The 243,637-nt window shown below is 36.5% G+C and overlaps 34 protein-coding genes and 3 long non-coding RNA genes across 69 annotated transcripts; 24 read left to right on the forward strand and 13 right to left on the reverse strand.

Moving 5' to 3' along the window:
- The first annotated feature begins 1,700 nt into the window (after positions 1–1,700).
- Positions 1,701–18,619, forward strand: LOC145905031 (uncharacterized). Of its 4 annotated transcripts, none has more exons than XM_082992414.1 (23): positions 1,701–1,828; positions 1,907–2,076; positions 2,658–3,499; positions 3,602–3,682; positions 4,143–4,253; positions 4,704–4,763; positions 4,926–5,000; positions 5,364–5,474; positions 5,627–5,707; positions 6,277–6,357; positions 6,697–6,768; positions 6,942–7,052; positions 7,226–7,312; positions 14,252–14,356; positions 14,530–14,610; positions 14,674–14,781; positions 15,167–15,262; positions 16,129–16,220; positions 16,463–16,643; positions 17,090–17,233; positions 17,674–17,832; positions 18,036–18,183; positions 18,458–18,619. In XM_082992414.1, exons 1-23 carry the CDS (start codon positions 1,784–1,786, stop codon positions 18,573–18,575), a joined length of 3,159 nt encoding a protein of 1,052 aa, XP_082848540.1. In that variant the 5' UTR covers positions 1,701–1,783; the 3' UTR covers positions 18,576–18,619. The 4 variants fall into 4 exon arrangements, with proteins under 4 accessions (XP_082848540.1, XP_082848543.1, XP_082848542.1 ...); XM_082992417.1 differs by having other exon boundaries at positions 14,674–14,772; XM_082992416.1 differs by having other exon boundaries at positions 14,252–14,350.
- Positions 7,959–11,446, forward strand: LOC145905551 (uncharacterized). The gene is made up of 4 exons (XM_082992788.1): positions 7,959–8,397; positions 8,745–8,836; positions 9,238–9,418; positions 9,756–11,446. The coding sequence occupies exons 1-4, from the start codon at positions 8,259–8,261 to the stop codon at positions 9,800–9,802; spliced, it is 459 nt and encodes a 152-aa protein (XP_082848914.1). The 5' UTR covers positions 7,959–8,258; the 3' UTR covers positions 9,803–11,446.
- Positions 18,620–19,417: 798 nt separating the features above from the next.
- Positions 19,418–29,294, forward strand: LOC145905077 (uncharacterized). 8 transcript variants are annotated; one of them, XM_082992421.1, is made up of 24 exons: positions 19,418–19,525; positions 19,593–19,897; positions 20,683–20,777; positions 20,858–21,618; positions 21,704–21,881; positions 22,274–22,443; positions 22,597–23,426; positions 23,799–23,849; positions 24,267–24,317; positions 24,447–24,506; positions 24,717–24,767; positions 24,851–24,901; positions 24,968–25,078; positions 25,454–25,504; positions 25,673–25,771; positions 25,951–26,010; positions 26,162–26,278; positions 26,356–26,436; positions 26,746–26,837; positions 27,000–27,180; positions 27,679–27,819; positions 28,038–28,196; positions 28,432–28,582; positions 28,697–29,294. In XM_082992421.1, the coding sequence occupies exons 5-24, from the start codon at positions 21,834–21,836 to the stop codon at positions 28,809–28,811; spliced, it is 2,670 nt and encodes an 889-aa protein (XP_082848547.1). In that variant the 5' UTR covers positions 19,418–19,525; positions 19,593–19,897; positions 20,683–20,777; positions 20,858–21,618; positions 21,704–21,833; the 3' UTR covers positions 28,812–29,294. The 8 variants fall into 8 exon arrangements, with proteins under 8 accessions (XP_082848547.1, XP_082848550.1, XP_082848548.1 ...); XM_082992424.1 differs by having other exon boundaries at positions 20,683–21,618; positions 26,356–26,427; XM_082992422.1 differs by having other exon boundaries at positions 19,593–19,812; positions 20,683–21,618.
- Positions 29,295–29,806: 512 nt separating this feature from the next.
- Positions 29,807–39,368, reverse strand: LOC145905413 (kelch repeat and BTB domain-containing protein 3-like). Of its 3 annotated transcripts, none has more exons than XM_082992605.1 (14): positions 39,270–39,368; positions 39,081–39,208; positions 38,498–38,621; positions 38,192–38,345; positions 37,734–37,951; positions 37,502–37,651; positions 36,630–36,717; positions 36,427–36,515; positions 36,003–36,174; positions 35,583–35,726; positions 35,401–35,529; positions 35,030–35,074; positions 30,244–30,331; positions 29,807–29,983 (listed from the first exon to the last, which is right to left on the reverse strand). In XM_082992605.1, exons 1-14 carry the CDS (start codon positions 39,315–39,317, stop codon positions 29,872–29,874), a joined length of 1,689 nt encoding a protein of 562 aa, XP_082848731.1. In that variant the 5' UTR covers positions 39,318–39,368; the 3' UTR covers positions 29,807–29,871. The 3 variants fall into 3 exon arrangements, with proteins under 3 accessions (XP_082848731.1, XP_082848748.1, XP_082848739.1); XM_082992613.1 differs by having other exon boundaries at positions 29,840–30,047; XM_082992622.1 differs by lacking the exons at positions 39,081–39,208; positions 39,270–39,368 and adding an exon at positions 38,870–38,992.
- Positions 33,775–34,764, forward strand: LOC145912141 (uncharacterized). The gene has a single exon (XM_082999558.1). It carries the CDS (start codon positions 33,775–33,777, stop codon positions 34,762–34,764), a length of 990 nt encoding a protein of 329 aa, XP_082855684.1.
- Positions 39,369–41,863: 2,495 nt separating the features above from the next.
- Positions 41,864–45,209, reverse strand: LOC145905453 (kelch-like protein 12). Its single transcript, XM_082992661.1, has 13 exons — positions 45,143–45,209; positions 45,000–45,079; positions 44,703–44,826; positions 44,394–44,547; positions 43,991–44,214; positions 43,788–43,937; positions 43,647–43,734; positions 43,460–43,566; positions 43,164–43,362; positions 42,962–43,075; positions 42,756–42,893; positions 42,527–42,680; positions 41,864–42,467 (listed from the first exon to the last, which is right to left on the reverse strand). The coding sequence occupies exons 1-13, from the start codon at positions 45,173–45,175 to the stop codon at positions 42,362–42,364; spliced, it is 1,671 nt and encodes a 556-aa protein (XP_082848787.1). The 5' UTR covers positions 45,176–45,209; the 3' UTR covers positions 41,864–42,361.
- Positions 45,210–51,186: 5,977 nt separating this feature from the next.
- Positions 51,187–56,292, reverse strand: LOC145905388 (uncharacterized). 3 transcript variants are annotated; one of them, XM_082992594.1, is made up of 12 exons: positions 55,320–56,292; positions 55,114–55,240; positions 54,885–55,038; positions 54,359–54,576; positions 54,128–54,283; positions 53,889–53,976; positions 53,653–53,741; positions 53,241–53,466; positions 52,912–53,034; positions 52,737–52,856; positions 52,545–52,680; positions 51,187–52,312 (listed from the first exon to the last, which is right to left on the reverse strand). In XM_082992594.1, exons 1-12 carry the CDS (start codon positions 55,445–55,447, stop codon positions 52,201–52,203), a joined length of 1,677 nt encoding a protein of 558 aa, XP_082848720.1. In that variant the 5' UTR covers positions 55,448–56,292; the 3' UTR covers positions 51,187–52,200. The 3 variants fall into 3 exon arrangements, with proteins under 3 accessions (XP_082848720.1, XP_082848714.1, XP_082848706.1); XM_082992588.1 differs by having other exon boundaries at positions 51,188–52,312; positions 53,202–53,466; positions 54,128–54,277; XM_082992580.1 differs by having other exon boundaries at positions 51,188–52,312; positions 53,202–53,466.
- A 2,086-nt stretch (positions 56,293–58,378) lies between these two features.
- LOC145905337 (kelch-like protein 12) lies at positions 58,379–63,475 on the reverse strand. 3 transcript variants are annotated; one of them, XM_082992528.1, is made up of 15 exons: positions 63,387–63,475; positions 62,644–62,723; positions 61,982–62,014; positions 61,843–61,922; positions 61,434–61,557; positions 61,082–61,235; positions 60,668–60,891; positions 60,465–60,614; positions 60,323–60,410; positions 60,136–60,242; positions 59,850–60,048; positions 59,643–59,756; positions 59,317–59,454; positions 59,100–59,204; positions 58,379–59,040 (listed from the first exon to the last, which is right to left on the reverse strand). In XM_082992528.1, the coding sequence occupies exons 1-14, from the start codon at positions 63,463–63,465 to the stop codon at positions 59,143–59,145; spliced, it is 1,632 nt and encodes a 543-aa protein (XP_082848654.1). In that variant the 5' UTR covers positions 63,466–63,475; the 3' UTR covers positions 58,379–59,040; positions 59,100–59,142. The 3 variants fall into 3 exon arrangements, with proteins under 3 accessions (XP_082848654.1, XP_082848640.1, XP_082848646.1); XM_082992514.1 differs by having other exon boundaries at positions 59,100–59,253; XM_082992520.1 differs by having other exon boundaries at positions 59,100–59,253; positions 63,150–63,464.
- Positions 63,476–65,105: 1,630 nt separating this feature from the next.
- On the reverse strand, positions 65,106–76,080 carry LOC145905431 (uncharacterized). 4 transcript variants are annotated; one of them, XR_014402739.1, is made up of 13 exons: positions 75,844–76,080; positions 75,624–75,750; positions 75,395–75,548; positions 74,735–74,952; positions 74,362–74,511; positions 74,124–74,211; positions 73,888–73,976; positions 73,480–73,705; positions 73,185–73,307; positions 73,004–73,129; positions 72,795–72,930; positions 72,460–72,637; positions 65,106–65,453 (listed from the first exon to the last, which is right to left on the reverse strand). XR_014402739.1 is itself a non-coding variant. In XM_082992646.1 (12 exons), exons 1-12 carry the CDS (start codon positions 75,975–75,977, stop codon positions 72,577–72,579), a joined length of 1,632 nt encoding a protein of 543 aa, XP_082848772.1. In that variant the 5' UTR covers positions 75,978–76,080; the 3' UTR covers positions 72,005–72,576. The 4 variants fall into 4 exon arrangements, 2 of the variants coding, with proteins under 2 accessions (XP_082848772.1, XP_082848760.1); XR_014402738.1 differs by having other exon boundaries at positions 72,460–72,648; positions 75,844–76,079; XM_082992646.1 differs by lacking the exon at positions 65,106–65,453 and having other exon boundaries at positions 72,005–72,637.
- LOC145905532 (uncharacterized) lies at positions 65,449–67,093 on the reverse strand. Its single transcript, XM_082992765.1, has 7 exons — positions 66,953–67,093; positions 66,745–66,833; positions 66,459–66,663; positions 66,095–66,223; positions 65,915–66,034; positions 65,725–65,860; positions 65,449–65,643 (listed from the first exon to the last, which is right to left on the reverse strand). Exons 2-7 carry the CDS (start codon positions 66,808–66,810, stop codon positions 65,532–65,534), a joined length of 768 nt encoding a protein of 255 aa, XP_082848891.1. The 5' UTR covers positions 66,811–66,833; positions 66,953–67,093; the 3' UTR covers positions 65,449–65,531.
- Positions 67,128–68,194, reverse strand: LOC145905541 (kelch-like protein 12). The gene is made up of 5 exons (XM_082992776.1): positions 68,079–68,194; positions 67,879–68,005; positions 67,654–67,807; positions 67,329–67,546; positions 67,128–67,274 (listed from the first exon to the last, which is right to left on the reverse strand). The coding sequence occupies exons 1-5, from the start codon at positions 68,180–68,182 to the stop codon at positions 67,128–67,130; spliced, it is 750 nt and encodes a 249-aa protein (XP_082848902.1). The 5' UTR covers positions 68,183–68,194.
- A 707-nt stretch (positions 76,081–76,787) lies between the features above and the next one.
- Positions 76,788–81,133, forward strand: LOC145917779 (kelch-like protein 2). The gene is made up of 12 exons (XM_083003059.1): positions 76,788–76,984; positions 77,045–77,168; positions 77,237–77,390; positions 77,781–77,995; positions 78,402–78,545; positions 79,159–79,237; positions 79,294–79,388; positions 79,474–79,669; positions 79,739–79,936; positions 80,151–80,309; positions 80,479–80,626; positions 80,766–81,133. The coding sequence occupies exons 1-12, from the start codon at positions 76,920–76,922 to the stop codon at positions 80,884–80,886; spliced, it is 1,698 nt and encodes a 565-aa protein (XP_082859185.1). The 5' UTR covers positions 76,788–76,919; the 3' UTR covers positions 80,887–81,133.
- Positions 81,134–81,304: 171 nt separating this feature from the next.
- Positions 81,305–84,996, reverse strand: LOC145905373 (kelch-like protein 26). 2 transcript variants are annotated; one of them, XM_082992569.1, is made up of 14 exons: positions 84,768–84,996; positions 84,629–84,705; positions 84,300–84,423; positions 83,861–84,014; positions 83,572–83,789; positions 83,359–83,508; positions 83,153–83,240; positions 82,983–83,089; positions 82,509–82,701; positions 82,267–82,380; positions 82,066–82,203; positions 81,770–82,004; positions 81,605–81,709; positions 81,305–81,546 (listed from the first exon to the last, which is right to left on the reverse strand). In XM_082992569.1, the coding sequence occupies exons 1-13, from the start codon at positions 84,804–84,806 to the stop codon at positions 81,610–81,612; spliced, it is 1,737 nt and encodes a 578-aa protein (XP_082848695.1). In that variant the 5' UTR covers positions 84,807–84,996; the 3' UTR covers positions 81,305–81,546; positions 81,605–81,609. The 2 variants fall into 2 exon arrangements, with proteins under 2 accessions (XP_082848695.1, XP_082848686.1); XM_082992560.1 differs by having other exon boundaries at positions 81,605–81,718.
- Positions 84,997–85,339: 343 nt separating this feature from the next.
- Positions 85,340–86,946, forward strand: LOC145905627 (uncharacterized). Of its 2 annotated transcripts, none has more exons than XR_014402764.1 (3): positions 85,340–85,439; positions 85,889–86,209; positions 86,666–86,946. It is a non-coding gene; the product is annotated as an uncharacterized LOC145905627 (long non-coding RNA). The 2 variants fall into 2 exon arrangements; XR_014402765.1 differs by lacking the exon at positions 85,340–85,439 and adding an exon at positions 85,503–85,630.
- Positions 86,947–87,361: 415 nt separating this feature from the next.
- On the reverse strand, positions 87,362–91,733 carry LOC145905360 (kelch-like protein 12). 2 transcript variants are annotated; one of them, XM_082992539.1, is made up of 14 exons: positions 91,579–91,733; positions 91,443–91,519; positions 91,104–91,227; positions 90,411–90,564; positions 90,116–90,333; positions 89,904–90,053; positions 89,724–89,811; positions 89,550–89,656; positions 89,068–89,260; positions 88,399–88,515; positions 88,202–88,339; positions 87,908–88,139; positions 87,724–87,837; positions 87,362–87,664 (listed from the first exon to the last, which is right to left on the reverse strand). In XM_082992539.1, the coding sequence occupies exons 1-13, from the start codon at positions 91,624–91,626 to the stop codon at positions 87,729–87,731; spliced, it is 1,755 nt and encodes a 584-aa protein (XP_082848665.1). In that variant the 5' UTR covers positions 91,627–91,733; the 3' UTR covers positions 87,362–87,664; positions 87,724–87,728. The 2 variants fall into 2 exon arrangements, with proteins under 2 accessions (XP_082848665.1, XP_082848673.1); XM_082992547.1 differs by lacking the exon at positions 91,104–91,227.
- A 1,762-nt stretch (positions 91,734–93,495) lies between these two features.
- LOC145905462 (kelch-like protein 2) lies at positions 93,496–99,133 on the forward strand. 3 transcript variants are annotated; one of them, XM_082992673.1, is made up of 12 exons: positions 93,496–93,623; positions 93,685–93,808; positions 93,872–94,025; positions 94,819–95,033; positions 95,695–95,838; positions 96,287–96,371; positions 96,422–96,504; positions 96,555–96,732; positions 97,022–97,153; positions 97,704–97,853; positions 98,246–98,378; positions 98,467–99,133. In XM_082992673.1, the coding sequence occupies exons 1-12, from the start codon at positions 93,559–93,561 to the stop codon at positions 98,588–98,590; spliced, it is 1,587 nt and encodes a 528-aa protein (XP_082848799.1). In that variant the 5' UTR covers positions 93,496–93,558; the 3' UTR covers positions 98,591–99,133. The 3 variants fall into 3 exon arrangements, with proteins under 3 accessions (XP_082848799.1, XP_082848804.1, XP_082848812.1); XM_082992678.1 differs by having other exon boundaries at positions 98,470–99,133; XM_082992686.1 differs by lacking the exon at positions 98,467–99,133 and having other exon boundaries at positions 98,222–98,388.
- Positions 99,134–101,997: 2,864 nt separating this feature from the next.
- LOC145901624 (uncharacterized) lies at positions 101,998–104,272 on the forward strand. The gene is made up of 2 exons (XM_082989376.1): positions 101,998–102,338; positions 102,547–104,272. The coding sequence occupies exons 1-2, from the start codon at positions 102,315–102,317 to the stop codon at positions 103,021–103,023; spliced, it is 501 nt and encodes a 166-aa protein (XP_082845502.1). The 5' UTR covers positions 101,998–102,314; the 3' UTR covers positions 103,024–104,272.
- A 1,809-nt stretch (positions 104,273–106,081) lies between these two features.
- Positions 106,082–113,620, reverse strand: LOC145901375 (signal recognition particle subunit SRP72-like). Its single transcript, XM_082989037.1, has 16 exons — positions 113,463–113,620; positions 113,141–113,264; positions 112,787–112,907; positions 112,005–112,145; positions 111,533–111,720; positions 111,030–111,168; positions 110,516–110,647; positions 110,040–110,168; positions 109,715–109,813; positions 109,142–109,300; positions 108,811–108,914; positions 108,526–108,603; positions 108,078–108,251; positions 107,643–107,759; positions 106,980–107,069; positions 106,082–106,589 (listed from the first exon to the last, which is right to left on the reverse strand). The coding sequence occupies exons 1-16, from the start codon at positions 113,557–113,559 to the stop codon at positions 106,400–106,402; spliced, it is 2,082 nt and encodes a 693-aa protein (XP_082845163.1). The 5' UTR covers positions 113,560–113,620; the 3' UTR covers positions 106,082–106,399.
- A 601-nt stretch (positions 113,621–114,221) lies between these two features.
- On the forward strand, positions 114,222–122,333 carry LOC145900554 (uncharacterized). Its single transcript, XM_082988866.1, has 17 exons — positions 114,222–114,364; positions 114,455–114,535; positions 114,634–114,714; positions 115,169–115,311; positions 115,845–115,957; positions 116,322–116,478; positions 116,908–117,045; positions 117,117–117,524; positions 117,623–117,785; positions 118,002–118,134; positions 118,457–118,535; positions 118,599–118,676; positions 119,000–119,154; positions 119,266–119,351; positions 119,674–119,819; positions 120,767–120,906; positions 121,148–122,333. The coding sequence occupies exons 2-17, from the start codon at positions 114,460–114,462 to the stop codon at positions 121,305–121,307; spliced, it is 2,256 nt and encodes a 751-aa protein (XP_082844992.1). The 5' UTR covers positions 114,222–114,364; positions 114,455–114,459; the 3' UTR covers positions 121,308–122,333.
- An 8,457-nt stretch (positions 122,334–130,790) lies between these two features.
- On the forward strand, positions 130,791–137,389 carry LOC145903879 (uncharacterized). The gene is made up of 15 exons (XM_082992066.1): positions 130,791–130,800; positions 131,525–131,637; positions 131,740–131,896; positions 132,519–132,656; positions 132,727–132,908; positions 132,979–133,234; positions 133,570–133,732; positions 133,949–134,081; positions 134,221–134,299; positions 134,363–134,440; positions 134,881–135,035; positions 135,147–135,232; positions 135,380–135,516; positions 136,308–136,447; positions 136,689–137,389. The coding sequence occupies exons 3-15, from the start codon at positions 131,756–131,758 to the stop codon at positions 136,846–136,848; spliced, it is 1,848 nt and encodes a 615-aa protein (XP_082848192.1). The 5' UTR covers positions 130,791–130,800; positions 131,525–131,637; positions 131,740–131,755; the 3' UTR covers positions 136,849–137,389.
- A 7,961-nt stretch (positions 137,390–145,350) lies between these two features.
- LOC145917783 (uncharacterized) lies at positions 145,351–148,695 on the forward strand. Its single transcript, XM_083003064.1, has 10 exons — positions 145,351–145,402; positions 145,935–146,097; positions 146,369–146,501; positions 146,561–146,633; positions 146,712–146,783; positions 146,969–147,123; positions 147,260–147,345; positions 147,411–147,535; positions 147,856–147,977; positions 148,536–148,695. Exons 1-10 carry the CDS (start codon positions 145,361–145,363, stop codon positions 148,693–148,695), a joined length of 1,131 nt encoding a protein of 376 aa, XP_082859190.1. The 5' UTR covers positions 145,351–145,360.
- Positions 148,696–151,376: 2,681 nt separating this feature from the next.
- On the forward strand, positions 151,377–156,935 carry LOC145898038 (uncharacterized). Its single transcript, XM_082986487.1, has 16 exons — positions 151,377–151,501; positions 151,701–151,825; positions 152,262–152,356; positions 152,633–152,786; positions 153,067–153,204; positions 153,439–153,555; positions 153,855–154,017; positions 154,306–154,438; positions 154,534–154,578; positions 154,669–154,744; positions 154,989–155,060; positions 155,133–155,287; positions 155,420–155,505; positions 155,571–155,695; positions 155,876–156,009; positions 156,215–156,935. The coding sequence occupies exons 1-16, from the start codon at positions 151,429–151,431 to the stop codon at positions 156,372–156,374; spliced, it is 1,851 nt and encodes a 616-aa protein (XP_082842613.1). The 5' UTR covers positions 151,377–151,428; the 3' UTR covers positions 156,375–156,935.
- A 327-nt stretch (positions 156,936–157,262) lies between these two features.
- LOC145912195 (uncharacterized) lies at positions 157,263–158,789 on the forward strand (the record flags this gene model as incomplete). Its single annotated transcript, XM_082999606.1, has 4 exons — positions 157,263–157,304; positions 158,345–158,367; positions 158,542–158,627; positions 158,692–158,789. Coding segments are annotated over exons 1-4 (249 nt in total), but the record flags the coding sequence as incomplete, so codon positions are not given.
- On the forward strand, positions 158,785–159,903 carry LOC145913986 (uncharacterized). The gene is made up of 3 exons (XR_014403352.1): positions 158,785–158,816; positions 158,970–159,072; positions 159,631–159,903. It is a non-coding gene; the product is annotated as an uncharacterized LOC145913986 (long non-coding RNA).
- A 1,659-nt stretch (positions 159,904–161,562) lies between these two features.
- Positions 161,563–167,043, forward strand: LOC145898027 (uncharacterized). Its single transcript, XM_082986478.1, has 16 exons — positions 161,563–161,678; positions 161,874–162,010; positions 162,440–162,534; positions 162,787–162,940; positions 163,226–163,360; positions 163,545–163,661; positions 163,901–164,063; positions 164,361–164,493; positions 164,589–164,633; positions 164,725–164,800; positions 165,044–165,115; positions 165,188–165,342; positions 165,475–165,560; positions 165,626–165,750; positions 165,932–166,065; positions 166,252–167,043. Exons 1-16 carry the CDS (start codon positions 161,606–161,608, stop codon positions 166,409–166,411), a joined length of 1,860 nt encoding a protein of 619 aa, XP_082842604.1. The 5' UTR covers positions 161,563–161,605; the 3' UTR covers positions 166,412–167,043.
- Positions 167,044–167,492: 449 nt separating this feature from the next.
- Positions 167,493–172,863, forward strand: LOC145898014 (uncharacterized). Its single transcript, XM_082986470.1, has 15 exons — positions 167,493–167,659; positions 168,010–168,155; positions 168,796–168,905; positions 169,115–169,271; positions 169,503–169,640; positions 169,706–169,822; positions 170,005–170,170; positions 170,282–170,414; positions 170,479–170,551; positions 170,636–170,728; positions 170,992–171,146; positions 171,351–171,436; positions 171,487–171,611; positions 172,330–172,466; positions 172,693–172,863. The coding sequence occupies exons 1-15, from the start codon at positions 167,587–167,589 to the stop codon at positions 172,850–172,852; spliced, it is 1,869 nt and encodes a 622-aa protein (XP_082842596.1). The 5' UTR covers positions 167,493–167,586; the 3' UTR covers positions 172,853–172,863.
- A 597-nt stretch (positions 172,864–173,460) lies between these two features.
- Positions 173,461–174,749, forward strand: LOC145908703 (uncharacterized). The gene is made up of 4 exons (XR_014403033.1): positions 173,461–173,643; positions 174,044–174,299; positions 174,524–174,640; positions 174,739–174,749. It is a non-coding gene; the product is annotated as an uncharacterized LOC145908703 (long non-coding RNA).
- A 1,203-nt stretch (positions 174,750–175,952) lies between these two features.
- LOC145908690 (uncharacterized) lies at positions 175,953–180,927 on the forward strand. 2 transcript variants are annotated; one of them, XR_014403032.1, is made up of 15 exons: positions 175,953–176,021; positions 176,216–176,403; positions 177,013–177,192; positions 177,326–177,467; positions 177,694–177,864; positions 178,388–178,495; positions 178,546–178,705; positions 178,950–179,073; positions 179,176–179,233; positions 179,488–179,556; positions 179,635–179,789; positions 179,952–180,037; positions 180,092–180,151; positions 180,513–180,619; positions 180,704–180,744. XR_014403032.1 is itself a non-coding variant. In XM_082996015.1 (15 exons), the coding sequence occupies exons 2-15, from the start codon at positions 176,282–176,284 to the stop codon at positions 180,876–180,878; spliced, it is 1,758 nt and encodes a 585-aa protein (XP_082852141.1). In that variant the 5' UTR covers positions 175,953–176,021; positions 176,216–176,281; the 3' UTR covers positions 180,879–180,927. The 2 variants fall into 2 exon arrangements, 1 of the variants encoding a protein (XP_082852141.1); XM_082996015.1 differs by having other exon boundaries at positions 180,092–180,178; positions 180,499–180,619; positions 180,704–180,927.
- A 1,103-nt stretch (positions 180,928–182,030) lies between these two features.
- On the forward strand, positions 182,031–190,158 carry LOC145901177 (uncharacterized). Of its 3 annotated transcripts, XM_082988915.1 has the most exons (22): positions 182,031–182,085; positions 182,308–182,388; positions 183,040–183,180; positions 183,244–183,312; positions 183,566–183,682; positions 183,799–183,900; positions 184,308–184,400; positions 184,477–184,566; positions 184,821–184,906; positions 185,343–185,521; positions 185,924–186,065; positions 186,535–186,705; positions 187,067–187,174; positions 187,229–187,388; positions 187,633–187,756; positions 187,856–187,916; positions 188,202–188,270; positions 188,334–188,488; positions 188,698–188,783; positions 188,838–188,938; positions 189,283–189,386; positions 189,500–190,158. In XM_082988915.1, exons 2-22 carry the CDS (start codon positions 182,352–182,354, stop codon positions 189,696–189,698), a joined length of 2,394 nt encoding a protein of 797 aa, XP_082845041.1. In that variant the 5' UTR covers positions 182,031–182,085; positions 182,308–182,351; the 3' UTR covers positions 189,699–190,158. The 3 variants fall into 3 exon arrangements, with proteins under 3 accessions (XP_082845041.1, XP_082845042.1, XP_082845040.1); XM_082988916.1 differs by lacking the exon at positions 182,031–182,085 and having other exon boundaries at positions 182,218–182,388; positions 183,247–183,312; XM_082988914.1 differs by lacking the exon at positions 182,031–182,085 and having other exon boundaries at positions 182,220–182,388.
- A 2,865-nt stretch (positions 190,159–193,023) lies between these two features.
- Positions 193,024–197,461, reverse strand: LOC145894040 (isocitrate dehydrogenase [NAD] subunit gamma, mitochondrial-like). The gene is made up of 11 exons (XM_082982482.1): positions 197,209–197,461; positions 196,686–196,854; positions 196,356–196,463; positions 196,214–196,277; positions 195,879–196,011; positions 195,233–195,366; positions 194,977–195,143; positions 194,366–194,448; positions 194,043–194,137; positions 193,884–193,944; positions 193,024–193,504 (listed from the first exon to the last, which is right to left on the reverse strand). Exons 1-11 carry the CDS (start codon positions 197,362–197,364, stop codon positions 193,376–193,378), a joined length of 1,299 nt encoding a protein of 432 aa, XP_082838608.1. The 5' UTR covers positions 197,365–197,461; the 3' UTR covers positions 193,024–193,375.
- A 70-nt stretch (positions 197,462–197,531) lies between these two features.
- LOC145894092 (peroxisome biogenesis factor 2-like) lies at positions 197,532–198,711 on the forward strand. The gene has a single exon (XM_082982549.1). The coding sequence runs from the start codon at positions 197,623–197,625 to the stop codon at positions 198,454–198,456; it is 834 nt and encodes a 277-aa protein (XP_082838675.1). The 5' UTR covers positions 197,532–197,622; the 3' UTR covers positions 198,457–198,711.
- On the forward strand, positions 198,693–201,925 carry LOC145894049 (uncharacterized). The gene is made up of 11 exons (XM_082982492.1): positions 198,693–198,841; positions 198,958–199,050; positions 199,396–199,455; positions 199,534–199,602; positions 199,815–199,895; positions 200,427–200,519; positions 200,793–200,861; positions 200,953–201,015; positions 201,091–201,200; positions 201,368–201,474; positions 201,784–201,925. Exons 1-11 carry the CDS (start codon positions 198,734–198,736, stop codon positions 201,873–201,875), a joined length of 945 nt encoding a protein of 314 aa, XP_082838618.1. The 5' UTR covers positions 198,693–198,733; the 3' UTR covers positions 201,876–201,925.
- Positions 201,921–204,432, forward strand: LOC145894061 (MTRF1L release factor glutamine methyltransferase-like). 6 transcript variants are annotated; one of them, XR_014401536.1, is made up of 7 exons: positions 201,921–202,085; positions 202,335–202,520; positions 202,722–202,940; positions 203,154–203,275; positions 203,432–203,527; positions 203,659–203,858; positions 203,950–204,378. XR_014401536.1 is itself a non-coding variant. In XM_082982515.1 (6 exons), the coding sequence occupies exons 1-6, from the start codon at positions 201,921–201,923 to the stop codon at positions 204,367–204,369; spliced, it is 921 nt and encodes a 306-aa protein (XP_082838641.1). In that variant the 3' UTR covers positions 204,370–204,432. The 6 variants fall into 6 exon arrangements, 4 of the variants coding, with proteins under 4 accessions (XP_082838641.1, XP_082838664.1, XP_082838630.1 ...); XR_014401537.1 differs by having other exon boundaries at positions 204,237–204,299; XM_082982515.1 differs by lacking the exon at positions 203,659–203,858 and having other exon boundaries at positions 204,237–204,432.
- A 359-nt stretch (positions 204,433–204,791) lies between these two features.
- On the forward strand, positions 204,792–210,252 carry LOC145887721 (2-hydroxyacyl-CoA lyase 2-like). The gene is made up of 15 exons (XM_082978915.1): positions 204,792–205,026; positions 205,225–205,426; positions 205,804–205,932; positions 206,031–206,168; positions 206,401–206,484; positions 206,593–206,723; positions 206,877–207,012; positions 207,073–207,146; positions 207,439–207,543; positions 207,631–207,775; positions 207,857–207,930; positions 208,131–208,240; positions 208,469–208,625; positions 208,795–208,900; positions 209,279–210,252. Exons 1-15 carry the CDS (start codon positions 204,892–204,894, stop codon positions 209,452–209,454), a joined length of 1,902 nt encoding a protein of 633 aa, XP_082835041.1. The 5' UTR covers positions 204,792–204,891; the 3' UTR covers positions 209,455–210,252.
- LOC145887722 (uncharacterized) lies at positions 210,235–217,986 on the reverse strand. The gene is made up of 4 exons (XM_082978916.1): positions 217,825–217,986; positions 217,469–217,701; positions 216,999–217,135; positions 210,235–210,875 (listed from the first exon to the last, which is right to left on the reverse strand). Exons 1-4 carry the CDS (start codon positions 217,921–217,923, stop codon positions 210,802–210,804), a joined length of 543 nt encoding a protein of 180 aa, XP_082835042.1. The 5' UTR covers positions 217,924–217,986; the 3' UTR covers positions 210,235–210,801.
- Positions 217,987–219,993: 2,007 nt separating this feature from the next.
- Positions 219,994–223,097, forward strand: LOC145900309 (beta-keto L-gulonate decarboxylase-like). Its single transcript, XM_082988849.1, has 5 exons — positions 219,994–220,296; positions 220,511–220,622; positions 220,948–221,133; positions 221,859–222,051; positions 222,272–223,097. Exons 1-5 carry the CDS (start codon positions 220,018–220,020, stop codon positions 222,489–222,491), a joined length of 990 nt encoding a protein of 329 aa, XP_082844975.1. The 5' UTR covers positions 219,994–220,017; the 3' UTR covers positions 222,492–223,097.
- A 79-nt stretch (positions 223,098–223,176) lies between these two features.
- On the reverse strand, positions 223,177–225,834 carry LOC145910199 (uncharacterized). The gene is made up of 3 exons (XM_082997241.1): positions 225,402–225,834; positions 224,531–224,901; positions 223,177–224,093 (listed from the first exon to the last, which is right to left on the reverse strand). The coding sequence occupies exons 1-3, from the start codon at positions 225,742–225,744 to the stop codon at positions 223,743–223,745; spliced, it is 1,065 nt and encodes a 354-aa protein (XP_082853367.1). The 5' UTR covers positions 225,745–225,834; the 3' UTR covers positions 223,177–223,742.
- Between the last annotated feature and the right edge of the window lie 17,803 nt (positions 225,835–243,637).

A 243,637-nucleotide genomic window follows, 5' to 3' on the forward strand; every position in this document is an offset into this window, starting at 1 on the left:
GATTTGCTCTGCAATAGTTAAATAATCAGCTAAAAGCAATCTTTAACGTGGCGTATCAGTATCGTCAAATTAACTGAAAAATGAAAATATAACTTACGCTTGATTGTTGGAAACGAAATTCCACGGCTTTTACGAAACATCCACATTCGCAGCGGCTCTATGGTAGTCGTTTTGCTTGTACTAAAACCAACAACGAACTTGTTTGTTGGCAATCTTGACTTGGCATATGAAATAGTCGCCTGGCAATTTGTTCGCTTGTTCACTAGTTTTTCTTGACCATCAAATGAAACAGCGTCCCGTTGTATCGCGGTGTTGTGAGTTCAAACCTCACCGAGAGCGAGTGTTTTCGTGTCCCATACACAGACTTTTGTCCTGGGGAAAAATGCCTTTGATCCCACTTGGCAGCAATGATATTATATTTCACAATACTAAGGTTGAGTGAGATCGCCAATTAAAAGCCTTCGCCCTGCGTATTCTTCCCTTATTAGAAGAAACGCCCTGATTTGCAGCCACACTGCTTACGACTTTTGTTATTCCGCTAGATGTCAGGCGTGTATTTATAAACGGTTCGTGCTGGGTCTGAACCCATGCGAGTATGGACAACTCGTGCGCGTAATAACGTGGACTTTATTTTCGTTCATCTTGCTATGAGTTGGGAGTGGTTACGGAAGCAAACCCCAAAGTCACAAATAATACAAAGTCAATGACTGTCAAAGTGAGGTTACATCAATATAATATTTCAATTGTGAACAAGGTGTACGCCACTACCAGACTGCTTTCACCATAGATTTAATGGGCTGCATGATTCTATAATTTGTAATTTCTAGTTCTGTAACCTAAAGTTAAACCCAGTCATCGCACGCAGTGACAAAATTAGAAAATATCGAAAGATGGCCGTCGTGTTTTAAAATTTAAACTTTTATTTCTCAAACACTGAGCAAAGCAAGAGTAACTTATGAGAGCGGGAGTCCGCAACATAGTTTTGCTCCACCAGCAAAATTCGATTCAACGTCCCGCGACGAGCATACGAACCATATGATGGGTTTATTTGAGGCATTTCCCTTGGTCGATGAAAAACATTGTGGAAACTTCCGGATACATCAAGTTTTAGACAAATACTACGGTATATTTCTCTTGTATGCAAATACAATGCGATTCAAACGGTAGATCACGTGACATAGCTATAACACAACGTGGAAGAGGAAAAAGGAAATGTTACGCAATTACAACTCAAAATTGCCTTAATCCGTCACATTATCGAGGATTTCGGAGGAATGCGCACGAAAAAAACAAAAATACAACAAACCAAACATTTTTTCGAGTTTTGTTTTTCTCTTGTCCACTTGAATCAACCGAGGACAAAACATTCGAATTGCCGTTCTGGTACTCGAGTTGTACATTCTAAGATCGTTGGTTTTTTAAGAATTTAGTCGCAGTGATAATTTGTACGATAATTTTTGTGAAGTCATTTTTAGGTTTAATAGTTTTGTAGATATGATTATAATCAACGGCTTTGTAATCATTCACGCATGAACAGATTCTGTTACCTTGGGTACCGATGCAGCGGACTGTGACGACGTTAAACAAACTATACGAGTTCTGTGCAAATAGGTTATAATTTAATTTGTTTTTGTCGACTTCAAAAAGTTTGAAGTTAGGTTGGATGATTTTAATAAATAAATATAACCTAATTTGTGTCCAGGACTAACAATTACAATGTAGGAAATTCATTTGCTTGAAGAACAATTATTATAAGAACAATTATATTATTTAAAACTAAACAATGGCTTTTGCCTCGTTTGGTAATGAACAAGAAGCACTTGATATTGTAAGTATATCACAATTTTGTGCGTTGAATGCATTTTAACAAAATCATGTGGTAATTTAAAGTAATATTTATTTTCAGCTGAGGGAATTCAAAGCAGAAAACATCAAGTGTGACGTCAAACTGTGTAAAGTCGGTCAAGGTAGTTTTGGTGAAGTCTTGCTTGGAAAACATGAAAAAGTTGGATTTCTTGCTGTGAAGTGTTTAAAATTCATTGGTGGAGAACATGAACAACATCAGTTTGAAAAAATGTAAGATTGGGGTTTCATACCTTTGCCAATATTTTTAATGGCAGCATGTCATTATTCAACTTTATTTGAAAAATTTAAAGATGTTTCAAACACAAGTAAGTTCATCATTAGTGCAATTGTTAAATGACTGAGGTGATTGCACCAGCTGCGCCAACATGAAGACAGAAGCATAGTTAACTGGTAAACACCACATATTCTACACAGATCTAAAGTAAAAACCAAACTATTAATTCGAAAAAGGCCTTATCCAACATTACAGACCATTACTTAATATCGGTGATCACTCCATGCTGTTTTACCTGTACATTTACCACATAGTTGTGCACTTCAGTTTGACAAAATATCACTGCCTTGCAAATTCTCATGCTGTCATCATTATTATGATTTTGTTTTCTTTCTCATCTTTTCATCCATCTTCCTATTGGTGAGCACAGCCAGTGCAGACAGTCTCAGTCATTTAATAGTTGCACCGATGATGAACGCAGTTGTGTTTGTTAAAACGTTTGCTTATTGTGACATTTAACAGCATCTTATTCAAAGTGGAAAGCTATATGCACATAATCATGTATAATTTCTTGCAGATTCAGACGTGAATATAAGAATTTACTGCGATCTCATCACGACAACATATCAACTGTTCATGGATACACCAAGTGGCCAGGAGCAATCGGGATTGTAATGCAATTCTATGGAGGTGGAAGTTTGAGAATTCTACTCCTGGATGAAGATATTGAACTGGGCCCTGGTTTGATTCTTCGCATGGCAACTGAAATAGCATCAGGAGTTGCCTACATTCACAACTGTGGAATCAACAAGCGATTGCTTCACTTAGATTTGAAGCCAGAAAATATTTTCATGACACCTGACTTGCATTGCATAATTGGTGATTTTGGATGTTCCCGATTGGTCCAACTGACATCAGGATCAACAACTCAACTTCCCGGTCAATCAAAATCACAGGGGTTGACACTTTACTATGCAGCACCAGAAAGGATTCTTCAAGATGCAAGACCTAAAAAAGAACAGGATGCCTACAGCTGCAGTATCATCTATTTTGAGATGTTAAGTCGTGAACAACCATACCAGTCAGAACAAGGATTCTGGAACAAAATTAGGCAGGGTCAACGACCGGACTGTGAAGCAATACAAAGCCTAAGAGAGCAAAGCAATGCAAACAACAGAGAAATAGTTGATGTGATGGAAAGTACGATGATCAGATGTTGGGATCAAGATCCCAATCAACGACCAGACATGGTTGACATTCGGGATGAATTCCAACAACTTCTTTCCAAACAAGATCCCACAGTAATTTTGCTGCAAGTAGCAAATGCTGCAAGGAACATGCATATTGTGGATCCAACAGCAACCCACAATCCAACTGTTTCACTCAGCCAGTTTTCAACACAGACATGGAAGTTTCATGGTAAGTTTTACATGATTTATTTTTTTCAGACTATTTTGTGGAATGGTGCAACTTTTTTGCTTTATAATTTTGCAATTTTACTGTAAAATAATTTTTTTGTAGATATTGGTCCAGTAATTGATCCTCTATTTGGGGCAAACATTCAACCAAGAGATCGAACACAACAACCTTCACAAAGACAAGGCAAGTATTATTATTTGTTATGTCAGTGGTATCTGACCCAAGAGTTTCCGCAATAGTTAACTTCATTGCCTTGTTCATATGATTGTTGGAATTAGCAACTGATTTTCATTGTGTTTAAAGAACATAACTAAATTAATCGGTATATGGCAAAATATTAAGTTTGACACACAAGCCCCTTAACTAAAAATTTTCCGCACCCAAATGTCTGACCTTTTTTGTCATTGTCCCAAAGTGTTGAATTAAATATAATGCAACCATGCCTGCAAACGAACACCTTGGATTGCAAGTTTTGTTAAATTTCTGACAGAAATACTGCCCCAAAAAAACCTTGATGTAAATTAGGCAACACACAAGCCCCTTAACTAAAATGTTCCGCACCCCATTGTTTGGCCTTACTGATGTAAATTAGACATAATTCATTTTTCCATACATTTTATTCATTGGTTTATTGCGTCATAAGATACAAGTGGACAACCTGCAAGTCACGCTACTCCCCAAACCCCACCCAGTGAAAAAAATCTTCCAGTGGATGCTGACTTGTCCAACCCATTATCAGAAAGAAGTGGAAGAGGTAGTAACAGTGGTTGTAACAATTTTTTTTGTCAAATATAATCATCATGACAAAAAATGATTGCAAAACAGTCGCTAAATAATTTCTGTGAGCTACAGATGGCTACTGTTTCAACCTATAAGTTCTCATCAGTGCAGCTTGGGGGCCTCTTCTAGACAACTTTGCAGCCTGGCCATTTGGTCGGCAAAGACATCTAGAAGATTCACACCAAGCTAATGAAACCTTATAGGTCAAAACAATGGCCATCTGTCTACAGCTCACAGAAATCATATTGCTGGCTCCACTTTGCTTGTATACAGTAGCCAAATAATTAAATTTGTAGGTGTTGGATTTGACGTTAATCTACCACTTAAGGGCAATAATCACCAAATTGAAAGAGAACACCAATTACCACAAGCACAAGGCAAGTGTTAAATAAAACAAAATGCATGATTATATTTTGTTATGCAGGAGAAAGTATGTGGACTGCAACAGATTCAAGTGATGTCACAAAGCCAAAACTACCAGTTGGTGAGAATCTTCAAAATGTTTTGTTAGTTTATATTGATATGTTTTTAGTATTTTTTAGGGTTTACAAACAATCAAGTGCTGTTGTTTGTGTGCACAGCTAATTTGTATATGAGTTATTTTCACTATACTGTAATTGTTTAGTATTTTTGTATGTACACATAGAAACTGAAATGATTCAACCATTTGAGAGCAACATTCAGCCAGTTGAACGAGCACAACAATTACCACAAGTACAAGGTAAGAACTTTGCTTTGTGATATTGTGATGGATTGCTTCTTTTGTTGAAAATAATTGCCAGATTTGCCATGTTTTGAAATGCTAAATTAAATATAAATCATTAACGCCAGTAAATGAAACACATTCTTTTGATGTTAGAAATGCAAGTTTCACTGAACTGCCCATTCCCAAAACATTTACAAAGCAGTTATTGTCACCAAGTTTGACCTAACTTTACAGGAAACTGGTGCATAAAAAAAATACAATGTAAAAGCATAGCACCAGCTACCCAGACTAAATAACTATGTTTCTGATCATGCAAATAATAATTTTGTTTTTTGTGTCTGTATTTTGTTGTATTTCAATAGACTTACATATCTTAAGATACAAGTGGTCAATCTGCAAGTCATGCTACACCCCAAAACCCACCCAGTGAAAGAAACTTTCCAGTGAATGATGACTTGCCCAATCCACCGCCAGGAAGAAGTGAAATAGGTAATTTTATTTTAAAAAAACTTATTGTTTTCATTGTACACAAGTTTTGTGATTGAATAAACACATTATGAAATAGTAGGTCATTTTTGGGTGTTGGACTTAAATCTTCAACCTGATTGAAAATACCTTTATAAAACAGTACATTTTTTTAGGTGTTGGACTTGAAGGTAATCCACCACTTGAGGGTAACATTCAGGCAAGTGAAAGAGAACAGCAATCACTACAAGTACAAGGCAAGTGTTTGGGCACAGACTTGTGTTTCTCAACCAAACAGCATATTTCAACATGTTTTATTTATTTAATGCCTCACAATAAGATTGTGATTGGTGGATCGAAACCATGGTTGTCAATGCCTACCAGATACCATTTCGTGGTTGGAGTTGACTGCATAGTAGTTTTAATTATGATTAACATGACATGATTATACATGGCAAAGAGAATATTTTGGATCACCTTCACAGCTACAGTGCTTTAATTAGTCACTTTCAGTCACAAAATTTTACAAACAATGGCAAGCAATATAGTGTTTCTCTGCACCAAAATGGGTTAAGAGTAATAAATAATGATCTGTCAAAACTTTTCATGGGCTTATTGCCTCCGCGTAACAGGGGTTGGAAACATTTTTGTCCAGTTAAAGTTTAGACATTTAGACCTATACTAACATGTGAAATAATTTGTAAGATTTCGTTTATTTTGTATCATACTTCCACAATAGTGTTAATGTACAACTAAACTTGTATATTGATATACATGCTTTATATTTCTTGTTTGTGTAATTCTTGTTGAGGATTTTTGTTTGTAGATGTTGGGCCTGAAATTAACCGACCACTTGATGGCGACATTCATCCAGTTGAGCAAGCACAACAATCCCCACAAGTACAAGGTGAGCAATTTATGTTGCAAAATATTTATCCAAGTATGTGTGTGTGAGAGGCTGTAATCCTTTTTCAATGCAAGCTACCTGGCCGAAAGCATAAAGTTAGCTGCAGGAATTGAAAAGAAAGCATTTTAATTTTCGAAAAGTATTCAAAATTATTTTTGATAAGATTATTAGAAATATTTCCAAGCCAACGTTTGTTTCACCCTGACAAAGGTCATTGTTTTTGAAAGCAAAATAAAGCCTATATCACCCATACATACATACAACATTACACTTGGGATTGCAAATGTTGCTGAATTGCTACTTCCCAAACAACTTTGATGTAAACTATATTGTTTTCAGACGAATTAGCAATTGCTGAAGTTGCCCAGATGCAAATACACCAGATACAACCAAGTACATCGCAAAATAGAGGTTTTGTAACCAAACATGAAAATATTCTGTCAACTAATGCTAATAACTGCTCTTTATGTTATTATGAATTGGAATATAACAAGTTACTATGAACTAAAACATAATAATAATTTTATGATTGAATAAATAATGCCTAAATGCAATGCATTTAACTGCATTTTCGCTTATCTTAGATGCAAACAGAAGATCTGCAAGACATGCTACACCCCAAAATCCACCCATTGAAAGAAACCTTCCAGTTGATCATGACTTGCCCAACCAATCACCAGGAAGAAGTGGAAGAGGTAATTTTGTCTTGGAAGTAATCCTACTGTTTCCATTGTACATAATCTATCTGCTAAAAAAGTTTTGAGACTGTATAACCTCACTATAAAAGAGTAAGTTATTTTTAGGTGTTGAACTTGAAGCTTTAAAATGATCGAAAACACCTTCATAAAACAGTAGTGTATACATTTAGGTGTTAACCTTGAAATTGATCCACCACTTGAGGGCAACATTCAGCCTAGTGAAAGAGAACAGCAATCACTACAAGTACAAGGCAAGTGTTTGGGTACAGACTTGTGTTTCTTTATTTCTTTTAATTTACAAAATCTAAACACAGCAAGTAGAAGATCTACAAGTTATTCTACACCTGAACCTCCACCCATTGGAGGATGGCTATCTACAAGGAGAGGTAAAAAGGGTATATATATAATCTGACATGGTTTGCATTGAGCATAGCAGCGTGACAGAATCAATACCAACATGTGAAGTATAATTTGCAACAAAAATGTTAGTTTGATGTTTGTGTATTACGGCTGTAAGAAGACCCTATATTGCAGCTACTTCACAAGTCTTATGAAATGATTGTCTTAAGTAGATTTAAAATATCAATTAAATGGATCTTGTGCTTCATTTATTTTTGTTGCATGAAATCAGATAATCATACTTGGATAACTATTTTTCTAAAAACGCACTTAATTAAAGTTATAAATTGCTTTTATCAATTGAACTTTGTATAAATTATATATGTATGAATGTCTAGTCATTAATGAAGTTTTTTGCGAATGCAAATTATGATATTATACAATTTAACACCAGAAAAACTGAGACCTGTTACCAACCCTGTATCACCACCTAGTGGCAGGAACCTGGGAGTAGATCATTCCACACCCCACTCATCACATCAACAACCAGGTAAAATATAACATGTGACAACGTAACAAACAAAACATGTGATATGTAAGATAAAAATGTAATGAAAAAATAGAATGTCAAATTTAAATATCTGCTTTTTGAACATTGACATATCAAAAATCTCCTGTTAAGTATTTCTGCAATGGTGAAAGTAGGATATTTCAATGTTCAGATCAATATTCATGTGTGGTGCACTAGCTACTCACTATTCACAAACCTATCAGGACATTTTGTTCCAATGAATTTTCTGTTGCAGGGGACTAACTTGTTATTTGAACCATTTTCCTAACTTGATTTTCCTATTTAAAATTGTTATGAAACAGCCATGGCATTGCAATGCACAGATTGAGAACAGTCAGTTCTTCTATACAGAAGGTTCACATGCTTCGCAGCCAAGCTGGATCAGCCATTTTTCCGACAAGTCGGAGCGAGATCTGAAAAATCAAGCTCCCGGTGAGGTTTGAACTCACGACCCTGGGCTAACTAGGCCCAACGCTCTACCAACTGAGCTAGCTCAGTGGTTTCAGGGGGTATATTGTGGCCAAGGTACAATGGTGCACAAGCGCACAACTTGTCAGGCGACCTTCACATACGTAGAGGATCTCCACCACCGTAATCAGATAACGCAGAAGTAATACCATGCTTTCGCATAGCAAGGCATGGTATTACTTCTGCATTCTTCTATACAGTTTTTGTTTTTTGTATTTTTATTTAAAGACCCCATGGGTAGGCAGTGCACTTAACTGTAGTGGTGTCTTTTTTATGAACATTCAAATTTTAAATGTTAAAATTCATTGCAGGCTTGTCAGGATTTCTTCTCATTGGTGGAGAGAATTCAAAACAAGATTGTGTGAAATGGAATGTTGCCACAAAACAACATAAACATTTACCAGTTGGTTGCATTTTAATGTTTAAAATAGCTTCACAGTGCCTTAAAACTGTAAACCCCATGCATTTCAACTTGTTTATTGCACAAGCAAATCCATTTATTTGTGCTAAAATAACAGATTAATTAAAATACAATATGCTTAGCAGCAATAGCAACATAATACAAGTAAATCGATGTAAAATCACAAAAATGTTAGAGAAAAATTTTTGCATCACAATCAGGGGTGAGCTCAATTGTGATATTTCCTTTTGACAGTTTCACATATAAAGGAATAATCTTTGCAAATATATTGGCTGCCTGTTGAAAACTACTGTTAAATTATATTTGAACCACAATAAAAATATTAAAGTTTATTAACATTTGAGATATGAAATGTTTACGGAGTTTCACAATTTCATTTGTAGAAACTGAAAACAGCAAGAACATTCTCAACTTCAGCCAAAGTTGGAAACACAGTTTATGTAATGGGTGGAGACAGTCCAACAAAAAGTTGTGAGTTGATGAATTTGGAGAGAAGTGAACGCTGGATGAAATTTGCTGATTTGTGTGAAGGTCGACAGAATGCTGCATCTGCTGTTGTCGGAGGTCAGTTGCTATGATTGAACAAAACAATAAAAAAAAATCAAATATCTTTGGAACCAATATGTTAATGTTTCATGACACCTAAATTACATTTTGCGACCCCATATATTCATTAAACAGAATAAAATCTGTGCACTTAGGTATGTTTAGGGGGAAATTTTATGCTTGGATTCGTTTATAACAAGGTCACCATATTCAAATTATAAAAGACGGTTTAAGAAATCATAGTGTGTAAAAACAGAGTTATATGAACAAAATCAAGGGTTAAATTATGTACTAAGCAGTTTGAGTAAAATACACAGATTAATTACTATCACATATGTTTAACATCTGTTTTAAGTATTTTACAGGTTGGTCGCTGGGTTGTTTGTGGCCTATTTGGCTTGAACACTAAGTCATCTGTGTGCCTCCTCGTGCTGGTGCGACTGGAAGCAGTTTCAGCTGACCAAACACGGCGCCTAAAGTCTACAGCCTTAGAGGATATCGAGTTAGAAAGCAATAGAATCGCAGCCCAAGCCAACCTAAAATATGAACGCTCGCTTTGCCCGAGAGGTCATCACAAGGATTTACGCGAGGATTGAATGTATGTGGCTGTACCTGAAGGCAAATACTTTACAGTCCTAATCAATACCTGAAACTTTATGTTGTGGAAATAAATGGCCCGACTTTGTTTGGTCGTGAGTGGCTGCGTGCCTTTTGTAAATCTGGAAGTCATGAAGTTTTTAGTTGTTTGAAGTTTAATGTAACAAACTGTCCGCTGGTCACCGAGTTTCCAGAGGTGTTTGATGACAAATTAGGAACATTAAAAGGAAAGGAAAATTGTATCTCAAATCTAACGCAAAACCTGTTTTCTGTAAGGCCAGATCACTTCCATACTCCATAAAGCAAAAAGTTGAAACTGATTTAGAGAGGCTGACATCTGAAGGGATATTGGAGTCCGTTCCCTACAGTGAGTGGGCAACCCCTGTCGTACCCGTGTTGAAAAAGGATGGTTCAGTAAGATTGTGCGGAGATTTTAAAGTAACCTTAAAATTCAGTCTTAAACATAGAGCAATATCCCTTGCCCAAAGTAACTGATATTTTTGCCACGTTGGCTGGACCACGTTGGCTCGTTCAAACCGTCAAGAGAGGTTTACAGTCAATGCCAAACGATACCGGAGACATCAAAAGCAAACTATCAAGATTTTTGCTGTCCTACCGCAATGCTCCCCATGCATTGTTAGGAGAGTCCCCTGCCAAGCTGTTCATCAAGCGCAATCTGAGAACCCGCCTGGATCTTATTCAACCCGCGGGAGAGGGAAGGGTCGAGAAATGTATAGAAAAGCATATCGACAAACACCACGGGCAACCGCCACGAACATTTGCAGTTGGTCAAAAAGTGGCAACTCTTGATTATCGCGCTCGGAGCAAGTGGTGGGCAATTGGAGTTATTGAAAAAATTCTCGGCCCACTGACCTATCTTGTACGTGTAAACAGTAAATTTCTTTGGAAACGTCACATTAATCAGATAATCGACATGTCAGGAAATACCGTTCGTGATATTGCACAATGTAATTCGCCGTGTTTCGACGATTTTGTTTTTGATAACCGTTCCAACCTTTCGAACGACACTCATGCTCGTTATCCTACGAGAACTCGACATCCGCCATCCAGATATAGATGTGAGAATTAGGATTTGTTTGTAGGGAGGAGTGTTATATATTGTGTTTGTGATGTAAATTACCACGTGTGCTCGCTGAAGCGTAACGACCGCTTTATAAGTACTCCTATATGCCCGAGAGGTCATTACAAGGATGTACGCGAGGATTGCGTGTATGTGGCTACTACTCAAGGCGAATACCAATGGACCAGATGAATCTTGCTGAACCACGAAACACTTGTTAGAATGGGGGGTTTATGTATCCGACGTCATATTTCTTGTATATTATGTTGTGTTTTTGTGGCACCAACTGTATTTTTTTATTGACGCCGGTTAATAATCACGCTTTAAACCCGTGTCAACTCATTTACGGAACATAGGTATTGCAAACGCCTTTACTGACAAAATACATTGAAAAACAACGGTGGTTGGTATTAATTTCTCGAATCAAAGCACAATAATACACCGTTTAGCAATCAAAACAACTTCCACCACAAAAATAAACCATAGTACTTTCGTACATAAAGTGAGATTTCTTAAAAGAATGAACAAATTTACTTGAATTAATTTTCTCATAATTATTTAGGACACAAAGGCGTTTAATTCTTATTGGAACAGCATTCCGGCTTACTTTCAGCACTATAACTATCGGTTTGTTGAGGGTAATTTGATAAATTCAAACGAGTAAAAAGAAACAGACGCATATCTTTAGCGAGAACTGCAAATTAACACTGGGGCCCTTGGATTGGGTTGGACGAAGCTATATGCTAAACCTGCCTACCTTTTTAACATTCATCCGTTTTCCTTTTCCTTTTTAAAACAACAGTTAATATAAAGATTGTCTTTCTGAAAATTCCTGACCCGGTGGGCGTATTGGAATCTTTTAACATCGACTGGTCGATGAATAGTTATTTATTTGCGTTACGCTTTGATAATTTGTAGTCATGGAAACGTAAACGCCTTTTGGACATTTTACATTGTCCAAATAAACAATGGTCGGGTGCTTCGGCCTAGTTAAAATTAACCGTAGATATTTATTTGTAACATTTTATCAAATAATCGTTATGTCCATAATTGCTTTCAGCTAGTCGTATGTTAAATACGATAAGGGATCGGTTTTTAGATAAGGAGATAATGGGTGATCTTTATGCAGTTTTGGTGAAATGGGTTAAATTAAAAAAATATGATTAAAAAATGGCCTCTACACCACCTACTGCTGATTCAGAAGCATTTCATATCGTGAGTATCATGCAGTTTAATGTCTCCATGCAACATTAACAAGTTAAATTTTTAGTTAAGAGAATTCAAAGCTGAAAACATATTTTGTGATGTCGAAAAATGTGAAGTTGGCCAAGGTAGTTTTGGCAAAATTTTCATTGGAAAACATAAAAAACATGGATTTTTTGCTGTCAAATTCTTTAAAATGACTGGTGGAGAACATGAGCAATTGATGCTGGAGAATGAGTAAGTTATGTGGCCCAGTTTAACTGTCCATAAAAAATATCAACATGTATTTTCAGGTTTAACCAAGAATACGAAGTGTTACTACGTATTCGCCATGACAACATATCAATTGTTCATGGGTATACCAAATGGCCGGGAGCAATTGGGATTGTAATGCAATTCTATGAAGGGGGTAATTTAGAAGTCTTACTCCTGGATAAACGTATTGAACTTGGATCGTGTTTGATTCTTCGTATGACAACTGAAATAACATCAGCAGTTGCATATATTCATAATTGCGGGCTTGATAAGCGTGTAGTCCATGGCGATCTTAAGCCTGGAAACATATTCATCACAATAGACATGCGTTGCGTAGTTGGTGACTTTGGATGTGCTCGGCTTGTAAACTTTACTCAGGCAGCAACTCAGATTCAAGGTCAACAAAAACGACAACCATTGACATTGTACTATGCGGCACCAGAAAAATTATCTGATGACGTTAAACCGAAAAAGGAGCAAGACGCATACAGTTGTGGTGTAATTTATTATGTGATGCTGGCACGCAAGCAGCCATATCCCTCAGCTGATATTTTTTGGCTAAAAATTCAAAATGGTGGTCGTCCAAACCTTCAAGGTATTAGAGAAATACAGGATGAAACCAATGATGCAAACAACAGAGAAATAGTTGATGTGATGGAAAGAGCGATGATCAGATGCTGGAATCAAGATCCAAATCAACGACCAGACATGGTTGACATTCATGATGAATTCCAACAACTTCTTTCCAAACAAGATCCCACAGTAATTTTGCAGCAAGTATTAAAAGCTGCAAGGAACATGCATATCGTGGATACAACAGCAACCCACAATCCAACTGTTCCACTCAGCCAGTTTTCAACACAGACATGGAAGTTTCATGGTAGTATTTTGTTTGTCAGTTTCATGATTTCAAGTTTGTTTTGTGTCATACTTCCACAATAGTGTTTATGTACAATGGAACTTATATATTGATATGCATGCTTTATATCTCTTGTTTGTGTATTTGTTGAGGGTTTTTGTTTGTAGATGTTGGGCCTGAAATTAACCGACCACTTGATGGCAACATTCATCAAGTTGAACAAGCACAACAATCCCCACAAGTACAAGGTGAGCAATTTTTGTTGCAAAATAATTATCCAAGTATGTGGGCGTCAGAGGCTGTGATCCTTTTTCAATGCAAGCTACCTGGCCAAAAGCAAAAACATTGCGCTTATAGAGTTAGCTGCAGGAATTGAAAAGAAAGCATTTTAATTTTGAGAAGTATTCAAAATTATTTTTGATAAGATTATGAGAAATTCTTCCAAGCCAACGTTTGTTCCACCCTGACTAAGGTCATTGATTTTGAAAGTAGATTAACACCTATATCACCCATACATACATACATACAACAATACACTTGGGATTGCAAATGTTGCTGAATTGCTACTTCCCAAGCAACTTTGATGTAAACTATACTGTTTTCAGACGAAATAGCAATTGCTGAAGTTGCCCAGATGCAAATACACCAGATACAACCCAGTACATCGCAAAATAGAGGTTTTGTAACCAAACATGAAAAAATTCTGTCAACTAATGCTAATAACTGCTCTTTATGTTATTATGAATTGAAATGTAACAAATTACTATGAACTAAAACATAATAATAATTTTATGATTGAATAAATAATGCCGAAATGCAATGCATTTAACTGCATTTTCGCTTATCTTAGATGCAGACAGAAGACCTGCAAGACATGTTACACCCCAAAACCCACCCAGTGAAAGAAACCTTCCAGTGGATGATGACTTGCCCAACCCATCACCAGGAAGAAGTGGTAAAGGTAATTTTGTCTTGGAAGTAATCCTACTGTTTCCATTGTACATGATTTATCTGCTAAAAAAGTTTTGAGACTGTAAAACCTCACTATAAAAGAGTAAGTTGTTTTTAGATGTTGAACTTGAAGCTTTAAAATAATAGAAAACACCTACATAAAACAGTAGTGTTTAAATTTAGGTGTTAACCTTGAAATTGAGCCACCACTTGAGGGCAACATTCAGCCTAGTGAAAGAGAACAGCAATCACTACCAGTACAAGGCAAGTGTTTGGGTACAGACTTGGGTTTCTGTATTTCATTTTATTCTCAAAATCTAAACACAGCAAATAGAAGATCTACAAGTCATTCAACACCTGAAGTCCCACCCAGTGGTAGAAATCATCCAGTACATCATGACTTGCCCAACCCATCCACAAGGAGAAGTAAAAAGGGTAATTTGTACTTTTTGATAATCTGACATGGTTAGCATTGAGCATAGCAGCATGACAGAATCAATACCAACATGTGAAGTTATTTGCAACAAAAATGTTGGTTTGATGTTTGTGTATGACAGCTGTAAGAATACCCCATATTGCAGCTACTTCACAAGTCTTATGAAATGAAGTAAATTTAATGTATCAATTAAATAGATCTTGTTCATCATATATTTTTGTTGCATGAAAACAGATAATCATACTTGGATAACTATTTTTCTAAAAACGAACTTAATTTAAGTTATAAATTGCTTTTTGAACTTTGTACAAATTATATATGTATAAATGTCTAGTCATTGATGAAGTTCATTGCAAGTTATAATATTGTACAATTTACCACCAGAAAAAGTGAAACCTGTTACCAACCCTCTGACACCACCCAGTGACCGTAACCTTAGAGTAGATCATTCCACACCCCACTCATCACATCAACAACCAGGTAAAATAAAACAGGTGATAACGTAACAAACAAAACATGTGATATGTAAGATAAAAATGTAATGAAAAATTAGAATGTCAAATTTAAGTATCAGCTTTTTGAACATTGACATATCAAAAATCTTCTGTTAAGTATTTTTGCAATGGTGAAAGTAGGATATTTCAGTGTTCAGATCAATATTCATGTGTGTTGCACTAGCTACTCACTATTCACAAACCTATCAGGACAATTTGTTCCAATGAATTTTCTGTTGCAGGGGACTAACTTGTTATTTGAACTATTTTCCTAACTTGATTTTCCTAATAAAAAATTGTTATAAAACAGCCATGGCATTGCAATGCACAGATTGAGAACAGTCAGTTCTTCTATACAGAAGGTTAACAGGCTTCGCAGCCAAGGCATTGCAGCTAAGGCATTGCAGCCAAGCTGGATCAGCCATTTTCCCGACAAGTCGGAGCGAGCTCCCGGTGAGGTTTGAACTCACGATCCTTGGCTAACTAGGCCCAACGCTCTACCAACTGAGCTAGCTGGTTTCACGGGGTATATTGTGGCCAAGGTACAATGCTGCGCAAGCACACAACTTGTCAGGCATCCTTCACATGCGTAGAGGATCTCCACCACCGTAATCAGACAACGCAGAAGTAATACCATGCTTTCAAGGCAGGATCACCTCACTATAAAGGGCCTGCGCAGTGGGGCGATCCTGCCTTGCTATGCGAAAGCATGGCATTACTTCTGCATTCTTCTATACAGTTTTTGCTTTTTTGTATTTTTATTTAAAGACCCCATGGGGTAGGCAGTGCACTGAACTGTAGTGGTGTCTTTTTTATAAACATTCAAATTTTTAATATTAAAATTCATTGCAGGCTTGTCAGGATTTCTTCTCATTGGTGGAGAGGATTCAAAACGAGATTGTGTGAAATGGAATGTTGCCACAAAACAACATGAACATTTACCAGTTGGTTGCACTTTAATGTTTAAAATAGCTTCATGGTGCTTTAAAACTGTTCACACCATGCATTTCAACTTGTTTATTGCACAAGCAAATCCATTTATTTGTGCTAAAATAACAGATTAATTAAAATACAATAAGCTGTTGAAAACTACTGTTAAATTATATTTAAACCACAATAAAAATATTAAAGTTTATTAACATTTGAGAAATAAAATGTTTACGGAGTTTCACAATTTCATTTGTAGAAACTGAAAAAAGCAAGAAAATGCTCAACTTCAGCCAAAGTTGGAAACACAGTTTATGTAATGGGTGGAGACGGTCCAAAAAAAAGTTGTGAGATGATGAATTTGGAGAGAAGTGATCGCTGGATGAAATTTGCCGATTTGTGTGAAGGTCGACAGTCTGCTGCATCGGCTGTTATTAGAAGTCAGTTTCATGATTGAACATAACAATTAAAAAAAATCAAATATCTTTGGAACCAATATGTTAATGTTTCATGACACCTAAATTACATTTTGCGACCCCATATATTCATTGAACAGAATAAAATCTGTGCACTTAGGTATGTTTAGGGAGAAATTTTATGCTTGGATTCGTTTATAACAAGGTCACCATATTCAAATTGTAAAAGACTGTTTAAGAAGTCTTAGTGTATTTAAACAGAGTTATATGAAGAAAAACAATGGATAAATTATGTACTAAGCAGTTTGAGTAAAACACACAGATTACTTACTTGAATTCTACTGTATTTTATCTTGTGGGTGGTACTTTGCTATGCTACAGAAATATTTATTACTGACAATCACAAAAGTTGCATGGGAACCAAGTTTTATTGTTACCCAATCTATTTTATTGACAATTCCATGTTACAGAGCAACTTTACCTTTCCGGAGGTCATGGTGGAGATCTCAATCCATTTTCATCCTACTTGATTTACACCATAGATGTAGACAGATGGACGAATAATATCAACATGTTACAACCAAGATTTGGTCATGGAATGTGTTCAATTGACAGTAAGAATATGCTTGAAAACTCTCAAAACTTATAGAGAAGGCTTTCCTTTTTCTTGACAATGCAAGGCAAAAATGTGAAATTCGGTTTAAACTTTAGACTTCCCACAACACTCACTCACTTATTACTCACAAATATTCCGTGGAGTCGCAAAACTGTTTACTTAGTGATGACGTCATATGCACGAGTTTTAATTTCGTTTCGTGTAAAAAAAATTTTTCTGATTAAACCCATGTTAAAAATAATTATTGGCGTGCTTACTGAGTTCGTGAATATCAACCTTCATATTATTTAGTTTTTATTTACATCTTGATATAAAACTGCCCCTTGTTTCTACGTTAAACGCATAGCTTAACTCAATGATTGTTACGTAACATTACAACATAATCGTAATATGACGTCACAATAAATATTAACACAAGCGATTTCGAAATTTCTTCAGATGTTTTGTTTTCTGTGGGCGGATGTGATGGCAGACAACGCTTACAATCATGTGAATTCCACGATATTCGTGTTGGAACCCCCACAAGAATCGCTTCTCTCAATGAAGCAAGATGTTATTTAACATGTGAAGAAATTAAAGGGAAGATCTATGCAATTGGTTAGTTATCAGAAGTTAAATATTAACTAAAACTAGTAGTTTTTTAACCTGTTTTTTATTTTCTGGATTCCATCCATTAATGTAAGGTAACTTTACTTAATTTACACATGATGTAATTAAAGTTACATGAACAATTATTTCACTTAAATACAAAACAGAAGCCAAGAAAATTCCTGGACAAAGTTTTACTTTAAATCTGACAGGAGGTTGTGGTCGTGGCTACCTGGAAACAGTTGAAGAATACGAACCTAGAGTCAACAAATGGAAATATGTTTCTCCTCTCCTAAATCATCGTTACCGTCACTCTGCTTGTGTTATTGATGGGAGGATTTATGTTGTGGGTGGATTGAGGTGAGGTTTACGTTTGAATGTTTTGTACTAGTGATTGTGACGTCACTATAGGGTTTGTTACTCATAATTGAAAGTGTTTATTGACTGCGATAATATATGTAAGTGTGTGATTTGCGCAAAACCGACTGACCTTGCTAATGATATTAAGTAAAAGTAAATTTTGTGTCCCAATATCAGTAATAAAAATATACAGAACATGTGTGTTGTTGTCAGTTGCGTGTGTAATAATTTCCTGATTTTTAACCAAACTCACAGTAATTTTGGTTGTATTTAGGAGTTACAGCAATCCCTCCCCGACATCAGTTGAAGTTTACGATCCAACCTCAGATGTCTGGACACATGCTTTTGATCTTGACAAACCAGTTTGGGATGCGACTGTTGTTGCTGTTTAATATGTGTTTATTTTGTGCTCAACAAAAATTACATGTTTTGCTAACATTTCAATCCCAGCCTGGTCAACACCCCAGTAATGTAGGTCAGTGGTGTGCAACCTGAGGTTATAAGGATGACGAAAATGATCTGTGCAAGAAATATCTGTAGTTCAAAACTTTATACGGCGTCTCGTAGCTAATGGAGGTGGAAGATATTTTTGGGCTCTGCATTTATAAGTGATTATGGGCATAGTTTATATGCCAACATCTAGCATAGTTTCTGTTGCGACAACCCAACTGAAACGTTGGTAAGTGTGTGAAAGATGAAGGTGTAAGCATAGGGTTGACTCTTCGCTTGCAAGACCACATATGTTGTTACGTTTACACGGTTAATGGTTTAATAAGGGATAATTTTGGTGAGATTTAAAAGACGGTCATTCAACAAAGATATTCGGTGCAAGAATAATGCGGTCCAAGGAAAATAAACCAACTTTTTTGCTCCCTGACAAAGGAAAATCTTAAAAAAATGTGCATCACGCCTGCGTTCTGCTGTCTAGTGTTCTTTAAAGTAACATGTGCGTCATAAATAGGTTAGTGAATATTGCAGTTGCCTTAAAAGAAAGTTTGTAAACTTTGTAATCGCTTTAAGCCTGTTTAAGGAGCATGTACACGCCAAGACACATCAAGTGGTAGCAATTTAAGATGGTTTTACATACAGGCTAACAACACTAAAAGCTTTTCTTTACATGTATTCGTTGGGGCATATTTAAGAGTTTGAAATTAAACACACTCGTCTTGCACTCACCATCGCCGGTCGACAATGTTAATTGCTCTCATCCGTCATAACGCAGCTTATTTGCATTCAAATTTTTCCAGCACGAAGTTTGAAATTTCAAGTTTTGTTAATTGTTGTAAGACATTCAAGAGCCGTCAAATTGATTGTGTTGTGGTTTGAACCAAATCAATAAAAAGTATGTAGCATGTGTTCAACTGCAGACCCAATTAAAGTTGTTACGTTTTAACTAATCTGTGTTTCAGGTTTGTAAACAGTAAAGTTAATACAAAAGCTCAGCACGATGCCTGCATTGAAAGCCCCCATTTTTTCTAAAAATAAGGGACATCAAAGACATACTACAAAATTGCTATTTTAATCTATATGTGTTTCAGGTTGTGAAGAAACTGGTAGCTAATGACCAAGCGGTCGATTACCACAACATAATGGTGAAGTTACATAAAGTGAACAACAAGCATTGATGAGGTCATAGAGACTGCATTATGATTTTATAAAAATTGGGTCTATAACGCTCCTAACAAGAGAATGTTTAAAAAGATTAAACTATCTTGTAAGTTGATTGGTTTATTTTGCAGTTTAACAAAGGTGATTTAATAAATGATCACCGCCAAGATTTTGTAGGACTGCCAACATAGGCCACAAGCTATACATAAAAATATTGTTGGCTATAACTTAATTATGTTAGGGAGCCATTGGTACAGACTAGGAATGTGCCAAACTGACAGAGATTCAAGTTCTTTTGAGTAGTTACAAAATACAATTCCAAACGACAAAATGGTTACAGACTTTTGATTTGTGCAAAAGTATACGACAAGTATTTGTGATATAATAAAAGCTGCCTTGTACATGCTGCATTGATAAACGAAAGGTGGCATGTTTGTCTTGGTGGCCCCTTTCTTTGCTATTAAAGCAGTCTAACACCGGAGTATTGAAACATCCTCTTTGATTGTTGTATTAAGGCACAGCAATTAATAGACAATGTTGCAGTTAAACTTAGAAGTTTAAAATCTCATTGTAATTAGGTAGTTTTTTAACTTTTCTAGATTGAGAACATAATTAGGGGTAAAGTAATGTAAATTACACAAAATTTAGTGGTAATTTTTTTATACTAGGTGAAATAAAACAGCTTTCTAAATGAATCAAAAGTTATACTGATGTTGACTCACAAAATGATTGCCAGTTTTTACTTCAGGTCCATGTAACTTTTGTAAATATCCAATTATAAATAAAGCAAGTTTACCGTTTCCTCATCATATCTGCTCATCTTTGCAATTAAGACAACAATTTTTTTATCAGTTTAACCATTGACTCTGTTAACATTACATTATATTGCAGAATTTGGCATTACAGCAAACTTCATGTCAAGTTGCAAACGACTTCGTGCAAATCGCCTTCTTGGAAAATGTGAATAAATAATGCTGCTTCACGAGGTAATGCTGTTGAGCCATTGTTATTTGTGTTACATGTTTATTTGTTGATGATACAGCAGTTATCTCATGTGATGTTACAGCCCTGCGTAACCAGGTGAACAAATAACTGTGCAATGTTTGTGGTGAGCTGAATGCAAACACACTGCAATGAATATGGTTTAAGTAAATATGCGAGTATTGATAATTAGAGCAACTCCTTCTTCACTGGCTACCCTGTGTCAAGTAATTTCGCAAATCTAGTGCAATGGCACAAGGTATTCTTCCAATCACCTTAACCACAATTACTATGGGAAGTGCACCATGTTGCTTTTTCAATGTTGTGAACATAAGGTGTGGCTTTCTTTTAACCACGACACATGGGTTTGTTCATATCTCAAGAGTTTGCTGTATATTGCCTCTGATAAAAATTGCTACTCTGCCCAAACGTAAAATTAGGATATCAGTATACAATTGTGTTACAATTGTTTTCGCAGTTATTTTCAAGTTTATGTAACCTTTACTTGTAATATGTTGAGGACATGCAATCTAGTACAACCGTTGACTAATGTTTAGTGTGTACAAAAATAATGACGTTCCCAAAACTGACATCATTACAACATTAAGCCAACATTACATTTCGATAAATAGTATTTTGTTTATTTACAATTACATGTGGTTAAAATCACAACTCGACAAATGTTTAAGTTGTTATGATGTTGTTTTTTTTGTTGGTGATGAGAAATGCTTACGTTGATGACGCTGATTTCATGTTTTCTGTGCCACCGACTCCGTGTTTGTTTGAATAAAATACAGATTTTGATTGAAGTTTTGAGTGAGACAAAAGGTCTGATCCAAAGTGCAGGTCAATATTTACCCAACAACAGGGCGTAGTCGTGCAACAAGTTTGCTATTGCATCTACTAGGAAAAACCTTTGCATTCTTTTCAGTTTGTAAAGGTGGGGATACATTTTTGTTGCTGACCAGGAAATCTTTTTCCAGAAAAGCTCCGGGATTCAATTTCAGGCTGGATTTTTACTATTCAGAAATAAATGTTTAGATTTGCGATGAATTAAGGCAATGCCTAAAGGTAATATTATCAAACCCACCACTGGCGATGTGATAGTTGTAAGTATTTGATTGATTGTTTTTGTTAGCTTTGTACAACTGAACTAGTGTGTGTGTATAATTGTTTTTGAAAACATAAAAACTGACTGTATCATTTAAAAATTTGGCAAACCTTTTTTGTTGATATGTGTAGAAGATAAGTGAGGGTAAAATTCATTTACCCAACTAAGTGGGAGAATCGTTGAAGTTTTTAGGAACAATAAGCACACATTATTTTGATTGTTGCTGAGAATATAAAGACTGGGACACCATAGAGATAACAAAGTACTGCTAATCACTGCTGTAAGGTCTCCAATAAACACAGTTATGTTATATGCATTATTGGGTCAGCTCTTTGTTTTAGAAACAAACTTTTCTATGTGTTTAACTTAACAATTATATACTGTGTGCAGCTGCAGATATACAATGCAAAACAAATTCTCTGCAATGCTCAGCTTTTTGAGATTGGGCGTGGATCATTTGGTGAAGTTTTACATGTATGGCATAAAATTATTGGTGATCATGCAGTTAAATGTTTTACTGTAACTGGTGGTGAAAGACAGCAATCTGCCCTTGAGAAAAAGTATGTGACATAAAATTAGTGATGATAAATCTTCAATTTACAAATTATTGCTTACTGTTTATCAAGATTTTTTGCTCTGCTGAATTAGTGGTTGGGGTATACATGTTGGCTGAATTGAATGTGCATGTTAATGACACATTTTATTTCTTTCAGAATTCTTAAAGAGTACAATAAGTTGCAAGAATGTCAACACAAAAATGTTGTCATTGTCTTTGGCATCACCAAGTGGTCAGGGTCGATGGGAATCCTGATGGAGTTTTGCGAAGGAGGAAACCTTAAAGTTTTACTGCTTGATGATTCTATTGTTTTAGGGCCTGGCTTAATTCTCCGAATGAACTTGGACATAGCATCTGGGGTTGCATTTATTCACAATTGTGGGTTAGACAAGCGAGTGATTCATGGTGATTTAAAGCCAGAAAATATTCTTCTAACAGCTTGGTTAGTTTGCAAGATTACTGATTTTGGAAGTGCCCAGCTTGCTAGCTATACAGGGTATACAACTATTGATGGAAGAAGAGAAAGGCAGGCATTTACCCTGTTCTATGCAGCTCCAGAGAAGCTTCGCCATGGTGCTAGACCGAAGAAAGAACAGGACACATACAGTTGTGGCATGATTCAACACATGACACTCACGCATGAAGACCCCTACTTGTCAGATCATGAGTTTGAAAGAAAGTTAGAACTTGGCCTTCACCCAAACTGTGAAGCAATCCAGGAGCTGAAAGAGGAAAGCAATGAGAGCAACAGAGAAATAGTTGAGTGCATTGAAGGAGCAATGGTGAGATGTTGGGATCATGATCCATCCAATCGACCAGATATGATCTCTATTCGAGATGAGTTCCAGGACCTCATGGCTAAGCAAGATCATGCAGTCATTGCACAACAGGTTGCAGATGCTGTTGGAGGGATGAATATTCAACATCCACCACAGAATCCAACTGTTCCGTTGGATCAGTTTTCAACAGAGCTCAGGAAATTTGTCGGTAAATCCTTTTGTATACTTTACTCTTAATTAGTTAATTATTTACAAAAAATCTTAGTAATCCTGTTCTACATTATTGCAAACCATTCTTATGGACAGATCCTTTTTGCACTGATAATGTTAAAAGAATCTTTAGTGTGCTAAAGTATCTGCCTCTGCAACCACCTAAGACAACAAATATCACATTACTTGATGGCTATAAAGACCATGCCCTATATTTATATGTGGCTTATTTTTTTTGCAATATTGTTGCATAATTCATCATCTTCCATAGCGTAATTTTAAAGTCATTGCTTCAGTAACAAGATCTTCTGCAGTATAGAGTTAGTCGAATATGTAACGCTTACCAACACGATGGATTCTTTTATTCCAGGTGGTGGCGCAACTTATTTAAGTGATTCTACAAGCCCTAAACTGCCAGTTGGTAAGACTACAAGCTGCTTGTAATTTTATTAATATTATTTTGTCATAATCTTGAAATATCCTGCTGTCCAGCATATTTGACAATTAATTTGTATAATCAAGGTTTTAAATTAGATTGGCAGCTTGTATTTAAATATATATTTGTTGCTTTGATTTAAAATGCTTTCAAGGGTCATATTTTACCTAGTGTTGTGCACTTAGCAACCTATCAATTAAAAAAAGACAGAGGCAGCCATTATTGCTAAAGAAATTTTAGCCAACTATGATGTTTTTTTGATGTTTAAATGGCTCTGTATGAACGTAGTTTATCATAATGTATTTCCAACCTATGACAGACTAGGAAATTTAATTTGAAAGGTTGGTTTTTATGAGGTAGCAACACTTTTTGTATAATAAACGTGGTTGATTATTATCATAGGAGGGGGCAGATTACTTTCATGTGATGTCACACAACCTAAACTTGCAGTTGGTAAGATGTTCATGTTTGTAAGACCATAATTTACATTCATACATTCAGTGAAACAATATTCTCTATAACACAGGATTGGTTAATTACTCTGCACTTTATAACATAAAAACTGTGTTTGTTTTGTTACAGGTGATGATGACTCAGCACATTTGAGTGACATCACAAGCCCAAAACTTGCTGTTGGTGGAAGTAAGCTAGTTTTTATTGAAAAAACATTGTTTATGTAATATGTGTCTATGCTTGATACCATAGGAACTATAGTTTAATGATTTTAATCTTGCATGAATGTCCAGCTTTTCGGGTAAAATTTTATTGTTACTGATTATTGTCGGTGGAAAGCACATATAAATATATGTAAAGATGTTTAAGCTCATGTAAACTTGATTATTTTAATTAAAGGTGGAGCCAGGTTACTTTCAAGTGATGTCACAAACCCTAAAGTTCCAGTTGGTAAGATATTAAATTAACATACTTGAATTGGTTGCATTATAACTGATCTACTTCATCCATAAACTGGGTTCTTTATTTTACAGATGGAGCCAGATTACTTTCTATTGATGTCACAAACCCCAAACTTCCAGTAGGTAAGAAACCATGGTAACGTTTTCCTGGTTTTCTGCTTTTATTTCACCCAAAATTCTGATTTGTAGATGTCAGACCATGTATTGATTCACCACTTGATGGCAACAAACTAGATTGTTCTGTAACAGGGAGTGATTCAGCACATTTAAGTGATGTCACAATCCCTAAACTGGAAGTTGGTGAGATAACAAGCTAGTTTTTAATAACAATTGCATTCCTTATTGTTTTTAATAGTTTCTTATGACCAGTATTATCATGAGTTACTTTACTTGTTGCATTGCTATTTAATACCTGATTAGTTCAGCTCAAAGGAATGCAAAAGTGTTTTTGTCCCATTTTAATAAAAACATACCTCTCATTTTGAGCTTTCCAACTTTTGTCACTGGTTTTAAAGACGTTGTTTGCATTGTTTTGCTTACCAACAAAATACAAATTTAAGGCCTGCTTTACTTTATTTGGTTGTATTTGTGGTGTTTGATTAGGTATTTGGAAATGTACATAGACTTCATTGAAGCAGTCATATTGGCCCATAAACTGCGTTGTTTTTGTTACAGGTGGAGACATCTTACATGCATGCGATGTTACAAACCCAAAGCTTGTTGTTGGTAAGACCTCTAAAGTTAATTGAGATATCCTTTTTTGTCACAGTATTCTAAATTGTCAACTTTTGTGTAGCAGAAAAAATTTTTTCGAACCATAATTAATGTTTAAAAATTCTGGCAAAAGGCTGTCGAATAAGAGATTCTTTATGTTGTTTCTTGTGATCCAAACAGATGTGATGGCCAGACCTACCACTGCTGAAGCACCTCAGTCACCACCTAGTGACAGAAATTTGCAAACTCCTTTTTTTGCTACCAACTTATCAAATCAAGGTTTAACGAATTTACAACTGTTTTTAAGCTGAGTTAAATAAATTTATGCATGAATTAATAGCTGTTACAGGTAATGTTTATATTTTAATTATGGTTTAGATGCAGCACAATTTTTTGCTCACAATCTGTTATGTTTTTGTTGCTCAGTAAAGTTTTATTTTCATTTACTTTGGTTGTAGATGTTGTGCATCTTCAGCCATGCCTCAATCACGATGCAAGCGAACAAGACCATGGTGCAAGTAAGCTTCGATATTAACTTTATTGTTAACTGTAATTTGAACTCTTTATTTTATGTTTGTCCTTTAATGATTACATAACCACATTAACAACTTATTATTGTCTTTGAACACATTGTTATTGTGTGTAACATTTTTGTTGAATCATATTTAGACATTCGACCTCAAACCTATTCACCACTTGGTGGCAACGTTGAGAAAACAGAGCAACCACAGTCGCCTCCCGATCTTGATGGTGGAGAAAGAAAACAAGGCAATGATGCAAAGCAAAGTAACACTTTCTAATACATTTTGGTATTGGTTATGATTTCCATTCACTACTGTACATAATTTATGTGTCTACTGCAGGAGAAAGGAGATCAATAAATCCTACTGCAACTTCATCCAGTGCAAGAAGCCGTCCAGATTCCTCAACACCAAGTAAAAGAGGTAATTTAATTTCATAAATGATATAACTGTTCCATCCCTGGATGAAGCTGCAATGCACAATTAACATTTTATTTTAGGTGACTGGTTATTAATTATGAAGTAGCTTCTACCAGTTGCTTGAAGTGGCCACAAAAAAGAGCAAATAAGTACAAAGTACTTTGACTTTCTGGAGTAGAATTAGTCAATGCAAAATTAGTTTATTTCTTTCTTACCTTTTATAGTGTCATGGTACTTGCCAACAATTGGTTAACACCAAGTATGCAATGAGAAGGTTCACAATAAAATGCATATTATTCACATTTGTTATAGATTCATCAGGATTTCTTGTTATTGGTGGCGTTGGTTCAGAAAGAGATTGTGTGAAATGGAATGTTGCCACTAAACAACATCAACATTTACCGGTTAGTTGTATTTTACTTTTTGTTGAACTGATAGTAGTTCACAAAGGGACAAGAATTTCTCTGAATAACAAGTGGTCCATAAATGATGAATCCCAGTTATAGTAAAGCACAGAAAATACCAAGAGACAAACAAACACATTGCCAGGTTTTCACAATCTGCAGAAATTGAACTCGACAAGAACGTTCTCAACTTCAGCCAAAGTTGGAAACACAGTTTATGTAATGGGTGGAAAAAATCGAACAAAATTTTGTGAGATGATGAATTTGGAGGAAACAGAACACTGGGCGAAATTTGCTGATTTGTTGGATGGTCGAAGTTCTGCTGCATCTGCTGTGGTCCAAGGTCAGTTGCTATGATTGTACAAAAGATATTTGAAACATTACTTCAAAATTGTGTGGGGAAAACTGTAACTGTAGGATTCTCAATGCAAAGCCATGATACAAACTTAATTTAACAGTTTTGGGCTCACTTTTTGCTTAAGTAAGAAGCATGTGAGAGCTCATCAGTACAGCTGTTGGATGTGGCACTGGAATAGCTTTTAGACTAGCAGGCACACAGATTTCCACTTTGTAGTACCTTTTGATCAACGTCGATCCGTTGGGTACACAACTGGGTACCAAACAACAGAGAGAACCACCGTAGAGCGCACTATGGCCAAATGACTGCTTGGGATCCGATAGTGCTATCGGCTCGTGTTAACCCAATTTATATGTGTGCACAATGAGTGCAATTAAGCAATAGTGGTAAAACACATAAAGCATAGAGTGTATATAAATCTGGTATTATGTAGTGAAAGATGGTGTATAACCAACCAAGTCAATAATAACTGCAATGTCCTAGATGACATTTTCCTCACCGGCGGCCGTGGAAGATACTCAAAAGTGTTTTCTTGTTTAATTTATGATGTACAAGAAGACAGATGGAGAAAAGGTTTTAACATGTTACAACCAAGATATGCACATGGAATGTGTTCAATTAACAGTAAGGATATGCTTAAAAGTTATTTTTTTTGTTGACATATCGTTTGTAGATCCAGACCTGATCGAAGGGAATGCAGCCAAATTTGAGCTTTATTCCAAATAATGACGACCCAAGACAAAACAAATCAAACTTGAATCTATAATTGCTCATCGTTCAGTTTTAATTGATGGGATTAGCTGCATTCTTTATTGCATGAATAACATCATTCTTATCTTTAGATGTTTCGTTTTGTATCGGAGGAATGGACGGCAGAAAACCCCTACAATCATGTGAGTTCTACGATCTGCGCTGTAAAACTTCTTCTCAAATCTCTTCTCTCAATGAAGCAAGAAGCAGTTTAGCTTGTTTAGATGTTGGAGGGATGATCTATGCCATTGGTTAGTTATCAGAAAACTACCTAATAGCTTTACGATCTTGCCAGCCAAATAGCATGCTTTCACTTTGTGATGGTTTTTGCGACGCGCCGCCATCGGTTTTAGCATTGTTTGTATACAAGTGTTTCCACATTGGTTTGTCCCAGGCGGGTTTCGCCTACCAGTGACTGCGGCATGTTCATATGTTTTACTGACAGCAATTACAAACCTGGACCAAGTTTTACTTTAAATCTGACAGGAGGTGATGGCGGTCTTGGCCCCCTGCAAACAGTTGAAGGATACGAACCTAGAGTCAACAAATGGAAATATGTTTCTCCTCTCCTAACACCTCGTTGCCGTCACTCTGCTTGTGTTATTGATGGGAGGATTTATGTTGTGGGTGGATTGAGGTGAGGTTTACATTTCTATTTTTTCTATTTTTAATAAGTTGGATTTGCAAACGTTGTTTTTATTCTTACAAACTAAAGCAATGCATTTTACTGAGCAATTTTTGGGGTATTTAGGAGTTTATCTGAAGAACTGACATCAGTTGAAGTTTACGACCCAACCTCAGATGCCTGGACACATGCATTTGATCTTGACAAACCGGTTTATGGCGCGACAGTTGTTGCTGTTTAAGATGTGTTTGTTTTGCAGTAAAAAGATGACGATGTAAAGGTTCGATATTTTAATTTTGAACTGTGAAATACTGGAAAATTTGAATCGTAATTTTTTCACAAAATGTTGTTTCAACTTCCTGGATGTATTTTCAGTAAATTACAATGTTTTTACCGAAACATTACCGTTGGCACTGACAAGGCCTGCGTGTGAAGTTTTTGGTGATTTTCCCTTATGAAAATGCGAGAATGGCACACAATCATAAGCTGAGCAATTTTTGCAATAACAATCCTTCTGCAACTAATTTTGTTGCTATTGAGAGGCGAAGGTTCGGGCCAACCATGAATATGTAAATGGGTTTAATTTTTATCGTTCGTTTTTTCACAAAACTGTTTTACAGTTTTTGTTGTTGCTTCTGTCAAAATATTTTCCGACCGAGGTTTAAGCTGCCCTGAAGAAAGAAATTACCCCGTAAATAATTTTGACCCGAGTGTGCAGATAAGACGCAACTCCACATAAAAATAAAAAAAATTAAGACAATTCTTGTGATTAATTTTTCTCTTTAAAAATCAACGACACTAAAACTGACTGCAACTTACCCCTATCGAAAAGTTAACACCCAACGTGTTCTGAAGCATTGTGGCAATTTTCGCTTTTCACTTTTATTAATGGAAATATTGATATGGATCCTCCAGAAAGGAGTATATTGCAAATATCCACTCGTCAGCGACCAGCTAAATTAGCTACAAGGCTATCTTACTGAACGTCACAAAACAATCATAAAATGAATATTTTTTTTTGCAAAAATTTAAACGAACCTAATCATCGTCAAAAACATTTTTCTACTGGTGTATGTAGCGTAACTGAATACAACGAAAAAAGGGTTATAAGCATAGGCATATTAATGAAATCAAAAATTTCCTAGCATCGTGCACATGTCAGTTTTGACCTAACAATGGGCTACAAACAGAGGTAAATAAATGCATCATTTTAAGCTATGATGTAGTGTCTGTTGAAAATTATACATTAAAACCCTACTCATAATATTATTAAACAATTCTTGAGCCACAAGAGACAGTTTTTAATCTAAAGGGAAAATTCTGGCAAAATCCTTTTCATTCTCAATTCCAGTAATGACCCTCCATGTTTTGTGCGACACATTGAACTCCTTCAACAACCAGCCTTCATGGTAGCTGTAATTGTATTTTGAATACCTCAAATATTTTATAAATCTGGCAGGTTACAAGAGAAATGGACCTAAATTTCAGAACAAACATTTTTACCTAGGTTAGGAGTTAAGTTTCAATTCTCCCACTTACATATACCAGACAATTTTGTGACCAGTTTTACAGAAGCTGTTGCATTACTTACACAAAGTCACATAGATTTATCATAAATAGCACAATAAATCACAAATTATCATGTTTTAAAAGATTGTTACAAATGTTAATACCTTTGCACAACTGCAATGATGTTTCCATTCACAAAACACACATCTCTTATTGACTGAGTGTTCATCATTTCATTTATCTTTATTGCTTCTAACTAGCGGAAGCCGATCATGCCCGTAGCAAAATTTCTAAGATTTTGAAAGAAGCCAAATTGCCACCTTCAAACTTTTCTAAAGAAGAATGGGAAGCAACTAAGAGTTTGAGGAACGACACCAACATCATCATATCCAAGGCTGACAAAGGAAATTGCACTGTGGTCATGGACAGACAAGATTATGACAATAAAGTTGTTACCATGCTCTCGGACAACGAAACTTACAAGAAACTTGCCAAATCACCTTGTACTAGACTGGAGACGAAACTGAACAAATTTGTGTGGAAACTACGGACAGAAGACTGCATATCCCAACCGGAGTATCGAAGACTACACAGCAGCGACGGTGTGCTCCCAAAGTTCTACGGGTTACCCAAAATCCATAAGGAAGGTATTCCATTAAGACCGATTGTTTCTTTTGTCAACTCGCCAACCTACCAGCTATCTAAGTTCATCAGTCAAATTTTATTTCCTTTAGTTAATAGTACTGACTTTACTGTAAAAAATTCCAGTGAGTTTGTAAAGATTATTTCTGATTATAAATTACTTCCGCATGAGTGTCAAGTATCGTTTGATGTCGTTAGCCTGTTTACGTCAATTCCGACAGATGTTGCGCTCAGAATATCCTTGGACCAACTACAACAAGACACAACACTACATAAACGTACCAATCTTAAGTTAACACACATCCAAGAGGCATTACAGTTGTGCTTAGACTCGACTGTTTTCACATATAAACACGACATTTACCAACAAATTTTTGGCACCCCCATGGGCTCTCCCATTTCACCGGTTCTGGCCAACATTATAATGGAACAACTTGAGCAAACCGCTCTTGCTTCCTTCAAAACACCCCCGCGACTTTGGCTCCGCTATGTCGATGACACGTACGTCATCATAGCAAAAGACGAGGTCGCAGGGTTTCATAACCACATAAACAGCATCGAACCTTCCATTAAGTTTACCCGGGAAACACAACATGACCATAGTCTGTCATTTTTGGACGTAAACGTCACTGCAAACCCGGACGGGAAACTTACCACCTCCATTTTTTACAAGCCTACACACACTAACCGCTACTTACAATACACCTCACACCATCCGAAACATCAAAAACTCACTGTGGCCAGAACCTTATATAACAGAACGATTACACATATTGCCGATCCACACACTCGGAGGGTTGAACGCAAACACATTCGAAACGTTCTAAAACTAAACAAATTTCCCACTAACCTAAATCTCACACCCCACACACACAACAAACCCACACAAACATACACAGCATTCACTTCCATACCATATGTACAGGGAGTTTCTGAGCGGATATCAAGAATACTCAACGCCACTGGCGTAAAAGTTGCCATGAAACCGGTATGCACTTTAGAAAACATGTTTCCCAAACCTAAAGACCGTATTCCCATGCTTCAAATGACCGGTGTAGTTTACTTAATCCCTTGTCTTGATTGTAACACTGTGTATATTGGCCAGACTAAGCGCAATTTAACGTCTCGTATTTAAAGAACACAAGGCAGCCATACGCAATATGGAACCCAATAAATCTGCCCTATGTGCCCACATGCTTGACACCGACCACCGTATCAATTGGAAGGAAGCAAAAGTATTAAAACAAGAAACAATTTTGGCAAAACGGTTGGTTGTGGAAAATTATTATATTAATTCGCTACCGAATGTTTTAAATCGGAACGATGGAAAAGTACTTTCGCCCGTGTTCCGCAATTTCGCCCGTAACAATTCGTGACTTTTGTTTCCCATGTTTGGCCGTTTGACCCATGATCGATGTTGTCCATTGAATTATGTCCCGCTGTGTTTTAGCTGTTACGCCCTTTTGTTTTTTCGTCGCTCAATTTCTTTGCCCTGTTGGTTCGCTTCGCTACTGTGTTTGTTTTATTCTCTGAAGAAGCCTAGTCGTACGTACAGGCGAAACGTCAGAAAATACAATCTTTTTTAAACAAAAGGTGTATATTTGTTGTTCTCCACCAGAAGAGCGTCAGATTCATAATTCATTATGATACCTGGTGGTCAAAGCCTATTTTCAGTTTTCAGTATTATCAGAAGAGAAAACAGTAAATCGACGCTCTTAGCGGCTCGAAGGTTCATCAAAGAAATTTGCACGATTGAAAAGGAGTACAGTCACCTACGGTTCAATCATAGATGCAAAGACCTCAGGACTCTTCCAAAAAGTTTAAGGTTAACTCCTCCGGACAAGACTAGACAGGCTTTTAAACTTGTGAGAAACTGCGGTTGGCAATTGCTAAAATGTCGCATTGCCAATTCTCACCAAAAAATCTCGCAACTTAAGAAGACCTCGGAGAATCTGAAGAAACACCTCCAGGAACATCTTTCCCCGAGTCTTTTTGAATCCTTGGTTTCGTATGGAAATTTTCGTCGACAAGCAGTAGCCAGTTTATGTGAAGCAAGACATGAAGCCAAGATGAAATCTTTGGATAATTCAAACAAAGACAGACAACAGGGTTCCGATCAAAAAGGAATTTGGATTAAAAACATTTCTTCCCGTGTCTTAACTAAAGCAGAAACAACAGTGTTAGAAAAGGGACAAAATTTCGCCATCACTCCACACAAATTACCCACCATTGATCTGATCAGTGCCTCTGAAGCAGCTCTTCTACGCCTGGGCACAGATAAACTAGCGGAAGCCGATCATGCCCGTAGCAAAATTTCTAAGATTTTGAAAGAAGCCAAATTGCCACCTTCAAACTTTTCTAAAGAAGAATGGGAAGCAACTAAGAGTTTGAGGAACGACACCAACATCATCATATCCAAGGCTGACAAAGGAAATTGCACTGTGGTCATGGACAGACAAGATTATGACAATAAAGTTGTTACCATGCTCTCGGACAACGAAACTTACAAGAAACTTGCCAAATCACCTTGTACTAGACTGGAGACGAAACTGAACAAATTTGTGTGGAAACTACGGACAGAAGACTGCATATCCCAACCGGAGTATCGAAGACTACACAGCAGCGACGGTGTGCTCCCAAAGTTCTACGGGTTACCCAAAATCCATAAGGAAGGTATTCCATTAAGACCGATTGTTTCTTTTGTCAACTCGCCAACCTACCAGCTATCTAAGTTCATCAGTCAAATTTTATTTCCTTTAGTTAATAGTACTGACTTTACTGTAAAAAATTCCAGTGAGTTTGTAAAGATTATTTCTGATTATAAATTACTTCCGCATGAGTGTCAAGTATCGTTTGATGTCGTTAGCCTGTTTACGTCAATTCCGACAGATGTTGCGCTCAGAATATCCTTGGACCAACTACAACAAGACACAACACTACATAAACGTACCAATCTTAAGTTAACACACATCCAAGAGGCATTACAGTTGTGCTTAGACTCGACTGTTTTCACATATAAACACGACATTTACCAACAAATTTTTGGCACCCCCATGGGCTCTCCCATTTCACCGGTTCTGGCCAACATTATAATGGAACAACTTGAGCAAACCGCTCTTGCTTCCTTCAAAACACCCCCGCGACTTTGGCTCCGCTATGTCGATGACACGTACGTCATCATAGCAAAAGACGAGGTCGCAGGGTTTCATAACCACATAAACAGCATCGAACCTTCCATTAAGTTTACCCGGGAAACACAACATGACCATAGTCTGTCATTTTTGGACGTAAACGTCACTGCAAACCCGGACGGGAAACTTACCACCTCCATTTTTTACAAGCCTACACACACTAACCGCTACTTACAATACACCTCACACCATCCGAAACATCAAAAACTCACTGTGGCCAGAACCTTATATAACAGAACGATTACACATATTGCCGATCCACACACTCGGAGGGTTGAACGCAAACACATTCGAAACGTTCTAAAACTAAACAAATTTCCCACTAACCTAAATCTCACACCCCACACACACAACAAACCCACACAAACATACACAGCATTCACTTCCATACCATATGTACAGGGAGTTTCTGAGCGGATATCAAGAATACTCAACGCCACTGGCGTAAAAGTTGCCATGAAACCGGTATGCACTTTAGAAAACATGTTTCCCAAACCTAAAGACCGTATTCCCATGCTTCAAATGACCGGTGTAGTTTACTTAATCCCTTGTCTTGATTGTAACACTGTGTATATTGGCCAGACTAAGCGCAATTTAACGTCTCGTATTAAAGAACACAAGGCAGCCATACGCAATATGGAACCCAATAAATCTGCCCTATGTGCCCACATGCTTGACACCGACCACCGTATCAATTGGAAGGAAGCAAAAGTATTAAAACAAGAAACAATTTTGGCAAAACGGTTGGTTGTGGAAAATTATTATATTAATTCGCTACCGAATGTTTTAAATCGGAACGATGGAAAAGTACTTTCGCCCGTGTTCCGCAATTTCGCCCGTAACAATTCGTGACTTTTGTTTCCCATGTTTGGCCGTTTGACCCATGATCGATGTTGTCCATTGAATTATGTCCCGCTGTGTTTTAGCTGTTACGCCCTTTTGTTTTTTCGTCGCTCAATTTCTTTGCCCTGTTGGTTCGCTTCGCTACTGTGTTTGTTTTATTCTCTGAAGAAGCCTAGTCGTACGTACAGGCGAAACGTCAGAAAATACAATCTTTTTTAAACAAAAGGTGTATATTTGTTGTTCTCCACCAGAAGAGCGTCAGATTCATAATTCACTTTACTTTTTATGTTGTACAACCACACAGTGAAAGCCTGTTGACCTGCAACAAATCTATTTCATAAACGACAGTTAGGAAACTTATTTCCAATAAAATAGCTCAAATATTGAAAGTAACATTAAGTGCCAGAAGAACAGATTATTAAGTTACAATATGCCTGGCAGCAACAAAAACATTATGTTTGTAACATTAAGTAATTATGTAAAGATTTTTAAATTCCTTATGCAACTTTTCAGTTGTTTGCAATAATTATTGTTGACTGTTTTGCTATATAGTGCTTAGATAAACAGGCAGCAAAAAATTAAATAAAAATGTTGACTTTAAATGCAGTTTACATTAGATACAAGGTTAGACAATAGAACACAAACCTTCTTCAAACAAATATAACTCATTTTGGTGAAACAAAGCTTTTGTAACATTGTTCACTTTTGTTGAGTTGTTTAGAAACTGTTTGCTGTTAAAGTCATAAAAATAACCCGATGGAAAGCAAAACAATCCTAGGAAGCAAAGGAAGTAAGTGTACAGCGTGGTTGTTGGTTTTCAAGTTTACCTGATTCAGTGGCAGCAAAACTTTTATCTGTTACATTGCCTGAACGGGATTCCCAATTCTCATGTACTGTGTGAAATACCAAACATTTGGTCACATCTGGTCTTCCCCAATAATCAGTAGTTTCCACACACACAAAAATATAATCTGCAAGATAAATATGACAATGACAGCAGCAAAAATTTTTAGATCTTTCAAAATCAAGTAAAAAGCTTAAAAAAGCGTTTGCCATTTTCAGAGTTGACATTAAATCCAGGTATATAGCATGCACTTGGTTCATACAACCACACTTCCTTATGAATGTTGTGTAACTTAAAAATAATTTATTCACTTTCAGAAAAAAAAATGCGACATGAATAGAGAAATACCATCTACTTAACTACTAACTGAGCCGTACTCTTTCAGTTTTTAAAAACAACTTGCCATTAAACCCAGTTGCAGCAGTAATACGTCCGTTATTTGGATTTCGAACCGTTTTCCACCCACTTAAAGGTGCATCCAAGTTTAACTTCTCAATTTTATTTGTGTTTGAAACACCAAGTGCATAAATCCAGTTGCCCAGCTTTACTGCTGCGTTAAAATTATCCAGTTGATTCTAAAAAGAACACTTCATCATCATTATGTTTATTTTGTGGAGAAGATTACAATGTAAATTAACTATACAAGCAAACATTAAAGCAATATGAATAATGATATATCTGTGTAGGTTATCGAGTTAGGTGCCCATTTCCTCACAGAGAATCATGCTCTGCCATAGAATCCCAACCGATTGCGAGGGATGGGTAGCAACCAGTCGGTGATCACTTCCCACCAACTTGGTATTATTACAAAAGTTGTATATACTTACATAAGAAACCTCCTCTGTAAAGTTGTTGGCAAAATTTATTTTTCTCAGCTGACCAGTTGAAGTCAGTGCCAGAATGCTGGTTGAGGGGTCTAAGATTAGTGAAAATTGTGAAACCAATGGATTGGGAAGTGTTTTTGTACGGTAATTCATGTGAGTGTAATCACAATAAAAAGATTATAATTTTATTTATAATATTTACCTACCTATTTTGTTCAAGCTATCAGGTAACACATCTTTGGAAATTTTTGTGATTACTCTTTTTACAACTTCACTGTATTCCAGTAAAATATTCTGAAAATAATAAAAACATACATTTATGGTTATTGTATTAACGTCATACTCACATAATTTACAAAATGTAATTTAGAAATGGCATTTTAATTTTCAACTTTTTATATATTTTTTTATTTAGTGGAAGCCAATTATATCCGTGTTCTTATTTATAAAATCAGAAGCGTGGACACAAAGTTGTTCTAGTAACATTTAAAATTAAATTGAAGGTTAACTTGTGTCACATGAAAGAAGTGTTGCTGGTTAGGTAGATTTCATGAAGTAAAAACATTTTATTGCATGTTCTTAAGAATCGCTGTTGTTAATTGTTGTATTAGTTTTGTGTCAAAGGAGGTTCTGGAATTATACTTAGTATTGCCAAAAGTGGGCAAATTATAAACTCACGAAAATGTTTTAAACACAGACCATTTATCATGACAACATTCACTGTCTTTGCAACCAAGGCATTGCAGCCTTGCTGGTACAGACACTTTTTTCCTGAAAAGTGTCGAAGCTAGATATGAAAAATCAAGCTCAAGCCTTAACTCGCGACCCTCAGATAACCAGACCCAATGCTCTACCGACTGAAACACAGGAGCTCAACATTTGATTGTGGTAAATTATGGCCATGATACTTTTGCACAAGCTGACAACTTGCTGCTCCAACTTCATATTTACATTACCTGTGATCACTATAGACCTGCTTCAGTTTGGTGGAAATGCATTTATCATTGTGTTCACATATTAATATAACTATGCTTTTGCCCAAAACTTGATGTGGACATCACCTAAAATAAATATTTACCTGCTTCTGGACAACACTTGACAAAAAATAACTGCTCATTTTTGTCAAATCCAACATAAAAAATAATTCTGGAAATGTTTGTTGTCTGTCTTCTTTCTTATATTCCACCCAAGAAATAATCAACATGTACGCATCTTCTTCCTTGTTGTCCTGTCAGGATGTGTAGTCATACAATGTGATTGTAATCCCTAACATGAATATATTGGGAAACTGTCATACATGATAAACACACATTTTTGTTTTTGAGTAAAAGAACTTGTTTAAATTCTTCCAAATCCAATTGCATGAAATCGTCCTCCTCTCGTATCAACAAAAAGTTGTCAGAAATATATTTTCCACTTCTTTTTTCCAGCTCACTTGCATTGTACTTTTTGGCAGAAGACCAAATTTTCAATGAGTTTTCTGGGTTTTGTTCATCCAACAGAAATTTGCCACAGAAATCTTTTAGGTCTGAAAAAATGTACTGTACATTTACATTACAAATTTACTGCATTCGGCCCCCAGAACAATGTAATAATAGCCAAGCGTTCATTCATAACACAGTAATATTGGGCGTTCATTTATAGATACAAAATTGATAGCAATAATGTACCTAAATATGCAGGACAATAAAGTTTTACAAGCCTGAAAATTGTTTGCAAACTGAATTATCAAAAGGTAACAAATAAATCAAACTATATTACTGCTTACATGGCAACATAAAGTAGTCAGATGCAGCCAAAACTTGGTAAACATTGTCTTCATCCAGTATAACTTTGCTTGTGTAAATGAAATCCAACACCAGCTTCACTGTTTCTGCTGAAATTTCTGTTATCTTTATGACATGTTGGTATTTTTCCTTCATCTGTGTAAGTTTAGTTCTAATTAAAAATGTTTTTGTACTTTTTGTTTCTCATTTACAAATCATTTACAAGTAATTTGAAACTATTGACATAATTACATTTTTAAGATATTTGGGACAAAAAAGTTCATAATATAAAAACTAAGAACACTCACATCAGCATTAAGAAGTTTGTCAAAATAATCAGACATTGAAACCAAAACACATTTGTGAGCTTCAAACTTTTCTCCATCAGCTTCCAACACAACATCACAGCAGTTTTTAGTGGAGTCTCGATATCTTTAATGATAAACAATTAATATATATAAAAGAATGTACTGTGACTACAGCATATCATTGTGTAAAAACTGTAGTAAGGCTCACTGTAGTTAACAGTGTATGTAATTGTTTGGACAAATACCCTATAATATTCGCAAAGTTTTTACCAAAGGATTGTAAATGTTTATCTTGTTCTGGCACTGCCAAAATGTGGGAAATGTTCGCAATTGGCCTTGAAATAGCGGGAAAATTGACCACAATTTTACAACCCTCAAAATAAAAACCAAAATCCTGTGGTCGTGTTCTGAACTTTCTAAATCCATTACTGCCTGGCGTATGATAATGTGATTTATATAAAATGCCTATTTATCAATATTCCAACATCAACTACCATGCCATTGAGGTCTGTTAGCGTTGCAGTTCTAGAGAATGATAAAAAAATCTAAATAGTAAATATTACTTTACGTAATAATTACACACCCGTGTAATGTTGATGTTATATTTGCAGAATGATGACTGTCATAACACTCAGTTCGTTTCTCTGATGTCTTTGACTGAAAGCAAAACTTTGGCTGATTGCTAACCTTTGGCTGAGAGCAAAACTTTGACTGAAAGCAAAACAACACCATATAAGTTTTAATTGGAAAATCTCTTGTGCACAACACTTACTTCTACTTCATGTACTTCTGTTTCTGCATCACTTGATGAAGTAGACATTGCGTTGGTAAAATTTAAGTACTTTGTTTATACACAACCTAGTAATACCTTTATTGGTAAACACAAATGAGTTTTAATATTGTTTGCAAAACAAATTAACTGAACATCCAGCGAACAAGTTTTCAAAAAAAGGTTATTATGTTGCCCCTAACAACTGCTGCTAAGAAACATTATTATTTCATCCCCGTTGACGATTTAAGATTAACATCGTAACTTAATTCTTCCGTCAGGGTAATTCCCTGTTTTGTTGATATTTGGATAGAGAGCGCAATATATCCCAAAAATTTAGACTGGCGATCTATTGAAGAACAATCTAATTCAAGACGCTGCTGCCTCTCTAATTTTATTTTTCGGTATTGCCAAAATTGATACAGTGCATATTACTCAAAAACAATTATAAATACTCAAAAAAAATAATTTTGAATATTTCATGGGTTTGAAGTTTTGTCGAACAGAGAAAAACATTGTTTGATAAAATGTTGGAACAGACTTTAAAAGTTTTGCACCGTTTCCGATTGATTTCTATACGATAAATAAATAGACATAGTAGCCTACTTCATCACAATAAAGCAACGAAAAAAGCATCTTCTGCTTCAATATGCGAAGGTTGTCCAGAGGCCTGTTTAATGCTGTATAATGTTCTGTAAACTCTACGCCACCAGAACAAAGTGCGTTCGTTGACAAATAGCGTGTGAGAAAAATGCACAAACACAAAACACTGTTTATTTATTAAACACCAAATTTAATCTGTTAGCTGCCTACATTTTCTTGTGATCAAACCAGACTTGGTGAACCGCTAAAGTTTCAAAAAATATCAATAATTCACAAATAAGTTTCATTATATGCTATTTGAAATCGCAAAGCTAATTATAATAACAAACAACGGAACTGCAAGTTGTCTATCAGCATCTGGTTGTGCGTTTATAGGAAACTTCAGGCCTATATAATAAATGCCGCCGTTGCCTCAGTTTATATCAGTTTTACAAACGAATTAATGGAATCAAAGTGCACAGTGACCTTTGTGGTCAATATCACCCAAAACATTTCAATACAACCTTCGCGATATACTGCGTCAAATGCCAAAGGTCATGTGACTGAAAAGATTATATCTACAGACGTAATTTCACATTGACGGTCGCTTGCGCGGTGCAGGTGTGTGTTTAACAAGCTACCTTCTCAATTTGTGCAAGGCTGAGTGTCAAATGCACCTATTGTTATAGTTCGATGTTTTCGCAAACAAGAAAATATTGTGCTTGAAATTTATCTTTGTGTAAATATCTGTTAGTCTGTTGAAAATATATGTCAAATCTTAATATGCATGGATTAAACTTTGGTAGAAGGAATTTTTTGGGAAAAAATGGATTTCTTGAATTTAATTGCAATATAGATCCTTAATATTTTTTGTTTAACAAGTTTGTAATAGTTTTGTTGCAGTTATTTACTAACAGGTGAAATTCGAGAAAAACAACTACATTTACACTTTGTATTTTGCGTTGTTCTGAACGGCAAATATGCAACAATTAAAGCACAATAGTGGAAGTAAAAAATAGCGTGTATCGTCCAAATGTTATGAAACAAATGTACAAGAAATCTGCCTTGCTATACATCGTTGTCTTTGTGATTTCACAGGTGAAAACCATATATATATATATATATATATTGTAAATAACTCTAAAGGCCCGTTTACACTACAGACGATTCCGTGTTTGTTTTATTGTGCGCGCGTGCTGAGTTGTGCTGGGATGGGATGTGCCGGTCTGTGCTTGGATGTGCTCGCTTTTGCTCGACGAGCATAAATTCGGACACAGTTGGGCACATTTCGGCACACATTGATGCGAGAGTGCAAGGCGACTGCTTAAAAGGAGAGGACATATATTATTTTAGTGGTGGTTGTGTGATGCGGCCGCGTTTGACATGTGAGCGATTGTTTTTAAGCGTATGAAATGGTGCCGTAACTGAATTACAAAGTGGTGTGTGGAACGGCGTCTCAGCGGGATGCTGCTGTGGAAAACCTTTGTCCTGGTTCAATTATACCATCTTTGTTTTCATAATCTGTGGTGTTTGGTTCAGCATATTGTAGTGTTACCTTGCGTCGTAAAAAAATTATGCAAAACATTACATGCCTTAACTGTGTAAAACAGTACATGCTTTTTGTTGAAGAATATGTACAACAACTTTAATTTGTATCTATAATATCGCTGGCGGGGCCGAGAAATGCAAGGCATGACTGACAACCTTAAAAAATAATCAACGTAACTTGTCACTTGCACTTGTCGGTTTCGTGTTCATTACAGGGAAATCCCTGTAGTCGTGCTCGATTATTCCAGTAGTGTAAACGCCGTGTGTGCCAGACTGTGCTGTGCCGTGCCAAACTGTGTTCGTGTGTAAACGGGCCTTAAGGGTCTCAGAGATATTTAACAGGGTCTCGATGGCCTGAGCGGTTATTGAGTCTCTTTGATGGTTAAACCTGCTTCTGCCCCGTTCCATAAAGCACCCAGAACCAAGATCTCTTCCCGAATAATTGTATTCATTTCTGTTATCTTCATCATTACGACGGTACATTACAACTTTCAATACAACGTTGTTAGGATGCCAGCAAATAGAATGGCAGCAAATAGAATGGAATCAAATAGAATCAAGTAGAATCAAGTAGAATCAAGTAGAATCAAATAGAATGAATTAGAATGAATTTACCGGTCGAACCTGGGCTTTTTAACGCTCTCCATTATGAGAGCTGATTGGTCAATAATGTCACGTGATATCATGAGGCGCTTGAAGTAATATAATACAAGAACATAGGTGTGATGTGACATAAGCATAGGAGAACATTTTATGTGGTAAACAGGATGTTGAATGAATCACTTTACTCGAGAATATTCGATGGCTCAATCATTTGGGTCACATTGTGGGATTATGCAGTACATGTGCAAAGCTGCGCGCAAAACATTACGCAATACAAGCACTGGTTTCTGTGACGTATGTTACACACGCAAAACATTACGCAATACAAGCACTGCTTTCTGTAACGTATGTTACAATATAAATTAGTCATTCAATGGAAGGATTTTGGCAAAATCTTTCACAAAAGCAATCACCCGCTGTTGGCGATTTGTGACATTAAATTCCTTCAGTAATTGATACCTCCCGTCACTAAAACACGAACATATTATACTCACAGTATCTCTTACGTTGTAAACAAGCTTATTCACCTCACAATAGCAAAGATGTTATCATTCACACAGCAAAAGTCTATTACAGAGTCATCATTAGACAAACTTGCAATCTGACAAGTTTGTTTAATTGTGTCATTGTAGCTGTATAAATTCGTAGGTGTGAATTGCCTGTTTAAACTCCCCAAAACATCTGAGAAAGTATTGTGTTTTATTAAAAATAAAATAAAAAAAGACAGATGCAATTTGCATCATTCCAACTACTTACTCTTTTCCTTTCCAAATAAATACATGAGATCATTTCTTGCTATTCCCATTGAAGCAACAATAGTTAAACCGGCTATTTTTTTCCATTTCTGTTTTTGTATATTGTAACAATTTAATGTGGAAAGACCAATCACTTTTCCTGTGAAAAAGATAAATTTTGCGTACATTGTGTACAAGAACATGGCCTTAGCATTTTTAAAGCAATACCTGCTTGGGCAACAAGCCTTTCATTATCAAATTTACTATCTTCAATTTTTTCCCAATCACTTGTTTTGTGTTCATAAACATACAGTTCCTGTCCACTTGCAACAACAATGTATGCTACAAAAATACAAAATATGCGGGTTTAAAATTAAGTTTAACTGTTTTGCATATGACATTTACAATTATTATTTCTTATTTAACTTACAATCATCCACAACAGTTGCAACTATATTCCCAGACATATTTGGAGAAGGATTGCATTCCTCCCAACCATCATCAGGTGAGTCCAAGTTTAACCTTACAACTCTTTTTGGATCTGAGCCAAAACTATAACGGTTTCCATCCCCAAGCAAGTAAATCCATCTCTGAAGTTTGACGGCTGCACTAAAACTTCCAATTCCTGTCTGCATGAAAAAAAAACAGTAGTGTCATGGTTTTACATTAATATAGCAAATTTAAGAGAAATATCAAGTTTTAATTTTTAGTTTTTTATCAACTTACTGATGAAATAAATTCCTGGTAGTTGTTCCTCACATCAAACTTTCTTAACACTCCATTGGAACTGACAACAAGAATACTTGTGGAAGGCTGGATGTACATTTGCATTTCTAAACGACACATAATTTTGTTCATTTCTGTAATTTCAGGAGCAATTTGGAGAACGGACATGTGCATGTACGGAAATTACCATTTCTAGTCATGTGTTCCATCTGATTTTGGCATCGCAAAACATCAACAACTTTAAGAAGGGTTTTTCTGTCTTTTCTTACCAAATTCTAGCATAAAAAAATTAAATACATCAACCATTTTTTTACCTGATCGACATTACCTGATCTAAAATAATTTCTGAAATGAACATTTTATCAATAGTCTCCATATGCAACATTGAAAACAGCACAGAAGAATATTGTTTTCTATTTTCTTGGTCATGCTCTATCCATGCCACAACTAACTTGTATACTTCTTCTTCTTTGACAATCTGCGTAAAATATAGAACATTAACTACACATTCATGGAGTTTAAAGTACAAACCTTTGCATTTGTTTCCTTCAACATTACAAGCAATGTAAATTCATCAAGTTCAAGTTGAAGAACATCACAGTGATTCATCATTTGCATCAAGTTGCCACAAATATATTTTTCACTTTTTTCCTCCAAATTATAGGCATGGTATCTCTTTGCCATCGTCCAAATTTCGATTGAGTTTTTATGTGTTTGTCCATTTAAAAGAAACACACTTAACAATTCCTTCAAATCTAGAAGAAGTAGTGAGTTAATTTTAATGCCCAAATAAAGCATTGCTTGAGTTGCGTGTTCCTTCAAAACCTCTTTTCAAACAATAAAGTGATTGTTTTTTTGCATTTATATATTTCCTTTGGATGAATTGTTAACAAAAAAAATACTATCATGTATCACATTTTGTTTTAATACCAACCTGGTAACATAAAATAGTCAGAAGCAGCCAACAATTTGTAAACATTGTCTTCGTCAATTGTGACTTTGCCTGTGTAAATAAAATCCAGCACCAACTTCAATGTTTCAGCTGTTACTTGTGATATTTTAATTGTTTCCTCATACTTTTCTTTCATCTATGGATACGAATAAACAGGGACATGTCACATCAGTGTGGAACACCTCTTGCATGGTTTAAACACAGAAATAGTTTTAATGGAAAGCAAAACACTTTAAAAGTTTTAAGATTTAATTTCAAAATAAACTAAATCAATATTACGCATTGGTATACCTCAGAATTCAGAAGTTTGTCAAAATAATCTGATGTAGCAACCAATACACATTTATGAGCTTCAAACTTTTGTCCATCAGCTTCCAATACAACATGACAACAGTTTTTCGCTGAACTTCGAAATCTTGGGAAAATGAAACTGTTGTTCATACAATAAGTTCTATTAGGCTTATCATTTTAACAAAGATCTGAAGTAATGTTTTTTTATAGCTTTTATATTTTCTTAAACCAGTTATTAGCAGGAAAACAATATTAAGCAGCTTATAACATCCGTCATGTGCATCAAACATTACATACCCATGTAGGGTAGCTATTAATTTTGCTGGATGTTGGCTTTCAAAACATTCCACTCGTTTTTGAGACAATTCTGCTTCAGGCTAAAAAAGACAAAAGCATTTAAATGAACAAATGTTGGTGTTTTTTTGCCTGCACACATTAACCTCTGCTTCTTCTAAGTCACTCACTTCAGCCATCTTAACACAACAAGGTTATTAATACTAAACTAATTTCATGAAAAACAATATAAGGTTTCTTGAGTATAAGCATGTTTTTTTTATGTTTTTTTCAATAGAGTATATTTCTTTCCACTCTTTTCATTGCACATTACAAATAACTTAGCGTAGTAACATTTTTTTTACTTCACGCCTAATGGTAAAGCTTACTGAATGAAACATTTAAATTAGGGTGTGACAGGAAGAACTACAATTAAATATCAATCTTCCCCCTCTGCTCATTACATTTTTAATAATAAAAAGTCAGTGTAAATTGTTCAGTCAGCAAGTTTCTACTATGCAGTTCATTTCAAACCTGTTAACAAACACTGACAGCATTTTAATGTTTACTTTATAACAGAACAATGCGTGGGAAGCTTGATGATTCAATGTATGGGGTTTCCTGACTCTCTGCCAACACTGTTGGCAGGATTGTTACAATTAATAATATTTACAAATGACAAAACTTCAAATTCATCAATCAGAGTCTTAGACTATTTACAAAATCTACAACTAAACGACCATTGAGTTTAACTGTTTTGTAAAAGCTATGCTTTTGTTTTTCAATCGGGTTATTCCCCTATTTTGTTGTCGCTTGTGCAATCATGTGGAACGCAAATCGACATCAAAGAAAAAATGTAACAGAATAAATATTTCAAAAAGATTTGATTGAAATTTTGCAGTAAATATTCATTCACGTAATATGTTCGCATGTAAACGTATAGTTACATAGTTCCACTAATTGTAATTCGCCCATTAGCAAATTTCTATTAAAATGCCTGCATTACAGATAGTTAAAAAATGCTCCTAAATTAGCGAAACTGGGCTGATTAGTTAACATTGTCTTCCTTCTCATCTGATGATTTACTTCCAGTCGTGGATCGTGGGTGGGCACTGTGGAATTGCAGCATCCCCCCTACTTGATTGTCGAAATCAATTAATATGATCCGTTTGCGCATTGTTAATCTGCGTAGTTTTGATTTGGTTGGTTTTCAATCGTTTGTAGAAATTTAGTATAATATTGTGAATAGCAAATTATTCCTGTTATACTTCACGCACGGTTAAACTTGCAGCTACCAGTGTGAGTAGCAGAAACTTTATTTTCTTTCACGTCAAACGACGCGCGCTTTCTGTAAAACAGGTAGCACAGAAACAACTGCCGAAAATGTTCATAAATACTAAACGGCAAAACGCATACCGAATTGTGATTAGGGTAAGCCTAAACATCAACCAAAAATTTGGAAGTTACGTTGACACAAACACTGCAAACGTGAAACATCACATGAATCTAGAAACCAAGCTTAGGCTAAGTTTGTGCTCGTAAAGGTGCTAACATACGAAGATTCTATTCAAAATAGACTGATCTTTTGGCATATTTAACGTATTGTATTCTTCCAACGTTCCGTCTGCCACACAGCAAGACTTCATCAAGGTATCGCATTTCATACGTAAACCGCACAACAACACGTTAACACCCACACGAAGATATTGTTGTCTACGTCCTGGTAGTAGCGCCATCCAACACAAACTATCGTGGAGATCTCCGGTTTGAAACACAGCATACATGTCAAAGCCCAGTCACAACTACAATGCGAGCGTATCGTTCAGATTTCGAAACAATGGGTGTGACGTACATATGGTGCATTGTTACGCATTTACAACAACGTGGCCAGGACAACAGTTCACAGCAGCGCGGTGAATGTAACAGTCGGTTGGCGCTGTCACGGTAGGTGGCCGTCCAACACACGGGTTGGTCTTCAGCAAATAATTCGGGGTGAGGGGCAAGTCCTCTTCAGCTTCCAGTGGCCGCGAATTCACTATGTTTTTAACCTCCAACAATAGGTTATGGATAACCAAAGGCCATTTTTTGAAAAAACAGTTAGATATTATTATCATTCTTGTGACACCAAACTGCACTTTATATTTACATCTGAATAAAAATGCTTGTATTACTGACAAACACTTCAAAGTTTATTATTAACCTTGTTTGAACAAACCCCATGCCAGCGAATAACATGTTTTGTCTCAGTAATCATAGCAGTGTGTTGTCGCAAAACATGTAATTGAATATGCAATAGACTGATTGACCCTAAAACTGAGCTGGAAAATTAAATGCTCTATAGTTTTAAACGGTAGATAACGTAATACTGCTATAACACCAGCCCGAAATGGGATGAGTAAAGGGCAATGTCAGTCAACTTCTTGAAAAAGTCTTGAAAAAGGCGTACCTAGCAACAGTTCCACAGCAGATACTTTACTTTTGATACAGGTTATTCCCCTATTTTGATGCCTTTGACGCAACAGGGGTATTGGAGAGTGAAGATTGCAACAAGTGTCGTTACTAGATGTTGTATTTTCGAATAGCACAAAGTAATAGAAAGATCCTAAAGTAGAGTGAAAGCAGGAATTTGTTTGACATCAAGAATTCTGCGAATGCAATTACACCGCAGGGTAGAAATTATACACAGAGTGCAAAATAGGTAGGTTGTTGCACCAGAGGGAAGCAAGTTAACAAAAAAACGCCAGTTAACTAAATTTTGGGTGCGGATAACTCATCCATCTTATGGGACAGCGACTTGATTTTTACACGTAATAGATCAAAGGCTGAACTTTCCAACGTCATAAAAAACATAAATTCATACTAAGGTTCGAATATGAATATGATATGTATTGTAAGGTTTTACCTTCCTCACCAGCAAACGGTTGAATCCGAATAAACAGTTTATTATCAGACTGTGGAAATAAATCCCAAGCGGCTGAATAGCTTGTAGAGTCTCAGTAATAATAGTAGTGTCTTGTCACCGAATAGAAGATTAAAGATAGAACGACGATTTCGAATAGAGTAGAGTCGAGGCCGAATGCAAAGAACTCAATTAACAGACGCACATCACTGTCTATACTTCGACTATCGGGAGCTTATTGGTTGGTTTAGTCACGTGCCGTTATAGATCACTTGGGTTAATTTAATACAAGAACAAAGGTAAGCATAGGAGAACATTTCATGTGGTAAACAGGATGTTGAATGAATCCCTTTCCTCGAGAACATTCGATGGATTTATCATTCAAGTCGCATTATGAGATTATGTTTACACTTGGGTCGGAGATTGAGAAATATTTATCACATCTGGTAACGGGGGCTTGCAATGCTTGTGCAAAGCTGCAAACGAAACATTACGCAATATAAGTACTGGTTTCTCTGTGTATGTTACAGTATACTATATCATAACTCTAAGCAACAACGTGTGCCGTTGAAATCCTTGACGACGAATATTCTTTAGCGTCCATTGCATCAAATAATATTAAACTTTTACACGAAACAAGTTTGAGGAACAAAAACCATACCCCCTCTGTATTTTCCTATGTTGTGCGCACGCCACGAACACATTTCGACCATGAAATCTTGCACAAACGATTACCACTGAAATTTCGTTAATCAAACAACCTTACACACTCCCGCTATCAATTAAAATCAAACCTTGGCCTCTGATAAACCGCGAAAATGTTAAATAAAACAAGGTATAAAATAGTTATTTATCGTATTATTGTAAATCTTGGTTAATCTTTAAATAAGCAAGTAGCATTTACGCACCAGGTTCGCATATAGTGGTAGTTCCTCAAAAAGTAACATTTGTATTTATGCGCAGAATTGTATTACCTACATGCGAACATCTTAAACTAAGAGACGTCAAATTATATGATAGAGAGTGAATATTTCTTCGTGTGACGTCAGTTACTTACACGGTATATTTAGTCCAAAAACAACTGACGAAAATGTTCATAAAAACTAAACGACAAAACGAAAGCCGAACAGTGATTCGGGCAAGCCTAAACCCCAAAAGATTCTATTCAAAACAGAGTGCATAAATTTAACGTATTGTATTCTTGCGCCGTTTTGTCTGCCACACAGCAAGACTTCATCAAGGTAACGCATTCCAAACAAAAACCACACAACAACTTTCAAACAAAGAAAAAGGGACAACGTTAACACCGCTAACACACGAAGATACTGTTGTCTACGTCTTAGTCATAGCTAAAATAGGCAGTTGGACTAAAGTAGCACCATATGCGCCCAAAGAAATAAATCCCACACAAACTATCGTCCAGATCTCCAGTTTAAAACACAACATACATGTCGAAGCACAACTACAATTCGAGCGTGTCGCTCAGATTTCAAAACAATAGGTGTGACGTACATATGGTGCATTGTTACGCATTTACAACAAAGTGGTCATGACAACAGTTCACAGCAAGTACAAGTTCATTATTTTACAAGCAATAGATTCGAGCGATGAGTGTGTCCTCATGCATCGGGTTCAGCTCCGTTCGTCTGTTCAACATCTCCCTCGTTTCTGGTTATTCCGTGCTTGTCATGTAACAATTCTTCAAATTCGACCCAAAATTGTTTGACCCGAGTTGGGTGGATTGGTCCATCTTAATGACGATGTTGTCTTCACAAATGTATATTTTATCATGCCACATACACGATACAACGTGGGTACTATAGCACCCAGCAATGCAAGAACACGATAACGGCGGCGAACATAACAGTTGGTTGGCGCTGTCACGGTAGGTGGCAACCCAACGCTCGGATTGATCTTAAGCAAATGATTCGGAGTTAGGGGCAGGTCCTCTTCAGCTTCCAGTGGAACGTCGGTCAGTGGCCGCGAATTCACCATGTCTTCAAACTCCAACAACAGGTTATGAATAACCAAAGGCCTTTTTTGAAGTATCGGCAAAATTCTTCGGTTTTCGAGCTGCCTTGATACGGCTTGAAGCGGAAATTGCTTGTAGAAAACTATTGATCTGTTTTAATTCCAATCCTCAATTAATTCTCTAATGACGCGCTCAGCACGAACAAAATTCGTTCCGTTTTTGGAATACATACGAGGAACGGGACCTCGGCAAGCGGCAAAACGTCGCACGGCGTTGGTAAATGTGTCATTTGAGCACATAAAGGAGCAGTGTCGCTATGATGCACCTTTATTGTTAACGGTCAAAAAAAATGTAAAAATACCTTACAAACTGACAATCAGATTTTACGATTAGGTAAGGTGCGACTGAACTGTCGGCTTCGGCTTGGTAGTTTACAAGCGCCCACACACTCTCGCTTGTATGCTCACCAAGTATAGAGGCATCGCTCATTGTGACGATCAAAACCCGCACAAAACAGGACTGTCACAGCCTTGCGGCCATTGCGCCCTCTGTGGGAATTTCGGCAACCAAACATCAATGGTTGTGAGTACCAACCAGTTATTAACACCCAGTGGGCCAATTCCACTCCGTCAGACATTGACATGTCGTAACTATGGCATCTATATAGCTACCTGCCTTTTATGTGGTGACTAATACGTTGGCCAAACAAAAAACAAGTTTTCCACTCGATGGAACGGACATCGAGCTGTTTGGAAAACGGGAAAAGACAACGGAAATACCGACCGAGCTGCGTTGCTCCACCACTACCACGCACAACACAAGCAGCACCGACATGTTGACATGGCAAAATGCTTCAAAGTCGTCTTCGTAGAACAGCCCCCAGTGCATTTATTGGATATTTGTGAAGACAAATGGTTTCACAAAATCAAGGCAAAAATTAACATCAACCCCCTTATATTGCCTAATACAATGTAAGTGTCGGTTTTGTTTTTGTTTTTACTTCCGCTTACCGTTGAAGTGTCCACCAACTGTGTTGTCATTGTGACAAGCTTATCAATGACGTAGAGCCAGATCACCGCCGGCATTTTTTACCGCTATCGTTTGCAGCTTGTTGTGTTCTCTCCCCCTTTTTTCTTTTATTTTGTGTTCTATCGAGCGTCCCCACAAACAAGCCAAAGCCGACAGTTCAGTCGCACCTTACCTAATCGTGAAATCTGATTGTCAGTTTGTAAGGTATTTTTACATTTGCATTACTGTTGGTTAACTTCGTTGTTGTGTTGTTTTTTTAGCGATACTGATGATGCCTGCACAGACAGGTGAAATATATATGTCGTAAAAACTTGAAACAGACAGACGACTTGGGATTATTTATCATTTTCTGCATTGATCCGTTACTGAGTCTCTGTCAGCCATAAGGACTAACAGGCGATTCACAGAAATCAAACTCTCACTTTTCCCAAACACCTTGAAATTCGCCGTTGCAACGGTCCACCAGTCCCTGCTCATTGGACCGTAAAATTTACTTCGTGTATGTACGAGTTGGATATTTTCCGCAGTCGAAAGTTACTTTAACAAAAATATTGATGTGATGCCGTACAAGATAACATTATAGCTCAAATGCAATTTCCTAGACTGGCAGCAATAAGTTTTCTTGGAATTATCGCTAAAATTTCAAACGTTTTGGCATCCCTAACAACAATCCTACCCAATATACTCTACATTTTAAACAGATTACTCCCATATTTTGATGCCGTTGGTGGATATTTGAAAACCAACCTTCAAGAATGCAACAAAAATAACTCCGAAAATGCACATGATTAACAATGGATTTATTTTCAGAGTTCACTACATGTAAAATATTTGCAATAAAAAGCGTGATACAAACAACATTTTTGCACTAAGGTTACAAAATTTATCAAGGCTACTTCAGTTATCAGAGATATCGGTAGCTTAACTGGTTAATTTGTTTGGTTTCTGTGTTGTCTTATCGTGGTTGCAGGGATTCCTACTGAAGTTTGATAAGAGATAAAACCACATGTACATATTCACAGTAATTATTTCTCTAGTTCAGTTTTGGAAATTCATAAAATGAGTCTTAATTAAAAACACAAAATTTATAATCTCACCCCTAATTTTTTGACATTCAACAAGATATGACGCAACAAAAAAATCCTGCAAATCAATGGTACATATTTTTTATGGCTATAATAGCCCACACATATATGTCATCCAATATTTTTTTTGTATAAATCGAAACATTCAATACATTTTTTTACCTCGGCTGCAATAAAACATGATTTTAATTAAATTAAAAGTTATACATGTAGAAGGAAACTGTGTGACTTTTTCATGATTCAGTCCATAGAAAAAATGTGTTCGAAATCCCCTTCATTTTCAATACTGGTGATGATACTCCATGTTTTCCGTGCCATGCTGAACTCCTTTAACAACCATCCTTCGGGAATACTGTAAAAATATCACATTTTGTTGTAAACACTTACAAATGCACAGCAAAGTCGTCAGTTTGTGCATTAATATGTGGTTCACAGCAAAAGTAAAGTCAGCTAACTCCATAAACCTCATTGTTGTATTGGTCTCCATGCCATTTATTTTTGCATATTAATTGTTCATCTGCATTTCGTTTTGCAAAATAAAACTGAATTGACATTTATATAAAGAGCTTTTTGTGGTTGTGTACCTTTGCATTACAGCTACAATGTTTCCATTCACAAAACAAGCATCTTTCACAGAATGTATTCCTCGCATTTCACTCAACTTCAGAGCTTTCTTGTTTCGGGTATTATACATCCAAAGACTGAACTTCTTACCTCCATCTATTTAAAACATTTTATAAGAAAGTTTAATTGCAGATCAAGTGTGTTAAACAAACCATCAGCAAATAAGTACAAATCTCCATTCTGTGACAAAGCTTTTTTCACATTGTCCACTTGTTTTGGTATTTGTTGTAATGTTGATTCATAATAATGCCAAGAGGGAAAGAACCACACACCTTTATATATAAATTCCTCACTGTAAACTCAATATTATCATTTCACTGTGGTCACCTGAATTTGCAGCAAGACAATTGATTTGCCCTACATACTCAAAAGTTTGCTTGTTCCATGTTTTACTTGATTCATCAAATGTGTGCAAAAGAGTTCCAGAATCAAAAACCACAAATATTTGTGCTGATTTAAAATATAAAACATGTCACTTAGGTTTTATGATGGGAATTTATGAGGATGGGAACTTTAAGCAACCTAGAAATTTTATTTGTACCAAACATGATGCATATTACATGATATATTAAACCATGCATTCTATTGTGAGCTGGTAGAACATTAGAAGCTCTTACAGTCGTTTCCGGTAGCACATTGATATTGTGAGGCATTACATGTAAGCTGTTGTTCAGGTTTCCAGCCAGTTTCAGGTCGGTTTAAATCCAACTTGACAACATTATGTTTGCTGCTTTCAAATCCCAAACTACCAAAGCTGCCTCCAAATGTGAATCCCCCACCAACATTGCTGCTTCTAGTTACCCCACCATCACTACTTTGGCATTCAATCAGATAAATGCACCTTCGGACTTTCACAGCTGTGGTGATTTTGTTGTATGTTTTCTGCAATTTTACATCAGTTGTTTTTTAGAATCGAAAATTTAGGTAGGTAATGTATAGAAGATAAATACTCCTATATATCACCAAGATAATGATTAAATACCTATTTATTAATTAGCAAAAGAAATAAAAAAAATACAACTTGATTAACCTCAAGAACTACAACATGCAAAAATATATACAACTTACATGTGAAATGTTTTGTTGAAACTTATGCCTAATGTTGTACTTCCTCAAAACACCATTTGAGTTCAGTGCCAGAATACTTGTTGTGGAGTCTGTAACATCCATGTTTTGAGAATAAAAAATATAGTGTCAAAAGTATTTAAAATCGCAAAAAAAAAGATTAAAGGGGTTGAAAATAAATTGCAACTATATCAATATGTCACGTCACAATCATTTAGTTTCTTTTTTAAAATACCTACTAAATTTTTCCATGTCCTTTTCAGCAACAGAATCAGAAATTCTGTCTGCAATTTTTCTCATAACTTCCTCATAATCAAGCAGAGTATCCTAGCAATACAGCAAACCAGAATAAACACACAACACAAAACATCACTTTTTGTGTGAAATAATAATATTTTGCCAGTGCAAACTCAGTTTGTGGACCTAGCCTTAGGTAAGTGTGTGTTTCATTAAACAAAACATTCAAACATAATTTTACCTTATTTTTCACACATTTTGAAAGATAAAGCTTTGACATGTTTTCCAAATCCAACATCAAAAAAAGCTCTGGAATAAACTTTTTTCTGCTTTTCTCATTGTATTCAACCCACATGTTTATTAGTATGTAAGCATCTTCTTCTTTGGTAATCTGTAACTAAATTAATATATATATATATATATATATATATATATATAGTGTTCTACATACATTTTAAAATATTATTCTTACGTTTTTCTTTTTTAACCCGACAAGCAGTTTAAACTCTTGTGGCTGAAGTTCAAGAACATCTTCCTGTTTTCTCATTTCCAAAAAGTTGTCGGAAATGAATTTCTCACTTTTATCTTTTAATTCCTTGGCATTGTATTTTCTACTCATTGTCCAAATTTTTACAGAGTTTTCATAATTTTGAGTATTCAACAAAAACTCACCACAAAACTCTTTTAAATCTGAAACATTTGAGTAAATTGAAACAACAGAAGATACTTGCATAAGCTGCATAAGGATGGCCACTGTTTCGACCTATAAGGTCTCATCATTGCAGTTGGTGTGACTATCAGACGACTTTACCCAATAACGGCCAAGCAAAGACTTCCACTTTGTGGTGACTATACAATCACCGCCACCCGTTGGGCACCAAACTAGGTACAACCTTACGGAGAAAACAAGGTGGAAACACTATGGCCAAGCAAAGCTCAACTAATTAAGACAAAGAGACTTACATAAATAATATTAAAACAATTTTTTTCTAACTAACCATGCAACATAAAGTAGTCAGCTGCAGCCAAAGCTTGGTAAACATTATCCTCATCCAACTCAACTTTGCTTGTGTAAATAAAATTGAGAACCAACTTCAATGTTTCTGATGATACGTCAGTTATTTTGATAGAGTCCTCATATTTTTCCTTCATCTTTGTGGAAAAAATACCAAAATATTGCCCAACATTTTTATTTTATGTTTGGGGTACCCTTATTAATTCACTTACATCTACATTAAGAAGCTTATCAAAATAATCAGACATTGAAACCAAAACACATTTGTGAGCTTCAAACTTTTTCCCATCATCAGTTTCGAACACAACATCACAGCAGTTTTTGGTCGCACTTCGAAATCTTATGTAATATTTGTAATAAATAATGGCATAAGTTGTTGTTCTATGGTTGTCTAAACTTTTTCAACAAATAAAAATACCCATTTAAACTGAGGGTTAACTTTTGGTAATGGTTGCTGTTGAAGCTTTGAGAGCGCTTTCTTGGTCGCTCATGATGAGACGCTGCCTCAATTGGTGCTGGATGGATGCTTTGATAGTTTAAAGACATTTTGAAAACACTTGAATAATTTCTAAAAGTAGCAGAAATCTGACAGACAACATATCGTGCACATTTTTGCAACTTGAATGACTGCAAACTGCCGAAATTATTCAGTCAGCAAGTTTCTACTATGCAGTTCATTTCAAACCTGTTAACAAACACTGACAACATTTAAATGTTTACTTTAGAACAGAACAATACGTGGGAAGCCTAATGATTCAATGTATGAGGTTTCCTCTCTGACAACACTGTTGGCAGGATTGTTACAATTAATATTATTTTCAAATGACAAAAATTCAAGTGAATGAAAGTATTAGACTGTTCACAAAATCTAATTATAATTGACCAAACAAAAATTAGGAAAAAAAATTATTAAAATTTTGCAATAAATAATTATTCATGTAATATGTTTGCATGTAAAGGTATAGTTTCAGTTACACAAAACTAACATTTGTAGTTTGGCCATTAGCAAATTTCTCTTAAAATGCCTGTATTACAAAAAGTTAAAAAAATCTTTCTTTGAGTTAGCGAAACTGGGATGGTTAGTTAGCATTGTCTTTCTTCTCCTCTGGTGAGAGGCGGCTGGGGGTGGGCACTGAAGAACTGCGGAACCCCCTTCCTTACTTTGAAAACATTCAATATGATCCGTATGCGTATTGTTAATCTGCGTAGTTTTGATTTACTTTGGTTGGTTTTCAAACGTTTGTTAAAATTAAGTATTTTATTGTGGGAAGTAAATTATTCCTGTTATACGTCACGTACGGTTGACCTTGCAACACCAGCGTAAGTTGCAGAAACATTATTTTGGTTCCATCAAACGACGCACGTCGGTTTTGACAACGCGCGTCGGTTTTAACAAAACAACACGAGTATCTTTAGTACAAGAACAAGTGCCGAAAATGTTCATAAAAACTAAACGGGAGAACGCGTACCGAACTGTGATTCGGGCAAGCCTAAACATCATCCAAAAATTTGGGAGTTACGTTAACACAAACACTGCAAACGTGAAATATCACATGAATAGAAACATCTGGGAACCAAGCTTAGGCTAAGTTTGAGCTCGTACCGGGTTAGCAGTGCTAACATACGAAGACTCTATTCAAAATAGACTGATCTTCTGGCATAAATTTAACGTATTGTATTCTTCCGCCGTTTCGTCTGCCACACAGCAAGACTTCATCTAGGTATCGCATTTCAAACGTAAACCACACAACAATTTTCAAAAGCGCAAAAAGGAAAAGGGATACGTCAACACCGCTAACACACGAAGACACTGTTGTCTACGTCTTAGTCATAGCTAAAAAGGCAGTTTACCTAAAATAACGCCATATGCGTCCAAAGAAATAAATCCAACACAAACCATCGTCCAGATCTCCGGTTTAAAACACAGCATATATGTCAAAACTCAGCCACAACTACAATGCGAGCGTATCGCTCAGATTTCGAAACAATAGGTGTGACGTACATATGGTGCATTGTTACGCATTTACAACACCGTGGTCATGACAACAGTTCACAGCAGCGAAATCCACTTCCTCCCCCGCCAAAATGGGAAGCGCATAAAGTCAATTTTAATTCAAATATTTTTTACCACAATTAAAAAAAGACTAAATATTATGCATAGTAGCGTCAGCAGCAACCTATGGGAACCGCACTATAAAGTACAAGCTCAATATTTTGCAAGCAATAGATTCGACGATGAGTGCATCGGGTTCAGCTCTGTTTGCCTGTTAAACATCTCCCTCGTTTCTGGCCATACCGTGCTTGTCATGAAACAATTCTTCAAATTCGACCCAAAATTTTTGCCCTCAGTTGTGTGAATTGGTCCATCATGATGACGATATTGTCTGCAGAAAAGTATATTTTGTCATACCACATTTGCTTGGACACGATACAACGTGGGTACTCTCGCACCCAAAGAAGACCAACTCGTCGGCCAGAAATTGTACCGCCCTATAACGGCGGCGAATGTAACAGTCGGTTGGCGCTGTCACGGTAGGTGGCAGTCCAACGCTCGGATTGATCTTCAGCAAATGATTCGGGGTGAGGGGCAAGTCCTCTTCAGCTTTCAGTGGAACGTCGGTTAGTGGCCGCGAATTCACCATGTTTTAACCTCCAACAACAGGTTATGAATAACCAAAGGCCTTTTTGGGAGTATCGGCAAAATTCTTCGGCTTGAAGCGGAAATGGCTAAAGAAAACTATTAATCTGCCCTTAATTCCAAATTCTCTAATGACGCGCTCGGCACGAACAAAAGAAAACAATTGCACAAAGTTTCCTTTTCTATTCTAATCTTGCATAAAATTTATAAACGACACAACTTACCACCACAATTCTTGTGATCATTAACATTTTTCCAACGCAAAACATCCACAACTTTTATTTCGGGCTAAATCCTGCTATTTAAAACGAACTGTCACGAAACAAAACATTTGTCCAAACAAAATAGCCGTCAAAATGTCAAATTAATTTACATTTATGTTTTTACCGACGCAGGCATGGAGTGGGCCTTGTATAAAATACCGTTTGGGGGGATTCAATCTTGAAATTTTCAGCAAAATTTTCTCTAATTATCAAGCCTAGCCTAACACTTTGAAATTCGCCATTGCAACAGTCCACTGGTATCTGCTCATTAAAACTTACTCTGTGTATCTTGGATCGAGTGGGGTATTTTCCGCAGTCGAAAATACTAAATACAAATATTGATGTGATGTCATACAAGAAAACATTATAGCTTAAATGCAATTTCCTAGACTGTCAGCAATAATTTTTCTTGGGTTATTATTTAAAAACAATTCAAACGTATTGGCCTCTCATGCAAAAATCCCACCAAACATACTCTTTAAACATGATCTCCCATATTTGTAAGCCGTTGGTGGATATTTGAGAACCGACCTTCAAGAATGAAACAAAAATAACTCAGAAAATGCGCATGATTAAAATAGATTTATTTTCAGAGAGTTCACCATATATACAATATTTGCAATAATAAGCGTGATACAAACAACATTTTGGCACCAAGGTAATAAAATTTATCAAGGCTACTTCAGTAATTAGCAGGTGGTAGAGATATTGGTAGCTTAACTGGTTAATCTGCTTGGTTTCTGTGTTGTCTATCGTGGTTACCGGGATTCCTACTGGAGTTTGATAAGAGATAAAACCACATGTACATAATAAAAGTAATGATAATTTTCTACAGTTTTGAAAATTCACAAAATGAATCTTAATTAAAAACACAAAATTTACAATTTCACCCAAACTTTTAAACCATTCAACAACATACGATAATAACAAATAAAACCCGCAAAGCTAAAAAACAACTACAGTTACATTTTGTTTATTGCGTTGTTCTGAACAGCAAATACGCAACAATTACAACACAATAGTAAACATAACGTGTATTTTCTATATGTAATGGAACAAATGTACACGAAATCTGCCTTATTGTACATTGTTGTCTTTGTGATATGACAAGTAAAAACCGTACATATAAATATCAGTCATTCAATGGAAGGATTTTGGCAAAATCCATCACAAGAGCAATCAACCTCTGTTCACCATATGTGACATTAAATTCCCTCAGTAATTTATACCTCCCGTCACTAAAACATGAACATATTATACTCACAGTATCTCTTACCTGGTACACAAGCTTATTTACCTCACAATAGAAAAGATGCTATCATTCGCACAGCAAACGTCTATTACAGATTCATCATTGGACAAGCTTGCAATGCAACAAATTCGTTTTGTAGTGTCATTGTAGCTGTATAAATTCGGAGATGTGGTTAGGCTGTTAGAACTCACAAAAACATCTGAGAAAGTATTGAGTTTTTCTAAAAATGAAATCAAAATAAAGACAGATGCATACTAGTTACCTTTTTTCTTTTCAAATAAATACATCAGATCATTTCTTGTTATTCCTATAGTAGCGGCAATAGTTAAACCGGCAATTTTTTTCCATTTCCGTTTTTGTATATTGTAACAATTTAATGTGGAAAGACCAATCACTTTTCCTGTGAGATAGATACATTTTGCATACATTGTGTGCAAGACTATGGCCTTGGTGTTAAAGTCAGTAATTAAAAAATTTGATTAAATACTTTTAGTGGCCAAGTATGGACCTATAGGGTATGGCGATACTGCCTTTCATTGGTTGCATTAATCATTTATGTGTTATGTGTTAGTATTTTTAAAGCACTACCTGCTTGGGCAACAAAACTTTCATCACAAAATTTATTATTTTCAATTTTTTCCCAATGACTTGTTTTGTGTTCATAAACATACAGTTCCTGTCCACTTGCAACAACAATGTACGCTACAAAAATACAAAATATGCGGGTTTAAAATTTAGTTTAACTGTTTTGCATATGACATTTACAATTATTATTTCTTATTGATTTAAACTTACAATCATCCACAACAGTTGCAACTATATCTCCAGACATATTTGGAGAAGGATTGCATTCCTCCCAACCATCATGAGGTGAGTCCAAGTTTAACCTTACAACTCTTTTTGGATCTGAGCCAAAACTATAAAGATTTCCGTCCCCAAGCAAGTAAATCCATCTCTGCAGTTTGACAGCTGCACTAAAACTTCCAATGCTTGTCTGTATGAAAAAACAGTAGTATCATGGATTTACTTTTAATAATTTAGCAAATTTAAGATGAATATCAAATGTTTGTTTTCAACTTACTGATGAAATGAATTCCTGGTAATTCTTCCTTACATCAAACTTTCTTAACACTCCATTGGAACTGACAACAAGAATACTTGTTGATGGGTGGATGTACATTTGCATTTCTAAATGATACATAATTACATTTATTTCTTTAATTTGAGGAGCCATTTGGAGAACGGACATGTGCATGTAAGGAAATTACCTTTTCTAGTCTTGTGTTCCATTTGATTTTGGCATCGCAAAACATCAACAACTTTGAGAAGGGTTTTTCTGTCTTTTCTTATCAAATTCTAGCATAAAAAAATTAAATACATCAACCATTTTTTTTACCTGATCGACATTACCTGATCTAAAATAATTTCTGAAATGAACATTTTATCAATATTCTCCAAACGCAACATTGAAAAGAGCACAGAAGAATATTGTTTTCTATTTTCTTGGTCATGTTCTATCCATGCTACAACTAACTTGTACACTTCTTCTTCTTTGACAATCTGCATAAAATACAGAACATTAACTACACATTCATGGAGTTTAAAGTACAAACCTTTTCATTTGTTTCCTTCAACATTACAAGCAATTTAAACTCATCAAGTTCAAGTTGAAAAACATCAGGTTGATTCATTATTTGCATCAAGTTGTTACAAATATATTTTCCACTTTTTTCCTCCAAATTATAGGCATGGTATATCTTTGCCATCGTCCAAATTTCAATTGAGTTTTCATGTGTTTGTCCATTTAAAAGAAACACACCACATAGTTCCTTCAAATCTGAGTGAAATGGTGAATTAGTTTATTTTTTTAACGTCTAAATGAAGCATTACTTGGGTTGCATGTTCCATCTAAACCTATTTTCAAAAATTAAACATCTAAATTAAGGTTTTGTTTATTGTATTTTAATCTTTCGAATGGTTTGTTAACACAAAAAGCATCATGTATAGCATTCTCTTGTGATACCAACCTGGCAACATAAAATAGTCAGATGCAGCCAATAATTTGTAAACATTGTCTTCATCAATTGTGACTTTGGTTGTGTAAATAAAATCCAGCACCAACTTCAATGTTTCAGCTGTTACTTCTGATATTTTAATTGTTTTTTCATACTTTTCTTTCATCTATGGATAAGAATAAACAGGGACATGTCACATCAGTGTGGAACACCTCTTGCATAGTTTAAATACAGCAATAGTTTTATTCAAAAATAAACACTTTAAAAGCATTAGGATTTACTTTCAAAATATACTAAATTATATGCAAAATTAATTACATATTCCCATAGTAACTATTCTATTATACATTATTTGTTGGTATACCTCAGAATTCAGAAGTTTGTCAAAATAATCTGATGTAGCAACCAATACACATTTGTGAGCATCAAACTTTTGTCCATCAGCTTCCAATACAACATGACAACAGTTTTTCTCTGAACTTCGAAATCTTTTAAAAATGCAACTGTTGTATGTACATGAGTTGGGCTTATATTTTTAACAAAGATCTGAAGTAATGTTTTTTTTATAGCTTTTATATTTTCTTAAACGAGTCATCATATTTACAGCAATAGAATTAGCATTCTTATAAAAATAAAACACTGCTGATTTGCAGAACAAAGACAAGACTGGCATTGCTGTTATGTATCTTGTAAGGTAAAATAAAACGGCAAGTTGGAATAAAACAATATTCAGCAGGTTATAACATCTGCAATGTACATCAAACATTAAATACTTATGTAGGGTAGCTATTAATTTTGCTGGATGTTGGCTTTCAAAATGTTCCACTCGTTTTTGAGACGATTCTGCTTCAGGCTGAAAAAGACAAAAGCATTTAAACAAAAGTTGGTGTTTTTTTGCCCACACACACTAACCTCTGCTTCTTCTAAATCACTCACTTCAGCCATCTTAACACAACACAGTTATTAATACTAAACACCTTTCAAACAAAACAATATATAAGGTTTCTTGAGTATAAGCATTAGGTTATTGCAACATCATAATGTATTTTTTGATGAAAGCTCAGAATTGTGAATGCATAGCTTGATTGTATTGTGATGATTTTGCACTGATTTCCACTTTGTGGTACCGTTTCGGTCAACGTCGATCTGTTGGGTACCCTTTACTGAGTACCAAACAACAGAGACGAATCACTGTGGAGGGCACTATGGCCAAACGGGTCTGCTTGGTAACCGATAGCGCAAAAGGCAAAAACACATAAAATATTAGACTATTCACAAACTCTTAATTTTTAATCTTAATTTTTCAATCAGGTTATTTCCCTATTTTGCTGTCGTTTGTGCAATCATGTGGAACGCAAATCGAATTAAAAGAGAAAAAAATATTCTTAACCAAACAAAAAATTTGACTAAAATTTTGCAATAAATAATCATTCACGTAATATGTAAAGGTATACTTTCAGTTACAAAAACTAACATTTGTAGTTTGGCCACTAGCAAATTTCTCTTAAAAATGCCTGTATTACAGAAAGTTAAAAAAATCTCCTAAAGTTGGCGAAACTGTGATGATTAGTTACCATTGCCTTCCTTTTCCTCCAATGATTTGCTTCCAGTGGCGACTCGTGGTGGGCACTGTGGAACTGCAGCATCCCCTTCCCTACTTCGAAAACATTTAAAATGATCCGTATGCGTATTGTTAATCTGCGTAGGTTTGATTTACTTTGGTTGGTTTTCTATCGTTTGTTAAAATTTATTGCATTATTGTGGGAAGTAAATTATTCCTGTTATATCACGCACGGTTGACCTTGCAGCTACCAGCGTGAGTAAAAGAAACCTAATTTTGGTTAACGTCAAACGACCCGCGTCGGGTTTAACAACGCGGCTTTCTTTAACACGGGTATATTTAGTACAAGATCAACTGCCGAAAATGTTCATAAAAACTGAACGGCAGACGTACGGAACTGTTATTCGGGCAAGCCTAAACATCATCCAAAAATTTGGAAGTTACGTTAACACAAACACTGTAAACGTGAAACATCACATGAATCTGGAAACCAAGCTTAGGCTAAGTTTGTGCTCGTACCGGTTAAGCAGCGTCAGTAAACAAACGAAGACTGATCTTCTGGCATAAATTTAACGTATTGTATTCTTCCGCCGTTTCGTCTGCCACACAGCAAGACTTCATCTAGGTATCGCATTTCAAACGTAAACCACACAACAACATTTAAAAGCGCAAAAAGAAAGAGGGACACGTTAACACCTCTAACACACGAAGATATTGTTGTCTACGTCTTAGTCATGGCTAAAATAGGCAGTTTACCTAAAATAACGCCATATGCGTCCAAAGAAATAAATCCAACACAAACCATCGTCCAGATCTCCAGTTTAAAACACAGCATACATGTCAAAGCTCGGTCACAACTACAATGCGAGCGTATCGCTCAGATTTCGAAACAATGGGTGTGACGTACAAACGGTGCATTGTTACGCATTTACAACAACGTGGTCAAGACAACAGCTCACAGCAGCGCTATCAGCGAGAATTTACACCCTCCTCCGCCAAAATGGGAATTAAGTCAATTTTAATTCAAATAAATTTTACCACAATTAGAAAAGACTGAATATTATACATGGTAACATCAACAGCAAGCTATGGGAACCACACTAAAAAGTACAAGTTCAATATTTTACAAGCAGTAGATTCGAGCGATGAGTGCATCGGGTTCAGCTCTGTTTGTCTGTTAAACATCTCCCTCGTTTCTGGCCATACCGTGCTTGTCATGAAACAATTCTTCAAATTCGACCCAAAATTTTTGCCCTCAGTTGTGTGAATTGGTCCATCATGATGACGATATTGTCTGCAGAAAAGTATATTTTATCATGCCACATTTGCTTGGACACGATACAACGTGGGTACTATCGCACCCAAAGAAGACCAACTAGTCGGCCAGAAATTGTACCGCCCTATAACGGCGGCGAATGTAGCAGTCGGTTGGCGCTGTCACGGTAGGTGGCAGTCCAACGCTCGGATTGATCTTCAGCAAATGATTCGGGGTGAGGGGCAAGTCCTCTTCAGCTTTCAGTGGAACGTCGGTTAGTGGCCGCGAATTCACCATGTTTTAACCTCCAACAACAGGTTATGAATAACCAAAGGCCTTTTTGGGAGTATCGGCAAAATTCTTCGGCTTGAAGCGGAAATGGCTAAAGAAAACTATTAATCTGCCCTTAATTCCAAATTCTCTAATGACGCGCTCGGCACGAACAAAAGAAAACAATTGCACAAAGTTTCCTTTTCTATTCTAATCTTGCATAAAATTTATAAACGACACAACTTACCACCACAATTCTTGTGATCATTAACATTTTTCCAACGCAAAACATCCACAACTTTTATTTCGGGCTAAATCCTGCTATTTAAAACGAACTGTCACGAAACAAAACATTTGTCCAAACAAAATAGCCGTCAAAATGTCAAATTAATTTACATTTATGTTTTTTACCGACGCAGGCATGGAGTGGGCCTTGTATAAAATACCGTTTGGGGGGATTCAATCTTGAAATTTTCAGCAAAATTTTCTCTAATTATCAAACCTAGTCCGAAACACCCTGAAATTCGCCATTGCAACAGTCCACTGGTCCCTGCCCATTCAAATTTACCCCTTGTATCTTTGATCGAGTAGGGTATTTTCCGCAGTCGAAAATACTAAATACAAATGTTGATGTGATGTCATACAAGAAAACATTATAGCTTGAATGCAATTTCCTAGACTGGCAGCAATAACCTCTCTTGTGGTTATTATTTAAAAACAATTCAAACGTATTGGCGTCCCATGCAAAAATCCCACCAAACATACTCTTTAAACATGATCTCCCATATTTGTAAGCCGTTGGTGCATATTTGAGAACCAACCTTCAAGAATGAAACAAAAATAACTCAGAAAATGCGCATGATTAAAATAGATTTATTTTCAGAGAGTTCACTACATACAATATCTGCAATAAAAAGCGTGATACAATCAACATTTTGGCACTAAGGTAATTAGAGATAATGGTAGCTTAACTGGTCAATTTGCTTGGTTTTTGTGTTGTCTTATCGTAGTTACGGGGACTCCTACTGAAGTTTGATAAGAGATAAAACCACATGTACATAATCAAAGTAATGATTTCTCTAGTTCAGTTTTGGAAATTCAGAAAATGAGTTCCAATTAAAAACATAAAATTTATAATCTCACACATAATTTTTTGACATTCAACAACATATGATACAACAAAAAGGGTACAAATCAAAAGTACATTATTTTTTATGGTTACAATAGCCTACACATAAATGCCACCTAATAATTTTTTTGCATAAATCAAAACATTCAATACATTTTTTTAAATCTGCCTTGGCTGCCATAAAACATGATTTTAATCAAGTTAAAAGTTACATGTGTAGAAGGAAACAGTGTAGCTTCTTGGTGATTCAGTCCATAGAAAAAATGTGTTTGAAATCCCCTTCATTTTCAATACTGGTTATAATGCTCCATGTTTTCCGTGCCATGCTGAACTCCTTTAACAACCACCCTTCAAAAACACTGTTTACAAAAAAAGAATTAAGTAAGAAAATTTCCAAAACAAGTTAACGTCTATATGAAGAGCTTTTTGTGATGGTGTACCTTTGCATTACAGCTACAATGTTTCCATTCACAAAACAAGCATCTTTCACAGAACGTATTCCTAGCATTTCACTCAACTTCTCAGCTTTCTTGTTTCGGGTATTATACATCCAAAGACTGAACTTCTTACCTCCATCTATTTAAAACATTTTATAAGAAAGTTTAATTGCAGATCAATTGTTAAACAAACCATCAGCAAACAAGTACAAATCCCCATCCTGTTCTAAAGCTTTTTTTACATTGTCCACTTGTTTTGGTATTTGTTGTAATGTTGATTCATAATAATGCCATGAGGGAAAGAACCAAACACCTTCATAAAAAATCATCTTGAGGGTTAAAGGTGGCACTTCAATTTTAACACTTCTGTCACCTGAAGTGGCAGCAATGCAAGTGGTTTGTCCTATTTGCCCAGTAGTTTTGTTGCTCCATGCTTTATTTGATTCATCAAATGTATATAAGGAAGTATCAAAATGAGAAACATTTGCCACAAATATATTTGCTGAACAGAAATATCATGTAGTTTATTATGTTATGTGTAGCATTTTAGAATATTCAAGTAGTGGTCTATATTTGTTTCAAAATCCAAAGGTTGAACACATAAACCACAAAAATGCCTTTGAAAGTTTTTAAAAAATTTTTTATGTGTTTTTCACCGAAACAAATTGAAAACTTCTATGCATTAGGAATACCATTTGTTGAGATCAAACAACTTTGCCATGTTTAAAACCACTTACAGTTATTTCCAGTAGCAAGTTGTTCATGATCATATTGATCGTTGTCAAATGTAATTGGTTGTTGACTTTTCCAACCAGAATGTGGTTGGTTTAAATCTAATTTTACAACATTTTGTGATGTATTAAATATTCCATTTTTTTGACTCTCCATAACATAAATACATCTTCTGACTTTCACAACACACTTAATCTTGCGAAAAGTTGTCTACATTTAGAAAAATACATGTAATAATCATTTGTAATTTTCCGTTTTTTGCAAAAGTTATTTGAATATCTATTAACTTACTTGAGATAACTTTTGTTGAAACTTGTGTCTGATGTTATACTTTTCTAAAACACCATTTGACTTCATTACCAGTATAGTTGTGGTGGAACCTGTTATGTTTGTAAAAACACAATCTGATATTTACATATAACAAAATCGTCAGAGGAATTAATGTAAATCTTGTACATTATTTTGCTTCTCAACCCATTATTTTTATCACAAAACCTACCAAACTTCTCGATGTCTTCTTTTGCAACAGCATCAGAAATTCTGTCTGCAACTTTTCTTACAACTTCCCCATACTCAAATAGAATATCCTATAAAGGCAACAAAATCAAATATTTAAATAAATTTTTGTAAGACTGGTCCAAGCATGAGTTTGGTTGCAACTACTTGGTTAAACCTTATTTTTCACACATCTTGCAAGATAAAGCTTGGACGTTTTCTAAGTCCAACATTAAAAAAAGCTCTGGAACAAACTTTTTTCTGCTTTTCTCATTGTGTTCAACCCAAGCCTTTATCAACATGTAAGCATCTTCTTCTTTGTCAATCTGTGTGCAAATTGATCAAGCTTAACTTAAATAAAACAAAGCTAAGAATCATACATTTTTTTCTTTCAAACCAATAAGCAGTTTAAACTCTTGAAGCTGAAGTTCAAGAAGGTCTTGTTGTTTCATAATTTCCAAAAAATTGTCTGAAATAAATTTTCCACTTTTTTTTTCCAATACATTGGCATTGTATTTTTTGCTCATTGTCCAAATTTTCACAGAGTTTTCATAATTTTGTTCATGCGACAAAAACTTACAGCAAAAGTATTTTAAACCTGGAACAATTACATGAGAATATTTGTTTAAGTTGACATATGCCATGTAGTAAAGGTAATAAAATCTTAATGGCTTAAAAGTAAAAAGTTTTAAACAAATAACAAACCTTCCAACATGAAATAGTCTGCAGCTGCCAAAACTTGGTAAATGTTGTTCTCATCTAACTTAATTTCACTTGTGTAAACAAAACTGAGGACCAACTCCAATGTTTCTGATGATACTTCAGTTACTTTGATTGTGTCTTCATATTTTTCTTTCATCTTTCCAAAAAGAAAAGAAGAAAAAATTGCCCATGGTTTTAGATTAGTTATACTTAGATCGTTTCACCTACTTCAGTGTTAAGAAGTTTGTCAAAGTAATCTGACAGTGAAACCAAAACACATTTGTGAGCTTCAAACGTTTTTCCATCATCAGCTTCCAACACAACATCACAGCAGTTTTTGGTAGTGCTTCGAAACCTGAAAAAAGCATGTATATTTCAAACATGGGTTTGGACCGAGCTTTTAAACCCGATTCGAAACAGAAAAATACCTATTTAAACTCAGGGCTACTTTTTTAGAATGGTGACTGTTGAAGTTTTGGGAAGGTATAAGGTGTTCTTCATCCTCTTCAGAACTATAGTTTATGTCACACATTTTTACACCACTACATACTAAATTGCAAAAGTCAACAGTTAGATATTATTATCATTCTTGTGACACGAAACTGCACTTTATATTTACATCAGACTAAAAATGCTTGTATTACTGACAAACACTTCAAAGTTTATTATTAACCTTGTTGGAACAAACCCCATGCCAGCGAATAACATGTTTTGTCTCAGTAATCATAGCAGTGTGTTGTCGCAAAACATGTAATTGAATATGCAATAGACTGATTGACCCTAAAACTGAGCTGGAAAATTAAATGCTCTATAGTTTTAAACGGTAGATAACGTAATACTGCTATAACACCAGCCCGAAATGGGATGAGTAAAGGGCAATGTCAGTCAACTTCTTGAAAAAGTCTTGAAAAAGGCGTACCTAGCAACAGTTCCACAGCAGATACTTTACTTTTGATACAGGTTATTCCCCTATTTTGATGCCTTTGACGCAACAGGGGTATTGGAGAGTGAAGATTGCAACACGTGTCGTTACTAGATGTTGTATTTTCGAATAGCACAAAGTAATAGGATGATCCTAAAGTAGAGTGAAAGCAGGAATTTGTTTGTCATCAAGAATTCTGCGAATGCAATTACACCGCAGGGTAGAAATTATACACAGAGTGCAAAATGGGTAGGTTGTTGCACCAGAGGGAAGTAAGTTAACAAAAAAAACGCCAGTTAACTAAACTTTGGGTGCGGATAACTCATCCATCTTACGGGACAGCGACTTGATTTTTACACGTAATAGATCAAAGGCTGAACTTTCCAACGTCATAAAACACATAAATTCATATTAAGGTTCGAATATGAATATGATATGTATTGTAAGGTTTTACCTTCCTCACCAGCAAACGGTTGAATTCGAATAAACAGTTTATTATCAGACTGTGGGAATAAATCCCAAGCGGCTGAATATCTTGTAGAGTCTCAGTGATGATAGCAGTGTCTTGTCACCGAATAGAAGATTAAAGATAGAACGACGATTTCGAATAGAGTAGAGTCGAGGCCGAATGCAAAGAACTCAATTAACAGACGCACATCACTGTCTATACTTCGACTATCGGGAGCTTATTGGTTGGTTTAGTCACGTGCCGTTATAGATCACTTGGGTTAATTTAATACAAGAACAAAGGTAAGCATAGGAGAACATTTCATGTGGTAAACAGGATGTTGAATGAATCCCTTTCCTCGAGAATATTCGATGGATAAATCATTTGGGTCACATTTTGAGGTTGTGTTTCCACTTCGGTTGGAAGTTGCGAAATATCCAATAAATCTGGTAACGGGCTTGCAAATGCTTATGCAAAGCTGCAGACGAAACATTACGCAATATAAGTACTGGTTTCTCTGTGTATGTTACAGTATACTATATCATAACTCTAAGCAACAACGTGTGTCGTTGGAATCCTTGACGACGAATATTCTTAAGCGTCCATTGCAACAAATAATATTAAACTTTTACACGAAACAAATTTGGAGAACAAAAACCATACGCCCTCTATATTTTCCTATGTTATGCGCACGCCATTAGCACATTTCGACCATGAAATCTTGCACAAACGATTACCACTGAAATCTCGTTGATCAAACAACCTTACACATTACCGCTATCAATTAAAATCAAACCTTGGCCTCTGATAAACCGCGGAAATGTTAAATAAAACATGTTATTAAATAGTTATTTATCGTATTATTGTAAATCTTGGTTAATTCACGCATAAGCAAGTGCCATTTACACACCAGGTTCGCGTGTAAACATATAGTGTTAGTTCCTCAAAGTAACATTTGTAGTTATGCGTAGAATTGTATTACCTACATGCGAACATCTTAAACTAAGAGACGTCAAATTATATGATAGAGAGTGAATATTTCTTCGTGTGACGTCAGTTACTTACACGGTATATTTAGTCCAAAAACAACTGACGAAAATGTTCATAAAAACTAAACGACAAAACGAAAGCCGAACAGTGATTCGGGCAAGCCTAAACCCCAAAAGATTCTATTCAAAACAGAGTGCATAAATTTAACGTATTGTATTCTTGCGCCGTTTTGTCTGCCACACAGCAAGACTTCATCAAGGTAACGCATTCCAAACGTAAACCACACAACAACTTTCAAACAAAGAAAAAGGGACAACGTTAACACCGCTAACACACGAAGATATTGTTGTCTACGTCTTAGTCATAGCTAAAATAGGCAGTTTACCTAAAGTAGCACCATATGTGTCCAAAGAAATAAATCCAACACAAACCATCGTCCAGATCTCCAGTTTAAAACACAGCATACATGTCGAAGCACAACTACAATTCGAGCGTGTCGCTCAGATTTCAAAACAATAGGTGTGACGTACATTGTTACGCATTTACAACAAAGTGGTCATGACAACAGTTCACAGCAAGTACAAGTTCATTATTTTACAAGCAATAGATTCGAGCGATGAGTGTGTCCTCATGCATCGGGTTCAGCTCCGTTCGTCTGTTCAACATCTCCCTCGTTTCTGGTTATTCCGTGCTTGTCATGTAACAATTCTTCAAATTCGACCCAAAATTGTTTGACCCGAGTTGGGTGGATTGGTCCATCTTAAATGACGATGTTGTCTTCACAAATGTATATTTTATCGTGCCACATACACGATACAACGTGGGTACTATAGCACCCAGCAATGCAAGAACACGATAACGGCGGCGAACATAACAGTTGGTTGGCGCTGTCACGGTAGGTGGCAGCCCAACGCTCGGATTGATCTTAAGCAAATGATTCGGAGTTAGGGGCAGGTCCTCTTCAGCTTCCATCGGAACGTCGGTCAGTGGCCGCGAATTCACCATGTCTTCAAACTCCAACAACAGGTTATGAATAACCAAAGGCCTTTTTTGAAGTATCGGCAAAATTCTTCGGTTTTCGAGCTGCCTTGATACGGCTTGAAGCGGAAATTGCTTGTAGAAAACTATTGATCTGTTTTAATTCCAATCCTCATTTGATTCTCAAATGACGCGTTCAGCATCAACAAAATCCGTTCCGTTTTTGGAATACATGCGAGAAACAGGATCTCGACAAGCGGTGAAGCGTCGCATGGCGTTGAGAATTGTGTCATTTGAGCACATATAGAGGCAGTGTCATACAATGCACCTTTGCTGTAAACGGTCCAAAAAAATCAACTTTCGTAAGAGTGAAAACTGCATAGCGACAAGTCAGCCATGTTCTGCTCTGCGCTCCTTTGATCACCGTTGTCGACAAACCAGGACTCGACGCGTTCCCGCCCGAGTATTAACGATCCAAAATATTCAACAACCAGAATTTAACGTTTGATTAAAACGTGAATGACTCAAAACATTTGTCCTAGCCGTCAAAATGTCAAATCAATTTTGTTTTACCGACGTAGGTAAGAAGTGTGCTTTGTATAAAATACCGTTTGGGGGAGTTCTATCGTTAAACTTTCGGCAAAAAAATTCTCTGATTATCAAACCCTTCCCAAAACACCTTGAAATTTGCCGTTGCAACGGTCCACCAGTCCCTGCTCATTGGACCGTAAAATTTACTTCGTGTATATACGAGTCGAAAGTTACTTTAACAAAAATATTGATGTGATGCCTTATAAAAAATATTATGGCTTAAATGCAATTTCCTAGACTGGCAGCAATAAGTTTCTTAAGGATATTATCAAAAAATTTCAAACGTTTAGGCATCCCTAACAACAATTCCACCAAATATACTCTACATTTTAAACAGATTACTCCCATATTTTGATGTCGTTGGTGGATATTTGAGAACCAACCTTCAACAATGAAATTAAAATATCTCAAAAAATATGCACGATTGACATAATTTTATTTTCAGGGTTCACTGCATATACAACATTTGCAATAAAAAGCGTGATACAAACAACATTTTGGCACTAGGGCTGTAAAATTTATCAAAGTCTCAATAATTAGCAGGTGGTAGAGATATCGGTAGCTTAACTGGTTAATTTGCTTGGTTTCTGTGTTGTCTCATCGTAGTTACCGGGATTCCTAGTGCAGTTTGATAAGAGATATAACCACATGTACATAATCAAAGTAATTATTTCTCTAGTTCAGTTTTGAAAATATGTCTTAATTAAAAACATAAAATTTGTAATCTCATTGATAAGTTTTTGACATTCAACAAGATATGACGCAACAAAAAAATCCTGCAAATCAATGGTACATATTTTTTTATGGCTATAATAGCCCACACATAAATGTCATTCAATATTTTTTTGTATAAATCGAAACATTCAATACATATTTTTACCTCGGCTGCAATAAAACATGATTTTAATTAAGTCAAAAGTTACACATGTGTAGAAGGAAACTGTGCGGCTTCTTGATCATTCAGTCCATAGAAAAAATGTGTTCGAAATCCCCATTTTCAATACTGGTGATGATACTCCATGTTTTGCGTACCATGTTGAACTCCTTTAACAACCATCCTTCAAAAATACTGTAAAAATATAACAATAGCAATTACACAAATCTAGAGCAAAGTGGTCAGTTGTATATTATCATGTGGTTCACAAAAGAGAATTAGGTAAGAAAATTTCCAAAACAAGTTAACATTTATTTGAAGAGCTTTTTGTTGTTGTGTACCTTTGCATTACAGCTACAATGTTTCCATTCACAAAACAAGCATCTTTCACAGAACGTATTCCTCGCATTTCACTCAACTTCTCAGCTTTCTTGTTTCGTGTATTATACATCCAAAGATGTAGCTTTATACCTTCACCTATCCAAAACATTGTTTTTGGGAAAGTTTAATTGCTTTTAAGATTTGAAGGTTTGAAGTTTGTTGAACAAACCATCTTCATCTGCAAATAAGTATAAATCCCCATTCTGTGACAAAGCTTTTTTCACATTGTCCACTTGTTTTGGTATTTGTTGTAATGTTGATTCATGATAATGCCAAGAGGGAAAGAACCACAAACCTTTACATATAAATTCCTCACTGTAAACTCAACATTATCATTTCACTGTGGTCACCTGAATTTGCAGCAAGACAATTGATTCGCCCTATATACTCCAAAGTTTGCTTGTTCCATGTTTTACTTGATTCATCAAATGTGTGCAAAAGAGTTCCAGAACCAGAAACCACAAATATTTGTGCTGATTTAAAATATAAAACATGTCACTTAGGTTTTATGATGGGAATTTATGAGGATGGGAACTTTAAGCAACCTAGAAATTTTATTTGCACCAAACACATATTACATGAAAGTTGTTCACATTTTAAACCATGCATTTTATTGTGAGAGGGTAAAACATTAGAAGCTCTTACAGTCGTTTCCGGTAGCACATTGATATTGTGAGGCATTACATGCAAGCTGTTGTTCAGGTTTCCAGCCAGTTTCAGGTCGGTTTAAATCCAATTTGACAACATTATGTTTGCTGCTACTTCCAAATACCCTTTGTCTTCCAGTTACCCCACCAGCACTACTTTGGCATTCAATCAGATAAATGCACCTTCGGACTTTCACAGCTGTGGTGATTTTTTTGTATGTTTTCTGCATTTTTACATCAGTTTTTTTTGGAATCAAATACTTACGTAGGTAAAATATATAACATGCAGACTCCTATATATCACCAGGATATTAATTACATAACTATTTATTAATTAGCAAATAAAATAAAACAAAAATACAACTTGATTAACGTCAATAACTATAACATAATATATAAAACTTACATGTGAAATGTTTTGTTGAAATTTTTGCCTGATGTTGTACTTCCTCAAAACACCATTTGACTTCATTGCCAGAATACTTGTTGTGGAGTCTGTAACATTCATAATATTGAGATTTACAAATATATTGACAAAAGTATTTAAAATTAAAAAAAAAAGATTAAAGGGGTTGAAAATAAATTACAACTATTTCAATATGTCACGTCACAATCATATAGTTTCTTTTTAAAAATACCTACTAAATTTTTCCATGTCCTCGACTGCAACAGAATCAGAAATTCTGTCTGCAATTTTTCTCACAACTTCCTCACAATCAAGCAGAACATCCTAGCAATACAGCAAACCAAAATAAACATACAACACAAAACATCCTTTTTTTGTGTGAAATAATAATATTTTGCCAGTGCAAACTCAGTTCGTGGGCCTAGCCTTAGGTAAGTGTGTTTCGTTGGACAAAATATTCAAACATAATTTTACCTTATTTTTCACACATTTTGAAAGATAAAGCTTTGACATGTTGTCCAAGTCCAACAATAAAAAAAGCTTTGGAATAAACCTTTTTCTGCTTTTCTGATTGTGTTCAACCCAAGCCTTGATCAACATGTAAGCATCTTCTTCTTTGTTAATCTATAACACATCACATGATGTAAAAATAAGCTCCAAACAAATTGTTTCGTTCTGGCCAAAGTTTGCAAGTATTTGCACCTATCCATCAAAAATACCTCGTAAAACTGCAAAATTATCAGCGTCAAATTGTTGTCTGCTTTTCTTTGGCTATTTTTTGTTAACATATAACCAAAAAAAAAAATACTTCCGCAAACTTTGAGAACACATAAATTGGTATGCTTACGTTTTTGTTTTTTAACCCAACAAGCAGTTTAAACTCTTGTAGCTGAAGGTTAAGAACATCTTCCTCTTTTCTCATTTCCAAAAAATTGTTCGTAATAAATTTCTCACTTTTTTCTTTTAATTCTTTGGCGTTGTATTTTCTACTCATTGTCCAAATTTTTACAGAGTTTTTATAATCTTGTACATTCAACAAAAACTCACCACAAAACTCTTTTAAACCTGAAACATTTGAGTAAATTGAAACAAAATAAGATAGTTGTGTAAGCTGCATGCAGATGACCTATAAGGTCTCATCAGTGCAGCTAATGTGACTATCAGATTACTTTGCTGACCAAACGGCCAAGCAAAGACTTCCACTTTGTGGTGGAAATCACCTTCATCCGTTAGGCACCACATTAGGTGCAACCTTAAGGAGAAAACAAGGTGGAAACACTATGACCAAGCAGTGCTCAACCAATAGTGCTGTCCGGCCTCATGTCACAATAATCATATGATAAGCAAAGTGGAGCCTATAATATGAATTGTGTAAGCTGCATACAGATGGCCACTCATAGGTCGAAACAGAAAATGAAGAAGATGCATTTCTGATGTGGTATGATAAAGGCCATCAAGAGAAAAAGATTTAAACAATTAATACTGAAAAAAAAATTCTGGAACTAACCATGCAACATAAAGTAGTCAGCTGCAGCCAAAACTTGGTACACATTATCCTCATCCAGCTCAACTTTGCTTGTGTAAATAAAATTGAGAACCAACTTCAATGTTTCTGATGATACTTCAGTTATTTTGATAGAGTCCTCATATTTTTCCTTCATCTTTGTGGAAAAAATACCAAAATATTTTCCAACATTTTTATTTTATGTTTGGGGTACCCTTATTAATTCACTTACATCTACATTAAGAAGCTTATCAAAATAATCAGACATTGAAACCAAAACACATTTGTGAGCTTCAAACTTTTTTCCATCATCAGTTTCGAACACAACATCACAGCAGTTTTTTGTTGCACTTCGAAATCTAATAAACACATGCAATGAATAATGGCATAAGTTGTGGTGCTATAGTTGTCTAAATTTTATTTTGATAAACTTTTTCAACAAATAAAAATACCCATTTAAACTGAGGGTTAACTTTTGGGAATGGTTGCTGTTGAAGCTTTGCGAACGCTTTCTTGGTGGCTCATGATAAAACTGTGGCAGTACAGCTGTGGTTGTTGAAAGGGTGGATTGAAAGTTAAAAGACATTTTGAAAACACTTGAATAAATTCTAAAAGTAGCAGAAATCTGACAGACAACACATCATGCAGATTTTTTCAACTTTAATAACTGCACACTGCCAAAATTAAACATAACTAAACATAAAATCAACAGATTCCAGAAGAAAGTATATACAACAGCTGCAAAAAATATTAAAAGAATTGGTCAGTCAACATGTTTACCCTGTCCAATTAATTTTTGAAATTTAAAAACTAGCAAAAGTAGTACAACAAATGAAATCCTAGACAAAACAGTTAATTGTTCATTTATTAACAGAATTGCGCTAAATCCTTACAAAAAATACCAGTTTGTTGTAGTGATAATCTCGTAATGACGTAACTGGTAAAACTTTATTTTTGCTAATGGTTATTCCCCTGTTTTGATGCCGTTAGTGGGCAGTCTAGAGCTTTCGATGACGGAAAGTTTTGGTTCCTCTTACATGGTCTCAGGTTCCTCCAATATATTTCGGTAAATAATAAACGCACTAATGCGTAAAGATAAACGCACTAAACTGCAAAAAGAATATCATTGTCAAATCAAAATACTTTTATTTGCTTGCGAAGTCACTGTGCACACGAACAATAGACGTGAAACAGTGCCCATAATATTAAAAAGGAAAAAGGTGACAGACAGCTTAGACCTTAGCACAAGGTGTTTTTACCTTTAAATTTTTGGGGTGCACTGTGTGAGTTCGTAAACTTTATCCATTTCATATTATTGTTTCATACAACCTTTGTTGAAGAAACTTATCTCGAATTAGTTGCATTTCAGAAAGTTTCTCATATGAGGCAACATGTACTGAAAATCCACAACAATAAAAAAGTAAATCCACTGACTATACAACCTACTTGATTGTTATTGATAAAATTATTTATTTTCAAGAGAGATTTAGTTTGTGATAATTTTTCAGTTTGTGTGTATTTTAAATACATGATGCAGCGAACACCGGAGGAAATCAGTTCGCATAATCAGAAAATTATGGACTATCTTAATTGGTAAGCATGCCTGTGCTAAACAGTCAACTGGTTGGGTTTAAAAACACTTCTTAATATTAGTGACAGGAAAGGGCCAAAGGTTTTTTGCAACCGAACACTTTGTTCTCAAGGAGAAAACTTCCCAATAAACGATGGAATTGTTGCTTCCATGTCACAATATTTTGAAGGATTGTTTACCACTGAGGTAAAATTTTGCTAATTTCATACATATCTATGTACTGTTGGGCAGTAAGTCTATGTTAAATATCGCAGATGAAGGAGAAGTATGCTGAAAAAGTGTCAGTTGACATAATTCCACCCAAAAGACTGGAAAGTGTATTGGATTATATTTACACCGGTGATATTGAATTAACAGAAGACAATGTGTTGGAAGTGTTGGAAGATGCTGATTATGCACAGGTTGATGGTGGGTGGGTGCTGTATTTATTCCAATTAAAACCTACTGGTGCAGTGGAATTCAGCTAATTCAACAGGATTGGGCATGTAACTATTTCATAATTAACAAAACTAATTTTCATATTGTTATGCCACTTAAGTAAAATTAATCGATGTGTTGTGTGTAATTTCCAGTATTTCGCCTCTGCTTGCATTGGCCCAAGTATGTTCATGTCAACGCAAGTTTTGCCATCAATGTATGTTGTTTCACATGTCTGACTGGTGCGGTCATTTCCTCCTTGGGGCTAGAATTTGGCAGTCCTTTCTTCTGGTTTCGAACTAATCAATCTTCCAATTTGTATATACAATTTTATTCTTACCAAGTGCCAATATGAAGAAAGGTTTTTAAATTTTTTTTTAGATTTAAAGTCATTTTGTTGTCGAGCTATTCTTGACATCATTTCAATCAACAACTGTTTGAAGCTAAGAGCTTATGCTACTCGATACAATCTTGCTGATGTGGAAAAGAAAACAAACCAAATGATTGCTGATAACTTTACAACAGTTGTACAACATGATGATTTCATGCAACTCAGTATGGTTGATATGTCTGCAATCATCAAACAGAGGGGAAAGGTGGACTTTTCTATTACAGCATAAACTATGCTATAAAGTTACACTTCATGTGGTTTACCCTTCGATGAAATTGATTTAAATGGTGTTAGATCAATTACTTGTATTAAATGCAAAAGATGATAAGATATAATTTCAAGTTTAATTACTTCTTAATGAATAATGCAAATGAAAGGGAATGGATAAGAATGCTACTGAGTATTTTGTCTCAAGACATTTGCGCATTTAAATTCAACTGAACATAAACTCACAGTTGAATTAACAGACAATCTCTATGAATAACAATGGTATCTAAGCATGGTAGCGCAAACTCAACAAAAGTGTTAATACTGCTTTGGGGCAATCCAAACTTTAACCAAATCATTAATCTGCAAAATAAAATGCTTACAATAAACTAAATTTTGTTTAGAATTGTGAGGAAGTTGTTTTTACTGGAATGGTTCGATGGGCCAATTTCAATCCTTCCCATCGAGAGGATTTGTTTGTGAATCTTTTCTCCCAACTTGATCTCTCATCTATGTCACGAGAATTTCTTCAACAAGTTTCCAAGGAGGTACATTGCATTTCATTGTTTTTAGTATTATTCACATGTAAGTGGTAGCACATTCCTTAGTGGTAATTGTTAGTTGTAAGTCAGACATCCTTCGATTATGAATGACTGCAGTCTTTCATTTATATGAACAATTTCATTTCTATCAACCTGCGCAGTGGGGCAATCATGCCATTGAAATATTATAAAATATAGGAATTTCTTGTTTTAATCATATTGTCAAATACTAACTATCGCATCCGTTTGTCATTTTCTTTTCTACTGCATGAAATATTAATGCATTATTCCTACCAAGTGCATTTTGAAGGGACACAAGACAGGCACAACAACTTTTATTTTGTGACATGACATGCCAAGTGAGTAAAATAGAATTCTGGGCACTTGCAAATCTAACGGTAGAAAATGAAATGACAAACAAGTAAGGAAACAGTTTGAAAAGACTATACTGTGCTTATGCTTCAACCTGTGAAAAAAATATGATTAAAACCTAAAATTCCTGGTATTAAACCCACTGCCAAATATGTTCTGGTTTCTTCGTAGTAGTAATGAAACATTGCAGTAAGGAAATATTGTTTCTAACATATCAAAAACGTTTTATCAAATAAATAATTTACAGAGTCTTGTAAAGAAAAATGTGTTGTGCCTTAACAGGCTTGTTGAAGTCCTCATAAAAACAAGTATTCCACAATCCTCAGGTGGGTTACCATAACCTATAAATTGGTTCAACGATTTTATTTCATTTTGTGGTTAGATATGGAGGGAAAATTGTGTATAATTGGTGGTGAAACTTCAGACAGGGACTGTGTCATGTACAATACTGTAACCAAGCACTTGACACGTCTACCAGTAAGGCTGTTTCAAATTTTTTTTGTCACTGATTAATTTGCAAAACCAAATAATAAGCATTAATGAATACATTATTCCATTGTAGAAAATGATTTCAAGCAGAAGTGGTGCAACTGCAGTTAAATGTGGTGACTCTATTTATGTAATGGGAGGAGCACTCAGCTACATAAACGGAGATCCTCATAAAAGTTGTGAGATGTTTGACTTAGTCAATGGATTAGACTGGGTGGCAATGGCAGACATGAAAGAAAGATGTGTGCCAGTGGATACAATGACTGTACGTTTTAGGATTAAAGCTTAGACAAGCCCATTTCTCATCACTGCAATTATTTGAACAGGAAGTTAAACATTAACTTTATGGCTTAATATTTTACTTCTGCGTGGAAAACCATTTTTTGTTTTATCAGCTTTTATTTATGTTACCGGCGGGTGGAGAGACAAGAAATGTCTATCAAGTTGTGAGATGTATGAGGTCACAAAAAATAAATGGACTCGGATGAACAAAATGTTACATAAAAGATCATTTCATGGAGCTGTTTTCTTTGAGAGTAACAAAAATGTCCCGTCTTGCTTTTACCTTTTTAGCCCCAAAAAGATTAATGAATAATCTAATTCGTTGAAATTCCTATGGTCTAACTGATGCAACAGGATGTTTACCTTTAAAGAAAAATTTATTATATCAATGATAAACGAAAGATCCTATCTTGGCAATATTCAAACACCTTATTGCAAAACGTTAATTAAATATTTTTATTGTATCAGACCACCTCTATTGCATCGGAGGCAGCAATGGCAACAAACGCTTGTCTTCATGTGAATGCTGTGACATTACAAGCTTCGAATGGCATGAAATTTGCCCTTTACAGGAAGCAAGAAGTGCTTTGGCATGTGTTGTCTTAAATGGACTTATTTATGCAATGGGTAAACAAATTTTAAAGCTTTTTATTGCTTTAAATAAACTTCAACTTTAAACCTCAAGTTAGAAAGCTATTACTCACAGACTTGTGCATTTTGTCGGTATATTTTAAGGACGTTCTAGTGTAGTTCAAACAGACATTTTTTATTTAAACATTCTTTGGTTTTGCTTTAGGGGGGCGTGGGGCAAATGGCCAATGGCTATCCACGGTTGAATGTTATTATCCCAGCCAAAGAAAATGGAAGACTATTGCACTACTTCAAGTAGCTCGATGCAGTCACTCTGCTTGTGTTGTGAAGGACAAAATTTATGTCGTTGGAGGGTAACATTTGTGAATAAATAACGTGGAACCATGCGTCAATTTTCTTTAAATTATTTTGCTGTTTTTTTTTGTGAAGTTGTTTTTGCAATTAATCTGAAAACATTACCAGTATATTTAAAGTGGAGTTAAACACTTGCAGGCAAGATGAAAGTGGAGATTCATTGAAATCTGTGGAAGTTTATGACAAAGCGACTGGCAGTTGGGATATTTGCTTTGAAACTGAAAAATCTGTTTGGGCTGCTGCAGTTCTTGGCATTTGAAAATGTTATTTTTTTGATTGTTGTGTTTATGACAAGAATGTTATCATGATCTGTATCTTAATATGTGCTGAATAGTTTCACAAGTTTTTGCAAGTTGATTTTCCATTGCACTTCATTTAGATTAATTCATTTTATTGCAAAATAAAATTATGGGTGGTAAGGTGTAGCAAGGCACATTTGTGGGTTCATATGCTGTGACAGTGGATTACATTAATGTGGTTACAAGGCAACCCAATCTGCAAAACTTATTAGAACATAAATACAGTTATGCAGTCTGCTCCACTTTAGCGGGATGGATGTTTCTAACCCATACAACTTTTTCCTGGTTTGCTACTTTGTCCAAAACATTTGCTGTTTCATTTAATAAAATCCAAATAAAATCGTAAAATATGAAAAAACAAACAATTCACAATCAAAACATCCTGAGTATGTATTTAAAATCCTTGAAATATCAGCATCCAACCATACTAACTAGGCTTACATAAACATCGAATAACATGATGCAAAATGCATGAACAGGTATTGAGTAATTACAAAATATAGTCTACATAATCCCTTTTTTGTAAAATCGACTTTTTTAAATCGTTGCTCTTCCATTTTCCTCCTATGCTTTTAATGGTTAAAAAAAGTCCCAGGTTACTTTTTTCCTATACTTTTTTCCTAGAGGAAAAAATTTCAAACTCGAAAATTATGTGAATATCAAAAATGTTTTACTTACATGACCTAATCACTAAGTGGAAGGATGTGGGCAAAATCAAACTTGTTTTCCTCTGTAATCACCCTCCACTTGCAACTTGTGAGATTGAACTCCTTGAGCGTATCTCTACCATTACTTCAGAAGAAATTATGAATGTATTTAAGAATGAATAGGTGTAAAACTCACATTTTTTCAACTGCAACGATTTTTTCATTCACAAAACAAGCAGCTGTGAATGAAATATCATTTGATAACACTTTAATTAATTGACTTTGTTTGCTCCCGACGTTGTATCTCCATAAACCAAATTTTTGAGACGCAGGTGAGGCAAAACCACAACTAAAACCACTTGTAATTGGTTTGACCGCAGTGCTCATAAAAAAATGCGTTTGACTTTGACTTGAAGTTGGTGTCGAAGTTACTAAACAATATCCATTGCAGTCAGTTGTGAAACAATCAAAAAATTTGTGCAAACTAAATACCATCTTCACTTGCAAACAAAAACAGACAATCATTTTTTGCGACCCCTCCTTTGACATTCCCCAAAACTGTAGCTAGATTCTTCCATGTTCCATTCTTAACATTGTAACAATTACAGGAAGGAAGCCCAATAACTTCCCCTGTGTCACAGATGGTGAATTTAAACATTTAAATGTAATTGTGTGGTGTTTAAAATATACGACCTGCTACAGCAATAAGGTGAGTTTCATTTTTAAATTGATTTTCAATGTTGGTCCATTGAGTAGTTCGATGATCATAAATGAACAGTTGGTTGCAACTTGCAACAACAATATACACTACAATTTGATATAACACAGTTTAATATTATTCACAGAATTATTTATTACAGCCTACCATTATTCTTGAATCAAACAAATTTGAACATCCAAAGATATTTTATAATCATAATCATTCACAAACTTACAATCATCCACAACAGTTGCAACAAGTTTGCCAGATGAATTTGGAAAAGGATTGCATTCCTCCCAACCATCATCAGGTGAGTCCAAGTTTAACCTTACAACTTTGCCTGATATTGAACCATCAATATTCTCCTGACCAAGCAAATAAACCCATCTCTGTATTCTGACAGCTGCAGCAAAGCATCCAATCTCTGTCTATACACCAAAAAAACAATGTGAAAAGATTTCAAAATTGCCAACATACAAAAATTAAGCTAGTCCCTATAGTTTAAATATGATTTTAGCAGTAAACAAATCTCAGTCCTGCTTAAAGAAAAGTTGTAGGTCATAAATTCAATGACAATTTTGGGTGATAGGACAAATATGTAATGTTATTGGGTGTGTCAGGCAAAATGTGTATATAAATTGCCGTAATATAAGTTGGACAAGTGCGGATGAATTGCATATGAAATGCCATAGATTCTTTATCAACTTACAGATGAAACAAGTTCCTGGTAATTATTCCTCACATCCAACTTTCTCAAAGCACCCTGAGAACTGACAACAATTATACTTGTGGAGGGTTGGATGTACATTTCCATTTCTATAATGAAGTTTTTGCACAATTTTAAGTGTTATTGTCCAATTTAAAATCAATACAACTTACCAGCTCGATTCTTGTGATCATTAAGATTTTTCTGACGCAAAACATCCACAACTTGGATTAAAATGTTTTCATCATTTCTAACCAACTTCTGCAAATACAAAAAATATACAAAACAAAATATTAGTCAATACAAAATAGTCCTGTCCATTAAAAATGTCATATCAATCAAACATAATGTGCTCTTTTAAAGCTATACAGTTTAATACCTGGTCTAAAACAACTCCTGAAAGAAATGGTACACTAATGTGTTCCAAACTCAAGATTGAAAAAAGTCCAGGAAATAACTGTTTTCTGTTTTCCTGGTCATGTTCCACCCATGCCATAATTAACATGTAAGCATCTTCTTCTTTGTTATTCTTTAAAACATTGTCACTGTTTAAATTTTATCAGCCTTAGTGTTAGGTTTTAAAACTCATTACGCTTGTTTCCTTTAAGAGCACAAGCAATTTGAACTCATCAAGTGTAAGTTGAAGAACATCAGGCTGATTCTTCATTTGCACAAAATTGTCACAAATATATTTTCCACTTTTTTCCTTCAAATTTTGTGCTTCATACTTTCTCCCCATTGTCCACATTTGTATGGAGTTTTCACATATTTGCCCATTCAAAAGAAATATACTGGAAAACTCCTTTAAATCTAGTAACAATTTCAAAAAACAAATTGCATGTACACACTGAAAAGTGAAGACAGCCTTTTTTAACACTAACCTGGCAACATAAAATAGTCTGATGCAGCCAACAATTGGTAAACATTGTCTTCATGTATTTTAACTTCGCCTGTATAAATAAAATCCAGCACCAACTTCAACGTTTCAGCTGTAACTTGTGATATAATAATTGTTCCCTCATACTTTTCTTTCATCTACAAAACAGCATATAAGGTAATTGCATTGTACAATTGACAATTAATCACAGTTTAAAAGCGAAGCATACACTTTAAACAACAACCTTCTGTGAATAACTCACACTAAAAGGAAGGCAAAACATCACTAAAATAAGATTTTTTTTCTCTATCTTCAGAAGAACAGCAAATGAATATTCAACTCATGTGTACAAATGTAAAAAATTAAACATTTTTGTTGTCATGTGTACAATTGTGACACAGGGAACCAGTTATATGGAATTTCTTCATCTACAATCTGCTTACTTCAACATTAAAAAGCTTATCAAAATAGTCCGAAACTGAAACCAATACACATTTGTGAGCTTCAAATTTTTGTCCATCAGCTTCCAATACAACATCACAATAGTTTTTTGTGGTACGGCAGAATCTACAGAAAAGTGTTTTTTCATAGTGAGTTGTTACACAATGCAAGTTCAAACCATTCTGGATCCTAAAATCGACAGCATATTTTTATGAAAACTTCCTCTGTAGCAATCTTTTTCATTGATTTGTTTATAAATTTTGTTTCATTGAAAGTAACCAACAAATTCTTAAACACAGATATTATGTTATATATATATAAATATACATACTTATGCAGAGTGGAAATAATTTGTATTGGGTGTTTACTGTCAAAACATTCCACTCGTTTCTTTGTTGAGCCATCAGACTTAAAACAGAGCAAAATAGAAGTAAACAAATATTAGTAGCCTATTCTTCACACATACTAACCTCTGAAAATGTTTCTCCTGAACTACTTGCATCAGACATTATCACACCACTGCAGCCTGTGTTATATGCCTGATAATATTTGAATTTTTTAAGAGATCAACAAATAAAATACGATTTTAAAACTAACGAGAATTGTACAAACTAAAGATTGATGCGTTTTTTTCTCCACAAGACTTGGCTGAAACAAAAGATAAGAATGTCTTGCAGTTAAAACTAGTCTTTGTCCGCTGCAATAACAAACGTTTCGGCGTCCCTAGAAACCGGTCCACAGTAGATACTTTCCTTATTAAATAGGTTATTTCCCTCCTTACTTCAAATGCCTTCGGAGGGCATTCAGGAGCGAAGATTTTAACGAAAGTGGACGGAATAAAAAGACTTTTTCTATGTTAGGATCAAATCCAGGTTAAGAAATATTAACTGGACACGGTTGTTTTTTTTGTAAATTAATTATTGTATGAAAGATGTTTCGGAAATGGTTGCATTATTGAAGATTGCTGATAAATCTATTTATATCACAATTGAAGCAGATAAAAGACTAAATATTACCAATAGTTTAAATTTGTTTTGGTTTTAATCTTTCCAGGTTTGTGACAAATTTTATTTAAATATGATGCGACGAACACCAGAAGAAATAAGTTTGCATAATCAGAAAATTATGGACTATCTTAATCGGTAAGCATGTCTGTGGTAACTGTTAACAAGGTGGATTTGAAATATTTTTCAATGTCAGTGACAGAAAAGGACCAAAGGGTTTTTTGTAACAGAACACTTTGTTCTCAAAGAGAAAAATATTTGTGTGATTTGATAAATGATGGAATTGTTGCTCCATGTCACAATATTTTGAGTGATTGTTAACCACTGAGGTAAAATGTTGCTAATTTCGTACATATCTATGTTGTAGCGAACGCAGTGTACATTAATATGAATCTTGATATATTGGCATTGTTTATATTTGTGACCGGGTACAAAGGTAAACTCATAGGTGTTACAATATTAATTACAGACCTTTAAACAACGACCGCCCTGGCTCTAAAACAATAAAGGACTATAAAGTTCTGTAACCTGTTGGTCCGCCCTGACATGCCTAGCGGGCACCTGTGACTTGTGTTCATGCTTTACAGGCGATTGGCTTGCATCAGTATTCCATTCTACTTGTGGTTTCATTTGGACTGCTTACGTACGTTTCAGCCATCGTAACATAAGATTGTTTACCTGATTGGTGTTGGATATAAGGAGTCAATACAAGAACACACATTAAACGCAACAATGTACTGTTTGGCAGTAGATACATGTTAAATGTCACAGATGAAGGAGAAGTATGCTGAAAAGGTGTCTATTGACACAATTCCACCTACAAGGCTGGAGACGGTGTTGGATTGTATTTACACTGGTGATATTGAATTAAAAGAAGAAAATGTATTGGAGCTGTTGATTATGCACAGGTGGATGATGGGTGGTTGCTATAGTAATACCAATTAAAACCCAAATACTGGTGCAGTGGAATTCAGCTAATTCAACAGGATTGGGCATGTAACTATTTCATAATTAACAAAACTAATTTTCATATTGTTATGTCACTTAAGTAAAATTAGTCGTTGTGTTGTGTGTAATTTCCAGTATATCACCTCTGCTTGCGTTGGCCCAAGTCTGTCCATGTCAACTAAAGTTTGATTTGCCGTCAATGTATATTGTGCTTTGGCATGTGTTTTCTTTAATGGACTTATTTATGCAATATGTAAACAAATTTTAAAGCTTTTTAATGCTTTAAACAAATTTTAATAGCATTACTACAAGTCAGAAATCTATTGCTCACAATGCTTGTGCTTTCTGTCGGTACATTAAAGGACGTTCTTGTCAAACAGACATTTTTTTTCAAACATTCATTGGTATTGCTTTAGGGGGGCGTGGAGCAAATGGCCAATGGCTATCCAAGGTTGAATGTTATTATCCCAGCCAAAGAAAATGGAAGACTATTGCACCTCTTCAAGTAGCTCGTTGCAGTCACTCTGCTTATGTTGTGAAGGGCAAAATTTATGTCATTGGAGGGTAACATTTGAGAATAAATAATGTAAAACCATGTGTAATTTTTTTGTCAAACATTTTGCTGTTTGTTTTTGAAGTTGGTTTTGCATTTAATCTGGAAACATTACCAGTATATTTAAAGTGGAGTTAAACACTTACAGGCAAGATGGAAGTGGAGATTCATTGAAATCTGTGGAAGTTTATGACTTGGCATTTGAAAATGTTATTTTTTTGTTCATTGTGTTTATGCCAAGAATGTTATCATGATTTTGGTCTTCATGATGTGCTAATAGTTCGATTTGCAAGTTTTTGCATGTTGATTTTCCCTTGCACTTTATTAAGATTAATGCATTTTATTGCAAAATAAACTTGTGGATGGTAAGGTGTAGCAAGACATATTTGTGGGTTCCTATGCTGTGACAGTGGATTACATTAATGTGGTTACATGGCAACCCAATCTGCAAAACTTATTAGAACATAAATACAGTCATGCAGTCTGCTCCACTTTAGCGGGGATGGATGTTTCTAACCCATACAACTTTTTCCTGGTTTGCTACTTTGTCAAAAACATTTGCTGTTTCATTTAATAAAATCCAAATAAAATCGCAAAATATAAAAAATAAACAATTCACAATCAGAACATCCTGAGGATGAGAACATATTTAAAAACGTTAAAACATCGGCATCCAACCATACTAACTAGGCTTACATAAACATCGAGTAACATGATGCAAAATGCATGAACAGGTATTGAGTAATTACTAAATATAGTCTACATAATCCCTTTTTTATAACATCGACTTTTTTAAATCGTTGATCTTCCATCTTTCTCCTATGCTTTTAATGGTTAAAAAAAGTCCCAGGTTACTTTGCTCCTAGAGGAAAAAAATTTCAAACTCGAAAATTATGTGAATATCAAAAATGTTTTACTTACATGACCTAGTCACTAAGTGGAAGGATGTGGGCAAAATCAAACTTGTTTTCCTCAGTAATCACCCTCCACTTGCAACTTGTGAGATTGAACTCCTTGAGCGTATCTCTATCATTACTTCAAAGGAACATTTTTTTAATTGTGAAAATTATGAATGTATTTAAGAATGATTATGAGCAAAACTCACGTTTTTTCAACTGCAACGATTTTTTCATTCACAAAACAAGCAGCTGTGAATGAAATTTGATTTGATAACTCTTTAATTAATTGACTTTGTTTGCTCCCGACGTTGTATCTCCATAAACCAAAATTTTGAGACACATAGGGAGAACCATAACCAAAACCAGCTGTAATTGGCTTGACCGCAGTGCTCTCAAAAACAGGCCATTGAATTTGACTTGAAGTGGGTGTCGAAGTTACTAAACAATATCCATTGCAGTCAGTTGTAAAACAATCAAAAAAATTTGTGCAAACTAAATACCATCTTTACTTGCAAACAAAAACAGACAATCATTGTTTGCAACCCCTCCTTTGACATTCCCGAAAACTGTAGCTAGATTCTTCCATGTTCCATTCTTAACATTGTAACAATTACAGGAAGGAAGCCCAATAACTTCCCCTGTGTCACAGTTGTTAAATTGTTTAAAATGCAGTTGTGTGGTGTTTGAAATATACAACCTGCTACAGCAATAAGGCGAGTTGCATTTCGAAAGTTACTATTTTCAATGTGGGTCCATTGAGTAGTTCGTTGATTGTAAATGAACATTTCGTTGCAACTTGCAACAACAATATACACTAAAATTAAAAAAAACAACAACACACACTTTTTACTCACAGTACTGCATGATACGGTCAATCATTATAAAAACAAATTTGGACAACAATAAAAAATGTAATTTTTTGGGGAAGTTAATATTTATTTTATTAGTGATGCACCGAAACAGCGATATTTTTTATTCGGCTGAAACCAAATATTATTTGGACGAATAAACCAAAACTAATTTTGGTATCCATCTCTTTAAATGCAATAAATTCAAACAAAACATGTGCTGGATTGGATCTGATCCTATCATACAGCCTTTTTATTGGCACTTAAAGAATGCTCTACCAACTGCTTACAGTTAATTTTCATCACTTCGATGACAATGAACAAATAAATCAAACACACTAGTACAGTTTGAACCATGATTCTAAATGTCAGCATTGCATGCAGTAAAAAAGTTTTGGCATTATCAGTTTATAATCACCGAATAATTATAAAAACCTTAGTTTCAGCCAAATAAATTCGGCAAACCGAACTTTCAGTGCATCCCTATATTTTATAATCACAATCATTCACAAACTTACAATCATCCACAACAGTTGCAATTATTTTGCCAGATATATTTGGTAGAGGATTGCATTCCTCCCAACCATCATCAGGTGAGTCCAAGTTTAACCTTACAACTTTGCTTGATCTTGACCCGTCAATATTCTTCTGACCAAGTAAATAAACCCGTCTCTGCAATTTGACGGCTGCATCAAAACATCCAATCTCTGTCTACAAAACAAAATGGTTCTGAAACACATTATGTGGGAACAACACCTGCTAAATTTTTGTGACATTAATAAGGATATTACTAACTGTAAAACAACATCTAATCTTTAAAACACATTATTTTACACAACAAATGTTTGTTACCTTTTAAACACAATGCCAAAACATACATTACCATTTTGGGTAGGCAATAATTGATATTTCTGTTTTTTGTGGTAATGATGTAATAAAAAATATTGTACTTGTACATGGTAAAGAAACTTTATAGAAATAAAATCACTCATCAACTTACGGATGAAACTAGTTGCTGGAAGTTATTTCTTACATCAAATTTTCTTAATGTACCATTGGAATTGACAACAAGCATACTTGTGGAGGGTTGGATGTACATTTCCATTTCTGTATAAATGTTATTTTGTCACCTTTAGGATTCCCACTTAGAACATAGGAGTACAATTACACTTACCAGCTCGACTCCTGTGGTCTTCAACATACTTACAACGCAAAACATCAATCACTTGTACTAAAATGTTTCTATCATTTTTTACCAAAGCCTGCCAGTAAAGACATATAAAAAAAATAAAACACTGGCTGTTAAAAAATAAACGAATAATTTAAAACACAAATCCGAACTTTTAACAAATACCTCATCTAAAACAACTCCTGAAAAAAATGGTATACCAATGTCTTCCAAATTTAATTTTAAAAAAAGCTCAGGAAAAAAACTTCTTCTGTTTTCATGATCATGTTCCACCCATGCCATAATTAACTTGTAAGCATCTTCTTCTTTGTTATTCTATAACAATGTCACTGTTTAAGTGCTATTAGCTATTAGTGTTAGGTTGAAAAACTCATTACGTTTGTTTCCTTTAGCATTACAAGCAATTTGAACTCCTCTAGCACAAGTTGAAGAACCTCATGTTGCTTTTTTAGTTGCAGAAAATTGGCACAAATATATTTTCCACTTTTTTTCTTCAAATTTTGTGCATCATACTTTCTACCCATCGTCCACATTTGTATTGAGTTTTCACATGTTTGTCCATTTAAAAGAAAAACACTAGAAAACTCCTTTAAGTCTAATGGAAACATTTAAAAAACAAACAAATTGTATGTGCACATTTAAAGGTAGAGACACTCCTTTTTTTATCCCAACCTGGCAACATAAAATAGTCTGATGCAGCCAACAATTGGTAAATATTGTCTTCATGTATTTCGATTTCACCTGTGTAAATAAAATCCAGCACCAACTTCAACGTTTCAGCTGTAACTTGGGATATTTTAATTGATTCTTCATACTTTTCTTTCATCTACACAAAAGCATAACATGTAATTGCATTGCACTTTCCACAATTATCACTGTTCAAAGTCGAAACACCACTTAAAACAAAAATCATCTAAATAAAACTAAATATTTTCTTTTCTCTTTCTCACTCTTCAGGTTTGCAGGCTTAGCAGCCCAGGCAATGCAGCCAGTTGGATCAGCCACTTTTTGCTGAGAAGTCAGAGCAAGATTTGAATCAAGCTCCTGGTGAGGTTTGAACTCACAACCCTAGGATAACCAGGCCCAACGCCCTACCAACTAAGCTACAGGAGCTCAGTAGTTTCACAGGGTGTATTGTGAAAGGTACACTGGTGATCCAGCCAGGCTGCAATGCCTGGGCTGCTAAGCCTGCAAACCTAAAGATCGCGATACGAAAGCTGTGATCGCGATACGATAGCAGCCAAGGACCTGCACATTGGGGTGATCCTGCCAATCATACCATTGCATGAAATATTACTGCAATAATTGAACAGTTTTGTTTTAGCATTATAATTGTGAACAGTTCTTTGAATACAATCTGCTTACTTCAACATTTAAAAGTTTATCAAAATAGTCTGAAACCGAAACCAAAACACATTTGTGAGCATCAAACTTTTGTCCATCAGCTTCCAATACAACATCACAGCAGTTTTTAGTGGTTCGGCGGAATCTACAGAATGTGTGATAATGACCAGTCTTACAGACTGAGGTAATATACATTGCAAATTCAATAAACATTTTAGTTTCTAAAACTAGCAGGATTTTTTATGAAAAACTTTCTCTGTAGCAATCTTTCATTTACTTTGTTTACAATAAGTTGTAAAAGTAACCAACAATTCCTCAGACATAGATAATATTTCAATAAAGTTAAATTACTGCACATACTTATTCAGAGTGGAAATGATTTTTATTGGATGTTTGCTATTAAAACATTCCACCCGTTCCTTTGTTGAGTCATGAGACTTAAAACAGCAGAAAATAAGTTGTATTACAAATATTGGTATTCTTAACACATACTAACCTCTGACAATGTTTCTTCTGAAATGCGATTTGCATCAGCCATTATCATACCACTACAACCTTGGTTATATGCCTGATAATATTTGAATTTTTAAGGGATCAATTAATCAAATAATTTTTAAAAATAAGTGAGGATTGTACAAGCAAAAGTTATGGCTACAAAACTTAGTTTATATTGTGCAAATCACAACATGTTTTTTGCCACTTGTTTTGAAACAATAAAGAATACATTGACAGAACATGTAAAAATGCTAAACAAGTATCTTAGACGTTTTTGTTACAAGATTCATATAAAGTTGTCTTTATACTTTTTCCTTGTTCTTATTTTAAGCACAGTTTGTGTGGGTTATTTTGTTGGTGGGTTTAACAATCAAAAGTAATAAAACACAAGGTATAAAATACTACCTTGCTACAATAAACAGGAACAGATTTGAATGTCAACTTCATAGCAGAATTACAATAATGAGATGCGTTAAATTTGACCGAACATATGACATAAGTTATCTGGATTCTATGAAACCATTGTTCACGGAATTACCGCGTTGTTATAATTATTAAATGATTTCTATATTGTTATATCAAGTTGAGAATACTGTAGGTTTACAAGGTTCGGAGTGGTTTAGAATTATCTGCAACATCTTCTATAAGAAAATTGCTTTTAAAACAATCCTAACCATAAATCTATTGTGATCGTTTTACTACTGTCACTTCCGCAAATTTCTTTTTTAAATATTCCATGCACGAGTGAACACAACTTCAAAAGATTTTTCGAAAGTCGGCAAGACAGCTTATTTGCTACGTTAGACATTTTAATTATGGATGTTTAGTATATTTTAGTAACGAATTTTGAGATTTTAATTTTTAATTAGTATCTAAAACAATCGATTTAACCATTGCGTTTTAAGAAAAATATTCTGGGGAAAACTGGGCGTGACGTCGAGAGTTTAGTTTTCAGAAAGGTTGTTCCCCTGTTTTGTTGCCGGTTAGGGGCAATCGAAAAGCATTTTTAGGATTTCAAAAACATGCTCTTTGAAAGTAGATATTTAAAAAATAAAAACTGTAACATTAAATTCTAATGCAGTAAAACTTTTTAATTCAGATTCGAGTTGTCCAAAAAAATGGCCGTATGGAGAAAAATTGCGAATTGTCCTGGGATCTTTGTTTTAAGCTTGACGCCATTGGCGGAAATACCAGGGGACTTTTCCCAAACATTGTTAGTTTGGTTGGGCGTGGGGAAACTTGTTCCTTTCGGTGGTAAAACTTAATTTTGCAAAATGGTTATTCCCCTGTTTTGATGCCGTTAGTGGGTAGTCTAGAGCCGTAGGGTTTTGGTTCCTCTTACTGGGTTTCTGGTTCCCTAAATATAGTTTTGTGAATAATAAACGTACTAATTTTTAAAAACGTTTACAGGCTACGCAGCCCAGGCAGTGCATCACATAAAACATTACCAAATTTTACCACAATGTCATCTAAAATACCACAATTGTTGTAGCAAAACTTAAGTTGAATCAATTGCATTACAGAAAGTGGGTAATGTATGGCAACATATAATGAAAATATAAAGCAATAAAAAGACTACATCCACTGATTAATATTCACACCATTTTGTTTAATTATTGTATGGTTGTATAGCCTACTTGGTTGTTAGTGCTTTAAATATTTTTTTTTCAATGGAACAATTCCCAGCAAGTAATTTTAAGTCATTTGTTTGAAGTTTTGTAGATACATATATTTCACCTGTGTTTACAGGCATCATTAGTATCACTAAAAACACAAACAACACAGTTAAAAAAGAATGTAAATAGCTCATAAACTGACAATGAGATGTAAAGATGGTGAGACTAACAGGAATTGTTAGTAAATCTGTTGCTAACTTTTTGTGGGCCATTAGGAAAAGAGGGGATTCAAAGTATACAAACTTTATTTTTTTTCAAAAGAGATATAGTTTGTGACAATTTTAAGCAGAGTTTTGTTTTTCAACATGATGCGACGAACACCAGAGGAAATATGTTTGCACAATCAGAAAATTATGGACTATCTTAATCGGTAAGTATGCCTGTGGTACACTGTTAACTTGTTGGATTTAAAAAAGACTTCTTTATATTAGTGACAGAAAAGGGTCAAAGGTTTTTTGCAACCGAACACTTTGTTCTCAAGGGGAAAACTTTCCAATAAATGATGGAATTGTTGCTTCCATGTCACAATATTTTGAAGGATTGTTCACCACTGAGGTAAAATTTTGTTAATACATATCTATGTACTGTTGGGCGGTAAGTCTATGTTAAATATCGCAGATGAAGGAGAAGTATGCTGAAAAGGTGTCTGTTGACACAATTCCACCCAAAAGGCTGAAGACTATCTTGGATTATATTTACACCGGTGATATTGAATTAACAGAAGACAATGTGTTGGAAGTGTTGGAAGATGCTGATTATGCACAGGTTGATGGTGGGTGGTTGCGATGTAGTTATACAAAACATAAGCTAAATACTGGGTCACTGGAATTATGCCAATACAACTGTTTTTATTTATATGTTGAAAGACTGCTGCACTTTATATGTTGAACATGGTGGTAGCATGTGGATGTTGCAGCATTATTATTGTTTTGCTTGGCTGCCATAGCTGAACTAAGTCTGCTTTGTACGTTCTTTAATATAAGCTACTAAATTTACTCTTTGAGCAGACTTATTTATTGCGAATTGAAATGTGACTGAGCTATTAACTGTTACTTACATTCAAGTAAACAAGTGTCATTTAGTTATTCATTGGCTGGTCTAGTTGGGTGTTCTGTAAACAGACAACACATTGGGTAATTGTAATAGAAGAGGTCTGTTGTCGAGCATATTGGCAAAAGACTGTGGGAGTTCTGCAAGAAAGCATAACTCTGTCTGCATCCTTTGGTCTCTGTGCGTCGTTGAATTAAGTTAAGAAACTTGTGTGCATTATCTGCCACAATGGGCAAATGTTTTAGACTCATGGACAACAAATTAGCAAAATATGTCTGAAGAGATGTTTGCCCGTGTCTCTTGTGGAATTTGGTCTTTCCAAAATTGCAACAAAACAACTGCCCTCGGGGATAAAATACAATCATCGCATGCTCTTTAATATATAAAAACAACAAAATAGTTGTTTTTTACATGTGTTTTTAACAGCTTTGTGTGGAACAGTGAAGCTATGAAAACATTGCTGTTAAAGTATGGTTGCTACAATTTCAATGAAATGATTTTTATGTATTTTTTAGATTTGAAATCATTTTGTAGTCAAACCATTCTTGAAATCATTTCAATCAACAACTGTTTGAAGCTAAGAGCTTATGCTACTCGATACAATCTTGCTGATGTGGAAAAGAAAACAAACCGAATGATTGTTGATAACATTGCAACAGTTGTACAACATGATGATTTCATGCAACTCGATGTCGGTGATATGTCTGTAATAATTAAACAGAGGGGAAAGGTAGACTTTTCTATCATAGCACAAGTATAAACAATGATATAAAGCTAAATTTTATCCAGAGAATCTATGTACCAAATTTACCTGATTGTACGCACCCTTAATTGTAATTCGTCCTTGAATGTAACCTGCCATGTTAAAGGCAACGATAGATGCCCTACAACAACAAATGTTGACAAATCTGTCTTTTAAAATTGCCAGATACACTTATTGGTATGACAGAGCGAGTTAAAGGTGAATTTCACCGAAACTCAGAGCTATAGACATAATGTCAGGTAGCATATTTTTTTTAAACAGCCCTTGATTGTAAGCAGAGTAAATCCAGTAGTCCAATTTTTTTTTTTATGTAATTATGAATTGCCACTTGTTATTCTGGTATATCCTTGCATAAAATTAATTAGTTTAAAATTAGACTATATTAAATCTAAAAGACGCTATGATAAATTCAAGTACAATTGCTTCTTAATGTAGAATATACATCATAGGGAATGACTAACAATGCTAGTATTAAGAAAACAATGAAAGACAGCTGGCTCTTTTAAATTCAACAGATCATAAACTCACAGTTGGTTTAACAGCTCTATGAATAACAATGGTACCTAAGGCATGGTTGTTCAAACTCAACATCAGTATATGTTTTTTGTGTAAACCTGATTTTAATTAGAATTGTGAGGAAGTTGTTTTCACTGGACTTGTAAAGTGGGTTAATTATAATCCTCATCAACGTGAAGAATTGTTTGTGAATCTTTTCTCCCAACTTGATCTTTCATCAATGAAATCTGAATTTCTTCAAAAAGTTTCAAAAGAGGTATGGTGTACTGGAAGTTATATGTACGCTTACATGTATAATTTATGTGAATGATTTGGTTGTTTTGCTTCATTTCCTTTTTAATTAACAATTGTTTAATGAGCCCATCAAAATGTTTATTTATTCATGGCTGTAGCAGTGTTTGAAGTTTTATTTAAGGCCAGTAAATGTTTAAAGTTATATTTGACAAATGCCCAAACTTATTGCTGCTAGAGAGCTGTGGACAATGCCATTGTTTTGACCTGTCAGAGCACATGAGTGCAGCCTAGTTTCATTCAGTCAAGTTTTTGTGTTTAAGAACAGCATGTCACACCAATCTAGATTATTTACTTGTTCAAACAAGGTCTATAAATCACAAGTTCCTTGGAAAAATCACGCCTAATTTTGTGACTTAAAACTCATTATTTTATTGATACAGAATATATTTCAGGAAAGATATATTTTGCAGGATCTTGTACGAAACAATCTCACTTGTTCCAACATGCTGGTTGACAACTTTAACAAACTTGTTGAGGATTTATTACCTGGAAAAGGTAACCATGTAAAAAGAAATTAGCTGTACTTTATCATTTTCATTACACAGAGCTGCTTGTTCTGGGTGGGCAAGGGACAGAAACTGATTGTATTATTTACAATGTTAAGACTGGAGAATCAAAGTACTTGGAAGTCAGTGTGACCTTTTGTGGTAAATGGTCGGTTTAATACTTTTGAAACAGGAACTAAACCCCGGTCGATCTGGTTTGACATCAACAAGAGTTGAAAAAATGGTTTATGTCATGGGAGGTGTTGGTGGGGAAAAAAAATGTCAAGTTTTGGATTTAGATGAAAATACTTGGAGTGAAATGCCTGATATGTTGGAAGAAAGACAACAATTTGAATCGGCATATTTGAAAGGTAAACTGAATGCAACCTGCATCAGGTTTATGTATTTCATGATATTTTAGGAAATGAATTACCAAAGAGAGCATTGTTTGTTGTCACACCCCTCAAGATTTTTGTGTGTGATATGCCTGCTTTGTTTCTCATGTTAAGTAATGTACATGTGCAGGTTCTAATTATTCTACAGATAAAATAACAAAGGCACATCTTTGAGTATTAGCTCATTGCAAAGGTAATTAGGAGAAAACGTAATTCTGTTTAAATACTGAAATCATAAAAAATACAGACAACCCCAATTTTCTAGGATTTATTTATGTAACTGGTGGACATAAAAAAGAATTAAGTTGTGAAAAACTTGACATCACCAACAAAAAGTGGGAGAGGATGAGGAATATGTTGCATGAGAGATTATTCCATGCTACTGTTGTTTGCAATGGTGAGTAACAGACAAGCTTAAGTGGAATTATTAATAATTTACAACAGAGTTTTGGAGTTGCAAAAAAATAAAATGTCCACTAAAATATTTTAATTTGACTGTAATAGCTTTGACACCAGTTGCGTTTATTGCTCATTTATTGTCTCAGCCATAATTTCAACAGTCATGGAATTTGAAAATCCAACCAATTAATAATGCTTTCATGCAAGGGCACGATCACCCCACTGCACAGGTCTATATTGGCATTAGGTTTACAGGCTTCGCAGCCAAGGCATTGCAGCCTAGCTGGACTAGCCACTTTTTCCTGACAAGTGAAAAGTCAGATTGCCGGTGAGGTTTGAACTCATGACCCTGGGCTGACAAGGCCCAATGCTCTACCAACTGAGCTATGGGATCTCGGCCGTTTCGCGGGGTATATTGTGATTAAGTTAACAACAACTTTGCCATACAACTTAATGCAAGCAGTGTTTGTTTTGTAAAATATGTTTTTGTTTTAAATGGAGCGAACGATAATTGTTGTATACCAAATGGATCCAACATGTTTTAATAGATTTACTTTATTGCATTGGGGATAACAACAATGAAAAGTCATGCGAATGTTACAATATTGAGGCTGAAGAATGGAATGAAATTGCTTCTCTCAATGAAGGAAGAAGTGGTTTGGCTTGTGCTGAATTGGATGGATATATCTATGCAATTGGTAACACTTATTTTTAATTGTCCTAAAAGTACTTGGTAGTGTTTAATGCATTTTTATGTCAATGAAAGAAGCCTTGAAAGATTTATTACTTCACACACCAGATTACAATATTACGATTTTTGCCAAGTAATTTATACTGATTAAAATAATTATTTTTATGATGCATTGATTTGAAACAATGCATTTAACAAAATGGCATGGGCAGTATGGTTCCCCCTGGTCAAGTTTTGATACTTTACAATATTGTCTTTTCCGGTGCGGTGTTCTGGCTTAATTAATTTTCTTGCCAATTAGCTTTCAAAATATGCAAGTTATACACTAGCTAATGCATAACTTAATTAAATCGTGTACCAAATATATGGTTCTAGCATAGATTAACTTCAATTTTGAAGGAGGCTTTTCCACTGCAACAGTAGAAAAGTACAGTCCTACAACCAATGAATGGAAATATGTCGCATCGATGCAAAATGCTCGAAACTGTCCATCTGCCTGTGTGGTTGGAAACAAGATTTATGTTGTTGGCGGGTAAATTAACTGTTATTCACCTTAAGACCTAAATTGTTAGACAATATTTTAATTTATTTGGGGTTAAATTTGTAAAAAATGTCCACAGAAGGGTAGGAAATGATGGTACAGATATAAAATCAGTTGAAGTTTATGATCCAACTTCTGATGTTTGGACACATGCTTTTGGCATTGACAAGTCACTGTACCGTGGCAGTGCTGTTGCTCTCTAATAATTCTGAAAAGTAAAAATTAACTTACCATGTGTCATTTTCTCCAAACCACAATTAAGACAATTAACTTATTTTAGATCTGTGTATTGACTTTGTTTTTTATGTGTGCGAATGTGTCATTGGCTAAAGATATAAACATTTTTATTATGTGTGGAAGGCACTTATTTGTGTAATTCAAGCATTTTAATTGAAATCTGTGTGGTTTTCCATTGGATTTCCATAGGCCGAAATCTTCAATTCATTGCGGTTAACTTTACATAAATTTGGAAGCTGTGTTGGTGCATTTTTTAGTTCTTTGTTTCAATCTTATCGCGTGCTAGACCCAAGTTTTTGATTTCTGCATCACGTAATTTTTTACTGTCGTTGACATTTTATTATCCGAAACCGTTTGTTTTCAAATATACGATTGCAATGCGTCTTGAGCTATAAACATACGAAAACTGAACTACGGAGGTGTGCGAGGGACTGGAAATGTTTTACTTTACAAATCGCAAATAAATGAATTTTTTTTATCGTACTACCTTATAATTGTACAACTAAACTTCACACATCATACCAATTACATTTTGAAAGATTGTGTTGGTTTTTGCACTTTGATGTTCCGCAGTAAGAATATTTATCTTATCCGCTAGACGGCAGTGCTGACAAACAATAGCAGTTTATTTTTGTGCAGACCGTGAAGAGTTGTAAGTGGAGCTGCAAGCTTTACCGATGTGGTTTACGGCCGTAAGTTTTAATACAAATCAAACGGAATTCGGGCTCGAATTCGACACTGTACCACACTTACACTTTCCGGCATGTCCCAGATGCTGGTTCAACGTAATTTCAGGTTCAGGCGTAAAATGTTAGGCCTGATTGCAACACTTCTTTAAACACAGCTGCAGTTCTTTTTAGCGTCCGATAGAGTGTAGTTTTGGCAACATTTTGACATGTAGGCCCACATGCACAAATGTTTAAGTTAAACACCAACACATTACAGCAATATTTTGTGCCCAATTAAGAACAATATTTGATATAAAAGCCTTCAAAATCTTTTGCGTTGATTGTGTTCAGATTATTATTCATGTTTAGGAACCAATGAAAATTGATGTTAGCACCCTTTTCACATGCAAGTCTTTTTAGGCCGACGGAAAGATTTATCACGAAATTGTGCAAAAACGTGCTTCGACAACTGCATTCCCGGGTGTTTTTTTCTCTACATTTCCCTCTGTATAAATTGTTCAAACAACCTGGTTATTCCCCAGGTTAGCTTGGTGGAGTGATGCAAGAGGCCCAAGTTTAAGCCTGCTTGTTTGCTTTCCTCGGTGGTCCAACACCATGGTTTTCATCGGCGTCGACCCGTCTGCTACGTGACGGTTGTTAAATAAACAGTACAGCAACAAAAAGAAGATTAGGGGCGCTTATAATGTATGTGGACGACCTTGCGATTTTGCCGGCCCCAGTGGAGGATTTGTTCGACCTAATAATGAACGCTGTTACAAAAAAAACCGGTTCAGCGAGTTTTGTTCCAGAAGGAAATCTTAAAAGTAGACTAATTGCCCATCACTTTTTTTTTGAAATGCTTGCGAATAATATTGCAACAATGGCAATTTTGAATTTATGTAATTGGACCTCTTGTTGTTATGATTTATCGCATAATGTTGCATAATATACTGTGTTTCGTCATGCGCATCCCAAAATACGCCAACATGGACCATAGGTAAATTAAATATGTGGGTAATGGTAAATGAACAGGTGTGCATTTCTTTACATATTAGAAGACAATATGTTTTTCAAATCAACGCACGAAAAAATTATCATCCCGAAAGTCAAACGACAGTGTTTTATTTGTCGAATACATGAAAAAAATGGCGTACCAAGCTTCTTTACTTATTGAAACAATCCTAGGAAGGAATTAATGTGGCTGTTTTTGTTGTGGCAGCCGACATACATTGTTTCATTTCTCATCATGTTGGCGCAAGTTTGTGTGAAATGCAAACCAGGGGTAGGTCGTCATTGTCGCAATGTTTACAACGAACCGGTAACAATATCCTGTCGACCAGGTTTTGACACAAACTGCTAATTACATGGTTTATTGTTTGCCATCCTTACTTGGCAAGGCACGTCCAGACAGCGCAAGAAACAGAACAAACTGCCTCGCGGGCCGCCTGCTGTTTGTCTCAAATCCTGGCAGATGGGTTTCGCTGGGAAACTGCTTTGTGTTCATCTTTATCGATCAGGTTTCGCCCATGTCGTGTTTCGTTTGTACGAATTCCCGTCTGTGTTGCGTCACAGACGAATCTTTGTTATAGTGAACAATGAAGCGAATTTTTAATGTGTTTAGAAACAATGCACCCACTCCTTTTAATAAATATGGTGTTTTGAGTGGGAGAGGGATTTTGATGGCAGCCCACTTTGCTTTGCAACATGTCAAATTTTGAACAATAGACTTCTAATTGATATGGCTACAACTGGTCTGTTTCGACAACAAAACCTACAAAATCAGAGCAGTAACCACTGACTATTACAACTAACTTCACTTTTCCAATGCACATCAGATACCGGTAAGGGTTAGATGTTTGTGCTTTGAAATTCAAATTCACTAGGCATAATGCTTTCCCGGGGGGATCCAAAAGACGCAGTCGGCATCCAAGAGATAAAGTTCAAGGTCATTTGAGGTGCAGAATACAACAGCCAAGTGCAAAAACTTGCAGGAAATGTATCTTTTGATGACCGGTCCGCAAACTGAAGGTGCCGCAGCGATAAACAATTGAACGACTCAAGCGCCATGCTGTGCGATAAGACTATGCAGACCAACAAAAAAAGGTGCCAAACACCTTGGCAGTGTGCATCTCTCATAAAGGCCTGTGTCTATGCAGAAAAATAGCGCAGTGCTTCACAAAGCCCTTACAGGTTTGGTAAGAGTTGCGTGCTTGCTGCTATTTATAAGCTTGCTGGTCAACACCAACATTGGAGATATCTTTCAGATATTCGTGACTTATTACAAGATATAGAGTTTAAGAAACAAACACATGAGAACAGAACTATTTACCTTGTAATAGTAAACCCTAAGGCAGAAATGTAGGTATTTTAAAACGTTTGACGTCAAAAAAATCAGCACTGGAGAAAAGCTTCATTGTACCACGGTCACGTGACGAGAAACGACTTCCTCTCTTTTACGTCAATTCTATATTTAACCGGTTCGTGATTGGCTGTTGGTATCACGTGACAGATACTCTGCGTTCCGATTGGTTAATAGGAGACTTTGTTGTTTATTATGGCAGACATTTTGTTGCGATTGCTGAGAGGGCCGGGCGCCGAGATTTTTTCAGTTCTTGTTTGCACCTGTAGAAATAGAACGTTTTGGGCGCTGAGTTTTTATAAAAGTGTTAACTTTGTGTAGATTGTCAGTTTGTGAAAAGACCGTTGAAGAGCCAATTGGCCAAGCAAGATGATATAGTTTCTCTGTAATGTAGCAGGCATAAATGTAAATCTAAAATATACTTTTATAAACGAGATTATATATACCAGTGATTTGCAAACATCATGCCTTTGTACATCTGTGTAATGAAAGTAATTTTACATTGAACAGATTTAGGACTGCTGTACATTTGTAAAGTTGAAGGTTTTTAAGAAAGTTGAAAACAACGTTGAAAAGAGAAGACTGCCGAAAGTTATACCTGCAATATATTGCTGTCACCTATTATTCTTACTTTTTGCTTCTAAGTAACGTTCAAGAGCAGAGATGGAAAGAAATGGTTTTGTTCCAGTAAGTCCATATCTTTTATTCATATATAAATTAGTACAAATAGCCAAAATTTTAACTGGTTTTCTTTGTATGTCATTTCTTTGTCTGTCATGAATATGTTTGCAATACAGAGTAAAACATTTAAAATAGGAAATGTTTTAGTGTATAATATATGTTAATTTGTGTGGATTATATGATTGCTTTAAAACAATTCCTTTTCTTATTTTAGATAAATGCTGATGATGCGTTTCATCATTCGCCGATGCATTCCCATCAAAAGAAGCATAAACGCAACAAGCCACCAAGTGGGAGAAACAATGGCCACCGTAAAACGCCCTCTCCCCAAAAGGAGATCAAGATTCTACAAAGAAGATCTCCCCCAATTGTTGACATAGGTAGCCCTAATGTGGGCACCACAGGCAAAAGTGCCAATTTCCGACAATCGCCACAACGCTTGTCACCCAAAGGACGACCAATGCCAGCCGATAAATCTGTCACGTACACTGCCCAGCGACAGCTTAACTTAAAGCAAAATGTCGCTACAGAGTCAGCTGACAGCACATGCTACGCAGGGGCAAGGTTTCACTCCCCCCCTACCCCTGATTTTTTACCAAAACCCCCAATGCACTGGATGACTGGAACATGTGCTTCTTCTGCACAACAGATGTCCCTTCATTTGAAAGGACTTCTCAAAGTTCAAGCGTAGCTGTGCACTGACGACTTGCTGACACGGACTTATGACTCGCTTTTTTACCATGATTTATCGGCTTTCGGACATTACCTGTCGCCACGATTTTTGGGAAACTTTCCAGCAAGGGCAAAGTGTTACTATTTTGTGTATATTGCTGCTGTTTAAGGTGTAAGTTGTCCTACAGATGGGATGAAGAAGATGACTGCATCAAATCGAAACCAAGTTAGTATTGCATCTTTAAAGAGAAATTGATAAAACGAAGAAATTTGCCTGAATTTGATGCCTCTTTCTCGACGTTCCACACGCACAAGCATATGCTCACACTGTTAGCAAGTGCATGTCTGCAAAAGTTCAACCACATCTCATTCGGTTGCTGTTGTGCCATTATGTGCCTGTTGTGTGACATCAGAAGCGGTGCTCAAGGCATCACTTTCCTGAGCATTGCTTCTGCAGCCAATTTAAGTGATTACAACACATGCACATTTCTCACGTTATTACAGACATCAGAAACACCTGTGGAACTGTCAGTGGCAAGATTTAAAGACAGCACTTTTGGTTTTGTTACTTTAGTTCTAAGTAAATTTTTAGAAAATTTTATTACGTCATCTCCGCTTATTTTAAGTGCCTGCCATTTAAAACACCACTGACAGTTCCACAAAAACCTTTTTGTAGTAAGTACTGAAACCCAAGATTTTTGCTTTTTCGTGAAAACAACTCTTCCAAGTTTCCCGCACACATCTATTGTTCCATGCCAGCTGGAGTACTGGTGCTGTTGATTATGGTACCCAGCTGTGTTTACCAGGTCAAAATATTCTTCTAATTTCATTTTGTTGGCTTTAAACTGCTACAACCAATAATAGAAAACTGGCAACGTCTAAATTGTCTCATTTAACTTGGTTTCTTGTACTTGCTATGCACTTGTTTTTAGCACTCGCTATCTTTTATTCCACATGCTTTTTGTTGAAGAGTTTCCCCCAAATGTCCCCTGTTGTTTGTGTCGTTTCCATATAGTTGCAACACTGTGTATTGCGACGCTGCAGCCACGTATGAATGAACAAGTTGCCGCATGCCGCGACAGTGGCATTTCTTGAATGCTTTGTGTCACATTCCTTCACTTAAAATGTGTTGTTACTGCCCCTGAATGTAATGTGGCTCTCCATATCAATTATCATTGCATTTAAACAATTTCATGCTGTTGATTGAGTGTAAGATGGTTTGTGCAGAATTCACCATTTGCCCATAATTACACCTTGAGTTGGTTTGATTTGGATTAGATTAATTGAAACAGCCAAAACAGGTTTTGAACACCTGTGTCATTCTAAAACATTGAAAATCTTTAAAACTTAGCTTTACTAACAGCTCAATTGATCTGGTGAATGATTTGAACATAATGACCTTGGCTGTGCCTGAAACTTGCCAAAAATTCTGCCAAACCATTTTGAGTTGTGAAGCATCAAAAGTGTGTGAAATGACTGCACATTTTTCCACCCACCCAAACATACCCGCACTATTGCAATGGAAGCACGTACACTCAGTATTAAGCAATTTCCCATTTTGTGAAACTGAATCTATACACACACATAATTTGGACTAACTAAATTTTGGTTATCGTAAATGTTATAACATGTTTAAGTGAATATTGTTTGTTCTACCTCTGCATCCCCCTCCCCCTTGCAAAGTACCCCTGTTTTGAAATCCCCCTGACTTTACCCTTCGACATTTTCTTCAATCCATCGTTTTTTTACCAAACCAACCACCCTGAAATAAATTCCCCATCCCACCCATATCTTTTCCCCAGGCTCTGTTAAGAGCCACCCAATATTTCGAAAAGAGAATTTGTGTACGAGACTGAATGTCTTCATACACTGCAGTTGACACTGCTTGCTTGAGATTTGCTTGGCTTTCGGCTGCATTTGGGTTTTCAAAAATTATAAAAAGGTTTGGTGAAGTTGGCATCAAACTCGATAATGTTTAAATGTAAAGTGGGTACTCATGGCTGAAATCCACAAAGTTATCTTGTTGAAGTAATGCACTAATTTTTTTCCCGATCATGTGGCAGAATCCTTAGGTTACTTTGTTTTTCCCGATCAATTGTTGTTCTTTTGGTTGGGTAAAAAAGGCAATTTGGTAGTTTGTTCACACACACTAGCTGACTGAGGAGAATGATTTATGGTCGACAGAGGTAAATCCTCTATGATAGATATTGGTGCTTAAAGGCACTTAACAAGCACTTGTTAAAAAGCATAAGGGCCACTATAGTATACCACAAGCCCTGACCATTCTGTGGCTGGAGTAGTGGAATGTTGTGTGTTAATTAGGGCACACCAGAAGGACAGAACATGTAATTGTTAAAATTTTCATGTCAAGCAACAAAATCACCAGAAGATATCCTGTCCCTATAAAGTGACCTGATATTCAATTTAAAATGCAATCTTTTAACTAACTAAGGTGTATTTGTTGTTTTTCACCAGCAGAATGAACAAATTAGTGTTCATAATGTTACCTGGTGGCGGAAACCTATATATATATTTCTAATTGTCTCACAGTTAAAATATAGTTGGATAAAAACAACATTCTTAATTCCAATTATATAGGGGTTGGACCTTTGATACCTTCATGAAAGTGGGTATTATTCTAAAATAATGACTCCCAATTAGGTATAATTGCTTCAGTAATTACATATAATTTAACATGAATGGGTTTTCCTGGATAGTTAACAGTCTGATAAGTATAAATTAAATCAAGGGTTTTTCACATGAAAACATAGCACTGCTCACCAATTTCGTGCAAAATTAAGTTATTTGTGTTGCAACCGACTCATTCGAAACTGGATGTAATTCATGTTTAACAGACTGGAAACCAAACGTATTGCAAATTAGCTTTAAATTAATCAAATCAAGGCACATTTAGTACTAATTTATATGCCATACATTTACAGTGATATCTAAACAACATTACTTTTTTGGCATTTTTATCAGCCCAAGCAGTGCAACATAACCGGTGCATTCAAAGTTCTGACAGTTTCCATTGGACATTGGCTTGTTTTATTCTCTGCTGCATGGTTATTGCAAGTATGTCAGAATAATTGAGTTGGAAGGTTTGTCCGTTTGTGTTGATGGTCAAAAAAACATTTTTTAAACATCAAGGATTAGCCACAGAAATGTGGACGATTCTACCATGCCGGTTAAAGGTTTCACAAAGTTTTAATTAACCACAATTGTTTATTGCAACATGGTTGAATCTTGTTGGTTTGCGCATCACCGAAAAACACAGAAATGAAAATCTTACACCAACCGATGACACTTTTCCACAACAAAAACCGAACGCGAAAGTAATTCCTGCAGCTTAATTCATCCATAGCAGCATCCCACAATAAAACTCTATATTCAAATCACCATCCACCCTTTCCTTTCTTCTTCTTCTTGTTCATTTTACCTTTGGGCGCTCGGGTTTGTGTTGGTTTGGGGGAATTCAGAGGGGTATTTCCCTGACTCCCGGATGTAGCTGACCCAGGTTTGGGTGAGTTGGGGGTTTGGGCAGTGGTAGATGATGATGGTGCAGATGTCTTTTGTGACATGTCACTGTAAACAAATGAAACCCATGACATGAGTAAGTTTCAAGATCATCCACTACTGTAACTTGTGATACCAAATGTTAGTGTGCTGATGGTGACAGCCCTCTATGATATTCTTGTACCTAAGACTGTTGGGAGATTACTGTACTATTTGTTCTATCTGTCCCCTACGATAGTTTGAGATTTTGATTTGTTACAAAATATCATCTTCAATCTTGTTATTGTAACAATTTACGAGATAACTTTTTTACATTTAGAAATCAAACCAAGCATTGCAGGTTTCAATTTTTACTCAACTGCACCACCCAGTGGATAAATAGTGTCTTTAACTATTTTGAAGGTTTTTATTTTGAAAAAATCCCTGTTTGTTTCTGGTGATTGTCCAGACAACACTTACTAAGTATCTGAACTTCCGAAATGAGATCCCTGCGTTCCTTTTCCGACACCACCCTTGCGACGATCCTTCCTTCTTCCTTTGTAGTACGACCTGCAACATGACGACATAAACCAATCAGTGAGTTGCAGACAGTGTACATTGTTTCCACCAATAAAGTGTCATCTGGGCAGCTGAATTAGCTTTGCGGTTAACAAGTCAGCCCAAGATTTTACCACTAGGAATCCTAGCTGAGTAGAAGATGAAACGTCGGTAAATTAAAGTTATGTCCAATTGTGTCTGAAGAACAGATTATTGAAATATAATATGGCAGGCAGCAACAGAAACATGATATCAATTAATAATATTTTAAGCTTCTGACATGATGAAACATACAGTCTTGTGGCCATTTATGAATGATCTTAATGCAATGCACACGGTCCTTCTTTAAGGTACTCCACACACAAAACATGAAATACTATAAATAACTCTTAAACGTTTTTTTGATACATATATATTTCGCCTGTTTTTGCAGGCATCATTAGTATCGCTTATTCAAATAGAATCGGTAAACAGACGACTCAGTATTATGACTCCGTTAGCCATAGAGACAACAGGCGATTCAAGGAAAACAAACTTTCATTTGCACTCAACACTGGTTCAGTTTAAAATGTTTTTAAACCTCACCTTTCCCTCAGAGGAAGCCATCGTTCAGGGTCAGGATTGTAACCAGGTTGGAAGTTTTTCGGTGCAGGATTTTTCTTTTTCTTCTTCTTCTTGGTTTTCTTCAGGTCAACGTTGGTGCTGAAAGTATTTCTCAACTTTAAACATATCACCGCGGTTGGCCAGTACCAAATCAGCAATTTTTAAGTTTAACTGTTTTGTGACATCACAGTAAACTAATAGTTTTAAATGTTTTGGCAGCTTATATTCTGTAGCTCCTCTATTTTGATTCATGCACGCAGTTACCACAATCATTTTAAAGTTACCCTAAAGAATTACTAGCGGCAAGTTAATTGAAAAAAATTACTTTCAAAATTATGAAGGTCATTCAAAAAAGATTTTGGTAACTGTTGCAGTGTTGGAATATCTGCTACAGATATAAAAAAATGGTTTTTTTACCTTCCCTCTGAGACGACCCCAGTCTTGGTCTGAGCCGGAACAGTATCTGCAGCTTCCTTCTTTTCCTTTTGACGCTTCACGTAACGAGGAGCCAATCGGCTTGCATTCCGCTCCAGTTCATCCACATCAACCGTAACTGAGAGTTCAGCCAATGAGGGAAGGTCGTCGCTCAACCTTTAAACAATGCATGTCTTGTGTGAATGTATTGTGATACAAGAAGCAGTTTAAATGCAAGATGTAACAATAACATGACCTCCTTTTTCACTACAACACTCTGATCCATTGCATGGAAATTAACCACATACATTTGTTCACCTATTAAATGCCTAACTAGTATTAAAGAACTAAAAAATGTAACTTAAAACTGGACCTAAAAACTAAATAAATTTTTTTTAATTAGTTATTGGCTTTTTCAGAAAAACATTTATAAAATTAATTAAATACTTACTGGTGTGCCTTGGAAGTGTTGAACTGAGAATAAGCAAAAATGAGCTTTGCAAGAGCTTTAATGTTCTTGGGGTCAATCCTATAAAATATAGCAAATGCCAATAAATATGTTATTTGTTTAATACAAAAAAAATACACCAACAATAATTTGTGAAATTGCTTTGATAGAAATATTGCTCCATAACTCCACCAAGTGGTGGTTGTTTAAAAGTTTAAATTTGAAATCTACCTGTCCATGCAAATGATACCTGGGCATATAACAAAAAATATGTAAAAGTTCTAAAACCTTAATATGGCTTCCAACATTTCAGCAGCTTCTTTTGCCTTACTGTAATCGAGACAGAACTGGGAACATTCCCACAATAAGTTCGTTAAAATCTGTTGTGAGCTCTGCAATGCAACACACAAAACAATGTTTAATTCCAAGTTAAACTTAACAGAATGTAAATATAGTACAAGTGGAATTTGCAGATATTGATTAAGTGCTACCTTGATCCATTAGTTTTGAAGCAAACAACAAACAGACCATGACGGTGCCAATATAAGCATTTTGGCTCTATTTATATGCTTTGAACTTGTGAGCAATATTTTGGTGACAGTGATTTCATCAATCTTACCTTGTTCTTTTTGTGCCATTCAATTGCCTTCTTAAACACATCAATGACATTCTGGGAATCCGAGTCTTGAGCTTTATACAAACCAACAAGGCACGAAACCATCCCAGGAGTAAAACACAATTCTCCGAGCGACTCAATCTGATCACATGCTTGTCGCAACTTTAAACAAACAAAACATGTTATATAGGTTTTGAAATATAGTATATTATTTTCAAAAAATTTGGACATAAGTTTTACAACATAAGTATTATTGGTGCACAAGTGTAACTGCTGTCACCAAATCTGTCGTTTAAACTTGTGACCTTGTGCAATAAAGCCACTGTTTATGTAGGTGAGCAAGAACAAGGTGAAGGCGAATTTCAATTAAACACAGAGAGGCAGACGAAAAGTAAGTGTTTAATTAAAATGGAAGAAAAAAACTTGCTGTGACTTGCAATACAGTAAAAAGTTTTGAAAGACATTTGCAACAGAGCTCTATGGTAAAATATGTACGCACTCTAAATTAAATATTTTATCAGATAAAATAAACTTGACATAATAGAAAACACTCATTGGTTAAGATGACAAACTGACCTCCCCTTGCCCGAGTAAAAGTTGAATCAATGCAAGTTTAATGTTGGTCAGATCCACTTGTGATTCAAGGTCTGGATCGCTTTGTACTCTGATAAAATCCTGACAGGAACACATAGTTTACATATTGCAATGTTGTAACAAAAACAACTACAAGTAGGAAATGCTTGCAAGTATTTGGAAAGGGCTCAAATAATTGTAGTAAAAAATGTATTCCAAATTTTTTTTTCTAAAAGTTAGCATATGAAGGATATTGCCACAAGTTTGTTAATGCTGAAATCAGTTCATGTATCTTTGGTACAATCTGCACAGTTGTTGTAACACTTACCTTCAAATACTCGATGGCTTTGCTTGCATTCTTCTCTCTGCATAGCTGTGCTGCTTGAATGAGACACGGAATATTGCTGTCTCGATATTCACGCTGCATCGTCTTTAACAACTTGCGACATGATTCCCACTAGACGGAGATAGAGAACTTTACATGAGAATAAACAATATTTTAAATAAACTTTCAGATGTTTTACAACTAATCATAGAAGAAACCAAATAAGAGTCAGTATAATATGAAAAGACTAGTTTAAATTGCTTAGAAATATATCGACATGTTTGATTCTGTATCATTTGTTATTAGTTGGTATATACAGTATACACTGAATCAGTTTGCAGATTTATCAAATAATTTGCAATACCACATGAAACAAACACATTAGTTGGTTGGACATTGTTGAAGCACAATTCCACCAACAGAAAATAATTATATTTATATTAATATGTAGATATCCAGCAAAAAACTTCTGTTTTTACCTGGTTTGAGTACATGAACAACAGTGCCCGGTTAAAATCAATCGTTTTTCGTTGAGCTGGAACCAGTTTATTCTCAACACCACTAGCGACTGTTGCCTTCATCTTCTTCCGTGAATCAAACACATTTTGGTCCTAAACAATAACTTGTTACAACAAATCTAAGCATAATGCACTTTAAAACAAGGATATAAGCTCTAGCAAGTAAACTGCAATCTGGACTTCCCAAAAAAGCGTTTCATCTTGCATTGTGTATGCAATACAATTGTATAAATTATTTACAATTGCAAAAAATTTAAGCTAGTATAAATTGTTTTGTGCTGTCTATGTAACGCAATTCACAGCAGCTCCCAGGACTAAGTTGCAAAATAAGATTATTTCATTCGACCCATCCAGGAAAGTTTTGCCATGAGAGCCCCATGTGTATGCCAATACCAATACTATGATAATATGTGGCAAGTAACTAGACGGCAATATACAACTGAAAAAAATAGGTCTAAGATTTATAAATATATACCTTATTGATACTGATAATATTGTTGGATGCGACTGCAACAAGACCAATATCAGTCGGACGTGATCGAATGACTTGGTTGTAAATGACCAAAGCCTCATCCACCTTCCCTTGCAGTTGTAAAGCATACGCATATTGGACTCTGAAAATACGAGGTAAGTTTTCTGTCATGTCAATCCACTATTCTAAAATTACTCATGATTGCTTGGAACAGACATGTGCAAGTGTAACTATTACTATTAGTCACTTGGGGCAGCAATCTACTCATTTACTTGAGTAAATGCAGGTCACATAACAAAATATAATGTACAAATATGTTACTTTACACTATTGGCCATTCAATATCCTTGTGTTAATTTGCAAGCTGCAAAACATACAGCACACCACAATATATTATTTTTTAACAAATAAATTCCACAGTAACGGAAACAAATCAGTTTAGTGCGAAATACAGCAAAATGGCAACAAATATATGGATAATAAGCACAACATAAAATATAATGTACCTGATAACGGATACTTCAGCATCCACATCTTCCTCAGTCATCTCAGATTCTTCAGCCAATATTTCACGACAGGCAGTTTCTGCATCCTTTAACATTTTTTCTGCTTCTTCTACACGATTTCTACCAAGAAGCCAGCAAGCTTTGTTATACAGTTGCTCGTACGATTCAACTTTGAACCCAATGTCTGTCTGAAATACAAGTAATTTTAAGTGTAAATGTTAGGTTACTTGTATATGTATGTAAAGCGTTTTCCTTTATCCTTATATATTTTGTAATATATACTATGATAAATTAGTGGTCACTCTACAGTTAAACCTAATTTTCTTGAAATTTTTATGTTTTTAGTCAATAACATTATTAACTGGCTATAAAAACTTGTCCAAAGTCAAAAGTTAGTTATTACAAGACAACTAAACAATTTTAAAAGACCCTGTTTGTAAGTGTGGACAATGATATGATTTACAGAATTTACCTCAACGTCATCGAAAGCGGACAACGCAGCATGTACAGCTGACAAGTTGGTCATTCTTTCCTCCTCGTACTCATCTGTGCATTCTTTAATAAGTTCCTTGTATATTTTGAGCGACTCCTGATAGTTTCCAAGTTTGTAAAGCTGCACAAATATTTTGATTTCATAAATTTGTGTGAATATTGTTTCATGAAATTTTAATAGGGGTCACCAAACTCTGGAAAATACTACTACACTAGGACACAAAGTTTTTTTTTTCAAACTTGATCCACATATAAATATGTGTAAAACAGAAATATGTGTGAATTTAATGATTAGGTGTAAACAGGGCCACCACCTGTTATTTTTGGTTATATATTTAACTTGAAATAATACACGAAACCGTAGTGTTAATATTTGCACAGATTTCTATGTTACATAGGCTTATATGTGGATCAAGTTTGGAAAAAACTATGTGATCCAGTGTAAAAGTATCTTCCCCAAACTACAGTCCCAGCCCACCAAGCTTATCCACCCCAAAAAAAAGTTTACATCTTTTTATTCTTGTTCAGATCCTGCTTTTAAACCCCCTTTACAAGGACACCAATAAGGTAAAAATAATCTTATATAGGACAGTTATCTGCCCCCCGATCAACACTACTTACATATATATAACCTTGATTTATATGTGAAACAAGTGGGGTGACTCTTGATTTATACCAGCCATACAAAAACTTGTATTATTGCCTTTGGCACATATACAACGGAAGTTTACAATACAAAGTTACTGAGTCAAAGATATTTACCACTTGTGCTTTTAGCTCCAGTATCCTCAAATCTGGGTTTTTTATCCATTTAATTGTCTCCAAGGCTTGAACAGTTTGAAGAAGACGGTATTGACAATACGCTTTTTCAAACACCAACAACCTGAATTGTGTTTAGTAAGTCGATTATTATAGTCTATAAAAAAACAAGCAGAAAAGATTTAAAGTTCTTCATTTCAAGGAATGCATTTTCAAAATGCTTGACTATGTGTGAGCAGGGTGCATGAAAAATTATTTTTAATGGCAAAAAGTTTACTGGGAACAAAGTTTAGGAAATAGCTTATAAGTTACACAAAAGAAAATAGAGTGTATCTTAAATTAAATTAGTCATCTCACTCTTTTATTTCTGGTGTTGCCTCAATGAACTTAAATGCTTCGGCAAATTGGCTCATTTGCATCATGCAGACCACTTTACAATGCATTGCTTCCACATCTTCTTTGCCTTCCTTTGTGTGGATAACTGTAAGACAAATAAACCATCATTTGGTGGAAATTAATTGCAATTGCAAGAATGTACTCTGCCTTGCCAGACTAGAATATGTTTTAAAATATTATTATTAGTACTTTTTCTTGAATCATCAATAAAATTATTGCACAGTATATTTTATATTTATATTTGTATCCCTTCTTCAAAACTTTTGTATAAACACTCACTTACTTTTGTTAGCAGCCTTTAAAGCTTGCTTGTAGTCCGAAACTTGAATATATTTGTGAAGTTCACCATAAAGAGCTGTAATATTTGCACCCGCTGCCATGTTGCGAACCACAATTCACCAACACAAATATTAAAAGTTCTTACAGTTGTAAGCTGCTAACACGTTGCCAATCTTAGCATATTGAAAAAAACGTTTGTGAAAAGTGAAAATGTCCATATGTTAGGTACAACAACAAACAAATTATCAAAGTCAGATAACACCAGTAAATACTTTTTATAAAATTAAAAAAGCTAAACTCTAATATACTATTTATTTTAAAATAATTAAAGATAATTTAAAAATTTTGTCAAAACTTTACCACCAAAATAAAAAAAACATGTTTGTTGTACCTTAAAATGTAAAGTAAAATATTTATGAAAGACTTGCACGTGTCAATAGAAATCAACAACAGTTTAACCACTTTTGACGTCATTTTTTGACGAAAATTTTGGGCAAGCACAAAGTTACGTTGAATGCGAAACTGTATGTTGCAGATGTTACGTAGCTTCGTAGATAATTACGCCTAAAAAGTTTTCATTAAATGCTCTAAGGTGGTCATTCGGATGCTACAGAAGTTTTGTCCGTTATGGTCTGGTACGCAGATCCGCCCGACTAACTCCAACTCAACTGAGAACCTGTTCCTGTTTCGACCCTTAGTTGTTTTGACAGGGGCAGACAAAAAGGTCCGCAACAATACGAAAGAAAGCTCTGCAAAGAAGACTTTATTAAGGCCACATATCTGCCTTTCAAAAGCAGCGTTGTTGAATTCAATCACAAAATAGGTCTCAAGTTTTTGTCACAAAGCGCACAAACAATGTCAGTATTTTGGAGCAAAAGTTAGGTAGCCGGATCTCTATTAAGCGATGTAAGTTGGATGTTTCTTATACTAGTTGGCAACTTAATCTTTAGGTGCAAACCAAGGCGGTAGTATAGGGAATTGTGTGTTCAATTTCAGCCGAAATGGGCAGTAGAAGCTCAGTGGAGCATCCAAGTAAACAAGATATGAACGATGGCCAACACGTGAGCTCCAGTGGATGTGAGTACATACGTTTGTTGTTTTAAACTTAATATGAAAACGCCCGTACAATATGGCAAAACACTATTGCAAATGTTCCCTTATGTGTTCCATGTCAGCCGAAATGGGCAGTAGCACCTCAGTGGAGCAGGAAAGTAAACAAGATATGAACGATGGCCTGCATGTGAGCTCCAGTGGATGTGAGTACATAAGTTTGTTGTTTCAAACTAAATATTGAAACGCCCGTACAATATGACAAAACACTAGTGCCAATGTTCCCTCTAAATTGTTGTTTAAAATCGCCCTAACCTCTTATTGCGGTTCCAAAATATGGGAAGGCTTAAAAGTGATTGAAGTACGATAACTGGTATCACAGAAAGCAAAATCAGAGCTAGATTTTGAGGCCAAGTTACCTATGTTGCTATGAACACTACGCTAAGTACGAGAGGTTTTAAATTACGTCTGGTATATCCACAGTCCAACGATCCAGTTTCTGTTGTTAACGCGGATCGTATGGCGCTTACGCATATTGTCGACGCATCACGCTTTTGTATACAACCTCAGTACAGATTGCTTGTAAAAAACCGACAAAACGTATTGTACAAGCATTCAAAGTTATATGCTGGCTTATCTGCGTTGCTTTTTCTTATCCAGTATTCCCGTGGATTCTGACGCAGAACCTGAAAAAAGCAAAAAATGAGAGCAATTCCGACTTGGAAGCGTCATCAATGGGCAAAAGCGCCCAAAAACTCTTCAAGCGTCTTCTATATTATTTCTACCTGACAATCTATGCACAGGTGAAAAACATTGTTGCCGGCATGAAATTTCACATACAAATGTTTATATGTAAAGCGCAGATATGCCATTGGCAACTTTGATTGGTCTTGGTCTTGTGGCACTAAAAATCTTGCAAAAAGTGATTACCATGACTGATATAAATTATTGCACAATCACCCAACATAAAACTTTCAAGAACTTTCTTTGTAGTGCAAAGCGAGGCCGTAAGCACTGTCAGATAAAATAACTGCAGTTGGTTGCCAAGAAAACCACGCATGCTGAAAATGACAAAAGAATATTGTAGTTTGCGCTAGTATTTAAAACTTGGAATCGCTGGACCTACAACAGTACGACTTACCTCCAACGATTAGATTTACTTGACTATGACCGTATGTACAACGTCCCAACATAATTCGTCGCAAAACAGTTTTGCGCATAGAGGCGCACAAGTTTTACTTATTGCTATATCTGCAAAACAATGCCATGAAATATCACAGTGTAGTTCGGAAAAAATGTACAGAAACGTCGTACCAAGTATGCGTATTTTTTACAGGGTTCTTTCCAGTCATTCGGTAACTACCTAGCACAAGAGGGCACTGCTGAGCTGCTTAAAAACTATTTCAAGATTTACTCGACCAAGTTGAATCGGGACGGAAAGTTGAATGAGTAAGTACTTGTGTTGGTAACATCAAACATGTATGTGAACCTCTGATGCGTGCTGTAACAGAGGTTACCAAATTTTACTTTAAAACAGAGGTTCTCAAACTGTCTGATGCTCTGGTGCATTGTTTTGAATTTCCGAAGAATTTCTAGAAAAAAATGAATTTCTGCGATTGAAAATTATTAACGCAGCAACAAATCGTCGTGGTTTTTGTTTGGTTCGTCATAAGTAGCGTGAATCTTTCCCGGTACTTTTGAGAACTTCACAACCAAAAAAGTGTAGGAATTTTGCCTGACCTCGAAACAACTCAAGGTCATTAGACTTACTTGGTTAATTGGGAGAGTGAAAGTTGTTATTTTGACCTTCCAGCAAAGACTTCTCCGATATGCACACGTTGCTGCGAGTTGCTGTGAATTACAGTCAAACCAGCATCCCGCTGACGGAAAGAATGGTAAAGTGCGACATCCTCGAACATCTACTCGGTTATTTGAAGTTGTTTCAAGAAACCTTTGAAGAAGAACCGAAAGTAAACCTCATATAACCTATTAAACTTCTATCAATTAATATATTATCGTTCTTTCGCTCACTTAGAAGTATTCTAGCATACTTCAATCGAGGTTTTACTGATAAAATTAATTGGTTATCTCCCCCTGATTTATCGCCCAGCATCCTCAGTGTCTACAAAAAACAATACAAGAAGTGGGTTAAATTAAAAATGCTCAACACTACCTCACAATACGCCCTGCACACAACCAAAAACCTGACTCGTTCAACGCGTGGAGACGTTGGAAAGATAAAAACACGGGAAAAGTAAAACACGGAAATTAACGTCTCTGTGATTGTAGTTACGTAAGATGGAAATCGTCTGGGCCAGTTGCAACAAAGAAATGATTCCCAGAATCAATTAACAAGCGGTTTTATCTATGCTTATTATTTAATTTTTTTGTGTTTACAGACACAGGGTATCATCGTCCTATGTTCTGTTACAATTCTTTACAACTGCTCCTTGTCGAACAACAACTCCAAAGGTTTTAGAAAGTTGCAAGCCGCTGAATTTATTGCGGAATTCGCCAAAGACAAAGTGAATGTTTCGGTAAGTTTCAATGGATGACGTCACCATTTTAGCTCTTCAAGAAAAAAAAAACAGGTGCATTTTTTCAACAGATAAATGGAGACAAAAGTATTGCTCCAATGTGCTACTTCATCTTAGCCCACATTTTCGACTTGTCAGACGAAGTTGTTGATGAGCCTGGAAACGAAACAATTCCCAAAAGTGTTGGGGACGACGAAACCAGCGAAAATCAACCATCTCAAACCAGCGAAAAGGATGGTACCAGTAGTGACATTGTTCCCTCCTTAAACAGCGAAACACAACCAGTTCAAACCCCGAAAGAAGGTGAAACTAGCAGCAAGATCGAATCCACCTCAAATCGTGGAGATGAGGACAAACAAATCGCAATCTTTGACAAAAGTAATGAAAATGGCGGGAGTGAAGTGGCGCCACCAAGTGATGAGTCTGATAAAACCAAAAAGTTTGAAGTGGACGACGATGTTATCACTTTTCTGCTGAAGGTTTGTACTACATCCTATGTTAAAAGCTGATTAAAAATATGAATTTAGCATAAAAATGTAAAAATAGTTGCATTAAAATTATGTTACTGTCATCACAGGAGTTGGACGACGCTCTTGGCAGAATCGACCGCTACTCAAAACTGGGCTTTCCGGCCAAGGGGCTTGCTCGCAGTTTGTCCAGACTTGCAATGAACGACAACAACAGCAAAAAACTCCTCAAACAAAAATTACTCAAAAAACTAATGAAACTGATCAAGAAAGGTGACGTACACAGTCCTGCACCAATATCCGAACTCAGATAACTAATTTCATATCGATTCCACTTTTTAACTTAAATCAAACAAGGACTGAAGACTCTAATAAAATCTGAAGTTTAGCAGTATTAGTAATTCAATCTTAAATGCGGCCATCTAAACCTGGCACGTCAAAACGATTTAATGCAAGTTATTTATTGTTTGTAAATAACATTTGGTTTAGGTTGGACGGCCGAAAAAATCAGAGCAGTCGAATGTATCTGGGCTTTGTCGTTTGTGGAAGAGAACAAGAAGAAAATCAACGCCAACAAACCTGTGATAGAAAAACTGAACGAGTTCATGACTCACAAGGACAAGTATTGAACATTTTTTATCGAAATGCTTTTCCAGATTTTGTAAACCGGAGAATCGTTCCAGTGGAAGAATTTAGCGGCCAGTGTGTCCCAAATAGTTGTCAGGAACCTAAATTTAGTAAATTTGTTCACTAATTTGCTAAATCTCAAGTAGTATGCAAAAACACAATGGTTTACTTTTCGTGTAAATGCAACCTCTCCTGGAAGAGTTCTTTCACTTTCGCCACTTGGTTGAAACCCAACCTCATGTTAAACCAGAAAGTAAATTCACTGCCTGAATACAATTCAACGCTTGTTAGAATAAAATCTTACGATAATTTCACAGGAAACTACGAACGGCGGCTTCCGGGGCGATGTGGGTTCTGAAAAGCGATCCGATTATCTATGATTCCAACGGGAAAGCGGTGATTAATGCTTGAAATGCCAATCGAATTTTATGAAATTTTATGCTGAATTCATCCTTTTAGATTCGTGATGGTGAAAGAGAAGGCGGAGATCACGTGATGTTAAGTTACAGTTGGAACAATCAACCTGTTATAAAAAAGGTGACGTGAATTTTGCATTGCGCGGGTGTAAATCGTTTTAGCACAGAAATAGCACAGACCTTACTGGCTGTAATGTTGGCCATCCGTCTACAGCAAGCTCGTTTTGGTTTGGTGACACATGAAAATGCCTAAATGACTTTTTTCTTTTTTTAGAACCAACCTTTTGTTTGTATATTTCAGGAATGTATGAATTAATGCTTCTAAAAATGTACTATTTCTGTTTCCTAAGTTACTTTTTAAATAAGGAATCTCTGTAACAACCAAATCCACAACATCAAGCGAACGGACCCTTTGTAACAACCTATGTTTTCATCAATTTACAGTTGAAAGCCCACTTGGAAAGTAAAGGCTTCAATGTTTGGATGGACCTCGACCAAATGCGGGGAGACATTCTGCAAACGATGGCCGAAGCTGTTGAACAATCAGCTGTGGTGTTGGTCGCATTATCCCGGTCCTACAGCGAAAGTCAAAACTGCAGGTAAAAATACCTTGGAATAGAAGAAAAACGCATTTAATGGTCTTGATACGATATCTGTGATCCCTAAGTAACTTTGTTGGTGTTAAACATGATTACAATCTCATTTCACAGAACTGAAGGGACCTATGCGTACCAGCAAAAAAAGGAAATTATTCCTCTTATGGTAGAAAAAGGATACAGACCAAAAGGATGGCTCGGTGAGCTGTGAGGCTGCTTATCAGTTCTTTGGCGCGAAAATAATGTAACAAAATAACTTCTGAAAAAAGGAATTCACCATCCAAAAAACAGTTCTTTTGTTTTCCTGAACATCCGTCTTTTCCCGTTTCTATTGATAATAGTTAAATAAAATAAAAAATCTGTACCCTTAAAAACAGTTACATGTGACCCACTCTTAAAAGGCGTCAAAATTATTTGAAATCTCACTTGCATACGAATGTTTTTTTATACTTGAAATTGAATCGTCCCGGTAGGAATCCCTTTCTTTACTTTCAACCCTGACCCGTGTTAAATTTAACGAAGGCGCTCTTCTGGGCACAAAACTCTATTACAACGTCACGGACATCACTGACCTACATACCCAACCTAAAGCAGAGAAAACCACTGAAGTTGTTTCAAGTCTGGTCAAAGAACTTGGCGATAAAGGAAGAAAAAAGGCGGGAGAAAAGGTGAATAAGTAAAATCTCAAGGTTAACATGACGGTTTACGATTTTTCATGCATGCAGTAATAACTTTTTTCGACTCCAAAAAAAGTTGGTTTGGAAATTTGCGTCGTACATAGGCTACCATGCTCACACTGTAGTAAATGGCAGAGGCATAAGTGCATAACGTTTGGGTTCTGACGATTGAGATTTTCATTTGAATGAAAATTTTATCCTTTCGGTAAGGAAAAGCGTTTCGGAAATTTTCGTTATGTGTGCACTGACGATTACTTGAGAATATCAACATTGCTCAAGTTTGATCCAAAATCGTGGTACTAAGATTATTGTCAATTAAAATTTTTGTGGTATCGATTGTATGGTTTTGTGTAATGACTCCTACAATGTCTGAACTTCAAACTACTGTATGTTAGTATTTTAAATAATTGAAGACGAAAGCGTCCGCTTTTGAAACTCCCCTTCGACCAGTCATTGTAACGTGATACGGCTCTCTGGCGCCATCCCCGCCTCGTGGCTGTATTGCAGGGATGTGAAAAAAGGGAAGTTTGTGGTTCAAACTAATAGATTCCATATCTGCGACCGTAATTACATCAATAGAACTGGTTGAATACAGATACCCGCATTTAAGGCCACCCTTGTTTAGAAAACTGCGTCGTGCGGATGTCAAGAATTGTAAAACCATCTTTTTAATCGACATGGAAAATTATTAAATTCCAACTATCACGCACGTGGCTTGTGACAAATAACTGCGTAATTGCAACTTACACTGGGAAACGCAGTAATATTACATCAATGTCAATGTCATGATTGGCAGGATCGCCCCACTGCGCAGATCCTTGCTTGGATCACAGCTATCGTATCGAGATCATAACGTTTACAGGCTTCGCAGCCCAGACATCCAGCAATGCCTTTAAACCTACACCAGTAAAGTCTCAGTTCTTGCATTACGTTTACAGACCCACCCATTGTCCCCTGGGCACGCTGGTGCAGTTATAAAGCATATTTTCTACGCTGATCTGGATTTGAATCAGCAGCCCGTGAGGCTATGGACGCACAGGGAAGTGGAGAATTGGGCGAAAGCTTATGGACTGAAATTGTGAGTTTGCTAAACCAACATACTTAACCGATGTTTTTGTTTCTTGCCTTTTTTCACTTGGATATTTCTTTTATTTTGGATGTATGTTCTACTTGGGGTCCACCGGCCATGGCGCCACAATTCCCACAGATGTAACTGTGACGTAATACTGAAAATTATTATGAAATAAGTTGATGCAAAGCGTGCTTTGAATCGTATGTAGAATAATATTTTAAATGTGTGTTGTACCTTCTTGTAACAGGTCCGTGAACAAGAAGTTGAATGGAAAAACCCTTTTATTCCTGAAGTCACTTAAATCAGATGCAAAAGATTTTTTCTATCGTTACGTCTACGAGAAGCTGAAAATCAGGGAACCTCATCATTTGATGCATTTCGTCAACGCTTTGGAGCATTTGGAATAAACATTTTTGACAGATAGCTTTGATTACTTTTTCTATGCATGTTGGACGGTTTGTTTTGAAGCGAGATGCAAAGTCTTTGTTGCCATCGATAAACGTTACCTTATAAATGCTGAGCTAACTGTGTTAAAAGACGTTGCTCTTATCAATGTTTATGAAACATAACTGTTTTATACCCATGTACAGTACCTAACTTTTTGCCCGCGTTTGATATTGTCCCACAATTGTAATAACGCTTTAAATAATTTTGTGTGGAAGTTTTGGTTTCAACTTAAGCTTCCGCTATTGATGGAGGCCGTCCACGTTTCGTATGAGCACATGTGGGGCAGTTTATGTTTTTTTCTATCACCAATCCTTTAGTGCAAACCAGGGTGTCACAACCTGTGGCAGTACGCATGCTTTATAGTACATTTGTATTGTCGGCCGTGCATTGTCAAAACTACCGATTTTTCCTGGATGTTTGGCTTATGAGATTGGCCAGTCTTTGTTTTTATACAGAATAAGACCATGTAGTTTCAGGTAAAAAAAATTGTTAAATATAACATTTTATTGCACTTTTAAACATAAGTATATGCGAAATTATCAGTATGACCTCGCTAACGGCAGTTGGTGAAATAAAGTCTGGGAGATGCGGCCGGCATTAGTTAAAAAGGTTGTGCTACTCTGGTGCAAACAAAGACTACTAAGTACTTAATGATCTCTGGTGTAAATAACACAGCTGCTCATGTGACCAGAAGTTGCCAGTAGCAACACTTGAAATATTATCAATGTTTCTTGTAAAAATGAACGCAATTAACCCTACGACTCAAATAATCTCATTCTGACTGATCCATTCAAAGGCCAGAACCAGAGGGTTTTGCGTTTGGCGAGATTCCACGATTAAAAACAACCTTGTGTAATTATAGAAACAAATTTTTTACGCATAAAAAATTCCTTGTCAGTGAAAGTAAATGTTTAAAACGCAATGCTGCAGTTATGAATTGTTGCTTAATTTGATCAATTTTTGATTCGTCCTTACAAATACTCGATATCCACTAATAAAGTAAAATCTTTTCTACTTCAAACGATGTGAAACAATCATCATTGACAGATTTGTGTCGTGACGACAAAAAATAGGAAAAAAGAAAAGAGCGTTTAAATCACAAGGCAATATTTTATTCCCATAACTTGCCAATAGCTCAGTGCGAAGATGGGTGGTTTTGGAAGATGGAAAGAAAAGCTGGTGTTTCTAATGGTGACTCTAATGGTTGTCACAGCTGTCGACGAAAAATGCGAAGGTAAAGTTGGCTAAATAACGATTCGCAGATAAGATCCCAACAGAGTTTACATGTCAAAAACTATTTATGTGCCTCTAATCTGTGTATACTTTTTACCATGTTTTTATTGCATTACGTGACAACTGTTTTTTTTACAAAAGATTTTGATTTGTGATATTTTAGTAATTGTTAAAGATTAATTATGGTGGTTAAATGAAGAATATGCCCACGTCAACTGACTGCAAACTATGTTTGTCGAATTCGATACGAAATTGAAACTGTTACAACAGCCGTCTGTAAAAGATATTAATTCTTAATAGACAAAAAACGTTTTACCAATTAATGGCGTTGTATCATTTCAGTGTAAGGTGCATTGTTTTCGAATATTTTCCTTGAGACCTTTCTTCTATTTCCTCGTGCAGATTTGACCTTGAAGTGTGACACGAACTTCACCGAAGTGAAACATTCCATCTCAACCCTCATGTGTCCACCAGGTTGTTTGAAACAAAACTTGACATTGTGCGGGGATCGTTTCTACTCCTGGGGTTCCATATGTTTGGCGGCAATCCACGACCAACGGGTGGACGGTAGGAAAGATACAACGCCTGTATCATCGGTCTAGATTTTGCTTACGTTTCCTGCAGAAATTGCAGTGGACGTAGCCAGTTTGAAATTTTTGTTGGGGCCTTGGTTACAGGTTTAGGCAAGGAACAGTTCACAGTTTAAAATATCGCCTCATAAAATGACTTTGGCGTGCTTAAAGATAAATTAATTTCTAAATATTTGGCCACAATTTGAATGTTTCGTGAACCAAAACTTTAGTATTTGAAAAGGGTCATGGCCCAATTGGGCCTCCATTGTTCACCAATGCTTTTTCAAATCTATGTATCTTACGTATGAAAAGTTTGATGAAATTTGGTAACGAACGGCAGTTTACTCCAGACGGCGGTGGTCCTGTGGTGGTTTATCGGAGTCTGAAGGATGGTAAGAAGCAATACGAAGCAGCCACCAGGAACGCGGTCACAAGTAAAACGTGTTCTTCAAGTGGAAAATTCTCATATTCGTTTGAAAGTTAGTGATTTGAATTATTGTGAAAGTTCTGTCTCACACTTTGGAATTTTTCACAATTGTTACAGATTCATACAACTAACATCAAATTTTGTGACTAATTATCCTGTCAAGGTCAAGGGCCACAGAGCAAAACAAAATCTTCCAAACGTTTTCCTTAAATAACAATTTAGTTTCAAGACATCGGTAAAATGAAGAAAAGGATTGCCAAATAACCTGGTTACAGCTTGACACTCCCACTGACCCTGTTCATTTTCAGTGACGTGCGCAGTGCAAGGCGACTCGTCGACGGCTGTCAATGACGTAGTTTGCCCTCCAGGTTGTGGGAAGGAAGCGGTTTATGGAACTGAAATCTACAGCGCGCGTTCTTCACTTTGCAGTGCAGCTATCCACGCCGGTATGCTGACAGGTGCGTTGTTGCAGACTGACATTCAGTTCAACCTGCGACTTCACTAATCCTAATGATATTTCTGAGTGATCCACCATTGGCCTTATTGTGTACTATTCCTCATTCTTATTGCACCGCTTTTGACAGTGAAAGGTGGACATGTGACCTTCTACAATGCAAAACGGTCGACGTCATACAACGGAAGTACGTCACACGGTATCACCAGTCGTGATGACGATTCTTTCCACAAGTCATTCACCTTTTCAAGTGAGATTAGTAGAGTTGCTTGACGAGAATTTCAAAAAGCATGTCCGACAGACCTTTGCATGTAGCCTGACATTGCACGGAATGACTTCCCAATCAACGCGAAATGAATGTGACAATTGCAGAGTCGCCCAGTGTTCGAATAAGTTTACTATAGTTCACCGACACCCCTCTTTTAAATAGACTTTATTAAATAGAAATCTTAAAACATATGGCAATCTCCCGACAGCCTTATGGTAACTAAGACATGGTGTATGATTTTTTAACTAAGAGCAAACCTTAAGTCACTTGTCTTTTAGTTATTTTGGAAATATATATTTCCCCTCTAATTCGGCATCATCAGTATCACTAAAAACAACGCTGTTTAAAATCAAATAATTATATATGTTACATCCGTTATCGGAATCCCTATTGCTCTTTATGAATCTCGAAAACAGAGGTACAAGTACCTGTATATGAGTTTATGCAGTGGTTTACGTCTGTTGTTTCAATTAAAACGCATTGTTTTTCAGCAATACTGACGATACCTTATTGTAGGCGAAATATGTCTTTACGACAAATGACTTGTTTTATATTCTTATATAACTGCAGTTCACGGTATGGAAATTTCTTTGCCAGATACAAAAAGTTGCTACGTGAACCGGTGTGAAAACAACAGTACGTGCGTGGAGGGGATTGGCGGATATTTCTGCAACTGCCCTCCGTATTTAACTGGAAAGTTTTGTCAGAAGGGTGGGTTAAGTCATCTTCACTTCTTACATATTACCCCAAGTAACCTCTTGAGACGACACTGCACACAAATTCCTATTTTAAATTTTTTTTCCGTTATTTTGTTTTTGCTGACACGACATTTTCAAACCTTTTCCCATAAACCCTGATTTTATTAATACGTGCGGTTACGTGCATTATCTTGTTCCATAACCTTTACAGCAATAGTTCCATAACAAAATAACAAATGCCTTTTGATTACATATTGCTGCATGTAGAAGAGTTTATTGCTATGTTTCATACGTCAGTGTAATGCAACGTTAGATCACACGAAAATAAACAACTCTAAACTGTTTAATATTTTCAGAAGTGACTTGTTGGGACAAGAATAGAACGGGAATTGTGGAGTTAAAGGCGGGAAAAGCGGTGTGTCAAAATGGGTGGCTGGTACGTGATGGAATTTAAACAAAAACGTTTATAACTGTTGTGTTCAAATAGGACTTGACGATGGAAGTCATGTGATGCAGTAATTACCACAAATATTATGGTGCTGTTGCTGCCAGGCATGTTGTACTTTAATAATTTGTACTTCTGCAAGAATTAACGTGACTTTTATTGTCGGACGTTTCACCTGCTTTGCAGCTAGGATTCAGGCTGCAGCCGGACATGAAAAGTAACGTTAATTGTGCCAGAATGACAGATTATTAAAATATTACCACAAACATTAAACAAGTGGGTCGCCAACCATTTGTGGCGCAGGATCGTTCTTGACCGAAAGAATAGATCCGACGCTTTCCAAGAGCTTGTCTGAATTTGACAAAAAAATATACAGTTCACATTTCAACTTGCCGCTAAATGCAGATTGCGATTGAAAAAGGTTTTGCTAATTATCAGAACCAACCAATCAGTCAAAACCTCTTTTAGTTGTTTCAGAAACGATTTGACGGCTCGGAAAACTTCCAGAGGAACTGGAAAGACTACAAGGACGGATTCGGAAATTTTAGTGGCGAGTTTTGGTGGGGTAAGCAAATAGTGACGTAATAATGCAGTCGCGCTTTAATGAAAGAATGGAAACACTTTTCCGCTTCTCCCACATTTAAACTTATCTCGTATTATTTAATTAAATTTAAAAAATCTTTGCAGGTTTAAAAAGAGTTTATCATACGATCAGAAGGGCGAAAAAAAAGAGATGCCGACTCCGTATCGACTTGGACGATTTCCAGAATGAAACAGGATATGGAGAGTACAGGTTAAGAGGTGTTTTATATGTCAATCAGTTCAAGCAATTCACTTTTCTTTGCGTAATTCATCGACCTCTACTCGTAATTGTGTTTCAAATTTTGACAGTCAGAAATTTCCTGCATGTCGGTTTAATTCGTACTTACGTCGGCCACGATGCAGAAAAAAACGTAATCTCGACACTTGCCGTGTATTACGTTACAGAGACTTCCTCGTGGGACCGAAATGCAGATACGAGGTTAATTTAAAGGGATTTTCGGGAAACATCGGGGACAGTTTTTCGGGGTCACCAATAAGCAATACAACCAAAGTAAACTTCATCATACCAGATAAAAACCAAGCCGAAAAGTAAGTTCAATAAAATGTTAATTAGACACAAAAACATTTTTTTTTAATTATAATCACTCTGCTTTTTTGCAACGTTGTAATGTATTGCCCGTTTTGTTGTATGTGTACTTGAAAAGCTTCACGACTATAGCGACAAAAGGTCTTGAATGTAAATTTATTTTGTTACATGTGTCTGCCAGATTATCACGGTAAAGACTACGCATGTTTAAATTTTCTGTAAAATTATGGTGAGATCCAAGTCTAATGCATGAAATAAAATGGCACCAGTATTTAGTCCAAGCATGTATAGTTTTTACTGAAATTTTTGCGTAGCTTTTAATTCCATACCTTTGTACATGAAAGCAATTGCTATTATGCTGTTAATTATCTTAAGCTACTAAGATGACTAACATCATAGTAGTTTTTCATATTCAAAGTAACTAACTTCAAGTAATTTGCACCCATTCATACCCGATCTCTTCCTGGAAATTGATTAAAACCGTTCGCTTCATGTGAGCAGATTATGGTCCTCGAAAACGTGTTGTTCACATGACAAACGCGGAGGCTGGTGGTTCAGGGAATGTTTCACGCAACCGAACGCCGTTTGGGCCGATACAGAGACGGAGAAGGGAATACGTTGGGCAACTTGGTACGATGGAGCAAGAAACCTAAAGCGAATCAACTTTAAATTTCGATGCGATTGATGAAACTTGCCCATGGAATTTTAAAATTTAACCTCATTAGTGGGGTCTTGTGCTAAACCTTAACCAAAATGTACAGAATGTTTACAATGGTGATGCTTGGTTTTACTTTGTACATACTTGCTTTCCTTTAATATAATATGGTTTACTCCACGCTGTCATGGTTAGCACTTCTTGCTCTTCAATAAAGATTGCATTACAATTTCTTCCTCTTGCATCCACACCAGGTTGCCAATAATCACAGCTGTTTCTTGAGAATTGCATCATATTTGATATGGTGTATCGTACGAGTGGTGTGTATCTATTAACAATAAGGCCTGGTTTATGTAAAGCGGTATTTGTTGAAGCCGGCACCAACAGTTAAGTACCATAAGCAAACACGCGGCACAATTGGGCCCATAAACCATTTACCAGTGACGAGTGTTTGCTTACATGCTTCAAAGCCGAGTTTAGTCGGTTTCATTGATGACTTATTGATGTTTTACGCAAGTATTATTGGTTAAAATAGCAACGTTGGAAAGATGATTAATGAAATGAATAGAGAGAGGTATTTCCTCAAGCTCGTTTCAGTAGTAATCGCTTGTGTTATTTATCATGCAGGAACGCGCAAAGGGCGGGAAGTCAACATGACGTCACTTACCAACAAACGCTCATTTAGCAATAAGCCCTTTAGTATTATGGCAGAGCTACCACAGTTAGTTTAGTTAAGTAGTAAAGGTAGTAATTCCATTATACACCAGTTACTTGTGCTAGAATAAAGGGTGTTGGTTTAAAATATATCCAGGCCGACTGGAAGGTTTAAATCAAGGGAAATCATACAAAAAATTCAAATCATGGAGAAAGCGGTCACTGTTGACAGTCAGATTTTAGTCGATCAAGGTAGGAACGGGAGGGAAAGAATTTAGAACCAAAGCTGCTATCGCTCACTATCACCATAGTTTAAATAAGTGATTAATGAAATCCGACAAGCGGCTGTCCCATTTATGCAGGAGCAGTAACGTAATTCTTGGCTATTCAACCAACTTTTAAATGATATGTGTGCTCAGAACGAAGCACCCATAATGCTCATTGCTCAAAATAGTTTTTTTCTATGCGCCCCGAACGGGTTGCAAGCAACCGGTGGATAAACACAATTCCGAAACCCGTGTTGTTTATTATTTGTGAAACCTTTTTTAGAGCAAGTCAAGCGTGATTTGAGCAGCAGTAATGAAAATCCTAATTTGGGTCTGGCAGAAAAAAAATTAATCGAAGGAATGAACGAATATTTTAATCAGCCGGAATTACAAACCGAAGTAGGTGCTTCCTAAAAATGGTTTGTGTCAATTTTGTACCACAGCATAACCTTTTCTGTCATGCTTATACCCAAACTGTCTTTGCTTTTTGAAATTAATTAATGAAAAATGCGATTTGTAGAAGAATACTAAAACGTTCATTATACTGAACACAAATTAAATTTTTGGGAAAAACATGCTGATGGCAATGCGATTGTTTCTTTTTAATATTCCTGTAAGAATTGGGGGGAATATTTATTTGTTGATACGTGTTCAGCTGCGACTGTTTCCTGACTCCGCTTCAGTAACAAACCAAACTTGGGTTAGTTTGTTTTATTCAGTTGACACCAAGATACGAACGAATATGTGCAGAATACAGACGGAATATGTGCAGAATACAGACGGAATATGTGCAGAATACAGACGGAATATGTGCAGAATACAGACGGAATATGTGCAGAATTCAGACGGAATATGTGCAGAATACAGACGGAATATGTGCAGAATACAGACGGAATATGTGCAGAATACAGACGGAATATGTGCAGAATACAGACGGAATATGTGCAGAATACAGACGGAATATGTGCAGAATACAGACGGAATATGTGCAGAATACAGACGGAATATGTGCATAATACAGACGGAATATGTGCAGAATACAGACGGAATATGTGCACAATACAGATGGAATATGTGCATAATACAGACGGAATATGTGCAGAATACAGACGGAATATGTGCAGAATACAGACGGAATATGTGCAGAATACAGACGGAATATGTGCAGAATACAGACGGAATATGTGCAGAATACAGACGGAATATGTGCAGAATACAGACGGAATATGTGCAGAATACAGACGGAATATGTGCAGAATACAGACATAAACGTTACATTCCACTCGATAATTTTAAGAAGGGATTAAGCCAGGAGGGATAAAAAAGTTAGTCACAAAATAAAACCACAAAAGACAAGAACTACAAGGTGGATCAAGCAAATCGTGTCAAATTTAAATCTCGCACTAATTTTCAGAGTAAGAAAAAAATGATGTTCTAGAATCTAACATATTGTTCTGCTTCTCAGATCAGCCACGACGACAGTTTATCCACATGTTGCATACTTATTCTTGCCCACATTACGGACGAAGATGATAATGACATGATAATGACCGATCATGACATCATTGAAAACAACATCATAGGGGTAACAGAAGCAAAATAAACTAATTTTGTTAAATTCTAGTGTATAAGTCATTATTGAATATGTGATACCCAAGTGCGAGCCTAAAACAAACGCCTCAACAAAAAAGGCAACCTGGATAAGAGATATATGTGCAAAAGGGCACATCGTCTCTATTGTTTGGTACCCAGTTCGGTACACAACGGATCGACGTTGACCATTGATCGATATTGTTACAGATTATTTAAAAACTTTGACAAAACTGAATAAAAAAAATGAAATAAAAAAAAAGATTTGCACGTGTCAATAGAAATCAACAACAGTTTTGACGTCATTTTTCTTAAAAATAAATTGCACAAGTACAGAGTTACGTTAAACGCGTATATTGGAGAAAATCACGACTGAAACGTTTTGATAAAATGCTCTTAAGGTGGTCATTCGGATGCTACAGAAGTTTCGTCCGTTATGGTCTGGTACGCAGATCCGCCCGACTAACTCCAACTCAACTGAGAACCTGTTCCTGTTTCGACCCTTAGTTGTTTTGACAGGGGCAGACAAAAAGGTCCGCAACAATACGAAAGAAAGCTCTGCAAAGAAGACTTTATTAAGGCCACATATCTGCCTTTCAAAAGCAGCGTTGAATTTAATCACAAAATAGGTCTAAAGTTTTTGTCACAAAGCGCACAAACAATGTCAACGTTTAGGAGCAAAAGTTAGGTAGCCGGATTTCTATTAAGCGATGTAATTTGTATGTTTATGATACTAGTTGGCAAGTTAATCTTTAGGTGCAAACCAAGGCGGTAGTATAGGGTATTGTGTGTTCAATTTCAGCCGAAATGGGCAGTAGCACCTCAGTGGAGCAGGAAAGTAAACAAGATATGAACGATGGCCTGCATGTGAGCTCCAGTGGATGTGAGTACAAACGTTTGTTGTTTCAAACTAAATATGAAAACGCCCGTACAATATGGGAAAACACTAGTGCCAATGTTCCCTTATGTGTTCCATGTCAGCCGAAATGGGCAGTAGCACCTCAGTGGAGCAGGAAAGTAAACAAGATATGAACGATGGCCTGCATGTGAGCTCCAGTGGATGTGAGTACATACGTTTGTTGTTTCAAACTAAATATTGAAACGCCCGTACAATATGACAAAACACTAGTGCCAATGTTCCCTCTAAATTGTTGTTTAAAATCGCCCATAAAATGTTCCCATCTCTTATTGCGGTCCTAAATTAAGGGGCGGCTTAAAAGAATCAGAGCTAGAATTTAGCTTCAAAGGCCAAGTCACCTATGTTGACTGTCGCTATGATCACTACGCTAAATACGAGGTTTTAAATTACGTGTAGTCGACAGTCCAGCGATCCAGTTTCTGTTGTTAACGCGGATCGTATGGCGATTCCGCATATTGTCGACGCATCACGCTTTTGTATACAACCTTAATACAGATTGCTTGTTAAAACCCGACGAGACGCATTGTACAAGCATTCAAAGTTATATGCTGGCTTATCTACGTTGCTTTTTTCTTATCCAGTATTCCCGTGTATTCTGACGAAGAACCTGAAAAAATTTTTTTTTAAATTTTTTTTTTTATTTTAAACTTGGAATCGCTGGACCTACAACAGTACGACTTACCTCCCACGATTAAATTTACTTGACTATGACCGTATGTACAACGTCCTAAGGTAATTCGTCGCAAAAAATTTTGTACCTGAATGCGCAGAAGTTTTACTGTTTTTGCAAAACCTACAAGGAAATATCACGGTATAGTTCGGCAAAACGTACAGAAACGTCGTACCAAGGGTGCGTATTTTTCTCAGGATTCTTTCCAGTCTTTCGGTGACTACCTAGCACAAAAGGGCATTGCTAAGCTGCTTCAAAAGTATTTCAAGATTTACTCGACCAAGTTAAGGGAAGATGGAAAGTTGAATGAGTAAGTATGCAGATGTGTTTTGTTTCGAATTTTTCAAAATGACGCGTCATTAGATTTACTTGGTTAATTGGGAGAGTGAAAGTTGTTATTTTGACCTTCCAGCAAAGACTTCTCCGATATGCATGCGTTGCTGCGAGTTGCTGTGAATTACAGTGATACCAGCATCCCGCTGACGGAAAGAATGGTAAAGTGCGACATCCTCGAACACCTACTCGGTTATTTGAAGTTGTTTCAAGAAACCTTTGAAGAAGAACAGAAAGTAAACCTCATATAACATATTAAAGTTATATCAAATAATATATTATCGCTCGCTTATGCAACGAACTTTAGAAGTAACCTAGCATTCTTCAAACAAGGTTTCAAATTACAGATAAAATTAATTGGTTATCTTCACCTGATTGCCCAGAATTTTATTTTTTGAAATTATGTGTGTGTTTTGTGCATGCGGTTTTATTTGCAATCAAAGAAACGGTTTCTTGGCTGAAGTTTGTCAGTCTTGGTATCTAAGAGAAATATATTTCGCTTTTGTGATGAGTGTCTATAAAAACAACACAAGAAGTGGGTTAAAATGAAAAGGCTCAACACTACCTCACAATACGCCCCTGCCACATACAACACAATACGCCCGTCCCTGCGCACAATTGAAAACCTGCCACATACAACGCTCGGAACTGTTGAGAAACACGGGAAAAGTAAAAACACGGAAGTTGACGTTTCTTGGATTACAAGGTTCACAGACTTCGCAGCCAAGGAATGGTAATATTTCTGCGTTTCTTTGATTGGAGTATAATTAAACATAAATTCCCAGAATCAATTCACATACGCATTCACTTTTATTATTTAAATGCTTTTGTGCAAACTTTTTTTTGTTTGTACATTAGACACAGGGTGTTATCGTCCTACTCTCTGTTTCAATTCTCTACAACTGCTCCATGTCAAACAACAACTCCCAACGTTTCAAAAAATTGCAAGCCGCCAAATTTATTTGGAAATTCGCCAAAGACAAAGTAAATGTTTCGGTAAGTTTCAATAGATGACGTCACAATTTCACCTCTGCAAGAAAAAAAGACAAGTGCATTTTTTCAACAGATAAATGGAGACAAAAGTATTGCTCTAATGTGTTACTTCATCTTAGCCCACATTTTCGACCTGTCAGACGAAGATGTTGATGAGCCTGGAAATGAAAGAATTCCCAAAAGTGTCGGGGACGACGAAACCAGCGAAAATCAACCAGCGAAAATCAGGGAAAAGGATGGTACCAATAGTGGCCGGTAATTAATGCTTGAAATGACGATGGAATTTTTGAAATTTTATTCTATTTATTTTTTTGCTAAATTTCAGATTGGTGAAAGAGGAGGATAGTGTAACCACCTTAAACAGCGAAACACAATCAGTTCAAACCCCGAAAGAACGTGAAACAAGCAGCCAGATCGAAGCCACCTCAAGTCATGGAGATGAGGACAAAGAAATAACGGCCATCGATGAAAGTAATGAAAATGACGAAAGTAGAGTGACGGAAGTGGCGCCACCATGTGATGAGTCTGACAAAACTAGGAACTTTGAAATGGACGACGATGTTATCAACAATTTACTGAAGGTTTTTGTTAAATCCTATGATAATAGCCGATAAAAAATAGGAATAAACATATACAAATGCACACACAGTTGCAATTATATTATGTTACTATTATCATATGCTACAAAGGCAAAGCTGCATCAAAGTCCATTTTCCTGACAAGTTAGGGCGAGGAACAGAAACTGCCCGGTGTGGTTTGACCTCAATACCCGGGACATAACAGGCCACTGCTCTACCGTCTAAACCACAGGATAATTACCTTGATCCAGCGAAAATGCCCTCGTACCCTGTGATTATATTAACATGCTTATATATCTTATCCACATTTGCAACAAGTAGAACCTGTTATCATACAGGAGTTGGACGACGCTCTTGGCAGAATCGGCCGATACTCAAAACTGGGCTTTTCGGCCGAGAAACTTGCTTGGAGTTTGTCCAGACTTGCAATGAACGACAACAACAGCAAAAAACTCCTCAAACAAAACTTACTCAAAAAACTAATGAAACTGATCAAGAAAGGTGACGTACACAGTCCTGCACCAATATCCGAACTCAGATAACTAATTTCATATCGATTCCACTTTTTAACTTAAATCAAACAAGGACTGAGGACTCAAATAAAATCTGAAGTTTAGCAGTGTTAGTAATTCAATCTTAAATGCGGCCATCTAAACCTGGCACGTCAAAACGATTTAATGCAAGTTATTTATTGCATCTAAATAACATGTGGTTTAGGTGGGACGGCCGATAAAATCAGAGCAGTCGAATGTATCTGGGCTTTATCGTTTGTGGAAGAGAACAAGAAGAAAATCAACGACAACAAACATGTGATAGAAAAACTGAACGAGTTCATGACTCACAAGGACAAGTATTGAACGTTTTTTATCGAAATGCTTTTCCCGATTTTGTCGTCATTCATCTGGTGGTAAAAGTAAACCGGAGCGCAAATCTGAGAGAAAAAAAATTCACTTTGCTTGTTGGAATAAAATATCATGATAATTTCACAGGAAACTAAGAACGGCGGCTTCCGGGGCGATGTGGGTTCTGAAAAGCGATCCGATTATCTACGATTTCAGCAGGAAAGCGGTGAATAATGCCTGAAATGACGATCGAATTTTATGAAATTTTATGCCGAATTCATCATTTCAGAGTCGTGATGGTGAAAGAGAAGGAGGAGATCACGTGATGTTAAGTTACAGTTGGAACAATCAACGTGTTATAAAAAAGGTGACGTGCATTTTGCATTGCGCGGGTGTAAATCGTTTTAGCACATAAATATTCGGAAATTGGGCAAGGCTCGTTTGGTAGAAATAATCAAAGTGGAAAAAATGAGTTTTGTAAGCTGTAAGAGTCACACCAAGCTGCACCGATGAGACCTTGCAGGTCAAAAAGTGGTCATCTGTATGCAGCTCACGGCAAGCTCGTTTTGGTGACACATGAAAATTCCTGTCTTTTTTCTGTTTGTTTTGTAGCCATAGAACAAACCTTTCGATTGTTATTTCAGGAATGTAGGAATTATATGCTTCCAAAAATGTACTACTATTTGTTTCCTAAGATACTTTTTAAATAAGGAATTTTAAATGTGGATATTCTGTAACAACCGAATCCACAACATCAAGCGAACAGAGGTTTCCTTTCTAACAATCCATGTTTTCATCAATTTACAGTTGAAAACCCACTTGGAAAGTGAAGGCTTCAATGTTTGGATGGACCTCGACCAAATGCGGGGAGACACTCTGCAAACGATGGCTGAAGCTGTTGAACAATCAGCTGTGGTGTTGGTCGCATTATCCCTGTCCTACAGCAAAAGCCAAAACTGCAGGTAAAACTACTTTGGAATGGAGGAAAAACGCATTTAATGATCTTCATACGATATCTGTGATCCCTAAGTAACTTTGTTGGTGTTAAACTTGATTACAATCTCATTTCACAGAACTGAAGGGACATATGCGTACCAGCAGAAAAAGGAAATTATTCCTCTTATGGTAGAAAAAGAATATAGACCAAACGGATGGCTCGGTGAGCTGTGAGGCTGCTTATCACTTAATTAAAAAATCTTACTCAGTATACGAAAACAAAACGGTTTGTTTTTTTCGCCTTAATTTAATTGTTCCTTTGAGAAACTTATTTTACTTTCAACCCCGATTCCTTCTGATTTCCACAAAGGCGCACTTCTGGGCACAAAACTCTATTACAACGTCACGGACATCACTGACCCAGGTAAAGCGGAGAAATCCAATGAAGTTGTTTCAAGTTTGATCAAGGAACTGGGCGATAAAGGAAAAAGAAAAGCGGGAAGAAAGGTGAAAAAGTAACAGTTTAACGTTAACATGACTTTTACCCACTCCTAAAAAAGCTGGTTTAGAAATTTACGTCATACACGGTCCATCATGCTCATAAAGTGATACATGACAAAGGCATAAGTATACGACATTTGGATTCTGACGATTGAGATTTCTTTTGCACACACAAAATTTTACCTTCTTCCGTAATGAAAGTGTTTGCCCAGGTTTGATCCAAAATAGCGACAGTGGCATTATTGTTATTAAAATTTTTGCTGTATGGTTTTGTGCATTGACTAAAAGCGCCCTCATTTGAAAGTCCCCCTCGACTAATCATCGTAACATGATACAGATCTCTAGCGCCACCCCAAACGCGTGGCTATATTGAAGGGATATGAGAAAAGGGTTTTGTATTCCGAGCTGATAGATTCCATAACTGCGACCGTAATAACAATAATGGAACTGGTTGAATACAGAAACCCGCATTTAAGGCCACCCTTGTTTAGAAAACTGCATGGTCGGGATGTCAAGATTTGTAAAACCATCTTTTTCGTATGGAAAATTATTATATTCCAACTATCACGCACTTGGCCTGCGAAAAATAACTGCGTAATGGCAACCTACACTGAAGAACGCAGTAATATTTTATGCAATGGCATGATTGACAGGATCGCCTCACTGCGCAGGTCCTTGCTTGGCGATCACAGCTATCGTATCGAGATCATAACGTTTACAGACTTCACAGCCCAGTCATCCAGCAATGCCTTTAAACCTACACCAGTGAAGTCTCAGTTCTTGCATTATGTTTACAGACCCATCCATTGTCCCCTGGGTACGCTGGTGCAGTTATAAAGCATATTTTCTACGCTGATCTGGAATTGAATCAGCAGCCCGTGAGGCTATGGACGCACAGGGAAGTGGAGAATTGGGCGAAAGCTTATGGACTGAAATTGTGAGTTTGCTAAACCAACATACTTGGCCGATGTTTTTGTTTCTTGCCTTTTTTCACTTGGATATTTCTTTTATTTTGGATGTATGTTCTACTTGGGGTCCACCGGCCATGGCGCCACAATTCCCACAGATGTAACTGTGACGTAATACTGAAAATTATTATGAAATAAGTTGATGAAAAGCGTGCTTTGAATCGTATGTAGAATAATATTTTAAATGTGTGTTGTACCTTCTTGTAACAGGTCCGTGAACAAGAAGTTGAATGGAAAAACCCTTTTATTTCTGAAGTCGCTTAAATCAGATGCAAAAGATTTTTTCTATCGTTACGTCTACGAGAAGCTGAAAATCAGGGAACCTCATCATTTGATGCATTTCGTCAACGCTTTGGAGCATTTGGAATAAACATTTTCGACAGATAGCTTTGATTACTTTTTCTATGCATGTTGGACGGTTTGTTTTGAAGCGAGATGCAAAGTCTTTGTTGCCATCGATAAACGTTACCTTATAAATGCTGTACTAACTGTATTAAAACACGTTGCTCTCATCAATGTTTATGAAAAATAACTGTATCATACCCGTGTACAGCGCCTAACTTTTTGCCCGCGTTTAATATTGTAATTTTGTTTGGAAGTTTTGGTTTCAACTTAAGCTTCCGCTATTGATGGAGGCCGTCCACGTTTCGTATGAGCACATGTGGGGCAGTTTATGTTTTTTTACTAACACCAATCCTTTGGTGCAAACCAGGGTGTCACAACCTGTGGCTGTACACATGCTTTATAGAACATTTGTATTGTCGGCCGTGCATTGTCAAAAACTACCGATTTTGCCCGGATGTTTGGCTTATGAGATTGGTCAGTCTTTGTTTTTATACAGAATAAGACCATGTAGTTTCAGGTAAGAAATATAGTAAAATGTAACATTTCATTACACTTTTAAACATAAGTAAATGCGATATTATCAGTATGACTTCACTAACGGCAGTTGGTGAAATAAAGTCTGTGTGATGCGGCCGGCATTAGTTAAAAAGGTTGTGCTCCCCTGGTGCAAACAAAGACTACTAAGTACTTAATAATCTCTGGTGTAAATAACACAGCTGCTCATGTGACCAGAAGTTGTCAGCAGCAACACTTGAAATATTATCAATGTTTCTTGTAAAAATAAACGCAATTAACCCTGCGACTCAAATAATCTCATTCTGACTGATTCATTCAAAGGCCAGAACCAAAAGTTTTGCGTTTGGCGAGATTCCACGATTGAAAAAAACCTTGTGTAATTTTCGAAAAACAATTTTTTACGTATACAAGATTCCTTGTCAGTGAAAGTAAAGGTTTAAAACGCAATGCTAAATTTTTGATTCGTCCTTTTAAATACTCGATATCCACTAATAAAGTAAAATCTTTTCTACTTCAAACGATGTGAAACAATCATCATTGACAGATTTGTGTCGTGACGACCAAAAATGGGAAAAAAGAAAGGAGCGTTTAAATCACAAGGCAATATTTTATTCCCATTACATGCGAATGTCTCAGTGCGAAGATGGGTGGTTTTGGAAGATGGAAAGAAAAGCTGATGTTTCTAATGGCGATTATAATGGTTGTCACAGCTGTCGACGAAAAATGCGAAGGTAAGTTGGCTAAATAACGATTCGCAGATAAGATCCCAACACAGCTTACATATCAAAAACTATTTATGCTGCATCTAATCTGTGTATACTTTTTACCATGTTTTTATTGAATTACGTGACAACTGTTTTGTTTACAAAAGATTTTGATTTGTGATATTTTAGTAATTGTTAAAGATTAATTATAGTGGTTAAATGAAGAATATGCTCACGTAAACTGACCGCAAACTATGTTTGTCGAATTCGATACGAAACGTCACAGTGTAACTGTTACAACAGCCGTCTGTACAAGACATTAATTCTTGATAGACATAAAACCTATTATAAATAAATGACGTTACATCAATTCAGTGGAAGATTCATTGTTTTCGAATATTTTCCTTGACACCTTTCTTCTATTTCCTAGTGCAGATTTGACCTTGAAGTGTGACACGAATTTCACCGAAGTGAAACATTCCATCTCAACCCTCATGTGTCCACCAGGTTGTTTGAAACAAAACTTGACATTGTGCGGAGATCGTTTCTACTCCTGGGGTTCCATATGTTTGGCGGCAATCCACGACCAACGGGTGGACGGTACGAAAAATACAACGTCTGTATTATCGGTCTACATTTTGCTCACGTTTTCTGCACAGAATTTGGATTAAACGTTGCGACAAATTTGGCAAATTAAATGGTACTTTATTGCCATGGACGTAGCCAGTTCGAAATTTTTGTTGGGGCCTTGGTTACAGGTTTAGGCAAGGAGAAGTTTACTGTTTAAAATATCGCCTCATAAAATGACTTTGGCGTGCTTAACAATAAATTAATTTCTAAATACTTGGCCACAATTTGGATGTTTCGTGAACCAAAACTTTAGTATTTGAAAAGGGTCATGGCCCAGTTGGGCCTTCATTGTTCACCAATGCTTTTTCAAATCTATGTATCTTACGTGTGAAAAGTTTGATGAAATTTGGTAACGAACTGCAGTTTACTCCAGACGGCGGTGGTCCTGTGGTGGTTTATCGTAGTATGCACGATGGTAAGAAGCAATACAAAGGAGCCACCAGGAACGCGGTCAGAAGCAAAACGTGTTCTTCAAGTGGAAAATTCTCATATTCGTTTGAAAGTTAGTGATTTGAATTATTGTGAAAGTTCTGTCTCACGCTTTGGAGTTTTTCACAATTGTTACAGATTTATTACAACTAACATAAAATTTTGTGACTAATTATCCTGTCAAGGTCAAGGGCCACAGAGCAAAACAAAATCTTCCAAACGTTTTCCTTAAATAACAATTTAGTTTCAAGACATCGGTAAAATGAAGAAAAAGAATGGCAAAAAACCTGGTTACAGCTGCAACGTTGACACTCCCAATGACCTTGTTCATTTTCAGTGACGTGCGCAGTGCAAGGCGACTCGTCGACGGCTGTCAATGACGTAGTTTGTCCTCCAGGCTGTGGCAAGGAAGCGGTTTATGGAACTGAAATCTACAGCGCGGGTTCTTCACTCTGCAGTGCAGCGATCCACGCCGGTATGCTGACAGGTGCGTTGTTGCAGAGTGACATTCAGTTCAACCTGCGACTTCACTAATCCTAATGATATTTCTGAGTGATCCACCATTGGCCTTATTGTGTACTATTCCTCATTCTTATTGCACCGCTTTTGACAGTGAAAGGTGGACATGTGACCTTCTACAATGCAAAACGGTCGACGTCATACAACGGAAGTACGTCACACGGTATCACCAGTCGTGATGACGATTCTTTCCACAAGTCATTCACCTTTTCAAGTGAGATTAGTAGAGTTGCTTGACGAGAATTTCAAAAAGCATGTCCGACAGACCTTTGCATGTAGCCTGACACTGCACGGAATGACTTCCCAATCAACGCGAAATGAATGTGACAATTGCAGAGTCGCCCAGTGTTCGAATAAGTTTACTATAGTTCACCGACACCCCTCTTTTAAATAGACTTTATTAAATAGAAATCTTAAAACATATGGCAATCTCCCGACAGCCTTATGGTAACTAAGACATGGTGTATGATTTTTTAACTAAGAGCAAACCTTAAGTCACTTGTCTTTTAGTTATTTTGGAAATATATATTTCCCCTCTAATTCGGCATCATCAGTATCACTAAAAACAACGCTGTTTAAAATCAAATAATTATATATGTTACATCCGTTATCGGAATCCCTATTGCTCTTTATGAATCTCGAAAACAGAGGTACAAGTACCTGTATATGAGTTTATGCAGTGGTTTACGTCTGTTGTTTCAATTAAAACGCATTGTTTTTCAGCAATACTGACGATACCTTATTGTAGGCGAAATATGTCTTTACGACAAATGACTTGTTTTATATTCTTATATAACTGCAGGTCACGGTATGTAAATTTCTTTGCCAGATACAAAAAGTTGCTACGTGAACCGGTGTGAAAACAACAGTACGTGCGTGGAGGGGATTGGCGGATATTTCTGCAACTGCCCTCCGTATTTAACTGGAAAGTTTTGTCAGAAGGGTGGGTTAAGTCATTTTCACTTCTTACATATTACCCCAAGTAACCTCTTGAGACGAAACTGCACACAAATTCCTATTTTAAATTTTCTTTCCGTTATTTTGTTTTTGCTGACACGACATTTTCAAACCTTTCCCATAAACCATGATTTTATTAATACGTGCGGTTACGTGCATTATCTTGTTCCATAACCATTACAGCAATAGTTCCATAACAAAATAACCAAATGCCTTTTGGTTGTAAATTGTTGCATGTAAAAGAGTTTATTGCTTTGTTTCATACGTCAGTGTGATGGGACGTTAGATCACACGGAAAAAAACAACTCCAAACTGTTTAATATTTTCAGAAGTGACTTGTTGGGACAAGAATAGAACGGGAATTGTGGAGTTAAAGGCGGGAAAAGCGGTGTGTCAAAATGGGTGGCTGGTACGTAATGAAGTTTAAACAAAAACGTTTATAACTGTTGTGTTCAAATAGGGATTGACGATGGAAGTTATGTGATGCAGTAATTACCACAAACATTATGTTGCTGCCGGGTATATTATATTTTAATAATCTGTCCTTCTGCAAGAACTAACGTGACTTTTATTGTCCGGCGTTTCACCTGCTTTGCAGCTAGGATTCAGGCTGCAGCCGGACATGAAAAGTAACGTTAATTGTGCCAGAATGACAGATTATTAAAATATTACCACAAACATTAAACAAGTGGGTCGCCAACCATTTGTGGCGCAGGATCGTTCTTGACCGAAAGAATTGATCCGACGCTTTCCAAGAGCTTGTCTGAATTTGACAAAAAAATATACAGTTCACATTTCAACTTGCCGCTAAATGCAGATTGCGATTGAAAAAGGTTTTGCTAATTATCAGAACCAACCAATCAGTCAAAACCTCTTTTAGTTGTTTCAGAAACGATTTGACGGCTCGGAAAACTTCCAGAGGAACTGGAAAGACTACAAGGACGGATTCGGAAATTTTAGTGGCGAGTTTTGGTGGGGTAAGCAAATAGTGACGTAATAATGCAGTCGCGCTTTAATGGAAGAATGGAAACACTTTTCCGCTTCTCCCACATTTAAACTTATCTCGTATTATTTAATTAAATTTAAAAAATCTTTGCAGGTTTAAAAAGAGTTTATCATACGATCAGAAGGGCGAAAAAAAAGAGATGCCGACTCCGTATCGACTTGGAGGATTTCCAGAATGAAACAGGATATGGAGAGTACAGGTTAAGAGGTGTTTTATATGTCAATCAGTTCAAGCAATTCACTTTTCTTTGCGTAATTCATCGACCTCTACTCGTAATTGTGTTTCAAATTTTGACAGTCAGAAAATTTCGGTTTAATTCGTACTTACGTCGGCCACGATGCAGAAAAAAACGTAATCTCGACACTTGCCGTGTATTTTATTACGTTACAGAGACTTCCTCGTGGGACCAAAATGCAGATACGAGGTTAATTTAAAGGGATTTTCGGGAAACATCGGGGACAGTTTTTCGGGGTCACCAATAAGCAATACAACCAAAGTGAACTTCATCATACCAGATAAAAACCAAGCCGAAAAGTAGGTTCGATAAAATGTTAATTAGACACAAAAACATTTTTTTTTAAATTATAATCACTCTGCTTTTTTAGAACGTTAATATTATGTAATGTATTGTCCCGTTTTGTTGTATGTGTACTTGAAAAGCTTCACGACTATGGCGACAAAAGGTCTTGAATGTAAATTTATTTTGTTACATGTGTCTGCCAGAATATCACGGTAAAGACTACGCATGTTTAAATTTTCAGTAAAATTATGGTGAGATCCAAGTCTAATGCATGATACAACGCACCGCAATTTAATCCAACCATGTATAGTCTTTACTGAAATTTTTGCGTAGCTTTTACTAGACAAAACAAAATTAAACTAGTTTAATTTCATACCCTCTTTGTACATGAAAGCAATTGCTATTATGCTGTTAATTATCTTAAGCTACTAAGATGACTAACATCATAGTTGTTTTTCATATTCAAAGTAACTAACTTCAAGTATTTTGCACCCATTCATACCCGATCTCTTCCTGGAAATTGATTAAAACCGTTCGCTTCATGTGAACAGATTATGGTCCTCGAAAACGTGTTGTTCACATGATAAACGTGGAGGCTGGTGGTTCAGGGAATGTTTCACGCAACCGAACGCCGTTTGGGCCGACACAGAGACGGAGAAGGGAATCCGTTGGGCAACTTGGTACGATGGAGCAAGAAACCTAAAGCGAATCAACTTTAAATTTCGATGCGATTGATGAAACTTGCCCATGGAATTTTAAAATTAAACCTCATTAGTGGGGTCTTGTGGTAAACCTTAACCAAAATGTACAGAATGTTTACAATGGTGATGCTTGGTTTTACTTTGTACATACTTGCTTTCCTTTAATATAATATGGTTTACTCCACGCTGTCATGTTTAGCACTTCTTGCTCTTCAATAAAGATTGCATTTCAATTTCTTCCTCTTGTATCCACACCAGGTTGCCAGTAATCACCGCTGTTTCTTCAGAATTGCATCATATTTGATATGGTGTATCGTACGAGTGGTGTGTATCTATTAACAATAAGGCCTGGTTTATGTAAAGCGGTATTTGTTGAAGTCGGCACGAACAGTTAAGTACCATAAGCAAACACGCCGCACAATTGGGTCCGTAAACCATTACCAGTGACGAGTGTTTGCTTACATGCTTCAAAGCCGAGTTCGTCCCATTTAAAAAGAAACAGTCATCAGTCGGTTTCATTGATGACTTATTAATGTTTTATACAAGTATTATTGGTTGAAATAGCAACGTTGGAAAGGTGTTTGATAAAATGAATAGAGAGAGGTATTTCCTCAAGCTCGTTTCAGTAGTAATCGCTTGTGTTATTTATCATGCAGGAACGCGCAAAGGGCGGGAAGTCAACGTGACGTCACTTACCAACAAACGCTCATTTAGCAATAAGCCCTTTAGTATTATGGCAAAGCTACCACAGTTAGTTTAGTTAAGTAGTGAAGGTAGTAGTTCCATTATACACCAGTTGCTTACGCTAGAATAAAGGGTGTTGGTTTAAAATATATCCAAGCCGACTGGAAGGTTTAAATCAAGGGAAATCATACAAAAAGTTCAAATCATGGAGAAAGCGGTCACTGTTGACAGTCAGATTTTTGTCGATCAAGGTAGGAACCGGAGGGAAAGAATTTACAACCAAAGCTGCTATCGCTCACTATCACCATAGTTTAAATATATGATTAATGAAAACAGAATTTACAAGCGTCTGTCCCATTTATACAAGAGCAGTAACGTAATTCTCGGCTATTCAACCAACTTTTAAATGATACGTGCGCTCAGAACAAAGCACCAATAAAGCTTATTGCTGAAAGTAGCTTTGCTTTATACGCCCCGAACGAGTTGCAAGCAACCGGCGGATAAACAATTAGGAAAAAAAGCGTTGTTTTTGACATGTGAAACCTTTTTTAGAGCAAGTCAAGCGTCACATCGATGAAGCCAAGCGTTACACTGAGGAAGCCAAGCGTGACTTGAACAGCAGTAATGAAAATCCTAAGTTGGGTCTGGCAGAAAAAAAATTAATCGAGGGAATGAACGAATATTTTAATCAGCCGGAATTACAAACCGAAGTAGGTGCTTCCTCAAAATGGTCTGTGTCAATTTTGTACCACAGCATAACCTTTTCTGTCATGCTAATACCAAATTGTCTTTGCTTTTTATAATTAACTAATAAAAATACGATTGGCAGAAGAATACAAAACGTTCAGCATGTTGAAAACACATTAAATTTGTGGGAAAAAAATGCTAATAGCAATGCGATTGCTAAGAGAGAAAAGTTAATCACAAAATAAAACCACAGAAGACCAGAACTACAAGGTTGACATCAAGCGAATCGTGTCAAATTTAAATCTCGCACTAATTTTCAGATTAAGAAAAAAGCCGCTGACACCTTTGCACGCAGTGGCGCACCAGAGCTGTTTAAAATATATTTCGACATATTCGTAATTCAATTAGAGAAAGGGGATTGGTTGGAAAGGTAAGCACTATGTTCATAAATCACAAACAAAATATCATCATATTAAGGATCTGTAAATTAAAACCACAGCATAACCCGGGTATGTTGTCATTCTTCTGTAAACAATGTTGTTCGTAGTTCCGACGTAGGAGATTTCGAGAAACTGCTCGAAGTCTGTCTGAGTTACTGTGACCTGAGCATCCCCTTCTCTGAAGCCATCGCAAGCTCCGGAATTTTAGATAACTTGACTCTCATCTTGCAAATGTTTAAAAACACGTTTAAAGAAAATTTTAAGGTTGGTATTTGTTGTGAAGATTTTGAGATAGAAACATCCGCTGTGTAAACTGTTTCATTTTATCTTAATTTTTCAAACTTGTGTTCACGCAGACCCAAGGGTACATTATTCTCAATTCAATCGCAATCCTCTACAACTGTTCAATATCAAGCAACAACAAGAGATATTACAAAGACACTGGGGCAGTAGAGTTGATTGGATGGTACGCCAAGAACACTAAGGGAATAACGGTAGGTTAAAAAAACGAACAGTGACAAAAAGGCAAACCAGCACTCGTGGCGGGGTTTGAACTAATGACCCTCAGCATTCCAAGCCTGTGCAACAAGCAGCTTTTTAGGGAAATTAAAATACCCAAAAGAATCACAATTGGTGTTCTGGAATCTAACATATTGTTCTGTTTCTCAGATCAGCCACGACGACAGTTTATCCACATGTTGCATACTTATTCTTGCCCACATTACGGACGAAGATGATAATGACATGATAATGACCGATCATGACATCATTGAAAACGTCATAGGGGTAACAGAAACAATAATTTTGTTTAATTCTAGCCATTACTTAATTATTAAACATGTGATACCCAATTGCGGTCCCAAAACAAACGCCGTAAGAAAAACAATAACCGCTATAAGACATATATGTGCAAAATTCACACATCGTCTCTATTGTTTGGTACCCAACGTATCGACGTTGACCGAAAGGTACAACAAGGTGGAAATCTGCGTGCCTGCTAGTCTAAAAGCTAGTCCAGTTCCATACAGTCACCAGCTGCACTGATCAGACCTTACAGCAGTGTTTCCCAACCAGTGGTACGCGTTTCACTAGTGGTACACGATGGCATTACAGGTGGTACACGAGCACCTTTCTGTAATCATTGTTGTAACGCCAAGTGGTACGCAACCACAAAAAGGTTGGGAATCACTGCCTTACAGGTTGAAACAATGTTTGCAAATACTCTCGGGATACGACACATTTTAACGAGTTGCATCTCTGAGATATTTGGGTCACTTTTTAATATACGTTCCCAACGATCACCTTTTTCTGTATCAAGATGTTCGACGAAGCTCTGGCCAACTATGATCTTAGATCTTACGTCGTTTTTTCGGCTAAAGAGCTCGCTCTCGGTTTGACAAAACTCGCCAACAACGATCAAAACAGTTTGAAAATCGTTCAAAGGGGAGCTGTACCAAAATTGATGGAACTTATTGAAAAAGGTCTCCTCTTTACTGTAGCTCTTAATTATTAACAACTTTATAATAAATCCTGAGTCGTTTGGTTTAAAAGAATTGATACATATATATATATATATGTATATATTTGCCTATGGTAAAAGGCATGATCAGTATCAGTACATCTCTTACTCTTTCTGTGGGGTGATTTTGAAGATAATAATTTACTTCTGGCAATAATAACATTATGTCGATTATTGACAACATTATGTCTATCTTTGCACACCAAGTATTAAAGTCAAACTCTCCCCTACAGGATGCGATGAAGAACAGATTACAGCCGTTGATTGTATTTGGACACTTTCATTTGTAAAAGAAAACAGGATTTTAATCAACAACGACCAAAACGTTGTAAAAAAACTTAAAGATCTTTCGTCCAGCAAAGAAAGGTATTCAACGGTTTAGTCCGCGATGAAACAGAATTATTAACATCACGCTGTGTTTCCAGAGCTTTGCGCTGTTCTGCAATTGGTGCATTGTGGCAACTCGGAATCGCTGACGTCACAAATGATGATACTCCGGTAAAATATCAACATTTATATCCTGCAGTATTGGTTTTGTTTTCCAATTTTTAATGTTTATATTTTAATTCGCAACAGAAGGTGTCGACCGTGGAGTCGTATCACGTGATGTTGAGTTATAATTGGGATAATCAAACCGTGGTGCTCCAGGTAAATGTTGTGGTGTGAATTGTTCAGATGTTGGCAAGAAAAATAAATTTGTTTAGCAAGCCATTACCCGGACACTAACACATTAAATCGCAGTGGTTGGAAAAACGCTTTCAAATCCAATATTTCACATCAACTGAAGCCAAATCTTATCAAAAAATTTTATTGAAAAAAATTTATAATTACAGGTGAAAGAAGCTCTGGAAGGTAATGATTACAAAGTGTGGATGGACCTCCAACAAATGAAAGGAGATACCTTGGATGCGATGGCTGATGCGGTTGAACAATCAGCTGTGGTGTTAATATGCATGTCTCAAAAGTACAAGGATAGTCAGAACTGCAGGTGATATTTACATGCAATATTTCCACGTGAATACCGGGTTGTGTACATCCGTTATCTCCTCGCACTGCGGTAGAAAAGATAAAGTAGCGGTGTTGGCAAAGTCAAAACAAAACATTATCTTCGTGCTTTTTAACAGAGCGGAAGCCGAATACGCTTATAGGAAAAAGAAACCAATTATTCCTCTTAAACTCCAGAAGGGGTATTCCCCTAACGGATGGCTAGGTGAGCAGTTTGTAAACACTGGGAAACAGGGATAGAAAAAATTTGAACAACTTTTCTGTTTCAAGGCCTGATCGTCGGGACGAAGCTGTATTACGACTTTGCCGAAACCACGAAATTCGACGATTCAGTTTCCAAACTTGTTCAAGAGATCGGAGACAGAGGAAGAATACTTGAGAGCAATGAGGAAAAGGTGCGACATATAATGCATTCACACTTGCTATTTTACACACATATCACGCATCACTAAAACGTACAGTATCAACAAATATACGTAATACATGGAGTAAATGTAACAAGCAATGTGGAGCCAATAGCAATGTTGGCCGTTTGGTCAGCAAAGTCGTCTTATAGTCACACCAGCTGCACTGATGAGACCTTTTTAGGTCGAAACAGTGGCCATCTGTCTGCAGCTTATACACAGTAAATGTAACCCCTAAATTCTAAGATCAATTTCTAGAATTTATGGAAGCAATAAGAACGACACTAATTCCGTATTTACTATTCAATCAGCCATTTGGCGATATTGAAGAATTTCAACTACCACGGGAGTCGAACCCACAACCCCTGGATTCTAGACCATCAAATAACCCTTTTGACATTCAGCAATGGGCTCAGGTGTACGGACTTCAAATGTAGGTTAACGACCAGACGATAAAAAACGCAATAAATCCAACCGTTTTTCCACCGACTAGTCGTGGCGGCATCTGAAAAATCAAGCTCAAGGTAATGTTTGAACTCCCGACCCTGGGCTGACCAGTCGATATTGTGTTAGACCTAGGTAGTCCAGGGACGTAAGTTCAAACCTCACTGGAAGCTTCATTTTTAGATCTTGCTCCGACTTGTCGGGAAACAGTGGCTGATCCAGGTGGCTGTAATGCCAGTAAACCACATGATCTCGATACGATAGCTGTGATCGCCAAATGAGGACCTGCGCAGTGGGGCTATCTTGCCTTATGATGTGGTTGCATGAAACATTGCTGCATCAGCCAAATATATCTAATATCGCATAGATTTAATAACAGCGACAATAAAAGCATCTATTTCGTAGCAAAGTTGCTTCCTATATGCCTAAAATACTGAAGGCAGCGTATTTTTGGTGCTTATAAACATACAAAAGACCTATATGTTGTCTGTTAAGTTCTGCATGAACATTGTCAACTTTAAAAGTTAAATTGCATCTTTCAACACAGATCACGTTTCGTCAACATCGATTTGGAAACTCTTGAATTTCTCAAAACGCTTAAATCTGAAGCGCCAGAGTATTTCTATCGTCACATTAATCAACAACTCGGTATCGTCACGCCAAAAGATTTAATGCTTTTCACAAAAGCTTTGAAGGATTTACACTGATGTCAATTTAGTGTGTTTTGTGCTTCTTTACTAGAACAGTGGTTCTTAACCGGTGGGTACTTATTGTCGGCACCGATATATACAAACGTAGTTGAAAAAGAAATATGATGTACTGCATTCACTGCGTGTCGTACACTTATTAGCAATAGGTCTTGCCAAGCCTTGGAAAAAAATTAATAAAAAAGCCAAAATGCAATAAATAAATTCTTAGTTACAAACTTTAAATACAAATGGAAAATAAGGATTTCGTTTAAACTGAAAGTTGTAAATGAGATAAAAAAAGTTAAGAAGTAAAGTTCTGCAGTGTAAAAGGAAATATTTATAGGTGCGACATCCAAACATTGTCGGAGTGAAAGTGGTCGTTCTTTAAATATCCTGAAAGGATCCCTTGTAGAACGACAGAAACGCCGAAAAGACTAAATACCTTTATCACCATCACAACTCTGTTTAAATCACCTATATGTCTGGAAGCTTCAGCATTTACTCTTTCAGGGTTGTTTTACTGAGGTATTTATAACGTTTAGGTAAATATAAATAGTTGTAAATACCCAAGAACGTGCGAGCAGTAAAAGCTCACTACGCATTCAGTTTGCAGTCACCTTGCGGTTTTTACTCAAGGGTTATTCGTCCTTACCATACGGTTTATGCCAGAGTTTCCAACAGAGGTTTCTTTGTACGTTTTGCCTAAGGGCGGATACAAAGTTCATTGAAAATAAAAATCATTAATGTGAAGGTCGGAGGACATTGTCAACATTACCCAGTGTGATAACCATAAAACAAACATGCCCCTGAAACTCAGTCTGGGCGATCACAGAATTAATTCTGATGTAAGAATGGCAGTTGTTATGCAACAATCTACATATCTTGATGTAGTTCATTTCACTAAAGCTTCATTCATATTAGAACCTTTTTCACTGATGTCACTGTTGCTTACGCACAGCAGTGACACGTGAAACGTGGCCTTGATGAGCTCCGGGGTGAAAAAAAAGGAGAGCAATTAACCTTTCAGGGTTGTTTTACTGAGGTATTTGTAACGTTTAAGTAAATATAAATAGTTGTTAAATACCCATGAACGTGCGAGCAGTAAAAGGACACTCATTCAGTTTGCAGTCACCTTACGGATTTTGCTCAAGGGTTATTGTGCGCACTTCCAACAGAGGGTTCTTTGTACGTTTTGCCGAAAGGGCAGATACAAAGTTCATTGAAAATGAAAATCATAAACGTGAAGGTCGGAGGACATTGTCAACATTACCCAGTGTGATTACCATAAAACAAACATGCCCCTGAAACTCAGTCTGAGGCCAAGACTCTGGGCGATCCCACAATTAAGTCTGATGTAAGAATGGCAGTTGTTATGCAACAATCTACATATCTTGATGTAGTTCATTTCACTAAAACTTCATTCATATTAGAACCTTTTTCACTGATGTCACTGTTGCTTACGCACAGCAGTGACACGTGAAACGTGGCGTTGATGAGCTCCGGGGTGAAAAAAAAGGAGAGCATTTAACCTTTCAGGGTTGTTTTACTGAGGTATTTATAACGTTTAAGCAAATATAAATAGTTGTTAAATACCCAAAAACGAGCGAGCAGTAAAAGGACACTACGCAATCAGTTTGCAGTCACCTTACGGATTTTGCTCAAGGGTTATTGTGCGCACTTCCAACAGAGGTTTCTTTGTACGTTTTGCCGAAAGGGCAAATACAAAGTTCATTGAAAATGAAAATCATTAACGTGAAGGATGAAGAACATTGTCAACATTCCCCAGTGGTAATTGTTTTACAATTGGTTTGAGTGAACCAACACGTAATCTCAGAATGTAACTTGCTTACAGGTGTGCTTGCGAGTTTAAATAACAGCAACAGTTACAGATGTTCGTCGAATATTGCGGACTGTGTCAGCAGTTGTAATGATAGGCCGATGAAACGTCAACAAGATATTTCAGTGTTGAATGCAATGATTTAAGACGACCAACGTGGTTTAGGGGGAATTTTGCTTGCTCATCGAAAGAATTGGACGATATTATTCTTGAAATAATCGTGGTACTCGTTTATAACTATTTAAACAGGTTTACAAGCTGCATGTCATGTTTGCTATTCGTCATCTTTTGCAAAAACGCCGTCTATAAATTAACACCTACTCATACACAGTTAGAAAAATGCAGCATTAGTCACAAATATTTGCATTGCGACAATTGCAACGTCCCGCCTCACCTTCCTATCTAACGGTGTGGCGTTTTCGCTGCCGCCAACTCGCTTCAGGGAAATATCAACAAACAAAAGAGTATTAATATGAATTACGTCAGACGTTCTGCAAACGCGGAAGGAAAAGAACCTCAACCATGATGTCACGCAACTTAAATAAAACAACGAATCCTTGAGGCAAGTAGGGAATTACAGAATACGTCCAAGGTTGTGCGCTAGACAAGTGCTACATTAGATCGAAAGAAACAGCAGCAGTATTCAGGTGTTGGTCGGGTCAGTTTAGGGTTTGTCAAATGTTGTTGCCAGATATTTGTGGAAAAGAAGCAAAACCTCGCATGCCAATAGTGACTTAATATAAAAAATATAAACGCTTGTCAAACAAAGTGTCGCTATGCAAACACTATGGACACGCCAAGCGTAAATATTTGAACAAGTGGAAACGTCTATGGTGTAAAGAGTGTTGATGTTTGTAGCGGGTAGATTGGATAAAATTCTGTGCAACGGTTTTGGTTTTGAATTTGTAACAACGATGGATGAGGACTGTAAGGATTCAAGTCAAGTTGTGATCAAGGTTGAAGCCGATTCAATTCCATTCGAAGATGGTATTTAAGTTTTATGAGCTTTGGGTTAGAATTGATGATAATGGAGATCTTAGGAATCAGTGACAAATCTCTGCATTAATGTTGCTTACCATTGTTTTTTTTTTATTAAATCATATTAAAATAAACACATACATTACTCCTTCGTGTCGACCTTTGGTTACTCGACCTATAATATACAACAGGACACGTGGTTTTGCAGATTTTTTGGGATATATTTGTTGCTGCGTTGAGAATGCCAAGCGTGAGAGAGAATCTCGGTGCATCGGAGAGGCTGCGAATAAATTGATCGAGGAGTTGATCACCTGGTTGGAAAAAGCACAAACAGTAAGCTTTTGTAATTTTGCGGGCATAAACGTTACAACAATAACATTACGCACATGTTGAACAAACACAGATACTTTCGTCTACTGCAATAGCTTGTAAGACCGGATCGCCTCATTCCGAACATGTCGATCACTGGTTCATTAAAACCAAGTTAAATCAAAGCCATTTTACCCCATACAGGATATTTTACCAGAGATTTTCAAACACACTTTTTCACAGTAGGAAACTAAAGTATCCGTTATTAGGTGGAGTTCCCCCTCATAAGCGTCAATCAAATTGTGCGCTTGCGGAACAGTGCGACTCACTTCATCAAACAATTTAGCCGCCTTTTAGTCAATATGCAATATCAAACTAGGCAATTTCCCATATGACAACGTACAGGCAAAGTGGTCATAACACTACGGTACCAAGAAAGTACGAGTTATTCTGTATTCAGGACAAAAGGTTGCTGGTGGATCACATGACAAAGGTTGGAGCCGCCGAACTCTTTGAAGTATATTTTGATATTTTTGCCGGAAATTTGGAGAAGAGGTTGGTAAAAAGATTCCATGTACATCGACTCACGTACAGCTCTACTAAGCCAGGAGAAAACAATACAGAGATAAACTTGGCAGGATATTTGTTTAAATATTAGAAACTATTTCCCAAGTGTGGATTCTTCCCAGGCCCAAAAACGTCTAATCAAGATTTTTGTCAAACAGGAATTAAAGACATCACTCCTAATCAAACTCAAACCTAAGTCCCCTGTTGGCGTTAGGCACACTTATATGGCAATTGTGAATGTTTTAAATAATATTCTGTTTCCAGTCATGATTCGAGCAATCTCAATCGTCTACTTTACATCTGCACACATTTTACTGATCAAAGTGCGGCTTTCTCGGAGGATCTCGTCGGTCCAGCAACAATTTTAAAGCTGACTGACATCTTAAAGATGTACAGAGACACTTTCAAGTATACAGAGGTGAGCGTTTACCTACAGCTCTTTCTGATCTTACTGTGTATTACATTTGGTGACTTTGTAGTTATGCCGACAATTTTCTGATACTAGTCACTGGTGAACTGCTCTCTTACCGCAATAGGGGCTTAACAAACTGATTTTGCCTCCACTTTTAGGAATAGGCCTATTTTTTACAACAATTTTAACATTTAATTTATGTCACAATCCGCAGAAGTGAAGGTAATATTTGTGTAACATGCCCAAGAAAATTCATTCAGAAACGTATTAATTCGTGCTTATGTAGACACAAGGTCACATGGTCATGCACGCTATGTTAATCCTCTACAACAGTTCGACATCAAGCAAAAACAAAAGGGATTACAAAGACACTGGGGCAGTAGAGTTGATTAGATGGTATACGAGAAACTCGAAAGGAGTTAAGGTAAGTTAACACACAGACCACTTCCTATCTTAGGTCTATGTATTGGGTTAATTATAAAAAGTTTACACAATCTTCAGTATTTTTTTGTTAGCGAACAATCAAACTCACAATCAGTAACAATGTAAGCAAATGTTGATTGTTTGTCGTTTAAAATCAATGTCTTTGTTACGCGTGTTTTGCAAGAAACAAACACACCTGCTGTTCATATATGAAATTTATATATAAATTGTTTAGATTTACAGTCAAGGTGACCTATACACGTGCTGCCTGCTTACTCTTGCCCATGTTAGGGATGAAGACGATAAAGACGTCAAAGTGACTGATGACGAAATTATTGACAACATTATGGAGGTGATTTCGTTGAACAAAAGTTTAGATTCTGGTTTTATTTCTTTAACAAGTTAAGGATTTGAATGCGTATGTGCCCAAGAAGCTGATCCATGACGTAAAACAGCAATAGTGACGTCATAGATGTCTTAAAATGTTGTTTTCCTTTGTTAGACAATGTTTCCGTACATAGACGAAATACAGATTATATCTCTTTGCTTGGATAAATTTTTCAACATCAGTTTAGAAAAAAACACAATAAGGACTGGTACATTTGTAAACTTGCGTGCTGACTGACAAAAAACAATTGCAAAAAATATTAGAACTTGGACATGGCGACGCGTGGAAATGACAAAAGTTCGGGGGTTACATTTTCAGCGAAGGAACTTGTGGTTGCTCTGACAAACTTGGCCAACAACGACGAAGCGAGTGTGACCATTGTACAAAAAGGTGCTCTCCCTAAGCTGATGCTGCTGATAGAAAAAGGTAAAATTTTAGTGACAAATAACAGTTTATTTTTAAAGTACTTGCGTTTCAGTATTCTTTTTTTTTTGAAAGTCTACCCTCAAAAAATAAGTTCTAACAGAATTTTAGACAATGACTTTTTCCAAGATTTACTTTGTATTACACGTTGTGATGGACAGCTATAACAAATTTGACAAGTGAACCCAAGAAGTATCTTGCACCCTAAAACTTTCTTTCGACATTATGTAAACCGAAGTTAACTCATCTCTCGAAAAGTTTGTGAGCAAACGTAGAAACTTTGTTTTGCAGGAACCGTTAATGAAAAGATTGCGGCAACAACCTGTGTCTGGGCCCTTTCTTTTGTGGACGATAACAAAATTCTGCTGAACCAAGAACCTGAAGTCAAAGAAAAACTCACAGCTCTGCTCAAACACGACAAAAAGTATGCCATGATTTTCCCATGTAAACGCATTTCGCAAAACTAAACAATAACGACTTTCTGTGAAACACATTGAAAGCGACATTACGTTTGTTTAGAGAGTTGCGCCAGAAAGCAGCGGGCGCACTGTGGGAATCCAAAAGGTATCGTACACTTTTGATAAGCGTGTTGTCAAAATTGTCCCAATATTTTGAAATACTTTTGTCAGAAACGAACAATGCGATATTTTTTAGGGAGTTAAGTCGGGTGGAAAGTGACGCAGTGTGGGACCGTACAGATGACGATCAAACAAAAGCAGACAAACCAACGGTAAAGAACCACGACAAAAAATATTTAACATTGTTTCGCGTATTTTAAAATCAGGCGAAATCCGATGTTTTGTAAAACTTCCAGGCAAACAGTGCCCACTGTTTCGACCGGTAAGGCCTCGTCAGTGTAGCTTGTAACTTTAGCACTTACAGAGGCCTTACAGGTAGGAATTGTATGAACAACGGTGTGCAACTAAGTAAATAATACGGTTCTTTCCTATTATTTGTGCACTTGCGTTCTCAAGGTCAGCAGCAAACTTGAAGGCCGTCATGTGATGCTGAGTTACAACTGGGAAAACCAACGAATCATCGAAAAGGTGAAATAAAATAGTAGTCAGCGAATAATTTTAACTGGGTGACTTGTGGATCAACTCATAATTAAACTCTAGGTGAAGGAAAGCCTTGAGTCAAACGGCTACAATGTGTGGATGGACATTCAACAAATCAGAGGAGATACATTGGATGCGATGGCACATGCGGTTGAACAATCAGCTGTGGTGTTAATATGCATGTCTCAAAAGTACAACGATAGTCAGAACTGCAGGTGATGCAGCCGATACCTTACTGTATCATAAGCTGAACTATATCTGCAATATACAGGACAGGCAAAACCTGCACATATGTATTTATTAGTTGATTCCTCTTAATTTAGTTGATCAAATATGCATTCCTGCAGATCAGAAGCTGAGTACGCCTTCAAGAAAAAGAAACCGATTATCCCACTTATATTACAGAAGGGGTATCGCCCTAACGGCTGGCTTGGTAAGCAATCTAGGACTCGATTAACATCAGTGGTTCGATAACATGATACACGCTCGTTTTTCAAGGTATTATTGCTGGAACAAATTTATATTTCAATTTCGCCGAGGAAAAAAAGTTCAATGCTTCACTTTCTAAACTTATAGACGAGATTGGAAACATGGGAAAGAAACCAGACAGTTTTGATGTAGTGGTACGTCTTATTATCATCACAATTTGAGTAAAAATACACCTTTTGTATCGTGTGTTTGTTCAGGAAACCTGATATAAAAACTCGTTCAATTTGCCACAAACTTTTATATTTATGATCACTAAGTTCCTTTTCTGCATTTGAGAATTAAAACCATGAAATGTAACAACAATTTTTACAAAGGATGGACCAATTAATCAGCCTGTACAAAGCAAGCTGTTGCAACCTCCGCGGGAGTCGAACCCGCAACCTGTTAATTCCGGAAGAAATCAACCGTTTGAAGTTCAACAATGGGCCGAGAAACACGGACTTCAATTGTGAGTTTTATGACTGAAAAGCTGCAATGTATAATCCTGTATGCGGGGACTGCGTGCAGTCACAAAACTTTTATGTGATCGCTTGCTACAGTGAACACAGAATCTAATGCACATTCTTTAGAACTATGATCGCTAAACATTATCCAATGCAAACTACGTAAACAATTTAACCAAGTCTGTGCCAAATCGCTTCTCTCTTCCACAGATCACGTTTCGTCAACATCGACTTGGAAACTCTCGAATTTCTAAGATCGCTTAAATCCGAAGCGCCAGAGTATTTCTATCGTCACATCAATCAACAACTCGGCATCGTCACTTCAAAGGATCTGATGCTTTTCACGCAGGCGTTACATAATTTGCACTGAGTTATTTATCGAATATGCTGACGAAATTACGCACCAGATTCATATTTAGCAATTATTACGCCTTCATCGCATCGCAATAACAGTCGAATGGGTGATTTATTTTACTTCCAACAATTTGAACCGCCCATGTGGAGATATACTACTACTGTTTCATGACCAGTATGTTTTGTAAAATGTGTTGTATTTGATATAATAAAGTAGTTCCGCTTTGATTACCACGTGGTCTTGTCCAACTTGTTTTTGTTTTGATCAAGAAATTCATGCTTTAGGGACTATTTACTTCATTACTGCCTCGTTGTACTCGCCGCCTCCAACCCAACTTAAATTCAACATCTGATTATTTGATTACATTGGATATGAAAACTACTTCCTACTTTCGCTTCAGGCTGGTTTTTAAACTTCTGATTATTTTTTCGCAAAGTGAGTATTTACAACGATTCGCTAATGCAATTATTTGTGCTTCGTTTCATTTTTAGAAATTATTTTCTTTTATTCAGCAATTATTATGCTTTGTTGTATTTTTTTTCTGTGTCTCATTTTTGCAATCATTGTGTTTTTTGAAATATTAATGTAACACCTCGCTGCTTCCAGAAATCAGTGCACTACTGTCTGCAGCTCACGTATCTCAAGCAAAAATCCAACAACAATGGATTAACGACCAGTTAACGGACGTAACTACCCACGTGCGCAAAAATGTGAGCCGCGTCACGCTTCCCCAACTAAAAATACGCCGAGCGTGAAAAGGATTACCCGACACCGCAAACACTACGTTGTGCAGAGCTGTCTGGTAGTTTGAGCTTGCCTGGTCTTTCGGAATTTGACAATGTTCAAAGTAAGTCGTGGTTTATGAAATACGTTGAAAATTTGCGAGCATTTAGAATTGAGACAATGGAAGATTTTGCCAATGATTTAAGTGAAGGCCGCATACGAGTAATAAATCCCAAAAATCTAGTTTTGAAGGCTATCACCATTCATACCCATACTGAGTGATTTGCTTTTTTGCCAACAACAATTCCTGTGGTCAGTGACCCATGAAGATCTACTGGTACTATTCATAGAGAAAAAAAATTGATTGCAGCTGCATCCGCCAAAACACAGCAAGGATCTGAGGAGCCTCCAGGAGGATCTTTTGTCCTATAGGATAGCAAAAACAGTCCCAGGGGGCAACCAAAGCAACTTTCCTGTGACAATTTTTTTTGCCATTGCGTAGAAAAGGGTTAGGGCCAAATTGCAAATTGGATGAGGTTTTTGTGATTCATTTTTTCGCAAAACCATGTTACATTTTTTTGCAGCCCATTTAGCTAAAAAAATGACTGATCGGGGGCCGAAATGACCCCTAGGTGGTGCTTTAAGCAAATATCTTGCAGCTAATTTTCACCTTACTGCGTAGCCAAGAGGCGGGCCTAACATAAAATCACAAATTAAGGTATACTTCTGTGATTCAATTTTGAGCTACATCCCCTTGAACATTTTGATGGTTTTTCAACTAAACTTTTCACAGCACCCTGTACCAAACGTCTGACTGACTGAAAAGAGCAAAAAATGCACTAAAACTGCACCAAGCACGCTGAAAATCGCCCTGGCTACACCACGTGACTTCTTGTTCATTCAACCAGAAAATTGACCACAATGCATCACCGGTTGCCTTTTGACGAAACTGAGACTCTCTATGACAGGGGAGTACAAGACGGGCATTCCCCGCGGGCAAAAATATTTTAACAGAATTACTGATATGTGGTCTTTAGCAAGCCATTACCCGGACACTAACACAATAAATCGTGGTGGTTGGAATAAGTAAAACGCTTTTAAATCCAAGATTTCAAATTTTGGACTTTGACATCCATTATTGCCAAATCTTATTAACAGGTGAAAGAATATCTGGAAGATAATAATTACAGAGTGTGGATGGACATCCAACAAATGAAAGGAGATACCTTTGATGCGATGGCAGATGCGGTTGAACAAAAAAGTACAAGGATAGTCAGAATTGCAGGTAATATTTTCCTGCAATCCAACAACTTTACGATTTTAACTCGGCATGAAACTGATATTTTCACGTGAATACCAGGTTGTGTCAACATGTTAGCTCCTCGCACTGCGGTAGAAACGATAAAGTAGTTGTGTTGGCAAAGTCAAAACAAAACATTTTCTTCGCGCATTTTAACAGAGCGGAAGCCGAATACGCTTACAGGAAAAAGAAACCAATTATTCCTCTTAAACTCCAGAAGGGATATTCCCCCAACGGATGGCTAGGTGAGCAGTTTGTAAACACTGGGAACCAGGGATAGAAAAATTTGAACAACTTTTCTATTTCAAGGCCTGATCGTCGGGACGAAGCTGTATTTCGACTTTGCCGAAACCACGAAGTTCGAGGATTCAGTTTCCCAATTTGTTCAGGAGATTGGAGACAGGGGAAGAATGCTTGAGAGCAATGAGGAAAAGGTGCGACATATAATGCAACATCTTGTCCATACTTTACACACATATCACGCATCACTTTTGAAACGTACAGTATCAACAAGTATAAACTAACACCAGGAATGAACGCAATAAGAAGACACTAATTCCATATTTACCATTTTGGTGATAATGAAGAATTTCAACTACCACGGGAGTCGAACCCACAACCCCTGGATTCCAGACCATCAAATAAGCCGTTTGACGTACAGCAATGGGCTCAGGTGTACGGACTTCAAATGTAGGTTAACGACCAGACGATAAAAAACGCAATGAATCCAACCGTTTTTCCACCGACTAGTCGTAGCGACATCTGAAAAATCAAGCTCAAGGTGAGGTTTCAATTCACGACCCTGGGCTGACCAGTCGATATTGTGTTAGACCAAGCTAGTCCAGGGACGTGAGTTCAAACCTCACTGGGAGCTTGATTTTCAGATCTTGCTCCGACTTGTCGGGAAAGAGTAGCTGCTCCAGGTGGCTGTAATGCTGGTAAACCTCATGACCTCGATACGATAGCTGTGATCGTCAAATGAGGACCTGCGCAGTGGGGCTATCTTGCCTTATCATGTGGTTGCATGAAACATTGCTGCATCAGCTAAATGTATCTAATGTCGCATAGATTTAATAACAGCGACAATAACTTCATCTATTTCGTAGCAAAGTTGCTTCCTATATGCCTAAAATATTGAAGACAGCGTATTTTTGGTGCTTATGATCAAACAAAAGACCTATATGTTGTCTGTTAAGTTCTGCATGAACGTTTTCAACCTTAAAAATTAAATTGCATCTTTCAACACAGACCACGTTTTGTCAACATTGATTTGGAAACTCTCGAATTTCTCAAAAAGCTTAAATCCGAAGCGCCAGAGTATTTCTATCGCCACATTAATCAACAAATCGGCATCGTCACGTCAAAGGATTTAATGCTTTTCACAAAAGCTTTGAAGGATTTACACTGATAGCAATTTAGTGTGTTTTGTGCTTCTTTGACTAGAACAGTGGTTCTTAACCGGTGGGTAATTGGTAGGTTTGTAGGTGGGTAATTACGTTGTCGGTTCTGTATTCACTGTGTGTCGTACAATTATCAGCAATAGGTCTTGCCAAGCGGTCGAAAAAGTTACTAAATTGTAAGAGATATAGCGAAAATGCAATATTTAAATTCTTAGTTAAAAAATGTAAATACCCGTGGGAAATAAACTTTTTAAACTAAGAGTGGGAAATGAGATGAAAAAGGTTAAGAACCACTGAACTAGAAGTTCTGCAGTGTAAAAGGAAATATTTATAGGTGCGACATCCAAACATTGTCAGAGTGAAAATGGTCGTTACTTTGAATATCCTGAAAAGGATCCCTTGTAGAACGGCAGAAACGCCGAAAAGACTAAATACCTTTATCACCATCACAACTCTGTTTAAATCACCTATATGTCTGGAAGCTTCAGCATTTAACCTTTCAGGGTTGTTTTACTGAGGTATTTATAACGTTTAAGTAAATATAAATAGTTTTAAATGCCCAAGAACGAGCGAGCAGTAAAAGGACACTACGCATTCAGTTTGCAGTCACCTTACGGTTTTCGCTCAAGGCTTATTGTGCGCACTTCGCGGTTTTGCAGTCACTTTACGGTTTTCTCTCAACGGCTATTTGTACACACTTCACGGAGTTTCCAACAAGAGGTTACTTTGTACGTTAAGCCTGGTGCGGATACAAAGTTTGCTGAGAATCAAAATCATTAACGTGAAGGATGGAAAACATTGTCAACATTACCCAGTGGTAACTGCTGTACAATTGGTTTGAGTGAACCAACACGTAATCTCAGAATGTAACTTGCTTACAGGTATTCTTGCGAGTTTAAATAACAGCAACTGTTACAAATGTTCGTAGAATATTGCGGTCTGTGTCAGCAGTTGTCAGTTGCCATTTGATTTATAACAATGATGTTAGGTTTGTTTTCCAATATAATTCAAACTAGTGATAGGCCGATGAAACGTCAACAAGATATTTCAGTGTTAAATACAATGATTTAAGACGACCAACGTGGTTTAGGGGGAATTTTGCTTGCTCATCGAAAGAATTTCACGACATTTCACTTGAAATAATCGTGGTACCCGTATATAACTATTTAAACAGGTTTACAAGCTGCATGTCATGTTTGCTATTCGTCATCTTTTGCAAAAACGCCGTCTATAAATTAACACCTACTCATACACAGTTAGAAAAATGCAGCATTGGTCACAAATATTGCCATTGCGACAATTGCAACGTCCCACCTCACCTTCCTATCTAACAGTGTGGCGTTTTCGCTGCCGCCAACACGCTTCAGGGAAATATCAACAAACGCATGAGTATAAATATGAATGACGTCAGACTTTCGGTAAACGCGGAAGGAAAAGAACCTCAACCATGATGTCACGCAACCCTAATAAAACCACGAATTCTTGGGGCAAGTAGGGAATTACAGAATACGTGCAAGGTTGTGCGCCAGACAAGTGCTACATTAGATCGAAAGAAACAGCGCCAGTATCCGAGGTCAGTTTAGGGTTTGTCAATTGTTGTTGTCTGAAATTTGTGCAAAAGAAGCAAAACCTCGCATGCCATGGTGTCTAAATACAATGGGAAGTAAAACAAAAATGTCGCTATGTAAACACCGTGGACACGCCAAGCGTAAATATTTGAATAAATGGAAATGCTGTCTACGGTGTCATGAGTGTTTATGTTTGCAGCGGGTAGATTGGATAAAATTCTGTGCAACGGTTTTGGTTTTGAATTTGTAACAACGATGGATGAAGAATGTGAAGATTCAAATCAAGTTGTGATCAAGGTTGAAGCCGATACAATTCCAATCGAAAATGGTATTTTACGAGTTTTTGGTTACAATTGATGATAATGGAGATAAATCTTAAGAATCAGTGACAAATCTCTGCATCAAGGTTGCTTACCTTTGATTTTTTTGTTAAATCATATTAAAATAAACACATACATTACTCCTTCGTGTCGACCTTTGGTTACTCGACCAATAATATACAACAGGACACGTGGTTTTACAGAATTTTTGGGATATATTTGTTGCTGCGTTGAGAATGCCAAGCGTGACATAGAAAGAGTCAGAGAATCTCGGTGCATCGGAGAGGCTGCGAATAAATTGATCGCGGAGGTGATCAGCTGTCTGGGCAGAGCACAAAAAGTAAGCTCATCTAATTTTGCGGGCATAACATTTTCAACAATAACACTTTAAGCATATGTTCAAGAAAAACAGATACCTTTCGTCTACTGCAATAGATTGTAAAACCGGATCACCCCATTTCGAACATGTCGATCACTGGTTCATTAAAAGCAAGTTATATAAAAGCTATTTTGCCCCGTAATGGACATTTAAGCTAAGATGTCCAAATACAGTTTTTCACAGAAGGAACTAAAGTATCCGTTATTAGGTGGAGTTCGCCCTCATAAGCGTCAATCAAGTTGTGCGCTAGCGGAACAGTGTTAGTCACTTGATCACACAAGCCGCCTATAAATACGCAATATCAAACTAGGAAATACCCCATATGACAACGTACAGGCGAAGTGGCCATGACACTATTGTACTAAGAAAGTACGAGTTATTTGTATTCAGGACAAAAGGTTGCTGGTGGATCACATGACAAGGGATGGAGCTGCCGAACTCTTTGAAGTGTATTTTGATATTTTTGCCGGAAAGTTGGAGAAGAGGTTGGTAAAATCATTCCATGTACGTTGACTCACGTACAGCCCTGCTAAGCCAGGAGTAAACAATACAGGGCTAAACTTGGCAGGACATCTGTTTAAATATTAGAAACTATTTAAAGTGTGGATTCTTCCCAGGCCCAAAAACTCAGGAATTAAAGACATCACTCCTAATCAAACCCTAACCTAAGTCCCCTGTTGGCGTTAGGCACACTTATATGGCAATTGTGAATGTTTTAAATAATATTCTGTTTCCAGTCTTGATTTGAGCAATCTCAATCGTCTACTTTACATCTGCACACATTTTACTGATCAAAGTGCAGCTTTCTCAGAGGATCTCGTCGGTTCAGGAACAATTCGGAAGCTGACTGACATCTTGAAGATGTACAGAGACACTTTCAAGTATACAGAGGTGAGAGTTTACCTACAGCTCTTTCTGATTTTACTATATATTACGGTTGGTGACTTTGTAGTTATCCCAACAATGTTCTGATACTAGTTACTGGTGAACTGCTCTCTTACCGCAATAGGGGCTTAACAAGCTGATTGTGCCTCGGATCCACTTTTAGGAATGGGCCTATTTTTTACAACATTTCTACCATTTAATTTATGTCACAATCCGCAGAAGTGGAGATAATATTTGTGTAACATGCCCAAGAAAATTCATTCAGAAACGTATTAATTCGTGCTTATGTAGACACAAGGTCACATGGTCATGCACGCCATGTTAATCCTCTACAACTGTTCGATATCAAGCAAAAACAAAAGGTATTACAACACTGGGTTATTGAGGTTGGTTGGATGGTATACGAGAAACTCGAAAGGAGTTAAGGTAAGTTAACACACAGAACACTTCCTACCTTAGGTCTATGTTTTGTGAACGCTGGGTTAGTTATGAGAAGTTCACACAATCTTTGGTAATTTTTTGTTAGCGAACAATCAGTAACAATGTAAGCAAATGTTGATTGTTTTTCGTATAAAAAGTTGGAATTCTGTTGATCATTGGAATTGTTTAGATTCACGGTCAAGGTGACCTATACACGTGCTGCCTGCTTACTCTTGCCCATGTAAGGGATGAAGACGATAATGACGTCAAAGTGACCGATGACGAAATAATTGACAACATTATGGAGGTGATTTCGTTTCAACAAAAGTTTAGGTTCTAATTTAATTTCTGTAACAAGTTAAGGATTTGAATGCGTATGTGCCCAAGAAGCTGATCCATGACGTAAAACAGCAATAGTGACGTCATAGAAGTCTCAAAATGTTGTTTTCTTTTGTAAGACAATGTTTCCGTACATAGACAAAATAATGATTCTATCTCTTTGTAAACTTGCTTGCTGACTGACAAAAAAATTGCAAAAAATATTAGAACTTGGACATGGCGACACGTGGAAATGACAAAAGTTCGGGGGTTACATTTTCAGCGAAGGAACTTGTGGTTGCTTTGACAAACTTGGCCAACAACGACGAAGCGAGTGTGACCATTGTACAAAAAGGTGCTTTCCCTAAGCTGATGCTGCTGATAGAAAAAGGTAAAATTTTAGTGACAAATAACAGTTTATTTTTAAAGGAAGAAGGGACTTGCGTTTCAGTATTCTTTTTTTTTAAAAGTCTACCCTCAAAAAATAAGTTCTAACATTATTTTAGACAATGACTTTTCCAAGTTGATTTACTTTGTATTACACGTTGTGGTGGACAGCTATAACAAATTTGACAAGTGAACCCAAGAAGTATCTTGCAACCTAAAACTTTCTTTCGACATTATGTAAACCGAAGTTAACTCATTTCTCGAAAAGTTTGTGAGCAAACATGGAAACTTTGTTTTGCAGGAACCGTTGATGAAAAGATTGCGGCAACAACCTGTGTCTGGGCCCTTTCTTTTGTGGACGATAACAAAATTCTGATAAACCGAAATTCTAAAGTCAAAGAAAAACTCACAGCTTTGCTCAAACACGACGAAAAGTATGCCATGATTTTCCCATGTAAACGCATTTCGCAAAACTAAACAATAACGACTTTTTGTGAAACACATTTGAAACGACTATATGTTTGTTTAGAGAGTTGCGCCAGAAAGCAGCGGGCGCACTGTGGGAATCCAGAAGGTATCGTACACATTTGATAAGCGTGTTGTCAAAAATTGTTGTAATCTTTTGGAATACTTATGTCAGAAACGAACAACGCGATATTTTTTAGGGAGTTAAGTCGGGTGGAAAGTGACGCAGTGTGGGACCGAACAGATGACGATCAAACAAAAGCAGACAAACCCACGGTAAAGCACTACGACAAAAAATATTTAACATTGTTTCGCGTATTTTAAAATCAGGCGAAATCCGATGTTTTGTAAAACTTCCAGACAACAGTGCCCACTATTTCGACCTGTAAGGCCTCGTCAGTGTGGCTTGTAACTTTAGCACTTACAGAGGCCTTACAGGTAGGAATTGTAAGTACAACGGTGTGCAACTAAGTAAATAATACGGTTCTTTCCTATTATTTGTGCACTTGCATTCTCAAGGTCAGCAACAAACTTGAAGGTCGTCATGTGATGCTGAGTTACAACTGGGAAAACCAACGAATCATCGAAAAGGTGGAATAAAATAGTAGTCAGCGAATAATTTTAGCTGGGTGACTTGTGGATCAACTCATAATTAAACTCTAGGTGAAGGAAAGACTTGAGTCAAGCGGCTACAATGTGTGGATGGACATTCATCATATGAAAGGAGATACCTTGGATGCGATGGCACATGCGGTTGAACAATCATCTGTTGTGTTAATTTGCATGTCTCAAAAGTACAAGGATAGTCAGAACTGCAGGTGATGAAGCCGATACCTTACTGTATCATAAGCTGAACTATATCTGCAATATAAAGGACAGGCAAAACCTGCACATATGTATTTATTAGTTGATTCCCATTAATTTAGTTGATCAAACATGCATTCCTGCAGATCAGAAGCTGAGTACGCTTACAAGAAAAAGAAAACGATTATTCCACTTAAATTACAGAAGGGGTATTACCCTAACGGCTGGCTTGGTGAGCAATCTAGGACTCGATTAACATCAGTGGTTCGATAACATGATACACGCTCGTTTTTCAAGGTATTATTGCTGGAACAAATTTATATTTCAATTTCGCCGAGGAAAAAAAGTTCAATGCTTCACTTTCTAAACTTATAGACGAGATTGGAAACATGGGAAAGAAACCAGACAGTTTTGATGTAGTGGTACGCCTTATTATCATAACAATTTGAGTTAAAATACACCTTTTGTACCGTGTGTTTGTTCAGGAAACCTGATATAAAAACTCGTTCAATTTGCCACAAACTTTTGCATTCATGATCACTATGTCCTTTTCTGCATTTGAGAAAATTAAAACCATGAAATGTAAGAACAATTTTTACAAAGGATGGACCAATTAATCAGCCTGTACAAAGCAAGCTGTTGCAACCTCCGCGGGAGTCGAACCCGCAACCTGTTAATTCCGGAATAAATCAACCATTTGAAGTCCAACAATGGGTCGAGAAACACGGACTTCAATTGTAAGTTTTATAACTGAAAAGCTGCCACGTATATTCCTGTATGGACTGCGTGCAGGTGATCGCTTGCTACAGTGAACACAGAATCTAATGCACATTCTTTAGAACTATGATCGCTAAACATTATCCAATGCAAACTACGTAAACAATTTAACCAAGTCTGTGCCAAATCGCTTCTCTCTTCCACAGATCACGTTTCGTCAACATCGATTTGGAAACTCTCGAATTCCTAAGATCGCTTAAATCCGAAGCGCCAGAGTATTTCTATCGTCACATCAATCAACAACTCGGCATCGTCACATCAAAGGAATTAATGCTTTTCACGAAGGCTTTACACAATTTGCACTGAGCTATTTACTGAATATGCTGTCGAAATTACGCATCAGATTCATATTTAGCAATTATTACGCCTTCATCGCATCGCAATAACAGTCGAATGGGTGATTTATTTTACTTCAAACAAGTAACTGTTCCATGACCAGTATGTTTTGTAAAATGTGTTGTATTCGATATAATAAAGTAGTTCCGCTTTGATTACCACGTGGTCTTGTCCAACTTGTTTTTGTTTTGATCAAGAAATTCATGCTTTAGGGACTATTTACTTCATTACTGCCTCGTTGTACTCGCCGCCTCCAACCCAACTTAAATTCAACATCTGATTATTTGATTACATTGGATGAGAAAACTACTTCCTCCTTTCGCTTCAGGCTGGTTTCAAACTTCTAATTATTTTTCCGCCAAGTGAGTATTCACACAACGATTCGCTGATGCAATTATTCGTGCTTCGTTTCATTTTTAGAAATTATTTTCCTTTATTCAGCATTTATTATGCTTTGTTGTATTTTTTTTTCTGTGCCTCATTTTTGCAATCATTGTGTTTTTTAAAACATTAATGTAACACCTCGCTGCTTCCAGAAATCAGTGATGCTGGCGGTTGATAAAAGATTTTGTGTCCAATAGTCAGCATAACCCGATGTACACCAAAATTTATGTCGATTAATTAATTTATTCGATTCGCGGAAATAAATTGACTGACTGACTGCCTTACTGTGTATGAAACATTACACAGTTGGGCAATAGATGTATGAAGTAATGAAATTATTTGGTTGACGAGTCAGGTTTGCATACAAAATATGACAAGTTAGCTGAGCAAGAACTTTCTCATCTACCATGCAGTCACACTAAGTAGACAGGTCAAAACAGTGCGCACAGAACAAAAACAGCACAGTATAGTGCGCACTACTGTCTGTAGCTCACGTATCTCAAGCAAAAATCCAACAACAATGGATTAACGACCAGTTAGCGGACGTAACTACCCACGTGCGCAAAAATGTGAGCCGCGTCACGCTTCCCCAACTAAAAATAAGCCGAGCGTGAAAAGGATTACCCGACACCGCAAACACTGCGTTGTGCAGAGCTGTCTGGTAGTTTGAGCTTGCCGGGTCTTTTACAATTTGACGAAGCTCAAAGTAAGCCGTAGTTTATGAAATACGTTGAAATTTGCGAGCATTTAGAATTGAAACAATGGAAGATTCTGCCAATGATTTAAGTGAAGTTGTTGAGGAAATTAAGTCCGGTGTGAAGGCTAAAGAGAATGGTAAGCTGAGTAATGTGTGGGGTACAACTACTTATAGCTGTGAAGGAATGGGCAAACAAAGTTCTACAAGTACTCGCTACGACAGTTTTTAGAATTAAAGCCACTAGACCTTGTCAATATATGCAGCTTTAAACGTGCATACACAGTTTAAGTGTTTCATGCAACCGCATATAAAGGCATGTTTGCTTCTTTGCATAGGTCCTTACTTGGCGATCACACGGCTTTTGTATCGAGATCACTAGGTTTACTGCTATGATCATTAGTAGATGTTTGCAGAGCATTTCGCATTGCAGTAAACACAAATAAACTAAAGTACACAAACTGATGCCGGATAAAACCGACTTTTGCAGATTTCTTGGCGGAAGTCATGACCTGTATGACGGACGCGATTCATGACGTTGAAAACGACATAAAGAATGCCAGTATTGGAGGCGCGGCCCAGAAACTCATAGACAAAGTGGTTGAACTTTTGAAAGTGATAATTCATGTGCAAGATGTAAGTATCTTGTCAACACTCGTGAACTCCTCATTTGTCCCATAAGGAATTACTAGCATTTTACCACAATGTTTTATTACAACTGCTGTTGAAAACATGCTTGACATTCCAACGTTTCGCGGAATGCTCTAACGCGGCGTTCACAAAATCTTTGTAATAATCGTTAAACCACTTAAATCGAACACAATGGCCGGTAAAGTACACAAAAGTATTGGGTTGAAGATTTGTTTGATTTAGAGTTCGTTGCCCGAAAATTTAAAGTTAGAAGATTAATGCATGCTTATATGCACTTCCGATGCCCTCACAACAGCAAGATAAACAAGAAATAAACGTAATATTAAACAAAACACCAAGGTTTTTTGAATTTTTGTTAAAAGCACTTATTTTACTTGTAAAGCTGTATTTTGGATAAATTGTCAATTTGGTGCAAAGTGAAGTTACAAAATAGTTTAATTTTTTTAATATATTTTACAAACTGTTGTGGGAATGTTGTCACAGAACCAACAGAAAAACAAATTTGCCTCAGTCCACGCTTATTTAATCGCGCTGACCTATTTTCACTATACCACTTGAACACCGTGGGTTAATCCTGCTGTGTTTGGACAGCATTTGGAAGCAAAAACTATTTTTCTTGTTTCAGAAAAGAAGAGTCTTGGTTGATTTTATGACAGAAGAGGGCGCTGTTGCACTGTTCAAAGCTTATTTTGACATTTTATCGATCAAGATTGAGGGGAATACTGAGCTGGAAAGGTATACATGCTGGTGTCATTTTTAAATAATTTGAAACCTAATCAATCGGTAACAGGCACTAAAAATGAATCCGGTATATTTCTGCAAAGTTTTCGATATCACAACGTCATCCAACGAATCGTATTTATGTGACGTCAAACTTCCTTGAAAGAATCGGTGAATCTGACTTATTTTTTTACATTGATTCCCAAACACTTGTTGTCTTTCAGCCCATATTTAGGAATCCTGTATCATCTTCTCTACATCTGCTCATGTTTCACCGACGAAAGTGTGACGTTTTCGGAGGATCTCGTTGCCATGGGAACACTCACAAACATGGCAAACATCTTGAAGATATACGAGAATACTTTTAAAGACAACACAGAGGTACAAGCAAGTTTGCAGTTCCATTTTTTATCGAAATTCTCAGATATTGAAACTAGCCTGCTTTTAAATTCTCTGTGGGGTTTGTAAATAGTTGTTAATATATTCAAAATGACAAAGCGGTTTGTTCGGCATTACTGTCATACCTGCATACACTGTCACATGCCTTTATGTCAAATATGTGCAAAGAATTATCACTCAAGTAAACAATTCTGGCATTTTTTTCGTGTGCAGACGCAAGGGTATTTAATTCTGAATGCAACGTTAGTCCTCTACAACTGTTCAATATCAAGCAACAACAAGATATATTACAGAGACATAGGAGCTGTAGAGTTGATCGGTCGTTTTGCCAAAAACACAAAAGGTGTAGCGGTAAGTCGATAGTTTTCCGATTAGGTTTTCTGTTGCTTGCTATCATATAGTTTCATTGCATACAGATCATGGGTGACAGCAGTTTGTCAACTTGCTGCATGTTAACACTTGCACATATTACGGACGAAGACGACAATGACGTCATAGTGACAGATGACGCAATCATCGACAACATCATGGAGGTGATTTTCATGAAAATCTAACCTATCAGATCTACTGGTTTGCGGGGAATGTTATTTGAAAAAAGATTTTGTTCAAAGAAAACAATATGTTTCCAATTTCCAAAAACAGTTTCCTAAACCGTAACCTGTGGCGATCAATCAGCATCAACCGCTTTACAATTCGTCTTTGTTTTTTTTTTCAGAATTTAGATATAGCTTTAGAAGCTCATCAAGAATTCGGAATGAGAGTCGTGTTTTCCGCAAAAGAACTTGCCCTCGGATTAACAAAACTCGCCAACAACAACAAGAACAGTTTGACCATCGTTGAACGAGGTGCTCTCCCCCGGTTAATGTCAATCATAGAGAAAGGTAAAAACCCATCATGGATCACACGCTGTTTGTTACGATAGACACTAAACACGTGCGTTCTGGACAACACGTCTTACAACAGAAGCGAACTCTTGTAATTCCGTTCCGCAGGTAAAACTGATGAACAGATAACAGCTGTGAATTGTATTTGGACTCTTTCCTTCGTCAAAGAAAACAAGGAAGTGATTGGCAAAGACCCAAATATCCCCAAAAAACTTCAAGAGTTCCTTGAAAACGCAGAAGGGTAAACTCACTGTTGTATCTTGTCAATAACAAACAGAAATTTACTTGTGATGTCACACTTTCAGAGAGTTGCGTCAAGCAGCAGCTGGTGCATTGTGGGAATTAAGGGACTTACGGTCGGAAACGACAGAAGAATCGGTAAATACCTCACAGTTTCATCAATGCAACATTTTTTCAATATTCTAAAAGGTAATCTCTAAGTTTCCAACTTTTTCATTTCAGGTAGGATGTTTGCCACACAACCCAAGTTTGGAAGGGGAAACCCCTCACATCATGCTAAGTTACAACTGGGAAAATCAACAAGTGATGAAAAAGGTAGAGCAAGATTACAAGACCTGCGTCAACCATTAGGGTGTAAATACCTTTATTAAAACGTAAAAACAATAAAAATTAATAATGCGAAACTGCAGCACGACATGTCCCCCCGTTACCACCACACTTACATTCTCTCAACCACACACCAGAGGCGCAAACGAGTTAACAACATAAAATACGTGCAACATTAACACGAACGTAAATAAGTCACAATAAATGTAATTGGGTGAAATACATCCGACAAATATTTTCCCCAATTTCAGCTGAAACTGTATCTTGAATCAAACGGCTACAAAGTGTGGATGGACATTCATCAAATGAAGGGAGATACTTTGGATGCGATGGCAGATGCGGTTGAACAATCAGCTGTGGTGTTAATATGCATGTCTCAAAAGTACAAGGATAGTCAGAACTGCAGGTGATAAACTCCAAACACCTCACTCGATATGTACAAAATAAAAACGGGAGATACGATAACAATATCGGCTTAGCTTCCAAGTCAACCAGCAGGTCACGGTATTATAGCTTGTACATCACGTCCTACAACTTGCTGTATTGTTATGTTAGTCTGCTACGTGATAAATAAAGGTTGAATGTGAATATAGCGTTTGTATTTCTGCAGATCCGAAGCCGAGTACGCTTACAAGATGAAAAAAGGAATTGTCCCGCTTAAATTACAGAAGGGGTATTCCCCCAACGGATGGTTAGGTGAGAAACTTTATACGCGGAGGCTGTGAAATCCTTAACATGTTCTTCAGGTCTGATCATCGGTACGAAGTTGTATTACGACTTTGCCGAAACCACGATGTTCGAGGATTCAGTTTCCCAACTTGTTCAAGAGATCGGGAACAGGGGAAAGAAACATGACGGCATCCAGGAATTGGTGCGTGCATTACAATCCGATCATGACATTTTTTCTTTTAATATTCTAGTATTGTGTGTGTGAATCTGAAACCACACCTGTTTAACGATAACCAGACATTTACTGTCTTCTCAGCAGCACAAAGCTCTTGCTTTAAAACAGAATCAGTCTGCTTCAAGTAAATGTATTTCGCCTTATATAGTGGGATTCAGGCTGTTCACGCCGGTTCTTAGAATCGTAATGACATCCGCGAACCGTTGGTTATCGAGCGTATCTACAGGCTTATATTTCACTTCCGAGTACTGAATGGCCCTATTGATTATAATGACGTTACAACTTACAAGCACGCGCATTTACAACGCATTGTGCAGCGACAATAAAGGAGAACTCGCATATAATCTCCTGTACAACGGATCCATTAATACATGGGCCCAGGGGCACCATGTCATGCTGCTAGTAAGAGAACTGGATGTTATCATATTTGAATCCCACTACTAATTTTGCCCTTTGTTCCTCGTCAGTTCCTTAATCCAGTGCTTAAAGGAAGACCATGCACAAACGGCGAAATACAATTCCCTGAATTATGCCAGGCCGATCTTGTTTGAAAGCAAAGGCTTTGTGTGTTCTTCTTTTATTATTTTTTGGTTAAAGGTGACCGAAGTTTCTAGACTTTCTTTAAACTAGCAGTTGTTCAATAACGACCTTGACATTGCTTTCAATTAACAAACGTTTGAACTAGGATGGTCCCACCATTCAACCAGTGCAAAGTGAGCAATTAGAGCAACTTCCACGGGAGTCGAACCTACAACCTTCACATCCTGAACCTTGCAAACGATTCGAAGTCGAGCAATGGGCTGAGAGACACAAGCTTCAAGTGTGAGTTCGGCAAACAGAGAAATTTCAAAATCACACGCATTACTTAGTTATACAAACTTTGGTTAGGTTCTGTATGACATCACAGATCCACAAAATACAATCTAGAATTCTTATCAACTGTTAAAGGGTTTGCGTAACGATTTTAAAAAAATAAATGGTCAAGTACAGTTTACCACAATCCTAATAAACAAGCAAGTCAGTATTAAATCGCTTCTCCCTTACACAGATCACGTTACGTCAACATCGACTTGGAAACTCTCCAATTTCTAAGATCGCTTAAATCCGAAGCGCCAGAGTATTTCTATCGTCACATCAATCAACAACTCGGCATCGTCACTTCAAAAGATTTAATGCTTTTCACGAAGGCTTTGCAGAATTTGCGTTGACGATTTTACTTGTCCGCTTTGCTCAACTTAAATCTTATTTTTTTTTTGATGAAGATTTTTGTACAAAATTTTGTAACAATAAAATTCTAACGTAAGTAAAACACCAGTTTATGCGCATACACCATTTTTGTCAAGTTATACGCAAAAAAAAATTGTTCAACGACGTTGTTCAATGGGTTTGGCAAATTACAGAAATTGCGCAAATACTTTTGCGCGCCATCCCCCATAGAGCGGGTTGTTATGCAATAGAACAGTTCAAAATATCAAAAGTGCGCCACGAGACAAAACAATAATGCGACAAATATAATGTTACACATGGGTTACGGTACCACGTACCGTAGCCAGACGCCATTAAACAAAAAGATTTGTTGAACGCTTTATTGTGGGAACCAGAATGAACGAATTCAGACAATCACTTAGGTTGTGCTGTAGTGTGGATGGTCTACTAACATCACGTATGGAAGTTAAAGCAACCAAGATAATGTAAGTTGCTGCTCAGACATTGTGAGTAAGCCAAGTAGGTTACAAGACCAGTAAATAACACAGCGAAGACGTTAATTGCAGTACTCTATGTTAACATCATGATTTGATATTTAGGTGTTGGTATCTAGCTTTTATAATACGTCAGGTACGGGTTTGTAAAAAAAAGTGTTTAACAAAAAAGTTCTTTTTATTGAGTCATTTATTGTTCAATGAGGCAGAATATATTTGCTTGCGATTATAAGTTGGACAGTGTTATGTCACCATGGGATGTGGAACTTCAAAATCATCATCTTCGATATCAGGAGAGGGTGGGTGAATTTTGTGTGTTCGTACTTGTTATGCCTGTGTAACTTTCCGTATTACTTTACCTTTAATTGCCGTCGGAAGCACTAAAACCGCCTAACTGGATAACCTTTAGGGTTTTATCGGTGCCCAAGCCATTTAAGATCTTTGTGTGTTGTTCAGTTTGTAGTTTTTTTTTGCGCAAATACAAAGGATTAGATTTGAATAAGCTGTGAGCCAAACATCAAAATGACACACGAATCACAAATTTTTCACGTGGATTATAATTGAGAGATGCAATCATTAGTACAAATAAAAAGTTTGATTTCGTTGCTTAAAAAAAAATCCACTTTCGTGCCTATTTGTGTTGCAAAAACACTTTGAAAATCATCATTTTGCTCGAACATACGCAAATTTCTTCTCTAGATCAGTCCAAGTTTATAGAGAAGTTGGAGGAACTCGCCGAACGATTTGAAAAAGCATTGAAAAAAGATAGAGAAGAATTTGAGGGCAAAAAAGAAACAAAATCAACCACAAAACCTAAACAGAAAAAAGCTGAACCAGCAAAAAACAACGGCAAGTTTTATGACAAACGAATGAAAAGTGAATTATTGATTTAAATTTCAAAATCTTCATTGCGTTTCAGACGAAGCATCGAATTCTAATCAGAAAATAAATGTTGGTAGGTTTGTTTTATTACCATACATCGAAGTTAACGTTAATCATTTTAGTTTTGCAACTTAAACACGAATGCATGTTTTCAATAGTAGTGTTAATCACAAAACAGCATGATCGTTCTTGAAAAACATCTATTCGTTAATCGAACCCAAACATTAAAACTTAAGGAGTGAAATATGAACAACACAGTATTGCTGCAATATTTATGAATGCACCTATTTCAAACAGAAGAAGCAATCGACAACACTCAACAGTTTATAGAAAGTCTTGACAAGTTTAACGCTTCGCTTCAAGAACATGTCAACACACTGGACAAACTTTACGATGAAATTATTGAGGAAATAGGTTTGCAGTTAAACTAAAAATAGAATATTGCCTATCTAAGCATTGCGTAAAAAATTATTGAAGATGTGCAACATATACGTCAACTTAAATCCATTTAGGAGAAGCGAAGGAAAAAAGTCAAAAATTAAAAACCAAACTAAAGGAAATGCAAGCAAATGTTGAAGAAAAAACGTCCGATAAAAAAGATGCCACCAATTTGGGTGAGTACCATAAAACCTCAACACTTTGACATTACGTTTAACTATGTCGTTAAGCCATTTAGTTTTTAAGCAAATGAAAATAGGGCAACGCTGTTGTGCACCCAGGGGCGTCTTCAGTAAGAAAAATTGGCAGGGAAATGTGTTTTCGATTCTGCGCCCGAAAGAGTATTTTTTTTTCGTTTTCGAGGGGGATGTCCCTTTTTGTCCCCCTCTTACGGATGCCAAAGCGTGCAATCTGGTTCTATGTATCCCTCGCATATGTACCTGAAATTATAGTTTCGGCACCTATTTTATGGTTTCTTAAATAGGACATAAAAGGTATTAAAACATGTGCTTTGGGTAGAAAATAATGCTGAACAAGAAACAGTAAAACACAACGCGAATTTTGCTTTTAAATAGACAATTTTACAACGGATTTGAGAAAGAAGCTCAATCAATTGAAAAGCACTATTTCCACCAAAGAGGACAACACAGAAACTGAAAATGACAAAGGTTGATTTTTTTGAGTTTGCTATACAAAGCCCCGAAGTACTACAGAGACGCATTTGTACAATATTTGTTGACGACCGTGTGTTACTCACGACTAATGCATCGTGCGCACTCAAACCCAAGCATGATCTACTTAGCAATAAGGACACATACTTATACGTCTATTGCTAAGGCAACTTACTAAGTTTTTAGCATCTGCACAACGTACTTTTACAACGCATTTACGGTACTTGAACATTTTTCAATTTAGATTACATATATTTAGAGTAAAACACAGACAAAAATCTGATGGTTGGGAAAATAAGACCTCACCGCTTAATTAAATGGATACGAACTTTGTTCCTAAGCGTTGGAATTTCTTGTTTAACCTGGTCCTAAATCAATGGAAATAAGGCAATGTGAGAGGATTGTTTGTCCTTTGTGTGTATTTGCCCCCTGTAATACCCGCCAGCAACCACTGAGAAAATAAGTAGAACTATGAGGTATGAAATATACTTGGTGTTCGACGACGCTGTGAAATTGAATCGCATGTTCAAGTCTCAGTAACGTGTGTTGAAAATACGCAAAATAGACAAAACAAAAACCAACAATATGTGCAGATCATCCTCTAAAAAAGGTCGGAAAACTGGTGGAAAATCTTGAAAACCACGTTGAAACATTTGAACAAGCAATTCCCACTCAGACGCAAACTGGTGAGAAAATGAATTTAAACCTGAGTTAAACGATCTGTTTAACTAAGCCAGATTTTCAACTGTTCATTTTTTTTAATTTAAAAGTTATTTTACATCCTTCCAAGAAATGTACCATGTGGTGTAAACAAGTAGTTTAACGACAGTTCATCGAAGCATTTCTTCCAGTAATCAGTAATCAACAGCTTTTTCTGCAGATGATGACAAGGTTAAAAATGCGAGTTCTTTGACGGGCACCCACGCAGAGAGTGAGCTAGCTTTAAATGAGCTACAAAGTTCTTCTCCCCAGGAAACAGGTGGGACAAATTCAGGCAAGACCGATGAACAAACGGAGGAAAAAGCATTTTTTCCAAAGAAGTTGGTCAGCTTTTACAAAGAACAACGAGTAAGTGGCAGTTTCATGCCAGTCTTTTTCAAACATTTTTACGCCGGTCCGAATTAGTGTTGAAAAAACACAAAATCAGATCGCACAAGGATCAAATGCTAACGGAGTGTTATTCTCAGTTTTTGCGCCTCGACATTTGACCACGATATTTTATGCATTTTTGCCACTACACTCTGATGAAGGCTGCTGCATAAAAACCGAAACGCTTAAATTTATAAATATTATTGACAGAAAAGCCTTTTTGTATTGATAGTATTCCTGTGTAACGCAGTAATATTTCATGCAATCGCATGATTAGCAGGATCGCCCCGCTGCGCAGGTCCTTGCTTGGCGATCACAGCTACCGTATCGCGATCATTAGGTTTGCAGGCTTGGCACCCCAGCTGGACAAAGTTTGGAGTTTTTTTGACTTGAAAATAGTTTAGACCTGTTTACGATTCAATATCGTCATCACGCAGTGTCGTCGATTCATATACCGTTACCACGTTACTATTTCGATACGTAAAACTCTTTCGTGAGCTATAGAGGATTATTTTTCTTAAATATCATACCTCCGCATGGAGCAAACAGTCGGTCAACTTTACAATGAATTTCTTTTCTGTTGTAAAGAAAAAGGAAACTAAAGCTAGAAAGGAAAATAAAGGTGACAACGCAGAGTCCAGGGAATATAATAAAGACAATTATCGAAACAGGAGACAAGCTAGCTTCGATACCGAGCGCAGTGAACACCTTCGTTGGTTACGTCACACTACTGACGTCAGACGAAACAAAATTGCCAAGTAAAGAGAAGTAAGTATCTGTAGTTAAGGAAGGATATGTAAACAGCATGTTTATTTGTTAGCACAGGCCAATGCCAACTGCCCAAAACCTAATGGATTATTTGGAATGCAAATTATTCATTTATTTCAACTTTTTAATGCAGACACGACAATGATTACCAAACGCTCATAAACGTCATGGACGCCATGCTGAAGTACACGGATGGAAGTGAAAAACTTGCCATCAAGTTTGCTCAGAAAGGTTTGGTGAAAACATTGATCAAACTTTTGAAACTTTACAAATGGGTGAGTAGAAAAAGGATTGCTTCTCTTATTTGAGCGTAACGTTACTTTTACACTTCGCATTTGGCTACAGGGTCGTTTATGTAAAAAAACGTAATTGTTTGGTCGAAAAGAGAAAATTGGGATTTAGCCCAATTTGGCTGTAAATAAAGGGAGGCCACTGTTTTGACTATCAGGCATTGCATTTATTCGCCATGCAAGCTTATAAATTATTTTTATTCTGACGTAGGAATTAGGCGACAGGAAACTTTCATTCATTCCACGAAAGCGGGACGAACGCTCAAAACAAATACTTTTCTATGCGTTAGGCCTGCTGACAAACCTCAGCATACCATATCAAAACAGGAAACATTTCATGGAAACGAACACAATTGGAACAATGACGGAATTCGTTGAAAGCGTAAGCGAAATGTGTTAATCCTACCTAGATATTTTAAAGTAAATCTTTGACACAAAGCAAAACTATTGGCCTAGTTACACCTCTCATAAAGGTGTGCTTAACCTTTTGGCTGTAGAAGATGCGTGGTTTGCACATGCGTCCACAGGCCACTTGATATCATACAAAAATAGCAAAAGCAGTTGATACTATTGTTGACTTGTTTGGCTTGCTGTGTTGGCACAATAACATGATGGCAAACTAGCTGTAAGCACGGTTACGGGCATTAATCACCATAAAATCGATCGACGACGAAATGCATGTTCATGTGGTAGAATTATTTATAGCTGTTTTCATTTACAGTTGAACGGACTAACTCCATGCTAAATAAATTTAAAATAACCAGTTTTTTTTCAACAATGCACTATTGCCACATATGTATGTGAAAACTGCTGCATTGGAATCCTATATTTCAGCGGAAATCACTTTGGGAATAGCAGTTCGAATGTAACTGGCGACTGAACATGTAATATTCTCGTTTTTCCAGGATTGGTCCAGAACATGTGCATATTTAACAATGGCGAATATTGTGGATGAGAAAAATGGCGGAGTGATGATCCTGGCAAAAAAGGGAACTCTTGAATATATGATCAAGGTATGCAATGTGATATGTAATCAAGGTTTGTGAAAAAATACTTTTTTCAGAAATTGAAAGCCGCTTCACAAAAGAAAAGTGGAAGGTCAGAAGGATTTTCAGCAAAAACATGTGTCAAAGGCATGACCAAACTCGCTAGCAACAATGAAAACAGTGAGGCAATGGTAAAAAATGGAATATTGGACTGTTTGTCTTCATTGATAGAAAAAGGTAAAATTATAATTCTCAAATTTAACATGTTAATGATATGGGAAGAACTGGAACATCTTGGACGCATTTTTTTAAAATTATGAACTAAAATGTAAACTTATATTTTGTTGTGAGCAGTAAAGCTTTTTATCAGGAATACCAGGAGTTACCGACCCCGAAGCTAATATGTTAGAATACGATTTAAATTGCAGCTGTTTACAAAACACTTTGGCATTAACGTTTAATGTGTTTTTTTTGTTACCAGAACGTTATGTGAAGATGACAATAAAACTACTCTTGGCTTTGTCATTTGCAAACAAAGAGGAATTGAGAAAGAATAAGTTAATAATGCGCCGTCTGGAACAGTTGGAGGAAAACAAAGAAAAACCGTAAGATTTTTTGTCAACGTCTAAATGGCGTTTTTGATTTTGGAAGTTTCGATATTGCAAACGTAAAGTGTTGAACTTGCAACAAAACGTCTTCATATTTAGGGAGCTGGCAAAAAGAGCAAAAAACTGTTTGTTCCAACTGAATGAGAGCTCTGCGCCAGTAAGTATTCAAACACACATAATTTGTTTTGGTTCGGTTTTCCCATACCAACCAACCAACCTACAATAATGTGTTAAATATATACAGTTTTACATATAATACAAAATGAGACAAACGCAAGGACAACCTAAAAAACTTTAAAAACTCTTTATGCTCTTTTTAAAAAAAAATAGTTTCAAAAAGCGCTTTCAGTATGGTAGGTGATAGACTTCACAAAGTATATTTGAATGATGTGATGTGTCTTTTTATTGCAGAAAATGAACAGAGGTAAGGGTCACATTATGCTGAGCTACTCCTGGGCCAATCAAGAAATGGTGTTGAAGGTAGTGCTTACTTTACAGTGTAAACTCTCAAACAAGGCCAACACTAATAGAAACAAAACACTTCTATTTTTTTGAAAGATAAAGGAACGCCTAAACGATAATGGTTATGAAGTATGGATCGACGTTGAAAAAATGAAAGGCGATATTTTTGAAGTGATGGCAAATGCAATTCAACAGTCAGCCATTGTGCTTGTTTGTTTGTCACACAAATACAAGATCAGTTCCAACTGCCGGTAAAAATTAACTTTAAATTTAACTTCTATTTTCTGCAACACTCTAGAAGTACCATTGGGATTTTTGAATAGTGTAACATAACGCAAGCAAAAAACACAGTTTTTGCAATATTGTTTTGTGGATTTGATGTTTAATTTTTGCACATTTATTTCTTTCGTTAGACTTGAGGGAGAATATGCACAAAAATTAGAGAAGAAAATAATTCCTTTGTTGCTTGAAAATCAATATCAACCAGATGGTTGGCTCGGTAAGGAACTTTGAAACACTAATATTCAGCAGTTCATGCAATTTTATATTTTAGGAATCATAGTTGGGAATAACTTATACTACGACTTTTCAAGGTCACAGTGTTTGGATACTGGTATCTCCAAGCTTTTGAGTGCTTTGAGTAAAATTGATGAAAAGCTAATGTGTGACAAGTAGGCTACAAAAGCCAGTACACTATCCAACTGCAATTTTACAGAATAAAAATAAAACAGGCCTCATCAAAAATTTATAATAACAAAAAATGTCGTATGTTTTTTGTGTTACAGTGTTTAAATTTGTGCAAAAGAGAAATAATAATCAAGTTTTTAAATTCAAGTATTTTTGAAAACGATTTCACACTTCTTTCTCAGGTTTTGATCAGTATAACCAAACTGCACATTTCTTAGAAACTGATGACAGTAATAACCAATTTTCGTGTGCCAATATACTCTGTTGACTTAGTTTTCTTATCACAGACGCTTGGAACAATGATTAAATCCACAAAAACTACAGATTCTGAAGATGTTTCAAAGTGGGATAGTGACACCGTGCAAAAATGGCTTGATAAGCATAAGATTCAAGGGTAAAGCTTTGCATTAGCAACTTTTCATGATGTTTTAACATTTACAAATCTATTTTTTAAACCTTGGTTTATTTCTTATCACAGATTAGATCTTGATAGGAAAGAAAAGCGAGAAATTGATGGGAAAACGTTGAGCTTTCTTAAAAATTTAAAAAAAGAAGCACCAGAATCATTTTATCGTTTTATGGATAAACACTTTCAAATCACCAACCCAAGAACCCTGATCATTTTTATTGAGGCACTGTCCACTATTGAATAAAACATTGTTTTGTTTATTAGTTCGTATTAATTCTTATGTTTTCAATTATGTTTGATATATATTTCTTTGCATCCATTAACCAAGAAAATTTATAAAATAAAAGAAACCACGACTCGTGTATTGTATTTAATGCAAATAGTCAAAGTAGACAAGCATTTCTTACCAAACACTCCCCGGTGGCAATTAGGTTTCCAAAAATGTTTTGAAAAGCTTTCCGGAAAACCTATTGGACGTTAAAGCAGTTGTCCAGCAGAAGATTTTAATTATATCGAGGAAGGTTGATCTGCGCACTTTGAGCATGAAAGCGACAATAACTACACCTATTTCGTAGCAGAGTTGCTTCCTAAATGCCTAAAATACTGAAGACAGCGTATTATGGGTACTTACGAGTATACAAAAGGCCTATTTGTTGTCTGTTAAGTTGCATGAAACTTTTTTAACCCTAAAAAATAAATTGTATCTATTAACACAGGTCACGTTTCGTCAACATCAATTTTGAAACTCTCGAATCTCTAAGATCGCTTAAATCCGAAGCGCCAGAGTATTTCTTTCGCCACATTAATCAAAAACTCGGCATCGTCACTTCAGAGGATTCAATACTTTTCACAAAAGCCTTGAATAATTTTTTTGCCTTAAGTTCCACTTACATCCTAGTTTTTGAGAAGATTTCTACACAATTTTTAACAATAGAATTCTAACGTAACCACCTTCAAAAATTAAAACATTGGGATCTAACCAACACTGCAGATACAGGCCTAGCGGTCAATGTAACTTTCGTAATAACACTAAAAAAATAGCAGTAGCTCTTTACTACAGGAACAGTCTGGCTTATTGCCCTTTCTTGTTGTTTTCAGACGTTTCAACCGCTTTTGCATTTCTAAAATAAAAATTGGTTGAATACATTGTTTGTCAAAAAAAAAAACTAGCGTAAATGCAAGCTCGCCAACCTCCATGGAACGGGTTGTTACGCAACAGAACAGTTCACAATAACAAAGTGCGTCACGAGACAAAACAATAATACGACATATATTATGTTACACATGGGTTACGGTACCACGTATCGTAGCCAGACGCCATCAAACAAAAGATTTGTTAAACGCTTTATTGTGGGAAACAGAATAAACGAATTCAGACAATCACTAAGGTTGTGCTGTAGTGTGGATGGTCTGTCAACATCACGTATTGAAGTTAAAGCAACCAAGATAATGTAAGTTGCTACTCAGACATTGTGAGTAAGCCAAGTAGGTTGTGAGTCGAGGGAATAACATAGCGAAGATGTTAAACTCGAATATTCTGTGTTATTGAGTCGATATTTACGTTTGGGCAGCTAACCATAGTAGTACGCCAAGTACCCAAACGTTATTTTTGTTATGTGCTTTACCCACTACGCTTCTAGGTATAATCAGTTTAGTTATGCTTGTTGAGGCAGAATATATCTGCTTGCGGTCATAAGTTGGACAGTGTTACGTCACTATGGGATGTGGACCTTCAAAAGAATCAACAGACGAGGGTGGGTGAATTTTGTGTGTGTACTTACGTGTAGTTTTATCGCAAACGCAGCCTTTCGCGCAAAATAGAATTTATTAGATTTGGTTAAGTTGTTCCAAATGAGGCACGAATCAAAAGCTTTTTACGTGAATTATAAATGCACGATACTTTTGTTTCGTTTGTAGCAAACTGAGGTGTGTGATTTCACTGACCCAAAAAACTTATTGTTTTTACGTTGAAAGAAATCAGGAAACTGTTTGGTAGCAAGAAATGCCAAGGAATGTCAACCATAGTCGTTTCAAATTTAAAAACGAATGCCGAACCTTAAGCAATTTACATTCGATTTCTTACATGTTTTGCGCTTGATTTCGTGGCTCTAAAACCAACCCCTGCATATATCTCTACTAACGTGAATATGCGTAGATAGTAAAAAGAAAACACACAGTCATTGTAAATCACTGTTTCAACCTGCTGTAAGGTTTCATCAGTGCAGGTGGTGACTGTGGCACTGGGCTAGCTTTTACACTAGCGGGCACACTGATTTCCACTTTGTGGTACCTTTTAGTCAACGTCGATCCGTTGGGTACCAAACTAGGATTCATCATTATGCCCGATTACTAACCCATGATTTGTTATTCATTAGACCGGGATTGATTTAAAACTTCTTCTGCAGATCAGTTCAAGTTAGAAATAGAGAAATTGGAGGAACACGCCAAACAATTTGAAGATGCATTCAAGCAAAGAAGGGAAAAATTTAAGAAAGGAAAATCAGCCACAGAATCTACACAGATCGCTGAACCAGCAAAAAGTCTTGGCAAGTTTCACGAAAAATGAATGAAATGCTACAGTGACTTTTTGATTTAATGCTGTATTTCAGCAGAAGCATCGAAAAATCCTGGATGTAATTCAACAGAAGCATCCAACTCTAATCAAAAAGTAAAAGTTGGTAGGTTTGTTTCATGTCGATTTACTGTGGTTAAGGTTTTTTTTTCTATTATTGCAACGAGACCATAAATGCCTGCTCCGGTTTTATTTAATTGTACGTAAGTGCAATTTAACAGCAGTTTGCATCACGAAACACTATGTTGTTGTTCGTTTTTTTGAAATATAAACACAGAAAAAAGTTAATTGTTAAATCAAACCCAAACCTTGAACTTTGAACCACCGCAATATTTATGAATGTAAACTATTTCAAACAGGACAAGCGATCGACAAAACACAAACGTTTATTGAAAGTCTTGTCGAGTTTAACGAATCGCTTCAAGAACCTGTGAAGAAACAGAGCAAAGTTTACGATGGAATTATTGAGGAAATAGGTTCGTAGTTGAAACTAATAATAGAGTATTGACCGTTCAAGTATTGTTACCGGCTAATTGCAAAATCCATGCCAACCTAAATAAGCACAAATAACTCTCCACCCCGATCCATTTAGGGGAAGCGAAGGAAATAAGCGAGAAATTGAAAACCAAACTGGAGGAAATGCAAGGAAAAGTTGAAGAAAAAACGTTGGAGGAAAATGAAACCACCAATTTCGGTGAGCACCGGAAAATATGGTAATGTTACATCCAACTGTGCGGCTGAGACGCTTAGTTGTAAGCAGAAGTAAAGGGACGTGGGCGGCGTTGTTGAGCGCATGTCGCTTTGTTCCCACGGGAGTCTGCAGAAGAATATCAGAGGGGTGTGTGTTACGTCTTCGAGTCTCCGTCGTCATAAATATGTATTACATTTCGGAATGTTGACTATTATTGTCACACCCACACAAATTGATTGCAATTTGTACACTAGTAATGTTCATAACATAGTTAGCACATATATACATGAAATTATAGTTTTGGAGCCTACTCTATGGCTTCAAAAATAGAACTTACAAAGTATCAAAAAACATGTGATTTGGGTGCTGAAGAAACAGTTTAACACATCACGATTTTTACTTCCAATTAGACAATTCTACAAAGCAGTTGCGACAGAAGCTCAATGATTTGAAAAAGTCAATTCCCACTCAAGACGAAAATCCACAAGTTGAAAACGACAAAGGTAGGTTTGCACTTATATGTTATTTGTTCAAAAATGTGTTTAAATTACGCAATATAACAAAAACAATCCTGTACAGATCAGCCTCTAAAAAAGGTTGGGAAACTGGTGGAAAGTCTTGAAAACCACATTGAAACATTTGAAACATTTTCCATTCAAAAAGAAGTTGGTAAGGGAATGGATATTTACTGAGCGATCCATATGAAATGCCAAATTACAATGGCTAATGTAGGGTTGCTTATTTTGTTTAATTGTTTTTTTTATATTTGAAAGCTATTTTCCATCCATACTTGTTATGTTATTCTGAGAATCACGTCCCATTCTGTTGCAAAAGTTTGTCTTACAAACAAGACTGACAGATTTTAGTCTGAAAACTGACTGATTTTACTCTACGCTCCCTAAATTGTGGTATTTTGGAAACAGAGGGGCCCATTACCGGCAATGCGGATGAACAAACGGAAGAAATATTTCTGCCGAGGAAGTTGGTTCATTTTTATAAGGAACAACGAGTAAGTGGCGGTTTTATACAGAACGAATTGTCTTCTTTGAACAAATTTTACATCAGACCGAATTTATGTTCAAAAATATTAAAACATTCCTCATAAACATCACAATAAATGTGCATGCTAAATTTTACAGTGGTGAAAATAAACAACAGTAATTGTTAATCAGAGCAATGCTAATTTTCAGCCTCACATTAGGGAATTTATAATTTACTCTTGGCGAATTGCAAAGGTTATGTTTGAATGAATGCAATCGCCTGTGACAGCCTGTCAATTATGCATTAAACAGTTTTTGGGGAACAAATAAAGCAAAATAAAACCAAGGTCAATAAAAATCCTAGGCCCACCAAAAACCAGAGCGAAACACACAAACATCTCAGGGAAATCAAAGCTCTAACAATTCGTTTATTTACTCAATAAATTTATAATTTCTGTTGCACAGAAAAAGGAAATTAAAACTAAAGAAAATGAAGCTGACAACGCAGAAAACAAAACAACAAAAAACGAAAAACTTAGAGAGATAGGAGACAAGCTAGCTTCAATACCGAGCGCATTGAACACCTTCGTTGGTTACGTCACACTACTGACGTCAGACGAAACAAAATTGCCAAGCAAAGAAGCGTAAGTATCTGTAGGAACGTAAAATGCGAAAGTTTACACTATCAATACATCAAGTGGCCAATCGCAACTGTCTAAAACACAGGTTCTGAAATATTTGTAACTTTTTTTAGCAACACTCCAATTGCATTTTTTCGACGATCCGCGGTCCACTGATAGAATAAAAGAGAATTTTTCGGTGATGATAGAAAGGACGAAATTAACAATGTACATGTAATAAGTTTCCACCTACAAATGTGACTGGACATTCGACTTATCTGACATTACTTCGAAATAACTTAAGCCAGTCCCCCCAAAATCGATCCATGGACCCAGGGGACCTTGGACCACAGTTATAGAACAGCGGGTCTAAAAGCTATTAGATCATTGGGAATGCAAATCATTTATTTCAATTTTTTGATGCAGAGAGGACAATGATTACCAAACGCTTATAAACGTTATGGACGCCATGCTCAAGTACACGGATGCGAGTGAAAAACTTGCCACAAAACTTGCTCAGAAAGGTTTGATAAAAACGTTGACCAAACTTCTGAAACTTTTCAAATGGGTGAGTAGAAAATATTTCGCTGGCAATAAATTGTTTGTTGCGAAAGTACAGGGAAAGGGAAAAGAAATATATTTCGTCCCAACGATTTCCTAACATTTTTCTCTTATAATGTTACCTTTTACCAACAGTTTAAAATCTATTATGTTTCTTGCTAAGAGACTTGTATGTTTAGTTGTACAAAAATTATGAGTGATTACAACACAACACATTGAAAACAGACTCGACCTGGCTCATACAACCAAGCGAGCGCACATTAAAATATTGGAAACAACGACAAAGATCTTGCCCGTAACAAAGGACGAGACATTTTTTGACCAACAGGAAATTCTGCTCAGTGCTTGACAACCTATTCCTAAATGCCTAAAAAACGCAATAAAACTGGCATTAAGCATAACAAGTTGTTTAAGGCTTCTGGGAATTGCATTTATTCGCCATGCAAGCTTATAAATACTTTTTCATTCTGACGCAGGAATTGGGCGACAGGAAACTTTCATTCATTCCACGAGAGCGAGAGGAACGTTCAAAACACATACTTAACTATGCGTTAGCACTGCTAACAAACCTCAGTATACCATATCATAACAGGAAACATTTCATGGAAACAAACACAATTGGAACAATTACTGAATTCGTTGAAAGCGTAAGCGAAAGTACAGATGTTAATCCAATGTACATATTTCAAAGTAAATCTTTGACACAAAGCAAAACTATTGGACTAGTTACAACTCTAATGTACTATTAGGGGCGTCCAACCTATTAGCTGTGTCGGTACAATAATAAGCCAGTGATGGGCATTCCATAAAAAGTTCATGTTCATGTTGTGGGATTCTTTATAGCTGTGAATGAGTGAACTCCATGTTAAAAGAATTCAAATTATGACCAGCCACATTTTCAACAATACTACTTTTTGCATTGGAACCCTATATTTCTGCAGAAATCACCTTGGGAAATGCAGTTGTAATGTAACATGTCAGCCCAATGAAATAATCTTTTTTTTCCAGAGTTGGTCCAAAACATGTGCATATTTAACAATGGCAAATATTGTGGATGAGAAAAATGGTGGCATGATGATCTTGGCACATAAACGTGTTCTCAAATTTATTATCAAGGTATGTAATGTGATATGCGATCAAAGTTTTGTGCATAATTTATATTGCCTTTAGAAATTGAAAGCCGCTTCACAAAAGAAAAGTGGAAGGTCAGAAGGATTTTCAGCGGAAACGTGTGTCAAGGGCATGACCAAACTCGCTAGCAACAATGAAAACAGTGTGGCAATGGTAAAAAATGGAGTATTGGACTGTTTGCCCTCCTTGATGGAAAACGGTAAAATTATAATTCTCAAATTTAACAAGTTGATGATAGGGGGAGCCTTATGTACTAAATTGTTATCGAATATGTTGTTGTAAACAGCAAAGCTTAATTTAAAAATTGGTGTTTTTTAGTTGCCCGCATATTGACCAATATACAATGCATTAAATGTCGTTCCGTATTTAGTTGCTCATTTATCAGAAAATTAGGGGCTTGGAAAGGAAAAGCTTCAGCATTAGTGTGTGTTTTTTGTTACCAGAACATTATGTGAAGATGACAATAAAACTACTCTTGGCTTTGTCATTTGCAAACAAAGAGGAACTGAGAAGGAATAAGTTGATCGTACACCGTCTGGAACAGTTGGAAGAAAACAAAGAAAAACCGTAAGAATTTTCGTCAACGTCTAAATGGAGTTTTTGATTTAGACATTTTTTTGCAAACGTAAAGTGGGGAACTTAGAAACAAAACGTCTTCGTATTTAGGGAGCTGGCAAAAAGAGCAAGTAACTGTTTGTTCCAACTCACTGAGAGTTCTGCTGTGTCAGTAAGTATTTCAAAACAACTGTTTAGGAAAGGTTTTTTTTACAACTCATATACGTTTTCTGTTACCAATCTACTATAATGTGTTAAACATCAATGTACACAACGTCGTGTTCTCATATAGTAAAAATATGGTAAGCGCAAATTTTTAAAACCTGTTATAAGCTCATTGTCAAAAAAGCTAATTTCAGACAATATAAACCCAAGAAAATAAAAAGATTTTAATTGATGAAAGTTTTAAACTTCACCACCACAAATATTTTTACAATTATGTTTTTTTTTATTTTAGAAAATGAACAAAGGTAAGGGTCATATTATGCTGAGCTACTCCTGGGCCAATCAAGAAATGGTGTTGAAGGTAGTCCTTACCTTAAGGTGTAAACTCTCACTAACAGAAACTAAACACATATTTTTTTGAAAGATCAAGGAACGCCTAAAAGAAAATGGTTATGAAGTATGGATCGACGTTGAAAAAATGAAAGGCGATACATATGAAGTGATGGCAAATGCAGTTCAACAGTCAGCCATTGTGCTTGTTTGTTTGTCACACAAATACAAGATCAGTTCCAACTGCCGGTAAACATTAACTTTACAATAGATTATGTAGAAGTAAAAAATAATGCAAGCAAAAAACACAATTTTTGCGAGTTTGTTTTGTGGATCTGATGTATACGTGAATGAATAGATATGAGATAGGCCTGAATAATATTACTAAAAATCCCAATTTTAATAATGGTCAAGTAAAAAACATTCACACAATTTTGCACATTCATTTCTTTCCTCAGACTTGAGGGAGAATATGCACAAAAGTTAGAGAAGAAAATAATTCCTTTGTTGCTTGAAAATCAATATCAGCCAGATGGTTGGCTCGGTAAGGAAATTTAAAACACTAATCATCAGCAGTTCATGCAATTTTATATTTTAGGAATCATAGTTGGAAATAACTTGTACTATGACTTCTCAAGGTCACAGTGTTTGGATTCTGGCATCTCCCAGCTTTTGAGTGCTTTGCGTTCAGAAAAAATGGTAAAATTGATGAAAACCTAATGTGTGGCAAGTAGGCTACAAAAGCCAGTCCACTATCCAACTGCAAAATTACAGAATAAAAAGAAAAAATGCCGCATATAAATTTATAATTACAAAATTGTTGTATTTTTTTGTGTTATAGTTTTTAAATTCCCTATTTTTAAGTCAATTTCAAACTGCCACAATTCTTAGTTCTTTTACATTTGTTAAAATATCATGGATACAACTTTTTTAGTAAATTACAAAAGTTGATGTATGATAAAACAATTGCATGATTGAAAGCAATAACCATTTTTCTTGTGCCAATATTTGTGATGTTCATTGACTTAGTTTCCTTATCACAGACGCTTGGAACGATGATTAAATGCACAACTATATTTTCTGAAGATGTGCCTAAATGGGATGATGACACTGTAAAAAAATGGGTTGAAAAGCAAAAGAATCAACAGTAAGTAAAATTTTGCATTTGTAACATTTTAAGATGTTTTAACATTTACAAATACCTTTCCAAACCTTATTTAAAATCATTCTGTTATCCAAAGCCAAATTTTCTTTTCACAGATTACATCTTGATGGGAAAGGAAACCAAGAAATTGATGGGAAAGAAAACCAAGAAATTGATGAGAAAACGTTAATCTTTCTTAAAAATTTGAAAAAAGAAGCACCAGAATCATTTTATCGTTTTATGGACAAACACTTCCAAATCAGCAACCCAAGCACCCTGATCATTTTTATTGAGGCACTGTCCACTATTGAATAAAATATTGTTTTGTTTATTAGTTCATAATGCTTTTTGTGTTTTTCAATAATGTTTTATATTTGATATAAATTTAATGTATTGTTTTCAGTTACGATTGTAGAATGAGTTTTAGTATTTTTTGTCTGTTTGGAAAAACCACAAGATTTTTTTGTATCTAACAACCACATAAGTTTATAGAAGTAAAGAAACCAGACTCGTGTATTGTATTGCAAATGTTAACCTTACCTATTTCTTTGCATGTGTTTATTTGACTTTTCTTCAGAGATATATTTACTTTCCTTGTATTTAATTTATTGCATGAGTGATTTTGTGTATGTGGCAACATGCATGAGTGATCAGTTGGTTTATGTACTTGTTTTTTGTGTTGGAGTTGAGTTTTTTTTATTTGTTGGTATGTGCTTGTTACATGTTTATGTAAATTTATGTTTTGATTCTATTTGAATAAAGTCCATTATAATGCTAGAAACTGTGCACATGTGTGCATTAAGTTGGATCCATTGACTTCAAGATTAAGATAAATTTACAGCAAATATATGCAAATAGTCAAATCATTTCTTCCCAAACACTCCGCGGTGACAATTAAGTCCCCCCAAAAAGTTTTGAAAGGTTTCCGGAAAACTTAATGCACGTTAAGATGCAAGTATGGACTTTGCCCCAAAGTTAAGTGAAAGGAACCCCCATAAGTTGACATTTGCTTGCGCCAAATCCAGACTTGAAAAATTTGCATTATTTCACATATTCAGAATTGGACTCGCACATGTGCTGCCCTTACTTGAAATTGTGGACGAAGCAAATATTTAGGTAATATCCGCAGACGACTCAGTGATAAAGTGGATGATACATGTAAATAAACGAAATGTACGAGGTGACCAACTTGCATTGACTGATGCAAAATAGCATTGTCGTTACTTTTTGTTTTCAATAGTAAGGTTCTGACTAGTTAAGGATTTAAACAAACACAAGTTAAAATACAGATATCCCTGTGCCTGTACACATCTTTTTGAACTAGAAAGCATTTTCTTATTGGTTTAATGAAAGTTACAAAAAAACATTAGAAACAAGATGATAGTAAAATATGTGTTGGGCCTATTACTTTGGGTATTTGCAAAAGGTTAATAGCGAATATTTCTAAAAACAACAAATTGTGCGTTTGTACAAAAACACATATGTCACAGTTTTATGACATCAATGCCCCACAAAAAGATGCAAAATATTAGCAGGTTTAAAATAAATATTTCCCATATGTGCAGGTGATGAACACCAACAACAGTTTGCAACAAAAGGTTTGTGCTGGGCATGTGCTTTGTTGAACAACACAAAGCAAAGTTCAGAAAAATTAAAATAAACTCCATGCTTTTCTTGCTAAGTTTGCAAAGCAGTGTATCTGTGATAATAATTACAAAGATACAAGGCATAAGCAGTGCATCTGACACAAAAAAATCCTAATGAAATACTGCAAATTTGCACAACAGGATCTAATAATACTCAAAGTCAAGCAATGTAACACCTAGCAAAGCTAAATTCACAATAGCAGCTGTTTCAATAGTTCGATCATTCAACACGTAATGTGACTATTTTGTCACTGCCATGTAGAAAAAGCTTGGCAGTTATTACTCATTCATATAGTATATGAAATACCTTTTCCAGTCCGGCTATCAAAAACTAAACCTGGACAGTTTAAAACACCATAAATACCAACTCAAAATAAGCTATTTACCGCTATTTTTGTTGCCAGGCATACTAATTAATCAGAATTGCTCTTCAGGCACTCAGTTTCTAAAGTGTTTATTGGAAACCAACGTTTCGTCTGCTATCCGGCGAGAAGTCCAGAAGAGCAATTCTGATTAATAAGCTATTTACCTTTTATCAACAAACAAACAAACACTTACCTATCATCACTAAATCATCTTTTCAAGAAATATTAAGACTGCAGCTGTGAATGTGCTATGAATTTTGAAGTAAGGCACCAATCCTCTGTACACCATCACAGAAGAAATCAAGCAACTGATATCTTTTACAGAACCTGAAAATATGTGGCATGCTTTAAAAATACTTATTGTTATTGCACAAAAAACACATTTGTTTAGCTATCCATGGACCTGTCAAGACAAAGTCAAATTGGTAAAAACTAAGAGTGCATATTTTGGGATCAAATTGCCTTGGATTACATTCACCCTATACTGTAGTTAGACAAATGTCCTGACTAGTATTGACTCTATAGCTAAACATTATATACATAAATACCACAATTCATATTTAAGATAAAAGACAAGTTAGTAAATCATGGTCACAAGGTATGAATAGACTTCGAAAAAATGAATGGCAGCATAATGAAAGTAATGGAGAAGGCGGTTGAGGAGGCATCTATTGTACTTGTATGTTTTGCACAGCCACAAGGAAAGCAGTAATTGGCGGTATTAAAATAATGTATATTCATATATTGTAAGTCTCTATGAGCTGCCACTAGTACAGAGTTGCTGCAGATTCTTGACACATCAAATGCGACTGATTTCAGGAATGTTTTAAACAGCATTGCCGCAATAAGCATATGAATAAATTTAACTATATGGTGCTAATGTGCAATGTCTTACAATATTTAAAAATATTGGTACAATATTTAAAAATATTGGTGATTTTGTTTTAGTTTCCTTTTAATATTAGTCTAATAGTTTCTCTATATATTTTCAGATGTAAAAAATTAGCAACTAAAAATTTCATACCGAGTCTTTGCTGTTGCAAGATTAGGGAGCCACCACCAATCTGCAGGCTTGAATTTCATAAAACTGAGTTTAAAGCTCAATTTACACCTAGCGTCCTGCATTGTTTTAAACTAAAAAATGTTTTCAAATTTTAAAACTTTTCCAAAGGCTTGCGTAGCAGCAAAACAACAGAAAACATTATTCCCGCCAAAATTCTACCGGACCCGTAAATTTGTTACCGATCAGCAATGCAGTAAGATTTTTATTGGAACCCAGAAGAGGACAAAAATTCCTCTTTGATATTTAAAATCTTTTTTTTTCATTTTTTCGGTGCTGCATTTGCGGTGGCAAAAACATTTGGCCATTTTGACTTTTTTACTAAAATATTTTTATCGGACTACCACTTTTTTTGCCTGCAATGGTGAAAAGTACGGTGGTTGTTATAACGTCGCCAGTATTCGAATGCGAGTAGTTTTGTAGCAACATTCCTTCCAATGTGATACCTAAGTCGTGGCCGTAATTTCAACAGTTGTGGTATTTTAACGACTTCGACACCACAACCTTGAAACAGTGACGGTCATAGAATGTTACTGAAACGCGCCGAATAAATAACCAACAAATTGTGCAAACAATAGTTTAATGTTTTTACCAAACGTACTGCACTAAAGAAACAGCTGCATCGCTAGCTAGCAGAAAACAACACAAGAAAAAAACTGAAACAAAACAAGAAAAGAACAAACTACAAAAAATGCTTTGTCGTTGGGATGGCATCATGATTGTGACGCAATAAACACAAAGGAATAAACCAAAAAATGATATTAATAAGTGACTTTATAAATGTTGTGATAAATATGATCATAATGAACGCAGTAGAAATGTTGGAACTTTCACTCATATTATCAAGCAGCCTTATGATGAACTTAAAACAGAACACAGGATAAATATAATTGTCAAAAACCCCGACAACGAACTGTGACGTCACCACCCTGGTTGCTTGTGGGGGGTTTGGTCATAGCGGACCTTCATAGCTTGTGTTTCGACGCGACGACAAACAGCGTCTATGACGTCACTGGTTTGGTAGTCGCCCCCCAAATCAGGCGTGTGAATCTGTAAGCGTCAATATATCGTTTGTTACACAATAGAAATGCTTGGTTTGGTAGCAAGAAGGAAAACGGAAAGCCAGAGGAGCCAAAGGAATGTACCTCCCTAAAAATCTATAGTTGAATTTGAAGATTGAAAAGTTTATTTTTGTGAAGTTTCCACTTTTTCACCTAATTTTTACTCAAACAAATTTTAATATAGCATGTCTGTGTCCGAGTGATTTCTTATGCTTTAGTTTTGTTGGTAAAAATTGAAAAATGTTTAATCAACCTATAAAATAATACCCATAAGTATTGGGCTGGCTGCAACACTGACAAGAGAGATACCCAATGCATTCACAGGGAATATAGTTTTATTTTTTTGGATGATGCAAGTTTAAATTTACCTTGTCTGTTTCAAGGGTGCTGACCAGTGCCTGGTTGATCAGGGAAGCATATTTGTGCAATCTGTAAAGTATTGTCGGATTAAATTTCAAGTAAACTTTACCATAAAATCCTTTTCAAAAAATAATATTAACTATCACAATATTTGTTCTGTGACCCACCCGATATACTTGAGCATGAGGGCACTTGAAAAAATCATCGCCGTTGGGTTTGCAATGTTAAGTCCAGCAATACTTTTGCCTGTGTTTCTTGTTGCCTAATAAAAAATCAAGATGTAACCAGATTGGAATTAAATCACAAAATAATTTGAGGGAGTCACACAAAATTTTTTTTTAATTTATTTTCTATGAACACATAATTTTATATATTAATTATATGTCCTGTGGTTATGGTGAAAACTGTCACTTTGAATTGGTGAAAATTGCACAATAATCAAAAAAGTCCTTAGAGTGCATGATAGCACATTAGAGATATAAATACTTACTGTTTCAAACACTCTGTATTTGGATCCAATATTGGCTCCAGCAACAATACCAGGCCCCCCTACGAGCCCACAACAGATATTCCCTGAACAAAAAAAGGTAAAATATGTCAAACATGCAAAAAATGCCACAACTATGTATTTCAACAATGACAAATATTGTGCTACTTTTGCTGCTAGGCATACTACTTTAAACATTTTGTTTTTCTGCATGGCAAACTCAACATAGGAAAAATAAAGTAAGTTAATTTTTTTTTTAAATAAAGTAAGAGTCCTATTTAAATCAATAACGACATTTAGATCTGAATCAAACAACAAACAAACATACATAATTTTTTTAATTAAAAAAAATCACAAAGCACAACAAAAACGTAAGGTAAAATAAGTACAAAATTCATTTTAGATTGTATTACTTAATAGAGTTTTGGTAAATGGTTCTCACTGTTGTAAATAACATTTGCTTTTATAAAAATATAAGTTTCTTACATTGATCTAACTTTTAATACCATTAATATCAGTATTTGTTAACTAACACAAAATTATCACAGAAAAAAATTAACAATCGTCATAGAAAAAAAGTTTTATATTATACATTTATATTTACTTAAACTAACCGATAATATTTCCATACAAGTTTGGCATCACCATCACATCAAATTGCCATGGGTTCGAAACCATTTGCATTGTAGCGTTGTCGATGATAACATCATTAAATTCAATATTAGGAAAATCCTTCGCTGTTTCGCGGCAACACTCCAGAAACAAGCCATCACCCATTTTCCTGACAGAAAGAACGAAGTATATGCGAATAAAAAATACAAACCAAACATGTGTATGTTCCAGATTGAAGGTTAAATACACAAAACTTACATGATATTAGCTTTATGCACAGCAGTAACTTTTTTTCTTCCATTTCTTTCTGCATAATTGAATGCGAATCTTGCAATTCTCAAGGAATTCTCAGCTGTGATTATCTTTAAACTTTCAACAACACCAGGGATACTCTGGAAAAAAATAATCTTAAAAATTAATTGATAGAATAACGAGATAAATTCTCACAACAAGATAACTTCTCGAACCAGAATTGTTTATGTGAGAAACTTCTAACATTACTTCCAAATCTAGAAGAGCGCAAAAGCGAGAAAATTTTTGTTAATGTTGTTATGTTTCTTGAACTCATTGTTTTTCTATGGAGTTCAAGAAATTAAATTCTTATCCAACAATATCAAGGCAAATCAATAGAAATAATCAATGACCAATGAAATCAATGAAAAAAACAAGTGTTACTCCATCCTGACCAAGTATTCCTCTGGGACAATATTACAAGTGGCCAATGGAGAAATGGTGTTAATGACTGTTGGATGGTTTTTAACTCAAAATGAAATTAAAAGCACATTTATATGCAATTCTGCTATGCAATGTTGGAATTAAAATGATACGAAAACTCTAAGCTAAAGTATGTGAATTATTGTTACATCATGAGCACTATTTTTTACAATGAAAAAATTAATAGTACCTCATATTCAAGGTTAGAATATTCCCCTTCAGTATTTTCTCTGATAATTCGAATGTCTACATTATCGTGTCTCGTCTTTACTCCTGGCACACTTTTGACCTTGATAACATTTGCGAACAGACCCAGACAAGTCCTAAAGATGTAATGGTTTCAGGCATAACAAGACAACTCCATATTTCACATTAAGTATGATTGCTATTTAGTCCAAAAAGTAACCACAAAAATCACAACATACATTTTGCCGCTGTTTTTCCTAGACATTACATAGTTAAAGGCAATATAATAGCTTTTCTAAAGTGCTCAAAAAAAGTGACAGAATGGCAGATATAAATTACCTCAGAGCTACATTTGCAGATTTTTGGTCAAAGTCCAACTTGTCCACATTGGTTTCCACATTACCTAAAGCATTAATATCAAATTAGCATGTGCAGTACATATGCACACAACAGTGCATGTACCAAATATCTGTGAACCAACCTTTGATTGCAACCTCATTTCTCATGATTGAAGTGATCGCATCGTCACATGACCCTGATGTGAGGTTGTCCGATGTCACACAAACTTCTTCAAAATCAACCGGAACACCTTGAGTTTAAATATATCATAAATAATTATACATAAAAGGTTTGTGACCAATGTAGAGATGCATTGCTACTGACATTAACATTGATAAAAAGGTTTGCAACACAGACGTAACAGTTTTATTCTCTACTTGGTTTTTGCATAATAGGACAAAAACTATTGGGAATTTTCTGCGTAGACATTATCACATTTGCCAATTACCGCAAATCGAGTAAAAAAACAAACCTGCACAAAGAAATATTTCCTTTACTCCACGCATCACTTCAGGCCCAATCCCATCTCCAGGGATCATCGTTACAGTTTGCCGACCTCCATACAAAGCAAAATTTCTTGCCGGAGTGGTGTTTTTTGCTTCATTGTTGTTTGTTAAGGAGGAGGTGGTCCTTGTTGACACCTTAGGTACAGAGATTCAAGATTCTTATATTTTTTTCTTCATCATATGTTACACACTCTTTAACTGGAACATAGGCCTATATGCGAAGAAAAAGTTCCAGCTAAGAACCAAAAACGGCTATCGAGTAGCGGAGAAGTATCATCATTATATGACTGAAAACAAATTAGGAAAACAGCCATTTGAGTTAAACACATTTCAAGACATGGCAACATGGTGTTCAATTAATGACTTTAAAACTTATAAACCAACACAGAGAATTTTTAGCACCTTCTGAAATTTTGGCATCTTAAACATGAAAATGGTTTAATCCACTTTTGGTTGAATTTAGCCTTACACATGAATGAGAACACTTACGTTAACCAGGCGATTTGCAGCAGCAAAGTACCTCACACAAGTTCCAGAAGGTTTAAGAAAAATTTGAGCCATCACAAAATTATACCAACCAATTCCGCAAAACTCTAAAAACACAACAAACACATTTGTCTCGACACTAAGACGAGCCATTTTCATGCACTGCACAAGTCACACGAGGTGCAATTTCAGTAGAATTGTTATTTGGATCACCCGCTTTACGCTTGTCAACAATTAAAAGCGTCACCTTCCTTGTTTGTTGAAAGACATAGAATACAGAGATATGACGTCACTTTAAATTAGTAAGTTGTTATGCATGACTGATTTTCACGTGGTTTTGCAAATGGCCCAGTTTTGTTTTTGCAAAACAATCTATTTTTTGTTGGGTTTTCATTGTAATGACGTTTAAATTTAAAGATGAGTTCGGAGAAGGACATCGCGCTTCGTGTCGTGCAACTGGATGCTGAAGAACTGGATGAAAATTTTGATGAAATTCTTGCTACACAACTTGCAAAATGTCTGAAGTATTCTTTTCCCGGCAAAGGTTTTCTTGAAACTTTCCTAGATCCACTTATCCGCGGCATAACTTTATACTACACATTGTGGACGGCGAAAGAATCAGTTGGACAAGCTCTACTTGGAGTAAAATATGTGGATGCAACTAGTTTGCAAGTTTCAGTGAGAAAAATAAGAATATTAAGTGCTTTACGTTTTTTGCAGTATATTTTGAACAAATATTCAAGCAAATTGCAACATTCCAGTCTGAGAAAGCTTGAAAAATTATCACAGTTTATGTTTCTATGCAACTGGCTTCTTTTTATTTACCGTGGAGTTTTTCCCACTATGGCATTGAGGGTGCTTGGGTTAAAAAGTGTGTATGCTGAGAAAAACTACCAGAGAGAAATAACATTTCAAACCCTTGGTCGTGAAATTTTGCTTTTCGCCTCAGCCAATTCACTTGTACATTTTGTTTCCTATCTGAACATCAGAAAAGTTGCAACATTTTTTAAGAACAAATTCTTTCCACAATCGGAAGATGACGTTTGCAAGAATTTAAAGGAATGTTTCATATGTAAAAAACTGCCCATTTATCCATCTTGTTCATATTGCAAATGTTTAGTTTATTGTTATTATTGTGTGCAAGTTAAACTGCTCAGCGAGGGGAACTTTAAATGTCCCAAATGTAACGAAGTTGTTTCTGAGGTTGGACATCTCTCAGTACAAAGCAAAGAAATGCTTTCTCATAATTGAGCAATGAAAATCATTCATAATTTTACATGATTATACCCCTAATAACTTTGTGCAATTTCAATAAAGCTGTATATGTGTATGCTTCGGAGTTTGACTTTTTTCTATAAATGCCTGAAGTTTTGTCAAATGAACTGCCGCTTTGTGCTGTTTTGTCTCTTTATTTTGTGCCTAACTTAATTGAACAGGGAATTTAATCCAGTGTGAAACTACGATTTATTTTTGCACAAACAGATTTTTGTATAATTTCTTCACCAGGTTTAGCTGTTAAATAGGTAATATGCCTTCAAAAAGAAAGAAAGCAAAAAAATCTCTTCGCAAAGATAAGGAATCTTTACTGACAAACAAGGCAACATATAAGCAGTCATCTTTGGTCGAAGAAAGGGACGTAGGTGTTGCAAATATCATTGATTTTACATATGTAATATATCTTACTGTGCAAGAAAATGCTTATGCCTAATTGTTTCTGGCATGATCATACTGTGCTTTTTTCCAAAATTGAAGGTCGGTGAAAGTATCATTGAAAGTGGATCTGACTGGTTTGAGGACTTACAAAACAGCACCAAAACGACACCAACAAAAGATAATATATTGCAGGTATTGTAGTAATGGCTGGGCTTCAAACCTAATATTGCAGGTATTGTCGAAAAATGTTTTTGGAAATTCGGAAACATTTAAATGAATAATTTTGGGAATCCCCATTCTTTCCCCACAGCCACAAAAAGCATATTTTGTTTGATCTTGGGAAAATACATACATATGTTTTTCAAACATATGTAGTTTTTGAGTAGAATTCACAGCCAGAAAAATGTGCAAAACAAACAGTAAGCCCATGTAACTGCTAAGAAATTCATTTTTCAGACAATTCGATTGTAAATACAATCATTCTCAATGTGAAATGCAGAAAAATCTGTGATGTGAATGTATTTGTTACTTTTACAGAATTCTGATTCAGAAACTAATGATGACTTTCCCGAGCTTAGAAAGTTAAAACAGAAACAGGTGGATTGGTAGAACATAAAGTTTTTGGTTTTGCGATCTGGTTTTTGCAACCTGGCATGTTTTTATCTTTACCTTTAGAATAAAAAAGCACGATCAAATCTGATGAAACAGCATGACAATAATCAGAAGAAAAGAAGAAAAGCTGAGGTATTTTTATAGTTTGTTGGGTTTCATAGACTTTTTTATATCCCTGTTGATTGCATGTGGTTCTTTTTACCAATTTTGTTGCACAATAATGCAAGTATTTGACAGTTTGGATGTAACTTTGGTTATACAAAGAATGTTTTTGTTAAACATGGTTGACTGAAAAAAAACAATGGCTTTCTTTCAAACTTTAATATGAGATTATATTTTTGCAGGACTCTGATGATGACAAACTTTTTCAGCCAAAAAGATCCAGACCAAGTGAAGACGTGCACAGTATTGATGCTTGGCAATCGGTGGGTTTTTAGCTAAAGAAGCATTTTATGAAATATTGAGTGGCACACATTTACTTTTAGGCATTAGTAACTGTAACATATTTTTTGGTAAAAAGACTAGTATATAAGCAATGTGGAGCCAATAATATGAATTATTGGCTCCACATTGCTTATCATATGATTATTGTGACACGGGGCCTGACGGCACTATTGGTTGAGCTTGCTTGGCCGTAGTGTTTCCACCTTGTTTTCTCCGTTTTGGTTGCACCTAGTTTGGTGCCCAACAGATGACGGTGATTGTATAGTCACCACAAAGTGGAAGTCTTTGCTTGGCCGTTTGGTCAGCAAAGTCGTCTTATAGTCACACCAGCTGCACTGATGAGACCTTTTAGGTCGAAACAGTGGCCATCTGTCTGCAGCTTATACACAAGACTAGTATATGTTACTTTTGATTTTATACAATTTTAGCATCAACAAAACAGCACATTATTGCAACAGTGAAGTTTCTACATTACTATTATTTTTAAAGGTTGTAAATTATACTTTTGTCAGGAATTTCCACAGAACAATTCTGATGAAACAAGTGATGACGATAACTTGACCCTTACCCAAAGAAACACGGAGTTAAACCGACAAGCTTCACGGGTGAACAAACCTTTTCATAACATCAATGTGTCGTACAAAAGTAATTTATCTGTTCCGAGGAAATGAGATAAAAATTATTGATATCAGTCTGCCACTTGGTGGCAACTGGTAGATCTGTCCTTACTTGTCAGTGCTTGAAAAAGTACTGTTCATTCATTGTGTGGGCAATACAATCCATAATCTATTGATATTCTTAGATATATCTTTAGGCCAAAAGTTTTCTTTGTACTCAAGTTTACAACAATTAATTTTTCTGCTTTTTTTTTTTATTAGGCTTCAGAAATATCTTTTGATTTGGAAGAAAGTTGTGAGACTCCCAGAACCACTTCAAAATCGCTGGAGGTAATTATATCTTGTTTACTGTATATACTATATATTTAAATGATTCTTGTATATATGTATGTTTCATATTGTTTTTATGTGTTTGATGCAGAATGAAGCACCGATTGATGAGGTTTTGGATTGTTCCGACCCTCACCCAACTGTTTCTGAAATGGTAATTTTTGTCGAAAAATAACTTTAAGGTAGAACTTCTAGTAAAAAGTAATTTTCTCAAAAATGATTCTTGCAGGAATTGATTAAGTTAAAACCGTCGTATTGGACAAAACTCCACACAAGACATGCCATAGCTTACAACATGGCATCGTACAACATTGACTGCCAACCTCACCATGACAAAAGGTACAAAAATAATCATGAAATTTAGTGTTAATATTTCTATTTGGATTCTTTTGTTTCGGGGTAAAAGTTTTAACAGACAAAGTTTAAGTTTACATTATTTTTCTATATTTAAAGTTTTTTATTATCCATCTGTTTCCATGTTGTTTTTTGTGTTATTTAATTTTTAGGGTAAACTTTTACGGTCCAAGACCCAAAGTTATGGATACTCCAGTATCGTTACTGATGACAAAAGAAAACAAAGTAAATGACAATGACATTTTCTTATCTGACGATGGTAAGTATTATTTACTTTTATATTTGTTCTAATATTTTCTCTTTCTTGTTTGATGTTTAAATAAGGGCTTCTCGAACTATGGCTTGTGAGCCACATTTGGCGGTCACCAAATGTAACTTTGGGTCAACAACAATTTTGCAATGAGATATAAATGACCTGTAGGCTATCCAGTTGTGTGGAAAACTTTGTACCTGCTAATGCTTGAACACATATTCGTCAACACTTTTGAGTTAAAAGATACAATATATACTTTAAAGCAAATCAACCCTATAACACGGTTTTCTGCAGAAATTCCTTTTTATTTTTTAGATATTTCAGGGGAGTTAGTGGATTACTCCTCTGACCAAGTTAAACTTGTTTCTCCCGAAGAAATTGTATTGGAACGAGGAATTATTCCCTAAATATTTTTGTCATTCCAGCATTCTAGTGTAGATTTTTTTTATTAAATGTTTTTGTCCCGGTCATGTCGACATTTAAGCCGGGTTGCGCCAAACACGTCCACAGCTTCTTCTAAGTACAGACTCTGGGTTGAAAAGTTTGCTAAAAGCAATGTCTCTGAACCCAAATCATCTGCTGGACTTATTGTTGCATTCGCCTTAAACAGAAAAATGGTAAACTTAATAATATTTGCTGATTTTTAAATGCTGAACTTTTTTAAATATACATTAGTTTTGATGCATGCTTCGTAATTTTAGTTTTTTTACCTATTAGTTTTTTAATGTCCTTAACGTCTTTTGTTTCTAACGCTTTATTTCAAGTCTGTTGTTGCAAGTGATAATTTACTAAATACCACACTAAAAGATAACAATAAAATCAAAGCTTGAATTTGAATAAACAAAACCATCACAATATTTTTTTAGTTTAACGACCTGACACATTTGGAAAAAGTGCAACCTCTCACGTCCAAACAGACTCAGTTAATCGATGAATTGGGAAGGAAGAGGCTGAAGAACATTCCGATTCAGTACGTCATTGAGGAGTGGGATTTCTGTGGAATGACCTTGAAAATGAAACCCCCTGTGTTTATTCCACGCCCAGAAACTGAAGTAATTTATTTCTGATAATGTTTTTATTACTTTGAAAACGTACAGATTTTGCATCAAATGTTATTTAACAAAACTAACAATATTAGTAACCTTTGCAAATACTTATTATAATTATGTGATTACTGCACTCTCATGAAAGTGAGAGTATTGTTTTTTATATGTATATAAAATAGTGAAGTTTGTTGACATGTTCTTTTTTAGGATCTGGTCAGCTTCGCCAGAGAGGAAATTCTAATGTGTAAAAGTAAACAACAAAACATTCTTGAAGTTGGTTGTGGTTCCGGCGCAATCACACTTGCACTGACGCAAAGTGACAAATTAAATTTGCAACTTGTAAATTTCACTGCCATTGACAAAAATATTGATGCTGTAAACCTCACCCAGGAAAATATGGAGCTTCTGGGTGTTCAAGGTTCAAAGGTAAGGTTTGGAGCCTGCTTCATTTGAAGTGTCACAAAAAAAGTCTGGTTTCCATTGCACCTGTTATGTGCTTTTGATTGACTGGCTGAAACATTTGTTGTCAAAAACAAGCAGATCCTGTGGTAGTGCTAGTGCAAATAGAGGGCTGATAAATGAGTGGATATCTGTGCTACTGTTTCAACTATAAATGGACACATATTTTTATTTTTTTAGATGAAAGTTGTACACTCTGACATTTTATCATTTGCTTCTGATGTTTTATTTGATGGAATCGTGACCAATCCCCCATATATTCCAACACAAGAAATGACTGAATTACAACCTGAAATTTTAGAGTACGTTTTTTCCACATACACCTATCATAGGTGACCTATGTAAAGGTTTGATAATTTTGTTATATTTAAAGATGCCTTATAGTAATTGAATAACATTTCACCTTAAAGTTGCCAAACCATAAGCATATGTAAAGGTGTTAGAAATTGTTTTTACAGGTATGAGAGTGAATTAGCCTTGCATGGTGGTGGTGATGGTTTGGCTGTTGTTCGTTCAATTTTAGACGCTGCCATCAACCTTCTGAAACCTGGAGGGTAAAAAACAACATACTTCCTTTTCTTGATGCTGAAATCCTTTTAATTAAATCTGACCATATAAAAAAAAGGCTGTTGTTAGAAAACTAATATTTCAACCCAGATTAATAAATAACTTTATTCCAGTGTAGAACTTCATTACCTCGATTGCAAAATTCTTGTGTAAACTGCCTACATGATTGTTGGTATTGCAGCGTACAAGTAGGATTCCCAGTCGCTGCTTTGCTGAAGCTAAAGTCTGTTTGCGTGTTCTTGCTGATATAGACTACTGAATCAAAAGCTCCGTGAACAGACTTCTTTATTAATGGAAACACACGATTGCAATTACCAGGTGGCTTAAGTTTAACTTGTTTCAAGCGCGTTTAACACGTGACTGAATTGCAGCGAATTTAATTATTAAAAGAACATGCGAACGTTTACAGCGGGATGGCAAGAATAACGACAGGGCCGAGAGAATACGAGCGACTGAGCGATCGAACAATTACTACGAGGGCGTTTTATAACAAACATTCAGGAAAAACGTGGTTGTCCAGCAGGGTATCAGCAGCTTGGTTTGAACTCTGCAGGAAGGCTTAGCTCCGCCTGCATCCTTTCCGTCTAGTGTTCCAGTATTGAATTTCAGGAAACATGCGGCGTGGTCAGAACTAGGCCAGGGAAAACATGCGTGTTGCCACAGTATGCATATATTTATATTTTGTATGTTAAACAGGTGGATCTGGATGGAAGTTGATGATTCTCATCCTGGTAAAATTTCATCAATCATCACTGAACCTTTTGCTTTTGTTGAAACTCGCAATGATTTTTTTGATAAACCAAGATTTGTGAAAATAGTCAAGAAATAACCTCTTGTGGTACCCATGTTAAGAGTTGCCTTTGTGTTACATCTTTTAAGTGGTCGTGATTACAAAAATAAAACGTACAAAAACAAAGAAAAATCTTTATAAAAGTGATTGTGTTGTACCAAAGTGTTAAAAACGGTCTGTTATTGTTTTTCCGTGTATTGCGAAAAGACCAAAGTTTTAATGGGTTATGATGCAAGTCGGTTCAGAGAATTGTTGATGGTCGTAACTGTTAGAAGAGTAATTAGGGTGTGATGTGGCCGAAACCTAAAAAATGTTAATGCAATAGACTCTTTGGTCTCATTTGAAAGGAAATTACTATAGTTGAACGTGTTTAGGAAATAACACGAATTTCGATGTGACTTTTCATGCGTGGTAAACGGTTATGCATGACTGATCTCATGACAACACAGTGTTCTCTGGACAAAGTCCACTTGGATTTCACGAGGAAATTGTCTTGTTTTTTCACATTTTGAGAAGTTTCGCGTGTCATTGTATTTCGGTTAGATCAGTTTGTTGTTCGAGATGGCCGACCTACCAGATGGTGTAGTTCATGAACCTTTATACCAAAATATCGTTTTGTTCGTCATTGGAGCCCTGCTTTTCCTGGCCACCTGGTTTTTGAGAAAGTTTGGAATTATATACCAGTACTTTCATAAGGTATTGTGATATTGTCGCATATTGTGGTTGTATAAATTTTCTTTTATCTAAACTAAGATATTATTGTTGTTCTGTTTTGAGCAATGTCAGGTTTGTATTGGCATAAATTATGTGCAAAACGATATGTTACACATAATACTGCATTAAAGACCAAAATTGCTTCAATAACACCTTACATGAAGTTGCGTTTTTCCTCAGGTTGATGTAAACTCCCGAAGCCATGGCGGTGAATTGGTAGCAGACACTTTGAAAGCTCATGGAGTCGAATTCCTATTCACACTTACAGGGGGTCACATATCCCCCATACTTGTGGCCTCAGAGAAACTTGGAATCAGAATTGTCGACACACGTCATGAAGTTACTGCAGTATTTGCAGCTGATGCAGTTGCTCGTTTATCTGGTATACTGACATTCTATCTTTACGCCTATTGTGCATTTTCCAGATTGTTGCAACTTTTTTGTATTGTTTATTTTAAACTTTCACTTTTAGCACTAAGCAATCAGTAAATCGTGATACTTTCTGAGTGAGTAAGATTCATAATTACATTTAAAAAAGTTGCTGAGTATAAGCAGAAAAAATTAATCTTACAGACAGCTTTTACGATGTTTAAAAACAGAAAAATATATTTCGCCCTGAAAAGGGCATCATCAGTTTCTTATCTAAATAGAATCAAACATTTAAAAAAGTGAATTTATTTTTATTTGTAGCTTACTATTTATACAGAAAACCATGTTCCTTTGGTTATTGACAATGACAATTCTTACTTTTTTATTCAGGCAAAATTGGAGTTGCAGCTGTAACAGCTGGACCTGGTTTAACTAACACTGTGACTGCGGTGAAAAATGCTCAGATGGCTGAGTCCCCCATCCTTCTTATGGGTGGGGCAGCAGCATCAATACTGAAAGGTAATCTTTGGGTACCACAGACTACTAGTATCCATGGCATTTTGTTACAGTACAGTTTACAATACGAAAAACTCTTTTTAAAAATAACTTGTTATTAGGAAGAGGAGCATTGCAAGACATCGACCAAATGTCTCTGTTCAAACCTCTGTGTAAATTTACTGCCACAGTCACAAGAGTGAGGGATATTGTGCCAACTTTGCAGCAAGCCATTGCACAAGCCCAGTCTGGAACACCAGGTTAATTAACTATTTCTTAAAGATGGAATACCATTAAAATGAAAATTTCCGTCATATAAAATGTGCTAATGACAGTATTAAAAGTTTGACATTAATTGTGGTATTTCGTAATTATGTGTTTTCTGTGTTCAACAACTCAAAGAAAGAATCCCATGCTTTCATGACAGTTGAGATTTTTGATTGACATAACTCTGTTATAATAAAGTATATATGTGTTTTTACCTTAATTTAGGTCCTGTATTTGTGGAGTTTCCTATTGACACACTTTACCCATACAATCTTGTACAGAAGGAGATTGGAGCTTCTGGGGGCGCAGGTTGGGTTCTACATTTTAAAAACTTTTTAGCAGTGTTTCACAATATTTATAAAAATTGTTGTTTTTGTAGAAATCATCTGCTATTTATTTGTATTTAATGGTTTGCAGGCAAAACACTTCGCCATCATATTGTAAACTGGTATCTCAACAATTATCTATGCAATTTATTTGCCGGAGCTTTTGAAGAAAGAGATATGACCCCTTTGCCTGTAAGAGTTCCACAAGCTACTGCAGACCAGGTGATGTGTTCAAGTTTTCCATAAACCAATCTTTTATAGTAAAAACAATTTTTTCTTTGCAAAAATGTTATTTCCACCAAAAAATATCATTTTATTTATAAGTTGTCGGGTCACTAATTACTGACTAATTGATTGAATTTACTAAAACCGCAGATCCAAAGTTGCGTAGAACTGGTAACAAGAGCAAAAAAACCTTTGTTTGTGTTCGGGAGTCAAGCACTGCTGCCTCCAGTGGCAGCAGACGATCTTCGAGCTGCTGTGGAAAAAATAGGAATTCCATGTTTTCTTGGTAAAACTGACAAAGATGAAGTTAAAAATGTCATAATTAAGCAAATACTTCTTTATTCAGGTGGAATGTCACGAGGATTGCTAGGAAGAAATTCTCCCCTCCACATACGACAGAACAGAAGAGCAGCTTTAAAAGTAGGAGAATTGCCAACTAAAAAAATCATTTTCTGTATGACAAAACATTTTAAAACAGTATATATATATAAAAAAATCATATGGAATGCTAGCTTCTGTTTTGATAGAAAACAACCAGATAGTTTTACCTTGTGTTAGTTTTATTATTCGGTTAAATGGAACTGTTGTTTATATTTTTTTTGCTTAAGTTTTGTTTATTATGTTTTGCTTAACCAATTAACAATATTTTGTAGCTTCAGTTTGTTGACATTCACCTTTGGCACCATTTTGTACATATGTTATTTGCTTGCAGGAGGCAGATTTGGTCATTCTAGCTGGAAACGTCTGCGATTTTAGACTTGGTTATGGTAAAGTACTCCCCAAGAAAGCGAAGATCATTGCAATAAACAGAAACAAGGTAAAAAAACAGAACAGTTGTTTTGTGAACGACATCGGTGTTGCTTATTAATTAGACTGTGCTCCTCAATTTTGTGTTTTGTCGCAGGAACAATTGTACAAAAACACAGACATGTTCTGGCGCCCAACGGTGGCCATTCAAGCAGATGTAGGAAGCCTTGTGGTGGCGCTAGCGGGGCAACTGGGGAAAGGATTCTCGTGTTCACAAGACTGGATTGAACAACTCGGACAAAGTAAGAATAATAAGTTAATTGTTAAAAAAACTTTTATTGAGTTAACCTAAAAAACCCACGAAATACATTTTTTGTTGCTAGGTGACATAAAGAAAGAGAAGCTGAATAAGGAGCTCGCCCAACAACCAACCAAAATACACCTAAACCCCATTAAGGTGTAATTCAAGTGCTCGAGTGTTTTTGTTGTCTGTTTGCTCCATGTAGCAGCAATCTTATCAAAGGAAACTTAGTATTTGTGATTCATTTGCATAAAAAAATGTGAACAAAAAAGGAAAAGACACATTAAACAATTTAACGTGTTTGAAAACTATCTATAATGGAAAGAATGTTGTCTAATGCATTCACAACGACCCAGGTACTGCAACAACTTGAGGAACTGTTGCCAGACAACAGCATTCTTGTGGCTGATGGTGGGGATTTTGTTGGAACTGCTGCTTACACTGTAAGGCCCCGTGGACCTCTTAGGTAGGACAACCTAGTTAAGCCTGAAAGTTTAAACAATAAGTTTTTGATTTGTGCCTGTAATTGTGATTGTTGTGAGGTTGACATTGACTGTAGTTTGAATAATTTAACTGTGTTGTTTATGAGTCATTTTATCTCAGCACCGTGTCGAAAAATTTAAACAAGCAGTGATGCCCCAGTATTGCAAAGGGTGCGACTGAATAATATTAACTTTCACCATGATTTAAACAGGTGGTTGGACCCGGGTGCATTCGGAACACTTGGTGTCGGTGGTGGTTTTGCTTTAGGAGCCAAACTAGTGTGCCCAGACTCTGAAGTTTGGGTGATTTACGGTGACGGAAGTCTAGGTTACAGCGTAGCAGAATTTGACACTTTTACCAGACACAAGGTGGGTCACTTTCTGTAGCTTACTTTTACATAAGTTTTATATGCTGGAAATTTACATATTGGACTTCGTAAACGACTTATTTTTCGAATTGTGTGATGTTGTCATTTTGCTGCATGGCAACCACAAGCACAAAATTAATTCAAAATTTTGTTCGCTTTTTACTTCACAGCTCCCAGTATTAGCTTTGGTTGGAAACGACGCTGGTTGGACCCAGATTGAAAGAGAACAAGTCCCCATGTTTGGGAGTAGTGTTGCCTGCACTCTCTCATTTACAGGTATCATAACATTGTGGACTACTTTTTCCTCTCTCAGACGTGATTGGCCTCGGCCACATTCAAAATGCTTCGAAATGGTGATAGTTGTAACTACTGCATGGCAGTTAATTGTTGGGGATAGTTTTTTTTTGTTCCAGTATGTCATCAGATTTTAATACACCTTAATTGAGGGTTTATCTGCTTTGCACTGAAGACGTTTGGTGCACTTGTGGTGGACTTAACCTTGTACAATATTGTTGTAACTTAGTATAAAACCATATATTTCTTGTACACTGGCAAACATTAAACTAAAAATGCTGATCTACAGAACAAGTACATATACCGGCATCACCTCAAATGTTTTTTGTGGCATTGATCGCGATCACCTTGTACTCTCAGATTACCACACGGTTGGTGAAGGTTACGGAGGTCGAGGTTTGTTGCTGGGACGTGATGACGATATCGGCGAGACTCTCAAGAAGGCTCAGAAAATAGCTGGGGAAGAAGGGAAGCCTGTGTTAGTGAACGTCCTCATCGGTAAAACCACCTTCCGGGATGGATCGATCTCCGTATAAGACAAAAAGTACTTTAAACGTAGTGACGTATTACAAAATAGGTGACGTCACCAACTGGCGTAATCGCATGGAAAAGTATGAAATATCTGGACTTGTTTAAACGTGTGCAGTGGCGGTATTTTATTGTTGTTTTGTTCTGGTTTTGAAATGCGACGTCAGAGTAAAAACGACGTATTGCAATCAATCGTATGAAAGTGCCACCTTGTTAATTTGCGAAGTGTCCTTTATAAAACTATTAGGGACTTGAAGCTTTTGTTTCATAAAAAAATTCTTTTTTGTTCTCTTAATTTAAAAAGCAATTATTGTTTCTATGGTTCATTCTCTCGCGATTCCTTCACTTTCGTGCAACCGAATTGTTCACAATTGAAAATTACCATGAAGCAAATTTATCAGAACCCATTTTATTTATTTTTCTTGGATCCTTATCACTAGCTGTGAAAAATGGCCTCTGCAACTTCTCTTTAAATCATCTTAAATGCCATATTTTGAAGTACTTGTGTATTGTATTCACGATGTTGTAGGCACCCAAATTTTATGCTTTAATTTTTTGCTTGTTGCAAAATTTATCAAATGATATTTACTGATTTTTCCGTTTCTCTGATCATCAACGCGCCATGATACGCTTTACAATAACCGTGCCGAAAAGTTTCTAGTCAGAATATTCACCTTTTGTTTTTCAATAAAGCCTATTGTTACGCTGATTCAATAACGTTTGTTTGCTGGATTAATTGTAGATGCACACTTCGCCACTTAAAACATGGGCAAGTGTTCAAATGGAAATAAAATATGTGGAGTGTTTATTTTTGTACCTTTTTTGTTATATTTTTACATTCGGCTCTCAACTCAACACAAAATTTGCTTGGAAAAGTGTTTTACACAATTTACAACAAAAAAAATACACAAAAATGTAGGCAGAAGAAAAAAGTAACAGCAAAACTGATAGCACACACTTTGTCATACAAGTGTAACAAATTAACACAAGGTAATTTTATCTCTGGTCTTTCAAATGTAATAAGTTTTGTACATAACAAAATGGCAAAAACTTGACATTTGTTTCAATAAATTAGTGACAAACACTAAATTCATTATTATGTCTCATAAAAATTACAATTCCAACACGTGGACTTGTTCTACTAACAAAGAGCACATTTAACATTGGAACATACAGAACTACGTCACAATGGCAAACGTCATAATAGCAATAAACAGCATGAAGCGAGAAAAAGATGAAACACAACAAGACATTTCCACACGTGAGGGCGGTGTTGCGCTGTACAAAGAGCTGAGTTTTGGCGCGCGTGCTCGATCACGTGATGTTAAGGGCGACCAATCAAGTTTCTGATGTTCTCAGTGCACGTTCGGTTCCATATTGAAGACCCAAGGAGCGTTGTGTAATTCTTCCTCAGTAAGTAGACCGTCCCCTACATACATATATGGTTGTTTAAATGGGTTCTTGAATTGGGAGTGATTGTATGACACTAAATACAGTGTTTTCAAAACTGTGTCGCGTGAACAGGGGTAAGGTGCCCCCCGAAGAATAAGTGAAATAATACACAAGCACTTGTATGTCACCACTGATAACTTTAAAGTCGCTATTCCTTGTTTCAATATTGCTTAATCTGTTAAACCAACAAAAAAAACTTTCGCGCGGCGCCAACAACTCTATAGGATCCAAGTTTGTCATCACCCTATAAACTTTGTGAACCACTGGTTTGATAAACCCAAGGGCGAAACTATAGCAAAAGGAATGACATAAATCGTCTTCAATCGTGCTTTGGCAGACATGGTATCTTTATTTTAATTAAATATTCATCGTTTTGAGGTTATTGTACCCATATCACTTGTATGTCGTCACAATGTGATTTTTATGACGACATAGTAAAGCAGTGCCCCACTATAATAGAGCCTGTACGTTTTGATGTTTACGGAAGCACGGGAAAATTGCCCAAATCTTGCCAGGGGGGTTACAGTCAATTGAGTTTCAAAGCTCATCCGATGTCGTCAATGGTTTACATTCAAACCGTTCGACGAAACACGGAGAGTCAACATGTTCAGTGGTTGTAGCAGTGCTTGTACCAAACGTGAAAAACATTTCGCGAACAAGATTTTCCCCCCCATGAATCGCGACATAACTCGTGTTTGTGACGTAGTTCAACGTCGTTGGCTTGTGGGTCCAATAAACATGAGACCGAAATGACGTCATTCTTGTCGCAACCAACCAACACAATTGCGTCAAACTTTAAGACAAACGCTATAAAAAAAAACAACTCAATCAAACAGGCTTGTTTGCAATAAAAACAAAAACTAACGAATTCAAAAACTCAGAGTTACACAAATGCGTTCAAATCGATTTTACTTTTTGTTATGTTCCACGAAAAGAAACTAGTCAAATTGTTTTGACATCTGGTGAACAGCAAACGTATATAGTTTGCCAAATTTCGTCACGTACGAGAGGCTCGGTTGCACAAACAAGCTGTGAATCACGTGATAACCCCATGTTATGAGAGGTTTCAACACTTCCCGTGCAGTACACAAACTTCCATGGAGAAAGTGAACCTGAAGGTTGAAAATAATTACTCAGCTTCTCTGGTTACTCAAGGCAAACCCATACGTCGGTTGGTAAACAAGAGTACGTACATAACCCAAGAGCAGAAAGCCCTGCCAAATCCTGATCGAAGTGAACACAAATGGGAGAAAGAGAGTTTTGGAAGCCGATTTAACCGAGAGTTTAAACTTTAACTTGGAACAAGGGCGATTTTTGACAAACAAGTTTGGTTTATACTGCAGGAAACTTGTTTTATGACCGGTTGTAACCCATGGCGTGCCCAAGTTAAGATGCAAAATGTGTCGGTAAATAAATAAAATACAACCAGCATGAAGACTGAAATTGCTAGTGTATTAACTGATAGAGGGACTCTTTACATACTAATAGCTTGGCATAGAAATTTAAACACTACCTTAGACCATTTTACACACCGGTTTGCATATTACAGGAATGAATACGCTGATCGCTATCATCAGTACGTGCCATTATATGCCACGAGGGTTTGGGTTACCATGATGACATATGTGAGATATGAACATTAACACGCACAAAAGACCGCTCTGTCATCACAAATTACCTAGGGAGGAGCTTACTGAATTCAATGTAGTACTTATTGGAAACTAAAAATAGGTTTTGACCACCAGGTAACATTATAAAGAACTAAACGGTTTCGTTCTTCCAGTGATAATCTTTTCAGTGCATATTTGTTGTTTTTTTCACCGAGAGAATGAAAGAATGTAGTAATTGTTCAAATATTTATTTTCGTGGGAAATAAACGCGAACTCCAATAATTTTTACGGAGCTTTACTTAAACTGCTCCAAAATTAAAAGCATAACTCAGTAGAGTATGGAACTGTCCTATTTCGTTTAAACTTGTTGAGAAAACAAATTTTCTTGCCCATGTACTACCAGGTTTCCTCACTTCACGGAAAATTAATGCCATAAATATTGACAAAGCCGTTGACCATCGAACTTTGACCTTTGCTAAGCCGATTTCCGAGGAACTCGAACGTCTTTTGACTAGTTAAGGTTTGTGGACATGACAAACGGCCAGCAAACCTCCACTGCTCATGATAAAGTGGTTCAATTTAGCTCATAATTAACTTAATTTAAAGGCATTTTGAAACGTTAAGTTTGCCGAGCGACAAAACTTTTGAGTGAAATTACTTGACAGAAATGCAAATGAACTTAACAAACCCGTTTTTTAAATGACGACCAATTACCCCCAAAACCTTGGAGCCAGAAGCACCAAAACACAGGCAAAATCTGAAATTGCAGACGGACGTTTTTTTGCAGACTCAAGTCAGTATGGAAACCAGTACAAAATAACCAGAATATCAAGAGCATACAAAGCGGTACAAGATTTGAAATGCAATACTTGGTCATCCTCCCCATACAAACATGCCAATAGGGTTGTACATGGTTTCCGCTGCTGTCTTGGCTTCATTCACCAAATGCTTCCTGTTGTGCGCGCTGCTGCCGAGCACCTTTCCCAGGATTGAAGTTTAACGACACAGAACAGCTTCCGCTTAAAGTTATTACTTGCAAAGATCTTCGTCAACATTTTGTTGATATCCTTATCTTAATTCTTTAGCATAAAATAAATGCAACTTTCGCAACAGTTCGGCCTTATGTTTGTAATTTCATTAAATACTGAAAAGTGTCCATAGCGCTTGATACATTTTTTGTGGCGGAAAACATTCAACTATTTTCCGGTAAATCATTGTTGAATTATTCATTTCTCGGTGTCAAAACGTATAAAAGGCGTGTACCAGTTTGGCAGTTGCATGGCTAAAGCAACACATTGCACCTAACTCACAAATAGCAAAGATGAGGAAAGAAGCCGAATCCAGGAAGCGAGACACGAAGCCAAAGAATCGGAAATGTCAGATTGAATTGCTCCGTGCCTATTTATAAAATGTCTGCCTTTGAGACGACGAAAATTGATGCAATATACAAACTACTTTGAGCCCAAGAATAATGAAACGCCCAAGAAAGGTTCAAACAACCTTCCAAACTCAAAGCAAACGCTCAATTGGGGTCAAAATTAGCCTCAAAATCTGTAGGAAGAGATATCACTCAATTCAACATAAATATAGATGACTTTTTAGCCTTCGGCTATATCCCATTTATCCACAGCTAACAACAAAAGCATGGAATAAAGTTCAAAACAGGTCATTATTGCGTCACTGAACTCACTAAATTTACGTCAGAAAAAGAAACAATCGGTCAATTGTTACCACACAGGGGTCGTAAAATGCTACTTTTAATGATGTAAACAGGAAAGAACGGTTGTATTGTTTGCACTTGTTTCGACACAATAGGTCTTTGTTCTAAGATAATAAACATCCAAAATTTAGAGCAAAGCGACAGAAGAACTTGATAAACAATGACAAGAAAACTGGAAATAATGTGAAATGTTTAGAATACAAGCAATGACCACAATATTGCAAGTGGTTTGATGTTTACCAAAACAACAGAACGGCAAAAAGGTAGCTCCGACTACGTTGTCGTTTTTTCAGCAAGGATTTTAAGCATGATAACTGCTGACCGCCAAAATTTAGAAACTGACGTAACCATTGGCCTTGTTTCGTCACGAACGACCGTAACGTGCGTCACAATGGTCGATTGTTGCGCCTCTGTGACGGGCGGTGATCGGTTATCGGTTGCATCAACAACATGCGTTAACTTGTTGCAAGTGAATCACTCGATAATTTCGTGTTCGGAAGTATTTAAAACTTGTTGTTGACGAGTTTTGTTGTTGGAAAATCGGAAAAAAATGCCTAGGTTGTTGGCACGAATTATTGGAGGAAAAGACAAAATCGAACAAAACGGAAAATCTCGCGGCTAATTGGAATCAAATGTCTTCTGTTTTGATAAGTTTCCCAGACTCGGGAACAAACGAAATTCACAATTTGTGAAAATAAAATGCGCTTGCATTTGTACGTCAGAATGCCTGGACTAAATAGCAATTTCTATCAAAAATATAACATTGCTTCCAATTAAAGCAATGTGCAAAAATTCACGCAATTTGAAGTTAAAATGCAAGCGATCAAGAAAAATAGCGACAAGAAAACCCCGCGGCTATTGTTAAAGATACAACGCTCGACATTCTGACGCTTATCTAACTTCGAAACTTAAATGTCATCAAGGGCAGATCAGATGCCTGGGATCCATGCGAAACGAGTATGCAATTCATGTATGGGTCGCTTTATCAATGTGGCAGAGATGCTATGATTAAGTATTCAATGGTGCTGTGTGGAAAATTACCAGTGACCAAAGGTTTAAACTCAATAACATTTTAAAGTCAGTGCGCTTTTGAAATAATAAAAGTTTGAGGAAACATGGCTTGCAATATATGTATGTACCGCATTCATTTTAAGCAAAATATACAAATGTTATCCAAATTTAAGTTACTTATAAAATCCGATACTCTATAGGGTAGTGATTTTATGCGAAAACAATCGCATACACGCTAACTACATTTTGGCAAGCTGTTGAAGCATGAATACGAGGCCGAGCAGCGTTAAACGAGCCTTTTTCGGTTGTACGTATGGGATCAATCCTGCCTACCGCGAAATCGTCGCCGCGAGACCGTATAAGCGCACACACGGCTGCTTTTGAGGTTGCGTGGCCGTGCGGCTGCACTTGGTCTGTATATGGATTCCTTGAACCTTAACCGCAGGTTCAACGTTAATCCTGTTGATCCTGTGGTTAATGGGTCGCTCGACATGCTTGACCAGCCATGCGTGCGGTGCCGCATGGGCGATCATGCATGTCAAGTTTGTTTGTTTGTTTTGTGTCAGGGCATAAACACAATTCTGGAGAAAAACAAACCTTGTCTACTACCTAAAAAACCTTAGAAAAAGGGGAATTGCCAATTGGAGGCAAAATTCATAATGTAATTTGCTGATTGAACAAACAAGTATTATTACGTCACAAAGTGAAATTGTTCGGTAAACAAACGGAGCGAGGCGCCGGGTAAATTACCCACGAGTATCTGATGTGTTCTTTGTTGCACAAATAAGCAACACACTCCAAGTGAGCTTGTGCAAACATACACGAATGTTTTGCCTCAGGCAAGTTCAACAACGCCAGACAACTTTCCACCATGACAAAAAACCATCCACAAACATCGTACAACAGTTTATCAACTTTCATCCACTTTTGAAGCGAGAAAGTGATGATCCAAGTCATTTCAACGCACAAAAATCGTTTAGATGTGAAATTACTTGCAGCGGTGTGAATATATGGGGGTAATGACCGCTTTGACCTTTAGTGGTGCAGGTGCGCTATGACAATTACCCTTGACCATGCAGGCTATTGTGGGTCTCCACGCTTAGGCAATCAAGCGAGATAATATTTGCATGTTAGTTAACGAGAATCTTCAAACAAATTGTCATCTTCCTTCTGTCGTGGGACTCCAATAAATTCGTAGAAACGTCACGAGAATATGAACACATTTGTCACAAACCCACTGCAATGCCTGATGGCATATGGGGTACCACAAACCCCATGCTCAATTCAATTCAGAAAACAATGCATTCCATTACAAAGCTTTGAACAAAAATGATTATTTTTTCGATACAACATCCAAAAATCCATAACTGATGACCATCTAGGACAGTGGTTCCCAACAAGGAAATTTTCAAGGGAATTCCCCACTAGGGGGGAATGTTTATAATTTGTAGGGGGGAATTCGTGTCACAATATAAATCCCTTAGTTTAATTTCTGTCCTAAGAATTACATTAAAATGTTAATGTAAACGATATTTTATGAAACTAAATTTGAAGGGGGGAATTAGATTTGAATATCGACTAAAAGGTGCACAGGACAAAAAAGGTTGAGAACCACTGATCTAGGAGATGGTGTTTAATACCAGTGGGTATCATTCTCCCTGGGGTACCTTTAATGTGTCAGGTTGGAGGAGACAAAACGAAGAATTTTGACTCTCTGTTACGGATGGTTAAGCAAGAAAAACATAAAAATCAAACCAACCGTTGACGTCAGCCATCGTAAAAGGTTCCTCGCAATCAGACAACATCGTCCCTGTAGCTTCGGATAATTCCAGGGTGGTAACGAAGCCGTCTTTATTTATGTCGTAGTTACGGAATTTGTACGGAAGCGCAACGACGCTGTGGAAGAAAACCGATTGGCTTTACTGAAGAAAATGGGGGATTTCGAAACGTGCACCGCGTCCTATTATGACAAACGTCGTCTTTTTTTAGTTCGATTTAAATTGTCGCGATTGACATTGAAGTGTTCAAAACCACAAGGGAAAATCACTTACGTCGTATTATCTTCAATGAATGTGAAAATATATCATTTTAACGTCCACGAAACGCAGAATGCGTCGAAAAACCGAAACACGACAGTGAAAAACGTCGAACGGGTTTGGGGAAAACCCGGATAAATTGTTTGTTGATATTTTTAGCAATGACAGAGAAAGATAATAAAGAATTTCGAACCTGAACTTTTCTAAGGAAGGGTCGTCGAGGGCGGTGACGCTGGATAATTCTAGAAGGTCGCTTGAATTCTCCGGGACGTCTATTGAAACCCTGGACATTGCAGCCTCCTCAACTTTTCCGATAATCGCATCCAATCTTCTCAATTTCGCGATCTCTGCTTCCAAGTTGTTATCTACTACTTCCACCCGGTTGCCGTGGTGACGGTGGTGGTGGTGGTGATGCCGTCTTTCGAGCTGTTTCGCACAAAAACACGTAAACCATAAGCTATAATCCAATTCCTCAACACAGCATGAACATGTGGTTTTGTCATTATTGTAAACTACTGTCGTCTTGCATACGTTGACGGCTTAACCTACCTCGGCGGTTTCTTCGTGGTCTTGCGGGCTTTCGATGGGCGAGGTCAGGCAGAAACTAACGAGCAAAGTCGATATTAACGAAAGTAAATAAAACTTCATGGCGTAGTTTCTTCTTAAAAGTTGTGTTTCCTACTAACCTGTTTCGAAAGAGAAGAAATAAATATAAATCCAATATTAAACATTAAGCCAGTTATTTTTAAGTTAATGCCGGCTTCTACCAACATTGATATCCTACACAGCGTACAACGTAGGGAAATTATTTCTCAAATATTTTAAATTGTTTTACAAAATGCACAACATTCTGTACAAGGTCTTTCTCCATGCAATCCAACGTTGTCGTGAAGTAGTAAAAAGCAATAATTATCTTGTACTTCAAACGTTCCAGTGTTTAAATCGCACATAGCAGTTCAATACAATATCCAAATGCACTCGCACAAACGAACAATACAAAATACAAACTCCGTTCGGCTTTAATTGATGACGGATCAATCGACAATGGCAAGTCTCACAAACCTTTTTCATTGCCCGTCAACTGCCTCGTTTTTCCGACTACTACACCTCCCGGTTCATGCAAACAGAACGACCTCCTCGCTCGCAAACAACTTCAGTCTCCACCGGCGGGTTTTGATAGCAAACCGAGCGTGACGGGGTTACTCGAGGACAAACGTGAATCATTACAGCTGCGGGTTTTAGCGAAGCAGTCAAATTTCCTTCTTGGTTTGCTGTTGTTTTTGCTGCTGCCGCAGATGAAGTCAAATTCGTGTATGTCGGATTTCGTACTTACAAGTTCACCATAATACTTGCAAAAAATATTCCCCAGTGTTAAACGTTATGCAAGTTAGCACTACCACGTAGTAATACATGGCTTATTTTTGGCACACAAATCGATGAATTTCTACAATGCACTTTAAAAAATACGTGATTTGTTTTAATTCCCACACGCAAGTTAAGGAAAACAACCTGGTGCCCTTGGATTATTCGATCGTTATTGGAATATATGCAGATTTTTCTGGGGAAATATTTTTATAAATTTTCCGGAGAATAGTCTTGTAGATTAGTCTTGCCTTTTTTGCCGGGATTCGAACCCTTGGTATCTTGGTCACGAATCCAAATCAGGTTTTCTACGTGATATGTGGGTAGGAGGCCTTCAATTGTTTACATAGGAAGATACAATTACACTGGCTCACAAACTTTGCGCAAAACTTGGTCCGCACCTAAGCCTATGTGACGTAGAAATCCGTGCGAATATTAAGGCAATAATTTCGTGTAGTATTTCAATTTAAATATATAGGCTTTAAAAAAATAACAGGTGGTTGCTCTGTTCACAGCTAACATACGACATGTCATGCCCTTTACTCCCACTAGTGAAAAAGAAAAACATAAAGATGCATACGGGCATTTCAATGCTTGCCCTTTTTCAGATAAACTCAAACCATTTAACTTAAATATAATTTATTTTTCAAAATTAGCGTTACTTTTGTAGACTGCATATAGTACCCAAAATACAGATGCTGTATTCCCAAAAGAGCCAACCTTTGTACCCCTTTGCTTCTGAACACACAGACTTAAATTGAGATGAAACTATAAAAATTTTTGTTTTTTCTACAAAAAAAATAACTTTAAAAAACAGACCTATTCGGAAAAGAAACAACTGTCCAAAAACTTTCGGATGGTTTATTATGTTCTTTTTGACAATTACAATTTAAATAAGTCAAAAAGTTAAGGATAAAAACGTGCCTTGTTCGCGAAAAAGCGGCCGTCAAAACTGGCTAGTTCTTTTTTGTGATTTATGTGACTTTTTGTAACGCTTTGGATTAAATTTGGTTTGCAGATACAATGCACTGGATCAGTACGTTTTGCACGTGCGCAATGCCGAAAGCAATTGGTCAGCTCAGCGGAATCGACCGGAACAAAAGTTTAAAACAGTTTTGTGCAATATAGGAAGTAGTTGTAAGTTTGTAGCGTCTGTAACAGAGCTTTTGTGTTTTATGCCTAATTGTATGGAACATTTCAAGTACTGTTATCGATTTTAAACTGCGACCTAGTTTCCACATGAATTTGGAATAAGCTACAGGTTAAGATGTTGAAATGCCGTACTTGGCGTTGATAATTTGTTGTGATGTCATTTCATTACATTTTTTAAACTTAAGTTTTTTTTATAACAGCAAAATTGTGTTGTTTAAGTAGCTGAAAATGAGTATTGCAAAAGGTGATCCTTTGCGACCAATGGCTGTGGAGCATCAGGCTCTGCATGTTCCACCGTTGGAAGAATTAGCGGGAGTCATTGCGACTGGACTAAAAGAAAACTACAAGGAATCGTCATGTCATGTGGTGGATTGCCCCGATCTTAGCAAAGCTCCCTATGGTTTAGCTGCGCCTGGAATTTGTGGAAAAAGCAGACTGGCTGATGTTGGGGGAGTTCCAAATCTAATTCCTCTGTCGAAGTACAAGGAGAAAGTGTATGATCTACAGGTAAACCATTGGAATATGGTATTTTCTAAATTGTTTGCGTTATGTAGGGTACTCACACATATTGCGATATGACTTATTGTTGCTTGTTTTGCAAAGAAATAGTGCAATTAGATTTTACAGCTTTTATATAGAAATCCAGGAATTTGCAATTTTTTGTCTGACTTGAAAGTTTGATCTCTGTGTGTTTGTTGTGATTTAAGTCTGTTTTTTGCAGGACATCTCTCAGAGGGTTGATCTGCCTGGTTCTTTCATCCTTGGTGCGGGTGCAGGTTCCAAACACGTTGTTGGTGCAAACTGTGAATTGATGCCCAACGTTGTCTGTTCAGGTTAATATGTTTTGTCAAGTATTAAAATATTTTTTTATTTTAGGACCATATAACCTAACTTCTTTTTTCATAGAGAGAAAGATTAATACAGAAAGACTATTTTATAACTTGCGAATGCTAAATGAACAGATTTGTGATTATTATGTTTAATGGCATAAGTTTCTGACGTTTTCAGTAATCATATTAATATTGACTGTATTTATGGCGACCCTCTCGTTTTCTGAAACATTTGATGAATGTTTTGACAAATTGCGTATGTTACATGAAGTGTTTGTATTGTATGAAGATACATGTGGACACCAAACTTTCCTTTTTGTATTTTTAGGTGGTGGAAATGAAAAAAACAATCTTACGCATATCTCAAAGGTGATCCCAGAGAATGGTAACCATTTGCTTCAGAGTTACCAGAAAGATTATAACTCAAGCACTGAGCATTGCTTGCTGGCAAACTTGTATTGTTCTGAGGGAAAACAGGGAAAAGTTGTTGAAGTTCATGCAAAAACCAGAAGGGGTAAATTGATTTATTTAAATTGATGACAGGTTCCTATCTCGTTATGTCCATGTATAACCTTGGTAAGTATATATACACCAGTGGTTCTTAACCTTTTTTCTATCACGCCTCCTTCTATTAACGGACTTGTGCCGTACGCCCCCCCAAACTGTAAATAGGTTTCATACCAAAAGCAAATTGTGTTTTTGTCGATGTACCTAAATAAGCTAGCTATAGCTAAACACTGCAACACGATAAAAACATAATATGTAACCATTTAAGCTTGCTTATTTAACTAAAAAAATACGGGACCAATAAACGGTTTGTGACGAAACAGATGAATCATTACAAAAGGTATTTTGTGACGCAATGGTTGCTTTGTGACGTAACAGTAACTTAACTGCACAGGCAGATTTTTCATTTAAAGTACAAGATTTTTGTTCCGAAACTGTAAGAAAAAAATGACAGACAGCATAGGATATTAAGGTCACTACAAAAAATAAAGTTTTGTTATAAAGCTTGCGCCCCCCATGAAAAGTGGTTGATGCCCCCCCGGTTAAGAACCACTGATATACACCACTTGCCTAAACACTTACGATTCAAGCAATGATGAATTAAATTGTTACGTAAGCCCAGAAATGTAACCAATGTACTGTCTGCTTTTTAAAAGCAAATAAAAAACATGTGTGTGTTTACTGCACCTTTTTCTTCTCAAAAGCACTTTTACTAAATACTATTGTTTTCAGGCAAAGACAATCTGGTAAGTTGTATGCGCAATGCTCTGAAAGCTCATTATGGTGAGAATAAAGCTGTTGGAATGGGTGGAACTTTCCTTGTGAAAGAGGGAAAGATCAAAATCCACGTAATGCCAGATTTCAGTAAAACTCCACTTAATACGGATGAGGAGGTGAACAATTGGCTTGCTTTTTACCAAGTGGAGTAAGTATTTAACGAATCCCTCACCAGATTGTTTATGTATGGCAGAAGCCTCTCTTGTATGGTATCATCTATTTTAACTGCATCATTTTGCAGATACTTTATTAGCTTTTTTGTGTTGAAATAAGATAAAAATATTCAAGGCAAAAATAAAATATATTTCAGTTTTTTTCGGAAGGACTTATATTGTTATTATTTTTACACTGTTCTATTTTGCTTGCAGAGCCCCTTTCATGTGCTTGTCCACATTTATAACAGTTGACCAGGGTTTGGATTTAAGGGTTGAACACACCCACGGATACAGTCTGGCCAATAAAACAGGGGGTCATTATCACACAGATGTGACACCAGAAGAAGTTGAGTACGTTGGGTATTTTTACCCGGCTGAGTTTATCTACAGAGTAGATCGCCCTTCAGAGACTCACAATGTCGGCAGGGATTAAACAAATTACTCAGCAATGCAAATGTAAAGTAATTGAATGTGACAATATGGTGTTCAATCTGTGATATACTGTGTTGCCAATGGAACTTTCTTATTGGGCAGTATTTGTTTTATTTTCGTCTGTTAATGGATAAAATATGGCAGCTCTTAATTTACTGGAATGGTTTAACTTTTGACCAAAATGATTTACAAAAGATACTGCTTTGTACTCCCTGTGTTATGTGAACAACTTTTATATCTTTACCCTTCATCAATATCATTTTGTATCCATTATCGTGTGCAATGTTGTTTCAAAACATGAAGTTCATTATATGTAGCATCAAAGTTTTGTTCATTTTATATTTAGCCATTTTATGACTGATTCAACACCTAGAACTCTGCCTCAAACATTCAGGAAAATGTACTTTTATTTCATTAAAACTTGCTTCTATGCATGAAACTCAAATCAGAAGTATGCATTGTCAACTGATATGGTGTTGCTTTAAAGTTATAATTTTTGAAATCTCTTCAGACATAACCTTGCTGTCTTTTAATTTATTTTTTCAAGAGTTTCTCTACTGTGCAATCGGTGCTTGGTCAGCAGACAATAATATCATGATTAATACAATTTTACCATCATCATGCTTCGAATTCCTTTAGAATCCTGTGTAGTTGTATAACGCATTGTAGTATCGTATACTGCTAGATATTTATTCAATACTTGCGGCAATGAAAAGCAGATGGAACTGTGACGTCACAATGCATTTGTGCAATCAAGAACTCGATTCATTTACAAAAAAACAAAGGCGCGTAATAAAACGAAAAGCTTAACTCGAAAATTTAGTTGGTTGACGTCATCAGATGGAACGGTGTTCGGACAAATGTTAATGGAAAAATTGGACAGACTGAATTCTCGCTTAACACAGGATAAATGCAGGGTACATGACTATAAGTCTGACTTAAAATATTACCCTGTATTCAGCGTATATTCTGTTACCCCATAGTTGGATTGTGAATATCTGATTAAATTCGACGTATCAGATGTCGGCAGTTAACATCATAAAGAAATTGTTACATAAATATAAAACTCTTGTGTGCAAATAATGAACACTTCATCTCTACAAAAGTTTGTTTGTTGCAAAGACGCAGATTACCCGCTTCGCAGGCGAAAGGCAGGAAAATACTTTGTTTATATATTTGATGATTTTTGCCAGATGTGGCGTTGGTGATGTCGAGTCATGTACGTTTTAAGTTGCAACTTAAGAACGCTTTATTATGACATCAGTAAATGGGGGAGGAATACTTTTTCTGGGTTTTGCAGCCTTTCCCTAGCAACATCCTCCAACCACTGAATGCACTTCCGGTCGAGTTCATCCCTCTCATCCGAATCGTCGTCTCCTGGCTCAGGAGCGCCATCATCTGGATGTACACGAGTACTCTCGGCCGTGACGGTGGTTAAATCGGATGAGTCGCTCGATGAGTCCCGCCCAGGTTTGTGCGCAGAGGATAAATTGTAAACAACTTGTGGCTGCGCGGGACTCTGGGATATTGTGAGTTCCGTTAGCGTTTCCATGACGACCCGCGGCGAAGAGATGACGTCGGCATTTGTCGTGGCTTTGTGATTCTAAAAAACATGAACAATTTGTTAGTTTCTAAGAAGCCAATAATCTTCCGTACAATAGCATTGTGACGTCATACTCGATGACTTTGGAATGTTTATTTTTCTGCTGCGATTCATTCCCCGCACGACGGAATCTGATGCTGGTATTTGACGCGTGCCCGCCTATGTGCTCAGGCTAAATTTGGGCGAAATTTAACTTCTAATACACAAGCGAGAGGCGATTCTGTTGGGAAGTACGCGTTTCTTGTTTGTGTGTTTAAACCACATACAAAATGCATTGCAGTAAACATCTGAAAACAACAGCAATTGGTGCACGAAAATGTACGCAGGTAATACACAAGCCTTTGAACCACTGAAGACCTACATTTTATGAAAAAAAAGAATCATGCCACTGAGCAGCATGGATGTGTAAACAAGTATAAGAAAAGTTGCTGAAATACCTCAGTCTCGTGCGAAGTTTTGAATCTCCTCATCCGAAAATTTCTTCCCTGATTGAATTTGCTCAGCCCGCCGGCCAAGTCATTCTGCTTCCCGGTGATTGGCCGATGTTCGTTCAATTTTCTCTCATTTCCACCAATCAGAGGTAACCGTGATGTACTTCTACCGCCAACATGTGGCGCAAGTGGCCATGATTTGGCAAAATCGCTTTCTTGTTCTCGAATTTTGTCGTTAAGTCGTCGCGGAAAGTTCTTTGATGTCGCGTTAGATTGTTTGCGACACGACTCGGGCGCCGAAGCGACGCTCGCCTGGAAGGAGGGCCGGGGCAAAAGGCATCTTCGGTGCCCTGCGGAGCCGTCGGAGCTTTGGCCCGCTGCGGAACAAAGCACATTTGAAGATTAGAATCGTTGTTATCATAAGCGGTTTGTCGCTTTGCTGGATTTAAGTCGACGCGGAAGGGATTTGAGGTATTTGGATCAAGTTAAAAGCGTTTTGCGGTTAAGGAATGCTCGGTTGGATTTCTGCTTTGAAAGATTTTATCAACTCCTCGTGCCATTAAGAAGATTCTTTGACTTAGCGGTGGCATAAACCTTGCTTGTGTATCTCTCACAACCACTGCATACGCATCACATAAAACCAATGTTAATCCCAAATCAATCGGCATATATGTTTACAAAAATTATAAGTTAATTTATTATAATTCATTCTTAAACCCAATAACGTTTGTCGTACTTTGCTTGATGCATTTCATGAGGTCAAAATCCGACAAAGCACATTTTGCCATGCAGCATCCTCTGTAAACAGCATTATTTTGCTGTTTACAAAGCAAGGCGCAAACCACTTCTCAAGACAATACCCAGCAACAGAATATACCTGATCTTGTTCCGCAGTTTGCTCTTCTTTTTCCCTCTTTGCTGTTCCGTTCCGGTACGCGGGAACATCCGTTGGCAAGCTGAAGAAGATCAACCGCAAAACAGTTCTTACTCTGCGGGTTGTGGTTCCTCCCAACATCAACAGGAGGAAGATTGATGCTCTTGCCTCCGGGAAGATCACAATGTTTCGTTGCCATGCCTACTGCCGCCCGCTTCTGTGCATGCTGCTGGTTGCCATTAGTTACATTGAGACTCTTCGAGTGATCTTGTTTGAGAGGAGATACGCGAGTGCAGAATCGCAGGTTGTTCACTGAATGCGAAAAGCGCGTGTGGTTTGAGGTCATCGTGACCTTGAAGTGACCTACCACCGTTTATATGACTGTCCAAAAATCTTATGACGTTGTGTCTACAGTACTTTTATCTTTTTAGTTCAACCATCTGCAAAATACGACAAATTACTAATTTTTGCGATAGGCGTCTACAACAGGTAATACAGCATTAAAATCTACAAACCATGTAAGAACTTTGTGCGATATTTACGCACCAACACTGGTAAAAATTAGATTTTGGCGAAATAAACTCTGTATCTATAGCTTAATAGACTTTCCTTTAGTTACACACAAATGTGTGCAGTTTGTTTACAGCAATAAAGAGACTATGTTGCTCAAATAACAAACGAACTATTTAATAAGTTGACAGAATAGCTGTGACTTGGGATATTATTCAGCTTGTATCGTGTGTACATTGCACAATGCTAATATGTATCAAAGAGATACGTGAAAGACTGTCAAGGTGGCCAAATTGTCCTTGCAACATACAAAATGCATTGCGCAATGATTACATTTGCCGTTGACTCGTTTTAATCCTGTGTATTCCGTCAACCATTAATCCAATTACAAAGCAAGCAAACAAATAATCAAACCTCTCGATCAAATCCAGATTGTATGCGACTACCACAAGCAATTTTATGGACATAACAGAATGCCAACAGCATTATGCGGCTTTGCAGTCGATGTTTTAATTTATTAGGCCATGATTGATGGTCGAAAAGTTTTGGTAAGTCCTTTCGGAACCATACCATAAGTGTGCATGTAAGTTGCTGTAAAAGCAAATAAGACCATGCTTCACTGAAACAACTTTTTGTATCTGCATCTCTGTACGAATATGCACTGTCGGAATGAATGCGAATATCCTGAAAGCAATCATTCAGCGAAGTACCTGATCCTTTTAAGTTTCGGATGGCGAAGCCATCTAATATGACGCACATATACGGAGGCGTCCCGCACATTTAATCCTTACTACGTTAAACCAGTTGACTTTATAACAATACCAACAAAGCTCGCTATTCCCACAACCTAATCGCAAACCAAACAACACAAATTGTACAGAAACCAACTGATGACAACCATTCTTTCCCCGGTAGCCCCGCACCAACTTCCTCTTCACAAATCACAAGTGGTCTCACAAGCGCCGATGAGATGGAACTTCAACAAATTCCCAAACTTTCGCCACTTCGCGTTCCCGCATCGCGCCAAAGTCGAGAGTGACTCAATCGATTCGCGACCATTGTTACGTCACTGAAGTGTTGCAGGAGAAGCGGTCGATGAAAAAACGTTAAACATACGCCAGAAAAGGGACAAATTTGTGCCATGCCTGCATGGGGGCAATAATTATATGAATAAAGTTAAACCTGAGAATAAATAGACTGGCCCATACTGTTGAAAACATTGACATATTTTATTTATTCAATGTTATCAACAGTATGGGCCGGTCTCTTTATTTTCAGAATTATGAGTAAATCCGTTGATAGTTTTCCAAAGCTAAACATGATTTTGGAAACTTTCATTGCATTGTGAATGGTTCAAGATACAATCGGAAAAAAATCTTGAATCTGAATTTCGTGTACACTTTCTTTATTGGTCATGTTGGTTGTTGCAATCACCCAGAACGGACTTTGCATATTATTTGTGATAAATACCTCCAGCTACTGTTAGTTGTTCGGCGTCAATGTCATTTGTAAAGACCGACATTTGTCATTTGTAAAGCCCTATTTCGACTTCTCAACATGCCACTCATACAAAACTGCTGCATTTTAACATTTACATACCAAAAAGACCACTTTACCTAAACGTACCGGGACAGGATTTAAACATTTTGAAAACGTAGGAAATAAAACTAAACTCTACGTTTAATTGTGCCAGAAAAACAGATTATTTAAAAAAGCATTATGCCTGTCAGCAACAGCCAAACAACAGTTGAAAATGTCATTTGTTTGTTCAAACACAAGAAACTTTTGTACATCCTTTCCTATCAGCTCTGCTGGGAACTACGAATTGACATTGGATAACATTTCAACCCATTGATAATGCACACTGTTCTACTCACAGCCTGACAACAAAAATCGCGTGTGTGACGTGACAATACACGCTTTAATCAGTTTAGAATCAGCCCCGCGGGGCCAAAGTTAAAGCCTGTGGAAGCCTCCCGGACAAACCAGTTCCAAACGTTTTTCCCGATCTTGCCACAAGATTGTCGAGCACATTGCTTGTTCTAGCTTTGTTACAAAACAATTCTACAGCATTGTTTGTTTGTTATATTGATTGTCTGCGATTGTGTAAGTTGAAGATGTCATCTCCTTATTAGCGAAGGTGAGAGCGCAAGCGCAGCAACTAGACTTAGCTGTTATCAATCACCCATCTAGCCTCGGCATTTTATTTTTACTGAAATAAATGTCTGGGAAACCCATTCAAAACGACATTTTAAACAATTCTTCATCATAAAAGTCCACGCATAAAGCTTGGCCCGCTCAACATGTACACAGCTTATCTAACATCAGATTAATCGCTAAATCTAACCGCATGCTTTCTTCTGGTGCCTCTCGGCCTAACTGCGCCAGCCCAGGTTAGTCATCAATAAAAATACCTTACAATAACAACAGCAGTTACTTTTTCAATAGATACGCAAATGCAAATGGCATTTAGAAAAAAGATTAGCTGATTGGAAACATCCAAATCCATCTCATGTGTAATACAACATCATATCCGAGATTTTCAAAGCAATATCTGTCGAATATGCTCTAATACTACCAGTCGACTATATTATCATTATGAAGCTGCTCCTGAGTCACTTGTAAAACTTAAGTGTATGGTTTTGCAAAGAAAGTTCACCCAAAAAACAGAACAACTTATACCATTGAGCAGTCATAACTTTGATTTCCGACAAGTAGTGATTGTTTAAAAAACCTCTGTTCGCGACACATTATCATGCTGAGGTTACAAAAGCAACTGCGCTTATTTTGGTTAAATTTTTTTAAATCGAACCATAGCCTATATTGCTTTTCAGAAGGTACAGCACATAAACCACAATGTCTCCAATTTCCACAAGGCCGCATACGATTTACCGAAAGATCAAAATTGTTATTTTAAGGACAGGGTAAGACCTTTATCAGATCAATGCACAAAAATCAACACACGCGGTGACTAAGAGATTCACCATTGTCACGTCACCACACATACTATTATTATTATCATCGAGTGTGACGTCACACTGGTTTCTTTCTTGATGTGCGAGCTTACTTTTGTGTGATTTTAGGGATTATAATGAAGGAAATGATTTCCTGTGGTGTTGTGGGCGATGTCGTATGAATCAACAGCTGGTGCTTGTATTGGATGTTTGATGAATGTTTTGAAAGCCCAGGGTAGAAAAAAACTCGTATCTCATGGCACTTTATCTGTACTCAAAATAAAGCTTCTGTCTTATTCTGTGAAAATACGTCCTGTGCTGTGAATCCCCTGTTATCTTTTTTCAAATAGACTTTTTTCTATGGTAGATCACGGCGTGGTCGGGGGGTTTTAAAAGACAACTTTGTGCCAGGAAACTTGTTCTTACACCTTATAAGAAACAGCCAGTCTGGCCAGAGAATTATACGCCGCTACAACTATACGCGGTCCTTGGGATGCGAGATCAGAGAATGCAGCGTAACAGACAGATGTTTAAAAACAAAGTCTCGGAAAGCCGTGTAACATATAGGGATACAACCAAACCCTATTTATGTAATTTATGTGATCCACTAATTACTAATAATCGTTGGTACAGACTTGGTTTGGTTATGGAACATGAAAAAGATTAGCGGTCAGAACATGTTTAGGCTCCGCGTCACATAATAAATATATAGCGCCATCCTGTGGAACAGACATCTTCCATTACGCAGTGAGTAGTAACAAGCAAAAGTATTAAAACCAAAATATAATTTACACAATCCACGTTTTCTTCTCTCACTCACACATTTAAAACTTATTGACATAAAAACCAAACATTCATACTTTGTTCGATCCTCAGTCAAACAATTAAATGCACGATTAACAGCAAATAATCCACCTCAATAAATACACACTTTAGTGCAAGTGGTTTAAATTTATTCCGAAAAGTGAAAAAAAGTTGGAACAACATATTGTGAAAACAACCCACGACCACATGACCTACATTACAACCCGCATGTTAAAAATCACCGAGTTTAAAACCGAACATTGACGTCGGTTTGTCGACTGCAGAACAAACAAACACATCTCAAACAGCAACAACAGTCGCTTCATAAACTGCATGGTTTGTCAAGATCAAAAGCATGTGTCCAGACATCTGAGGTTGGATCGTAAACTTCAACTGATGTCGGTCGATCGCTGAAATTCCTAAATTCAACCAAAATTAATGTGAGTTTTTTAAACACCCTACTCATTGAACTGACAACAACAACACATGTTGTACATATTTGTATTACTGGTATTAAGACGTAAGATTTATAGTTAACTGTTACAAGAATATTGATCTAGTTTGTAGCTCGAGTTCTATTAAAAAGCATTGTTTTTTCAACTAATCATACATAAATGGTTTAATATGTAGCAACGTGGTTGAATGTGAGACTATTTTGTTTGAATTCTTGTTAGATTCGCAGTCTTTGTGAACTTCATTGAAATATACAACGACTACATTTATGACTTGCTGAAGCCTCTGCCCAAAGGCAAAAATAAAAAGAGTCCCGCACTTCGGTTGGCTGAGGAAAAATCAATTCCATTTGTGAAAGATTTAAACCAAATACAGGTGTGTACTAATTAGTAGGCGGCCAGTAATTAATAGTGTCCAAAATATTTGCAGGCCTAATTTTGGCTTTTACCGTAAAACATTGTAAGTTACCCAGCGAATAGTTAACAAAAAGGACATGTCAAACTCTGCTTTTTATGTAATGTATAAAACATTGAGTACAAATATGGCAAATCACAAACAGAAAAACAATAAACAAAAGAAATAGAAGCATGAAGACATCATCGTACACTGCACTATAACCATAACATTGGGCAGAGCAGCCCTTGTGTGTTGGTAAATTATTATCGAAACTTTCAATGCAAACATGACAGCTCAAACCTCGGCGTGCCACGGTAAAGTTGGGCGGGGAGTAAAAGACCCAACCTACAAAGAAAAATAAAATAATAATAATTAGTACATTTGGGAGTCAGGCATATGGAAGGGTCTGCATGTTACGGAGTCAAGCGAATCCGGTATATCTCGGATTCGTCAATCTCGCGAATCGCACCAAACTGAGAGATATATCGTTGTAGTAAATCACAATTGGGGCTTGAATGCGAGCGTTTCAGTTTGGGAACGTTTAAGCGCGCAGTATAGGTTTTCGTCTTGCGTCTACAGAAATAGAGTTATAGGCGGTTAAACTTGCTGACAACAATTAGCAGCATGTTTTTAATTACTATGCAAAATGGGCGCTTAAAGACTTAAAGAAAGGCACATACATACAAAGACTTTTGTATATCCTTACGTCTCTCGCCAGAATCGGCGTTTCGGTTAGCCGTACGTTCTTACTGGTCTCGCTTAACCCTTGCTTGTACGATGGATTTTCAATGTTAAGTGTATTCAGGGTCAAGGTCTTCGGCGACTCAGGTTGCGTGTGGATTGTTTTCGGGCATATAGAGAACTGTCGGTTAATTAGCTATCAGCATCACACGGCCGATAGGATACATCGCGGCAGGATGCTGTCTGAAAGGATTCATAATTTTAATGACATCACGCTGCTCATGTCCTGTTTAGGTTGTCTGGGCTGATTTCCCATCAATCGCCATGTTTTGTAGGCCACTTGTTTCCTTTTTGCGACTTTCTGGCCATGTAACGATATGTACCAGGGATGGCCAACATGGCAGCAAATACGATCGTCAGGAAAACGTTCGATTTGTGTCGAGTTTCGCAAAGTAGTTTGCGGTTAGTCGCCTTACGATACTGAAATATATTCGCGAAAATCACAACAAAATCAGACGCGATCGTCCAGTTAAACGATCGGTTGATCAATCTTGATCAACGTATTGTCAAGCCGTGATATGTAACGTACATTCTTTTAATGATGAATCCAGTTCCAGGGTGACTAACCAGGCGGTTTGGCGTTGCTAAGACATTTGGTAGATGCCTGTTGCATTACTCTCAATTTACAAGACAATTTTCAGTTGGACCAAATGGAACGTGACAGCGCGTGACTTGGCAAAAGAAGGTTTAACCCTTTAGGCGGACATGTAAAAACGCGCATGGGGAGGTTTACATTCTCACAGGAATCAACATCAGAACTCAGCATGGTCATGACCTCTACTGCAAGCAAAAATAACGACGAACGTGATGCAATTTCAATGACATGTTTCTATTCGTAGCAAATGAAACTTGTGGTAAAGAGTAAATAGGTTATGTCATGAATCAAATACATAGGATATGTCATAAATGAAGATGAACAAGTACCACGATTAATCTCTTGTAGTGCCCGCGATTTGTCCCAACTTTGTATTTCGCCTATCTATGACATCTGCAAAACAAGCGAATTGCCTAGCATAGTTTAATCACATCGCGTTTCGTTGAACTTGCGTGCCGTTTCGTAGACCACCAGGTTTTTGTTCGATGTATTTTACCATTGTATGGAATATTGGTGTTCTGAAACGGAAGCGGACAAATACAAAACAGTAGGTGCGTTAAGCCGCAATTGCGCACTTTGATGTTCGTGACATGTAACATTTTGATGTTAGTGCTATACGGCATTTCGATGTTAGTGACATGTAGCATTTCGATGTTAGTGACATGTAGCATTTTGATGTTAGTGGCATGAGGCGTTTTGATGTTAGTGACATGTAGCATTTCCTTGAAATGGCACAACAATTGAAAAAAACACGCAAGTCGTGACAATCTATTACAAGCGAATAATACATAGGATAAATATTTTGCGGCAGTACATCCAACGACAAAAGCACCATACGAATGCATTGCATATCTTTGACAGGTCAAGCGAGGGACAATAAGAACGCACGATGTACCCAAATTCTTTGTATGTATGTATGTACCTTTCAACCAACGATCAAAACGAGGCATGCAAAATTTTCGCCGCGGATACAAATAACAACTGATCGAAACACAATTGTTGTTGATCTCGTCGCCTCTCCCGTGATGTCACCGTGAAGGCATTAGGAAACAATTCACCAGATAGACGCACAACGACATTACACGAACATGACATTAAATTAATGGTGAACCGCGTGTGCGATTAGTCTCAGCTATCAAAGCTTGAAAATATGTAAATTTTTGAGTATCCCAGGCACTTGCCCAACACAGAGATAAGGTTAAAGTTGTGACATCACACACAAAATTACGTCACGTAATGTCACTGAGCAAAGAAACGCACCATCTCCGTCTTATCGAAGTACGGATTAGTGTCGTTGCTGCTATACCCTTTCGTCTTCCCATAATTAGGGGCAGATAAGCAATGAATTTGAGACGTCACAGGGACATATTTTTGTATGATGCAAAACCTTGTCCCGACCTTTGAGGTAACATAATTTGTGGATTCTCCTATGTTTGAAACTATTTGATATCTGCAATATAAGGTGCCTTCTCCTATGTAAACAATGCATTTTTTTGACACTAGCGTCTTACGTGGCGTCAATTTCGCTACAGCGCAAAAGGTTTACAATTTTTGGTCGCCGCAGGTTTACGATTTTTGGTCGTAGAACCGAAATACTTTGGAAATATGTTTATTGCGGATGAACCATTAGTTTTACGCAAAGTTGCCATGACCGTTTTACTTGCACTTTAAGCGCATTCCTGAACATTTACGACCAAGAAACGCAACATAGGTGGAATATCAATTGTCACAGACACAGCTTTAATAATGACACATAAAACTCCACGCATTGTTTCAATCCTCTCGTTTTGCTGATGTCATGGGTAAGGTTACAAGATACATAATTAGGACCAATAGCAGGCAATGTAAACGATGATTCGTGTACTTTGCAATGCCAAACCGCGTGGCCAACACGTCGTTTTACTATAACTGATCGATGGCGTCTGATTTTGTTTTGTCTTTAACAAGTGAACCGATGAATCCATGTTGAGGGCAGCCCGCCGCGATAGACACATCGGTCTTGTGATAGAGATAGCTACTACCTACACGAACATGTCAGTGCCCCATGCCCAAAAACAATCCACACGCAATCTGGTCAATGTTGGGGTATTCAGGGTCAAGGTCTTTGATTGCAAATCCAACTTATGGGCAAGGGTCAAGCGAGGGGCAATACGAACGCACGATGTACCAAGCCTTTGTACGTTTATGCTTTTCAAGAGCTCTGAAAACGAGGCACTCTGAATTTTCGCTAGCGGATACAATCAACAGCTGATCGACAAACAATTGTTTGTTGCTCTCGTCGCATCTCGCGTGATATCATTGTGAAGGCATTGGGAACCGGTTGCATTCAGGAAACAATTCACCAGATAGTTTCACAAACGCCACACGACCACACAGTGAACTGCGTGTGAACCCGAATTCCTTGGCGCGGACATCTCAAAAAAAGTTCACACAAACAATAGGAGTAATTTATTTTACTCCCAATCAAGACCGGAAGGCTCATGAGTAACTGTGAGTATCTCCCTGACACAAGTCCCCTTTGAAATGCATACGAAAGAGAACGGAAAGAGTACTCTTTCCTGTATTATCTTTGAAACAGGCGCTAAACAGAATTTCAATCAGTGCCCTGGGCTACATTTACGGCAATTAAAAAAAAAATTCGTTAGTTCGGAACATTTTCAAAATTTTGATCAAACCTGTCGACTTGAATGTGCACCTTACATCCTAGGCTGTAAGCTGCGGACGTAAAGTCGTTTCGTTGGAATATGAGCTGTGAGTGCCCAAAATACGCATTAGCATCTTGTTCTACGTGCCCTGAGCTATATTTAAGGCAATTTAAAAAAAAAATTGTTAGTTCGGAACATTTCCAAATTTGTAATCAAACATGTCGCTGCTTCTTTAAGCTAGTCACCATGCTGAAACTGTACAGTAGATCATTCAGCACTATTGTATTGTTGCGTCATAAACACACATTGGTTTGTTCAAAACATTTCGCTGGAATCAGCCAGCAATCTAGTTTACAGAAACTCTTTGCTTGTGTCAGGAGGTTTAAGGAAGTGTTGTATCTTATAGCATGGAAATAGTTCGTTGTTGAGTTTAGACAGTAACGGCCATGCTTTCGTCAAGGGAAAACTTACAAGTAGACAATTAGAGTAACTGTGCGTGCAGTCACCACGTTGAAATATGTTATTTCAACCAAAAACAAGATAGGAGAAAAAGTTATATTTGGAACAAAATTGAAGTGAAAAAGATGAAAATGTTGTTGACGAACGTGGGCCACCATACACATGGATTATGATTTCTATTTTTTTTATTTTCCGTTATGCATGAACGGTCCCAAGGTTGCGCGCCATTTCTTAAATGTCAGCTACTTTTGTTGCAAAGAACTTCGTTTTTTGCATTTTAATTGATGAATAAGGTCGAATAACTTTGCTGTACTGTATTTAGTGCTCTACCATAACTTCGCATATGCGTGTCTTATCAAGGACAAATTGTCATGACAGCTGTAGTAAGCAGTCAAGCTTGTGTAGCTGCCTCCACTTCCATGAAAGTTTATTTGAGAGTGAAACCATTCACAGAAGAGGATTTGCGCAACAAAGAAAATCAGGTTTGTTCAATTGTGCTTGATTGGTAAACAATGGTGTATGGAAATCTTATGTTAAATTTTCAACAATTGTACAATTTAAGAGAAAATCAAACTTTACATATCATACACAAAAAATATTTTTTTTTGGCCCATGTGATGCTGGTCAACATCGCCAAAAACATAATACACAATTTCCTGTAAAATGTTATTAGGGAGGTTTTTTTCTTTTATAAATTAATGCAAAATTGTTTTTTGCAGTCCATGATCAAAGTTTTACACATTTTTGGCAGCTGGTCTTAATTTAATCGCTACTAACTAACTTTTGTTATAGAGTAACATTGTTAGAAATGTCAGAACATCATACCCTACCCCCATAACTAAACACTTGCCTTATTTAGAAATGCTTAGAAATATCAGATGATAAGCATGATGTCATTCTGCGAGCTCCAAAATGCTCCAACATGTTTAAGAACAGCACCCACGGTGTTGGAAAAACTTGCCACTCGTTTTCATTCACAAACGTCTTCAATCAGACTATAGGGTAAGTTAAGGTTTGTTTCTTTATACTTTCATGGCTTAAATGTAAAATATTTTGGGTTGCACTGGGCCATTTAGAGTGGTTAAGTTTGAATGAAGCAGCTAGTGTCTGGTTTTCAGTTGCACAACACAAATAATAAGCCAGATTTTCTTCAAAGGTTTATTTTGCACTTAAGACAAACAATTTGTAATGATAAGACCCACAGTGTCAACATCAAAAGCCAATTAATAGTTATGTACTACTTGATCATTGTAAGTGTTTTATTTATACCCAGACAAAAGGATTTTTTTGATGCAACTGCTTTACCTGTCGTCCAAGACTTCATTGGTGGCCAAAACTCTCTTATTTTTGCTCATGGTGTCACAAGCTCTGGTATTTATATGTAATATTTATTATTGTTTACATCAATTTGATCTAAACTATGTCATTTTATTGTACATTGTTGCTTAAATTTTATGCAAATTTTTTGTTATTTGCTTGTCTCAAACTCCTTTAAATATGTTCTTGCAAAACTTTTGCCAGCTGCAGTAAATAGCCACATGCTTGTATGTGTTATGGTAGTTCCAAAACATTGTGTCCTTTCAGGCAAAACTTACACTATGCAAGGCAGTCCTGGATATAAGGGCATTATGCTTAGATCTGTTGATGTCATTTTCAACAGTATTGGAAACCAAATGGTGCAGGTAATAATATGTTCATCTGTAATTTGTTTTACCAACATGCTGTGTTTCGTGGAAATATTACGATTGTTTTATTCAACTCTGTTAGAATTCTGATCTACACCTCGAAGCAAACAACAAAGTCGTGATGGTGAGTGACGACCAAAAGCAAAAGTTGCTGGAGGAGAAGAAAACCTTGATTTAACATTCTGATTACTTAAAACTAAAACTTAAAACTAATCTTCACCGACAGAAGGAAGGCATAGCAAAGAATAGTCTTGAACCACAAACTGATGCTTCAGTGGATTGTCCGAGTTCAGCTGAAACCTCAGCCAACTTAAGTAAATCATCGAGGTATTGTGCTCTTTGGCTATTTACAAATGAGAAATTTTTTTTGTGTGTAAGTGCTTTGCAATCCCGTTTTAGAATTAACTATTACAAGAATATTGATCTAGTTTGTAGCTCGAGTTCTATTAAAAAGCATTGTTTTTTCAACTAATCATACATAAATGATTTAATATGTAGCAACGTGGTTGAATGTGAGACTATTTTGTTTGAATTCTTGTTAGATTCGCAGTCTTTGTGAACTTCATTGAAATATACAACGACTACATTTATGACTTGCTGAAGCCTCTGCCCAAAGGCAAAAATAAAAAGAGGCCCGCACTTCGGTTGGCTGAGGAAAAATCAATTCCATTTGTGAAAGATTTAAACCAAATACAGGTGTGTACTAATTAGTAGGCGGCCAGTAATTAATACTGTCCAATAAATTTGCAGGCTTAGTTTTGGCTTTTACCGTAAAACATTTGGTTTTAATATTACATGCAATGGCATGATAGGCAGGATCGCCCCACTGCGCAGGTCCTTGCTTGGCGATCACAGCTATCGTATCGCGATCATGAGGTTTTTAGGCTTGGCAGCCCAGGCAATGCAGCCTAGCTGGATCAGACACTTTTTCCTGACAAGTCGGAGCGAGATTTGAAAAATCAAGCTCCCAGTGAGGTTTGAACTCACGACCCTGGGCTAACCAGGCCCAACGCTCTACCAACTGAGCTACAGGAGCTCAGTGGTTTCACGGGGTATACTGTGGCCAAGGTACACTGGTGCGCAAGCGCACAACTTGCCAGGCAAACTTCACATATACGTAGGGGATCTCTACCACCGTATCCGATAACGCAGTAATATTACATGCAATGGCATAATAGGCAGGATCGCCCCACATTTTGTTTTATTGTGTTTTGTAAAGGTGACATCACGCGAAGAGGTTTTTAAACTGCTCGCAGTGGCACGAAACCACCTGCACATGGCTGAGACCAAATTAAATCACAACTCAAGCCGAAGGTAAGATTAAAACCACTCAACTATGAAGATCTAATCGCTTAACTACGTTTCTTTCATCTAAAAATATTCAAATTGTATCACAAAATCAATTTTATGTTTATCCCCTAGAAAACAGCTCACTTTAACATTATTTTCTTGCAGCCACAGCATTTTCACCATAAAAATTGTACGCATAACGGATGTCAACAGGCTTCTATCAGCAAGGGTATCACAGTAAGTTTCCAAGTTACGAACAATTATCCACAGGCTGTTGAAACTCCCTGTGTATAGAATATCATTCTGTGACCTCGCCGGTTCCGAGCGCTGCGGTAAAACGAACAGCTTTGGTGAAAGATTGAAGGAAGCCAGAAAAATTAACAACTCCCTGATGACTTTGGGAAAATGCATTGAAACACTCAGACACAATCAACAGCATGGAAAAGGTATCTTTCTAGTGTTTCTTACATTTTTAATAGTCACATATGTCCAACCACTCTCAGCGCAAAAACATAGTTGTTCAAATTGAAATTCCACCCAAAAATTAGGAACCTTGAGATGTTAAGCTTTTATGTATGCCTGGGGAACTTGATTTTTCACATTTTTTGTAACTATTGATGTCGTTGTGTTTTTTCTTGGTTATTTAATTGTTAGCGGCTTTCTAAGTTTCGGAGCACCTAATCAACACATTTCCCATCATCGTGACCTTAAGTTAATGCGTATAGTATAGATTGTAGGTGTAAATAAGGCGTACAGTTAATTCAGAAGTTTGTTTGTGTCCACACAAAATACCTGATATAACATCGATACGTTTCCAGCTCAACAGCGACTTGTTCCGTTCCGCGAATCCCGGCTCACACGCCTATTCCAGTGTATTCTTATGGGTCACGGTAGAGCGTGTATGATAGTGAACGCCAACCAGTGTGCATCCATGTTTGACGAAAACTTTCATGTTTTGAAGTTTTCGGCCGTTGCTTCTAAGGTATGTACAGTATCTCGGTGTCCGCGAGTTTGTTGCAACAAAATAAAGGGAAATGAACGTACAAGGCTTTTCCTTCGGACGATATGACCACACAAAACACCCAAACTGATTTCACTTATTTAGCTGTGTACTCTCTTGGATATTTTGCACAATGAGTTGCAAAATGTTTGTCCACATTGTATAGTCACGAAAACAAAGTTGCCCAAAGTTAATTAACAGGAATAAATGATATCGAAAAATCCGTCTTCAGATAAAGATGGACAAGAACGCGATAAGAAAATCGAAACGAATTTCCCGGAGAAGTTGTTGGCAACCCCAGGAAACCACTATCAGAGGTGAGAAAACATTCAGACGTTTTGATTTCGATTCAGAAAGCTTCCATAAAAGAGTATTGTCGTTTTTCTTTTTTTATGACGATTTTTGCCAAGAGGCCAGATTTGTCATTTTAACACAATTCTACTATAAGACCTGTAATTTGTAACCTTTTATTCGCTAGGTCGGAGTTAAAGTAGAACCATTTTAATAACAGCAATTACAGTGGAAAACCACAATATCCCTTGGGTCGATATATACAAATAATATTCGGGTTAGATCATAGACTAGTGTTGATCTATTTATTTCGAGCTACCATCCTTTCTCTGGTGGTTAATAATCACATTTTTAGAGGAGGGAGCGGATTCGCAGAAGGAAGTAGAGGAGAGTGAGGATGAGTCGGACGATGAAGTGACCCCTTTCAAGAGGGAGAGAGAGGTTAGACTTTGAATTAAACCCGATATGACTTGACTGTTCCAGGCATTCTATACTACCTCACCATCACCAAACTTTTTAGAACGAACACGAAGAACAGTTACAAAATTTTGAAGACAGAGAACGAAACGCGAAAGATAAAGAGAAGGAATTTGAAAATCGTCTGAAACGAGTAAGGGATGAAATACATTTAACCACTTATTTCATGGAGTTTTATATTCTTTCACGAACGAGAAGAAGGAACTTCTGCAAAGCAGAAAGTTGAAGAAGGAGTTGGAGGAGACCAAAGCAAAACTGCACGACGTGCAAGTATAAAAAAAACTTTTTAACTACTGAATTTATGCAAACTCCGGCCACTTTCTGAAGCCGTAAAATATGTTTTGAAGGAAAGTCGCGCCGCTTTTATCGTTTTTTAAATTGTATTTTTTCACAGCGTTGTGTTTTTTTGGTAACTTAAGTGAATTTTACAATAAACAGCGGGAACTCCTGGTGGCAAAAAGCACTCAACAGGACAAGATTATTGATTTGCAAAGTCGCCTGCAGAAAGTGAGAAGTGTTTTTCGAATCACAAACATTATCTGGTTTACACTTTTATTAAAATTCAAGGATTCGTTAATATGAACAGAATAGCCAATACAGTGCTCGAAAACTTCATGTAAACGTTTCGATTGTTTCTACAACCATTATCAATACAAATGAAGGCGGATCGGCAAAAATGGTACGGTGAAGTTGGGAGGTTATAGAAAAAGGCGGGGAATTAAAACTTCACCGTACCATTTTTGCCGATCCGCCTTCATTTGTATTGATAATGGTTGTAGAAACAATCGAAACGTTTACATGAAGTTTTCGAGCACTGTATTGGCTATTCTGTTCATATTAAAGATCTACAAAACCGTTAGTTATGTTCTCAAGGATTCGTGTTCTTGTTAATGTTGTTGTTGTCAGAGTCACAGAGAAAAAACACTCATAAAGTTACTAATGATTTCAACATTTTGTGGTAAATTTATAGCGCTTGCACCTAAAAATGGACAATCAGCATCTCTTTGGTTAACAAGCAGTAAAGAGCTTGCTGTTATTTTTGGTGCAAGCGCAGTAAATTTATCATAAAATATATCAATAAAATTATTTTTCACATTTGAAATTTACCGTATTTCGTGCTGTGGCTGGAAGACCGGTGAACATAATGGTTCCACGGCTTTAACATATTTTATTTTACGCAATCATTAAAGAGCTTTGAAATGTTTATTCGTATGTTGCGCAACAACACCTTAATTTTTTTGGGATGAAATATATTTAAACACTTGTTTTATGAAGTTTTAATCCGATTTTATGGAAGCATATGAGCCACAATAATAAGTGAACTACAGACAGTGCACGCTGTTTTCTGTTTTTGTACCAAATTGCTAAAAATAACTGCGTTTCGTCGAATGGTTGCGATTTTGCGTATGTGTAACGATTAGGAAGCACTGCTCTATTTGGTTGCACAATTTTATTTGTTTCTGTTGTCTGTTGGGCAATGCACTAACACTAGTGTATTAATTGCTAGAACGTTACGTATTTACATGTGGTTCTTTACAGCGCAAATTTCAAATATTTTATTTGTGTCCCTCGAATGTAGCCGAAAGTTTGTTTATGATTTTGCGACACGAAGCAGTGTTTCCCTCGCGGTTTCATTAAGTGATTGAGAAAATTTAATTCCCCTGCAACACCACAAATTTGTACTTCTTGGAAAACACACTTTGCTGGGGTTCCATATGTTTCTGCGGTGTTGTGCTGAACAAATTGTTAATGTCTGTATACCAAATCTTTTGACAGTTTGAATAATTTGGCCTCCTAAGTATTGTAAGTTTGTTGTGATTTTCAGGAAAAAATCGCGGTGTCTCCAATAACTGGATTCCTGGAAAGACTGGAAAAAGTCACTGCCGCTCTAGAGGCTGTGAGTACGAATATGGAAGGAACTCCTCTCAAAAACGTCACGTCGGTGTTGAAGAAGTCCGCAAGGGGGCGCAAAAGAACGAAGGCGAGCAAGGAAGAGCCAATAAATACGTTATTATTTTTATTATTATAACAGTTCAAATAATGATATTAGATAACAGTTTATTTTTATATTTTGTTGATGGATTTTTGCGTTAACAGCTGTTTTTTATTTCTGTGTTTATATTTACGTTTTGCATGTTTTGTTTATATTTGCTTGTTTTGTTTGTGTTTGCATGTTTTGTTTATGTTTGCTTGTTTTGTTTGTGTTTGCATGTTTTGTTTATGTTTGCATGTTTTGTTTATGTTTGCATGTTTTGTTTGTTTTTAGATTTGAGTTTCTTCACAAGGATATTTTGGCACGGAGTCCTGCCCAGCTCCGGTCACACTTGAGTAAACGCTTCAAGATAATAGATCGATTGTTTGACAACAATGTACGATGACGTAGTGCATGTGGTAGCGGAATTAGTGCATGTGGTAGCGTAGTGCATGTGGTAGCGGAACAACGCACAGGGCTAGTTTGTGTTTAGCTTGCATAGCTAGTGCAACTTGCTTATCTTGTCAATCACCGCAATTGAATATTTTAGAACAAAATATTGCGCTAGTTTTAACGAGAGTGGTCAATTCACACAAAAATGAGTATTATTATTATAGTATTTTCTTTTGTAAAAATATCAACTTACACCAGTTAAAATCCACCAATTTAACTTTCACAAGGACACGGAGAGTATTGCGGACGAGAATGGAGTCGGCCGTAAATCTCGCAAAAGAAAGGGGAAAAATGCTCCAGAGAATAGTCATGGAGGAGATACGACATCACTGAACAAGTTGACGAATATTAATAAGATGGGAGATATGCTCAGGAACTCGGCAGTGGGCACCTCCAACGAAAACGACGCAATTGGTGCTGCAGGAAGAGGGGTATTAATGCTTGCTCCACCGCAAAATTGGGCGGGACGTCTTCGGCGCAAAAAATAAATGTATCGTATTGTTCTTTCTCTTATTGTTCTTTTCAATTCGTCTCCTTACTGCCGTTCTTTGATTTCACCGCTGTATATTTGTAGACACGTAAGGGACTTTCTTTGAAACATGTAACAAAACTGCACCTATTTGCCAGTTCTGACTTTTTGATAGCAAATTCGGTATGGTTTGGGTTTGGGTTTGAGAATCACAGTTCAGATTCCAACATTTTAGAAATGTGAAGGAAAAGAAATGAACACGCTACGTTATGATATAAATCATCTATATACAAGCATTGGAATGGCCACATTACAATCTAAGCCATGAACCTCATGGAAATGTCAAACAACTGGAGGGAATGCTTGACAAGAACTTCGTAGCACCACTTGTTGTCTGTGTTCTCATTCCTTCCGTCCACATATTCGTACAAGGCATCGGCGATGCTTTAGTGCAGTGGTTCCCAAAGTGGGCGCCAGCGCCCCCCTAGGGATGTTTGCAATCGTACGGGGGGCGCTGGAGACCAAATGGGCGATTGGGGGGCGCTAGGAAATAAATGACCGATTGGTGGGCGCTTTGGTGACAAGGCAATTTTTCTTTTATAGCCTAAGTCAGTGTTTCCCAACCTGTGGTACACGACCGCATTCCAGGTGGTACGCGAGCACCTTTCTGTAAGACTAATGTATGTGGTGGGCGGGCGGCACAGAAAAAAAGTTTGAGAAACACTGCTTTAGATTCATCGATGAATGGCTGAATTGGCCTCATTTGCTACCAGATGGACATTGGTCCTGTTGCACCGCAATCTCTGCACCCCCTTTTCGTTGGGTTTGTGTCCACTACCCACCTAATAATTTGGTGCGGAATCTTGGTCGGTTACATAACAGATTGAATTTTTCTCTACACATGTTTGGACAACAATATTTTGTCGGGGACCACAGGAGTTATTTAATCCAGCGGGCAAGTGTTAGTAACCCCGTTTACATGACGGTTTAAGACGGCTTCGAAGCTTACTCGCCGATCCGACTCTCTCGTTTTCGGCGAAGAGAA

This window comes from Ascidia mentula, chromosome 1, assembly GCF_947561715.1.
Source record: "Ascidia mentula chromosome 1, kaAscMent1.1, whole genome shotgun sequence".
Classification (NCBI taxonomy): domain Eukaryota; kingdom Metazoa; phylum Chordata; class Ascidiacea; order Phlebobranchia; family Ascidiidae; genus Ascidia; species Ascidia mentula.

Coding starts and splice junctions, on each gene's coding strand:
- LOC145905031 (XM_082992414.1), top strand. CDS start 1,784: ATGGCTTTTGCCTCGTTTGGTAATGAACAAGAAGCACTTGATATT. Junction 5,001..5,363: donor ACAATTACCACAAGTACAAG/GTAAGAACTTTG, acceptor ACATATCTTAAG/ATACAAGTGGTCAATCTGCA. Junction 14,782..15,166: donor CACAAGGAGAAGTAAAAAGG/GTAATTTGTACT, acceptor ATTTACCACCAG/AAAAAGTGAAACCTGTTACC.
- LOC145905551 (XM_082992788.1), top strand. CDS start 8,259: ATGAAACAGCCATGGCATTGCAATGCACAGATTGAGAACAGTCAGTTC. Junction 8,398..8,744: donor TCTGAAAAATCAAGCTCCCG/GTGAGGTTTGAA, acceptor AATTCATTGCAG/GCTTGTCAGGATTTCTTCTC. Junction 8,837..9,237: donor AACAACATAAACATTTACCA/GTTGGTTGCATT, acceptor TTTCATTTGTAG/AAACTGAAAACAGCAAGAAC.
- LOC145905077 (XM_082992421.1), top strand. CDS start 21,834: ATGCCTAAAGGTAATATTATCAAACCCACCACTGGCGATGTGATAGTT. Junction 21,882..22,273: donor CCACTGGCGATGTGATAGTT/GTAAGTATTTGA, acceptor TACTGTGTGCAG/CTGCAGATATACAATGCAAA. Junction 27,181..27,678: donor TGCATCTGCTGTGGTCCAAG/GTCAGTTGCTAT, acceptor GCAATGTCCTAG/ATGACATTTTCCTCACCGGC.
- LOC145912141 (XM_082999558.1), top strand. CDS start 33,775: ATGGGCTCTCCCATTTCACCGGTTCTGGCCAACATTATAATGGAACAA.
- LOC145905413 (XM_082992605.1), bottom strand. CDS start 39,317: ATGTCTACTTCATCAAGTGATGCAGAAACAGAAGTACATGAAGTAGAA. Junction 36,718..37,501: donor CAAGTGTTGTCCAGAAGCAG/GTAAATATTTAT, acceptor TATTATTTTCAG/AATATTTTACTGGAATACAG. Junction 29,984..30,243: donor ATCATTGCAGTTGTGCAAAG/GTATTAACATTT, acceptor ATACAATTACAG/CTACCATGAAGGCTGGTTGT.
- LOC145905453 (XM_082992661.1), bottom strand. CDS start 45,175: ATGGCTGAAGTGAGTGACTTAGAAGAAGCAGAG. Junction 43,735..43,787: donor CAGAAATTATTTTAGATCAG/GTAATGTCGATC, acceptor TTTTTATGCTAG/AATTTGGTAAGAAAAGACAG. Junction 43,363..43,459: donor ACCAGGAATTTATTTCATCA/GTAAGTTGATAA, acceptor TTTTTCATGCAG/ACAGGAATTGGAAGTTTTAG.
- LOC145905388 (XM_082992580.1), bottom strand. CDS start 55,447: ATGTCTTTAAACTATCAAAGCATCCATCCAGCACCAATTGAGGCAGCG. Junction 55,241..55,319: donor TTAACCCTCAGTTTAAATGG/GTATTTTTATTT, acceptor ATATTACATAAG/ATTTCGAAGTGCGACCAAAA. Junction 52,681..52,736: donor TTTGTACTTATTTGCTGATG/GTTTGTTTAACA, acceptor TGTTTTAAATAG/ATGGAGGTAAGAAGTTCAGT.
- LOC145905337 (XM_082992514.1), bottom strand. CDS start 63,465: ATGCTGTGTTTTAAACTGGAGATCTGGACGATGGTTTGTGTTGGATTT. Junction 61,558..61,842: donor TTAATAGCTACCCTACATAA/GTATTTAATGTT, acceptor CATTTTTAAAAG/ATTTCGAAGTTCAGAGAAAA. Junction 60,243..60,322: donor GGAACACAAGACTAGAAAAG/GTAATTTCCTTA, acceptor TGTATCATTTAG/AAATGCAAATGTACATCCAC.
- LOC145905532 (XM_082992765.1), bottom strand. CDS start 66,810: ATGAAGTCAAATGGTGTTTTAGAAAAGTATAACATCAGACACAAGTTT. Junction 66,664..66,744: donor TTCAACAAAAGTTATCTCAA/GTAAGTTAATAG, acceptor TTCTAAATGTAG/ACAACTTTTCGCAAGATTAA. Junction 66,035..66,094: donor TTGCATTGCTGCCACTTCAG/GTGACAGAAGTG, acceptor TTTTTTATGAAG/GTGTTTGGTTCTTTCCCTCA.
- LOC145905541 (XM_082992776.1), bottom strand. CDS start 68,182: ATGTGTGACATAAACTATAGTTCTGAAGAGGATGAAGAACACCTTATA. Junction 67,808..67,878: donor ACAAACTTCTTAACACTGAA/GTAGGTGAAACG, acceptor CTTTTTGGAAAG/ATGAAAGAAAAATATGAAGA. Junction 67,275..67,328: donor TTGGTTTGAAAGAAAAAAAT/GTATGATTCTTA, acceptor ATTTGCACACAG/ATTGACAAAGAAGAAGATGC.
- LOC145905431 (XM_082992634.1), bottom strand. CDS start 75,977: ATGTCTTTTAACTTTCAATCCACCCTTTCAACAACCACAGCTGTACTG. Junction 74,953..75,394: donor TGACTACTTTATGTTGCATG/GTTAGTTCCAGA, acceptor CAAATGTTTCAG/GTTTAAAAGAGTTTTGTGGT. Junction 73,308..73,479: donor ATGTGCTACCGGAAACGACT/GTAAGAGCTTCT, acceptor ATTTTAAATCAG/CACAAATATTTGTGGTTTCT.
- LOC145917779 (XM_083003059.1), top strand. CDS start 76,920: ATGATGCAGCGAACACCGGAGGAAATCAGTTCGCATAATCAGAAAATT. Junction 77,996..78,401: donor TCATCAAACAGAGGGGAAAG/GTGGACTTTTCT, acceptor AATTTTGTTTAG/AATTGTGAGGAAGTTGTTTT. Junction 79,937..80,150: donor TGGAGCTGTTTTCTTTGAGA/GTAACAAAAATG, acceptor TTATTGTATCAG/ACCACCTCTATTGCATCGGA.
- LOC145905373 (XM_082992560.1), bottom strand. CDS start 84,806: ATGTCTGATGCAAGTAGTTCAGGAGAAACATTTTCAGAG. Junction 84,706..84,767: donor CAGGAGAAACATTTTCAGAG/GTTAGTATGTGT, acceptor CTCTGTTTTAAG/TCTGATGGCTCAACAAAGAA. Junction 82,005..82,065: donor TTTGTTTGCAAGTGAAGATG/GTATTTAGTTTG, acceptor GATATTGTTTAG/TAACTTCGACACCAACTTCA.
- LOC145905360 (XM_082992539.1), bottom strand. CDS start 91,626: ATGATAATGGCTGATGCAAATCGCATTTCAGAAGAAACATTGTCAGAG. Junction 89,261..89,549: donor TCCAGCAACTAGTTTCATCC/GTAAGTTGATGA, acceptor TTTGTTTTGTAG/ACAGAGATTGGATGTTTTGA. Junction 88,516..89,067: donor TGCAACTGTTGTGGATGATT/GTAAGTTTGTGA, acceptor TTTTAATTTTAG/TGTATATTGTTGTTGCAAGT.
- LOC145905462 (XM_082992673.1), top strand. CDS start 93,559: ATGATGCGACGAACACCAGAGGAAATATGTTTGCACAATCAGAAAATT. Junction 94,026..94,818: donor TGATTATGCACAGGTTGATG/GTGGGTGGTTGC, acceptor TGTATTTTTTAG/ATTTGAAATCATTTTGTAGT. Junction 95,034..95,694: donor TAATTAAACAGAGGGGAAAG/GTAGACTTTTCT, acceptor GATTTTAATTAG/AATTGTGAGGAAGTTGTTTT.
- LOC145901624 (XM_082989376.1), top strand. CDS start 102,315: ATGGAAAGAAATGGTTTTGTTCCA. Junction 102,339..102,546: donor AAAGAAATGGTTTTGTTCCA/GTAAGTCCATAT, acceptor TTCTTATTTTAG/ATAAATGCTGATGATGCGTT.
- LOC145901375 (XM_082989037.1), bottom strand. CDS start 113,559: ATGGCAGCGGGTGCAAATATTACAGCTCTTTATGGTGAACTTCACAAA. Junction 111,169..111,532: donor GCTGAAGTATCCGTTATCAG/GTACATTATATT, acceptor TCGTATTTTCAG/AGTCCAATATGCGTATGCTT. Junction 108,252..108,525: donor AACACTTCCAAGGCACACCA/GTAAGTATTTAA, acceptor CATTGTTTAAAG/GTTGAGCGACGACCTTCCCT.
- LOC145900554 (XM_082988866.1), top strand. CDS start 114,460: ATGGGCAGTAGAAGCTCAGTGGAGCATCCAAGTAAACAAGATATGAAC. Junction 115,312..115,844: donor ACCTGACAATCTATGCACAG/GTGAAAAACATT, acceptor TATTTTTTACAG/GGTTCTTTCCAGTCATTCGG. Junction 118,135..118,456: donor TTCATGACTCACAAGGACAA/GTATTGAACATT, acceptor ATAATTTCACAG/GAAACTACGAACGGCGGCTT.
- LOC145903879 (XM_082992066.1), top strand. CDS start 131,756: ATGCATGCGTTGCTGCGAGTTGCTGTGAATTACAGTGATACCAGCATC. Junction 134,082..134,220: donor TTCATGACTCACAAGGACAA/GTATTGAACGTT, acceptor ATAATTTCACAG/GAAACTAAGAACGGCGGCTT. Junction 135,036..135,146: donor AGCAAAAGCCAAAACTGCAG/GTAAAACTACTT, acceptor CTCATTTCACAG/AACTGAAGGGACATATGCGT.
- LOC145917783 (XM_083003064.1), top strand. CDS start 145,361: ATGATAATGACCGATCATGACATCATTGAAAACGTCATAGGG. Junction 146,784..146,968: donor ATCAAACCGTGGTGCTCCAG/GTAAATGTTGTG, acceptor TTATAATTACAG/GTGAAAGAAGCTCTGGAAGG. Junction 147,124..147,259: donor AAGGATAGTCAGAACTGCAG/GTGATATTTACA, acceptor GCTTTTTAACAG/AGCGGAAGCCGAATACGCTT.
- LOC145898038 (XM_082986487.1), top strand. CDS start 151,429: ATGGATGAGGACTGTAAGGATTCAAGTCAAGTTGTGATCAAGGTTGAA. Junction 154,745..154,988: donor CAAAAGCAGACAAACCAACG/GTAAAGAACCAC, acceptor TGCGTTCTCAAG/GTCAGCAGCAAACTTGAAGG. Junction 155,696..155,875: donor CAGACAGTTTTGATGTAGTG/GTACGTCTTATT, acceptor ATTTTTACAAAG/GATGGACCAATTAATCAGCC.
- LOC145898027 (XM_082986478.1), top strand. CDS start 161,606: ATGGATGAAGAATGTGAAGATTCAAATCAAGTTGTGATCAAGGTTGAA. Junction 163,361..163,544: donor GAAACTCGAAAGGAGTTAAG/GTAAGTTAACAC, acceptor GGAATTGTTTAG/ATTCACGGTCAAGGTGACCT. Junction 165,751..165,931: donor CAGACAGTTTTGATGTAGTG/GTACGCCTTATT, acceptor ATTTTTACAAAG/GATGGACCAATTAATCAGCC.
- LOC145898014 (XM_082986470.1), top strand. CDS start 167,587: ATGGAAGATTCTGCCAATGATTTAAGTGAAGTTGTTGAGGAAATTAAG. Junction 168,156..168,795: donor TGATAATTCATGTGCAAGAT/GTAAGTATCTTG, acceptor TTCTTGTTTCAG/AAAAGAAGAGTCTTGGTTGA. Junction 170,552..170,635: donor CGGAAACGACAGAAGAATCG/GTAAATACCTCA, acceptor TTTTCATTTCAG/GTAGGATGTTTGCCACACAA.
- LOC145908690 (XM_082996015.1), top strand. CDS start 176,282: ATGAGCTACAAAGTTCTTCTCCCCAGGAAACAGGTGGGACAAATTCAG. Junction 178,706..178,949: donor GTCTTCATTGATAGAAAAAG/GTAAAATTATAA, acceptor TTTTGTTACCAG/AACGTTATGTGAAGATGACA. Junction 180,038..180,091: donor TCAACCAGATGGTTGGCTCG/GTAAGGAACTTT, acceptor TTTATATTTTAG/GAATCATAGTTGGGAATAAC.
- LOC145901177 (XM_082988915.1), top strand. CDS start 182,352: ATGGGATGTGGACCTTCAAAAGAATCAACAGACGAGG. Junction 184,907..185,342: donor ATTTTTATAAGGAACAACGA/GTAAGTGGCGGT, acceptor TCTGTTGCACAG/AAAAAGGAAATTAAAACTAA. Junction 188,489..188,697: donor AAGATCAGTTCCAACTGCCG/GTAAACATTAAC, acceptor TTCTTTCCTCAG/ACTTGAGGGAGAATATGCAC.
- LOC145894040 (XM_082982482.1), bottom strand. CDS start 197,364: ATGAAAATGGCTCGTCTTAGTGTCGAGACAAATGTGTTTGTTGTGTTT. Junction 196,464..196,685: donor GGAAATATTTCTTTGTGCAG/GTTTGTTTTTTT, acceptor TTTAAACTCAAG/GTGTTCCGGTTGATTTTGAA. Junction 194,138..194,365: donor AATACAGAGTGTTTGAAACA/GTAAGTATTTAT, acceptor ATTTTTTATTAG/GCAACAAGAAACACAGGCAA.
- LOC145894092 (XM_082982549.1), top strand. CDS start 197,623: ATGAGTTCGGAGAAGGACATCGCGCTTCGTGTCGTGCAACTGGATGCT.
- LOC145894049 (XM_082982492.1), top strand. CDS start 198,734: ATGCCTTCAAAAAGAAAGAAAGCAAAAAAATCTCTTCGCAAAGATAAG. Junction 200,862..200,952: donor CCACTTCAAAATCGCTGGAG/GTAATTATATCT, acceptor TGTTTGATGCAG/AATGAAGCACCGATTGATGA. Junction 201,016..201,090: donor ACCCAACTGTTTCTGAAATG/GTAATTTTTGTC, acceptor TGATTCTTGCAG/GAATTGATTAAGTTAAAACC.
- LOC145894061 (XM_082982515.1), top strand. CDS start 201,921: ATGTTTTTGTCCCGGTCATGTCGACATTTAAGCCGGGTTGCGCCAAAC. Junction 202,086..202,334: donor TCGCCTTAAACAGAAAAATG/GTAAACTTAATA, acceptor ATATTTTTTTAG/TTTAACGACCTGACACATTT. Junction 203,528..204,236: donor AACCTTCTGAAACCTGGAGG/GTAAAAAACAAC, acceptor TATGTTAAACAG/GTGGATCTGGATGGAAGTTG.
- LOC145887721 (XM_082978915.1), top strand. CDS start 204,892: ATGGCCGACCTACCAGATGGTGTAGTTCATGAACCTTTATACCAAAAT. Junction 207,013..207,072: donor AGGAATTCCATGTTTTCTTG/GTAAAACTGACA, acceptor TTCTTTATTCAG/GTGGAATGTCACGAGGATTG. Junction 207,544..207,630: donor TTGCAATAAACAGAAACAAG/GTAAAAAAACAG, acceptor GTTTTGTCGCAG/GAACAATTGTACAAAAACAC.
- LOC145887722 (XM_082978916.1), bottom strand. CDS start 217,923: ATGAAGTTTTATTTACTTTCGTTAATATCGACTTTGCTCGTTAGTTTC. Junction 217,702..217,824: donor ACCACGAAGAAACCGCCGAG/GTAGGTTAAGCC, acceptor TGTGCGAAACAG/CTCGAAAGACGGCATCACCA. Junction 217,136..217,468: donor CCTTCCTTAGAAAAGTTCAG/GTTCGAAATTCT, acceptor TTTCTTCCACAG/CGTCGTTGCGCTTCCGTACA.
- LOC145900309 (XM_082988849.1), top strand. CDS start 220,018: ATGAGTATTGCAAAAGGTGATCCTTTGCGACCAATGGCTGTGGAGCAT. Junction 220,297..220,510: donor AGAAAGTGTATGATCTACAG/GTAAACCATTGG, acceptor TGTTTTTTGCAG/GACATCTCTCAGAGGGTTGA. Junction 222,052..222,271: donor CTTGCTTTTTACCAAGTGGA/GTAAGTATTTAA, acceptor TTTTGCTTGCAG/AGCCCCTTTCATGTGCTTGT.
- LOC145910199 (XM_082997241.1), bottom strand. CDS start 225,744: ATGACCTCAAACCACACGCGCTTTTCGCATTCAGTGAACAACCTGCGA. Junction 224,902..225,401: donor AAACTGCGGAACAAGATCAG/GTATATTCTGTT, acceptor TTTGTTCCGCAG/CGGGCCAAAGCTCCGACGGC. Junction 224,094..224,530: donor AAACTTCGCACGAGACTGAG/GTATTTCAGCAA, acceptor CATGTTTTTTAG/AATCACAAAGCCACGACAAA.